At 37.1% G+C, this 288358-nt stretch overlaps 1 protein-coding gene, 2 long non-coding RNA genes and 1 pseudogene across 3 annotated transcripts in view; 3 read left to right on the plus strand and 1 right to left on the minus strand.

The window, feature by feature from the left end:
• The first annotated feature begins 91090 nt into the window (after positions 1–91090).
• Positions 91091–91240, plus strand: LOC119871354 (annotated as a pseudogene).
• A 9461-nt stretch (positions 91241–100701) lies between these two features.
• LOC111095340 lies at positions 100702–102204 on the plus strand. Its single transcript, XR_005356276.1, has 2 exons — positions 100702–101131; positions 102060–102204. It is a non-coding gene; the product is annotated as an uncharacterized LOC111095340 (long non-coding RNA).
• An 18388-nt stretch (positions 102205–120592) lies between these two features.
• LOC111095067 (serine/arginine repetitive matrix protein 1-like) lies at positions 120593–224866 on the minus strand. Its single transcript, XM_038532127.1, has 4 exons — positions 224613–224866; positions 223510–223939; positions 176872–176950; positions 120593–121305 (listed from the first exon to the last, which is right to left on the minus strand). The coding sequence occupies exons 1-4, from the start codon at positions 224864–224866 to the stop codon at positions 121283–121285; spliced, it is 786 nt and encodes a 261-aa protein (XP_038388055.1). The 3' UTR covers positions 120593–121282.
• A 61557-nt stretch (positions 224867–286423) lies between these two features.
• The window catches only part of LOC119871163, a 3924-nt gene continuing 1989 nt past the window's right edge, over positions 286424–288358 (plus strand). The window contains exons 1-2 of the long non-coding RNA XR_005356550.1: positions 286424–286529; positions 287037–287128. This is a non-coding gene — a long non-coding RNA (uncharacterized LOC119871163). The remainder of the gene's footprint in view (positions 286530–287036; positions 287129–288358) is intronic.

Raw genomic sequence — 288358 nt, forward strand, 5'->3', positions numbered from 1 at the left:
TTTTATGGTCAGACGTCTTCAGGGCCTCGAAAAGGATGGGAGAGACCAAAGCTGTACAAGAGCTGGCCAGCTGAAGAGGGCCTGTGGCTGTGGCCAGCGAGGGGATTCTCTTCTATCAGCAGTGGCCTGACCTGATCTCCACAATTGCTCTGAGTCCCAAGGCTCTGCCCCACGTGCATGCCACCAACACCTCTGCTTTATTTTTATTTTTTATTTTTTTAAAAGATTTTATTTATTCATAGAGACACAGCTAGAGAGAGAGGCAGAGGGAGAAGCAGGCACCACGCAGGGAGCCCGACGTGGGACTCGATCCCAGGTCTCCAGGATCACGCCCTGGGCTGCAGGCAGTGCTAAACCGCTGAGCCACCAGGGCTTCCCAACACCTCTGCTTTAGACAACACTTCGTCCTTCTGTAGGGAACGACTGGCCTAGAGAACGTGTGACAAAGTTCAAAGTCTTTACTGGCATGTTGTTTTAAGGAATGCCAAACTCGGCTACCAAAGCAAAGGATTGTCCCCAAGGTGATGTCTCCTTCTAAGCTGGAGATGGGCCCAGGATCAGGCCAGAAGATGAAGTGGCAAAGAGGTAACAAGGTCAGAGTATGGGGAGGCCGAGTCAGGAGGCCAGTGGTGTCCGTAAACAGATGGCTACGGTATTGTATTTTACTAGGGTATTAGATTCAAAAGCCCACACTTGTTAAAATTACAGCCAAAATGGCCCTTAAAAAGCCCTTCTGCTCCTCATGAAGTATAATATAGATGGTTTTGTGCATGTCCCCCCTACATAGTGTATTTATAACATACGGCAAGTAAATAGTACATAAAAACAGTACAAACGCAAAACGTGATTTTACAGCATTCTGTAGTATTTAAAACTGAACCCTGAGTGTGAATACTCGCATTCACTTAAGTTAAATGCACCTATTATGTGATTCTTAAATCCATGGCTGGGCCCTGGGCTTATTTCTATTCTTTGGGCTGCATGTTCTATCATTTTTTCTTATCTGGCGTAGTTTTTCATACAGAATGCCACCAAAGGACTAACGTGTTTTTTCGGAAGAAAGGGAAGTGGGAAAAGGTGATGTAACATGTGGCTACTTTGCTTTCCAACGTTTTTAATACTAAAGCCAGTTGAGTAAGATACCTCTAGGAAAGTAAAAACAGAAATTCTTGTATCCGTGTCTGTTTTTAAGGGAGATTGGCAGTGTTTCCACATTTTAGGAGATTAGCAGAAAAAAAAACTACATATGCCGTCACTTTAAGATAGGTCACCCAAATAAGTGAGCATCTGTGCTCAATTCTTCTTGATTATTTACTTCCCATGAGACTAGAGATAGTTTATACAGGAACAGACTTCAATATTGAATGAGAAACCAAATGGCTGTGGGGTGATTGAGAGGATATCAGGGAATCCCTTATCCTCCGAACCTGGTCTATAATCAATATACATTTTTTTTTTAATGATTTAAGAAGCTATTTCTTTGTTTTAAGGTTAGTCCTGCTTTTTTGTACTAGAGTGTAGCTAGACGAACCCCCATTTCTGGGTACTGTCAACCTACACTCCCAACCTTCCTGGCAGGTAGGTTTGGACCAAAGAAATGTCAGTGGGAGGGATGCTGATCACTTCCAGGCCCGGGCCTAAAATACCCTGCTCCATCTCCCAACATCTCTTTCCTACCTTGGTGATGGAGAAGGTCATATTGAAGATGGCGCCATTGGAAAACAGAGGCAGCCACAACCCCTGACGCCTCACCCAGGCTTCCCACTCACATCAGGCTGCATACAGATGACACATACACTTTTTGTTGTGAAGCCTTGGGGATTTTGAGGTTGTTTGGTATAGCAGCTATGTTCGTTTACCCTAAATAGAGACGTTTATATTAGAAGTGAAGTACTGCCATTAAAAGGCTAAACTAGGCATTGACTGAACTATTGATAGGTAAGTAGTGAAAGAAGTCTGTCCAGTGACACAGTGGCAAAATATTTATACAACTGTCAATGAACTGGAGGTCAGAATGAGTCCATGCTCAGCCTGCAACTCTGGGGGGGATGGTTGAAATGAATCAGAGCGTGAGCGTAGGCTGGCTACATTAGGCTGTGGTTTCCAAGTTACTACAAAAGGGAGAGAACTGTCTGGTGGGCAAGCATCAATGAAAGGGATTAGATGGGGTCCACAAATGTTTGGTTGGAAAAGTTGCTTCTAAATGCTAAATGGGGAAAAACTGGGTTTAAAAATTGTTAGCTGAATTTAGTAATTCAGGGCACAGGTCAGATGAAGTGTCTGCCTCCCTCAGCTATCAGCTAACCATAGCTGGTGGTTCACTGCTAAGGAAGCTGACCTCACCCTTCTGGTGGCAGAGGGCCTCAAGATAGCCATCGTTCATTTGGAGGAGAGAGGCACGGGGGTGAGGAAGCAAAGCAGCAAAGCCCATTGAGGAACTGTATTTCAGAAAGAAAGTTAAAAATTTACCTGTTCATGGCAAATGTATTGGAAGCCTATTAAGTTGTTGAGGGAATTGTATTGCCAGAGAAACAATGAATCTACACTAAAAAATTCCTTTGCTGAATTTTAAGGAACTCTTGGGACTGGTAGCAAGCAGATGCTGTCATTGCACCAAGCCTACTTCCTCGGCCTCTCCCGCGACACACATCCTGTGCCTCTGTCTCTCTGCTCTGGGGGACTTTGCTGCCTGCAGGACTTCTTGGAATTAATGCCCCAGGAATGACCCTAAATCAAGGATGGGCAGGAGTTTCTGCACCTCTCATGGAAATCACGTTCCACAGTCTCTTGGAGGGTCCCTAGAGATTTTTAGCTCCAGTTTCTCTACGAAAGTCTCTCCGGTGGCCACCTACTCATAAATGCTCCCTTTACCAACTTTCCTTCCTTCCATGTCTGACTATTCCACTCATCTACTGTGCTGCTTGAGGTCCCCTCTCGGATAAAGTACCTGTACCTACATCCTTGAGCAAGGGTCTCGTTTTCAGGGGATACATTAAGACAGATTTCCGCCTTCCATGAATAGCAGGCAGGGCTTCAAGAGGACGCATTGGGGAACAGCTCCGTCAGTTGTTGCCAAGGAGGACAAGGGGGAAGAACGGGTTTCCCAGTTGATGGAGATCAACTGACAAAGAAGTCCTCCCAGTGAAGAGAACCAAAGGCAAATGAAGGGATTGCCCCATCTTTTTAGCAGAACTTTGGGACTGGAAACGACCATCGGGGACGACTCTCTGATTCCTGTTCTCCTTCTTTCTAAAGGAGTGTATATTGCAGTTACCCTGCCCCTGTTCCATCAGAGTAGGGGACCGTGCCTTATCAGGAACTGATAACTTATCTTCTTGGTTCATATACAGCAGCAACTAGACTAGTCACATCCAGCCTTGGGGAAAGGGCTGTGCTTGCCCAGAGATGCAGGATTCTGTGCATCATGCAGTGACCAGAAGATACTGGGGGAGGAACACTGAAATGGGTATTCAATTACCAGAATGGGAATCTGTGTAACAGACTAATTGGACGTTCATCAATCTTGTTTTGTTCTCCTAAGCACAAAAGAAAAAGACATTTTTAATCTCCCTTGAGATTATTTAGGGGCCACAGAATGTGGGCAAATACGATGTGTGCGGCTTCCAGCGCTGGCAGTAAAACCTCCTGTATCATTGCCCATGTTCTCTCTTTCCTTTCCTTGGGGAAAATGGAGGATGGTAGCATAACAACAATGGAAGGAACCTTTATCCCATAGCCACTACTCAGAGGAGGCCTGCCTAGGGAAGTTCCCCAACTTTTTTGGACTGAAATGAGCAACGAGTAAACATTTATTTTGTTAAGCCACTGTGATTTGGGGAGCTAACATAACTCATGAAGACTCAGAGACATACATATTAACGTATTTATTCTTCTCTTGTTCTAAGACCTGTTTAGAACATGCTTCGATGGGGAAGAAGGCAGCTAGGTCATGATGGGATCAGTGAACACTTAGCAAGGGAGGGACTGCTTATGACAGAGACCAGAGGGTACTAAAAATAGACCATACTTTTCTGCCTGGAAGTGACTTTGGTTCTCCACTAGCTTCTATAGCACTCTACGTGGTGTGTGTGTGTGTGTGTGTGTGTGTACCTATAGTATCTACACTCACGAGGAGGACCCAGATGGAGTCAGCCGCAGGTAGTGGAGTAGACCACGGCTTCCTTTCTACCTCCCCATGTAGTGACCCCTTTGTTGTCTTTTTTTGCCTGCTACCAATCCCTTCTTATTTCACCTTCAAACCTGTGCTGTTTATGACATCCATGCTCTTAAGTATAGATAGTCAGGGTTGCTCCCATGCATCTGGCTGGCTGGGCAGGCTCTGCAAGCAAGTGAAGGATTCAAAGATAGGGAAGGATCATTCTGAGTCAAGAATTTCTCTCATTCCCAGCTGACTATCAGCAAATTCTTGCAAACATGTCCCTTTTTTTTTCCCCAGAAACATTTACATTTCAAGTGGAATGTCCAGAGGACTTTCATAGTTTCAAGAAAGTCATTTTGTTTAATTTAAAACATGTTATTTTAACAGGTACTATATAGCACTACATTCACATGGTTCAAAATAAAAACAATACACAGCAAGAAGAATTTGTATATATGCTATATCAACTCCTCCAAGTGAACACTTTTACAAGTCTCTGATATAAAAACCAACCTTTAATGACAAAATTCCAGGTGCCAGTAGCTGCTTGGGAAATATTTTAAGACAGAAAACGTTCTCTTCAAATTATACACTTTCACAGTGTTGTGGTCATCGGTTCCAACTACTACAAAACGGTCTTGAAATTGAGAGACAGACATTGAGAAGCTGTCTCAATCCTGCACCCCACAAAAGACCAACTGCTTGATTTCCATACTATTAGATGAAAATAGTTTAATGTAAGCTTTTTGTTGCTGAGCTAAACATCTAAACATTAACTCATAGCAAATTTTAATTCTGAGTAATTTAATCTTTGTAACAAAGGTTTACATAGTTATCTTACCCCTTCTCTTCAGACGTATTTCCTATCCTCTTGCTGGTATCCAGGAACAAATATGCTATAGCGATCATATAGGTAATAATATCACAGCCCTGCTGTGTTTCCCCAGTGTGAATGCAATCAGCTGCACCAGACTTCCTAAATTTCTTTCCTATAGATTTTTCCTATTACTTTTCTCCAAGGCAACAGCCCCAGAAATTTAACCCCTTTTTTATATAGAAAAACCAATTTGATTTGAATATAAAACCCTGAATAAATTTACTCTTAAAGACATATTTGATATTATCTTCTCTTTGAATTTCATTCTGTGTGATAGTTTCATTCCAAATTATAAGTAGTAAAAAAAAAAAACATGAAAATGAAGTTCTGGATGTTAAATACTAACCATGTGTTTGGGATGGTTGGAGGGGAAGTCAGGATCTTGGGGCTTTTGGATCTGTACGACAACAGATGTAAAGATCAAAAAGGGAAAATTAGGAGTACGAATGTAGGGAAAATACTTTGAAGTGTAAGTGTTTTTTACCAGAGGAAACCAATTTTCCCAATTTACTCACATAATGCTGGGGCAAATAAACCCTCGGCATACATGATGAGCTGATGCTGAAACACTGGTAAACAGACCAGCAGATGGGAGAGTGTGCTGGCCATCTTTTGCCTCCTCATTCTCTTTTACTGTAAGAGGAGCATACAAAACAACAAAACGAAGAGCAATAAACAAAAACAAAAACAAAGGGCGGGGGGTGCTGGGTGACTCAGTTGGTTAAGCGTCTGCCTTCAGCTCAGGTTATGATGGAGCCCGGTGTTGGGCTCCTTGCTCAGTGTGGAGCCTGCTTCTCCCTCTCCCTCTGCCCCTCCCCCTGCTTGAGTGCTCACTCTCTCTCTAATAAATAAAATCTTAAAAAATATATAAATAAATGTATAGTTCAGTGGGTTTTAGTATAAAAAGCAAACAAACCGGGATCCCTGGGTGGCGCAGCGGTTTGGCGCCTGCCTTTGGCCCAGGGCGCGATCCTGGAGACCCGGGATCGAATCCCACGTCGGGCTCCTGGTGCATGGAGCCTGCTTCTCTCTCTGCCTGTGTCTCTGCCTCTCTCTCTCTCTCTCTCTCTCTCTCTTTGTGACTATCATAAATACATAAAAATTAAAAAAAAAAAGCAAACAAACCAAAAGCAACAGGATTTGAGAAGATTACTCGGGACTACTTAGAATTCTGAGTCCAAGGACAAAGGGAGCCTCCTGAAGAACTCCAGGCATACGGCGGATTCATCAGCATCTCTAAATCTCTAGGCTTCCTCATGAATTCAGTATGTTATGGAAGTATACATTTGAGAGATTATGCTTCCTGTCGGAAGAAAGACATTTAAATTCATTTATGGTTTAGCTCTTATGACTGTTGCACAAAATTTTTAGCAATTTTGTTAGTGCCTTTATTTAATGAGTGATAATAATGATCTGGAGATCTTCAAAGGTTGCCTGACCTAAGAAACCCTAGGGAGTCTGAGGGCAAGAGGATCATGTGGTTTTTAGAGCCCTTTGCTTTTCATTTTTGATTTTTTAAAAAGAGGTTTTGGGATCATCTGTTTCCGCTGGCTTTTCATGAACGGCTGGACAACTTTGCCTCTTCCTTTGGTATATGTGTTCTGATGATCTCAATGAGCAACATGTTGGACTCTGAATTTGCTTCCATATGGAACAAGTTAGCAGCTATTTAATTTCTAAAAATGTTTATGAAGTCCACAGCCCATTGTTATTTTTAGAGAGGCTTGTTCAGATCTTTGCCAGACAGTTATTTCAAGACTCCAGAGATTCTTTATGAAACTTCCCCAGAAAACACACCACATTAAAGCTACACTGAGTTATTGTAAAGATTAAAATAAAGGTATCGATTCCTTGTCTCATTCTACATTAATTCTCTTCTAATAGGAGTTATTTTGTATTTAGCCACAAGACAAAGAGAATTTCTTTAAAACGAGAACATTTGTCTATAAGCTTACGTGATTTTATAATCAATGAGTGAACTGTATTCATAATTGACAAAAAAAAATATATGATGGTTTTAGGAATCTTGCAAGTCCATAGATAAACTTAAAAAACAACAAAGGTGATTTAATGCCTCTGTTCTTAGCATGTAAACCGAGCCTTGGAGACAATATTTCACTTATGTTGTTTCCAGGTTTCCAATATCATGGTCCTTAGGTGATTTAATTTTTCTTCTTGGCCTATTACCTCAGAGTTGCCCATTTATTCAAGGATTTGGCACTCTTTAGTATTCCGCCTTCATCACTCCTTCTGAACGCTTCTTGTGGTTGAATGTTGAACACTCACAAAAGCTGAGAGGTATTTAAATGTGAAAATGAATTCTTTTAATTAGATTTACTCTTTTTAATCAAGGATGCAAAATACTGTGTCTTGTTCTCAATGAAATTTAGGGGATGAAGTTGAGAAAATGTCAAAGTAAATGCATCTGTTTCTCACTATTGGAAAATCTGCCTCTCTCTTGAATTGTTCTTATTTGATAACGTTCTTCGCATTACATGATGGCTTAGTAGTGGCTGTAAGGAAATATGTGAATCACAAACATGCCAGGCTGGTGGCATTAGAGAATTGTGAACGATACTTTTTTTTTTTTTTTTTTTGTGAATGATACTTATCTCTGGGTGGCAAGTTAGGGTAAAACAATTGTGGAAAAAGGAAAAGCCCTGAGAAAGGAAGTGGGAAAGGAAAATGATTCATGTAGGGAAGTATAATGTGGCGCCTGATAATTTTGGAGTTTTAGGGACTTTAATAATTTTTTATACACAGTGCCTGCTGCGGAAGATACCATAGGTGAAATAGTAAAATGCAAGCTCTTTTTTTTCACCTTTTTAAAGCTGGTAGAGATTCAATGAAGATTTTTTTCTTAAACATTAATTTTAAAATAAAATGAATTTGTCAGTCTCAGGAACCAGTCTCTCTCTCTAAGATGAAAAATAATTTTGTTTTGATTTATGCATTTAATATTTCACACTGGAAATGTAAAACTACAGCAGTTATTTTATAGTGACTGAGATCAGGAAATATGGAGGTAATTCATTATATTTATTATTTTTCTTTATAAAACTATAAATCAATGTTATTGAAAATTAAATGTATGGTCTACTGTGAGGGCATTTTTGAGGTATAACAGTACTTTCCATAAAGCTTTCTAGGATCTGACACAAACTTGAATTATTCATAAAAGCCTTGGATTTTCCTTCAACCTAATCAAATTAATAAAACAATTTCAATTCCAAAAGCTATTAATGCTCTGTGGAAGAGAGCAAAAAGCATGCATTTATCTTCGGTTTCTTTTTGAATTTTGTATACTTCTGGGAATTACCAAGACCAAAAAAGTAGATTAAAAAAAAAAAAGGGCAGAGTACTGAGTGTTATCATTGTTACTTGGCTGTATAATACAGTGGTGTGATAATTTCTGTTCTTCCATTATCACTGTACTTCCAGGGAAGACTATTGCTTGTAGTCCCCCAGAGGATCTTTTGAACTCCTTCTTTAAGGAAAAAGATAGAGACAGAGGCAGTCTAGTTTTTAAGATTGATTACCATCCTATATCCAAAATATTCTGAAGACCCTTGTAAAATGGAATCATAAAATGTGATAAGACAAACCAAAACAGCAGCTATATAAAACAAATGTAGAAAGGAACAGAGGTGCTATGTCACTGGGTATAATAGATAAATTCTTTAGTTGGTCACTGAACTGAATGGATTTGAAATTTTTTGGCATTTAAGGCAAGAGGGGATAAGTTGATTACCTAATCTTCATTGTCTAATCCATAAGCAAGCATAGCTATTAGTCTATGGAGAAAAAACTTAGTTCAGGATCTAAATTCAAAGAGAATTTTTTTTGTGTGTGGATCCTTGTATGGGGACTTTAATAATAAAGTAAATGTCTTCAACTCTAGCTTCATCTTATAGAAACGTTGTTCAAATTAACCCTTCTGGAATCAGTCCTCTTTGAAGGCTGAGGATATGATATGAAGCCATTACTCAAGAGGGCATTCCTAAGGGAGGCAGATAATAAAGTATACGTGTTCTAGTTGTTGAAGATCTGGCTTGATACAGGCACAGAGCTGGGGAAATCTGGAAAAGGAAGTGCTTTCAAGTCTCCTGGGCAGTCTCTCTCAAATTTCAGATGCCTTAAGCAGGCCGTTAGTAAGTGCTGGATCACAGTCAATTTCAGGATACAATTCTGAACCAGAAACCCAGAGATGGGAGTGAGGCACACCTGTTCTGTTATGAAAGTCCAGCTTACGTTCTCACCCACTCAGAAAGCACTGCGTGCTTTAGCAGAGTCATGGGCAGCTACGATGCTTGAGGATAGGGCCAGTATATTTTCCAAATCTTACTATTTGCCTCGCTAGTGTAACCACAGAGCATGATAGATTTGAATTATCCGGAAAATGTTTATACTACCTGTGGAAAGTCCAGTTTCTAAGCAGAACTACATTTTGATAACCTCGCCAGCAAGAGGTAGCTGCGAAATACGCATAACCTACCTAAATCTGTTGAATGGTATTATCTGAAAATGTCTTTAAAATGTTAGAAGATGCCTACCAGATGTTACCAATTTTGATGTAAATGAGACCAAGTGGCTCCTTTTGATTTTTATGAACTGATGAGTCCAATGCTTAAGGCCTTATTCATCAACAAAGAAAATTCAACTGTGTTTGGCTAACATAGAGAAGGATGTTTGGCATCTTGTTTGCTCTAGCAGGAGGGACTGCAGTTTTCATTGAATGGTTCTCCCATATTGTGTAGGTAAAAAAAAAAAAAAAAAAAAAAAAAGGCAGTGAGGCCAGGATGCAGCACTTTGTAGACCAATTTCAAATTAGACAACTGGTCGCTTTGCTATCCATATGTCTGCTTGTACACTCAGAGTCTAATGGTCATATCAAGTTTGGGCTGTTTGTCCTATAGGCTGAAAAAAGATGGGTGAGCTAAGAGGGCCGAGGTCAAGATACTGGAAGCTGAATAACGGTGCTAGCGATCAGTCTGTGGCTTAGAGCTGCAAGGACATTGTTTAACAGATCAAGCAGTTGAAATCAAGAATGCAAAGAGCATCGTCTATTTGTAAAAGTTGGCTATTCTGTGATGCCTGGGGGGTGCAGTTGGTTAAGCATTCAACTCTTAAAGATTTTATTTATTCATGAGAGACACAGAGAGAGAGAGAGAGAGAGAGAGAGGCAGAGACACAGGCAGAGGGAGAAGCAGGCTCCCCCCAAGGAGCCCAATGTGGATCTCCATCCTGGGACTCCAGGATCATTCCCTGGGCCGAAGGGAGGCGCTCAACCGCTGAGCCACCCAGGCGTCCCAGCTGTGTGAATTTAAATGGAGATTTATGCTTCTATTAATTCTTTGTCAATAGTCAAATTATAAATAACCATTTCTCCAAATTTTCATTCTTTTCCTCTATGCGTGAATCCAAAGCTTCTCTTTGAAATCTTATGTTTTATGAAATATTTGTGAATAAATATTTTTAGCATGTTATATAATACATCTTACGTATTATATATATGTATTTACAGATTCTGAAAATTTTTTGAATATAGAAATAAAAGAGGAAAATGACTAAAAAGAAGTGTGCTAGGTTCCTAGGGCTGCCATAACGAAGTACCGCAAAGTAGGTGGCTTTAAACAATAAAAATTTTTTCTTTCACAGTTCTGGAAGCTAAATTTTGAAATCGAGGTGATGACAGGGTTATGATCTCTGTGCTCTCCAGGGGAAGATCCTACCTTGCCTCTTCTCACTCTTTGGAGGCTGAGGTGTTCCTGGGCTTGTGGCTGTATCACTCTAGTCTCTGCTTTGGTCTTCACATGGTCATCTTCCTTTAGTCCGTCTTCCTTCTCCTCTTACAAAAATAGCAGCGGTAGTAGTGTAAGGGCCCTCCCTGCTCCAGCATGACCTCATCTTAACCTAACTAATTACATCTGCAACCACTCTACTTCCAGATAGGCCATATTCTGAGGTACTAGGGGTTAGAGCTTCCAAGTATCTTTTGGGGGGACATAATTCAACCCATAACACTTGTTTGGTGAGGGTGTCAATCTTGATAGAATCAAGAGTCATGTAAAGCCAACCCTTTGTTTTCCCAGATAAATAAAATAAAATAGAATAAAATAAAATAAAATAAAATAAAAGCCTCAGTTATTTCTCTATTATCTGTGACTTGAAAAAGAAAAGACAGAGGTTAAAGAACTGATGAAATCTTGCTTTTAACCTGACTTCACTGTGCCATAACCTCATATCTCACCTACCCAATTATGGAGTCCGACTCAGCAGTAATGATTTTGGAAATCAAAATGTATTTAAGGGGGAAAGACACAATTTCAGCTGAGGCCAGAGTACCAACTTAAAGAATAAAACTAAAATAAATAATGATATTAGTTGAGCATTAATGCTGATGTCCCTCAGATAGCCCAGAGGATGCCATTTATGGTATAAAGTTACAGAGAATCAGTTTTAGCAGCTATTTTCATCAAAGTTTCAAACATTTATATCCACAGAAAGAGCCCATGGGAAAATGATTTTCTGATCTAAATTTTCTTTGCGTGGAAGGAGATGTAGATTCACCACTCATTAGTTTAATGACCTTGGTAAATAAGCCCATTAATCTTTGAATTTTTCTGCATTTGTAAAACAAGAATACTAGTAACTTATCCATTAATTTAATAGGGCATTTTAATATAAAAGCCAGTTATACACTGTAATGTTATATCTACAAATGTAAGAATTTAGTTTTGGACAGTGTCTTCATGAAGCCTTTAAGAGGCACTATGACATAGCACTTATGAGCATAGGACCAGAGTGAGGCTGATTAGGATAGAATTTCAGCTCTATGATATCTAAGGTGTGATTTGGATCTCTCAGTGACTCTGTTTACTTGTCTGTAAAATGAGGATGATAGTATTTATTTTCCAGGTTGTTGAGAAGATTATAGAAATTAATAAAATAAATGTGAAGTAAGTAGGATAGTGCTTGCTATGTAGTAAACACTCAATAAATGTAAACTGAGGATGATGATTACCATAAACTCTGGCATTCAGGTCTCCCCAGTGAGTGCTTGGAACATATATGATTTAGAAGACAATGAAATTGGTTCCAGAAGTACAGGATGTTAGTTTATATATACAACATAACATATCTATGCACACAAACACACACACACAGTCCATATAGGTAGCTATTGGGTTCAGAGGTATATAGGTGGTGTGGAGTGGAGAATGGAACCTGAGAAAGTTCACATAGGATTGGACAAAGATGAGAGTGTAGAAGTGACCTGAGAAGAGTAAAAAAAGGCTGAAAACAGTCACTGTGGTGAGTGACTAAAAAATTAAAGGACAAATAAAATATTGCTTTAAAAAATTATAGGGGGGATCCCTGGGTGGTTCAGTGGTTGAGCGCCTGCCTTTGGCCCAGGGCACAATCCTGGAGTCCTGAGATTGAGTTCTGCATCCAACTCCCTGCATGGAGCCTGCTTCTCTCTCTGCCTGGGTCTCTGCGTCTCTCTCTCTCTCTCTCTCTCTCTCATTGTGTCTCTCATGAATAAATAAATAAAATCTTAAAAAAAAATTTAAAAAACTATAGGAATATTGTGGGCCTAGCTAAGGCTGAGCTTATGGCACTCCAGATACAGTAGCCCCAATCATTTTGGGGGGTTTTAGAACTGCTGTCTGGCTTAGCTTACCTGGAAGAGTGCAATGAGAGAAGAAATAGCCTCCATATGTTAATTGTGAGCCTAAGGCCTTTAGCTTTAGAAACACAAATAGGGTTTTTTAGTGAAACTGTCAAAAAAATTTTTTTTTATTCTTTGAATCCCACACTTAATTTGTGACTCTTGTTGAGCTTAAGGGTTAATAATCATTTGATTAATCAGTAAGGTGAAATTGTTTAAACAGATCTGTGTGGGGAAGGTCATTTTCTATTGTAAGTGGGACATAATCCAATTGAAACCAGCTTAAGCAAAGGGAAATGACTGAATTTATTGCCCAAATAATGTCAATGGCTTCTCTCCATCTCTTAGCTTTGCCTCTTCTCTGCTGCCTTCTTTCTCAGTTCTGGCAGTGGCCAAAGAGCTGCATGGATTTCAGAATCTTCATCATTTTAGGATCAATCTGGCAGAAAAAGAATTTTACCAGGCAGCTCCCACAACAGGTCTAAATCTCACTGAGACCGCAGTTTCGGTCACATCCTATCCTTAAATCTATGGTTATGACCAGGAATGGCTGTGACCAGGGACGCAGTGGAAGCAGGGAGGCTGGACGTTGGTGTAGCAAGTGCTGAATACTCTTTGAAGGCCAGAGCATCTTAAATAGTTGCCTAAAAAATGCCCTTGCTATAACTAGGGCTTGAATTTTAAGAAAACTGTATAGAATGGAAGTACAGATGTTATTCCGGGTAAATACAGGGAGATGATGTACTTTGAGTTATTCCAAATAAAATTCTTTGTTAAGTCAACTAAGCTACTGTTTTTGATAGTTTAAGTGAAGTAATGAGTAGGGCAATGACCAGCTTTATTCCTTTTTTATTGAAGAATTTGGATTCAAGCTAGTCACAGAACTGAAAGGCTAATTTAGGTGACTGCTTCTTGTCTAAGAAGCAACTAAAGTTTGTTAATTTTTCTTCTCATTTTAATATGATGAATACAAATGTTTAAAATCCAGTTTTCAAGTGGTTTAAACATTAAAATTGGCTTTGATCTTTTAACATGTTTTTATCCTTAAATTTGTGTTATAGAGCTAATGTAATAGGAAGCAGATTACTTAAATTGAATTAAAAACTGGGCTTGACAGCTAGAAAGGAATAACTATGATTTAAATAAAAACAAAAGCTGTAGACATATATTTTTGTGACTACAATCTTTATAGAAACTCGCTTTGGTGTCTAAACACTTTATAAACTGTAATTTTAAAAAGCGACTACAATTACATTTACATAAAATATAATGAATACAAGGAAAGGGTATATAGTGCCAAATTTCCCTAAAAACAAAGGGGTTTTACTATATCACTTTTCTTTTGAGAAAAAGAAGCCTTAAATGTAAGAATATTAGATAGCTGGAAAAATGTAACAGAAACCTTAAAATTAGGCCAATGTAACTAGTTTTCCTAGTTCTTCCCTGCAAGGGAAAAACCCAGCAACATATTGAAATATATTTGAAGAAATCACAAAGCTAGATATTGCATTGATCTATGAGGCACTGCCAGCAAAAATATGTCCAAAAACACCATGAGAATCATCTATTAATGTAATAGTTTACTTTGTGTTCTACAAATCTAAATGTTCCACTGTATTTTGATATGTTTATTTATATGAATTATAGTAACTTAAGGACACTTGAAAAGTTAGATGGCTTAAGGATTTTAAAAATGGAGAGATGTCTTTGACTTGTATCAGAAATTGTGTTACTGATTATTTCAAACTGAGGTGTAGGAACTTAGAGAACTCTTTGAGAGAAAGAACTGTTCTTCTTACATGACATTCAAGGTAAGATGTGTGTTGCTTAGTGTTCGAGAACAGCAACTGTAAGGATGCCAGATACAATGCCTGTATTACTTAATTGTTGGCCCACCAACTAACATTCACTGGCAACCTACCCTCTATTGTACTATGACTTGGTGTCTGCCTGAGGACAACAGTCTGGTTCAGGGCTGACCAGACTGAGGTGGGTGGTGTTTTCCTAGCAGAGCTGGTTTGGCCCAGCTAGCTACTCCAGCAAAAATGTATTGTGGGAATCAGTTTGTTCTCTCACAGTGAGGGAAATTTTCCAGCCAATACATTTGATTGTTCTTGTGTGAATGGCGCCAAGTATTAGAAGGGGAGAAATGACATAAGTTTATGTGAAACCGGCTCCTGCCTGTTTCGGCTGGACACACCCAGTTCAGAATGCTGTGAATGTGAGTTACCCAGGGTTTGGGAGAGAGGGCAACGCAGACAGTAATACCACATGGCCACGGAAGCTGTTAAAATACTGAATTCCTTCTGTACCAGCTTGTAAGTAGCCACTGTCTGAGTAGCCTTCCTCACCCCCAACCCCTGGCCATCTTCCCCTAGACCCAGGACCCCCAGCTAGACCTCTCCAAGGCCTACAGCAAGCAAAGGCCATTACTTACTGGCAGAGCAGAGGGCCTCTCTAGTGCTGTGGGCAGTACCTGGTCTGATGGGCCGCTGTCTGTGTGCTTCTGGTTCTTGACTCTACTATCACCTTGATAAAGAGCTAGTGAAATGTCATTTCACCACATCAGTTGAAGGCCTAAAACCAAAAGCCTCAGGACAACGACCGTGATCAAAACAGAGGCAAGAGCCCCTGGAAGGAAACCAAGTGGGCCTCAGATCCTCATGCTTCTTTAAGGACTGCCTGGATATTAAATGTGATGTAGTTTGTCCTTCCTCGTTCTTTTCTGCCTCCACTTTTAGAACTGGCTCCGTTTATAATTCTCCTTAGGACTTTAAGGCAGTCGCTCTCAAGTTCCATGGTGGAGCATTTCTGCTAATGAGCATATGCCGGAAATGTGTGGGTAGGATGATAACAACCCACCCACTTTTAAGCTTATTTTAGAAGATACAATCATTAGAAAATGAAAATTAATTAATGAGCAAATTAAGGCAAATGCCAAATATCATGGATTAGAATTTTCTATATTTCGTTTTATGTTTCATCTAGAATCTTTTAAAAACCTAAATTATGTTGTATCTCTGTTGGTTTAAAACCCTCTAGCGGCTCCTCATTGCTCTGAGAATAAAATCCTCATCCTTATGACTTACAAGCCTCTCTGATTTGGCGATGGCTTTTCTCTCTGATCTGATCTCCAATGGTTCTTCCTCATTCTCACTCTGCATCTGGCACACTCGCCTTACAAAGATATGCTAAGCTGATCCCTTGCCTCGGGGCCTTTGTACTTGTGGCTCCTTTTGTTCCAAATGTCTTCCATGTGATACTGTCTCTCGTCCCATTCTTATCTCCTTAGAGAGCTATTTCCTGAGTGTACTAAATGATATTGCCCTCCTTTCAGGCACTCTGATTTTTCCATAGTTCTAACCACTAACAGAAATAATTTCATGGGGTGTCTAGGTGGTTCAGTGGGTTAAGTGTCTGCCTTTGGCTCAGGTCTTGATCTCAGGGTCCTGGGATCAAGCCCTGCATCAGGCTCCTGGCTCAGTGGGAAGCTAGATTTTTCCTCTCCCTCTGCCTCCGCCCCGCTGTTCATGCTCTCTCTCTCTCTCAAATAAATAAATACAATCTTCAATTAAAAAAGGAAAGAATTTCATTATTTGTTTATGGTCTGTCTCCCTCCTCGAGAATGTGAGTTATGTGAGTACAGGAACTTCTTCTGGCCTATTCACCAATGGAGCCCAGTAGCTCAAAGAATGAGAAGTCGTGAAGTGTAGAAGAGGCAACATAGAGTAGTGGTTCATATGCAGGCTCTGGAGCCAGAAAACTGTATTAGAAACTCACTTCTGGAAAAAAGAAAGAAAGAAAGAAAGAAAGAAAGAAAGAAAGAAAAGAAAGAAAGAAAGAAAGAAAGAAAGAAAGAAAGAAAGAAAGAAAGAAAGAAAGAAAGAAAGAAAGAAAGAAAGAAAGAAAGAAACTCACTTCTAGGGGTGTCTGGGTGGCTTGGCTGGTTAGCCATGATCCCAGGCACCACACAGGGCCCCTTGCTCAGCCAGGAGTCTGCTTCTCCCTCTCCCTCTGCCCCTACTCCCTGCTTGTATGCTCTCTCTCTCTTAAGTAAATGAATAAAATCTTAAAAGAAAGAAAAAGAAACTCATTTCTACTACCTAACTGCTGAATCACTTTAGGAAACAACAGCATCCATGCTATAGTGTTCTTGTGAAAGTTAAATGAACTAATAAATTAAAAAATTCACTTAGAACAGAGTCTGGCACGTAAGGAACACTATAAATATTTGATAGTTTTATTTTTTATTTTTTCATTAGAATATAAGCTCCATAAGGGCTGGATTTTGCTGTTTTGTGTATTGACCAGTCCTTAGCACCTATTGTTGTCACTCAAAAATTAATGTTGAGAAAACTGTTAAAACTATCCTTTTTAAAAAATTATGTTAACCATAGGAATTAGAGAAGAAGCATTTCTAATTTTCTTTATCATTTCCTCCACATCTGTATCACACAACACCATGGTTAAATACTGGGTTTACTTAAGCCTGGAATTTCCCAGTTCTGGTGACTGCAGTGCCCATAACAGATCCAATTTGTTAATTGATGATAGTACTCCTTCTTCCTTAGCCTGACTGGACCTTAGACATTTCCGTCAAACCAGTGTTTCAGGATGATGACGCCAATAAAGAGCAAAACCCAGTTACTCTCCTAAGGGATAGGGAATGTATGTGTTGTAAGAGTGATACATATGGAGTTTGTTTCTATTCTATGTTCATCTGAAAGACTTACCTGTTCCTGTTTTCTACTGGCCACTCAGAATGATGGGGATAAGAGAAATAAAGAATTCTATTTCTGATTTCTTCCCAGGACACCAAGGTACTTTGATTTATTTTTTAGGGGTTGAGGTGTGCTCAGATCACAGGTAAGAAGAATATGAGAAATTAAATCTCACTGCTTAAAAAAATGTTCTTCACCTGACTAGTAGCAGCAGAAGAGGTGTGAATGTGAATTCACTCTACACTCCTTAGGTGTTAACATTGCCTAAATATGAAAATTAAGTAGCATTGGCTTCTCTCACTTAAAAAAAAATAAAACAAAATAAATGATGTATATATGGAAAATCTCACAGACACTGATAAGGTTATGGCAAACATTCACAGAAGAAACAGAAGAAAGCAACTACTGTTTGAAAGTCTTAATTTTCTTTACAATTTAGTGAGATTTCATTTATAATATTGAAGTTGCATTCACATTTATTTTTCACTTTCTGACCCAGGGATCATTTAAATTGGTTGGCTGGAGCTTGGCCTTAATGAGATCATAGTCAGGGGGTTCAGTTCCCCATCTTCCTGTCAGAATTAGTTAGATCAACACAAGAGAAGGCTGTTCTGTGATCACTGAATCTACCATGATTCTGGTTATTTATACCATGTGTGTGGCCAGTTATTTATAAAGTAGGGGCTTCATTCCTGCACTCGAGTCAACAATATTTACTAAACTCTATTACTATTCCCTTAATTCTAAAATATGACCAATGAAAAGGTACACCATTACTTTAATATTAGGAGTAAAAGAAACCTTATTTCATTAAGCAAACCCATGGATTATAATATGTATAGAAACTTAAAATACAAGAAAATATATTGTCTTAGAATTTGGAAAATATTGTTTGGAGCATCATCCCTTGCCATTACAAGAAAACAACATAAAAGTATGTAATTAGTACTTTTTATGGATACACCTGTAATTTAATGGATATTTTATTAGCTCTAAAGCTCATTTTCTCTCTGAGATTAAACCGCTTGCCCTATATACTGAGATACATATATATCTACGTATGTTATTTTAAAAATATAATGTATTATATCTGTATATAACTACTTATAAAAGATATAAAAGATTTAAAAGATATATGTAATACATATAATATAGATACATAATAATAATATGACAATATAGTATAACATTAAATATATTTATGTATAGCTACTTATAAAATATAACTATATATTATAAATGTTAGATATATAATTATATTATTCTATTTTTTAAAGATTTTTTAAAAAATTATTTATTCATAAGAGACACAGAGAAAGAGAGGCAGAGACACAGGCAGAGGGAGAAGCAGGCTCCTTGTGCGGAGCCCTATGTGGGACTTGATCCCGGGACCCCAGGATCACAACCTGAGCCAAAGGGAGGCGTTCAACCACTGAGCCACCTAGACATCCCTAATTATACTATTTTATATATAACTAAAATACATAGAGTAATATAAAAATATTCATACATATATGAATAAGTATGCAAAAATAAAAATATATATTTTATTGTTTATTCATATCATTTGTACATTTGTTCAGCAATTATCCGTGGAGCACCAATTACTGTCGAAATATGGTATAAATATTCAAAGATTCTATAAGGTCCCTGTTTTTATGAAATAGTATGGGAGAAACATTCAATATAAAATTAAAATAAAAAATAGTGATAAGGCCACAAACTGTAAAACAGAATCATCCATTAACAAGTGTCTGGGAAGAGAAGCAGTCTACTTTGGTCAAGGAAACCTCTGGGAAGGTTATGGTTGAGCTAAGATCCTGAAGATGAGATGCAGCAAGCAACAAGTAACCATGGGGCAGAGTATTTCAGGAAAACAGAGCAGCATTCCAAGGTGGAAAGGAAACTGATGTATTTGAACAACAGCTACAATGACAACTAAAGCCAAAGAGTCTGGAGCTGGAGACCAAGGAGGAGATGATATGATATGAGCTCAGAATGGTAGGAAGGATAGTGATGGTAGAGTGGCTTGTAGGCTATGGTAAATAATTTTTATTTTATTCTGTGATCAGTGGGGGAACTTTGGGGGAATAAACAGCATCACAAGTGTGTTTTGCTTTACATTAAAAAACATTTTTTTGATAGTTACGTCTGTCCTAAAAGGGTCAGGAAATAAAGGTGGGGAGGCCAGTTAAGAGGTTACTGGATGATAGAGATGATGGTAGCTTGACAAGTATGAGAGCAGTGATGACAGGTAACACTGGACAGATTCAGAATGTTCTGGAGATAGAAGTGTTGGAACTTGATTATGGACTGTTTCTGGAGAGGGGAAAAAAGAAGCAAGTACAATCTGACTTAATCAACAAGGTGGGTTGATGCTACTTTCTGAAATTGGGAAAGAATAACTTATTGGCAGCAGGGAGAAGTCAGGTCTTCCGTTTTGACCATGATAGTCTTGAGAAAAGCCCATGACACTTTAAAATAGAGATACCATTAGTCAAAGAAACAACATAGAGCAAGCTGATAACATAAAAATATTAGTTTTATGTCACTTTTGAAGATGTGTTATATTTAAAATGAAGAGACTAAGGTTATCGAGACTCAGAATTATGTAGCAAGTTGATCCTGGAAAACCATCATGTCTGATCTCTGAATTTTTGTCTTTAATAATAGTTCAGTGAGGAGTACTGTTCTATATTGAGGGGGCATTATACGGTAAGACACATTTTAAAGATATATTTTAAGAAATGTTTATAATATACTAGTAGGAAATTACAGAAGGCAAGATTTCTTTCTGTAATTATGGTATTTGAGCTACAGTCTGCAGACCAAAGGGCATTCCAAGTACTGAATCCAAGATAACTAAAAAATGATGGGCAAAAATATAACAGATTCTATTCTGGCAAATATTCATTCGCAAGAGTACATGATACATGATAAATTGTTTCTAAAACATGTTAGATTCTGATCCAGACAGAGTATACCACATTCTTTGGAGTTCTTGCAGGTGTATTATATCTTGTTACCTATTTAGAATAACGAACCACAAGGTTCAGTGACATGGTCTTGTTTACAACACCACAAATATGAGGTTTTCAGACTTATGTAACTGGGGATACCAGAGCTTTTGTTTATATAGTGCTGTAAATGTACAGAAGATTTTATAATAGGTTGAACTGGGCCCCAAACCAAAAAAGAAGCCAATTATTATAATTCAGGTTCAATGGGAAGCTGTTTCTGCAATGAAGATGTGTGCGCAGATGGTGTGTTGGGAGTGGTCTTGGGAATGACACTTTTAAGGGGAAGGGTGAAGCCAAACTGTGTAGACGGAGAAGTTGAATTGCAAAGAAGCTGTAACAGAGCCCTCAGGCAACCTCACGTGGAGCTATTAAGTCGGGATGACTCCTTTGAGATGCCTTGGACTGAGGCAAGCGATCCCACTTTTTTACCTGCTCGTTGATCAGTGAGTCAGTGTGTGTGTGTGTGACCATGGGTGAAGCAGCTTCCTACAGCTGGGGGCAGACCCCGAGGAGGGACTCAACTGTGGGCTGTTATCAGACAGTACAAGCAGCAGCGAGGAAATGAGTGGCTCGGTTGTGAAAGTGGTTGCTAGAGTCCACCATCTGTGCTACTCAGATCCATTTGCCTTGCATAATAGGTAGATCCTACCTCGCAAGGACTCCTCTAGGATTCCAGTTGATCTCTTTTCCTGGGATGTGTAAGATAAACTATAGCCAGCACCACAGCCTTGGGGCTGCAGCTGATATCATCTCCCTTCTCTACTACCCCTTCTAGATTTCTCTTAGCTTCAGCAGATAGCTCTGCTATTCTAAGGGGTTTGCGTGGTGGGTTGACTCAGATCTTAACTCTAGCATGGTCACCATGCCCTGCTGGGGTCATTGCTGGTATACTTGCCCGTTTATTTTCAAACAAATGACTCTGAGGAAAGTGACTCCTTTCCTTATTTGCTTATCACTTGCCTCAAGTAACCCAGAATGACTGGGTGGTGGCTTAAAATATGGTGGGAATCTTGCTATCTCTCCTCAGGGAAGCATTCTACTTCAATCAATTCCAGGCAAGATGAATTGCTTCCAACAACAGAGACCAACACTGAACTCTTGATAGGACACAGTCCCTTGAGGACACTTAACATTTTTTTAGTTGGAGATGTGTGTGCAGATGATGGTGTATTGGGAGTGGTCTTGGGAGTGACACTTTTAAGGGGTAGAGTGTAGCTGAACTGTGTAGACAGAGAAGTTGAATTGCAACAAAGTTGTAACAGAGCCCTCAGGCAACCTCACGTGGAACTCTTAAGTCGGGATGACTCTTCCAGGATGAAAGAGGTCCATTAGGTTAACTGTATTATACCACCTGTTCCAGCGTGGAGAGGTCCAGTGTAACTGACTTGCCACCATGTGATGTTTTATTTCTCCAAGAGAGGATGCCATAGCTGGGCTTGGTTGTGTTCTTTATTAGTGGCAGATTGTCCACTCAGGAGCAGAGTGACTAGATAAAACTTGGTGAGTGGGGAGTCCATGCTGTTTGGACCATTATATCCTTCATCCTTGCCAATGTGGCTACTCGTATAAATACGGTTCCAGCTTTGGCGGTGGCAAATAGCACAGGCTGTGTAATATCCACCACTCAAGTCATCTCGTCTACTTTGTCGATTTGTGCCTCTACTGGGGTGGGTCATCTCTGGTGGCCATTAACACAGGATCCAAAGACCCTTAGACTTTGTACCTGATCCTATATCCACATATCTCTTTGCCTCTTTGTCCCTATCTGGACAGACTGAAAAGACTGAAACAGTCTTTTCCCTTCCAGGCTCCTGACCAACCAGCCAAGCCATGTGCTACTTTGGGTAATATACTTGCCTCAGGCCACTTCTTTTTTTTTTTTTTCATACAAAGTGATGACTAGCTCCATTGGGAGAATTTCCTCAATGATATCTTTCAGGGCCCCTCTGAAAGATAAGTGGTAGATCGTTTTTGTTTTGCGACTCCATACTACGCTAAATCATCCATGATATTCTCCACCATCAGCGGGCCCTCAGGGGACACCCTACTACTTCCCAAGCAGTCAGAGGGGTGAGATGAGGGAGAGACACTGTAGCAAGAGTGCTGGATGCCCTCTAAGGAGGTATGGAAAATAGGGCTGGCAGCAGGAGAAGTTGAACTTAAGACTCAGCTGCAAGAGAGCCCTTAGTAGACTCTGTAGGGGGTGGAAAGCTAGTATAACTTGTTAGATACATATTAAATCTCAAATTGAAGCCAGATGCTGGACCTTTATCCTCTTGTGTAGACCAGTCACTGGAAGTGGAATGTCCCTATGGAGAGAATGTAAAGCTTGGGTAAGGCACTTCCCTTCAGTTTATAGCAATTCCTGAAGTGGGGCTTAGCTGTGAGTTCTTCGAGCAATGCTCCAGATACCTGCAGGAGTGAGCGCCTAAGTCTTGAAGGGAGGGTCTTGGTGGCACACTAAAAATCAATTATAGCAACCCTAAACCAAGCACATTTTCCCAGGAGAGTTTCTAGCATCTGGAGAAATAAGATTAAAAAAAAAAAATACTGGACTGGTTGAAGCCAAAATAATATATAAGTAGCACTTTGAATTGGGGGGACTATTGGGCATTCTGATCATCCCAGTAACTGGGCCTCGTACAGGCAAATGAGGTAAGCTGAAAGGCAGAAATGAAGATCAGAGTACTGGGGTCAGAATGAAATGTGTTATCTCTGTCCATCTGAAGTCTGATACATGTTCCTTCATTTTCAAACTCAGCAAAAAAGCACTGAGAGAGGCATCCCCATATGTGCAGCCACATGACACAAAAACCTGGCTACCATCTTCTGCATTAGTTTCGATCACCACACCCCGTGGGTAAGCACACTGTGATTTCTCTTGAACTTGCCCACTCCTCTTTACATATATAATGCCTTAGTTCAGGCTCTAATCAATTTTACCCGGCTCATAAAAACAGTTTGTTTCCTTGCCTTCAACCTCACAGCTTCCCTGAGCTTGCTTGCTTGCTTTTTCTCTTTTCTTTCTTTCTTTCTTTCTTTCTTTCTTTCTTTCTTCTTTCTTCTTTCTTTCTTTCTTCTTTCTTTCTTTCTTTCTTTCTTTCTTTCTTTCTTTCTCTCTCTCTCTTTCTTTCTTTCTTTCTTTCTTTCTTTCTTTCTTCTTTTTCTTTCTTTTTCTTTCTTTTTCTTTCTTTTTCTTTCTTTTTCTTTCTTTCTTTCTTTCTTTCTTTCTTTCTTTCTTTCTTTCTTTCTTTCTTTCTTTCTCTTTCTTTCTTTCTTTTTCTTTCTTTATTTTTTTATACATTGTACTACTTTAGCTAGAATGATTTTTCTAGAAGGCAAATCTGATGATGTTATGGCCCTGTTTAAAATTCACGAATGGTTACTTATTGCTGTCTTCATAAATTCCAGTTCCTTAAATGGAATACGGTGCTTTCTGACCTAGTCTCTGCCTCATCCCATTGTATCTTCTCTTTACTCCTGCCTTGTTCCCTCTTGTGTTAGCCCTGTAAGTTTGGGGTTTTGCTCACACTCACTGTTCTCTGAGCCCTCTGGGCTTTCCCAGGCCTGTTGCCTTTGCCCGGAACCCTCCCTGGGAAGGCAGGGCAAGAGTTCCCCGAGTACATCCTCATCCTGGCTCCTGCAATCTGTGAACATGTTACCTTACATGGCAAAAGGGACTTTGCAGACGTGACTAAGTCAAGGATTTTAAGATGCAAAGAGTAGCTTGGATTACCCAGATGGGGCCAATGTGATCACAAGGTTTCTCATAGGAAGGAGGGTCAGAGTCAGGGAGAATAAAGTGATGAAGGAAAAGCAGAGATCAGGTGAGGTCATGGACAAGAAGGCTGTGGGACCAAGGAATGCTGTAGCCTCTAGAAGCATGAACGGATTTCCCCTTAGAGCCCCCAGAAACTACTGCTGATGCCTTGATTTTAGCCTAGGGAGACCCATTTCAGATTTCTGATTCCAGGTTGTAAAATAATAAATTTTTGTTATTTTAACCCACTAAATTTGCTGCTATTTCCTGAAGCACCAGTAGGAAACTAATACACTTCCCCTGTGGTTAAATCCTATTAATTGTTCAAGACTCAGCTGAAGCAACATTCTAGTATAGGAGATTCTCCTCTGTGTTCTGACAGCTAACACGACATGCCTTCTGTTCTTCGTAGTCATCTATTTATTGTGCTCCCCCACCTCCCTATCCCCCCTTTTCACCTCTCACACCTCCTTGAGAGCCATAACTGCATCTAGTGTTGCTTTGGTCCCATGTAGCAAAGTGTCCAGTGCACAGGCGTAGTGAGGTTGTGATGTGTCTTCTGCCACTGTCAACTTGTTCCTAGGATTCCTTCTACACTTTGAAGCCACCACGGCTGCCCGGCTGTAGGCCACTTGTTTTCTGTGTTGAGGGCTTTTGCTTGTTTGGGATTTGTGCAGGAAGAGAGAGTAGTTCATGCAAGTTAGCTCAGGTGAGCTTAGGCAGAGTGACGGGTCCTTTTGCAGAGGGTTCACGGGGTGCTCAGACAACTGCTGAACGGAGGTCCTCACTTCACCACATCACAAAGAATATTCCATAGGACTCTTCCACCTTTTGTGCTGTGTTCCTGAAATCTTGAGAGGTGGCCTTTAGGTTTCCATGAGACCCTTGGCACTGGCCAGAGTTCTCCACGGTCCACGGGGACCTCTTCCTTCCTGGGGCCTCCACGTTTTTCCTGCCTCAATCTCCACCTTGCACGTTTTTCCATGCCTCTATTCTTTTACCTGTTCTATTTTTATGGCTTGAACTTATTTGCTTCCCTCAGGCCCACTCTTCAGAGCCTCTAGAGACAATTTTAGAAATTAAAAACAAATATCCAAAATTGACTTCTCCTCAAGGCTATGTGCTTGCCTCTGGCTGACTAGGGGGAAAGTCACAGGAGTTCAGAAGAAAAACACAAATATTCTAAAAAATTTAACTTGCTACATTCCAGTTTCATTATAAGTAAATATTTGTGAATTGAATGAGTAGAGCAGGGAAATGTAAGAGAATATCAAAGTTTTGGTTGGAGAAGTATTTTTTCAACTCTAGACTTTCCTCTGGGTTCCACCTGGTGGTCCTTATACCACTGGATGACAGCCACTGTTTTAGGAAGAATTCAGGCTGAACATTTTGGCTAGAAACTGAATAACTTGGAAGATGCAGTCAAACGTTCCAGCGAGGAAAGCGCTGATTTTGGGTAGCCAGATAAGAGGAGGGGTGATCCAAGAGTGTACGTGATCCAAGCATCCACCTCTCCTACATTCTCTTTCATGAGTCATATTTTTCCAGATGGTGGGAAAGAAAATGGTTTTTGTCTTGGGCTTGTCCCTCCTCCTCAGCACCAAGAGCCTGTCTCTGTCACTCCTCTTTCCTCTATGTGCCAAAACTGTGTTTGCTGTGGTTACCCTCTTGAACTCCCGGAATGAGGCCCCGAGATGACCTGATGACATCTTACACTTTGCCAAGTGAGGCTGGCTGTGGGGAGGCCACACATCCCTTCCCATCCCATCCCTTCATATTTCACACCAGTGCCACACTAGGGGTAGAGGTGACTGAGGTGAAGGTGGATTGAGGTAGCTAGAAGCAGGAGCAACCTAGTAGGGGAAAAGCTGGAGCTGCTATATAATACTTCTCACAGTCCCCCAAGGAGGTCATCTTCTATCAATATTAGTAATCTCATTTTCTTCAGGGCTCTTGGTAGACGGCGTCCTTTATATGTCCATCCTGAGTCCCTCCACCAGTTTTCGGGGAATCCTACCCTGTATTCGTATGATTTGGCCAGATCTCAGACTCCACCTTCCTCCTTCCACCCGCTGCCCTTCTGTAACACAAAGTTGCTTTCCATGACTTTGAAATGATAGCCTGTCAAGACTTCATTACTTTCTTAATCTGGGGCTCCCAATGTCCCAATCTGTCTCTGGGGAAACAAGGGGAAAAATTCAGTCCTGTAGCTACATGGGTCTCATTTGTAGATGGCAGAAAATCCGTGGTCATTGCCAAACCTCTGTTAATGGTTTTCAGTGGGTGACAGCCAAAGTTTTCAAAGGATTTCTCATCGTTACACTGGAGGGAAGAGGGTGCAAAGTAGAACATAAAACTGTGTTTTACTCTGGTGAAACCATTATCCAGCATTGGGGGGAGAAGTCTTTACCTTCCATTGCTCAGGAAGGGCAGTCTTATTCTGATGGTTGTCTAGCTTTTTTCCCACAGCGAGTATCTTGTACTCTCTTTAAAGGTGATGGGATTAGATATTTCGAGTGACCCCCCTGGCCTTCCCTGTCCCTTCACCTACTGCCCAGAAGGCTTTTTTTTTTTTTTTATTTAAAGGAACCTTGGGTATTTCACCCAGTGAGGTGTCTGTCCCTGGTGAGGAAGAGTCACAGTTTTATTGATTACAATCTTAGCATAACATCCATAATTGCAGTTTTCCTGTAATTTGGTGCTAGGTTTCCTCACCATTTTCTCTAGGGACAATATATCAAATGTTATTTTTCATGCTCTTGTTTGCTGATAAGGGCTTGATAAAACCACTAGTTTGACCCAATATTAGATTTCCGGAGATGAAAGCACTGGTACAGATTGCCAAATGTCCTCAAATACACTGACAAGCCATCCCGATATTTTAAAATGACTCAGGGAAAAAAAAATCTTTAGGTTTGGGTGTGTGTTTATGTTTTCATTCCCTACCTTCGGCGAGTATTTTTATCCATTGCAAACAATTTCCAATCAATAATTAAAATCGGTAAACAGATCTACAGGGGAAAAAAATCCTTCAGTTTGAGTTTAATAGATTGCCTCTCAAAGTCACTCCCTGACACAGCAAGTTGCTGAGGGAGTTTGTGCCAGTAAATAGGAAAGAATGGGGTTGATTAAAAAGTGAGACAACACAAAACCTGACATCCTGTTGTGAGTTTAAAAATAAAGCAAAATGACTATTAGCAACCCATGTTGATTTCTGTCAAACCATCTTTATCTGTGCGGTAAAGACAAAGGAGTAACACGGGGCTTCTTGTCAGAGTAACTTCGAGCTTTATGGGAATTCGTGATTTTTTTTTTTTTTTTTTTTACCCTCAAACTTCTGTCTTTTTTGTCTTCGGATGTTTCTCTTCCTGTGGAGACTCAGGAGACACCTATTAGAAGTCTGGAGTCTACAGGTAGTATCGGGGTTGCTGCAGGAGGAGAAATGGGATGTCTTTCGGCTTTCTTTTCCTGTAGATTTGTTGCATGTTTACCAAGGTGAAAGGATTAGTGCCCTGGAGATCATTTGCTTTCATAAGCTTTAAACTAGAGCAGCAAAAGTTTCATGCCTTGATTCTCTTCCAACAGCTCTTTCTCTCAGCAAGGCATAGAGGAGCAAGCTGAGACCTACAGATTGCCAGCAGACTTTTCCAACAAAATTGCCCTGTCTCAATCAGTTAAACTGGGTGGGAAGGGAGAGCCTCTGCCAGTTTTCTCCCATCTCTCCCACCATGTGGAGAGACACCCGAGCATTCCACAGGGCTTTATAATCAAGATGAAATACTCCAGATTTCCAAGTCTTGGTAATACCCAAGCCCCAGACCATATGTATGGATAATTCGCATACTTTCTAACCTTTGTGTTTTGCATATAACCTCCCTGTCAAACACTGGTTTTCTGGAGATTCATATAGACTGAAAAGTTAAGAAGAAAACTGAAGCTAAGCACTATTTCCATTTAATGTAAAAAAAAAATAGTAGTTGGTATAGAAACTAAAAATTTTGTTCTCCAGCAATTTATAGCAGGTGCTTCCCCATACGACTAGCATCTAAAAGATAATGATCTAAAATGCTGGTTTTGAAATAGAACATAATAGAAGCTAGAATGACAGCTGCAAAACAAACAATAACCCCAAAGCTGGATTGAAACAAATACAAATTCAAAATCAGGTAAATGCAAGCAGCCCCTGTTCCCAAATTACTTTACTTAAAAAATACAGAAAGAAAAGAAAAGCAGAAAGAAAGAAACGAATTTATACCCTTCATATTGACACCTCCCCCCCCCCCCCCCCCCCCCGCTGGAAAGTAGGGTGTGGCATAGGGGTGACTGCCCTTTTACAGACATGTCTATAGGGTAATGTCATCACACTCTTTTCTATGAGGCAGTGATCTAACTCCCAAGTGAACTAATTAAATGCCCTCCTCCATTTTGAGCACTGGAAACACTGGAACTGTAGAAAAAATAAATTTCCACCGTGAATTCTTCCAAGTGCTAACTAACCTCCCATTGGGGTCTGATTAAAGCTAACTTACATACACATATAAATCACGCGACTTATTCCGAGGGATTTTAAAGTATGTTTGTGCCTAGTCGTCTAATAGTTGTCTCCTCTCCCTATTTCCCGGCTCCTTCACCACTCATAGCTCAACCCGCTTTCGGCTGGCTTTTATCTCCACGTCCAATGAACTGGTTTTTCTCTAAGGTCATTAATAACCTTACTGTCAAAAAACCCGGTGGATATATTTCACTCCTCATTTCACTTAACTTCTGGTTGCATTTAGCACTGCTGGTCACTTCCACTTTCTAAACACTATACTCCATAGCTTTTCTTCCTGCCCCACTAAGCTGTCTTAGCTTCTTTGGCTGGCTCCCCAGGCAGAGAAGATGGAAAATGAACAGAATGGTTCATTTCTTCTGGACGACTTCCCTGGTTCACCTCTCATAATTATTATCTATTGCTCCCACCAGAAGATGATAAAAGGACACAAAGCCAAACTCTGGCATGTTCTAAAATCCAAGGTCGGCTAGATGTCTAGAAACCAAAAAAAGAGTCTAAGAGGAACTGGTCAAGGAGGTATGAAGAAAACCACTCCAGAGTAGAGAGCAGGGAGCATGTGTTGGGAACTGAGAAACTGACGATCATAGTCGATGCCACTGAGAACTCAATTAAGAGGAACTCAGAAAAGTGTTCCTAGAATTAGGACTGTGGAGCTTGTTGTCGATGGTGGTGATAACAATATCTGTGCAGTGGTGGGAACCGAAAACAAATGTCTGGGGGCAATAAATGGGAGATAACAATGTCAGAGTTTCTCTTGAAAACATTGTACATTGGAGCAAAGAAAAGGAGTGACAGGTAGAGGGGCTTATGGGGTCAGTGGAGAATTTTCTTTTTTAAACATAAGCAAGACTGGAGTATGTTTGCATGCTAATGCGAAAGAGCCAACAGAAAGGAAGGAATCGATGATGTAATAAAAGGAGGGTTAAATCCTAGAGAGGATGAAGGGGGCAGGGGATTTTTACACTAGCAGAGGGACAGGCTTCTGATAGCAACAGAACGGTCCTTTAAATGGAGTAAGAGTGAAGAGAGCAAAAACGGTTAAATTGGTAATTTTAGAAGTGGGATGAATATGGATCTAGCAATTTTTAAAACTCAGGATCTTCAAATAACTAGAAGGAGGAAGTTTTGCCTTCTGTCAAAATTAGGTGTAGTTAACTTGTCAGAATGCTGGGGGCGGGTTGGTACAAGTGCTCTTGGAGAAAGGTTTTCCTTTAATAGATAAAAGCATGATAAAGAATATCAGGTGTATGTGTGCGCATGTGCACACAGGACCTGAGATGCATGTTCCCACTACTAAAAACTTACATTTTACTGTATGATTTGAAAGGAAACTGTTTCAGTGGTAACAAAGGTGACAGTAGCAAATACCTTTTGACTCCATAAAGGCACTGCCTTAACTGCCAGGTCAGCATGATAGCAATGGTGATACTGTGATGGTTGACTGGTGGCCTCCCGTCCACATTAAGAACCACCATGGCAGCTAAGTTTGGGCTGGGTTGATAAGAGGGAGAACTTCAACTCAAAAAGACGAAGTACAGTGTTTTGCGAGTTTATAAACAAGTGGTTTTGCTACAAAGTTTACTGCTGTCATCACACAGGACTCTGTTGAGGGAATGCTTTCTGGGGAGAAATTAAAAACACTAGGTGTCACCGGCCACTCCACTGTTTAAACAGTCTCGGGCAGCATCTTGCTTTCCACTTTTTCTTAATTTTCCCTTTAAATAGAAACAACTCTTATTTGAATTTTGCAAAAAAAAAAAAAAAAAGAGGTTTTTACTACCATTTGGGAGAAAGAGAGCCAGTGTTTAGATTGTCATGCATGAACTTCCACTAAAGTATTTTCCCTCAAAGGTAACTAGATATTCATGTTACTACTGCTTTTCCTGAGAAACAGAAGTCTCTCAATCATAATTATAGGCTTAGAGCAAAGGAAACAGTAGAGAAGAAACCCAGAGCTCTGTAAACATTACTGAAGAACCATGCCAAATATATGTGTAAGTTCAGGTATGGGGAAACTCTGGGTTTAGCATTCTTAAAATGATATTTGAAGAGTATTTCAAAAAATGAAGTTTTAGAAGGGCTTTTAGATTTTGTTTGTTTTTTAAAGGAAGTTTTAGTCTGTCTGGTTGTGCAGATAATCTTCCCTCCCTAAATCAGTGCCTTGCTGTTTTGTTAAGTCCGTGGCCCAGCAGACTGAAACAAAAGGTGTGAAGTTCTTCTCATCCATCTTAATGGGGTGTTAATGACTGTAGAGGATGACTGTGACCATTTAAATGTGAGCACTATTAATCACCTAGAAAAAACACAAACACCCAGCTTAAGCCACTGAAATGTAATTGCAAGGGACAGTAGGGCGCAATTTTGCTTTTGCATGAAGACTTGTGTTAAGAAAAAATGAGGGGGGGTGCCCATGCCAGCTTGGCAGATTTAAAGCTAAGCCAACAGGCAAAGGCCTTCTAACCTCTCAGTGAAGATTTAAAGAGCTGGTTTCTCCCGTGAACTTGCAGCTTAGCTGTTCTGCATCCAGTGAATAACTTTTGCCAGTGATGTAAAAGCAGTGATCCTTCCAGGCAGCCGCTTGGCAGTTTCTATCTCCTCAAGAGAACTTTTCATGTATCTTTTGATTTGGAAGTGTGTGCGTGTGTGTGTGTGTGTGTGTGTGTGTGTGTTTATGTGTTTCAAATGCTCCAAGGATTTTAAATTCAAACTTTTAAACAATTTCATTTCTACAACTTGCTTGCTTTGACTCTTACTGCGGTGTGTGTGTCATATTTTGAACTGTTATTTTAAATTTATTTTATTTTTTTTTGAAGAGGGGGCACATCGTGGCTTTATCGCTGGCAAAGTTGACAATATTTGCAGAACTTGAAGTTAAAAATCTGGAGGAGAATGTCTTTTATTTTGATGTTTTGTGGGGTGAGCTAGTGGAAGAGTAAACATATTCGACTTCATAGAAAATCAGAGGCTCCTATGTTAGTATTTCTGTTAATATGCTAAATTGATGGAAGCGTGAATGGTACAGGTTTTCTGCTGAGAAATGTGTAATTCGGTGTATACTCCTGGCCTTCTCATTTGTGTGCTGTCTGCACTTTGAGATTAGTCATCAAGGGGTGCTTTATTTATATTTGTGTTCCTATAGATAGCCTGGAGACTGTAGCCTTATGACAATGCCCAAGTGCACCATCTGGCTTTGGGGAGCCAGGACAGGGGAGGCAGGGGCCACATCTGGCCCCAGGCGACATTATACTTTCCTAGCAATAACTACCATTGGGAGTGATGGCCTGGCCTGGCCTGGCCTAATCTGACCCTGCTTCATGTACAAGATGTGAGTTGGAAGGTATTTATCTCAATGGCTAGACATAGTGTTGATTTTTTTTTTTTTTTGGACAGGAGTGGCCAAGCCACTTTTTGTTTCACCACTTCTTAAATTCACCCCTTGCTTGTTGCCTAGGGCAAAAGGCACTTGGAAAGTTCACAAAGGAAATAAAATACTTCATTTGCCTCTAAAGTTAAATAAAATACTCATCCAGGGGTTAGATGAGAGAGGCAGAAAAGCTGTGGATTTTAATAAGGCTAACATTCTAGGTTTGGAAAAGGTCAAGTGACCACGAATGCCTGATAAAGTATTTGCTTTTTTTCAGTATAATATTTGAATTTAAAAATATGATATTTAAAGCAGTTATTCTTTGGAAGTTCACTAACTTCAAAAGAGTAGGTTCTAAGGGGTATAAGTGCTTCATGCTCTCCAAGAGTTGTCGTTGGTGCTGCCACTGAGACTTCACGGAGGGTCTGAAATTTAATACCTTTAAAACACTGCTAGCTCCTTCCCCCATATTTGGCAGGTGGGGAGAGAAGGCAATCTGAGTTGGGACCAAATGACATCCATGTACACATAAAGTAAAGTTAGGTATCGTTTGTCTTCTTCAGTTCTCCATTCTGAAAGCTGGGTGCATCTCTGGAAAAACCATGAACGTTGCTCACATCCTCTTTTTCTCCTCTTGTCCTATTGTGGGTTATTAGATTTTCTTGAGTCTTTCTGAGTCAGGGTATTTGGAAGATTTAACATGATTCCACTACTTCTTAGGTTGATTTCTAAGACTTCTGAAGTTCCTTCGCTAAGGTTATCTGTGTGTGACGACAGGTATGTAGGAGGGAGAGTGGGGGAAATGGACTGATTCAGGTTTTCCAGCAGGAGCCCTGGATCCAAGTATTAGTTGGCTTCATTGCTCCGCAACAGGCTCACTGTGTGGTCTTGGCAAGATGTTAGGTTTTTGTCTCGGTTTCCCTACCTGTATAAAAGGGAAGAATTACACCAGCCTTACTCAGTAGGTTGTGGCCTTGAACAACATTAATGAATGATTGCAAAGTACTTAAAACTACAAGAGAAAGTAGAAATTCGAAGTGTTAAGCTTATTCTCTTACAGAGGGTGATAAAATACACGTGAGGTTTAATTAGTTAATATAAGCAAACTGAAATTCCCAGATGAAAGGGTCTGGAGAAGTTCAAAGTCGTTGTATTATTATTAATAATAGGTGTTGTACCTCTCTCTTTCACCTCTCTCATGTAATCAGCATACATTCCTTGGTTTAAGGGGAGTGTTCTCTCTCCAGATGACTTTTATCTACAGTGCTGAGGCATTCCTTATCCTGTTTTATGGATATGGAGTTTTAAATGACTATAAACAACTCCCTTTTCCATAAGCTTTTTTTTTTTCTTTCTTTTTTTTATAAAGAAAAGGAGGCAAATTGCCTCTTGGTCCATCTTCGTAAGCATGTGAAAATGTTTATATGAGTCTCTTTTACAGGTTCTGTTGCTCTTTGTGATACTGAAATCCTCTTGCTTGCAGGTCCATGTTCACCTCATGGTTATTCTTAGCAAGTTTCCCTCTAGCTACATGAAGCAGCCCACTTTTGTTTATTTATTATTTTATTTACACATATACACAAAATATATATAGCCTCAAATTTTAACACAAAACCTCTGGGTCAGAATAATAAGTAGGGGGCATATATACTTTAAATACCTGCAAGAGTAGAGAATAGAAAGTCAAAATTTCTCAGGTGAAAGGAACTTGGCATATCTCTGACAAATGTAAGCTTCACCTGGCTGAGGAGATGAGAAGATATGGAACCAGCATGGGTTTTATTCAGAGCGAGAACTGGCAAATATAAATGCTTGGCTTCTGACCACTGCAGTTCTGGGTCTTTCACCTGCCTGGTGAAAACCATATTGAATAAGTAGGCAACAGTTTATTCACCCAAAAGGGTAAATGGTGCCTTATTCAAGTAGCATCTTGCAGAAGTTGATTGGCTCTTCTATTCAAAACATCAGTAAGGGGATCCCTGGGTGGCGCAGCAGTTTGGCACCTGCCTTTGGCCCGGGGCGATCCTGAAGGCGTGGGATCGAATCCTATGTCGGGCTCCTGGCGCATGGAGCCTGCCTCTCTCTGTGTGTGACTATCATAAATAAATAAAAATTTATTTAAACAAAACATCAATAAGGATCTTTTTATCACACTGAACGATGCTAGGATTATGAAGAAGTTTCTTTAAAATCTAATGATTGCAAAAAAATAAAAAATAAAAAAAATAAAATCTAATGATTGCAACCTATTTAATGAATCTAAGAGATACAGTGACCATTTAGGCGACTAGAGTTGAATAATGATGTTAGTGTTCCAAAGCAGATGATTACGCATCACAGGAGAGTGGCAGACAGTGAACACTGTGGGCTGAGCCGAACACTGTAGGTATTCAAGAAGTCCTTCTGAGTGAGTTCACAGGAAGTAAATGTCATTGAGGGTGGGATGGCTGCAAAGTCTTGGTGGCAGATGTAATAGCTGAACCAACTTGCTTCAGGCTTAGAGAGGATTTTAAGAAGGTTTTCTAAACTTCCGTTTAGATGAATAAATTCTGGAGATCTAATGTACAGCATGGTGACTGTGGTTAATAATGCTGTACGGGATGCCTGAAGTTTGCGGAGAGTAGCACACGCACATACACACAAACGCTATGTGAGATGATGAATTTGGGGTTTGTGATCAACATTTCACACTGTATTCATGTATCAAATCATCATATTGTATACTTTAAATATATACAATTTCATTTGTCAATTATTTTTCGGTAAAGCTGGTTGTGGAGGGGGGGGAAGACATTCTAAATTGGAAGATAGTGGGGTGAGTTATAAGGAGGGATGGTCACTGTGTGTTCAAGAAAAATGAGAAAAAATTGTAACGGGGCAAAGGCACCACAACTCTTCAGTAAACACCGTAATGTGTATGATCCTTGTACACTTGCATACTTTCTAAGTACTTTATAATTTCCCAGTAGTTGCTCAAGGCTACAAACCTACAGAATGGGCTGGAATGATTGTCTTTTGGGGAAGCTGAAGCTGTGTGGCTGGCATGTAGCAGGGACATGCAGTCTGGGGACTCCTCTTCAGAGAAGTAATAGCTAATAATATGCAAGAGTTGGTACTTAAACAGGATTTGAAGCCTTAAGCTAAATTCATTCCTCTTCTAAGGCAGATTTTTAAGCAATTATAAGTGCAAGCAAGCGAGCAAAGCGAAGTTGCGGGAGAAGAGGCAAGAACTTCGCTGTGACTAAAATCATACCAGAGTCAACCTCCTACATTTTTAAGACTACAGAACCTTGCCTCGGGGCCCCTGATGAATGAAGAGCTAGTGGGGGAATAGCTAGCTGGTAAATGGAATCTGAAACCAGAATGAAGAATGGTGTTTCAGTGACCAGCTCAGGGTGCCTGTTCTGAGTTGAGTTTTACTAATTGAAGTTTTATAATCTCACTAACGATTTGTTAAAAACAGTGACCTGGAAAACACTGCCTTGTTTTCTTTCATAGTTCTGCGTAAATGTAGCTGCTGCTTGATGGGTGCCTGTTACATTCCAGGCTTTGTGGTGTATAGGCTTTCAGATGTTACCTCTAGTCCTTCCAAAAATCTCCAAAGGAGTGGAGATTAGCATCCTCATTCTCCTTTTCCAACAGGAAAATGGGGGCCTCAGAGAGGTCGAACAACTTCCTCGTGGTTACCCACAGGATTCAAAACTATGTATAAGTCCAAGACTGTACTCTTTCCACTTTGCCATGCTGATTCTTTTTGTATAAAAATTAAGAATGTATTTTTTCCTCCCCTAAAATTCAACAGTCACATTGCCTAAAGTACCACAAGACTTGATTATTATTATTATTATTTAAAGATTTTATTTATTTATTCGTGAGAGACACGGAGAGAGGTAGAGGCATAGGTAGAGGGAGAAGCAGGCTCCATGCAGGGAACCCGATGCGGGACTCGATCCCAGGACCCCAGGATCACGCCCTGGGCCGAAGCAGGCCATCAACCCGAGCCTGATTATTATTTTTTATCTGTGACTTAATTCTCCTTTATGTAAGTCCGAGGCATTTTCACACAGAGAGATCAGATGCACTGTAGAGCCTGCACATCATATTTCTGCAATCCAAAGTTGTTCTATAGGTGGAGATTTAGAGCCAGGCACAAAGACCCCCTTGCCCCTCTCTTTGCTGACTCTGCTCCCCCCCAGCCTGTTGCACTGAACAGAGGCTGCCAGAAACCGTGCGTCCATGTAGATATCAGTCTTTAACGCAGAAATTGGCAGCGCTTGAAGAATGGAAACGGCAGCAGATGTTGAGGGCTGAGGAGTTCAAAAGCAGCCTTGCTGTGTGGAATCCCATATTCGAGCCTCTCTCTTTTGGTTGGGAAACGAATAACCCTCCAGTTTTGAGTTAAAACATTGTGCTTCTTTCAGCAGAATTATAAAAGAGCACTTGCCTTCTCTGCCCAGGCGAAGGCAGCCCTACCCTTTGTGGCTCATGAACCTGTGCTTCAGCCTTGGCCCCAGATTCACACCTCCTCCTTGTGACTGGCACTGGTTGAAAGGAACGATTATGGCCAAGATGTGATCTGGCTGAAAGGAAGGGTGTGGTGCCAGCGTCGAGCCCCTCTCTCATCTCCAGCCCCCATCACTTCATCAGACATAAGCTATTTCTTTGGCTTCCAATCCTTCCATGATTTTATTTTATTTTATTTTTTTAGGCCTGGCATTTTTAAATTCAACAGCATCCTCATTATTTATTTAAGTACAGTTACTCAAATATGAAAACATCAATAGATTGCCTGGTTTCTACCTAATTTCTTTTTCCCTCTGCCACCACTCCCTCAACCCTCAGGAAGAAGTCAGGATCCAAAATCAATTGAACAAAACTTGATCCTGTTGTACTTTCCACTTTCCAGCACACCCACACGCTCTCTCTGAAAATTCTTTCTCTTAATTAGGTGTTGGCCTGGTCTATGTACCGTCTTTGTGGAACCTCATGCCCTGTGCCTGTACGTGTATACATCTCAGGCTGGTCAACCTTACCAACCTCTCATCTGTGTGTCAATACATTAACCACACCGCCCACTCATCCATTTTTGAGTTTCAGTCTTTCATTTCTCAATTTCTCACTTATGTCCAACTGCTCATATGACCCAATGAATAATTCCTTTTGTCTCTCTTCTCAATCACCTTTTGTCCCAGGAATAAAATTGGAGGCTGTGACTTGGCCCTTGAACAAGCTTCAGGGCCATGTAGTAGAATTAGATGAGAACTGTGGAATAAGAATCTGGATATGAGAGTTCTTTTTCTGGTTCAGCAACTTGGGACTTTGAAGAAGTCGGTTTGCCTTTCTGAGCCTCAGTTCTCTCTTCTGAAAGGGGGCTGGATGATTGATCTCTAATGTTCATTAACTCACTCAAGGAATGGCTAATGAGTGCCTACTTTATGCCTGCCCTGAGCTAGGTGACGTGGATACAACAGTGAGAACAAAGACACAGTTTCTGCCCTTATGGAGCTTATGGTATATGGGGGTATTAGTTGTCAATGAATAACTCCACAAAGAAACATGGATTTGTTGACCATTATAAGTGCTATGAAGGAAAAGCACAGAACACCAGGAGCACCTAAGAAGAGTTCCTGACATATCCCTCTTCCACAGTAGGGGGAGAGGGATATGTCGGGAGAGGAATATGGGGAGGTATGAGGAGGTGGTACAGAAGTTAATAAATAAGGAAGAAGACAGAGAAGATTCCAGGCAGAGGAAATGGCAAATGTAAATGCCCTAAAGCAGATGGGAGTAAGGTCTATGGGCAGAAATGAATAAGGATCAGCAAGGCTGACAGAGGCTATACTGGGAACAGGAATTTAAAATGAGGCTGCAGAGAGGCCAGACTGGTGAAGCCTTGCAAGCCAAGTTAAGAAACTTGAACCGTATGCTAAGTACAATGAGAGAGTTTGAAAACAGCAGAGTGGCATGAGACTCGTATTTTAAAAAGGTCACCCTACCCGCCTGAGAAGAGAATGGACGGGAGGCAGTAGGCACAAAACTAGGGCTTCTTCAGGGTTCCCAGGCAAGATGAGAAGAGTATAGCTTAGAGGGTGGTGGCAGAGAAGAGAAACAGACGGTCCTTCCAAGCCTGATTCTGATGCCTTTCCTTGTTACCCTACCCTTCGAGTCGTCCTGGAAGTGATCTTGACTCTTCCTGCACCAGGTCTTTATTTCAACCGAATATATTGCATGTTTGCTCTACTTTGTCTTTGTTATTCATGGTTTTATTTCCCCAATTGGACTGGAAACCTTATGGTACTTATGTCTTACCTGTATTTTTTTTCCCCAGAGGGCTTCCCCTCCCACAGACGCCCACAATTTCTACCACAGCACAGCAAATGTGTACTCAATGGATCTGACCCTTCCAGACTCATGTAGAGGAGACCCTCTTATCTCTCCTTGGATCTACATCTTGCTTATCTTTTTATCCCCTAAAAAGGCTAGCCCTACAAATAACAGGTCCAGATTGGGTGTTCTGGTAGGATCTATGGTTTTCTTCATGGGCGACTTTGTGAACTTGTGCAACACCTACCCCAGAGGGGAAGCCAAGGGATTCCTTGGCAGGCCTGCATAGTCTTTAGCTTTTATATCAGTGAAATTTTCTGCCCACAACATTCTGACACACATAGTTGCATGGTTGTTTCAAGCGTCATATGACACCGGGAGAGAATTCTGGACTGTCAGGGTCATAGGCTGGGGCAGATGAAGCTCCCTCACTCAGTACTGGTTTATGGTTTAGTTCCTTCCAGGAGTTTATTCTCACTTTCTGAACTTGGAGGTATGTCCTTCATGGTCAGGGGTCCTGTTAGAAATCTATTCACATTATTCCTATCCTCTCCTCCAAGACTGAGGTACTTTTGTCATCTACTTTGTGGCCTTTCTTATTTGGATCCCAGATCTAGCCCTCTGCTGTTTGGTTGAAGCTCTTGTTCAAGCTGCCAGTTTCTTCCATGAATTCACTTGCTCTAAGTTTCTTCTCTTTTGTACTCCTAGTGGCTAAATTTAGTCATTCTCCTAAGTTCTGGGGCTTCAGAGCAGCTCATCATAATTTTTTCCTCTCCCTCATCTGCTTGGCTAAAAAAAAGAAAAAGGAGAAGAAACCTTAGCTTTCCTCAGCACCCTTCCTTTTTCCTCAGAGCCCATTTATGACGTCATCTACTCTCATGTTTTTACAGGGCTCTGTAACAGATGATAGTGTGCTTAGAGCAATCTCTGTAAGTCTCTGGGAGGTCATTATTGTCTTCATTTGGACTCTTTATAATTCTTAAGACCCGCCCCCCTCCCCCAGGCACATTTAAACTTAGAAAACTCAGACCTTGTCTGATATTACCCTTTATTCCATATTTATTTTCTGATGAGAGTGATATTTTTCTCTGACTGATAGTTTTTCAGTCTCAAATTAGAAAAGACCAGCCTTTGAAGTAACCTTAGAGACCATCTAAATTCTTATCCATATTCTCATTTCTATTGTTGAGAAACCCAAAGGCCTGGTGAGTCAAGCAGTTTGCCCCAAGTCATTTCATTATTTAGTACTAATGACTAGAATCTTTGTCTTCAAAGGCCTAATTCTCTAGCTGTGCTTTTAATTCCCTTCTTTATTTCTCTACAGAAAGTCATCTAGCACAACAAAGACAATGTATACTCACAAAGCATTGCATCATTTTGCCCTCAATCATTCACCAAATATTTATTGAACATCTATATTAGCAAGGCACTGTACTGGTATACAATTATTTCACATAAACAGCACAATTGATTCATTCATTCATGAGAGACACTGAGAGAGAGAAAGAGGCAGAGACGTTTAGGCAGAGAGAGAAGCAGGCTCCCTGAGGGGAGCCCGATGCGAGACTCGATCCCATGACCCTAGAATCATGACCTGAACCAAAGGCAGTGGCTCAACCACTGAGCCCCCCAGGTGCCCCAAACACCCTGATTTAAATGTAAATCAAATAGGATTAATTTCTGTTAACTTGTTTATACATTTTAAGTTCTTTTCCTAAAAACTGAAAAAGTTAAAAACAAAAAAATTGTAGTTCTATTATATACAGAGTGTCACTCTAGGAAGGATAAGGAGAATTCCATCTGTTTATTACACCGAATTATAAATTTCTTGTGTTTTACGTAAATGTTTTGATACGATAAGAGACAAGTTAAGTTTTAGTGCCTGTAACAAAAAAAATTTAGTGGGAATTAAGTCCATTCTCACAACAGCTACAAGGTGGAGAAGAGGTTGGAAAATGATATTTAGAGGGAAATTGCCAAAATGTTAATTCTCCCTGAGAACTAGGATCAGATTGTTTAGTTATTTAATTATTTTTTTATTATTTTTATTTTTTTAAATTTATTTATTTATGATAGTCACAGAGAGAGAGAGAGAGGCAGAGAAAGAAGCAGGCTCCATGCACCGGGAGCCCGACGTGGGATTCGATCCTGGGTCTCCAGGATCGCGCCCTGGGCCAAAGGCAGGCGCCAAACCGCTGCACCACCCAGGGATCCCTAGTTATTTAATTATTTTACAGGTAACTTATTTTGTATTATAGTTTGAAAGGACGGTCTGAAATTGCTCTTGACTTCATTAGAGAGACTACAGAAAGATGGAGGTCTTTTCTCAGCAGTCTCCTTATTAACTGCTCCCTTAGGGTTTAGCTGTCTGTGGTCATTTTAAATAGCAAGCATTGGAGACAATAACCAAGTTTGACAGTAATTGCAAAGGTGGAAGCGACTGTGCCCAAACCACAACCCCGGGTCAAACGGATCTTCATCTATTTGGAGATAAGAATCATGATGTGATGGTGAAAGAGCACTGGGGTGAAGTCAGAAGCAGTCTGGGTACTCTCCCTAGCTCTAGTCCTTCGTCGCCACGTGAAGTGGGCAGGCCACCTAACCTAGTGGAAACTCTCTTAAACTCTCAAGTATGGATGAAAACTTCTTTCCTTCCATGACATGGTGGTGTTTTGAGGATCAAATAAGATCACTGATATACAAGTGCTTTGAAAACTCAGAGACCTTTAGAAATAGAAGGCAGTTTTATTTTAAAACTCCAGAATTTTGACCAGTAACTGAAGTATACCTCAAAAGAAATATTTCCTTTCTTTTTTATATTTTGGGAGTCTACATGCATATTTTACTCTGTTGAGGGGATTTCTGTTACCCCTCCTTTGAAACTGGCAGGAGATACACTCTGCTAGCAGAAAGAGCAGACTTCTCTTATTCCTTCGACAACTAAGAACAAGACAGATGTTTATTAGAGAGGCTCAGTCCAATGACCATGATGCCAGAGCAGTCACTGACTGTCCCCCATCATCTCCCATTCTCACAGTCATGGGAACACTTCACAGACAACTGATGTGAGATTCTGACTTGTGTTTGCAATGTTTCCAGGTGGTAGCTGATACCAAACATTTTTTTGCCAGTGCTGTGGAGTCTGTTGTATCATAATAGAAAGGACTAAAAAATCCCTTTGTAATGCTGGATTGCAAAGAACATGCTTTTTCACATTCCATTGGTTCATTCAATGAAAATTCGTTGACTAGGCACCATGCTAGGTGCTAGAGATACAGGCCAGTGTGGTTGGGAAATTGCCATGGAATAATTACATCACGTGGTGATACGTTTCTGGCTGGGGTAGTTAAAGTTGGAATACATCCTCCATATCTGTGTCCTCTTACTTGGCAATTGTAGAGGGCATGTATCCCAGAGAATATAGCCACAAGGTGGTGGAGACTCTGGTAGCTTGACCTCTGTAGAACACATTTTCCACCCCCCTCCACCCTGCTTGTGGTCAGCATTTAGCAATGTGAAGGTAATGGAAGTAGGAAATAGCAGTTCTTTACCTCAACACATTTCTTTGGCAAATATTTAACGAATAACCAAGATCTTCATCCTCAATCAGCTTAAATTCCAGCTAGGGACACAATGGTCACACAATGTAGAAACTCCTAACCTGGGGCAGAGGTTTTATTGTAAAGGGCCTGCAATAATGCACCAAACATAACCTGGACAAATGATATCCTTACACATATTCATGCTTCTATAACATAGGAGATGTTGTAATTAATAAAACACAAACTTATGTAAAAGTTGCTAAATTTATTGTCTCTTTATCATTTTGAATTTTATTTTTGCCTGTGTGATTGTTTTATTCCATGGCTTTCCCCACCAGGATGTAGGCTCCACGAATCTGCTATTATACTCCATCAAGTCTCTGGGCACTCAAAGAACGTTTGTTAATGTTGATTAAGTATATTTTCTCAACCAACAGGTTGAGGAATTACAAATATCATGTGCTGCCCCTTGAAACTTTATAATGTTAAAAAGGTGCCCTCCTTTGGGTTGAGGTTGAGACTCTGAGTGTGGGTCAATAAATGAAAGATAAATAAGATCCAGAAAAAAGACTCAGATTAGAAGGGCAGGGGACAAAGACTTAAAACTGATGAGTTAGAGATAATTAGCTATAGAATGTCGCCTCTGCCTTCATCTTTCATTGTCTTGTACTGCTCCATACTTTTTATGTTTCCAGAAATTCTGTTGCCTGACAAATATTGCCTAATATGAGCTTTACATTAACACGCCAGGTGAGAACTGAGGCAGAATGGCTGCTGCCTGGTTCTTTCCTCTTCACACTTTACCAAGATGCTTTTGCCTTGAAGGATAGAGCCAGAAAAAGGGAGCATGCCCTACAAGAGTCATTTTACACGGAGGATCCAGAAATGTGAAGTTTCCTGTCCAAGGCCCTATAGCTAGATAGTGGCAGAGGCAGGACTAGAATCTAGTGTGATTCAGACTCTTTCCGCTACACTTTGCTGTCTCTTTGTTGGGGTTAGGTTTGTCATCACTCAAATGTCTGATATGGGAGGAAAATGTGATACAACTTATAAATGAACGAAGTATGGATCTGAATTTATAGTTTATGTCATCAGCCTTCTGTTTTCACTCAGTCTTTCGAAATATATGCTCCACCAAGCTAACAACAGCTCAAGAGTCAGCCAAAAATACAACTTTGATTGTACATTTGATGGTAACATTTATCTAATTCTATGGAAGATCATAATCTTTAAGCTAGCATGTATTTATCCTATTAATTCATTATAAATATGCTACTCACCTTAATAAGAGTGAGTAAATACGTTCTCTCTTCATCATTTGGGCATTCTTTCTATACAAGAATTCCCTTCCAAAGCCAGTATCAATGCTAATTCTGCATTAAGAAAGATAAAGACATAAAACACCACGTTACAATAAATATCTGGCTAGCCACAGAGATACTATTTTAAAGGAAATTGTCTCAAGACATTTTAATGCTTTCTATTGCTCTGGTTGCAGAATTACTTGAAGGGACATTGCTAAGGGGACCTCTATTACATCTATTAGTGAGATTTATAAGAACACTAATTGGTAAATCCAAACCTAACTCCATCAATAGTAATGCAAATTAATGCAACTCTTACTATTGAACTTGGGGTTATAAATATTTAGGCAAGTTGTCTGTTAAAATAAACACAGACGTCTGCATGTTCTGAATGTATGTGCAAAAGAACATGATATATATATTGCCATCATGATAAAAAGCAAACTATCATGGGAGTGAATATGCTCGTCTCAGTTAAACATACTACCTCTAGTGACACGTGTGCTCTTATTGTTGGAGAGGTGTGTACGACCAACTGGAGATTTTTAAGAACAGGCAGTTCAAATATTTTCCAACAACTTTCAATGCCAGTGACCCATAGTCTTTGTCATCAGCCTGAGCAGTACTTGGAAGACCAGCTGCTGAGTTCAGAGGAGCATCAGTCATTTGGCAAAGAGTGAGCAAATTAAAAAATGGTACTGGAGAACAGCTCAGGCATGGAGAAACTGGAAAAGTGTAACATGGCAGCATGATTAATTAACATTCAGAGCTGTCTGGATGGGGGAAGAAATCTATGTAGGTGGAAGTAAATGTGAGTCCATGCTATAAAAGTACGTGATCACAACACTGAATATCTTAGTAAACTTTGCCATCAGATGATTTAAGAAATCTAAGTCATTTCAAAATATTTTTTTATGAATGCGCTACTTTGTAGCTCTCCTTGAAGATTCTGCTTGGTAAACAAGATTGTTTCATGATTAAGTCTCTGTCATCCTCAAACATGAAAATTCATTTAGATGAAAATGAACACAAACCTGATCTTTAATTCCATTGTCACGTCGAAGTTTTGAGGTGTTTATTTTAAAGATTTTATTTATTTATTTATTTATTTATTGAGAGAGAGAGAGAGTGTGTGTGAGTGCATGCACACACGCAGGGAGAGTGGCACAGGAGGAAGAAAGAGAATCTCAAACAGACTCTACTCCAAGCACAGAGCCCAACATGGGGCTCCATCCCATGACCTTGAGACCCTGACCTGAGCCCAAATCAAGAGTTGGACGCTCGACCGACAGCTACCCAGGCTGAGATGTTTATTTTAAATACGCGTTCTGTTGCACTATGTGGCCTCAAAGAGCTAACACATTTTTCCAAGTCAGAATAATTAGGAGAATACACTATATTTTCCAGGTTTATTAAAGAACCAAGTTCATTCATTATGTGCCTTTAAGAATTCTAAAATTATTGAATAGCTTATTTTTTTCTCTATGGATTATTTTAAATAATTTAAAAATCCTAGTTCATGTTATTATTAAGATGTGATTCATGTTTAATGCCTTGGTCTGTGTTTTGCCTCCAATTGCCCAATCTCAGATGGCATTTTGCTTTCAAAGGTAGCCATTGGTCTTGATGCTGTGTGTGAGCACACTCAAGAAAAGCCATGTTGGACTTGCAAATAAACACTCTTAAATAATCACTTGATCTGTGATCATTTTGTATGTGTGTCTGTATGTTTTTTATATGCAACCATTACTTCCTTTTTATTTTATGTATTTTAAATCTCTTGACTTTATCATCTCCTTTCTGTCTCTTCTGAAAATGTCTTGTTTTATCTAAATGTTCCATCAAGGGTATCTTGCTTTAGAGATGCAATCTAGCTAATATTGTATGTACATAATATTATACGTACTTCTGCTTCAGAGAGTTTCCAACCCAGGAAAGGCATCTTTTTCTACTCGTGACAATAACCCTTGTAATTCCAAGCCATAAATATCTGGCTTGCAGATATTTATGAATTTAGTCAAACTGCCTAAATGTTAGAAAGAGACATGAGAAAATGAAGGATAGCTAGCCAGTTAAATCTTTTCTTACCCTTAGATTTTCCACACTTAATAATCACCACTGTCAGTTTAAGTAAATTTCACTGCAAAATGGATTACAAAGAAGTAACTTTTATGTCTTTCTCCAGAGTTCTTTCAAAGTATGTCTTTTTAGTTTTAAAAATATATACATCGTGCAGAAACAGCAGCAGCAGTTCCAAACCAGAAAAAATTATGGAAAAGGAATAATGAGATATAGTGAAAGAATCCCAAATCAGTACCAGACGCTGAACAATTAGGTTCAACTGCTAACAGGTGTGTGGAAGAGCCCATGTACAATGTTACCCTCTGTCAATGTGCCTTCCAAAAGGACTCTTGGTTGTTAAATTTCCAGTATGTGTGTGTGTGCGTGTGTGTGTGTGTGTGTGTGTGTGTGTGAGAGAGAGAGAGAGAGAGAGAGAGATTATCCATTTAAGATAAAGCTTGCTTTCTTTATTGATCTCTTTTTTTACATTGAATAGAAATTAAATATCCGTATCCATATCATATAGGTCATGGAGCTATATGGGGATGGAAGGGATTGGTGGCCTGTGGTCCTTAGTTCTGCAGGTTTGCAAGGAGGGCTCCTGGGATGATAAATCCTTCAGAATACATGCTAAAAATCTTTTGTGTCAATTCTTGGATGGGGTTTCAAAGTTTTCATCAGCTTTCAAAAGAGTGTGTGTTTCCCCTCCTCCAGCTTAAACTGGTGTGGTCAAAAATGTAAGAACTTTTAAGTTAATCAGCCCAACGTCAGAATCTCTGCATATTACTTGACCTTTCTGAACACACTTCTTCATTTATAAAATGAGGATGGTGCCACTGACCTCTTTCACTTATTTGCTTATTTAAAACAGTGTTCTTGGGGGATCCCTGGGTGGCTCAGTGGTTTAGCGCCTGCCTTTGGCCCGGGGTGCGATCCTGGAGTCCTGGGATCAAGTCCCGCGTGGGGCTCCCGGCATGGAGCCTGTTTCTCCCTCCTCCTGTGTCTCTGCTTCTCTCTCTCTGTCTATCATAAATAAATAAATCTTTAAAAAAAATAAATAAAACGGTGTTCTTCAAACTTGGCAGTGCATGTTCACCACGTGGGGGCTTCTTAAAATGAGCTTTGTTTCAGTAGGCCTGGGGTGGCATATGAAATTCTGTATGTCCAAGGAGCTCCTAGATGTTGATGCTATTGGTCTGCATACCACACTTTATGTCGTAAGGATTTCAAGCACTGGTTCTCCAATTTGACTGCACAGTGGAATCACTTGGGAAATTGAAAAAACAAATAAACAATGATATCTGGGCTCTACCCCCAACACTTCTGATTAATTGGCATGGGGTGTGGCTAGAACATTAGGAATTTTTTTAAAAGCTTCCCAGATGCTTGGAATGTGCAGTGAAGTTTGAGAATCACTGATTGAAAACACAGTGACTGACTCATGTTACATGCTCTACAATCATTAGCTTCCTTACGAAGATCCTCAATTATTGGGGTAGGGTAATGAAAAATAAAACATTGGTGTATTCTTTTCAGTGGTAAAAGAACTGAAAAGATGGCTAGTGACTAGGGAAGCTGAATCTCATTCTGCAATAGATTTGCTCTGAGACCAGAGGTGTGGTTTCTTATCGTTTCTGTGTTTCTTATATTTAAACAACTGGGAGGAAAGGGATAATTATACTTAAGCCTCACATATTTGTTAAGAAAGTTAATGTTTATAAAATACTTTGAGACTCATGGATGAAAGGGTATTCAAGACATTTAAAATATACAAAGGAAAAGATGGATACCCCTTAAAAATTTTCAGCAATTTGCTCAAAACAAGGACAGAAAGTGTCGGAGCGATAAGGAAGAAGGGTGGTGGTGAAAGGGATGTTGACGTTGGCATGTTTTCTTCAGATATTTGGAGAAGCAGCACAAAAAAGTTTATATTGGTTCATTTTACTGATCCTGATAATTTTTAAAGGTTTCTTTTCTAGGGGAGCCTAAATTTTAACTCAAAATCTAGGTTTCTGAAGTCTTCTTATCCAGGCCCAGGCTGTGGAGAGCCACCTTTGACTAAGCTGTTGTTATTACCAATCCTTGCCAGAAAGAACTCCCAGCCTCTCATAAGAGACCCTTTGGGAGTACTTCAAGCAAATGCTTTGAAATTTGTAAGTGTTGATCTCATTTATGAGTGTCCAAATTCCTTAAGAGTGAAGTTCTTTGCCATTACTGTAAAACATCAAATATTTGGAAAGGCCATTTATTGAGGCGGGGTCCAGCATGGTGTGCGTAAAAGGGAGTGAGCTCCTCTGTGCACTGGACTCAAGTTGATGGAATGTAGAGATAGAAATGCCAGGCCAGACATCTTCTACTCCCCCTCCAGTTCAAGTCTCCACTCTGCTTTACCCTACTCTTAGACATGGAGGCTGACCTACATGGGTTCCATGAGTGGTTCCCTTGTCTTCTGGCCTTAGGTTGGATTTGTTCAATGCAGTGTCCCAACAGAAGAAACAGGCAGAAAGGAGAGAAAGTGGGAGTTTTTATTTCTCTGGTTCTGTTCCTGATTATCTCCTTGGACTGACTGCACTCCTTGACTAAAAGCCACAGCTTCTGTCAAGGTGGGCCTCTCTGTAGGGCACTCTCCTTCTTGGTTCTAGTATCTTTCCCTTTACCTACTCCTTAAGATCTCTGAAGGTCTAATAATATCTGTTTATTACTGAACCCAGAATATTGCATTATTCCTTCTAGCTTCCCTTCATTCTGCCCATGATTTTGTAAATAGCCCTCTATTAAACCTTCCTTAGATTATTCTTATTTGGCACAAATAGAAATACTGTGAGACTAGGGACCTCATCTCTCTCATTTGCTGTTGTATATTCATTGGTATTTCCTGAAGGAGCAAATAAATGAAATGTCTGAGCCTCTTCTTCATTGGCTGCATTAGTACCCTTGACTTAAGGGTATTGATTAGTTATCAAGGGAGCAGCTCTGTGAGCAATGTTAGTTTCCCTGTGGTTAAATTTATCTAAGAATTAAGACCCATATACAGAACTTCTCCATGTTCCTTTTGCTTAAATTTATTTTTAAATTCTAAAAGCTATGTGGAGTTTTGAAAATATGCTACAGGAATTATACTAAAACAAATGCTTGTTTTTAACATTCCTCTCACATACTTAATTCAGTGGGTTGCCCTCAGACAGAAGCAGAACCTGCAGCACAAATGTTAAGTAGCATCATTCAGTAGGCAGTGGGGTCACATCTCCTAAACCCCATTCTTCTTAGTTGCCCTTTCAGCTTCTCCACCTCTTACTTTTTTTCTCCTTTAGCAATAAAAGTTTTATTCACACTCTGAGATGATGATTGGCATGCTTCATTTACCCATCCTGAGATTTAAAAAAGTCTCTTTGGGTGTTCGAATTGAGCTTTCATTTGCTCAAGTTAACCAGTAATTTTCTTTCCAAGTTTTTCTAAGGAGCAGCCTAAGCAAGTTTGTACGTCAGGGCTCCTCCAAAGGAGCTTTGATGCACTCATGGGGTCAGCTCTCTGTGACTGCTAGATTTTGGACAGTCCCCTCTCTGTGGCTGCTTGCCTCCTCCAGCACTTCCTTACTGTTGTCACCACAAATATTTCTGTTGTCCATTGCTGGAACCTTGTCTTGGGTGATTCTGACATTTGAAGATAAACCCAGTTCACTGGATGATGGTGTGTGCCAAATTGATATGTTGAAGGCCTAACCCTCAGTACCTCAGAATATGATTGTATTTTGAGAAAGGGCCACTGAAGTGGTAATTAAGGTAAAGTGAGGTTGTATGGGTAGACCCTAAACCAATGACCAGTGTCCATATATAAGAAGAGGATATTGGAGGGTGGCTCAGTTGGTTGAGCATCTGCCTTTGGCTCAGGTCATGATTCCAGGGTCCTGGGCTCCCTGCTCAGCAGAGAGTCCGCTTCTCCCTCTCCCTCTGCCTTCCACTCTGCCTACTTGTGCTCTCTCTCTGTCAAATAAATAGATTTTTAAAATCTTAAAAAAAAAAAAAAAAGATTGGGCATAGATGTGCACAAAGACCATGTGAGGACAGAGAAGACAGCCATCTATAAATCAAGGACAGCGGCCCCGAAGAAACCAACCCTGCTAACATTCATCTTGGACTTCAAGCCACCAAAACTGTGAGGTAATAAATTTCTGTTGTTTAAGCCACCGAGTGTTTGGCATTTGGTCATAGCAGCCTTAGAAAATTAATACACTCACTAATTTTTAGGCATCAGGGATGCCTATCTTGGTCAAGTCACTAAGACTCAGATGGCACCTGCAGGAAAAATAAAGATGTAAAACCATGTTATCCTTAGGCAGAAAACATTAGAATCCAACAACTATGGGCCAGCCACTTTAGTTGAGGTAGGCAAATTTTATAAGGCACTCATGAGCTTCTAGCATTAGACACTTGTTGTGCCTACTCCTGACATGCCCTTTGCTCTTGGGGTGAGAACACAGATCCCCCAAGGTTAAAGATACCAGTGAGGCTAGAACTTAGATATTACTCTCTTGAAGATGGAGGCTTGATTCACTAAGTAGTTTTTTGCTGCTGCATTCACTAATATTATTAAGCCTCTATTTCCTGGAATCTAGATCCGAAACAGGAACAAGCCCTTCTTCTCCCAGCCCTGAGGCCTCCCCTATTTTCTGCCCTAGGGTTCACCATTACTCATGGTGACACAGAAGGTGAGTATATATATCCATGTTCTTCAGGGGAAACTCCTACTCAAGCAAAGAGACAGCCTTCAACCTCCACACCTAAATGAATTTAGTCCCATTATTCTGTGGGTACCAAAGTCCTAGTTGTCACTGCCTATTTCTAGACACAGAATCTACCACAACTGCCATTTCTACCCTAGTGACTTCTTTGTGCTTCTAGTCCATAGACGATGGCCTTATTTTGAGTTTAGCTGTAATTTTTGTTTTACCTATCTCTTATTATATTTTGTATATCTTTTTTGTAAATTTGGATTGTGGCAGAGAGTTATCAACGCATAACTTAACAGTACTATTATAATGAAGTTCCCAAAATTATTTTTTAAAAAGAAAAATAATTTTTTTTTATACCAAACATTCACAGGAAATGCACAGAACTCCTGACCATTTGATCAAGTCTGTGGTTATAAGTATACTTAGGTATCTTATCAAATCAACATGATTACCAATAAACATAGAAGATTACTTTGAATCCAGTAATGTTCTTCTAAATATATATATCCAGTAGTTATCTAAATACACAGTATTGCAATTTAAAAATTTGAAGCATAGCCCAATTTTAAAATATTGCATAATGTAGCCATTTAGTGTACAATTTGAACAACTGGGGCACAAACGATTTAGGAAAGTTTGAATTATTTATGCTAATGGGGGGAACATTGACAAGGGTAATGCAAGAATGGTAAATTGCAAATAATTTATATTTTGTTTTGCTCTATATTTCTGTGCATTTATTTAATCCAGGTGTTTGATGTGTTGGGACTTTATACCGTTTCTATTCAAATGATGAAAACACATTCTGAATATCTGATTTGAAAAATTCCCCAGCTTCCCATCCTGTTTCATCATTTGCCAAAGTCTTTCCTGTTACTGATTCCATGCTCAAGAGAGATGCTAGATTGGTTCTGACTGATGCACAACATCTGGAGCTCACCTTATCTCTTTCTAAGCTCATCCATGGTCTGACTCATATCTTCCTTATGGAGCATACTGGAAGGTAACGATGTGTTTTGGCTTCCACGGTTTTATGCAATGTCTGACCCTAGGAGGAAGAGAGAGAAATGTTCTAAAATCCTGCAGAGGTTATATGTATATTAAATCAGTAGAACATAATGCTTATTATATCCTCTGTGAATAATCCACAAACGGGTTAGTACATATATAGATATGACTGCTAAATTGCTGAGGGTTTATTGTGATGCTTTTTAAAAAAATATTTTATTTATTATTTATTATAGTCACAGACAGAGAGAGAGGCAGAGACACAAGCAGGCTCCATGCACCAGGAGCCCGATGTGGGATTCCATCCCGGGTCTCCAGGATTGCGCCCTGGGCCAAAGGCAGGCGCCAAACCGCTGTGCCACCCAGGGATCCCTATTGTGATGCTTTTGACAAAGGCTTTAAATTATTATCAACCTGCACCAGTTCATCTAAACAATGAAAGGAAAAAGGCAAGTGAATAAAACCATACTTGGAATTACTTTGATGATTATAAACATTACAAAATATCTTGTCATGATTTACCATCTTACATTCAAAAAACACTGATAGGAAAAAAAAAAAAAAAAAAAAAAAAACACTGATAGGTACCTTCTCATACATAGAAGAATGGATCTACTTGATTCAGCGCACAATCTTTGACCTTGATCTACAAAAATTTACCAATACAGTGTACAGAAATATATATTGAGCTCTTACTACTTGTCAAAACTATTCTAGGCACTGATATATAGCAGTGAATAAGATCAGATTCCAGACTAGGAGGTGCTCAGAGCTTGATATTTATGTTTTCCAAATGAAATATGATCAAACATTTGGACCCATTATAAAAGAGCAACCTACACAATGCTTTTCTATAAAAAATGCTTATTAAGTGCTCCAAGATCAGAATTTTTGAATTCCAGCTGAACTATTTTGATGCATATGTAGATAAGTTCTGTCAGTTTTTCTGACAGAACTTTATGATTCTGATGCTATTTTGTTGTATGCACAAGTCCAGTCAGTAATAAATTCAATGGTTGTTGATATTTAGGTTATGTAAATTGGAGAATCAAAGAAATTACCCAGACAAGTTAGAAGAAAAAGATGTTAAGGAAAATCAGATTTTCTTACTCAGACTCAAAGGTTCATTGCTCAGATTCACAGGATAATTATATAAGTTTCCATTTTGCCTTATGCAAATGGACAAAAACAGTGAGAAAAAGTTGAAAAGGCAGAGGATGAATTTCAATTTTTCTTTTTTTTTTTTTTTTTTTTTTTTATTTATTTTTTTTTTTTTTGAATTTCAATTTTTCTAATGTGAATAACTACTTTTTCCCATAGCCTTACTTTTATTATTCAACACCATGCCAATAGTTTACTGTAGCCAATTTGTGCTATAAAAACAGTCCAGAAGGACACTGGTTTCTGAAGTTAAAAATTCACAACCAAGTTTAAGAATGGGCTGACCAAAGTTTGCACGGAAATTTTATGTGGTTCTGAAATTGTGTATGTAGATTTAAAATTTGATTTTCAATTAGTAATCTTTTAGGATAATATGTATGCAAAAAGTTGCTGGAAAATATCATATACAGTTTTGTATACCATGAAGTTTCTCCTATTATCTGAAATTAAACCTTAACCCAATGTTTTTCAAACTGTGATTTTTGACTTTTCTGCTTCAAAATCACTTGGCCAAATGACTGGGTTCCATGTTAGACCTTCTGAATTGGAATCTTTACAACTGTACTGAATCCTGGAATCTATATTTGCAATAAATTACCCAGATGATTCTAAAGTTTAGAACTTCTGTCTTAACCTCATCATTTCTTAAGACACTTAATTTTTTGAAATTATCATCTGGCTTATATATAATTTACATTCTTATTAATTAAAAAATGTTAACTTCCATTTAGGGAATTGAAAAACATCAAAGAAAATATGCATTACTGAAGGTTTTTTACACGTTAAAGGATAGTTCACATGTGCAAAAGGCTGCTTAATCTCATTCATATTTTACCAGGGTTGACTAATTCTAGTAACTTAATCTGTAAAAAATGTTTTTTTCTAAATTAATATTAGAATTAACCTCTTAAAACATGGGACTACTTTCCTTTGATTTGTGTAACAAAAGGGAAAGGATCTTTAATATATACATTTGACTTGAGTGATTAAGCTTATAACTCATCTGTTTTTTAGTGAATTACCTTCATTTGTAACCCAAATAAATCTTGGAACCTCAGTTGTCACACTTTCCATAGAGAATCATAATAAAAATAAAGCCAACAAATACAATTAAAAATGAATTCCAATGTTTACCTACTTCCTTCAAAGTACATCAAGGAGAATTCCTTAATCAGGTTTCTAAAAAGTCTTTCCTAAATTCTCCAGTTGTCTTGCTACCCTGAAGTTACTGAACATCCTACAACATAAATTTGGAACTCACTTTCCAACACTGTGAAACAGAATTATATTTTCTTCTCTTTCCTCCTGATTTTTTTCTATTTAGATAGATATAGTCTCTGTGAATACCCTCCTTTTTTTCCTCACTTGTATCTCATGATTATTGTAAGTGAGAAGATCTAAGAACCTGATTGACAGATGATCATTATCACTTACTTCTAATGTGAACAATTAGGAACTGACTGAAAACTATTACTATACACCTGGAAGGTTTGATGGTGGTTTGAGATTTAAAAATTCCATTTCTATCAGAATGTCCTTAACATTACTGTTACCACCAAATGAAACTATCTATGTGAGTTCTCAGAAATAAAAAAAAATATTTTTGTTTTTGTAATTCTAGCACCTAATATGTGATGTAAAATTTTGTTGTCTATAATTTCAAAATCTATGACATATAATGTATAATTAGATACAGAATGCTACACAGTACATAGTCGTTGTTGATTCCAGACCACAGCAAAAATATTTTCATGTTAATGTTGGTACTTTCACAGGTAAATGTGATCTAAACACTGTGGAACCATACATGGACCTCAGATTTTTGCCACAGGGAAATTTTTATTATATGCTTTGCCTTCAATTTACTTTAATAACAATAATAATACATTGCATTATGTAGCACCTTTTATCCAAGAATCCCAAAGCACAATATAAACATTAATTCTTAAAACTCTCTAGAAGATTAGTAGTTTTAAACTCATTAAAATTTTTAATAAAAGTATAAATGCATGCTATAGCTGAAGCTAACATATTAAATGGCTTAGTTTGCTAGAGAATAGAAGCATTACAGTTTTAGCTCTTGGATTCTAAAATTCTGTGTTTATTAAAAATAAAACAAAAGAGGTTTTTTTCTTAGTAATATATATTCATTGCAGAAAAATCTGGAAAGTACTTAAAAATATGAAGAAGAATATAAAAATTACCCACAATCTTACAACATAGAGGTAAACACTCTTAATATTTAATACATTTTCTACAAATCCTCTTTACATGCACATATACAAATATACTTTTTACAGTATATTATTCAGTATTTGTGTGCATTTTTTCCACCTAATATATGAAGCATTTTTTAATATTTTCAAGTATTTTTGAATTTATAATTTTTCAATAACTACATAATAAACATTAGGTGAATACATAATAATTTATTCATGTGCTTGTGGATATTTAGATTATTCCAGGTTTCCAAAATTATGAAGAATCTAGTAAGGGCCATTCTTATGCAAAATATCTTTTTCTTCTGTTGATTTCCTTAGGGTACATTTTTAAAGGGGAATTACTGTATCAAATGGCATTAAAGTAACTTAGCTATTTGTATGTGTTAAGAATTTAGTTCCCAAAAATATTTTACTGTTCTACTTAACTATTCGATAAGTCTTTTACTTACAAAGTTAAAACTGGATTTAAAACTCATGATAAAATAATTTGAAGCTAAAGAAAAATAAGATAATATTACAATGATTAGGGGAGTTGGCTTTGGAGTCAGTCATTCTGAGATGTGAATTTAACCTGTTTTGCTTTAACCTATTTTGCTTCAGGCAAAATAATTAATTTCTGAGTCTCAATTCCACATCTGTAAATTGGGGATTATAATGCCTATTTTATAGAGTTGCTGTAAGCTTTACATGAAATGAGATACACAAAGCAATTAGAATAATTCTGGAAATTTCTCACTGGTTAAATGCCTCATCCACTCCCATCACTTTAAAATTTACTTAATATGCTGACGAATCATGACTATAGAATATAGCCCCAGCTCAGACTCATTTTCTCAGTTCCTGACTTGCATATCCAGTTCCCTATTGATATTTTCGTTTAAATGTCTTATAGGGGGATCCCTGGGTGGCACAGCGGTTTGGCGCCTGCCTTTGGCCCAGGGTGCGATCCTGGAGACCCGGGATCGAATCCCACATTGGGCTCCCGGTGCATGGAGCCTGCTTCTCCCTCTGCCTGTGTCTCTGCCTCTCTCTCTCTCTCTCTCTGTGACTATCATAAAAAAAAAAAAAAAATTAAATGTCTTACAGGAACCCATCATAAAACTTCCAAAACTCTGGTATTTGGTATATTTTTTACAAGTGTTGTTTTTATGCACATATGCAATAATATTTTGTTTTACAAGATCATATCATTATGAACTGTATTTTTTATGGTTCTCCAGGGAAGCAGAGAAGTCTATGTCTACGTCTATCTGTAGAGTAAGAGAGATGTTTAAAAATTAGTTCATGTGATTTATAAAGCTGGCTAGCCCAATAGATGCAGGGCAGTTTGGCAGCCTGAAGACTCAGGGAAGACTGATGTTGCAAGTTGAGTCTGAGGCAGAATTTTTTCTTCGTCAGAACTCTCAGTCTCCTTCTCTTAAGGCCTTTGGCTGATTAGATGAGGTCCCTTTACATTACAGAGGATAATCTCCTTTGTTCAGAGTCTACTAATCTAAAAAATGCCTACATAGTGACTTCTCAGGGAGATGGTGGAGTAGGAGGACCCTAAGCTCACCTTGACCCATGGATACAAGTAGGTAACACCCACAACAGTGTAAATTACACAACAGTGTAAATAACCCAGAAAACAACCTGAAGACTGGCAGAACAGACTCTCCACAGCCAAATGTAGAAAAGAAGCCACATGGAAAAGGGTAGGAAAGATGGAGTCCTGACCCACCCGACTATCCACTGGAGGGAGGAACATCAGGGCCCTGGAGAAGGGAAGGAGACAGCCCTTCACACCAAGCACCACTGGCACAGGGAGCCCACATGGGGAAGATGAGTCTCCAGGGCACTTGGCTTTGAAAACCAAAAGGGCATAATTTTGCAAGTTCTTACAAACAGTGGGGATTAACAACTGGAACTTTAAAAATCATCAGGCTCAGCTCTGGGAGAGCCAGGTGGGTGAAAGGAAGCCGAGTCTCTGCCCTTACAGAGATGGCAAAACAAACAATCCTGAAGAGATACAACATAGACACAACAGCTTGAAAAATGCCTGATACTTGATGGGATGAGCACTGGGCATTATACTGTATGTTGGCAAATCGAACTTCAATTAAAAAAAAAAAAGAAAGAAAAATGCCTGGGGAATATAGGAGGGAGATTTGTTTACCAATCTCAGTGCATGTGCTGGAGATCTTTGGGAGACTTCTCTAAGAACAGAAGAGCTCACTGGCATTACTTCCCTCCCCAAACCCCTTACCTAAGAAGCACTGACATCTGAGGGAGCCAGTGCAATGCCAACACACACTATCTGACTTCCTAAGGGTGAGCCCTGCCTATGCATTCTCCTGTGGGTATGCCCACTCCTATATGCCCTTGGCCAGAGCCCAACCAAATGGTGTCACAAGCTCATCCACAAGAGCAAGACATATGTAACACACATAGGAGATATACCTGAAGCACCAGGTTCTGGTGAACAGGGGCATTGCACTGCAGGGCACTACAGCACCTCTTCTTCATGAGGCCACTACTTTCAAAAGCAAGAGATATTAACTGATTTTCCTAACACACAGGAAGTTAGACAAAATGAGGAGACAGAAGAATATGTCCCAAATGCAAGAACAGGACAAACTTATAACAAGGGAGCTAAATAAAATGGAGATAAATAATATGCCTAATAGAAAATTTAAAGTAACAGCCATAAAGATAACTCACTGGACTTGAGAAAAGAGTGGAGGACCTCAGTGAGATCCTTAACAAAGAGATAGAAAATATTGAAAAAGAATCAATCAGACATGAAAAACTCAATAAAAATTAAAAATAAACTAAATGGAATAAATAGTAGACTAGAGAAAGTAGAGACTGTATCATTGACTTGGAGGACAGAGTAATGGAAAGCAATCAAGTTGAACTTGAGAAAAAATGAAAATTGCCTTAAGAAACTCACTGATACCATCAAGCATGATATTTGCATTATAGAGATGCCAGAAGGAGAAAGAGAAAAGGAGACAGAAATTTTATCTGAAGAAATAATAGCTGAAAACTTCCTGAATCTGGGGAAGGAAACAGATATCCAGATCCAGGATGCACCGAGAGTCTTTAACAAAACCAACCCAAAGAGGTACACACCAAGACACAGTAATTAAAATGGCATAAGGTGATGATAAAGACAGAATTTTAAAAGCACCAAGAGAGAAGAAAACAGCTACATATAAGAGATGCACCATAAAGCTAACATAGCTGATTTTTCAGCAGAAACCCTGCAGGCCAGAAGATAGTGGCATGATATTTTCAAAGAGCTAAAGGATGGGCGGCCCAGGTGGCTCAGTGGTTTAGTACCGCCTTCTGCCCAGGGCGTGATCCTGGAGTCCCGGGATCGAGTCCCATGTCAGGCTACCTGCATGGAGCCTGCTTCTGCCTCTGCCTATGTCTTGGCCTTTCTCTCTCTCTCTTTCTCATAAATAAATAAATAAATAAATAAATAAATAAATAAATAAATAAATACAACAAAACAACAACAACAAAGAGCTGAAGGAAAAAAACCAAGAATATCCAGCAATACTATCATTCAGAATAGAAAGAGAGATAAAGGGTTTCCCAGACAAACAAAAGCTAAAGGAATTCATGACCACTAAACAAGCCCTACAGGAAATGTTAAGAATGTCCATTCTCTTGGAATGGAAAGACCATAAGCAGGAATGAGAAAAGTAAGAGGCTCAAAAGCAGTAAAAATTAAGTATATCTACAAAAATCAGTCAAAGGATTCCCAAAATTAAAGGAGGTGAAGTATGACACCATATACCTAAAATGTGGAGAGGGTGAGGAATAAAGAATAGGTTCAAATTTAAGTAACCATCTACTTAATATGGACTGCTATATGCATAAGACGTTGTATATAAACCTATCACAACCTACCACAAATCAAAAACCAGTAATAGAGCTGCAAAAAATAGAGGAAGGAATACAAGTATATCACTAAAGAAACCCAACAAACCTTGAGAGAAGAGAGCAAGAGAAGAAACAGACAGAGAAGAGCTACAAAAACAACCATAAAACAGGTAACAAAGTGGCAATAAGTACATACCTATCAATAATTACTTTGTAAATGGACTAAATGCTCCAATCAAAAGATATAGGATGACAGAATGGATGAAAAAGCAAGACCCATCTATAGGCTTTCTGTAAGAGACTCATTTTAGACCAAAAGACACATGCAGATTGAAAGTGAAGGGGTGGCGAAACATTTATCATGGGAATGGAAGTTAAAAGAAAGCCAGGGTAGCAATACTTATAGTGACAAAACAGACTTTAAAATAAAGACTGTCACAAGAGACAAAGAAAGACACTACATAATCAAAAAGGAAACAATTCAACTAGAAGATATAACAATTATAAATATTTATGCATCGAACATAAGAGCACCAAAATACATAAAGCAACTAATAACAAATTTAAAGGAAGTAATCAGGGATGCTTGGGTGGCTCAGCGTTTGAGTATCTGCCTTTGGCTCAGGGTGTGATCCCAGAGTTCAGGGATCAATCCCATGTCAGGCTCCCTGCATGGAGCCTGCTTCTCCTTCTGCCTATCTATGTCTCTGCCTCTTTCTCTTTCTGGGTCTCTCATGAATAAATAAATAAAATATTTTTTTAAAAAATAAAGGAAGTAATCAATAGCAATATAATAATAGTAGGGAACTTTAACACCCCACTTACATCAATGGATGAATCATCCAAAGAGAAAATTGACAAAGAAACAATGGCTTTGAATGACACATTGGACCAAATGGATCTAACAGAAATATTCAGAATATCCCAACCTAAAGTAGCAGAGTACACATTCTTTTCAAGTGCATGTGGAACATTCTCCAGAATAGATCACACTGTAGGCCACAAAACAAGCCTCAACAAATTAAAAATCACTGAAGTCATACCATACATCTTTTCCAACCACAACTCTGTGCAACTAGAAATCAACCACAAGAAAAAATCTGGAAAGAACACAAATATATGGAGGTTAAATAACATGCTACTAAACAAAATCAAAGAGGAAATCAAAACATACATAGAGACAAGTGAAAATGAAAATACAGTGGTCCAAAATCTTTGGGATGTAGCAAAAGCCATTCTAAGAGGAAAGGTTATAGCAATACAGGCCTATTTCAGGAAGCAAGAAAAGTCTAAAATAAACAATCTGACCTTGCACCTAAGAGAGTCAGAAAAAGAGGAACAATGAGAACCCAAAACTAGTAGGAGGAAGGAAATACTAAATATTATTTATTTATTATTTATTATTAAATAAAATATCATTAAAATAAATATTTATTATTAATAAATGAATTAGAAACTAAAAAAATAGATCAATGTATCCAGAAGCCAGTTCTTTAAAAATACCAACAAAACTGACAAATCTTTAGCAAGATTCATAAAGAAAAAAAAGGAGAGAGACAGAAAGAGAGAGAGAGGACTCAATCCAATCAGAAATGAAACAGGAGCAGTAACTACTGACAACACAGAAATACAAAGGATTATAAGAGAATGTTATGAAAAATTATGTGCCAAGAAATTGGACTATGTCGAAGAAATGGATAAATTCCAAGAAACATACAACCTCCCAAAATTGAATCAGGAAAAAACAGAAATCTGAACAGACCAATTATCAGCAATGAAATTGAATTGGTAATCAGAAAACTCCCAACAAATAAAGCCCAGGACCAGATGGATTCACAGGTGAATTCTACCAAACATCTAGAGAAGAGTTAATACCCATTCTTCCCAAACTAATCTAAGAAATAGTAGAGGAAGGAAGTGTTCACATTCATTCTATGAGGCCAGCATTACCCTGATAGGAAAACCAGATTAAGGCACTATAAAAAAAGAAAAATACAGACCAACAACTCTGAGGAAAATAGGTGCAAAAATCCTCAACTAAATACTAGCAAAAAAAAAAAAAAAAAATCCAACAATACATTAAAAAAATCACTCACCACAATCAAGTGGGATTTATTCCTGGGATGCAAGGGTGGTTCAATATTCACAAATCAATCAACATGATACATCACATCAACAAGAGAGGATAAAAACCATATGATCATTTCAATAGATGGATAGTATTTGACAAAATACAACATCCATTCATGATAAAAACCCTTAGTAAAATAGGTTTAGAGGGAACATACCTCAATATAATAAAGGCTATATATGAAAACCCACAGCTAACACTATACTCAACCCTGAGAAACAGAGCTTTCTCCCCAAGATCAGGAACAGAAAAGGATATTTATTCTCACCATTTTCATTCAACATAGTATTGAAATTCCTAGCCACAGCACTCAGGCAAGAAAAAGAAATAATAAGCACCCAGATTTATAAGGAAGAAGTAAAACTTTCACTATTTGCAGATGATGATATTATATATAGAAGACCCTAAGGACTTCACCAAAAAACTACTATAATCGATAAATGAACTCAGTAAGGTCATGGTATACAAAATCAATATATAGAAATTTGTTACATTTCTATACAATAATAATGAGGTAGCAGAAAGAGAAATTAAAAAAAAATCACATTTACAATTGCACCTGAAATAATAAAATACTTAGGAATAAACTTAACCAAGGAAGTGAAAGATCTGTACTCTGAAAACTATAAAGCATCAATGAAAGAAACTGAAGATGATGCAAGCAAATGGAAAGATATTCCATGCTCATGGATTGGAAGAACAAATATTGTTAAAATATGCATACTACACAAAGCAATCTACAGATTTAATGCAATCCTTATCAAAATACAAACAGTATTTTTCACAGAACTAGAACAAACTATTCAAAAATTTGTATGGAATCACAAAAGATAGCAAAAAATAGCCAAAGCAATTCTGAAAATGAAATACAAAACTAGAGTTATCATAATTCCAGACTTCAAGATATACTTCAAATCTGTAATAAAACAGTATGGTGCCAGCATAAATATAGACACATAGATCAATGGAACAGAATAGAGTCCAGAAATAAACCCAAAATTATATGGTTAATTAATCTTTGATGAAAGGAGGTAAGAATACACAAAGGGGAAAAAAAACCCAACCTTTTTAACAAATGATGTTGGGAAAACTGGTCAGCTACATGCTAAAGCCAGAAACTAAACCACTTTCTTACACCGTACACAAAATAAACACAAAATGGACTAAGGATCTAAATGTGAAATCTGAAACTATAAAATTCCTAGAAGAAAGCACAGGCAGTAATTTGTCTGACATTAGCAGTACCAATATTTTTCTAGATGTCTCCTGGGTCAAGGGAAATAAAAGCACTAATAAACTGTTGGGACTACCTCAAAATAAAAAAGCTTCTGGTCAACACAGGAAACAACTGACAAAACTAGAAGGCAACCTACTGAAAAGGGGAGGAGATATTTGCAAATGACATACTCAGTAAAGGTTTAGAATCCAAAATATATAAAGAATTGATATAACTCAACATCCAAAATCCAAATAATCCAATTTAAAGGATAGGACAGAAGATAGGAACAGATATTTCTCCCAAGAAGATATACAGATAGATGGTCAACAGATCCATGAAAAAATGCTCAACATCACTCATCATCAGGAAAACATAAATCAAAACTATAATGCAGTATCACCGCACACCTATCAGAATGGTTAAAATAAAAAATTCAGGGAACAAGTGTTGCTGAGCATGTGGAGAAAAAGGAACCCTTGTGTGCTCTGCTGGGAATGCAAACTGGTGCAGCCATTGTGGGGAATAGTATGGAAATTCCTCAAGAATTTAAAATAGAATTACTGTGTGATCCAATAATTCTACTACTGGATATTTACCCAAACTACAAAACACTAATTCAAAAAGATATATGCAAAAAAAAAAAAAAAAAAGATATATGCTCCTCTGTGGTTTATTGCAGCATTATTTACAATAGCCAAATTAGGGGAGCAGCCCAAGTGTCCATAGATGAATGGATAAAGAAGAATGGCATATACACAATGGGATATTACTCAGCCACATAAAAGGATGAAATCTTGACATTTGCAATAATATAGACGGATCTAGATACAATACTAAGTGAAATAAGTCAGTCAGAGAAAGGTAATAAATACCATATGATTTTGCTTGTATGTGGAATTTAAGAAACAAAATAAATGAGCAAAAGGAGAGAGAGAGAGAGAGAGAGGGAGAGAGACAAACCAAGAACCAGACTATTAACTATAGAGAACAAACTGATTATTACCAGAGTGGAGGTGTGTGGGGGAGGATGGGTAAAACAGGTGAAGGGGATTAAAAGTACACTTACTGTGGGCATCTGGGTGGCACACCTGGTTAAGTTTCCAACTCTTGATTTCAGCTCAATTTATGATCTCAGCATCATGAGATGGAGCCCCGATCGATTCTCTCCCTCTACCCTTCCCACTCTTGCTCTCTCAGTCTCTCTCTCAAATAAATAAATAAATAAAATCTTTTAAAAAAAGGAGTACATTTATTGTGAGGAGCGCTGTGTAATATATAGAATTGTTGAATCACTATATCATACACCTGAAACTAATATAATGCTGTATGTTAACCATACTGGAATTAAGTAAGAGAGTAGTAAATACGATAAAAAAGAAAAGGAATATCCTAATAAAGAAATTATTCAATAAGAAATAGGCAAATCACTGAAGAAATAAAAATAGATAATAAATGTATTAAAAATTTCAATCTCATTAATCAAATAAATGTCAATATGCCATTTTCATCCCTTCCCCCCAATACCTTCATAGCAATATCTAGACTGGTGGTAATCAAATATCTGGGCACCATAGCCTAGCCAAACTGACACACAAAATTAATCATCACACTAAAGGTATGTATACTAATTACTGACCAATGACTCTTTCCTCCCTAACCTTAGGCTTTTTGCAGCTTTCCTCATCTCACTACATGCTCTTAGCATTTATCTACTTATACAAACCAGGTACCTAGAGTTGATAGTCTTCTTATTACCATATCAAATCCTTCACCACTATGTATTTCACTTTCTAAGTGTTGCTCCAATCTACTTCCTTGTCTTCCTTGTAGTTTGGGTAAATATCCAGTAGTAGAATTATTGGATCACATAGTAATTCTATTTTTAATTCTTGTTTACACATGTCTACTTTCATGTTTGCATTTTTCCTTATCTTTTTATATCATCCACTGCTACTGCCCTTGTCTAAGACACCATTGCCTCTATGCACTCTTGTCCTGTCCAGTCCATTTTCAACCTGGCAAGCCAAGTCATCGTTACAAATCCAACATTCTACTTAAGAAACCTTCAGAAGTTTCTTGATTATCTAAGAATAAAAACTGATTCCTTACTATTACCTACAAGGCCATGCATGCTCTGGCCCTGTCCACTCCTCTGAACACATGTCTTGCTTTCCTCCTAAACTCACTCACTCACTCTCACACTGCTGTCTGTTTTAGATCTTGGAAACTGCCGCATTCCTACTGCCTGAAGGCCTCTGTAGAAGTTATTTCTTCCGCAAGTCCCCTTGCTCCCTAATTCTTTGCATGCTTAAGTCTTTCAAATTCCAAAACCTTAGTTTATATCTTCCACTAAGAGCAGCCCTCCCTGGATACTCTACCTACAATTAACCTTTGTATAGCACCTTATTCTTTTTCTCATTTAAGTGGCCACAGTATGTTGTATGTAAATTTGATTACTGAATGTCTTTCATACTAGTCTGTAACTTCCATGAAGGCAGCATGGACCATGTCTGCTTGATTCACTGTGGTACCTTCATTGCATAAAATACTGTGTGAAGAAGGTATTCATTCAGTATTAAATAGATGAAATAATGAACATAGACTTACTTAATAGGTAAAAGCTGCTAGCTTTTATAATGTACTATTATTGAAATTACAAGATTATAATACGATTTGTTATTGGTTACAATGGTGTGACTGGTGGCCCCTAAAGAGAGATGTCCATGTCCTGATTTCTAGAACCTGTGAATGTGGCTTTGTTTGCAAAAAGGATTTTTGCAATATAATGGAGATTCTTAGGATGAGATCATGCTGGGTTATACAAATGGATCCTAAATCCAATGACAAGTCCTTGTAAGAGACAGAAAAGGAGAAGACACAGACACACAGAGGAGAAGTCCATGTGAAAATGGAGGCAGAGACTGGAGTGATAGTCACCAGAAATGCTGATAACCACCAGAAGCTGGAAGAGGCAGGGAAGGATTCTCCCCTAAAACCTCCAAAGGGCGCGTGACCCTGCTGACACCTTGATTTTGGACTTCTGGCCTCCAGAATCGTGAGAGAATAAGCCATCCGATTTGTAGTAATTTGTTATGGCAGCCCTAGGAAACTAATACATCGATGAAGAGCCTGGTATTAGACTAAACGTTTCTACATTCTGCAAGACCAGCATTTTGAAGTTTTCAGCAATCTTTTAGGATGAGAATGTTCACAGCATTAAAGCCAGTAGAAGTGTTGTGTAGAATCCTGACATTCCTAATTCAGAATATAAACCACTGTATTGTAATACTCATGATCATCACTGCATACAAAAAATTACTACTTATTTGCTGAGATGAAGGCACGTTTGCATTTTTCTTTATCTTTTTATATCTGTGATTCCTACTTTTATAGATTTTTCTTCCCTAAAATAAATGCATCCAATATAATTATGAAATGGATTCCTTTTTTCACTGTGCATACAGGGAACTTTAAATAGATTTAGCCATAAGTTGTAATGAAACAATGATTATTGCTACTTAATACTTACGAGAATCTAAAAAAAAGGTTAGTATTTTTGCTAATTATACAAGGGAGAAAGCAGAGGCTCATAGAGATTAAGTAACCTGCAAGATCCACAGCACCAGTAGTCACCAGAGAGTGGCACTTGGATACGGGCCTATCTAATTATTCTGTGTTCCAGGACACCATAATCCCTGTGGTGGATTCTATAATGTATAGGAAGCGACTTAAAAAAAAACATTCATTTTAATTGGTTAGAAATTTAATGCAATTGTTCCTCTAAGGAGACATTTTGATTTGAAAAAATACCTGAGCACTAACAGTAGAACTTCTGATTGGGAAAGATATTTTTAGGGCATTTCTCTTGAATTAAAGCCAATCTAGGATATGAAATTGCTTACTGTGCACACATAGAAGGTTGACCCTGAATGGTAGGATATGACTCACTTGAAACAGATGGAAAATTACAATCTGATTCAGTGATCTGGGCTGACTGTACAGTTTTATTCAACTGATTAGCTTCATATATATTTGTGTGGAACATCATCTGTTCTATTTAGGGGGAGGAGCTTAGAGATGTTGTGCCTATATTATAACGTAGGCTGCCAAAGACCCTTCTGTGACCTGTGGCTGCACTGATCAATGCTGCATAGCTCAAAGATGGGAGTGTGAGAGCCTTCTACCTTTCCAACTACTGACGATCTCTTATTCAGTTTATTTTCCTAATGGTTGAGGCAACAAATAACCTCATCTTGCCAAAATCTTATTTGGAAAAAAAAAAATTTGATTTGTGTTCAAATCCTCACTTTGTTACTTACTCACAGTGTGACCCAAGCAGGTGAATCAACTTCATGGAATTTTGGTCCCCTCATCTTTAGCGTACTGATGAAAAAAATACGGCTGTGGTGTTAAAAAAAAAAAAAAGCCCAAACACATACTGCATTGCCTAACATGTATTATGTACTTAATTCACATTAATTTCCTTCTTTGAATCATTCAACAAATATTTTTTGAAAACCTGTTATGTGCCAGTCAGAAAGAAAAAAATTAATTGACCTGATGTGGGTGATGTGGAAATCTAATTAAAAACCTTTAGAGGTACCGATCCTTTCCTTCGCTATCTGTACAAACCCAGTTCTGGGGAAGTTGGAGAAAATGAACTGGAATTCAATGGCTTCAGTGGAAGACTGGCCCAGCAGGCCGCCATCGAAGCCCCAGAGCCCTCTCTCTGCCAAGCCATCAGTGGGCACTGCTTTGGAGACCAACTAATGAGAGTGTTCAACATCACTTTGTCAGTAATGCTTTTTGACAGCTGTCAATTCTTAGAGAGGCCTAAATGGACAGGAAACTGCCTGTGCAGGCCAAATTATGTGGGATCAGAGACAGAGTTGTAAATGACACCTCAAATCACCTAACCATGTCAATGGAATGGAATTGGAAATGGTACTAAAAGATGTTGGCTGGCTTTATGTTCCGATAGCATTTTTTGCTTTAATGTTCTTCTTTGGTCAATGTGTTGGCTAGCTATAATTCCAACCCTCTATTTTGACTAAATCATATGATTACATCTTCTTTAGTTACATACATAACTTGTCCAAAACAAAAATATTTACATAAATTACTAAATTGCTCTGTGATAATAGGAAGCACAAAATCTACAACACCCAAATAGGTATACATTACTAGCAGGTACAGAGTTGGCTTATCAAGGATATCAATTGAACGAATAGGGCATATATTTAATGAAAGAAGAAACAAGAAGTCTGTCCTCTGGGAGCTTGCAACATAACACTGGCATGAGGAGAGCCCCATAAACATATATGTAGCCAATGATAACTTTTTCAAGGGTAATGAGTGTTATTAGAAGAATAGGATAAAGGCAAAGTGAATCTGGGAAGGCTTCATGGAAAATGTGAGTTTTGAATTAGGGTTTGAATGTTTTGAAGGGATAAGGCTTGGCAGAAAAATTGTTTTGGGCAACAAAGGCAATGAGAATGTCATAGGCAATCTCTTCTCATTTTATACCCTTTCTACATCCCTGGGCTATATCATGATTTCAAGGACTTCTTATATATTGAATATCCTCATATTTGAATATACAACCCAGTAGATCCAACTGCCTACTGACATATTTACTTGGCCTCTCCAGAAGACCCTTAAATGTAACCCATTTAAAACAAAACTCATCAGTATGCCCCTCCCTGCTCTTCTTCCATACCGCCTCTCAGTGAGGGACATTACTTTCCATCTACTGGCTTAAGGAATAAATTTATGACTCATTTTTGACACACCTACTCCCTCCCTTCTACTTCTAATCAGTGGTTAAAGTATGTCAATTTTACTGCAGAAATATTTCTATTAACTGTCTACCTTTCTCCACACCCATAGCCATGTTTCCAGTTCAAGCCACCAGCCAGAACCTCCAAATATGTCTTTATGTAATCCCTTTTGTCCCCTCCAGTTCATTTTTTACTTTTTACCCAAAGTAATCAATAAATACAAGTCTGATCATATTATTCTTCTGCTTAAGACTCTTCTCTGACTTTCCATTATTAGTAGGCTAATATCCAAACTTCTTACCATGAAGCTGCTCCACAATCTGGTCTCACTCACCTCTTCACCCTCATTTAATGCCATGCTACTTCTCACTCTCTTATCTCAGTTATACTGGATACTTTCCAGTGTCACAAACAGGTCATCATCGTTCTCTTCTCTGAGCCTTTTGCAAAGGCTCTTCTCTTTACCTGGAAACACAATTGGGAGCATTCATTCCTTCATAACTAAGTACCTACAAACCATATTAAGGGCAATGAAAGAAAAGTACAGGGTGTGATAAGGGAGCCTAATGAGAATGGAGGCCGGTGGAAGCTGAGTAAGTATTGGCTAGTGTGGGATAAAGAACATTCCAGAAAAAAAGTGATAGAATGTTCAAAAACTCTGAGGTAGAAAGAGCATGTTAAGTTAGGGGATATGAAATGAAGAAATAGGATAGTGAATGAGAGGGCAAGCGGGATGAGAGTTGAGGCTGAAGCCGCTCTGGCCCAAACAATAAAGGGCCTCCTGATTATGTTGAATATTTTAGGGACCTGAAGTATCAGCTGTTCCTGTGTGATGTGTTGTGGGATCGGGACCATCTGGAAGGAGAGACATTTGTTTGTAGGGTCCCAGTATTAATGCTGATGGTTGTTATTTAGCTAGGAAACAAAGAGGTAGAGGTATGAACACATGAATTCCCCAAATTAGGAAGGATGAATTGGCAGAGCTGGTGATGGATCTTGGGAGCAGGTGAGAGAAGAAGGACTGAAGAGGGCTCCACAGTTGTTGCTCATGTCCAGGTGGGTAAGGGTGCCCCTTGACCACAGCAGACAAGCTGAAATGAGGCAAGGGTTCGAGGGGAAGGATGCTGGTTTAATTTTGTCATAATTAGTTTTAGATCTTGGCAGATCACCAAGGAGAGGTATTTTGTTGACAGCACAAAATATGTCATGAGAAAGAGGATGAGGGGTCAAGACCTGAGGTATTGATCTGAGAGCCGTCTGTGGTCGGGGAGGAGTAGTTACGTAGCTTTGCAGTAAGCAAGACAGTGTGACAATACAGAATTTATTAGACCAGGTCAGCTGGGTTCCTGGATTTTCATTAACAGTGCTTAGGTGCATCAGCATGGGGCAGAAGTATGGACGGCCGTGTTTACAAGGGAAAAGGCAAAGCTGAAGGAGGGGAAGGTTAAAGAGAATGAGAAACACATACAAACTAGTATTCACTGCCAGGGGTCAGCCCTGGGGAACAACTGAAGAGAAAATTGGGTTCACATCAACATTTAGGAAAGCCCTGAATAGAAACAGGAAGAATGGCAGGATCAGAATAGGGCAGCACATGGCCTGAAAAGTGTATGCAGGTGGGAAGAGTGTGCTGATAATCAGACCTGGAGCCCTGACAACGTGCTGATTTTATAGGAGGGCTATGCGTGTATTTTTTTATTTTTTATTTTTTAAAGATTTATTTATTTACTCAGAGAGAGAGAAAGGCAGAGACACAGGCAGAAGGAGAAGCAGGCTCCATGCAGGAAGCCCGATATGGGACTCGATCCCGGGTCTCCAGGATCACACCCCAGGCTGCAGGAGGCACCAAACCACTGTGCCACCGGGGCTGTCCTATTTATCTTTTTAAAAAAGATTTTTTTTTTTTTTTTTTTTTAGAGAGAGAGTATGTGCAAGCATGGACAGGATGGTGGGGTGGGCCTGTGGGGGGAGGCACAGGCAGAGAGATAGAAAGAGGCAGAGAAGCAGACTCCCCTGAGTGTGGAGCCCATTGCGAGGTGCTTGATCCCAGGATCCTGAGATCATGACCTGAGCCAAAACCAAGAGTTGGAGGCTTAACCAACTGAGCCACCTAAGTGCCCCACATCCATTTGAAATGAAAGAAAAGAATGCTATTCCATCAGGTGGCTAGGGGCTCCAAGCGAGCCAATGTATGAGGAAGTGACTAGTGTGTTGGCGCCCAGGTTCCAGTAGGTCACCAAGGGAGTAAGATCTTTGCTTCTAGTTTCTACTCCTGCTGCTTGCTGCTACTGGACCCCTTACACCATTTTACAAGGCTTCTTCATTTAGGAGGAAATCAGATACCATCTGCTTGACAACTTCTTAGATCTATTTCCATGAAAGAGATTATTGCCACAATTTTTGAATTCATGAGGATTTCATCGATGTGGCAATAAGCATCAGTGTCCTTGATAACTCTTTCATCTCTAGGTTACACAGAATAAGACAGCACCTGTAAACTCATTGTAATTTGCAGAGCTGTACATACCTTTGAAAAAATGATTTGTAATTCTCATGGCTAGCTCTCAAAGTATTTTTTAAATGACTGTGAGCTGAACAAGGACAAGCCAACCATGTAAGGCTTTAAAGGAGGCACCTGACAGACACAGATATCACACATCTGTTTTGATAGTCACTGGGACACTAGGAAGAGGTCTAATTCCACTGATCACGAATATATTTAACAAGGACGTTTACTTGGATATTTTTTTTTCATGTCCCTCACACATTCCATAAAAATGTGTTACTTTTAGTGTTTGCTTTCCTTAACTTAGGGGAAAAAATAAGTAAAAAAAAAAAAAAAAAAAAAAAAAGATCTAAAGATTAGCATGGATTCCAAAAGCACTTATATGCATAATAACAATGCAAACAGAGATAACGTTATAAGGCTTGCTCTGATATTCTGATATGCTCTGATATGCTCACTTATTTCCGACTATAGCCAAAAGATGCCAACTATTAATTCCCAAATGGCTGTGCCAGAACAAGTTTATTTATTTATTTTCTGGGAACACGTAGAGAGTTTCTGCATTAGGATGCCGCAAAACACATTTTATTTTTTTGATCTGGAGATCAGGACAAAACCATATGCAAATGACAAAAGCTACATTCTAGAATGATCAGGACACATGTAGTATGTGAGTAGGAGTCACTGGAGAATTTGTTCTTCTAGAGGGTGAGAAATGGAGTGTTTGATAGCCATGCGGTGCCAAGGCCAGGGGCTGTACTTGTGAGGTCAGGCTTTGGCAGGGAGTGGGCGACAAAGACAGTCTTAAACCTCACCCACCTACAAATAATCACCCTTTAATTGGCCCAAGGCAAAACTGGTTCATGCACTTCAGAGAAGCCTGGGGCAGCAGATACAGGCTTTGTTCACATCCTATTTGAGGTGGTCCCTCATCAGTACAGCACTCTGTGTTCTCTTATATAAAAATGCTGGAAGGATGATGAGAATTAGCAACAATTAACTGTCAGTTTTAGAAGAAACAGGATTTTTTGCCTTGAATAATGTCTTCATTCTCGGCAATAAATTCTAACACTTTGACCTGAAAAATACGGATTGGTCACTATTGTCTCACTCTCAAAGTGGTAACTTTGGACTTAGTAATAATTAGCCCCAACAGCCAGAGCACAAAATCATAAGAAACACAAGACAGTCAACCACATAAAAACTTCTTTATTATTAGCTTATAAGTTTCAGCCTGTTAAAAGTCATTTTGTTCCTCAAGATTCTTTGACCAGCTCTATTTTTCCATTGTCTTTTTTTTTTTAATTTTTATTTATTTATGATAGTCACAGAAAGAGAGAGAGAGAAGCAGAGACATAGGCAGAGGGAGAAGCAGGCTCCATGCACCGGGAGCCCGACACGTGGGATTTGATCCCGGGTCTCCAGGATTGCACCCTGGGCCAAAGGCAGGCGCCAAACCGCTGCGCCACCCAGGGATCCCTCCATTGTCTTTTGTAATCTATTTTCTTGTTGCTAGCTAAGTAATTTATTTAAGATGTAGTATTACTTAAGGCATAGGATATTAGCATGATTTGCTCTGAGGGATGTTAACCTAATTTTTTTAAAAATTTAAATTCAGTTTTAATATCTCAGTGGTATTATGCTGTGTTAAAATTGCATTTCTGGAAAAACCCACTCATCTGTAAGAGTTTAGACATGAACCCTTTACCTATATACTATATTAGCTGAGTAACAAATGAATTTCCTTTTTACTGTTTTTCTTTTCAATACATCTTGTGAAATCATAAGAGAATTATGCAATTTATATAGGGAAATTTGGCTGCCATTTGCTTGGACTGTGACATATGACTATAATTTGTAACTTTCCTTCCAACACTTGGTTATTTGTTATCTGAATATCTGAGTTTCAGAAGTATGAATTAGTGTATGAACAATGGAAAAGAAAAAAAAAGGTATTCTATAATTCTCAGAGGTATGGTGCGCCACTGTACTTAGAAATATGGGCTGAGAAACACATTTAGGTATAGAATTTGTATTCTGCTTCCCTTAGTGATTTACATGACGGTGTGACTTGCATCTTCATTTGATTTTTACATCTTTTTATTTGTATGTTATTCGTTATGTTTTGTGTTTGGGGTTGTGCATGTCTTTGGCTGTTTCCAATGGTCTCTCAAACTATCAAAATCACCACCTTATTTTTCTGGGTGCATTTGAAAGAAAAATATATTAAATTCATATAGGTCTTGTAGTATATAGGGCATTTATTCCTTTAACAAACACTTATCAAGTTGCTGCTATGTGTCAATTGCTGTACTGGGCACTGGGAACACAGATTTAAATAAGGCAGACATGGTCCGGACTCATAGAGAAGAGTTCAGTGGTTCTCTGGACAGGTGATTACAAAGATGATGTAGTAACAGATAGGTGGCAGCATTGAGGCACGTAGGAGTGGTGCCTGTCCAGAACTGGTAAGGGAGGGCTTCTTGGAAGAAGTGACTCCAACTGGACACTTAAAGGAGGAGTAGGAATTAGCCAGACAAAAGGAGTTTTGAATTTGGATAGGAGTAACGGATGGAAGGATAGTGTTCTAGTCAGAGGGAACAGCTTTGTTATTCGATGGTACGTAAGCCTGGATAATAATGTGTAAAAGAGCTGGTTCGGAATCCTCCAAAACTGAGGTCCATTCTTTAAGGGACTACACCATATGGAGTTTGAACCAGTAGTCATCAAAGAAAACCAAACATCCAACAAAAACAGAGGCACCCAGGTGGCTCAGTCAGGTGAACATCTGACTCTTGGTTTCAGCTGAGGTCATAATCTCAGGGTCGTTAAGTCGAGCCTCAAGTCAGGCTCAACCACTGCAGAGTCTGCATGAGGATCCTCTCCCTCTCCTTGTGCCTCTCCCCACACTCGCATTCTCACTCCCTCTCTCAAATAAATACATAAAATCTTTTTTAAAAACTCCACAAAACCCAAAGAGCACATAAGAAGCACAGAGGTCCTCCGATGGGTCCACACGAACAGGAATGTTATAGCAATATAATCTTAGCTTTGGTTTATGTATCTCCTCAAAGGTGGAGACACAAGCATGATTTGAAGGTTAGAGATCCTGTGGGACAGGTCCATCAAAGTGCCTGCCATACCAATAGCTTCCTTCTAAGGGAACGTGACTTACCCACAAGTCGGCTGTGGGAGCTGCATTGGTGGTCATGAATCCCCTTCTTTTAGATCCATCTGACTGGACCAGGGTGGTCCTACCCCTAACCAATGCCTAAGCTGGCCAGTGTCCTATGAGATGGTTTGGCATGAAAAACTGCCCAAACAGGGAAAATGGTGATTAGTTGGGTCAAATGTTCCAGCTCAGGAATTTGAACTAGGGCATCTGAGGAGGAGTATAAGCTCCAAAGAACCACAAAAAGAGGACTTGTGGCGGCAAGAAAGATGAGTAAACTGATGGTATAAGTAAACAGAATTTATGAGTAAGCAGAAACTGAAACAGAAATGACAGAGAGTAGAGGGTAAGGTGGCTAAGTGATACCAGTGGGAGGAACAGATGCAGTCAGAAAGGAGCTGAGTCACCACCGGAAAGATGAGAGACCAACAAAGTCCCTGAAGAGCCAATAAGGTAGCCACTGGAACCATGATGGATTTTCCTTATTACCAAATATTCTCATCCTTAAGGGTGTTCCATTGATACTTTTTGTGCTTTTGAATATAATAAGTTATTACTAATGAAGGTAACCAAAGTGAGTCCTTATTTATTGGAAACAAGTTTCTTTACAAACAGAATCCTTCAACCCCAGAATTTCTTGCAGATCCGCCGACAACATGATGAAATATACCATTAGAAATGCATTCCTTTGGGCTAAGAAATTGGGGTCTCAAGATTCTTCAGTAAAATGTAAATGTTACTGAGTGATATAATATAGAGAGCCATTTTCCAACACAAAGAACAATTATTGAACCTCTGTTATGTATTGAGTGTTTGTGTGTGTAGACATGCACATGTGCTTAAGTGCTTTTACTGGGATGGAGGTGGGAATGAGAGGAATAAAGCATTGAGGAGTATTAAGTATGCATTAGACAAGGGCCTTTCCTTTAGAAGTTTAGAGTTCAGTTAGGCATATACTCAAAATTGGGAAGAATTTTAAAGGTAATCTAGATTAGAGACTGTAAACTCAAATGTCCACAGGTATCAGGTTAGTAAAGAGTCTAATGAAGTGGGCAGAGAGGCAGTGCTGGGGAACTGCAGAATGGTTTAGTAACACAAAGTTTTCTGGGAAGAAAACCTTCTCTGTGTTTATACATTAAAATTTTCAAGAGGCTCAGTTTTTATACAAAATACCCTAAAATTTAAATTTTGCTGTATACTTCAAGTTAAAGCAAAGCAAAACAAAAATCTCTGGAGCCAAACAAACAAACAAAACTCTGCAGACAGGATTTGGACCATGGGTCAGTAGTTTATGATCTCTGTTTTAGTGGGTTTCAAATTGTTTAAAGATTCAGGGCCTTCCTGCAAAATAAACTTCATGCCTAAATCTAATATGAAAAGAGATGCAGAAGTATTGGGTTGGAATTGGGTGAGGAGATAGAGCTTGGCTACCCTCATCTTTCACTTCCATTCTAATCAGGCCCAAAGGGAGCTTGACTAAATCTTGAAAACCACTAAGGCAGTTCAGTCCCTTAGTTTTATAGATGAGGGAGAGGAAAGATCCAAGAGTCACTAGCCTAAGACAACAATATTTTGAGGATAATGTAGATAATGTTCCTTTTTACACTAAGGAATGCAAGCTTCTGTATGGAAGTTAAGTGTTGTGGTTCTAGAGTACATTGCTTGGATTTGAACTCACTTTTTAGGAGCAAATTTAAGAAAGCGGCATTCAACCATTCTGCCTAAATTTCCACATCTGCTAGATAAGAATGATAAATAATAGTACTTGGGAAGTATAAATACTACTTGAGAAGATTAAATAAATAACATATACATAGCATGTAGTTCAGTCCATGGCACAGAGTAAGTGTTCAATAAACGTTAGCTATTTTTACTATAGATTATCTTTGCCAGTCATTAATATCATAGCAAGATTTATGGCACGTGACAATAAGCTGTCACCTACCATACAGTCTTGGGGGAAGAACATAAATTTTGAGGAGAGCACCTTATATTTGGAGCATAGTGATTTTTTTTTTTTTGAAAGACAGAGAGAGAGTAAGTGTGTGCATAAGCTTGGGGGGAGGGGCAGAGGGAGAGGGAGAGAGAGAGAGAACCCTAAGCAGAGTCCATATCCAGCATGGAGCCCAATGTAGGGCTCAATCTCACAACCCTGAGATCATAACCTGGGCTGAAATCAAGAGGCAGACACTTAACCAACTGAGCAACCCAGGCACCCCGGAGCATGGAGATCTTAGAAGAGATGTCAGGCAGTGGTGGGTGGCTTTAGCCTAGGAGGTTTTTGTTTTGTTTTTCCCCTGTAGCTCTGGTCCTTGCAACTCCTTAGACTTGAAGACTTTACAGGTTACTGGTAGGCTTCTGATGTTCATATAAACACACAACTCATCATTAAGATGTAAAGGGTTACAAAGGTACCAGAATCAGATTTGATAAGCTGAGTAAGCTTAAATATCTGGGGATTAAGTCTTTGTAACACAAATAATGTGTAGTTTAAACTAATTTCTGGGTCCACCCCCCTTTTCCACCCACAATGGCACGTATGGTCCATTATACCCCTTGTCAAGCACCTGGGGGAGAGAGCTTTAATTGTCTAGGAGACCAGTTTAGAAGGTTTTCTCAGTAAAGGTGGTCCCTATCGGCAGCCTCCTTGCAATAATAACCAGGGAGGACATTCAACAGTAATTCCTGAACACCTACCATGTGCCCAACTTTAGGGTTCAACTGTTTTTGAGGGAAGATGGCTTTGTCAGCCCCTAGCTGGCCTGGATGGTGACTCTGGGCCTCAGTAGGCACCACCCTGTACCAGCCCCCTTCTGCAGCACATAGTCCTTTTCACAGCAGGCACTTTAGGGGCATCTGGTCAAAGAAGGGACTGGAGTTTCTTGGCAGAAGGAAGCCTAACAAACAACCATAAAAGGATTTTCTAAATATGTCCACAATCCAATATAAGCCTCGGTAATTTGATTTGTAGGAAATGGAGAGCAGAACATTACACACAGAGTGCTTATCTATAATTCATAATAATTACTGTAATGGGGAATCTATTGTATAGATAGATGTAGGAACACAAATTACACCCCCAGATGACTGCACTTCTGGCTGACATAGCCCTTCACGCCCTCCTAATTTGCCTACTGTTTAGTGCATATCACTTAGTTGCTCAGATTTAAAACTTTGGGGGGCACCTGTTGAAAGCTGAAGCATTTCTCCTTTTGGTTAGAGAGATCACTGACCCATTTTTGAGGCGGAACTGAAGCACTTCCTGAGCCTAGTTGTTTTCTAGTATTCTGGGTTTTGAGTAATCACAACATAACATTTGATAATTTATTTATTTATATGTGATATTTGCGATCTCATGTTATGACAGGAAGTTTCCCTTCAATGGAAAGGATAGTGCTTCTTCAGTGGCTTGTGCCACTGAAGGTTCGAATTCATTTGGGGTGAAGGCTGATACGCTGTTAGGGGCTGTGGGCCCTTGAAAAGGGGCTACAGGGAGAAACAGATCTGTGGGGAACAATAAAAAAAAATGGAGAGAGGTAACCTTTATTTTGAACGCAGACTTTACAACTGCATATTCTTTTTTTTTATTTTTTATTTTATTTTTTTTAATTTTTTTTTTTTATTTATTTATGATAGTCACAGAGAGAGAGAGAGAGAGAGGCAGAGACACAGGCAGAGGGAGAAGCAGGCTCCATGCACCGGGAGCCCGATGTGGGATTCGATCCCGGGTCTCCAGGATCACACCCTGGGCCAAAGGCAGGCGCCAAACCGCTGCGCCACCCAGGGATCCCACAACTGCATATTCTTTTACTGTACAAGTTCCACTCATCTTTGTTGAATTGTGAGCTATCTGTACCCATCTATAAATAAATATATGTTTCCTGAGAGTAAGGGTAGAATAGGCTACATATTTCACAAGAAAATAATTGTGGTATCTTTGTTCTTTTACTTTGAGCGTTATTTTCATAACTGACGTCTCTCTTTCCAGATGCCCCTCCTGACCCTCGCATTCCACCCCAAAAAGCTTTCTGTAGCTGCTACTTCAAACACTGATAATAGCCTCTTTTAGTTGTTCTTTTTACAGTTTATAATTGTCCATCATCATTTGCTTTTGGTCTGTCTGGGAGACATTCAAAATCTGGCCACTACTTTATTTTTAGTGGCAGAGCGTGTCTACTCCTCAGCTGTTGGGAATGCTGGTCCTGGCTGCGAATCTTGTTTGCTTTAAGTTGCAATGCTTTCTGCCCCATGTGTTTTAGTTTTTGGAAGCAGCTGTATTGGTAAAGCTTCTGGCTGAATTACCGGACAAAGCCCACATTATAAAAATCCTCAACTTGTTTGCTCTTCACTTCAAAAAGACTGTGGGCTGCCAGCTTGTCATACTCATATTACCCACATGCCTGTTTAAGTTTTCACCAGCAGGCATGCATCTCTTGGTCTCCACTTTTTTTTTTTTTTTTTTGGCAACTGATTGGCCTATAGCTATTTGGTTTGATACTGATCTGTAAGAGACAAACCATGAAGGGGCTGGCACCGGACAGCCGGCAGTCTAGGGCTCTCCCATTAGCAAGGAGAGGGTTTTGGTTGGAGGATTTTGCTTTTTCCTCTGGTCTCCATCTTCAGGCTAGAGCTGAAACTGGCATAGAAGACTTCTGTTGGCTTTTGCAAAGCTGATTGCTCAGTCCGTAAACTCTGGATGTGTGTGGCGTGAGGGTGTGTCTGTATGTGTCAGCATCAGGGACCCTCCGGCAGTAAAGCAGGTGATAGTAGGAAACAGTGCTATGTGCCTAGACATCAAGAGGAGGAGGAAGTTTCAATTGGTTGGGGGCCCATAAAAGCACTGGAAATTCCATGCCATGTAGTTGTTCAGGTGCTTAAATTGCCACCATATCACTGCTTTCATTGCCCCTAAACTAATCCTTCTGTTTTTCTAAATCTCATCATGTTTACTGGGTCTTCACTGCCATTTCTGATTTTTATTATCGCCACAGCCTAACCGTCTTTCATCTTTCCTCATGATTGTTTTCTGTCTTGGAGGACTCCTGGATGGTTGGAGAGTTTAAGTGGATGGAAGTTGAATTGATCTGCAGTTGGTTATTGGTATTTATATTAGATATCATGGATTCTATCCCCCAGTGTTCAAGATAAATGATAGGTGACAAGAGAATTAGCTTCCTTTAGGTCTTTACAGAGTCTGGCTCTGACAAGGGATGTCAGTGCAGACTTAAATAGCAGACCTCTAGATTTAGTGTTTGGAAGTGTTCTCAGCATCAAAACCTTAGTTTAAATAGTAGTAAATCTTGTGCTTGAATTAAAAGCAGAAAAAATTTTTCTGAGCATTGCCAAGACTAGAGGTGCAAACTCTCAGCCTTTGGAGCTGATCTGGTTTGCAGATGAGGTTTTGTTTAGCCTGAACATTTATATTTCACCAAATGACTGGGTTTTTCTTTTTTTCCTTTCTTTCAGTTGAGTTCATTGTCATCACTTAAAAACTTAAAATTTGGGAGAATTCACATAAAAATCTTAATTTCCAGCTTCTTGGGAAACTGTAAGTTCTGGCAATACTGGGCTTGTATTCTTGCCTGCAAAACAACTGATGGAGCTTAATAGCTGCTGTCCCTTTTAAATTAGCAAGTTCAGCACAGCCTCCAGGAATCCCTGTGGCCTCAGTAACAGAGAATTGCCTCATCCTATTTGCAATTTTGCTTTTTAAAAGATAGTTTTAGGAATCTTTAATATTGTGCCCATGTCACCTTGCTTTCTTCTCCCATTGTACATACTTTCTTAGGTCCTAAAAAAATCTTTGTCTTTCTGGTGTCTGCTTCCATCCCTCTATGAGACATAGGAAATATAGAGCAGAAAATGACACGTCCTCTTATCAGGACACTCACGAAACAGGGTGTGTTGAATTTATTTTGTGTGATTTGTTTTTCTAAAACTCTTGTGTCTGAATACTTTTGGTGTCAGGAATAATGTCTAAGGCAGATGCAAAAGAGACTTTGTTATCTCTGTTAGATATAAGTGATTCAGGATGGCAGTAATACACTGGGTGAAGAGAGAGTCTGAGAGGTCACAGGACTGTGGAAAGCTTAAGTATAATGAACTGTGAATCCTTTGAAGAAAAACAAGCCCTTCATATCCTTCTCTATGCTGCAGATTACAAAGGAAAACCCAGGCTTGAACCCTACCTCCTTTCCAGACTGCATCAAATAAGGAAACGTGAGAGTCATTGTGTATTGTGTTGAGGCCCACTGTAGTACAGACTTCCCAGCTGAGTTCTATGTGTGCGTGTAGGGAGAGGACCATGAACGGAAGAACCTCCTGAGAATTCATTCACTATACTTACTCTGTGCCCCTTGGACTTGGGGCCTGCAGTGACCATCCAGCATTTGTGGGAAGAGGCACATCAAGAAGACATCACGTGAAATATCCTCTGAATGCTTGATAATTATTTCTAAGTGAATGTGTAGCACAATGTTTGTTTTTAACAAGGAAATCAGAACAAAAAGGGATCAGCTCCTGGCTTTTTAAAGATTGGCTCCTTAGGAAGACACTGCCATTTGAAATTACTTAACATTTTTACCCCAATATAAATGCTTAAGGCAAGAACTAGATTTTATACCTAGCGAATAGCAATGTAAATGTCAAAGAACATATTCCAGAGCATTACACTTACAGCTCTTAAAATGGCATCTTAGAATGGTATTAATCACTGTCAGTTTTGTGTACAACGTTTCATCAATTAAATAGCAAGAGGACCTGTCCTTTCATGGAAAGCAAATAACACATATGGATTTCCTCTTAGCAATTAGCTGAACATTCTGCATTTCCTTCTTGCTTGCAAAAAGGGTTTGGACTGAAACCATCAACATGTTTGTGTTCTTCATTGGTAAAGCAAAGCAGATGTGTAACGGCCTCAGTAGAATCCAGATTCATTTACAAAGTATCTTGTGAAACATCTTGATGTGGAAGCATTTCTGTATCCTTAGATCTTTTTAGAGTTGGATAGAGGGTGACACCCTATAAAAGTTGTGAAGTGCTTTAAACTCTGTCGTGTCTTGAGCTGAGGTTTTCAAGACTGTGTCACTATGTGTATGTAGAGGGGAGTTTAAGACTTTCAAGCTTAATGTGAAAAATTTGTTTCCAGCAGGGACGAGTTTCAACTAGGTCTATGGATTTATAAAATGATGAGGCAATTTTATGCAGCAGAGACTGATGATAGAAATGCAGTTTACATAAATGGCAATGGATTAGCACTTAAACCACTCTCCACGTATGTTTAAACAATCTTCCACGACCCTCAAAAATCTCCTTTTATAAACTTCATCATTTATCTGGGATTAAAAGGGCAATGTTTTGACAACATTGTTGATTTACATGTAACTCATCATTTGTTTATCATTTATCTGAGATGATTAGTTGCCTGAACTTCATATGCCTGGAATGTGTATTACCCTTGTTTACATTTTTGGTAGCTGATGCCCTCTTTAATGTACTTTTTAGGGCTCAGGACAGCTTGGTGACTTTGATGATCCTTCTAGTAATCAGTCCCATCTAAGCCTGAGGGAAGTTGAAGATTTATAACTTTTCAGCACAATTGGGTTTTAGTGATAATCCATCAAAGTTCTTAGTATTCTTCTCAGACTCTAGGCTCAAACTTAGTCCGACAAGATGCATTGGTCTCTGAAAATTGGCCCTCAGGGCCACGAAATCCTGTAGAGAGTCAGGAATATGGTGTAAGGCCCAAGTATTCTCAAACATGTAGATGGAAGGGAACAAATAGAAATATGGATATCAATACAGCACGAGAAACTCTGTATTGGTAAAGTATACAAACATAGACCCACACAAACACATATATTCCAAGCAGGATGTAATAATCATACTTCAATATTGTCTGTTCATCTAAAATAGCTTTTGCATCCATTTGTACTTCCAATGATAGATTATGCCTGTTGCCAACTATTTGTTATTAGTTTCCCCCCATCTTGGACCATCTTAAATTGATTTTGTAGCTTAAAATAAGAAGACATTCAGAGGAAGTGACTGAAAATAATTTCTATTTGTAAATAATTTCAGTGGTTGGGTGAATGATGTGCATTTCATAAATTCAAAGTTTAACAAGGTGATGAATTTGTACTTTTGTTCAACATAATCCATGTGAGAGCTGTTTGTTATGAGAAAAAGCATTCTGAGCAAAAGACAAACTCTTTTCCATGGATACTGCAGAAGATATGGGGAGCTCTAGATGTGTCAACTACACTGGGCAGACATGGCAGGAGGTGAGTATAGTAAGAGAATAAAAGGCAGCTTCCATGAGAGGGGCGAAAGACATCCACAAATAATTTTATGAAGAATTCCTGTAACATTTGTGGAAATTCTCCACATTACCCATTAAAAGCAATTCATAATCAAAATCTACATAATAACTTCTGGCCTTCTCTGGCCAGAATGCTGTTTCATTCAATATAATGCTATTCAGAGGGTGGTCCAAGTGGGAGTCCGCTATATTTGAGGTATATATGGGGTTTTAGATACAAATCATTACCCTAGAACTAGGTTAAAAGTGCATCTTCACTATGACCGTCTATGTTTTGGAATTATGTGTAAGTGAATATTCTGAAATTTGGACTTTATAATTATTTCAAGTGAAGAACTTACATAATGTGGCACTATGCAATTTTACAAAATGTGGACATACAGAAATGTTCCTTCTATTGTGTTACGTACCTGCCTACAGAATATATCTGTAGTAGAGACAGGTAGATGTAGAAGTTTGGGAGGGATTTAGGGGTAAGCCATGTGGTTCTAGAACTAGATCAAAAAACAGGAAGAACTGATCTGTATCAATATATACAATGTCCAGATAGAACTCAGAGTCAACAGTATCTTAGATGGTGTATTAGCAAAATTATCAAGGGAAAAGCTGACTGAAAGGACTCAGTCTCTTTATATTCTAGAAGATAAAACCTCTGGATGAGAAGGATGTGAGACATCAATAATAAACCAGGAAAGTAAGAAGAATATTCAATAGCTAGAATATAAGGTCATGGGCACAGAGTGGTGAATTGTTGGTGGAGAAGTGAGGCAAGAAAGGGCAGAGAACAATTCTTTGTATTATTATGTAAAAGCCAGATCATTCACTGTGTCCTCCATTCTTGGCCAGATTCTAATTGGCTAAGCGCTGCTCCTAAAGATAAAGCTCTTAGATAAGACAAAGTTAAGGTAGTCCATGTCATGGCTATACAGTTTCTTAAGAAAGAAGATGACTGCTGCATCTGGCTGGCTTGGGAGTAGTTCTCCGCTTGGGGTGGATCTGGTGCTGTTAGTCTGTGTTCTATAGCATCACATTGGTTGGTTTGAGATTAATGGCTGCAGATCAACAGAGGAAGTCTTAAAAATTCCCTTGTGAACAAACAAGCTAAAAATTGATTTTTAACTTAGACTCAATGGACATCCATTTACTGAGACAACTGGAGTTGCTCTTGAGAAGGAAGAAGAGGTCAGTGACAACCATGCTCTAGAGCAGGGAAACGCCACCGACTCAGTGAGAGTATATGGGCTTTTGGGTCATCCAGAGATTCAAATTCACCAGGAATTCCCCTTGAGAAGAGCTAAGATTCATGTTTTGAACTGCCAGCTATGAATCAGGGAGCGACTGGACCTGCGGGCAATCCACCAGGGGGCAGTAAATTGAAGCATGGTCAGTCTGACTCTTGAAGCAGATTCACTCTTCATAGGCAACTTTCTGGAGCTTATTACCAAACCAAGGATCCATCACAATTCTTTCTGGAGGAAAAAGAGGCAACTCTAGCAAACCTCCAGGAACACAAAGGCCTGACCTGCTGGCGTGATTTGGGCAGCTGGAGTGATATAGTTACACTTTAGTTTCATGGATCCTGATTCCCTTGCAAAGAAGGTGGACTTAGGCCAGGACAAGCAGATGCAGATCCTGAAGAAGCTGGTTATAATCAGGTTGGAGACTTGCCTCCTTGTTTGTTTCAGGACAGGCAGGGTGAGTATATGCAGAGTTGCTTTGGTTCTCTAGCTGCCCACTCCCCAGGGTTTTGCAGACCTCAGGGCACAAAGACTGCTCCGAAATTTGGGCAGGGGGAGGGCAAGAGATGAATCTATCTTTGTTTTTGTGGTTTCAGAAAGGGCTTCTAGAGGCTGTCAGCTCCCCGAGGGAGAGAATTAAGTGAACACACCTTTTTCCTTATATTACCATCAACACGGACTCTGCAGGAGGCTTGGACTGCCTCAGAAAGCTGACAAGTGGTGCTCCTTGGACAGGCTAAGAGAAACTCCAGAGGGTCACGGTGCCTGAGAGGAGTCATGGCCAGCTCAGTAAAGGAAGGGGAATCCACGAGTATGAGATTTCATAATGTGAATAGAAAGAGTCCCGGGGAAACACAGACAAAGATTAGGACAGTCTTTGGGGATACTCCCATGATGCAACCAGAGAGATGCTGTACCATACACACCAGCTAACGTTCTGGTTGCATCTGCTGTGTGTTATGTTCTAAATGCTTCCGTATAGTAATCTACTTAATCCACCCAATAACCTTAGAGTGAGGCACTATCATGATTGTATTTTGTAGGTGAAGAAACTGAGGCACCTGGAAGTAAAGATCCCAGAGCAGGGCTCAGTGACTCAGCCTGTGCTCTGACTATGCTGTTCTGCCTCACAAATTGGACAATTTATTCATCAGAGTTTCAGGGGGCAGAGTGCCAGAGTTGTTCATTATGAGAAAGGCAGTTGTAAATTTGAGGTAGAGGGAAACTCCTCAAATAGGATATTTAGAAAGCATTTGATGTTGAATACCATGTATTCCCTGGTCTCACAACCATACACTTCATTTTTAAGAAATGATGACAAAAAAAATAATAAATCAAGATTTCTGGAATAAACTTGTCTTTGAATGCAGTCCTGTATATATATAAAAGGCCCATGATTCAGGTTGCAATAGTTGGTCTAATTTTGAAGAAATTTTGTCACTGGGTCTGCACTTGCTATTTTTCCTTCTTTCACATAGGGTCTTTTCTCAAAGTTTTGAAAGTTCTTTGAAAGTGGGAAATCATAAAGGCTGCAGCATGCAGTGGCACCATTCTGGCATAGCAGTTGTAAGCACAGTGTGGTGTCTTATCCTGTCTTATGTCCCAGTTCCTCTTCTTAATAGTTGTGTGACCTCAGGAAAATCATAAGAACTCTCTGAGCCTTAGGAAATCTTCTGGAAAAGGTGAGAAATAATCTTTACTCACTTGGGATTTTGATAGTATTAAATGAGATTGTGATTGTAACATGGTAACATGCCTGGGATATAGTAAGAATATGATGTAATATATTACTCTTGTTACTATTAACACTTCTCTTTTTGATTATTAATATCATCTGTAGTCCAAACTGCAGAACACATCAAGTTGGTCTGGATACCAGGTTATCTGACTGTAGTAACCTACTGTTGTCGCTATTCAGTAACAGCGCTCAGCAGCCCCAGCCATACTGATAATCCTCCATTTCTGAAATATGTTTCTCACCTGGCTTCTGATGTCCCTCCTACTACTCTGGCCATTTCTCTCATCTCATTCCTAATTCCTGTGCATCTTCCCATCTTCTTAATATTGAGGTTTGCCAAGGCCTTGTCCTTGGAACTCTCCTTTATCTGCACTCACTCTCTTCATCTGCCTGTTTTTCAATTTGAATATATTTTTAAAAATTAATTAATTAATTGATTAAATTCCAGTATAATGAATATACAGTATTACATTAGTTTCAAGTGTACAATATGGTGATTCAGCAATTCTATACATTACTCAGTCTCATCACGGTAAGTGTACTCTTTATCCCTTTCACCTATTTCCTACCCACCACCCCTTTTGTAACCATCAGTTTGTTCTCTACGGTTAAGAGTTGGGCTTTTTGTCTTTTTTTTCTTTGTTAGTTTGCTTCGTTTCTTAAATTCCATATATGAGTGAAATAATATGGTATTTATCTTTCTCTAACTTATTTCACTTAGCACTATACCCCCTAGGTTCATCCATGATGTTGCAAATGTCAAGATTTCATTCTTTTTTTATGGATGACTAACACTTCATTAGTTATGTATATATGTATATTATATATATGTATATATATATTATATATACATAAAATCTTTATCCATTCATCTGTTGATGAACACTTGGGTTGCTTCCATATCTTGGCTATTGTAAATAATGCTGCAGTAAACAATGTGGTGCATATATCTTTTCAAATTACTATTTTTGTTCTTTGGGTAAATACCCAGTAGTGGAATTACTGGATTATACGGTAATTCTATTTTTAACTTTTTAAAAAAGCTGTTATTTATTCCTTTGAGAGAGAGAGAGAGAGAGCGCGCACACAAGTTGGGGGAGGGAAGATAAGCAGACTCCACACTGAGCATGGAACCTGAGGTGGGGCTTGATCCCACAACTCTGAGTTCATGACCTGAGCCAAAACCAAAAGTCAGATGCTCAATTGACTGAGCCACCCGGGTGTCCCTATTTTTAATTTTTTAAGGAATCTCTGTACTGTTTTCCATAATGGCCACACCAATTTGTATTCCTTCCAAGAGTGCACAAGGGTTCCTTTTTCCACATCCTTGCCAACAGTTATTTCTTGTGTTTTGACTTTAGCCATTCTGACAGGTGCAAGGTGATACCTTGTGGTTTTGATTTGCATTTCTCTGATGATGAGTAAGGCTGAGCATCTTTTCATGTCTGTTGCCCATCTGTATGTCTTCTTTAGAGAAATGTCTGTTTGCGTCTTCTGTCCATTTTTTACTGGATTGTTTTTTGAGTGTTGAGTTGTATAAATAATTTGAGTATTTTTTTTAATGTCACATTCACATTGACTACTCTCACCTGTATCTCCCAACTAAAACTCAATTTAGACTCATACATTCAATTGCTTATTAGCATCTCTACTCAGATGTCTAACACCTACAACAAACTAATCATGCAGAACCCTTGACTTTCCTTTAAAACTTACTCTATCCACACTTATCCCTACCTCTAGTTTCTAAAAAAAAGCAAAATCAAAAACAAATAACAAAAAAACAACCAGAAAACCTAAGAATTATTCTTGGTTCCCCTTTTCCCTCATGTACTACATTCATCCCATCCCATCAGAAAAACCCTATTAACACTATCTTCAAAATATTTCCAGAACCTTACCACTTCTCTCTCACTCAGTACCTCCTCTGATGCCATCTAGGTTCAATTTACTATCATCTCTTGTCTTCATTTTTGCAAATGCCTCCTAAGTGGCTTTACTGTTCCCACCACTGCCTCCTTCAGTCTGTTCTCAACACAGTATTCAAAGTAATCCACTTAAAACTTAACTAAGATCCTGTCATACCTGTGTTCACATCCAGTGTCACTCAAATGGAAGCCAAATAATAAATAAATAAATAATTGAGGTCACTTTCCCCTCTACTTCTCTGACGTTTGTCCATTGCACACTCTTTCTCTAGCCACATTGGTTTCCTTGCTTTTCCTTGAGTATGTCAGTCACTCCTTTCTCAAGGCATTTGCACTGCCTTTCTCTCTGCCTTGAATACTTTGCTCCCAAATATTGGTAAAACTTACCCTCTTACCTCACCTTGACCACTCTATTTACAATGGTAATCCCTCATTATCTCTATTTCCCTGCACAAAGTTAAATTAGACTAAGACACTTGATTGCATTCTTTTTCTGCAAAGCAACTAACACCTATTAATATGCTCTATATTTTATTACTGATTTTGTCTCTTGTCTGATTCCTCCACTGGTATATTTCAGCTCCATCAGGCCAACAAGTTTTGCTGTTATGACCACTGCTATATTCCCAGCGCTAAGAACAGCATTTAGCTTTGGTAAATTTTAAAACAGGCTGGAGTGACATGATAAACATCCAATAAGCACTGACTGAATGAACAATTTGTTTATTCATTATTAATTAGACAGTGGTTTGGTACCTTATTGTACCAATTACTGCAGTCAGCAGCTATGGCTGTACGCTATACATAAATTTCAGTTCTTTTACAAAGCTGATTTCAAATATTTGGCATGTAAATGTGTATACATATATAGATCTTGGCCTCTGCCATCTTAAATGTTTATAGTAACATCTCGTCTGGGGTGTGTAGTTGGGGAAATCATCTTGGTTCTCATTCCCCACTCTCCACCAAAAATAATGGAGAATGCCTCAGCTGAGAAAAAAAAAAAAAAAGGCGGGGGGGAGTATTTGTTTTTCTTCTCATTAGTGTTTATAATTATTTTCTTTTCATTCTCACTCGTGACACCACTGGTATTGCAAACCACAGGACCCAATACTAAAATTTTCCTGCTGTTTGGAGTTCAGGCAATAGTTGCCTTCATCCCTGCTCTTTTCTTGCCAACAATAGGAGGAGCTATTATATTACATGCATAAACTGTCCAATGAGCAGAAGGTCAGGTATCACTTTGAGTGACAACCTTCCAGGTTGCAAAAACTATAATTCTGTTCATTCAATTGAGTGACTGAATGGCTATATGTCATTTTGCCTTCAGAATATCTCTTCTTAACCTCCACTGTTTTGACTGCATTCTGGAGTTGATGCTGAAAGGAGAGGTGGTATAATATAGAAAGCACTGACAGTTTGAAGCATGTGCAAGCTGGAGCATATCTCCTGCTGCAATGTTTTTATCTTTGGCTAATAGTGATATATTCCTCTCTCTCTCTCTCTTTTAAGTGACAGATAGTTGGGATTTGTGCTTTTGTTCTTCTGTAAAGGGAAAAGCAAGTTCATGTGATCTGTAAGGTAGTCTTCATCTAGTTTTAAGATTTGGATCAAATACCTCAACAACAACATTCTTTTTTAAAAAAAGATTTTATTTATTTATTCATGAGAGACACAGAAAGAGAGTGGTAGAGACACAGGCACAGGGAGAAGCAGGCTCACGCAGGGATCCTGGTACTTCAGGATCACACCCTGGGCCAAAGACAGATGCTCAACTTCTGAGCCACCCAGGGGTCCCACCTCAACAACATTCCTATATTAACTTAGGTGAAGGAAAGAATAAAACTATGGTTGTGCTTAACTGATTCTGTTATTCTACTCAGATTAGAGATCATTGTGTGGCTGATTTAACTGCAGTTGTTCTCAATTGGCGTTACTGAGTATCAAGACCACCACAATGATGAGCTTGGAAATGAAGTAGTCTGGTTAACTGGCCACAGGTGATAGTCAATGGAGTGGTGTTTTTCTTCATAACATGTAGCTGGGCCGTTTTTTCTTAAGAGTCCTGTGATGTTAAGTAAAATCATCTTTATTGCCACAGACCCAGGAAGCAGTATTGTTGCTTTGGTTAGTTCAACAATTTCCTAAAAATTAAGAAGACTTATATTTCCAGGTCAGATCCTGAGTGGGTAGAAAAGGCATCTTTCTTTGTGGTATAACTGGAAATCTCTTCTTTAGGTAATCTCTTCTTTATCCAAACAACAGTGGCATCATATTATGAAGGTCTGGACACTTAGGGTAGGGACTGAGACTTCATTCTTTTAGAAAATATTCTTTTCTGGGTCTGTGTCATGTTTTGGAGAGGTGAAAGTGACAGAGACTGCTCTGCAATGCCAAAAGTCATTTTCTGCTCTTCCACGGGACATAGCTATATTTATTTCCCAGTGTTTCTTTGGTTATGTGAAGCTATATGATAGAGTTTGGCCAATGAAATTTGAGTGGAAGTGATATGTGTTACCTCTGTCAAAGTGGTTAAGAAGTAGGTGTGTCTTCCCTATCCACTCGCTAAACAGAGGCATTCCAAGGACCTAGATATGAATGGGGCCATGAGACAGAAAGAGCCTGAATTCCTGAATTGAAGCTGCTTGACTAGAAACATCTGCGTTGGTGTGTAACAGGAGTGTGTTTGGGTGTTTTCAGCCATTGAGATTTTAGAATTTACTAGCAAACAACAGCTAGCATTATTGCCCTAATTAGCTTGTCAGCCATAGACGGAATGAATAAGGAAGGAAGATTCTGGAGTAAATAGGACCAACTGGACTGCTCTTGCAGAGATAAAGTAATATGAGCTGATCTCAGAGTCAAGGCAATAAAGAGTAAAAGGAATTTTGAATAAATATAGTGTTAGACATAAAGAACAAAGAAAGAGATAAAGATAACTTCAATATGTTAAGCTGAGATAATAGTAGTTATCTCAAAGAGTGATAATTGGAAAGAAGAGCTGAGGTGGGGATAGTGATCGTGAAGTAGGTGCAGTGAATGTTGTTTGGCATATGAGTAATATGAGGACTTGGAAATACAGAATGGGAGCCTAGGTGAGAGGTCAGGGTGCAGCTTTAGATTTATGTCATTGACATCTGCAAAGGTACTGAAAGGAATGGTAGATGAGAAGTGTAACTGTAGCATAGATGGAGATCCTACTGTTAAAATAGATAGGAATCCGTAAAGAAGCCAGAAAAAGAACCACTAGACAAATGAAAGAGCAATATAATAGCAGAGAAGAGAGTCTGCTAAGTAACTTAAAAAAAACAAAAAACAAAAACAAAACAAACAAACAAAAAACAAACCAATGATTTGAGTAATAAAAAACAAGGAACAAGACAGAACCATTTGCTTTGATTTTTTAAGGCTCCTTGGGAACATCCCTTTCTATGACTGTGATAGATCTATATACCTATATATTGCTACTTTGTAATTTTAAATGGATGGTCACTGGGCTGGCCTGCTGGAACGCTAAGGCAAAGGAAGCTTTCAAAGACATATGACACATTTTGGATTTAGTGTATATTTCAACATCTTTCAGATATTTGTTGAGCATCTTTCACATCCTAAGCATTAAATAAAATGGATAGGAAGGGAGATGGTCAGACTACCAGCCATAATACGGTCATAGATGCCCTGATGTGCTTTGGGGACCTAAGACTGCGGCTGATGAAATTTTATCCCCGGAGGGGATGGGTCAGAGAGGTGTTATCAAAGCAAAGTAAATTTCAAATGGAGAGTACAGAACGAGCAAAGGTAAATAAGCGCATGGATTGAAAAGAATTGAGGAATGGTGAGAGGTCATGTGCGGCTACTGGGTGACGAGGCAGGAAAAGGAGGGCCTTTGGGACTTGTTCTGGAGCATGGTAGCTCTATTGAGGATTTTAAAAAGAGGACAGACACAGATCTGTGCTTTGGGAACACGGTTTTGGTAGCTTTGAGCAGGCAAGATTAAAAAAAAAAAAGCAACTATAAAAACAAGGAGTGCCTGGCACATAGCCACTGCTCAGTATTTGTTGAATGAATAAAAGGTCCAGGAAAATGCAACTCAAAATGAAAAGTCTAACACTGGGGAAATTATTTTCTTAAGAATAAAAATCAGAGAGAGATATTCCTACATCTTCATCAGGCAACAATGTTATTCATTACTACTTCTCCAAAATGCTTTAAATAATATTCAAAATACATTACCTAAGTAATAAAGTAATAACAAAATTATTGTTGAAACTGGGATTACAGAAAGAGTTTTGTGGACATGTCTAATAAAAGGAAATGTGTCTCTTAAATGAGGTGGGGAGTGGGGTCAGAGGATCAATCATGCCATCTCTGAATTCCACATCAACTTAGGGAGGCTGGATGCACATGGTTGGTGAGAGGTTGCAAGTCATTGAAGGAATCAGAGATCTCCTTATATTTATACATCTTTGAGACAGTAAAAAGGAATTAATTCTTGCCTGTTCTCCATTCTAAACCATGACACTGAAAAACACAACAATATACATCATCATTTTCCTAACTTCTACAAACAATTCACCAATGATGTAATTATGAACTGTCAGCTTTAGATAAATGTGTTTTAGACAACTAAGGAAGTATAAATGGAGAACATTGTAATTGTAAAACACCCGAACTAAATAATTCTAATAGTGAAGAAGGTGAAGATAATAAACACTTGGCCATGGAGATACCAAGATCACCTCCCAGGGTGAGGCCCATCCATTGCACTCAGGTTGTGTTGACCTCTGTAAGTTTCCCAAATGTGGGGAACTTGACTGCATAATTTCTGTTAGTGGGAGACTGTATACATGCTCGCTGGCTCAGTTGGAAGAGCATGTGATGCTTGATCTCAGGGTCATGAGTTCAAGCCCCATGTTGGGTGTGGAGCCTACCTAAAAAAAGAGGTGAAGATAATGAAGTCAGTCTTATAAACTGCATGACTGAGTCATCTATTTGTCAACACTGATTAAATTCGTTCATTGTGCTAGGCACCATTTGAGAGATAGGACGCAAGATTAACAAAAAATAATGCTCATTGCAGATAAAGTTTGCACTGTAATTGGGAACACCGGCAGGAAAATGAATAATTATTTTATTGTAAAAACATGATGATAGAGTATACAAAAGATGCTATGGGAGGCAATGAAAAGAAGATGTCCAATCACAAAGCTTTTTGTTTGCAGAGATCCAGGATGCAATTGTGAGGAGAAAAAAGTGGCATACACGGTTTGGTGCATATATATACTTACAGTCATAGTAAATATAAAAATAAATATATAGAAGTACAAGTTTAAGTTATTTTTGATTAATCAAATTGAGAGTTGAATTTATGGATGATATGGCATCTTTATAGATAATTATACATTCAGCAGTTGAAAATGAAGCTCTGGAAAGAGGCTGGGGCTAGAAAGCAACATTCTGATATTATATAGGTGACAAAACTATGGAAGTGATTAAGATTATATCATAGAGTATATAACAATATGGTTCAATATCTATCTATCTATCTATCTATCTATCTATCTATCTATTGGGCGGGGGGAAAGCAGCTTATGACAGAAATGGTAGAACAGTATCAATGGAGTTGGAATCAATATGGGAGACCATTTTAAATATCAAGGAGGAATAATCTGGAGAAAGAAATTCTCAATCCTGAAATGCTTTGTAACAGCAAATGAAATGACAAAAATATTATTAAAAGAAAATACTGCAGAGAGCTTCTTTAATTGATAGGTAGACTCAAAGTTTGAAACTAGTTTTATTACTCTTTAGAATATTAGGTACCTTTTTACCCACAAGAAATAATTTAGGAACTAGAGAAAAAAAAATCACCAAATACGATTTCACCAAATCACCAACTAGAGAAAAAAAAATCACCAAATTTCAATGCAGTCTTTCCATTGTATCAGCAAACACATTACCTGGTTTTTATTAGTCCAATAAAAGCTATGGCTTTTTCAAAAATTCAGGTTTGGATAAAGTCCACATGATTTCTGGATTTTCAAAATCTATTCTATAAGACCATAAGGAGGATATCTCATGGATCCAATTTTATGGCATCTATATATTTTTTCCGGGTCACTTGCTTCTTGCCCTCTTCTTTCCTAATATTTCCTATAGAGTTTCTCTGTGGTTTTCAAAATCCCACTAGCATATTTTTGTCATACCCGACATTCATCTTGTTGTGGGCTTAGATATTTCTGGAAGATCAAATCACAGAGCCTAATAAAACACAGATAATGGCGTTTTTGACTATGTGGTACATCCATTTCTCAATGAATTTAGGGGCCACATTATCTGGTAAACGGAAGAGCGGGCACCAAGACAGTTTGGGTCACTGGCGGAAGTCAATGTGATTACTGGCTGGAAGAAATGTGGATGAGTTGGTCTATGTCTAATCTTTTTGTGGCTTCCTGTGTGACACGCTGTAATGAAAACATCACCGCAAATTACAAGAATTGTCAAAATGGGCTACCAGATTTTTTTTTATTTTTTTGCCCTACGGTTTGCTAACCAAAAATGTACAGTGCATTGTGTGATATCTATAGGCCGCTCTTGCTCAGTTGATGCACACAGGAGCTGAGCAATTAGCATGTGATAAGAAAGTTAAACCGTCCTTGAGTCAATAGATTGGGGTCTCGAGGATAACTGTTTCATAAATTAGAGTATAGGAGTAGGCTGAAAGTCAAGTTTCGCTCTTGGAGCTAACTTCATATTTGCTTTTGAATACTAGGTATTTAATTTGACTATTAAAGACAGTTATACTATTTCTATACTTATCATTTATGATTTTTGGGTGTATGATGTAACCATTAAAAAACACTTGGGTAGCGCAGTCAGTTAAGCAACCAACTCTTGTTTTGGATTATGTTCTGATTTCGGGGTCGTGAGACTGAGCTCCACCTCAGGCTCCTGGCTCAGCATGGAGTCTGCTTAGGACTCTCTCTCCCTCTGACCCTCCCCCCTGATCTTTCTCTAGCTCACATTAATAAATAAATCTTTTAAAAAAACAAAAAAACAAAAAAAAAACACACAGACAACCTTTCTTCTATAAGTCCATTTAATCAAAAAATAAATAAAACTGTTTAGTCATTGAGGTCTTTCCAGGAAATTTATATATTAATATAATAATTGTTTGCTTGGGTCATGCAATGTAGATTAAAGTTCTTCAGAAAATTAAAAGATCTTAACCAATTTACTATTGAAACCACACAACTAGGGTAATAATAGATACAGTGTGAAGTGCTTTTCAATGATTTTCTCATTTATTGCTTCCAAGAGCTTTAGCTTTACCCTCCCATTTTACAGATGAAGAATCAGAGACAGGCATGCATAGGGAACAAGGGTAACATCATGATTCAAACCCAAAGAATGATTCCAGAGCGCATGCCCTTGGCCATTCACCTAGTCTGTGCCCAACTCGTAGTTTATGCTGTCATGTACTGTATCTCATTTGGGTTTTTCAGTACTATGAGGTGGGCATGGAAGGCAACTATTACTGCTTTGAAGATGAGGTTCAAGACAATTAATTACATGACTTATACAAGGTCTTCTAAAAAAAAAAAAACTCTGACAGAATAGACTAAATTCCAGCTTTCTTAATTCTAGTTTAGTCACTTGTTATCTGTTAATCAACTCATTTCTTCTAGAGAAACTAGAATTTTTCCTATTAAAAAAAATGAAATATTCTAATAGACTATATGTGTTTTAAAAATATCATTAACTGGGTGATGGGCACTGAGGGGGGGGACCTGACGGGATGAGCACTGGGTGTTATATGTTGGCAAATCAAACTCCAATGAAAAAACATACAAAAAAATAAAAATAAAAAAATCACTAACATTTCTCTTAATGATAACAAAATGTGAAAGCAAACTAAATTTTCTTTGATGCATTTATTCAACAGGTAGTCACAAGGCAGTTTTGAAGGGCCAGAAATAAAACTTTGGAAGTATTTGGTTTACAGGTAGTAGCTGAAGCCATCAGAGAAGAATGGACTCCCTCAGGGTGAAGTATTATGAAAGTATCTTGTTATGGTCACTAAGGAATGGAATCCTCAAAAAGATTTTGATGCATATTACTAAGCTTGAAGTATTTCAAGACTATCACCCTATTTTAAATGGCTACTTCCCCCAAACCTAAAAGACCATATCAGTTAAGCACACACTTCATGCTTGCTTAATATGTCCAGAACAAGTAGGAAGAGGACATCAAAGATGAATGAGACTGAGCCTCAGCTTTCAGGGAAGGCCTTGTAAAATAAGGAGTAGGAAACATGGCAATAGTTTTGATATGAGACAGAATGTGAGAAGTGCCACAAGAAAAGTAAAAAATACAATGAGGTTTAAGGATGGATGAGAACACATCTGGTTGAGGGAAATCCAGAAAGCTTTGTAGGGAAACATGTTGTAGGATGGGTAGGGTTTCAACATGGGACAGAAATTTGTGGGGTGAGGGTTGTGGGGGAATTTAAGCAGGGTGACTTTCAATCTATAAATTGATAAAGAGAATGCAAGAGGGGATCCCTGGGTGGCTCAGCGGTTTTAGCTCCTGCCTTCAGCCCAGGGTGTGATCCTGGAGTCCTGGGGATTGAGTCCCAAATCAGGCTCCCTGTATGGAGCCTGCTTCTCCCTCTGCCTGTGTCTCTGCCTCTCTCTCTCTTTCATGAATAAATAAAATCTTTTAAAAAAGAGAGAAAGAGAGAGAGAATGGAAGGAAGTTTATATTTTACCCCAATTTCTTAAAATTACACCTATTTTTAATGGCTTCTGCAAAGAAGAGAAGCATGAAATATACTATAATTAAATCTAAGACTTCTCATTGATAAGGCTTTTCTTCCAAAGAAGTTGAAGAATTATGTGATCAAGATGATCTGAATGATTATCTTTTGCAGTAAGTAGGAACTAAAAAAAAAAAAAAATCGAGTGCCTAAGTAATTGGCCTTTCAAGAAAAAGTCACTGGTAGGTTAAAAATAGAGTTACTACCATCTTTGGAGTTTCTTCTACTCCTCCACTTTTTAGTACAAATGACAGAGATTATAAAAGCTTAATTCTGCAATTGAGAAATGGATATTAGTGAAATGAATAGAAAATGTTTTCTAATATAGTTGCAATCTACACATTTTTATAACAGTTTCTTCTTAAATATGGGGAAGTGTATACATTACCTCTCTTTTCACAAACACCCAAAAGCTATTTTCTACCTGATAAAAATCTCTCAGCTCATCATGCTAGAATGTCTGAGACTCATTAGAACATACAAATACATTCCACTTATCAAATGAATGAAAGTACCAGAAGGTTGCTATGCTGAACACAACCTATATAACAAACATGTGTGGCAACTCCCCATGGATCTATTGGATTGCGGTGGTAACAGAGGTGAACTCAGTCCCTAGCTAGCAGTTCGAGACTCTTCCTTCTCTCAGGGCACAAAGAATTTCTAGGTATTCTTACCCAAAAGTGTTTAAATTATTAGCACTTAATTATCGTTTAGCTAATAGAGGCACCATCATGGTACAGAATAAAAGAAATGGGAGGATGGGAAACCTGCAGTGAGTAAATCTGAATTTGAGACTGGCCAAATTAGGTTTCACACATATTATCAGACTGATTTAGGTGAAGGTTGAAGCTGTTTTAGTGAATTCAAACTTCAACTCCTAGCATGGAAGAATGGAATTTTCTTCTGAGTGAAGATAATGTTCTAGTCACAAGATTTAGGGCTCTTCTAATCTGGTTTTCTTTCCATTTAATTTCAAGAATTTAGTGTACACTGAGAAAGAACTGATTAAGTCATGATAATAGAACATTCAGACAGTCCTATGTTTAAATGGCTCAAGTTCATTATTTTAGGAGTTTAAGAAAATTATTTAGGGAGGATTTTGAAGTATTTTGTGGTTATTTCCATATTCAGTCCCTAGTTTGCCTTTATTTAAAGACAGACTATATTCTTTAGGGCCATATTAGGTTTTTTAGCAAAATTAAGCCCTTATATTGCCATCCCCACATATGCACTACTTCTCCCACTATAGGCATTCCACACCAGAGCAGTGCGTTTGTTACAATCACTGAACGCACATGGATGTATCATTATCAACTAAAGTCTATAGTTTATATTAGGGTTCACTTTGGTGTTATACATTCTATGGGTTTGGACAAATGTATAATGACATGTATCCATCACTCTAGTATCATTCATAATAATTTACCTCTCCTAAAAATCCTCTGTGCTTGCCTATTCGTCTTCCCCTCCATCCCAAACCCCTGGCAACTACACATCTTTTTACTCCCTACAGTTTTGCCCTTTCCAGAATATCATATAGTTGGTATCATACAGTACATTGGCTTTTTTGATTGGCTTCTTTCACTTAGTAAGGGCATCGAAGTTCCCTCCCTATCTTTTCATTATTTGGTTGCTCGCTTCTTCTTAGCACTAATATTCCGTTGTCTGGATATACCACAGTTTGTCCATTCACCTCCGGAAGGATGACTTTGTTGCTTTCAAGTTTGGTCAATTATGAATAAAGCTTCTATAAACACCTATGTGCGTCTTAAGTTTTCAAATTCTGTGGGTAAATACCAAGTTTTCAACTTCTGTTGGATCATACGGTAAGAGGATGTTTAGTTTTGTAAAGAAGCTGCCAAATTTTTTTCCAAAGTGGCTATATCATTTTTCCATTTCCACTAGTAATGAAGGAGAGTTCCTGTACTTCACAACCTGGTCACCATTTGGTATTTTCACCTCTGGATTTTTGTCTGTTCTAGTACAGTAGTATCGTTCGAATACGATTTCGTCTAATTGTCTTAATTTGCATTTCTCTAAAGGCACATCTTTTCATATGCTTATTTGCCATTGGTGTATCTTCTTTGGTGATATTTAGGTCTTTTTTATTTAGGTCTTTTGCCCTTTTTCTTTCTTTTTTTTTTTTCCAGAGAGGGAGAAAGAGGGAGGAGGGGGAGAAGGAGAGAGAATTTAAGCAGGCTCCATCCCCAGCGCAGAACCTAACAACCTTGAGATCATGACCTGAGCCGAAATCAAGAGTAGGATGCTTAACCAAATGAACAACCCAGACACCCTTTTTCTGCCCATTTTAAAATCAGATTGTTAGTTTTCTTATTGTTGAATTTCAGAGTTCCTTGTATCTTGCGGACACAAGTCCTTCATCAGATGCGCCTTTTGCAAATATCTTCTAGTCGGTGGCTTTTGACATTATCTTTAATGGAGCATAAGTTTTTAATTTTAATGAAGTCTAGCTTATCAATCATTTCTTTCATGGATTATGCCTTTGTTATCGTATTTAAAAAATAGTCACCATACCTAAGGTATCTAGATTTTCTCCCATGTTGTCTTCTTGAAGTCCTATAGTTTTGCGTTTACATGCAGTCTGTGAACCATTTTCAGTTAATTTTTATGAAGGGTATAAAGTCTGTATATAGATTCATTTTTTGAACATGGATATCCAGTTGTCCGGGCGCCATGTTGAAAAGCCTGTAATTCTCCATTGTTCTGCCTTTGCTCCTTTGTCAAACGTCAGTGGACTACATTTACGTGGGTCTATTGCTGGGCTCTCTACTCTGTTCCATTGATTTGTCTATCAGTTTGCCATTATGGGGAAATTTTTTAAAAAAAGTATGCAGATGATAAATAGATGTTATTCTTAGTTATACTGATTAATTTTTTCAAGTATGAGAGGCATAGTAGGAGAACAAAACTTAGCTCTCTATCCAATGAATGAGCTATAAAATGGGATACTTAAATTTCCAGAGGAAAAATTTGGAATTTTGAGTGTTGGAAGGAGGCTTCCTTGTCTTTTCTTTTCATTGCTGCTCCTCATAGTCTGCACTGGATCCATTAACTTTCTCCTGTTCCACCTATTCCTGCCTGGGGCACAGAAGGTTTCCATGCCTAGGGGGCTGGGGCTCAAAAGGTGAATGTGACTGTTAAAGAATCTGTTCAGCTGGAAAGAAAGGGTATGGTGGTGGGAAGAGTTTCTTTACTCCCGAGGCTTCCCTGAGGGCAGAATCAAGTGTTTAGATATCCTTTCCTTCACTCCCCTTTCCTCTCTTTTTGCTCCCCCTTCCATTTAACTAAAGATTCTTTTTGCAAACACACTCACGGCTAATGTAGTGGTTCTATGATTTAGTGTTCTTGAAACATCTTTTTCAAAAAATAGATTCCTAGGCCTCACCATCCAGAAGTTAGGATTCAACGGGTGTGATTAGGTTATAGGAATCTATCTTTTGAGCAAGCTCTAGTCAGGTGTTCTAATGTAGATGGTTTCTGAATGCACTTTGAGGCATTTTTGTCAAAGAGATACTTAAATACTAATAAGTTAAGCGCTAGAGTGTTTAAATGAGTACGTGAAAATAAGCAGAAAATAGGAGCTAAATACCATTTAAAATTCAAGATTTCACCAATTCTAAGTGCAAATAATGAATTAAAACAGTTGTATCGCTTTTGAGAGGTTACTGCTTCTAAGATCAGGAACAAGGAAGACACAAAGATATATGCGCCCATTTATGTAACTAACAGATCCAGGTTATAAATATGAGAAGGTGTGGCAAGTGATGGTAGCATTTATTGACATACCTTGACCCTGAGTTTTATTTGATATTGCTTATTCTCCCAAATTTAAACACACATAATTAATGGGTCTAAAAATAGAAATTAAATTTTTAGATAATCTGTTTCCAAGTGCTGGTACTTTCTAGGACAAAATTTATATTAAATCAAAAACTGATAGAACATGAAGGTGGAACACATTTCACTAGTTCGTGAGTTCATTTTGTGATTGTGAAATATTTTCTGTTTTCATTTTTTTGTTTGTTTTTATTAAAATTCCACACTGCCCATGTCCCAGGTATCTCAAATGTACCTCTTTCTTTAATCTATGTGGGTTTAGCTAACATATATCTCCAACCTAATATAGGATATAATTTTTCACTAAGATGGTACTCATAAGCTTTTCTCTCATTCAACAACATACTGCCTTTTCTTTGAAAAATTATTTTGAAAGACATTAAGAAAAATGTGGTAGGACCAAACTTTTTAAGTGTCAAATTGAATACATCAAATAGTCCCCATTTAAAAAGTCAAGATCTTTAGTATTTTTCAAGGAATACATATATCAAAAATCTCTCCACCAATGACTGAATATATAATTTAACCTATTTTGGTTAACAGCTTAATTTTATTATTAGCTTTTTAAGAACAATATGAGCAGAGCTTTTTTTATGATTTATCTCTGGAAAGCAACTGTCAGCTGTCAATTCTATCACAACTCAGATCTCTTTATGGCTGAAATTCAACATTAGTAACCCCTCCTTCATCTCATGGACTAAGATGTTCTAATGTAATAGCTTGATTTATACATTTAACAACTATTTATGGAAAGCCCATTTCAGGCAGGGCATTGTCATAGGTGCTTCATGCAAATAAAACCATTTCCATCATTCAGTTCTAATAACTTTTTCTATTAAAAATATTTACAAGAGTGAATCTTTCAAACAATTTTAAAAAATTACACAATGTGCTGTTGTAAGTAAAGTCTTCTCCTTATTTAACCCTGTTTGTATCCAATTCTGCAGGTTTAGTCATTTTCTCAGGTATTCAAAGGTATACTCTTAGATGATTTTCCATGTATGTATAAGAATACAAAAATATACATACAGATACATTTATATACACTGTTTATAACAAGATGAAACAACACTGAAAGTATTCTTTGATAGTTTGCCTTAAATTTCAGTAAACACAAAATGAATATATTTGCTTATGCCAATCATTTTGCTCTTACTGGTAGATGGCTTCCTATTACCGGACATTAATTTACCTTAATTTTTTTTTCTGTTCACAGTAACAGTATAGTGGATGTACGTAAGCATATAGTCTGACATTCTTTTGATATTATTTATGTAGCATAAATCTTAAGGAATCTTAGAATTGTTAGGTCTAAAATAGATATATATCAGAGTTTTAATAAATACTCTCAAGTGATACTTATGTTACATTTTATTGCCATCTGAAAAATTACCACAAATTTACCATAGCACACATTTATTTTTTCACAGTTTCCAAGGACCAAGAGTTGAGCATGGTTTGCTAAGTCCTTTGCTCAGGGTCTCACAAGGCTGTTATCAAGGTGTCAGATGGGTCTGGGGTCTCATCTGAGGTTTGGGGCCTCTTTCAAACTCACAGAATTGTTGGTAGAATAGAATTCATTTCCTTGCAACTATTGGAACACACACTGGCTTGCTTCTTCGAGACCAGAGGAGAGATCCTCTATTTCTGACTCTGACCTCTATACTTTCTATTAAAGGGCTCCTGTGATTAGATCAGACCTACCCAGGGTAGCCCTCTTAATTAACTTTAAGGTAGCTGATTAATTACACCTGCAAGTCCCTTCACTTTTTCCATCTAAGGCAGTATAGTCAAAAGAATGATATTCTATATTTTTTGCCATATTCTAATGGTTAGAACAAGTGATAGGTTTCACCTACGCTAAACATAAGGGAACTAAACAAAGCAAGGGCCACTGAAAGTCATTTTAGAATTCCGTGTACCACAGTATTCTAAGAGTGTTATAATAATCTCTATTCTCCAAAAAGCAGAGACAGGCCCATAAGTACAGAGCATGGGCAAAATGGCTGAAGGGGAGTGGGAGATACAGGCTTCCAGTTACGGAGTAAATAAGTCATGGGGATAAAAGGTACACCATAAGAAATAGAGTCAATGGTACTATAATAGGGTTTTGGCTTTATAGTGACAGATTGTAGGTGCACTTGGGGTGAACAGAGCATAACATAAAGACTTCTATCACTATGCTGTACACTTGAAACTCATTTAACACTGTGTGTCAACTATAATAATAATAAAAAAAAATCTATATTCTCACCAAACTTTTTGAGGAGGGTTTTAGCAATCAAGATTTAGCCAGGCAAAGAGGCCATTCTATGAATTCCATAAACCAAAAATTTTAGTACTTGGAATTATAAGTTTTTATAACCATAGAGGAAGGGCTAGGGAAACATCTAGATAGATGCCAGCAATGATTTCTGGCTGTAGCAACGACGTGGGTGGTTCCTTACAACTTGCCAGCAAATTGCTAAAATCTCCAAGAATCTCTGGGACGCTCTGACCAACTACCTCAGTCAGGAGCAGGGAAATGAGTGGGTCTCCAGAGCTAGTCTGAATTTCACATGTGCATACTCATCTGGCTGCAGCAACCTCTGGAGAATGATGGTCATTCCCTTTCTTCAGCGTCCTTAATCTGGCACACATGTGTCTTATTAGCGTGGTACCTAGAACCATGCACTGAGAGGGATTTGGAGAAAGGTAATTCCTGGCTTCTCTCTTCAGGAAAGGGACTTTGAAAGGGGGTTTGGTGATGCTGAGCTATCCCGACAATCCAGAGCCATTCCCCACATCTATTTCAACACTAAAAATGATCAGTCAGTGATCAAAATTTTGCCATTCAAACAAGTGTGAGAAATAGTTGTGTGTGGTTAATTTTAACTTTCATTTCTTTGATCACCAGTAAGGTGAATCACCTATTTTTCCTAACATTTTAATACAATTTGAGTACAGCACCTGTGTAGCTCAGTAGGTTGAGTGTTTGACTCTTAATTTCGTCTCAGGTCGTGACGTCAATGTCGTGAGATGGAGGCCTGCGTCAGGCTCAGCACTCAGCTTGGAGTCTGCTGGAGATCCTCCCTCTCCCTCCCTATGCCCATGCTCTCTATTTCTAAAAATAAAGACATAAATAAAATCTTTATAATCCAATCTGAGTAGTGTGTTTTTTATCTCTTAGAAGACACTGATACGAACTTGGGATGTCCAAACCTACTTCTACCTAAAACATTCAGATTGGCCCAGTCTCCTCATTGAACCACTGATTTAAAAGGAAAAGAAAACAGAGTCAATTCTGGAAATCCAGCTTCATCTTTCATTTTCAGGGTTTGTTAAAACTACTCTATCATAAAGAAAATGCTTAAACATTGGAACATGCTCAAGGATGAGATGATACAGATGATTCTAATGAGTTATACAGGGAATCACTAAAGGGAAAATAACTTTTTTTAAACCAGTGTCTTAGCTTTAAACTTAGAAGATATCAATACTGATTGTTGTACTTTACATTTAAAAGCTTGTTTGAATTTCTTCCTTTTAACTTCATACCTAGTGATAAACCATTGTTTCTAGACACAAGTGGGTAATACACAAAAAATGTTTTATAGCCAAACCCCTATGTCATCAGTAATTCAAAGGCTAAAAATGGGGCCTACTGGCAATCACTGCTATTTAAAAAAATCATTATGTTTAATGTCTACATGCTGCTCAAACTTGGAAAGCATATACTAATATTTCTTTTATGCAACATTTTTTGTTTCATATATAGGTTAGGCTTGTTTTAGCTATTAAAATTATATGTTGTATCCTATCAAGCTTTGCTTTTATTTTAGAAATGTCTATCATGGATTCAACATTTAATTTGATCAACAGAAAACTAGGTGAACAGCAAATAAATTGCATTTCTTGGCAAGCCTGGGAATGATGATTTTTCATTTTGTTCATTATTGAATGTGTTATATGTACTCTACAAAAATACTGTCTCAATTACTATCCACTGAGCAACAATTCAACCCAATGTATCAATAAAATACAACATTTTTAGAATGGTCCTGAGCAATTGATTACATTAGGTGGAGAATTGCTAACCACAGTAAGAAATAAACCTCTAAAGCTCAATGGCTAAAAACAAGACAAGTTAATTTTTATTTATGGAACAGTTTGATGCAAGTGTTTCTGATCTGCTGGCATCTTTTGCCCCATGTGGTGATTCAGGGATCTAGGTTTCTATTATATCCTGTACTTAATTTTTCAGAACATGAAAGATGTCTTGCGTATCTAGCTAGCTTGCAGTGGAAAATTCCCAGTAAAATCTTTCAACTGATTAAAAATTGCCTCTGGGAGAAGGCCAGGCTAAATGTATGGCACCCAGAAAAACCACTTGGTTGGACAAAATAACTTAAGGAAAAAAGATTAAAAATTTAGCTTTTCATAGCAAAGCCTGAAGTCTCAAGGAGTTCCCCTTAAATTGAAAGAGAAATATGAGATGTGTGTGTGTGTGTGTGTGTGTGTGTGTGTGTGTTGCAGAGGGATGGGCTGATGGTAGTAGTGGTGGTGCTGAGAATGGAAAAAAAACAGAAACAGAAATAGGAAATGTGAAACTGTATCTTGAAATGAACTATGGTCATTTCATCAAAGAAACATACCACTTTTGGGTCATAAAATCCTGTTGCTAGAGAATCCATGCGCTTGGACTAAAGAGTTGTGATTGCTCAAGATTTAAAACAGGTCTTGGGAGTCTGTCCTGCTTATGTACAGGTGACTGGGAAATCTGTGCAGTCCACATGGGACCACTGCACCCAAGGGGACACTGAGAAGAAAAAAAAATCTCAAGATGGAAACAGGGAGATCTTACTAAGGTGTGAAATTTGGGCTTAATAAAGGAACATCTCTATCCTCTTGACTGAGAAACCCCATAATACTTGCCTGCTAGGATTTCATAATTGTTACAGTCCAGTGGTTTCTGTGTGTCTAATAACCATCCTATTTTCACTGAGGTTACTACTCCATCACTGTGCACTGAGTGGCTGTAGGACAGATGGATTCACATTTGAAAGTGATTTAGAGGTGACTACACATCCCTCACAGATAATGGACTTTGATGAGGATGCCAAGAGAGTGGGCCTTCTGGCTTTCTCCCTTGAGGAGAACTTGAATGGGATCCATGTGTGAAAAGAAGGGAGCAAAGGAATGTTTGGTGCTTGGAAAGGCAGACTGACACACATATTGATGCTCTCCCAATGTTCCATCTGCTCCCCCACATTTCCCAGCCTGAGTCCCGGATTGTATGGAACAGAGTTCCTTGCAGAGTGCCAACTCGGGGCGGGGCAGGTAGCTCGGAAGCTAAGGCATGGAATTGAGAGAAAAGACAAAACGTAGAAAAGCCGAACATGTTATGACACATTTTGCTTATATTAAAAAATAATCTAAGAAGAATAGAGAATCCATCATCTGTCTGATAGAAATAATAGTAACTAACCTTTACTGAGCATTTATGTCTGCCAGTTTCTGTATCAACTCACTTAGTCATTATGATTATTGCCTTATGAGTGGGTCATATTATTATTCCATTTTGCAAGTGAGGAAATTGACAGAGTGAAGTTAAGCAGCTTTTCAATGGTACACAGCTAGCAAGTGGCAAAGACAGTCTAAGTGACCTCAAGGAGATTTATAAACAGAGCAGAAGGCAAAGCCAGGAAAGGTTCAAGAACCAACGTTAGAGTACTAGAAAGCTCTGCTGTTAAAATAATTGGTATGTTGGCCAGAAAGGGCAAAGTTAAGGGCGGGAAGCACCAGAGACTGGTTATTCCCAACTCTACACTGTGGATTTGACAGTTATTTGGGAGCTTTATGACAAAGTTTACTTAGACTGATTTTTCCCCTTTTTCTCTCTTTTTGCATTTCAATTATAAACCTATGTGGAACATTTTAGTTGAAATACACACTAGGTATTTTATAAGTCAAATTTCAAATTCCAAATTCTAGGTGAACACTACTTAAAATTTTACAAGATTTCAAATTGGAACTAAAAAAACACTGTAGGCATGAGATATGTTATTTTTTGAAACTGTTTCTTTAAAGTTTCCCTAAATGTAACATTTTAAAGGAAAAAAGGAACAAACTAAAGCAGTTTAGTTAAACTGGTGGTCTTTGGTAATTTTTTTTCACTTTAGGTTGAGTGTGATCCATTATTTTTGAAACTGATTTGCTCTTGGTGCTACCAAACCATAAACACCACGACAAATGATGAGATATTACTGTTGCTACATTTGTTATAAGAATCACCAAATTTAAATGTGTCATGGGGGCAGCCCGGGTGGCTCAGCAGTTTAGCGCCGCCTTCAGCCCAGGGCCTGATCCTGGAGACTCCGGATCGAGTCTCACGTCGGGGTCCCTGCATGGAGCCTGCTTCTCCCTCTGCCTGTGTCTCTGTGTCTCTGCCTCTCTCTCTCTCTCTCTGTCTCTCATGAATAAATAAATAAAATCTTTAAAAAAATGTGTCATGGATGATATTTCTCTTCTCACCAGACACTTAATTTGGTGTCAGAACCCTTCTTTTATTTTTTATTGTAACAGTAGTCACTCATTAACTTATTGTTCTGGATTCCTTAATTTTTAAATTTCAAATTCTACTCCTCACATTACTAGAAATTTAAAAAAATAAAAAAGGTAAATAAGCTGCAATAACACTGTGGTCAAGTTATACTTTTGTTTGATCTTTTTTCCATTAAAAATATACATAGTTTAAAAATATATGTAACCCCTAAAAATGTATCTTACATAATTTATGCTGCTGCTGTAATAGTATTAATTTCCTTTTCCTTTTCCCAATGAAAGACGATGCACGCATTGAAAATAGACCCTTAACCTAAAAGATATGGCTTAAGATAAACATTTGAATTTGAAGTAATCCTTCCTTAAAGCACTCATGAGAGATACCCTATAGTACCAGACACAGGTTATTCTTGCGATGTATGAAAACATTTCTGTCTTTTAGTTATCATAAGAAGTTGCTCACTCTAAGATTCTTGTTCGGAGCTCACAGTGCCAACTAGGACTAACACCGATTTTAGTTCAAACAAATACCACTTGTTTCAAAAATGACTTAACTGATGTGACCTAACAGGCATACCATGCCCAATGGAGCAATCTTATCTTAGTATGGTTTTTTCTACATTTCTCATCACTGTTGCACAAGGGTTGACTTGTGTAATATTAATAATGTTTTCAAAGTCTATGCAACAATGTAATGAACTCAGAGAAGGCTGTACTGGCATAAAAAGTGCTGAACGGGCACACTTCAATTAACATGGGAATCTTTTGCGATTCACATCAGTACTTCAAAAGCAAATTATATGCGTCATTATTTTGCATTTTATTCCCTGAGATAAATCTAACAATATTAATGAAATATCCAAGGGATGCCCTGAAATTTTAAAGGATACATAAAATGTTATCTTGCTTTTTTTGCATATAAATTTTGTTGCATACATACCCACGGAAATTGTGGCTCTAATGAGGGGAGGACTTGTTAAAGTTTTCACTTTTTATATATTTTTAAATTTATGATAGTCACAGAGAGAGAGAGAGAGGCAGACACAGGCAGAGGGAGAAGCAGGCTCCATGCACCGGGAGCCCGACGTGGGATTCGATCCCGGGTCTCCAGGATCACGCCCTGGGCCAAAGGCAGGCGCCAAACCGCTGCGCCACCCAGGGATCCCGAGGGGAGGACTTGTTAAAAAATAATTCCATAGCTGCATTTTGAATCTGAAATTACACTTACCGTTAGGTGACTGGTAACCCCCTTAAAAAATAAGAGGTTAAAAAGTATACATCTGATTGTCCAAGAAATACATTTTTAGGTTTCCTGTAGCTTGTAGGAGATCATATATAAAATGAATATTAAAGAGAAAAGATCTGGATTAGTTTTTTACTTTTTTAACTGTAAAGTTCATTATGAAACTACAGTGCTCTTTTAAAATATCTTATTACTGGATCGATAATATTTTTTAATTTTTCTTAATATTTTAAATAATTCAGCAGAAGATAATATAGGTAAGCTTGATGAACAAAAGATCACAATGTACTTCATTTATCTAATCAAGACAAATGAATAAAATATGAGTTCACCCAAGTAAACACCCCAGGTAGACTGTAAACTTTTGCTGTAAATAGATTTTTTAAAAAATGAGTTAAAGGAAAAGCTGAAGGGGATGGAATGTTACAGTAGAGATAGTCTGGGGCCATTAACTGCTTGAGTGATCAGCACTAAAAATAATAAAGCAGACGAAAAGATTTATTCACTGTGTCTAGAATATTAAAAAAAAATCTAGTGACGCAGAAAAGTAATACTTAAGCTTGTGAGCAGGTGTCTGATTATTAATTTTACAAGCATATTTTTAAAAAGATATATTTTGACCATGAAAACATATTTAAAATGATGCCATAATCTTTTCAATGTCTGCCTTCACTTCGTGAGAACAGGACCTGCTGTGACTCCACAGAGTGGGGCTGACCCTCCCAGAGGGTCCGGTTTCCAAGGCATGAAGCTTATGATCAATGCTTTAGCACACTCTATTAAGAGAATGATTATTAAGAACACTGGCTGGAATGTGCATTTTGGCAGAATTTATTATAGATAACATTGTATTTCCGGTGGCATTACAAGGGATGAAAGCTCCATTAACCTGTTAAGCACAGAGGGTATAAAAATGCTAATAAGTAGAAAATCATGGAGACTGGGAAGCACGATTTTACTGCAGTGCTGTGTTCTAAATGGATGAGAGAGAGATTCAGAGAGCTGTTTGTAAATGGAGCTAGGTCTTAATCTCTTTGTCATAGAAGGGGAGGGACTTTCAGAAAATGGACACCTGCTCAATCTCCTCCCTCCTCAGGAAGCCCACTGGCAGCAGAGCAAGTCATGTGACGCCAGCGTGGGCATGGAGATGTGGACTTTGGCTATACTTCCCAGCACATATTGCTCTCTGCAGAAGTCTATGCAGTCGTATGGTTGTCCCTGGGTGGCCATCTGTGGCCATTCTGCAGCATGTCAGTACCCACAGGGTGCCTCAGATGTTATTCTAGAGAACTGGCAGTTTCGTTTCCATTCATGCACTTTGGGAGGTAAATGTGCAGAGCTGTGTAATAGAGACAAGGACTGCCCCTGAGCACAGGTGCAGCAGACATCAACCTATGTGGTGACATCTGAAGGGAGAGAAGCACTCACAAGCATCCGGTCTTGCTTCAAAGGTGACATGAAGAATGAGGATGAATAAATATGTTCTCTAAGTTTGCTGATGTGAAAAGGCAAATTATGCTGGCTGATTTCAAGGCAGCCAGGAATGTGCACCAATCCAAAGTCTCACCCTTTTCTGACAGTCCTTGCTCCTGAACTCACACCAATCAAACATTTGTTCCTGAGGAGTAAGGCTTTATCCTTTCTAGGAATAATCTTTGGAAAACTACTTATTGCAGTGAAGGAGAATCTATATTTTTTAATGTATGTATGTATTTATTTTAGAGACAGACAGAGAGAGAGAGAAATGAGGGAGCACACGTGAACGTGAATGAGCTGTGGGGAGGGGCAGAGAATCTTCAAGCAGTCTCCTTGCTAAGCCTGGAGCCAGAGGTGGGGCTCCATCCCAGGACCTTGAGATCCTGACCTGAGCTGAAACCAAGAGTAGGATGGATGCTTAACCAACTGAGCCACCCCGGCGCCCCGAGGGAGAATATTTTTATATTATTTTTTTTTCATGAAAACAGGAACTTGAATCAAGAAAGAGAGTTCGAGAAGGTGAGGATAGAAGGAAATAATGGTTCCATTTGTTTCCATTAATTTATTAAGTCATTCATCAATAAGTGTTCATTTTTGTGCAGGAGACACAGAGATTGAAGCTGTTCCTGACCTCACATTCCTACCATACAGAAGAGGTATTAATAGGGACACCTAGGTGACTAAGCCAATTAAGCATGTGCCTTCCAGTCAGGTCATGATCCCAAGGTCCTGGGATGGAGCCCCACCTCGGGTTCCCTGCTCAGCGAGGAGCCTGCTTCTCCCTCTCCCTCTGCCCTTCCTCCCTGCTCCTGCTCTCTCTCTCTCTCTCTCTTGCTCTGCACTCCTCTCTCTCAAATAAATAAATAGAAATCTTTAAAAAAAGAAAGGAAGGGCCATTAATAAAAGTATTTGAATAATAATAATTCAAGGCAAAAATAAAATTATTAGGTATAACTTAATGGTTGCCCCAAACAGATCCAGTGTCAAATTGTTTGCTATCTACCAGCAAGGATGCTTTTAAAATAATTACAAAAGGTAACCTGCCTATTACATAGTAACCACTATCCTGAGTTTTCCTTGGATTAGCTCATTTAGCTCTCACTATAACTTTAGGAGATAGCTCTATTTTACTAGCTCTAGCTCTTATTTGTTTTACAAATAAGTTAAATAACTTTTCCAAGGTCACCCCACTACTGAGAGAGTGGGCATCTGAGCCATGCCCAAACAAAATGCTCTGGACATCAAAACAGAAATAGAAAGAAAAAAAATAATTGGAGCACTTGCCTGAGAAGACCTAACAGCTGGTGCTTTCAAAGTACCCAAATATTTAATTGCATTAAGCTTTCCTCTCCTAAATTAGAATTATAAATACATTCTTAATCAAAGTCCCCTTTTGTTGAGGTCAATTTGATCTATCTAGTGGAATATATTTCATTAGGGTCATCTAAGACTTCTTTGTCCATGTAGAAGGGCTCATCTCCTGCATTAATAAAGTAAGTCTATTTGGTGATATTTGAAGGAAATAAATATTTACTTTCTCCATTTCCTTCCCTGTCTCTTTCTTCTCCCATTTTCCTGTTTTTATTTTCTCTTTTTTCTTTCTAGAATTGTTACTCTAGGTTAGGGTATTGTTAAGTCCCTACTAAGTGGTTTCACTGTATATCTGCTGCTTTCCCCCCACTTGAATCTATTTCTGTTAAAAGCACCTTGTCTTTGGGGAAGCACATCTTGCTGACTTCTAGTTGAGGAGCTTTGGGGGGGCCAAACTCATTCTTGAGGGTTCTATGATCCCCACCTGGATGAACTGCTACATTTTAATGTTACCCATACCAAGCCAATGGCACTCAAGCCTGGGCTTCTCATCAAAACTCCTGGAAAAAAGAAATTCTTTCCTTTGGTATTTATAAATAGAGTAGGAGGTGAGATTGTAGCTACTGTTGGTCACCCTGCCAACTATGTTAGAAGAAATTAGAATAAAGCTGACAGGGGCAAGTAGAAGCCAGGGATAACAGATAACTTCCTAAACAACATTGCTGGACTACCTGAATCTACCTATACTTAGAAAATCTCTATAATTTATCAGTTACTGCATAAATTATAGTAAAAATTCTTTCCTTATGTAAGTCAATTTGCATTTTTTCCCCTTGTAACTTAAAAAGTCCTAACTGATAAGATGATCATAGCTTTTTGCAAATGTAAATGCAGCACCTCAGACCATTAGAAGCCATTAGCAAAGAAGGGTTCCGATTTGCTAAAACGCGTAAGGAGAGTGATTGGTCAAGAGCATAGAAGAATTGGGATAATTCATTAAAAAAGACGGAGTAGTAGAAAAATATCCAGATCATGGGCATGAGGTTAGGGGAAGTAGGTCCTAGTATGAACAGGTGTGGCTCTAGATTTATACCACAATGTAAATTCTATGAGAGCAGGAACTTCATTTTACTCAACACTGTATTCCCGTCACCAAGCGCAAAGTATGGCACTGAATGGGAAGACAATACGTCACTGATGAATGAACATATGAGGACGTGGTGCTGAGCTCCCTCCACTGAGAAGTTCATTCACTTCATCAGGCTAGGTATGGCTACCCTGGGTTTAATCTGCAAACAAGGGAGTGACTTTGTAGCTAGACTGAGTCTCATCAGGGAGTCAGGAGGGCAGAGTGGTTAGACCACATGCTTAAAATCAAGCAGAAAATTTGGATCTAGGCAACACAATTTACTTGTTCTACGATCTTAGGCAATCTAATTTAATTTTCCTGAGAATTAATTTCCTCAATGTGAAACTGGAAGTATAGTAGCTCGTGTGTTGTTATGGAGATTAAATATGGTAATGAATGTAAAATTTTAGCACACTGTCTGGCACGTAGGAAGGGCTGCTATCATTTTTTCCCCGTTTTATTGTTATTCATGTCATCATCATTATTATTATTGCTATGAATCAGAATAGTAGAGTGGAAAGGCTCTAGACATTGTGAAAATACCTTTCTTCTAAGTCCTGATCCTTTGAAAACATCTTAAACTGTATTTCTAATCTTGGGCAACTCAGATCTCTTAAGTATTGTCTCCTCTATAAAATCTACTTGTGGAGAAACGAGGTTACTTATAAAAGCACTCGGTAAATTGCAAAGCATAGTAAGAATTCAAGGCTGTATCATTTTCTCCTACTTTTGTAATTTGTGCTTTTTAGTGTTTGTTTTTGGGCTTATTTGACCTTCACTCTCAAACTGGAAGTATTCATAAGAAATACCAAGGAAAACGCAGTTTCCTGGGCCTCACCCCAGGAGATTCTGATTCAATAGGTCTGGGGTCGGGGGATGAAGCTGCATTTTTAACAAGCTTTTCTATTGATGCCAATGCAGGTGAACTGTGGACATATTTCAGGAAGTACCACTCTGTGATGTGTAACTAATTTGAAGACTGCCATGAGCGCTCTGGAATTCTAGATCCTGTTTGGTCCTGAAGCAGTGGTTGGTGAAGGCTACTATGAGAGCTGTGGCCCACTGTGCATCATCATTTCTATTTGTAGCTGAGTGGAGTTGGCAGCAGGCACAGGCTGGCGGCGGCTTGCAACACACTCCTTGTCAAAGCACATACTGTTTCTGCAGCTGGCATCTATTCCCTGTACATCCCAATTATAACAGTATTACTGAGTCTTGTGACAGTCACACATTTCATCACCCTAGGGAACTGGGCAGAGCAGGTTTGCCATGGCATGGGTGCCCTGCTCCCTCCTTTCTTCATATTCATCATTGCTTAGGAATCTTGTTGGTCTCGTTTGGCGCTGAGTGTTTGCTGTTCCTAAGCGGGAATGTTCGGAGCCCAGATCAGGTCAGAGATTATGTACAAGCTGCAGGTTGTGGAGAGTCTACCTGCTGTATAACATTCATTTTTGAAGCATTTTGACTATTAAAGTTGTCACTATTACAAAGATCACCATGCTTTTGCCCCCTTTGCTGGGCCCGTATGCCTCAGTAAACCATTCCTATCCCTGGATGCACACGGCTAGCTCTCCATAATTTGATAGAACTATAGGGTGCATTTCACTCTACCTGCATAATGAAGAATTTTGACTCTTGCGTAGCTTTTTTTCTCTTAAGAGAAGTAAAGGGGCTTAATAAAATTGGTGTTGTACTGCCATATGACATATACTATTGATATGAGATATATACTCAAAATGCCTCTACTTGGTAACCTGGTTAAAAAAAAAAAACAGAGTAGCAAGTCCATCCATAAAGAAACATGTGTTGAGAGCATCCATCATTTGGATTATTAGTGGTGGTATGTTATATCTAAAGGTTACAATTAAGCAGGATATCAAAATAAGTAAGCTTTCTTATTTTTTAAAGCTATCCTGACATGCGTTTGAGATCAATAAATGTTCCTGATAACACCTTCTCCTTTAGATCAGTGTAACATTTACAAGCTACTTGGTATCAGCTGGGAAAAACATGATTGCTTACAGTAAAATCTGAGATAACAGGCTGAATATAATTGATATAAATAGAGGAATGAGTGGCAAATGTAAATGTGGACAATAAATGTAGGAGTAGCCACCTCAGAGACACAATGAATATTAAGCTATACGTGCCTGTAGTACAAGATCTATCATAAAAAATATTAGCACTGGTCGTAGAATGTAAGAAGATGCAGAAATTACCACAAAATTTACTATTTAATAATTTTTAAGTATACAGTTGAGTGACATTAAATACATTCACAGTGCTGGGAAGCCACCATCAGTGTACATCTCCAGAACTTTTTCATATTCCCAAACTGAAACTGTGTACCCATTAAACAATAATTCCCCATCTCTCCTTCCAATAAAGTTACTTTAATAATTAATCATATTAACAAGCTGTTGATTAGTGGGTGTCTAGTAGTTTTGTCATGAGGAGATATCTAATTATGGCTATCCTATCTTAGGGAAAAAAAATTGTGAGCATTTATTACCATCTGAAGAATATGATCATTCATGGTAACAAGTTCTAGAGCTGAAAGAAGAAAAATCTATTACAACTTAAAAAAAAATGTAAAAACAGGGACATTTGAAACTACACGATGAGATCTTTCCACCACCCAAATTTGTACATATCTGAATATTCAGGTTTTGGTTGGAAATAATTTCTCATCTATAACTTTACTGTTACCAGGCTGTAGCTATAATATAGTTGATGTTTGGGCTTATATTAGTAAATCATTGGCTCACAGATGACAAGATGATGAATTTTACATACAGAAACACATCTCCAGACTGCTGTGCTTTCCAATTGGTTATGTTTTGGGTTTCTAATGACCACAGTTTAGTAATAGATTCAAAATATTAGTAATTTTGATGTAGAGAATTTAGCACACTGGCTTCAACTTTATTTCAGCTGCTGTAAAATGTTTGTTGTTTATGTTTGTAAAACAAAAATACCAGTGCTATATTTATCTTTGTTTATTGGCTAGAAGATCAAAACAAAACTGGCTCTATTAACATATACAATTGTCTGAAGGATGTGCACAAAAATAATTAAAAAATTGGAATGGTTATTTAACCATCTAAGTGAGGTAAATTCTATGTCAAATTTCACCTTTTTAAAAAGTCATCTGTCCTCACTAATCATTAATATCTTCTCTTTAGCCTTATTGTTCTGCAATTTCATTGTTCTGTGCCTATGTTGGGTTATTTTTATTTACGTGTTTTACATTTTAAATCTTGGGAAAACCTCAGTTATTATCTCTTTCAATATAATTTATCTTCCATTTCTGTTTGATAGATCATATCTTATAATTAACTCAAAGACTTTTTATTACACTCATTTTAAAATTTTAAAAAATTCCCACTTCTTGGTAATGATAGTTTCCAGGGCTTTGGAATAATCACTCCTAACTTTATGATGAGTGAGCTGTCCTCCCTGCCTGCCTACCTTCTCCGGTCCCTCAAACTCCTCATTATTGCTTGCCCTCTAATTTGGGGGTAGTTTTCCCTGCCCTGGGATCTTGACCCTGACCTTAACACTGAGCTTGCTGGTGAGTAGCACAGCCTGGGTCCAGCCTAAGAGAAGTTTTTCAGTATTCCAACTTCTCACATCTCTATTTAAGGGTAGTCTCAGGCAATGGAGAGTTTTGACTGCATCCTTTCGTTGGCCAGCAACCTAGTTTAAAGATTCCTCCTTAGATCTCTCCTTAAATCTGTGCTGACCCACAGATTCATCCTCTACTTATAAACCTATTTCTGGTCTGTTTCTGGTGCATATATTTTGAATTTTTTTTTTAATGTGGTAGTTATATTTTCCTTCCCCCCTCCTCCCTCTTTCTCTCCTTTCTTTCATTATTGCTTTCTTTGGAGTGGAGGAAAATATTCAATTTTGACTTGATAGTGACAACCTGCCTATGAGGCCAAGGTCTACATGTTGAGGAAATTAATGCTAAAATCTGTATATGAACTTAACAAATCCACTAGTTTCTTTGAACTCAATATTAAATAACTTTTTTGTGTATGTTCTAGCTAGAAATTTGGGAGATGTATCAGCTGATTTAGAACAAAGCCCCTCTGGTTATTAAATTATTATTTTAATGAGAAGAGAAGGGAGGCATGACTGATAAGGGGCTGTATGGCTTCTAAGGTAGCTAGGTGATTCATAATTACAAATCTACAGTCCATTATTTTGATATTTGTATATATTTTATGTAAAAGCAATTTTTGTCTTGAATGACTTGGACAATTATCTCAGATATTCTCAGAAAAAAGTGTAAGTTTGGGAAAAAATACTTGGTGATGCACATAATAATAAAGGTGAGAATGGAAATACCTACAATAATTTATGATGTTAACACTTTAGTAAAAATTGAAACAACTTAGTTTGAAATTTGAAGTGGGTCAGTGCCTTGAGTCACTAACTTTGCAGAGTCTTTCTGGGTGTATTTCTTTTTCTAATGAGTTGTCACATGTGCTTAATGTCAACAACCAGCAAGGCGCTTCTTGTGTAATTCAAAATGGTTGCTTTTGTCTGAAATATTGAGCATAGGAGTCATTTGTAAAAACTTGTGCAATAAATAATTTGGAGTAAAGCAATGAGGTATAAAAAATACACTCCCAAGCTAAATTTAAGAGTGATGTTTTGTTGAGCTGCCAAGACAATAAAAAAAAAATATTCCCACATAACATTATGAATGATATAGAAATCTCTGACATTAGTATAAGGCTGTTACTCCACTTTAAAATCAAAAGTTCAGCCAGATGTCAGCAAATCTGATGAAATGGGACCGGAAAAAACTTGTCTTTAGCTTTATTTTATTTTTTTAATTATTATTATTTTAGTCCTTAAAGACTCAGTTTTGCTAAGACATGATTCACCCAAATCTTGCCTAAAGGAAACCTTGTGTGTGTAGAGCAGATGATAAGTGAAATGGACCATGCTTTTCAGCTGATTTGCACGTAAGAATATCTGTTCTGGGAGTGGATAGAAAAATAGGGGTTAGGTAAACATGTCTCTATCCTTGAAGAGGAGGATGGGCTACTGGAAAAAAATCTTTATGCATACTGCTGGCAGAGAAATTCTAATGGTATTTTAAGCCTGATTTGGCACACCATGTAACTCTTCCAGGCACAATGCACAATTTTCATAAACAGATTGAACTATAAGATTCTGTGCCATTGTTATGCCATTCACCTGACCCTGAATGTAACTATACAAGATACACAAAAAATATCTATGCAATATTTTTATAGGAAAAAGACTGGTAATTAGGAATTCACAAAAGCTATGGGCAAGATTTATAGAAGCAATGATCAATTGTTTATTTTTAAGTGTTAAATGGAAAAATTGCTAAATATGTTTCTTTGGAAATCTCTATAGCCCAAATGGCTCTTTTCATCCAACTAGTAGAATTCATTTTTTTTTTTTTTTAGAATTCATTAAGATGTTCAGAAAATCCAGTAACCATGGATTTGTGAAAAAAATATGGTTTGTGAATTCCACATCTTTCCTAGTAAAAGGCCACTAAAACTTTTTGATCTTTTTTTCTGTTTTCACTGGAAATACTCTTTTGTGTTTCCATTATGTATTTTGTGTGTGTGTGCACTTCCAGAAGTTTTTTTTTTTTTTTAAGATTTATTTATTTGAGAGAGAGAGAGTGTACAAGTTGGGGGGTAGAGGTGGACTCCCCACTGAGCACGGAGCCTGATGCAGAGCTCAATCCCAGGGTATCAAAATCCCCACCAGAGCTGAAACCAAGAGTCAGATGCCCAACCCACTGAGCCACTCTGGCACCCCCACAAGATTTTGTTTTCTGGGAAAGAATTATTTTCTTTAATGTTCTTGACTTTGTCAAGCACAATGAATGTAATCAAAGGATAAATAATAACAGTTTTACATTTTTCAGTGGAGAAATTAAGTGTGCCAACATTCTTGAATGCTTCTAAAAAAATTCATGAACTTGGCAAGCAAGGATGGTGGGTGAGATATATTTTTTAAAGATTTGATTTATTTATTCATGAGAGACACAGAGAGAAAGGCAGAGACACAGGCAGAGGGAGAAGCAGAGGGAGAAGCAGAGGGAGAAGCAGGCTCCATGGAGGGAGCCCAATGTGGGACTTGATCCCAGGACTCCAGGATCATGCCCTGGGCTGAAGGCAGGTGCTCAACAGCTGACCCACCCAGGCATCCCCGGTGGGTGGGATCTTGAATAGTGATTGGTTCCCTTTGCTCATCTAAGGCTTGGGCATGATAAAGATCTCTCTGATTAATAATACATTATTAATAATATTAATAGCTAAGAAATTCAGTTTAAAATCTTCTGCCCATTATGTCTAGGTTACTCTATTTTCTATTTTTTATTTATAGGATATTTAACTCTGACTAGGAACACCAAAATCTTATAACATTTCTTTAAATGTCTTTGTTCTATCAAAGAGTGTTAACAAGAATTTTTTAACCCTGGCAGAAACTGCACAAATCAGTGATTATGTTGAATAATTATCAGAACATAACGCTATGTTTACAAGAACACAATAAAAAAATGTGTTTACAATTCAAATTTCTAGTTTGCCAACAGACTGCATTGCAGTCAAATGCTAATGAATTTTAATTCTTAATCATTCCGTTCTAAATATTATTTTCATATAAGTCATGAAAAATAATGTGAGATTTTTTTAGTTTCCTGATCTGAGATTCATATCAAAACCGTAAGAATTTCCACATATTTTGCTTTCTTTAAAAATTTAATTAGAAATACTTAAAACATTCAGAAAATCAGTATGCCTTGATGCACCTACTACACAACCTAAAAAATAATACATTATCTATACAATTGAAGCTAAAATTCAAACCCTCTGATTTTACCTGCCTTTACTGCTGTCCTCCTCTGAGGAAACCACTCTCCTGAACTTTATATTTAAAATTCCAGGACATTTATTATAATTTTACATCATAATACGGTTTAAGTTTTATGTATATGGTATTATACTGAATACATACTTCTGCTTATTGCTTTCATTGCTTCACCCATGTTGGTATATGTAGCCCCACTTTACTCATTTTCTGTGAATGGTACCATCGTTCATCATTCTTTTCTTCTACATTTGGACATAAGCTATTCCAATTTTTCTCAGTATTACAAACACTGCTGCATAAGCAGTCTTGAATTAGTATATTTATATAATTCATGAAAGTTTCTCTAGGATGTGTAACTAGAAGTAAAAATTGCTGGGTCATAAAGATAATCTATCTTCAACTTTATCATCAATTGTTAAGTTGCTTTTCAAATCAATTTACTAATTTATTCTTGCCAGCAGTGAATAAGCAGTGAATTTCTATGTTCTTGTCAACTCTTGATATTGTCAGATTACTTTTTTTTTTTTTTAGAGATTTTATTTATTTATTCATGAGAGACACAGAGAGACAGAGAGGCAGAGACACAGGCAGAGGGAGAAGCAGGCTCCATGCAGGGAGCCTGATGTGGGCCTTGATCCCGGGTCTTCAGGATCACGCCCTGGGCCGAAGGTGGCGCTAAACTGCTGGGCTACCCGGGCTGCCCAGATTACTTTTTTCTTAAACTGAATAGTGTGAAATGTTATTTCATTGGTGTTCAAATGGTACATTCCATTCTATATGAGGAGGGACCTTTTGTATTGAATAATCAATATTATTCATTAAATCAATATTGAACCAATATTATTCATTAGCTTATAATGTTTGCTTATTTCTTTGTGGTATTTATCTTTTTCTTATTAATCGGTGAATTTTTTTAAAAAAATGTATGCATACCAATCATTTGTTGATTATATGTATTGCTTATACCTTGTCCTGGTCCATGTCTCACTGTTTGATGTTTTTAATACTTTTTTTTAAAAGAAGAGTGATCAGTTTTTGGTGGAAGAAGTGTGTGTGTACAGAACTGGTACACATATTTATGCATACACAGACATACATAAATACAGAGACACACACAGAATAAAAGACTTAGAATAATATACACCAAGATGATGTCTCCAGGCGCTGGAATTAAGAATTTTTTTTCCTTTTAAAATCATCTGGGACCTTCTAGTCTCCAGTTCAGCATGTAAGGAGGTTGAAAGGTGCCGCTCTATTTCAACAACAAATAAAAGGCTGAACAAACTGAAAAATCAACTTTTCTTAGATTAATATGAAAAGTCAGGTCACGGGGCAAACTTCCTCCCCCAGACTAGAGAGACAGACAGGCAAATACAGAGAATCACAGAAACTTCTGCAGAAACCTGATATGTATGGGGCACCCTGGGTGGCTCAGCGGTTTAGCGCCTGCCTTCAGCCCAGGGTGTGATCCGGGGGTCTTGGATCGAGGCCCACGTCAGGCTCCCTGCATGGAGCCTGCTTCTTCCTCTGCCTGTGTCTCTGTCTCTCTCTTTCTCTGTGTCTCTCATGAGTAAATAAATAAAATCTTTAAAAAACACCAAAAAAACCTGAAATGTAATTGATGAGTTTCTAGAGGTGCAGGTGGGCAAGTCAGAGAGAAAAAAGCTCCAGGGGCACCTAGTCATTGGAGTGTACCGACTCTGAAACTCTAACCATGTTCTCACAGTGAATACTGGAGAAAGATCCCCCCTACCTCTCTCTGGTAGAGGGAGGAGAAACTTGTGAAATATGCCAAAGCATTCTGTTCATCTAACAAGGTGTGTCCTGAGGAGAAAATATTTAACCATGTTCTAACCCGCTGGGGGTGTTATCAGCACCTAACTGGCTTGCAGGAAGGAAAACACTCCCTTGCAGTTGGCTCTAGCCTTCCATACAGAGGAAGAGGAATATCTAAAACCCACCCCACATCAGCCGCTCTGTCTCATGTAAGGAGCAGAAAACCTGAAAGGCCTGTGTGAAGTTCACAGTCCAGATGCAAAGGCTGTCTAAAACACTGAAAACTAATCACAGATTGTAGAACACTTCTTCCCCCCATACCTTACTCCCAAATTATTAAAGGCCTGAAATCAGTTCCTTTTACCCAGAAAGAAGATCATGTCTGGCTATCAAGAAAAAAAAAATTACAAGACTGGCAAAAAACACAGTTTGAAAAGATGGAGGAAGCGTCAGAACCAGATTCAGATATGACAAGGATGTTGGAATAATCAGACCTGGAATTTCAAACAATTATGATTAATATGCTAAGGGTTCTAATGGGGAAAGTCGACAGCACACAAGAGTAGATAAGTAATGTGAGCAAAGAGATGGAAATTCTCTAGAAGACCCAAAAAGAAATGTGAGAGATAAAAACTGCAACAGAAATGAAGGATGCTTTTGATGGACTTATTAGACAGAATGCAGTTAAAGAATCCCTGGACTTGAGGATTTCTCAATAGAAACATCCAAAACTAAAAACCAAACAGAAAAAAAACGACTGAAAAACAAAACAAAACAGTATTTGAGGGCTGTGTACAATGACAAAAGTAAAACATACTTGTAATAGAAATAGTAGGAAAAACAAAAGAAAAAAAAAACAAGAAGAAATATTTGAAACAATAACGACTGAAAATTTCTTCAAAATCATGCCATATATCAAACTACAGATCCAGAAAGCTCACAGAACACCAAGCAGAAGAAGTGCGTGGTATATTTATTCACAATATACCTAGTCATGTTATTTTCAAGCTACAGAAAATCAGAGAGGCATCTGGGTAGCTCAGTGACTGAGCGTCTGCCTTTAGCTCAGGTCGTGATCCTGGGTTCTGGGATCGAGTCCCACGTCGGGCGCCCTGTGTGGAGCCTGCTTCTCCCTCTACCTGTGTCTCTGCCTCTCTCTCAATCGTCTCTCATGAATAAATAAATAAATCTTAAAAAAAAAAGAAATCAAACATAAATTAAGTATCCTTAAGGAAGACAGAAGGAAGAAAACATGTTTCCTACAGGGGAGCAAAGGTAAGAACTACCCTCAGCTTTTCCTCAGAAATCATGCAAGTAGAAAATTGGATGAAATACACTGAAGATGTTGAGAGAAAACCCTCCAACCAACATAGAATTGTGCACCCTGTGAAGTTATCCTTCGAAAGTGAAGGAGTAGTAAAGACTTTCTCAGACTAACAAAAGTTAAGGGAATTTGTTAGCAACAGAACTGGCCTGCAAGAAATGTTCACTGTTCTTTAGAGAGAAAGAAAGCGATATAGACCAGAAACTCAGATCTACGTAAAGAAAGGAGAAGCACCGGAGAAGGAGGAAGTAAGTAGGCAATGGAGGGACCTGGGTAAGTGGATGGAATATATCTTTTAAAAAAGTGCAACCACATCTTTCAGAGAACCTCCAGATATGTGTATTTCCTGTAGCTGAGGTCATTGTCAGAGCAAATAATCTCAAGGTGTTGCAGACTTCCTGTAGTCTTCTTTGGCTGTTGCAGAGGTAGGAAAACGAGGATAGAGAAATGAAGATCCTGAATTCTGGAAATGGGGCTTTTCCAGCCAGTGTTCCTCTTGTCTCAGATTGGAACAGCCTTCACGTCTTGTCAGTAACTCCTATTTGACGCAGGGCTTCACTTCTACAAACATGAGGAAAGAGAAAATGGAGTTAATATGGGGCTCCTAAGCCTTGTTATCTAAAAAGTGGGGGAGAGCTAGATTTTTTTTTTATTTTGAACTATTTAAGAAAATTTTGAGGTATAACTGATATGTGATAACCCATATGTATTTAGAGTGTATGATTTGCAAAATTTTGTAACACATATAAACCCATGCAACTGTCATAATCCTGATAAAAAAAAGGAATAGAGGAGAATTTCCTCAATTTGGTAAAGAATATCTACAAAAAAATCCTATTGCTAATATCATACTTAAAAGTAAAAAGCTTGAAGCTTTCCTACTAAGATCAGGAATAAGGCAAGGATGTCCCCTCTCAGCTCTGCTTTTCAATATTGTACCAGAAGTCCTAGAACAAAAGAAAAAAAAGTCTTAAAAAAAAGTAAAAAAAAAAAAAAAAAAAAAAAGAAAGAAAAAGAAAAGGTATACAGACTGGGGAGGAAAAAATAAAACTATCTTTGTTCACATATGACAGATTGTGTATGTAAAAAATCTGAAAGAAATGATTAAAACAACCCCAACACTGGAGCTAATAAATACATTGTTAATATAAAAATCTCTCTTCTACATAACCAAAATGAAAAACTAGATTTTTAAATTAAAAACACAGTATAGTTTACAATAACGCTCCCCCAAAATGAAATATTTAGGTAGAAATCTAATGAAGTATGTATAGTAAGATTTATATGTGGAAAATTACAAATCTCCAACAAAAGATATCAAAGAGCTAAATAAATGGAGATATATTCCACGTTCATGGAAAGGAAGACTTAATATTTTCAAGATGTCAGTTCTTGGGTGAAATAGGTGAAGGGGATTAAAAGTACTTATACTGATGAGCACTGAGCAATACATGGAATTTTTAAGTCATTATATTGTACACCTGAAGTAAACATAACACGGCATGTTAACTACACTGTGATTAAAATTTTAAAAAAGTTTTACCAGGGACTTTTACAGGAAAAAAAGGGACTAAAAAAAAAAAAAAAAAGATGTCTATTCTTCCCACCTTGATCTATAGACTCAATGCAATCCAAATTAAAATCTCAGTGAGTTATTTTGTGAATACAGACAGTGATTCTAAAAATTTATATGGAGCAGCAAAAAGATCCAGAATAGCCAATACAATATTGAAGAGGAAGGACAAAGTTGGAGGACTGACACTACCCAACTTCAAGTCAGTATAAAGTTACGGTAATCAAGACACTGTGATATGGGTACTTTTCAGATTAGCTTTTTTCAATTAGTAATATGCATTTACTATCTTCAATGTCTTTTCATTGTGTGATAGCTTATTTCTTTTCTACACTGAATAATATTCCATCGCCAGGATGTATCACAGCACGTTTATTTATTCACCTACTGAAGAACATGTCCGCTGCTTCCAAGTTTTGGCAATTGTGAATAAAGCTGCTATGAATATCTGGGTGCACATTTTTGTGTGGACAAATTTTCAGCTCCTTGGGGTAAATAGCAAGGAGTGGCCCTTGTGCTCCAAATTTTTTTTTTTTACTATCATATTTTCTTGGTTATAACCGTTAAGTACAGTGTTGAATTAGTTATAAAAGGCAGTTTTCTCTCCCTAGTTTTATTAAGATATAACTAATTTAATACATTTTATGTTTAAGGTGAACCAACATAATGATTTGATATATGTATACACTGTAAAATGATTACCACAATAAGTTTAGTTAACACATCCATCACCTCACACAGTTAAAATTTTTAAGCTATATTTAGTGACTTTCAAATATACAACACAGTCTTGTCACCATGCTGTACATTACATTCTCAGAATGTATTTATCTTGTAACTGCAAGTTTGTACCTTTAAGTCATCTTCACCCATTTCTTCCCTCCCCTGCCCTACTGCCTTTGGTAACTACTATTCTTTTCTGCTTTTACAAGCTTGTTTTTTTTTTTTTTTCCAGGTTTTGTATATAAGTGAGATCATATGGTGTTTGTCTTTCTTTGTGTGACTTATTTCACTTATCATAATACCCTTAAATTTCATCCAAGTTGTCACAAATGACAGGATTTCCTTTTTTGTGTGACTGAATAATATTCCATTTTATATATCTATCTATATTTGTATCTATATATTTATTGATAAAGAAAATGTGAGATATATATATATCCATTCATCCATTCATCTATTGAACACAGAGGATGTCCTGGCTACTGCAAATAATGCTGCAATGAACAAGGGGTTTAGCTATCTCTTCAAGACAGTGATTTCATTTTCTTTGGATATATATGTAGAAGTAGAACTGATAGGTCATACAGATAGTTCTATTTTTAATTTCTTTAGGTACTCTATACTGCTTTCCATGGGGGCTATACTGATGGAAGTATTCACTACAGTCTACAAGCATTCCCTGCTCTCCACATTCTCACCAGCACCCGTTATCTATGTCATTTCGATAATAGTCATTTAACAGGTACGAGGTTATATCTCATTGTGGTTTTGATTTGCATTTTCCTGATAATTAGTGATGGTAAGCACCTTTTCATGAACCCATTGGCCATCTGAATACCTTCCTTGGAAAAATGTCTGTTCAGGTCCTTAGCCCATTTTTAAAATTGAATGGTCTTTCTGCTATTGAGTTGTATGAGTTCCTAATCTATTTTGGATATTAACCCCTCATCATACATTTGGTTTGCAATATCTTCTCATTTTATAGGTTGCCTTTTCATTTTGCTGATCATTTCTTTTGCTGTCTAGCAGCCTTTTAATTTGATGTAATCCCTACTCGTTCATTTTTGCTTTTGTTGCTTGTGCTTTACATGTTATATCCAAAAAATTCACTGCCAACACCAATATCTAGGAGAATTTTCTCTATGTTTTCTTCTAAGGGTTTTATGGTTTCAGTCTTTAATCATTTCCAATTAATTTTTTGTGAATGTTTTAAAATGCGGATCTAGTTTCATTCTTTTGCATGGGAATATCCAATTTTCCCAGCACCACTTATTGAAGAGACTATCTTTTTTCCCTTGAGGATTCTTGGCTCCTTTGAAAATATTAGTTGGTTGTATAAGCATGGGTTTATTTCTGGGGTCTCAATTCTGTTCCATTGGTTGATTTGTCTTTTTTTTTTTTTCTGGTACCATATTGTTTTGATTACTGTAACTTTGTAATATAGTTTGAAATTAGAAAGTATCATGCCTCCCACTTTGCTCTTTCTCAGCATTGCTTTGGTTATTCAGGGTCTATTGTGGATCCATATGAGTTTTAGGATTTTTTTCCTAATTCTGTAAAAAAAAAAAAAAAAGAAAGCCACTGGAATTTCGATAAGGATTACACTGAATCCATGCTATATTTAGCATGGACATTTTAACAATATTAATTCTACTCCACGAACATAGAATATCTCTCCATCTATGTTGTCTTCTTCAATTTCATCAATGTCATACTTTTTCAGTATACAGATCTTTCAATTTAAATTGATTCCTATGTATTTCATTGTTTTCGATGCTATGTAAGTAGGATTGTTTTATTTCTTTTTCAGATAATTCATTGTTATGAGCATTTTTATCTTAATCCTGAATTTAGTGGAAATCTTGCTTAAGCTTCACAATTAAATTTGATATTTGCTGCAAATTTTGTAGCTGTAATTTATCAGATTAGAAATGCTCCGTTATTGTTGAGAGGCTTCTCAAGAATGAGAGTTGAATTTTATTAAGTGCTTTTCTACATCAGTTGAGATAAACATATGGTTTTCAAATTTAAGTTGTGAATATGAGGAAATCATAATAAAAGGTTTTCTTATGTTAAATCATCCCTGAATACTTGGGATATGCCCAGCTAAATTATAATTTTTTTAAATATTGGAGGATTCATCTTGCTAATATTTTGTTTAGGATTTTGGCATTTGTGTTCATGAAGAATTTGTTTTCTATCTGTATTTTTGCTAGCAATCTGATCTAAGTGATTTTTTTCCAATAAAAAAATACTTCCTTTTGTAGATTAGTTTTCATCCCTTCGTAAAGAGAAAGATGAAAGAACTTTGGTATCTGAACATTGGGAACATTTATTTAAAAAAATTCACCAAGATTTTATATAATTTCTCTTTTTCTCAAATCCTAAAACTATTTGTCTTCTTACATTTTATAGTTTTATTTTCCTTTCCAATCTCTCCTAGCACTTATTGACTACAGAATTCATTCATAAGTCATACATAAATTTTATAATTATTTTACATTGCTGTTTAGTATGTTAGTTATATGTGTGTTTCATGTCTCCCTCATATGTATTATAAACACTTCTATTCACATTTTAGTACTTTTCTTTGAATTTTCTAGGAGCTCAAGAGTTATTTAATTTTGATTTGACTTTTATCAATGAAAGTATTACCTTTAATGAAAGCAATAGTTTGGTGATCTAAGTATTTTGGGAAAATTTAAAATATCTTTTTAGTCCGTAAATCTTATTTTTTTTTCATTTATCCTTTACATATTTTTGACCAACTCTACCTCCCAAGCATACTTTCTCTCTCCCAGAAGATTGTAGGTCAGCACTTCTACATGGTCAGTTTTTTTAGGTCACTGAGGTAAGTGTCGGAGGAATGAACAATGATTTCTGGCTATAACATCTGATTATTCTAGTCCATGCCATATTCGCTTATTCCTAAAAGCATGATTGTCAACAAAATTTCAATGAATCCTGAATAGCTTCTAAAGGTATATTGAGTTTTTTCACTTTAAAAGGCAACACAAATCTTCTCAGTGGGAAAATAAATGATCGAATCTCACCTCATTCCAAATGAATTAGAGTTGGCAGGCTTGTGTGTCTGTGGCTGACTTACAGTACTTGATGCTAAAATGTAGCCCCTTGTAGTAGTTATAATAAATTAAGGCTTCTGTCAGAGGCCCAAGTCATGAAAGTTAAAGGAAAAAAATATATTGCTACCCTTTATATTTTGGGCTCTGATAGGAATTTTGGTCTTCAGCAGGTTGACAGCACAAAATAGACAAATTCAATATTTTAGGATACTGTGCCAAATTTCATGTGTAGAAGCCTGTGAGTGTCTTGCATTAAGCCGTGAGTTATAGCAGTGAAGGCCTAGAAAGTGAGAAATAGCATATTTCTTGAGGCCTGTAGGGCATGCAGGTTCCACAGTTCTCTCTCTTGAATGACAACATGGTCCAACTTCCTAGTGAGAAGCATGCTGGAGTGTTTCTCTTTCGTACTCTCTTCTGAATAATGTGAAATGCTGTTAATTTAAAAGCTGTCACTCACAGGGCATAAAAATGTTTTTCACTTAAAAGTCCAGTGACAAGCAGAAGACAACAGCAGCAATGGGTACTCTGAAACAAGTGATTATTCTCTGTAGCTAATTATCGTTATTTTTGTACATGAAATCTTGTTAAAGACATACTGAATAATATATGCTTTGATAAGGTGTGTTTGGAAAAAGTGGCATTCCACATTAACTCTACCAAATAACTTGACATTAAAGAAAGTATCATTCAGAGTTGGAATATCTTCGCCAGGATTATTTTTTGTCCTTTTATCTATATCATCTTTCATAATACGACCAAGTAAAAACTGGAGAAGAACCTAAGGATAAGCAGGAAGTGGTTTCAAAGTATTAGTTTCTGAAATTGGATCTATTTTGCCTCCCCATTCCTTTCCTTTCCTGATAGATTTCACCCTAGTAACCCAGGACTCTTTCTGCTACAGAACACTGCAGCAACAGGAAACTGCCCAGACATCTTCCCAATGTCTGTAGTAGTCCATTTGTCAGTGGGCTGAAACTAATTTCAATGATGTGACTCACTTGTCTGTCCAGTTATTCTTTTTAAAATTGTTACAAATTAAGTGGGCATCCTGTGGCTTCAAATGGAGAGCCCTGAAATATTAGCAGTGGAAACAATCTAAAGTATTTTAAAAAAGAATCTAAGAATGGCTCGGCTTACCTATACACACCACACAACCGATAGCAATGGAAAGCAGTAAGAGTTCATATAGGTTCTGGTGCTCAGTATTAATGGGTATGAAAATGAAGATTAATCTCCTGACTTCTGAGGATAATTCAAGAGACGATGAGCAAAAAACGATGTATCAATACAGAACTAGAAAGTGAAAAGAAAGCGGACCTATTCCAAATGTGATTTAAATTTCATTATATTTTGAATATTCAGTGGGAAACTCCTAAGGTTTTAGTTTCTCTTTGGGAGTAAAATGGATTCTTAAAAGTGCATTCATCTATGCTACTAGAGTATCGTTTACTAACAAATGATTGCAGCTGTACCCAAGTGGCCTAAAAGACTTTTAATGTTCCTTCCAGATGTGCCTAATTTATTTCCAGGGTATAATGTTTGCCTTGGGAGCCTTGGGTGATTTTCTCACTTATCAGTGCCAATTTCTTGGGGGTAGGTAAAATTTTAGTCCTCTTCTAGATGGGGAAATGGAACAGGAAGATATTATAGCTTCATTAATATTAAATGAGAAACCTTCAAAAATCCTGGATAAAATATTAAATCTAGGGTTTATTTCATGAGCTTACACACCTGGACTTGCTTCTGCATGAGTTTTTTAGGACTCTTCTTGCCAATATTCATATTATATAAATGATGTCTGTCAGGTATTTTAAAAATTGAGAATTTTGAAAATTGCCCTTTAAGTTTAGCTTTCAAAAACCCCAACAGTTGCTTTGTTATTAAAGTTAAGAGGATGAAACATCTAATTTTCAACTACTCAAAGGACAGCTTACTAAGTTGCAGCTATGAATAGTCTCTGAATATTGGATCTGAATAAAATAAGGTATTTATTATAGAGCAATTATATAAATTTTATTATGGAGCATATTCAAATGAATATCAGTTTAAATGTAAATTCCACAATGTTTCTAACACAATGGAGATGCTTATTATTAAAGCTACTTTGGTGATGCACGAACTATGCAGTTGGATTTCAAGAGGTTTTTCACAAATATAAATCAAGTTGTTGAAGATATTTAAATGTATTCAACTAGCTTAAATGCTTGCTAAAATAGATAATCTAAACTAATACATATCAGAAGCACAGAAATCAACTTCTGAATGGCCACTTCGTGTCTGCACTGGAACTTAAACCTTGGTCTCATGTCCTATACTTTGAGTACTTTTAAAAAATAGAATGTTGATCTTTAAAACCAATGAGAACTATTTTCCCAATACCTAAATTTAATTCCTTATTTCTAGTACCAAAGTTACAGGAGAGTGTTATCTTCCCCAAAGGATTAAGTACTTTAGTTAATGACTAAAACAAAACTGGAATATTACATGTTGCCAAAATGACCCCTGAAAATCTTTTATTACTCTCCAAAAAACAAACAACACATTTTCCTTCTTTCACCTTGGTCAGGAAACCCTTAAAATTACCCCCACATTCTTCACAGAGGTTTGCCAAACATACGCACTGCTTCAAGATTTCTTGCATTCAATATCTCATTAATACAAATGACATGATGTTCAAATGTTTCCTATTTTTGGAAGTAATATTCTCAATGATACAACTAGAGTAACTTGAATGTACAACTAGAATGTAAATCATGAAGGCTGAGAATTTTGTCAATTTTGTTCACTATTAATTCAGTCCTTTCCAAGAACTGCTGGTCATAGAGTAGGTGCTTAATAAACACATTGAATAATAAATATAATGTGAATTAGATATGTTGAAAAAGTAAATGAGTATGTCTCATAAACCTACTTTGTGGAGGTTTTAAGTTAACACAAAAATATCTAAAAAATTGGTTACAAGGAGTTAGATTAAGTAACAGGTTTTTGACATTCTAAATGTTTCTTTCAGCTAGTAATAATCTTGTATATTTTGGATCAGATGATTAATTGCAATAATTTTTAGTTGTTATATGTTGACAACTTCATTCACATTCAGGTTATTTCCTGAATTTATCATATTTTGACATCAGTCAGATATGGGTAGAAATTTGTGATTGCAAAGTTCCTATGTAAAATAAAATATGTGAGATATGAGAAATATGTTGTTGTACATGAAATTCTTATAGGAACCAAATTAATTCTTTCCTTTCTTTCAGAGGGAGAGAGAATGGAGCAGAAGGAGAGGCAGAGAGAATCACGCAGGCTCCACGCCCAGCACAGGATCTGATGCAGGGCTCAATTTCACAACTCTGAGGTCATGATCTGAGCTGAAATCAAGAGGTGAATGCTTAACTGACTGAGCCACCCAGGTGCCCCTCTCCCCAATTTTTTCTTTAAAACAAAATGTCTCACAAAGCAATTCAACCTTTAAAAAACTGAAGTTTTGTTTGTTTTTTTATCTAATAACTTTCTCTATCTCAAAGACTAGTTACAATGTTATTATTAATTCAAATACTCTACAGACAACTTGCTCTGGAATTGGGTTTTCCCTGGGAAGGCTGACTCCAGGATTCATGTTTTTTTTTTTTTAATTTTTATTTATTTATGATAGTCACACACACACACAGAGAGAGAGAGAGGCAGAGACACAGGCAGAGGGAGAAGCAGGCTCCCTGCAGGGAGCCCGATGAGGGACTTGATCCCAAGACTCCGGGGTCATGCCCTGGGCTGAAGGCAGATGTTCAACCGCTGAGCCACCCAGGCGTCCCTGGAATGCTATCTCAAAGCAGGTCAAGGGCAAGCTGATTTGCAGACACACTAAACTTGGGTGTAGAGGTATAAATTTACATAGTTTCAATCTCTTCTATTAGTTAAATTACTAGCTGCCTAGGTATAGTTGGAATAATCCAAATATCCACGGGCTGATTCCCTCAAGTATGTAGGGTCTTATCATGACACAAATGTGTCTTACATGGTTACCACCAGAAAGATACAGGTGGAAAATGAGAAACAGGGTCCAAAGTATATAATTCCAGAAGTTGGTTTATAGAAAGTATTTCCAATCATCAGATGTTTAAAATTACAAGGGGAGGATTCCATTAACATCAACACTCATTCGAAATGGAAGTTCTTGCCTATCATGAATATACTCTGTAATACATCTCATACAATTCAAATGTACCCTACATTATTTTATTTTTTGATGGGAATTTTACAAAATGGAATTTATCGGAAATTCTGTGTTACAGGACATAAAACTTCTAGCAGGTCTATACATGGTGATTATGTCTGTGTTGACATTTCATGTTTTACGCATCTCACTACTACTACTAAAAACAAATCTGATCAATTATGTTTGGGAGACTGAATTATTCTTTTATTTTTTTTATCGAAAAAAATACAGATTTGTTGTTACATGAAGAATCAAAGAATATGCAGCCAAAAGTGGAAGGAAAGCATTACAGGGTGTGTCAGTGAGTTTATTAAATAAAAGTCTTCTGTATTATTTTCTGCATTTTGTAATGTTTGCAGTATTTTTCAGATTTTTCAGATTTGATTTTACTGTGATTTCTTTTTTTATTCTAAATAAATATTCATGCTCATACCTAATTTTGTATTCATAATATTGTAATAATTTTCTGAAAGAGAACTACTCAAATTATCTATAGTTCAGGTTCTACAAAACCTGCACCCACCCATGTAACTGAATCCAAAATACAGATGTGTGCAGGCAGGGAGTGGGGCTATACAGGGTAGGGATGAGGGTTAGGATAAAGGGTGGTAGGCTCATGAGAGGAGGAAGCTATATTTCCATCAGATCATTTTGCTGTCCTCATTCACTTTCTCAGGAGATAGAATGGAAAAGTGAGGTCCACCACAATTTTTAGATGAGAGGTAGTACACCTAATGCATCTGGAAGCCAAAAAGTGGAAAGACAAGGTAGCTTATGGAGGCCAGTGTACCTTTTTCTTTGTAACCTGGCTGTTAAAATATGGTTTCATTTGTCATGAAATGTTATGAGTTTTGGAATCTTTTCATGAATTTTCCATATTCTTCTTGGAGTAGGTCTATGTTTCTTCCTACATAGTGTATATGATAGAGTCCTGATTCTTCTGTAGGACAAAATGCCCTGATACTGAAGAGCCCCAGCCCTGTTGCTTCATCCAGGAACCACACCATCCATTCCACTCCACAGCCCACCACCAGCCCCGACTTTTGGTCAGTAATTCTTTACACTTAGTAAGGCCAACATTCTCCTCTACAGAAGTTGCCCCCTAGAATTTGGGAACTATCTAAAGGACTGATAGAAAGCTAGTACAAATGTTTCATCTGCTTTTGATTTGTGGATTCTAAGCACATGGCTTCCAAATGTCACATTTGGAATGTGGAATTCAGTAATTCATAAGCATTTTGACCAAGTCTCTGATTTTATCCTTTGTCTTCTATGAGTGGATGATACATGCTGTCTGGTTCTTTCCAAGAACCTCTCTTTCTTCCTCTTATATATTACATAATTTTATTTACCTGACACGTTCTTTCAAAGTTAGGAGAATTAGGGATTTGTGTGTTTTAAGAAAAAAGGCAAACTCATTAGATTTCCTTTCTAAATATTTTAATAATGTTACTGAAGCCTGGGATGCCATCTTTATTCAGCTATCTCTTTTGTTTTTCTGCCACAACTTAGCACTTATGGTGAATGGCAATACATATTAATAAGCAGGCAGCTTAATAAGACTCAGGTTAATGATGATAATTATTCCTACATGGTGTATGCTGACAGTGTGTGCAAAGATATTCACTCTTCAAAAAAGCCCCAAGGCAGTACAGATAATTCTGACACTGAGTACGTTATCTGAGAAGAAGGTTAACAATGCTATGTGATACTTGGCTTTTTTTTTTTTTTTTCTGTAAGTGAACATTTTAATTACCTGGGGATAATGTCCATGGCTAGAATTCAGTGAGTGGGCACAGGGCCAATAATTTTTCAGAAGATCCCTGAGAGAGACTCAGGATTTTAACTGTTAAAAATTACAGGCTTGCAAACAGGGTCGCTAGAAATAAATAAGCATAGTCAAGAATTAGGAAAAGGTCAGTGTTTTTAATTCTAATTCTCATAATGGGTTCCTAATCTGAAGTGAATATTTCTGATTGACCATGGAAAAGGTATGAAATTGTGAAGCTCTGCTTCCTTTATCCTTTCTAAGTCTACCAAATTCTTTACAAAACCAAACACTAATGCTTAATGATCTTGTGCTGTTTTCCATCCCTCTATTCTAGGTTGCTCTCCAAACCTTCATTTACACCTGAAGAATTAATGACAAGTGACTGATTAACAGTTCAGAGCTCCATTCCATTTTTTTCCCTCCAGGGTCAATTGCCTTTTTCGAAGTATTAAAACCTTAAACCAGGCATCTCAAATAAAACACCAACCAGAGCCTGTCAAGTAACATTAATGAGTAAAGCTGGCCTAGTGAGCACTGTACTAAAACTGAAAGGCAGGTTTCTAGAAGGGCTCGGGGCGGGGGAAGTGTCATTGCATGTCTCTAGCAGATTATTTCCACATAGACATTCTGGTCCAGATTTGCTCAAAATGTACTGTTTCAAAAGAAGCTTGAAATCTGGATTTTTGTGAATTCTTCCCATGTTTACATTTTGTCCATGAAACATGGTCTAGGTCAACCACAACATGTCCAGGGCTGACAATGATGTGAAGGTCATGAGTTTGTGACTTTTACTTTGAACTGAAAGGAAGCAACTGGAGGACCTATATTCCTCTTGCCACCCGCTGCCCTTTCTTGGGATGTCCCATTTGCCCTTTGCCCACACTGCCCTCTCTTCCCTGGGGACTTACTTTTGATGGCCTAGGTTAGACCTTTTTTTTTTAAATTTTTATTTATTTATGATAGTCATACAGAGAGAGAGAGGGAGAGAGAGAGGCGCAGAGACACAGGCAGAGGGAGAAGCAGGCTCCATGCACCGGGAGCCAGACGTGGGACTCGATCCCGGGTCTCCAGGATCGCGCCCTGGGCCAAAGGCAGGCGCCAAACCCCTGTGCCACCCAGGGATCCTGCCTAGGTTAGACCTTACTCTCCCTGTAAAGCTTACTAAGCCCCTTCTCTTCTGAACCATTTCTCCACCATCTCTTTTCCTTGTAGAATGAATCCATTGTCTCATTATGTTGCTAGGGCATCTGGCACACACTGTAATTAGCACTTAACATAGTGGGTACTGAATATTTGTGGATGTGCTGCTCTCCTCAGTTACAGTGTGAGGTCATATGGATAGAGTCTTCCTTTTATTTTTTATCAGCATCACACAATATCCACCTCATAATAGAGAGTAAATATTTGTTGAAGAACGAATGGATCAGTGAATGAATTTTAGAAAGCTACTTGAAGCCTTTAAGTCTCCTTGTAAGCCTCTCTACCCCCTAGCAGGGGACAAAAATATATTTATTAAATGAGAAATGAATGTGAACCAATGGGGGGGGGGGAGAATTATTCTTTGAAGAGTTACAGAATGACACGTAGGTAAATTTCAGTCTTGTATTCCCTATGTCATTGCCCGCTGGGGTAAAATAGGCTCTTAAATTCTCTCTATCCTAAAATTCAATTTAAAATTAATATAAATTATTATATACATATGATGAAGATACAGCCATTGCTTTTCATGGTGACCTTTTAACAATTCCCTTAATGCTTCTAATTGAGGCAACTATGTAAAGGTTTCGCTATCACAATTGAGCTGATCATATTGAGGCAACACCTTACATAAGGTCTAGTAGTTATAAATTTTTTCAGAAGCAAGTCAGGATGAATTTCATTTGGCAGCACTCCATTCAACTGGCACTTATGATAAATCTACACTCAGTTACTTATATTTGTTTATATCAAAGATGTTTAGTCTGCTCATCACGTTAGTGAAAATCTGCTTGAGTCCTTCTGTCCTGAGTCTACTGCTCGAGTCTTCCTGCAAACTGCCTTACTATAGCCTGATTTTAATCAGGAAATATCAATTAATTGAGAAATATGTTAATGATTAACAATCTGGTATGAAGGCATCACCAAGAACTCTATCCTACGCATTGACCAAAGAAGATTATTACAGTCGAAAGAAATGACACTTCCTCTGTAATAGACATCTGCCATGCTTATGGTCAACTCTGTTTTTGCAGGGATAGGTATCAGCAGAAGACTAGCTGATTGTTCTGTAGATGAGTCTAGCTAGCTGAGTAGTTTTAGGGACACAATTAAATGATGCAGACCAGTTATTTATTCACTTGTGCAACTTGATAACAATTAGCTAATCAGCTGTGTGTGATTCATCCAATGAATAAAAGATCTAAGTTTGCAGACAATTCTGGCACCATAGTTGTTTTTTCACAAGAAAAGATAAGCTGTTATGTGTTAGCATGCTGCATGCATAACATACACTATTATGGAGCTTGTGTCATTTTACCTGACATTGGACACTTCGACAATGAGCAGATATGAATCGTGAACATTTTTTTTTCCAGTGGGGTAGTGCATACAATGTAACCAAATTCAAATGAGCAGGTTTCCAGAGTTCATTTGAATCTCTTCCTGGGGCTAAGATAGACTTGCCACTGGCCTCTCCATTTCCTTTAGTAAGCACTTGTATATTAAGCAGTGGAAAATAAAACAACAAATGTTATTCAGCAGAAAGATAAAAGCCCAATCCATGTAAAGTGAGACAGAAGAAATGGAAATATAGCATGTGGATTTTGCATGCTGAGCCTCATAAAATGCAAGTGTGAATTTCCTCTCATAGTGAGTGTGGTCCAACATTAAACGAAGCATGGGGCATGATTATGAGAGATAAGATCAGTAGTTGGAGAACATACAGCAAGCTGTTTTACCCACATTGAATGTAATTTCACTCCTCTGATCTATTAGGCCCTCTTGGTGCACATCTTTGTAGATTTTTGCTAGTTCTCAGGAATGCATTAAAAAACCCTACAGGCTATAACTAAAATTACTGAATATTTTTTAATGTCTCACATGTTGACAGTCCTGATTTTCGTTATAGAAGAAATAACTGTCGATAGTGCCATTTAAATCCCTACTCTTTAGACTTGTGAATGCTAATGGCTGGGCTGTCGAACTTCAGCTTTTCCTGTAATCGTTATTCCTGGTTTCCTGTGGTGGATACGTATCGAACATAAGAAATTAGCTGCAGAGAGAATTAGAGGGTGTAAGTCTGAGTCATGTAAATGCCAAAAGCTTTTTGTGACATTTTTCAGACTTTAAAAATGGAAATATGTTATTTGCACAGTTGCTCCTGATGGAATAGGACATGCTGCAGCGATGTGGCGAGTTTAGGATTGGGCTGCAGGCCATTAGGAACCCTCTGTGTGAGAGCCTAGGGCCTGAGCAGAGGAATGGGAGCGAGCTACTTGGAAGAAGGATGGCATTTGCTGATGAGCCAAAGAATCCTCGCTAGATCAAGAACTGCTAATGAGAATTGAGAACTTGCTTGAACCTGTTATCATAAGTAAGGTTTAGGAATATAATTTTCAGCTTGATGTAACTTTTGTCTTTACTCCAGATGGTCTTACATCATCATCATTATATCAGCGCGTGAAAAAATCTCACAGGGCTAAGTACATACCTTAACTCTTCTATTTCAATTAAGGCTGAGCTCTTTGATTCGGTCAAAATAAGAAATCCCTGAGTAGATTCTGAGCCTCTTCTGGGTCCTGAGATGCATGGAGGATGTGTATGGGGGTGCAGAGCAGAAATTTCTTTTTAAAAAATATTTATTTATTTATTCATGAGAGACACAGAGAGAGAGGAAGAGACATAGGCAGCCCGATGTGGGACTCGATCCTGGGCCCCAGGATCACACCCTGAGCCAAAGGTATACAGATGCTTAACCACCGAGCCACCCAGGTGCCCTGAGCAGAAATTTCTATAGAGCAAAACAGAGGACTTTCATTTGTCACACTGTCCTTCACTCCTATTCCAATCTTTTTAGCTTCAAAGAAAGCTTAAAGGGAGTCAGAAATTGTCTCTAGTTTCACTTTTGGTTAGCAGGGTAGATCTCCTCAGAGGCTTATTTCCACTTCAGGGGAGAGTCTTGGAATCTACCTAGCCCATATTCCTTAGAAACATGGGAATGTGGGGCCCTTTTTGTTTGTTTTGGGGGATAAAGTAACCAAGTAATCTTATGCTAATTTTGATATTTTCCTGCAGGGTGTAAAGACTATCATGAGAAACAAGCTTCTCTGCTTTCTATTCTAGAAAATTTAGTGTTTAAGTTTTGAAACATACAGAACCCAGGAAAATTATTAGATGACATTTGGAAGAAGAGGACAGAAAACACCAAGAGGACTTCTGAAAGAATTTCAGAAGTGCATCTGGAAATATACATAATTAGTGAAAAAGACAAAACAAAACAGGAGATAAGGGTCTTGACTATTTTCCTTTCAAGAATGTTTCCTGGGAAGCCTCTGCTGGACTTCCCTGTGCTCGCCATAAATGCAGTTCTACTTTTCCCTTTGAATTCTCACTGATGCTTAATAATGCCATGAAGCCGGTTCTCCCAAAGCAAAATCCTAGCTGTCATCCTTGACAACATCTTCTTCATCTTTTCCCTTCAACCCATCATCAAGACATGTTGGTTTTATTGCAAATCTCATTTCCCTTGCTTTCTCCCCCACTGCTTCTTTTTTGTTCCAATCCTTATTTTATCTTAACTTCACTAGGCAGTTTTAACTAGCCTCTCAGCTTCCTATCGTAGCCCACTTTTCTATCTTTACAGTTTACATCAATACTTTCATAAATTTTTTCCTTCTCTAGTGACGCCTAGGTACCTTGTAAGTATGTGTAAGTCATGTGAAAAGAGTAGTTCATTGTCTCCTGGGAGCCATGAAAACTGCAATCATGTTCTTTTCTTCCCCTGCTCAGTTGAGCTGCTCTCCATCTACTGTCCATGGAAGGGAGTCTACACCAACGGTCAAAGCTATTCACAGTTTGGGTCCTTTCTCACCTCTTGAGTATACTCATCATTTTCCCTGTGTTCCACTGCCCACAGACTAAGCCGACGGTGTTATGGCTTCATGAATTCACGAGCATTTTCATAACTTCATACTTTCCCACATTCAATTCCCTCTGCCTGAAATGCCTTTTCCCATCTGAAACATCCAGTCTTTCTTCAAAATCCCTCCCAAATGTCATCTCTTCTATATCTCCCTGACATTCTCGAGCTGAGTTAGGAGTTTCCTCCCTGTGTACCTTCATACTTTGACATGTATTTACCTTTTTATATGTCTGGCTTGCCTGTGATATTACAAGCTCCTTCATGACAGCAACTTTGTTTTACTCATCTTTGGATTTCTAGCTCTTAGTATTGTTTCCACAAAACAAAATGAAACACAATGTTGAAATGAATAAACAAATGAATTGAAGATGTAGTTCCTAATACTTTCTCTTTGCATCAATTTTCAAAAGCAGTGGAAATCTAATACATTGAATATCTTATATGTGGCCTGCACAAAATATGATCCAGGGAGCAGCAAATTCACAGAATGAACATCTGCATTTTTCCTTGATCAGAATCTTTGCTCACACTGAGGTTTACTCATCAATGCCATCTGAAGAAACACTCTTCTGCTAACAATGTGCTACTTTATTGAATTCTATTAGAGAATTTCACTACAGGTTTAATTATTGCTCACCTTGGTGTCAGGCTGCTTTCCCTTTATTAACTAATCATCTACTGGCCCAGTGGGGTTCCCATAGCCTCCAGGCTTCTCAAGATATGTCAAATCAGATTATCTGCTCTTATTTTACATAGATGAAAATTTAAGTTTTTTCTAAACTCAGCGAAGAAACAATATCTCACTGCTTCATATATGTAAACTATACGAAGGCATGCATTTACATAACCTGAGCTGAGTTAGTCATTTGAGTTTTCTTAATTAGCTTTGGAAAAGAAAGTTAGCTTAGCCAGAGTACTAAATACATACATTTGCTAAAATTTTTATCTTACCTTACAATACATACTATTGTGTTATTACAATGATTTCCAAATACCAGTTACAGAACAGAGATCATGAACCAACCTATGTATATACTATCATGACAACATCATAGTTCAGAATTTATTTTTGCTTCAGCAGCTCTCAAGAAGGAAGATTCTATGAACTGGGTTGGCCTTGAAGTAACAGTTATTTGTAAACTGCTTTTGTTGATTCCAAATCGATATGCTGAGAATTACTTTTATAAAGCCTAGCTTTCTGGAAGGCTTTCATGTTGAAATCTTCTGCAACTTAAAAGTGAGTATTTTGAAATACCATGAAGTGCCACATGACATAAAGTATGTCAAAAGTATCTTCAGATTTTTAATCAGTTGGAAAATGAGAGTTCAATGTTTTATGATTTTTGGAGTATACTTGAGTCCCTCCAAGCTTATATTCTATGAAGCTTAGTCATTATGTGTTATAGATAATAAAACTAACACTTTTTTTTTGTCTTGGGGTGTTTTACATGTAGACCCAGTATATAGTTAATACGGTGTTAGATCTTTTCTGCTAAGAATATATGATTATTAAAATTCTTTACACAATCAGGGAATCTAAAAGTTACGTAACTTACTCACATTAATGAAATAAGTTGCCGCAAATGTAAGGGTATGTAAGGGTAGAGTTTGTGATTTCTCTCCATTCCCAGATCTTACTGTATTTAACAATAGTTAAAAATTTAATCCATTAAGTAATGGGTAATCTGAAAATATTTGCTTTTTCCCATATTTGTAGTAGTTGTTACATATTTCTGTTTCTGATAAAATTTCAGTTTTACAGCAAACTTGTATAAGGTAGGGCAAACCTAAGTAGAAAATATACTGGAGTTATAAATAAATTCACTATAATTTTATTGCTTGACTTTGTGATTTAGTTATCTAACAATTTACAGTCTATAACTAATACAGATCTTTTCAGTATTTTAGTGATGGATGAATTCTCTTTTAGTTCTATGTGTGTATTTTTGGCTTTGTTAGCTATTTATATGTATAGTCTTTTAAAATCTTTTTAGTAGGGATCCCTGGGTGGCACAGTGGTTTAGCGCCTGCCTTTGGCCCGGGGCACGATCCTGGAGACCCAGGATCGAATCCCACATCGGGCTCCTGGTGCATGGAGCCTGCTTCTCCCTCTGCCTGTGTCTCTGCCTCTCTCTCTCTCTCTCTGTGTGACTATCATAAAAAAAATAATAAAATAAAATAAAATCTTTTTAGTGAAGGAATCAGTAATTTTTAAAACAAATATCCAGAGTTACATTCAGCACTTTTTTTAAAAAGCCAATTTTACTAGGATATAATTTTATGAAATGAAACAAAAAAATAAATTCTATTAACAGTTCACAGATATGTACATACATGAGTCTCAGCACTCTAGTCAAAATATAGAACATTGCCATCACCCTAGAAAGTTCACTTGTGTTCTTTTGCAACCAGTGTTCTACACTGTGTCTCACCTCAGACAGCCAACAGTTTGATTTCCAACTCCTTTGATTAGTTTTTTAAATTGCTGAATAATATTTCATTGTTTAAATGTACAATTGATTCACCCATTCAACTGTTCATGGACATCTGAGATGTTTCCATTTTTTAATTAATAAATAAAGCTGTTCTGAATATTAATGCAAATGTCTTTTCTTTTTAGAATTGCTGTTATAAAAATACACATTGAATATTATAAGAAAATGTCAGCTTGTTATCCAAATTGGTTGTATCATATTACACAGCAATGCATGAGAGTTCCTTTTACTCTATATTCTCATCCACACTTATTTTTGTCAGTTCTTATTGGTGTGAAGCAACATTACATTGTGATTTTAATTTTAATTTCCCTGGTGATTAATGAATTTAGCATCTTTTCATGTGCTCCGTATTTGTTCGTCTATCTTATCTTATGATGTGTGTGTCTTTTGCCCATTTAAAAAACTGTAGTTTTTGTTTTCTTGCTGAATTCTAAGAGTTCTTTTTTATACTCTGAATATGGTCTTTTATCATATACATGTATTATAAATGTTTTTTTCTAGTCTGTGGCTATAATTTTCACTTTCTTAAAAGGGACTTATGAGTAACAGAAGGTTTTAATGTTGATGAAATGTAGTTTATCAATATTTTATTTTATGATTTATGTTTCCTTGTTCTGTCTATAAATACTTTGCCTAGCCTAAAACCATAGAACTTCTTCCTTTTTTTCATAGAGATTTAATATTTTTAGCTTTTGCATATAAGATTGTGATCCATTTTGAATTAATTTTTGTGTATGGTGCAGCTGCAGTATTCATTTTATTATCTAATAACTGGTTGTTAATATACAAATATATTTGATTTTTGTGTACCTTTTCCTGCAAACTTATAAATTCACTTGTTAATTCTAATAAAAATTTAAAAAAATTTATTAACACAATTGTTGTTTGATAATATATAGTTTTAATTCTTTGTTCCTAACAGTTATTATGACTTTCATGTATTTTTCTTGCCTTATTGTCCCAGCTAGAACCTATTGTACATACTGAATAAAACTAGTGAGAGCAGAATCCTTGCCTGTTTATAATCTTAGGAGAAAGTATTTAATATATTACCATTTTGTGTGAGGCTAGCTGTAAAGTTGTTCTGCAGATTCATTTTACCAAATACAGAAGTTCCTACATATTCTTCATTTCCTCTAAGTTTTTATTATGAATAGCTGCTGAAATTTGTCAATGCTTTTTTTTCTGTCCTTACTGAGAAGATTTTATGATTTTTCTCTTTTATTTTGTTAATGTGAAGAATTATACTGATCAATTTTAAAATGTGGAAAAGCTTTGCTTAGTCCTTTGTTTAGTTCCCACTTAGTCATGATGTAATTTTAAATATTGTTGGATTCTATTTGTTATAATTGTGTTGTTTTTTGTGTCTATTACTATGAGAGATGTTTGTCTTGTAATTTAATTTTTCCTTTTTGTGCCTTTTATGGTTTTAACTGAGCATTTTATTTGATTCCATTTTATCTCCTCTCTTTGCATATCAATTATATTTCTTTTTAAAAAAGTTAGTGGCTGTCTTATAGTTTGCAATATATACAAAATACCCTAAATCTACCATCAAATAACATTATGCCACTTCATAAGTCATATAGGGATCTTATAGATTATTTCTAATTTCATCCTTATGATATTACTGTCATTCACTTCACATATGCATATGCTATAATCATGCAATACACTGCATTACTTTATGTTTATTTATTTTAAATGGGCTCCACACTGGCTGGAACTTGAACTCATGACCCTGAGATCAAGACCTGAGCTGAGATCAAGAGTTGGTTGCTTAACCACCTGAACCACCCTCTACTTTAAATAAAAATGAAAGATTTTGTTTTACTTTTATTCTTTCCTTCTCCAAAGCTTGCTCTATGTAGATCCACATTTCTGACCTGTATGATTCTTTTCTTGAAGAACTTCAGTTCTTGCAGAGCAAGGTCTACTAGTTACTAAGTTTCAGTTTTTGTTCATCTATGAAGTCTCTAATTTTCCTCCACATCTGAAGGATAATTTTGAAGGGTAACTGGGAGGGTCTTTTTCCCTTCAATATTTGAAATATCTGGACGCCTGGGTGGCTCAGTGGTTGAGCCTGTGGCTCAGGGCGTGATCCTGGGGTCCGGGAATTGAGTCTCGCACCAGGCTCACCGCAGGGAGCCTACTTCTCCCTCTGCCTGTGTCTCTGCCTCTCTTCTCCTCTGACTCTGTCTCTCATGAATAAATAAAATCTTTTAAAAAATATTTGAAATATTTCACTTTACTCCTTCTTGCTTGTATGCTTTCTGACAAGAAGTCTGCTGTAATTCCTAATTCTCATTTTTGTTTCTCTTTAGGAAAGTATTCCCCACCCCCAACCCCAGCTTCTTTCCAGATTTTCCTTTTGTCCTTGGTTTCTGGCAGTCTGAATGTATGATAGGCCAAAATGTAGACTTTCGGGTATTTTTCCTGCTTGGTTACCTCTGAGGTACTTGGATCTGTGATTTGGCATATTTTGTTAATTTTCTAAAGTTCTTGGCCACTATGAAAACACTTTTGCTCTGCTTTTTATTCTCCTTCTGGTATTATAAATATACCCATGTCACATCATTTGAAATTCTCCCTCAGTTCTTGGACATTCTTCTCTGCTTCTTCCCCGATCACTTTTTCTTTTCCTCTTTGCATTTCAGTTTGTGAAGTTTTATTATCCCATCTTTTAAAAGTCACGGACTCTTTCCTTGGCCGATAAGCACGTTTTTCACTTCTGTTAGTATTTTTGATTTCTAGCATTTCCTTTTGGTTCTCAGAGAAATGCCCTTCTACATGGTGGAATAAAGCTTTGATTAAATCTTTCCCACTGTAGAGTAGGCATTTGTTATGGAGAATGCTCTAAGCAAATTTCATAATGTTACTCTACCCCTTCCTCTTGCCAGAGCCAAGAGGATACCTTTCTTGGCTGTTCCCTAGGATCATCTGGTGGGGTCCCTAAAGTAAAAGTGTGAGCTCACCTAAGACTGCAGCCCTAAGAAGTTTCTCCAACTAGCTTACTCTCAGGCTCCAGCAATTTGTCAAAACTAGCATTTAGTGTCCTACTCTTTATGGCTTTTGCTACAGGAAATTCAGCTTCAGTTTTGACTCTCTGATTATGACTCTCTGGCCATGCCTGTCTCTCCAGATTTTGTGGTGGCAGTTTGTTCTGTTACCTTGGTCTTTTCACGAGTCCAAGAAGAGAGGCTGATTTTCAATTTGTTCATTTTTTTTCTTGTTATTTAAGGATGGGAGTGATGACTTCCAAGCGCTTTCATGTTGGAGCTGAAAGTAGTTGGAGTTCTAATTTTCTATTCTTATAATACTTTTGTCACTTCAGTATCAGGACCACGCTGTTCTCATAAAACAAGTTGGAAAGAATCCCTTCCTTTTCTATTTTCTGAAACATTTTGCGTAAGATTTTTATCTTCCTTAAATGCTTGGTAGAAACGGTCAGCTAAACTAATCTGGATTTCTTTTTGAAGATTTTTTAAATAACAATCTAGTTTTATTAATGGATATAAAGTTTTTCAGATTTTCTTTCTTCTTTTGTCAGTTTTTTAAAAAAGTTGAGTTTTTTTTAAAAAGATTTATTTATTTATGATAGACATAGAGAGAGAGAGAGAGAGGCAGAGACACAGGAGGAGGGAGAAGCAAGCTCCATGCCGGGAGCCTGACGCAGGACTGCTTCCGGGACTCCAGGAACACGCCCTGGGCCAAAGGCAGGCGCTAAACCACTGAGCCACCCAGGGATCCCCAAAAGTTGAGCTTTTTGTAAGTCTGTTTTCCCGAAGGAATGTTTCTGTTTCATTGTCTAATTTATTGGCATGAAGTTGATTATAATGTTCTCTTATTATCTGTATATTCTGTAGCAGTAGCCTTTATTTCATCCTGCTATTGCTAATTTTATTCCTTTTGTTAAAATTCATTAGTCTTCATAGAGGATTATCAGGTTTATTAGTCTTTTAAAGAAACAAATTTGGGTTTGTTCATTTTCTCTGTCAGCCATAGACTTCTGTTCCTTATTGCTTCCTTTTTTCTATCGCTTTGTATAAAATTTGTTATTTATTTATTTTTTATTTTCTTAAGTGGAAAATTAAATAATTTACTTTATAACTTCTTTTCCAATACTAGCATATATATTTATAAATTTCACTTTAAGAATTACTCCACTGTATCTCATAAATGTTTTATTTTTATTAGTATTCAGTTGAAAATTCTTTTGTGATATTTTTCCAGTTATGTTTACTTAGAAGTGTGTTGCTTAATTTCCAGATATTTGAGGAGTTTCTAGGTATTTTATTTCTATTATTTTCTAATTAAATTATTTGTGGTCAGAGAACATACTCTAAGATTTCAATCTTTTGAAGTCTGTTGAGATTTACTGAATATCTAGGTACATGCTTTATTTCAGGTAATGTTCTATTTGCACCTGGCAAGAATTTGGGGTTTTTTGCATGCTTATGTTAATGTCAACAATATCACAATGATTGATTGTTTTTCACATCCTGTATATTTGTACTGTTTTTACATATTTTTCTATTAATAACTATGAAAGAGTGTTTAATACTCTAATTATGATTGGAGATTTCTCTCTTTCTCCCTTTAGTTCCATCAGTTTTTGTTTCATATTTTTTGAGTCTTTCTTATCAGGTGCATATTTAAGCTTGTTATGTATTCTATTGATTGACCTTTTTATTACATAACATCATCTTTATTTCTTGTAATACTGTCTTGAATTATGTCTTGTTTCATATTAATATTGCCATAAGAGTGTTAAAAATCTTGCTGTGTGGTGTAGATCTTCCATCCTTTTATTGCCAATATCTGTGTATCTGCTTTTAATGTACCTATCTTGTGGAGAGCATATAGTTGGAATATGCCTTTTTTTAAATTTATTTTTTATTGGTGTTCAATTACCAGCATACAGAATAACACCCAGTGCCCGTCACCCATTCACTCCCACCCCCGCCCTCCTCCCCTTCTACCACCCCTAGTTCATTTCCCAGAGTTAGCAGTCTTTACGTTCTGTCTCCCTTTCTGATATTTCCCAACATTTCTTCTCCCTTCCCTTATATTCCCTTTCACTATTAATTATATTCCCCAAATGAATGAGAACATAGAATGTTTGTCCTTCTCCGATTGACTTACTTCACTCAGCATAATACCCTCCAGTTCCATCCACGTTGAAGCAAATGGTGGGTATTTGTCATTTCTAATAGCTGAGTAATATTCCATTGTATACATAAACCACATCTTCTTTATCCATTCATCTTTCGTTGGACACCGAGGCTCCTTCCACAGTTTGGCTATTGTGGCCATTGCTGCTATAAACATCCGGGTGCAGGTGTCCCTGCGTTTCATTGCATCTGTATCTTTGGGGTAAATCCCCAACAGTGCAATTGTTGGGTCGTAGGGCAGGTCTATTTTTAACCCTTTGAGGAACCTCCACACAGTTTTCCAGAGTGGCTGCACCAGTTCACATTCCCACCAACAGTGTAAGAGGGTTCCCTTTTCTCCGCATCCTCTCCAACATTTGTGGTTTCCTGCCTTGTTAATTTTCCCCATTCTCACTGGTGTGAGGTGGTATCTCATTGTGGTTTTGATTTGTATTTCGTGATGGCAAGTGATGCAGAGCATTTTCTCACGTGCGTGTTGGCCATGTCTATGTCTTCCTCTGTGAGATTTCTGTTCATGTCTTTTGCCCATTTCATGATTGGATTGTTTGTTTCTTTGGTGTTGAGTTTAATAAGTTCTTTATAGATCTTGGAAACTAGCCCTTTATCTGATACGTCATTTGCAAATATCTTCCCCCATTCTGTAGGTTGTCTTTTAGTTTTGTTGACTGTATCCTTTGCTGTGCAAAAGCTTCTTATCTTGAAGAAGTCCCAATAGTTCATTTTTGCTTTTGTTTCTTTTGCCTTCGTGGATGTATCTTGCAAAAAGTTACTGTGGCTGAGTTCAAAAAGGGTGTTGCCTGTGTACTCCTCTAGGATTTTGGTGGAATCTTGTCTCACATTTAGATCTTTCATCCATTTTGAGTTTATCTTTGTGTATGGTGAAAGAGAGTGGTCTATTCTTCTGCATTTCATTCTTCTGCATGTGGATGTCCAATTTTCCCAGCACCATTTATTGAAGAGACTGTCTTTCTTCCAATGGATAGTCTTTCCTCCTTTATCGAATATTAGTTGACCATAAAGTTCAGGGTCCACTTCTGGGTTCTCTATTCTGTTCCATTGATCTATGTGTCTGTTTCTGTGCCAGTACCACACTGTCTTGATGACCACAGCTTTGTAGTACAACCTGAAATCTGGCATTGTGATGCCCCCAGATATGGTTTTCTTTTTTAAAATTCCCCTGGCTATTCGGAGTCTTTTCTGATTCCACACAAATCTTAAAATAATTTGTTCTAACTCTCTGAAGAAAGTCCATGGTATTTTGATAGGGATTGCATTAAACGTGTATATTGCCCTGGGTAACATTGACATTTTCACAATATTAATTCTGCCAATCCATGAGCATGGAATATTTTTCCATCTCTTTGTGTCTTCCTCAATTTCTTTCAGAAGTGTTCTATAGTTTTGAGGGTATAGATCCTTTACATCTTTGGTTAGGTTTATTCCTAGGTATCTTATGCTTTTGGGTGCAATTGTAAATGGGATTGACTCCTTAATTTCTCTTTCTTCAGTCTCATTGTTAGTGTATAGAAATGCCACTGCTTTCTGGGCATTGATTTTGTATCCTGCCACGCTACCAAATTGCTGTCTGAGTTCTAGCAATCTTGGGGTGGAGGCTTTTGGGTTTTCTATGTAGAGTATCATGTCATCGGCGAAGAGGGAGAGTTTGACTTCTTCTTTGCCAATTTGAATGCCTTTAATGTCTTTTTGTTGTCTGATTGCTGAGGCTAGGACTTCCAGTCCTATGTTGAATAGTAGTGGTGAGAGTGGACATCCCTGTCTTGTTCCTGATCTTAGGGGAAAGGCTCCCAGTGCTTCCCCATTGAGAATGATATTTGCTGTGGGCTTTTCGTAGATGGCTTTTAAGATGTCGAGGAATGTTCCCTCTATCCCTACACTCTGAAGAGTTTTGATCAGAAATGGATGCTGTATTTTGTCAAATGCGTTCTCTGCATCTAATGAGAGGATCATATGGTTCTTGGATTTTCTCTTGCTGATATGATGAATCACATTGATTGTTTTACGAGTGTTGAACCAGCCTTGTGTCCCGGGGATAAATCCTACTTGGTCATGGTGAATAATTTTCTTAATGTGCTGTTGTATCCTATTGGCTAGTATCTTGTTGAGAATTTTTGCATCCATGTTCATCAGGGATATTGGTCTGTAATTCTCCTTTTTGGTGGGGTCTTTGTCTGGTTTTGGAATTAAGGTGATGCTGACCTCATAGAACGAATTTGGAAGTACTCCATCTCTTTCTATCTTTCCAAACAGCTTTAGGAGAATAGGTATGGTTTCTTCTTTAAACGTTTGATAGAATTCCCCTGGGAAGCCATCTGGCCCTGGACTCTTGCGTCTTGGGAGGTTTTTGATGACTGCTTCAATTTCCTCCCTGGTTATTGGCCTGTTCAGGTTTTCTATTTCTTCCTGTTCCAGTTTTGGTAGTTTGTGGCTTTCCAGGAATGCGTCCATTTCTTCTAGATTGCCTAATTTATTGGCGTATAGCTGTTCATAATATGTTTTTAAAATCGTTTGTATTTCCTTGGTGTTGGTAGTGATCTCTCCTTTCTCATTCATGATTTTATTAATTTGAGTCTTCTCTCTCTTCTTTTTAATAAGGCTGGCTAATGGTTTATCTATCTTATTAATTCTTTCAAAGAACCAACTCCTGGTTTTGTTGATCTGTTCCACAGTTCTTCTGGTCTCGATTTCGTTGAGTTCTGCTCGAATCTTTATTAACTCTCTTCTTCTGCTGGGTGTAGGATCTATTTGCTGTTTTTTCTCTAACTCCTTTATGTGTAAGGTTAGCTTTTGTATTTGAGTTCTTTCCAGTTTTTGAATGGATGCTTGTATTGCGATGTATTTCCCCCTTAGGACTGCTTTTGCTGCATCCAAAAGATTTTGAACGGTTGTATCTTCATTCTCATTAGTTTCCATGAATCTTTTTAATTCTTCCTTAATTCCCTGGTTGACGCTTTCATCTTTTAGCAGGATGGTCCTTAACCTCCATGTGTTTGAGGTCCTTCCAAACTTCTTGTTGTGATTTAGTTCTAATTTCAAGGCATTATGGTCTGAGAATATGCAGGGGACGATCCCAATCTTTTGGTATCAGTTCAGACCCGATTTGTGACCCAGTATGTGGTCTATTCTGGAGAAAGTTCCATGTGCACTTGAGAAGAATGTGTATTCAGTTGAGTTTGGATGTAAAGTTCTGTAGATATCTGTGAAATCCATCTGGTCCAGTGTATCATTTAAAGCTCTCGTTTCTTTGGAGATGTTGTGCTTAGAAGACCTATCGAGTATAGAAAGCACTAGATTGAAGTCACCAAGTATAAGTGTATTATTATCTAAGTATTTCTTCTCTTTGGTTATTAATTGATTTATATATTTGGCAGCTCCCACATTCGGGGCATATATATTGAGGATTGTTAAGTCCTCTTGTTGGATAGATCCTTTCAGTATGATATAGTGTCCCTCTTCATCTCTCACTAGTCTTCGGGGTAAATTTTAGTTTATCTGATATAAGGATGGCTGCCCCTGCTTTCTTTTGAGGACCATTCGAATGGTAAATGGTTCTCCAACCTTTTATTTTCAGGCTGTAGGTGTCCTTCTGTCTAAAATGAGTCTCTTATAGACAGCAAATAGATGGGTCCTGCTTTTTTATCCAGTCTGAAACCCTGTGCCTTTTGATGGGGTCATTAAGCCCGTTCACGTTCAGTTACTATTGAGAGATATGAGTTTAGTGTCATCGTGATATCTATTCAGTCCTTGTTTTTGTGGATTGTTCCACTGAACTTCTTCTTAAAGGGGAATTTTAAGAGTCCCCCTTAACATTTCTTGCAGAGCTGGTTTGGAGGTCACATATTCTTTCAGTTCCTGCCTGTCTTGGAAGCTCTTTTCTCTCCTTCCATTTTGAATGAGAGCCTTGCTGGATAAAGTATACTTGGTTGCATGTTCTTCTCATTTAGGACCCGGAATATGCCTTTTAAAACCAGTCATATAATATATGCCCTTTGAGTATTTAGTCCATTTTCTTTCATATAATTATTGTATGGCTGGGTAAAGTCTGCTATTTTAACCTATGCATTCTATTTTTATCATTTGCTTTTTGTTCTTCTGTTCCTCTTTTAATGTTTGAGTATTTCTAATGTTTTATTTTTTTTCATGCTTTTTTAGTTGTATCTATTTATATGATTATTTTGGTGGTTGCCTTACTAAATACAATATGCATCTTACTCTTATTGGTATATTTAGAATTAATATTTTATTATTACACAATTTGCAAATCACATGTCACAGATGTATGAATCTTACAATGGCATTCTTTCTTTTGTTCTAATTTGTCAAATATTTTCATTTTACATTAGTTATAAAGCAGTTTACAATTATATTATTTTTGGTTTAACTCACCTTCTGTGTTTCTCTTCTTTCGGTAGGAAATGTTGTGCTGCCTTTTGTACAATGCCAGATAAGAGAGTCCCTTCTCTTTGTTCAATTTTATGGTTGCTTAACATGTTTGGGCAAATCTGCTACAAGTTAATCTCTCATATTTGGAAGTGAAGTCCCACATTGTTATCTTTTAAAGAGAATAACTTCTCACTCAGTGGAATCTAGAACTGGAAGTTGGTGATTTCAATTTTGGATAGTATTCTTTATTTTGGCACTATGACATGTATTCTCTTTAAAAGTGGTCTTTTTGATTAATTTTGTTAGTGAGAGCATCAAAATACAAAATGCAGGCAGTGAAGAGCTAAAATCAGAATGTCTATTTGGTAGGCTAGTAAATATTTATAGTTAATTTTTCCTTCATATTAAAAATTTGAGTGTGAAACTTTATATGGTATAGGTTAACATTATATTATATATTTCAACATACTATAAGGAGAAATAAAAACATCTAAAAGTGTTGTGTTATATACCCTTGCCCATTTTTTTTAAAGATTTATATTTATTTATTCACAAGAGACACAGAGAGAGAGAGAGAGAGAGAGAGAGAGAGAGAGAGAGAGAGAGGCAGAGACACAGGCAGAGGGAGAAGCAGGCTCCATGCAGGGAGCCCGATGTGGGACCGATCCTGGGTCTCCAGGATCAGGCCCTGGGTGGAGGCAGTGCTAAAGTGCTGAGCCACCAGGGCTGCCTACCCTTGCCCACTTGAGTGGATTTAAAGCTGATCACTTTCTAGTATGAATAATATTTAAAAGAATGTGGCTAAGTTATACGATATGAGAATTTAAATTTTGGGTTTCTTTTGTGAGTTTGTAATTTTGATATTTATTATTACCTAATTAGGGATTTTCAACATTTAATATATTTCATAGTAGTTTTTGTGTAATCAACAAAGTGCAAAAGACATGTGTTAAACATAGAATTTTACATAGCAAAGTATTTGGCATGGATCAGTTTACAGTGGCTATTTTTGAACATAACAAAGCCCATGTTTCCTCATTTGATTTTAAGTGAAGACTGAATGAAGCAGCTGGTTCCTATCCTCTTTTCTTCACTCAACAGACCCAAGAGTCCTATTTTTTAGCTGCCACTCCTAGTGTTTCTATGTTTTTATTTTTGTTTTATTTTTAACTCACTGCATTTCTTCTTATTGTTTTGGTTGTATACTGGAGACTATAAATTCTCTTTTCTTTTTGCCTAGTATTATGCCTTAAAATGTTTTGCCTTTAGGTTAAATTTTCTTAATTAATATCTCACTTTAAAAGAATATCTATTTTTGTGTCTGTGAAATTTTCGGAACCAATTGCTCCTCAATCTTGAGAATTATGTTTCCAAAAAATCCCTGCAGTTAGAGATTTACTGGAAGTTCTCTGTGTCTTGTGTGACAGTAACACATTGAGGGTCATGTATTCTGAGTGAAACCAAAAAAGCTCATATTAATAGTTTTTACTTTTACCAAAGTAAAGCAATAAAGATGTCCTGTGTTACTGTATTTTACTTAGTAATAAAGTGTCCTGTACTATTAATATATCTAAATCTCATTTGCTAAAAGCACTGGATATCCTTCCTTCTTTCCTTAACCTGATGATTTATAATTGTGCATCCCTTTGTTCCAGTTAATATGTACACTAAGAAGTGTTTCTTTTTGTGTTTGATACTCCATGCAGATGGTTGACTATGTATGACATTATAACTTAAGTCTGTTTGGCTCCTTCTGTTCAAGTCCCATGAGGTGGAGTGACTCATTGCCAGGGTTGGAATAAGTTTTTTCATGTATTTAACATGATCTTCTGCTCATTTTTACTGTTTCTCTCTTTACCCTGAGTTTCTTCCATTTCAAATTCTCTTCAAGAAAAATACTATGACTTGCATGTATTTGATTTTTATGTAGGGAGAATTTGAGCTTGGGAAAGGTTTGATACATCTATTTGTCTCCATTGTTTAAAGGACTCAGTAAAACATTCTGTTTCAGAATAATTCTTTAAGTTTATTATCATCTTGAACATATGGCAGATGGTCAATGAGTTCTTGTTTTATGAGTAAGAAGTCTTAAAGTTTTAGCCACCTCTTCCCACTATCCAAGCACATATAATTCAACCTCTGATTTCTTTCCAGTTGTGTTTTAAAATAATTAAATAATTACAATTATTTTCCCTAGTACATATGCAAATCTTGGCTTTTCTAGAGACTTTTAATGTATAAATTCATTTGTTCTTGCAATTCAGAAAACTTAAATGTTAAAATTTGATAAAAATGCAAACAACCAAGCAAAGCAGAAAAATAAGCCAAGCAAAGCAGGAAAATAAAACATGTCGAAATGGAGATTTCTACAAATTAATTTTTCAGAACTTATGGTTATTACTCATTTGAAACAGAAATTATTAAATGATATATTACCAGACCTGGAGGACTCCCAAGATTTAGAGAAGTTAAATAATCTTCCTGCCTTAAACTGGTCCTAACAAAAGAGTAAGAAAAAAAAAAATTGAGGTTAGCTATTTGTACAGTCTTCATAGGAAATGTCCTAGCCAGTCGCAGAACAGGCTGATTTTATTAGGAAATCTTCTGAACTTTTTTTTAAAAGATTTTATTTATTTATTCATGGGAGACAGATTGAGAGAGCAGCAGAGACATAGGCAGAGGGAGAAGCAGGCTCCATGCAGGGAGCCCGATGTGGGACTTGATCTGGGAGCCCTGAGATCACAACCTGAGTGGAAGGCAGACCCTCAACCACTGAGCCACCCAGGTGTCTCCCTAATCTTCTGAACTTTTATTTTTTTATTTTATTTTTTTTTATAAATTTTTTTTAATTTTTATTTATTTATGATAGTCACATAGAGAGAGAGAGAGAGGCAGAGACACAGGCAGAGGGAGAAGCAGGCTCCATGCACCGGGAGCCCGATGTGGGATTCGATCCTGGGTCTCCAGAATCGCGCCCTGGGCAAAAGGCAGGCGCCAAACCGCAGCGCCACCCAGGGATCCCCTCTTCTGAACTTTTAAAATTGAGGACCAATATGTAGTATATGCTGGTTTTATCAAAGTTTAGCCATCCCAGGAAGCTAATGTAAAGTAACCTGGGAGCTTTTCAAATCACTTTAAAGATGTAATCTTCATTAACATTTTAGTTCCCGGTAATCTTCATGGGTATGTCTGTCAATAGGAGGTTGATACTGAACATTACTGCAAAATCAACAACTTAATTGAACTGATGTTGAATGATTTCACAGGAACTGATAAAAATTAAATAGTGAGGAGGAGGGGCAAGACCGCGGAAGAGTAGGGTCCCAAGTCACCTGTCCCCACCAAATTACCTAGATAACCTTCAACTCATCCTGAAAATCTACGAATTCGGCCTGAGATTTAAAGAGAGACCAGCTGGAATGCTACGGTGAGAAGAGTTCGCGCTTCTATCAAGGTAGGAAGACGGGGAAAAAGAAATAAAGAAACAAAAGGCCTCCAAGGGGGAGGGGCCCCGCGAGGAGCCGGGCTGAGGCCGGGGCGAGTGTCCCCAGGACAGGAGAGCCCCGTCCCGGAGGAGCAGGAGCTGCACCGACCTTCCCGGGCGGAAAGGGGCTCGCGGGGAGGTGGAGCAGGACCCAGGAGGGCGGGGATGCCCTCGGGCTCCCGGGGACACTAACAGAGACACCTGCGCCCCGGAGAGTGCGCCAAGCTCCCTAAGGGCTGCAGCGGGCACGGCGGGACCCGGAGCAGCTCGGGGGGGGCTCGGACGGAGGAAGAGGCTCAGCGGAGGGGGCTGCGGGGCCGGAGCAGGTCGGGGGGCTCGGGGGAGGAAGAGGCTCCGCGGAGGGGGCTGCGGGGTGGGAGCAGCTCGGAGGGGCTTCGGCAGAGGAAGAGGCTCCGCGGAGGGGGCTGCGGGGCGGGAGCGCGAATCCAACAGCGCAGGCCCCGGAGCACAGGGCACCGGGACACAGCCCAGGATCCGGCCTCCCCCGGGACAGGCAGAGGCCGGGAGGGCCAAGGACAGCAAGGACGCTCCTGCCCCAGCTGAGCAGATCAGGGGCCCGCCCCGGAGCCTCCAGGCCCTGCAGACGGAGAGCTCCGGGGTGACTGCGGGGGCTGACTCCAGGGCTCCAGAGCTGGCCCCGCCACTGGGGTTGTTCCTCCTGGGCCTCACGGGGTAAACAACCCCCACTGAGCCCTGCACCAGGCATGGGGCAGAGCAACTCCTCCAAGTGCTAACACCTGAAAATCAGCACAACAGGCCCCTCCCCCAGAAGACCAGCTAGACGGACAAGTTCCGGGGGAAGTCAAGGGACTTAAAGTATACAGAATCAGAAGATACTACCCCGTGTTTTTTATTTTTTTATTTTTTTGCTTTTTGATTTGTTTGCTTCTCCCACCCCTTTTTTCCTTTCTTTTTCTTTCTTCTCTTTTTTTTTCTTTTTTTCTTCCTTTCTTTTTTCTCTCTTCTTTCCTTCTTTCTCTCCTCTCTTTTTCTCCTTTTCCCAATACAACTCGCTTTTGGCCATTCTGCACTGAGCAAAATGACTAGAAGGAAAACCTCACCTCAAAAGAAAGAATCAGAAACAGTCCTCTCTCCCACAGAGTTACAAAATCTGGATTACAATTCAGTGTCAGAAAGCCAATTCAAAAGCACTATTATACAGCTACTGGTGGCTCTAGAAAAAAGCATAAAGGACTCAAGAGACTTCATGACTGCAGAATTTAGATCCAATCAGGCAGAAATTAAAAATCAATTGAATGAGAAGCAATCCAAACTAGAAGTCCTAACAACGAGGGTTAATGAGGTGGAAGAATGAGTGAGTGACACAGAAGACAAGTTGATGGCAAAGAGGGAAACTGAGGAAAAAAGAGACAAACAATTAAAAGACCATGAAGATAGAATAAGGGAAATAAACGACAGCCTGAGGAAGAAAAACCTACGTTTAATTGGTGTTCCCGAGGGTGCCGAAAGGGACAGAGGGCCAGAATATGTATTTGAACAAATTCTAGCTGAAAACTTTCCTAATCTGGGAAGGAAAACAGGCATTCAGATCCAGGAAATAGAGAGATCCCCCCCTAAAATCAATAAAAACCATTCAACACCTCGACACTTAATAGCTAAGCTTCCAAATTCCAAAGATAAAGAGAAGATCCTTAAAGCAGCAAGAGACAAGAAATCCCTGACTTTTATGGAGAGGAGTATTAGGGTAACAGCAGACCTCTCCACAGAGACCTGGCAGGCCAGAAAGGGCTGGCAGGATATATTCAGGGTCCTAAATGAGAAGAACATGCAACCAAGAATACTTTATCCAGCAAGGCTCTCATTCAAAATGGAAGGAGAGAAAAGAGCTTCCAAGACAGGCAGGAACTGAAAGAATATGTGACCTCCAAACCAGCTCTGCAAGAAATGTTAAGGGGGACTCTTAAAATTCCCCTTTAAGAAGAAGTTCAGTGGAACAATCCACAAAAACAAGGACTGAATAGATATCACGATGACACTAAACTCATATCTCTCAATAGTAACTGAACGTGAACGGGCTTAATGACCCCATCAAAAGGCACAGGGTTTCAGACTGGATAAAAAAGCAGGACCCATCTATTTGCTGTCTATAAGAGACTCATTTTAGACAGAAGGACACCTACAGCCTGAAAATAAAAGGTTGGAGAACCATTTACCATTCGAATGGTCCTCAAAAGAAAGCAGGGGCAGCCATCCTTATATCAGATAAACTAAAATTTACCCCGAAGACTAGTGAGAGATGAAGAGGGACACTATATCATACTGAAAGGATCTATCCAACAAGAGGACTTAACAATCCTCAATATATATGCCCCGAATGTGGGAGCTGCCAAATATATAAATCAATTAATAACCAAAGAGAAGAAATACTTAGATAATAATACACTTATACTTGGTGACTTCAATCTAGTGCTTTCTATACTCGATAGGTCTTCTAAGCACAACATCTCCAAAGAAACGAGAGCTTTAAATGATACACTGGACCAGATGGATTTCACAGATATCTACAGAACTTTACATCCAAACTCAACTGAATACACATTCTTCTCAAGTGCACATGGAACTTTCTCCAGAATAGACCACATACTGGGTCACAAATCGGGTCTGAACTGATACCAAAAGATTGGGATCGTCCCCTGCATATTCTCAGACCATAATGCCTTGAAATTAGAACTAAATCACAACAAGAAGTTTGGAAGGACCTCAAACACATGGAGGTTAAGGACCATCCTGCTAAAAGATGAAAGCGTCAACCAGGGAATTAAGGAAGAATTAAAAAGATTCATGGAAACTAATGAGAATGAAGATACAACCGTTCAAAATCTTTTGGATGCAGCAAAAGCAGTCCTAAGGGGGAAATACATCGCAATACAAGCATCCATTCAAAAACTGGAAAGAACTCAAATACAAAAGCTAACCTTACACATAAAGGAGTTAGAGAAAAAACAGCAAATAGATCCTACACCCAGCAGAAGAAGAGAGTTAATAAAGATTCGAGCAGAACTCAACGAAATCGAGACCAGAAGAACTGTGGAACAGATCAACAAAACCAGGAGTTGGTTCTTTGAAAGAATTAATAAGATAGATAAACCATTAGCCAGCCTTATTAAAAAGAAGAGAGAGAAGACTCAAATTAATAAAATCATGAATGAGAAAGGAGAGATCACTACCAACACCAAGGAAATACAAACGATTTTAAAAACATATTATGAACAGCTATACGCCAATAAATTAGGCAATCTAGAAGAAATGGACGCATTCCTGGAAAGCCACAAACTACCAAAACTGGAACAGGAAGAAATAGAAAACCTGAACAGGCCAATAACCAGGGAGGAAATTGAAGCAGTCATCAAAAACCTCCCAAGACGCAAGAGTCCAGGGCCAGATGGCTTCCCAGGGGAATTCTATCAAACGTTTAAAGAAGAAACCATACCTATTCTCCTAAAGCTGTTTGGAAAGATAGAAAGAGATGGAGTACTTCCAAATTCGTTCTATGAGGTCAGCATCACCTTAATTCCAAAACCAGACAAAGACCCCACCAAAAAGGAGAATTACAGACCAATATCCCTGATGAACATGGATGCAAAAATTCTCAACAAGATACTAGCCAATAGGATACAACAGCACATTAAGAAAATTATTCACCATGACCAAGTAGGATTTATCCCCGGGACACAAGGCTGGTTCAACACTCGTAAAACAATCAATGTGATTCATCATATCAGCAAGAGAAAATCCAAGAACCATATGATCCTCTCATTAGATGCAGAGAACGCATTTGACAAAATACAGCATCCATTTCTGATCAAAACTCTTCAGAGTGTAGGGATAGAGGGAACATTCCTCGACATCTTAAAAGCCATCTACGAAAAGCCCACAGCAAATATCATTCTCAATGGGGAAGCACTGGGAGCCTTTCCCCTAAGATCAGGAACAAGACAGGGATGTCCACTCTCACCACTACTATTCAACATAGGACTGGAAGTCCTAGCCTCAGCAATCAGACAACAAAAAGACATTAAAGGCATTCAAATTGGCAAAGAAGAAGTCAAACTCTCCCTCTTCGCCGATGACATGATACTCTACATAGAAAACCCAAAAGCCTCCACCCCAAGATTGCTAGAACTCAGACAGCAATTTGGTAGCGTGGCAGGATACAAAATCAATGCCCAGAAAGCAGTGGCATTTCTATACACTAACAATGAGACTGAAGAAAGAGAAATTAAGGAGTCAATCCCATTTACAATTGCACCCAAAAGCATAAGATACCTAGGAATAAACCTAACCAAAGATGTAAAGGATCTATACCCTCAAAACTATAGAACACTTCTGAAAGAAATTGAGGAAGACACAAAGAGATGGAAAAATATTCCATGCTCATGGATTGGCAGAATTAATATTGTGAAAATGTCAATGTTACCCAGGGCAATATACACGTTTAATGCAATCCCTATCAAAATACCATGGACTTTCTTCAGAGAGTTAGAACAAATTATTTTAAGATTTGTGTGGAATCAGAAAAGACTCCGAATAGCCAGGGGAATTTTAAAAAAGAAAACCATATCTGGGGGCATCACAATGCCAGATTTCAGGTTGTACTACAAAGCTGTGGTCATCAAGACAGTGTGGTACTGGCACAGAAACAGACACATAGATCAATGGAACAGAATAGAGAACCCAGAAGTGGACCCTGAACTTTATGGTCAACTAATATTCGATAAAGGAGGAAAGACTATCCATTGGAAGAAAGACAGTCTCTTCAATAAATGGTGCTGGGAAAATTGGACATCCACATGCAGAAGAATGAAATGCAGAAGAATAGACCACTCTCTTTCACCATACACAAAGATAAACTCAAAATGGATGAAAGATCTAAATGTGAGACAAGATTCCACCAAAATCCTAGAGGAGTACACAGGCAACACCCTTTTTGAACTCAGCCACAGTAACTTTTTGCAAGATACATCCACGAAGGCAAAAGAAACAAAAGCAAAAATGAACTATTGGGACTTCTTCAAGATAAGAAGCTTTTGCACAGCAAAGGATACAGTCAACAAAACTAAAAGACAACCTACAGAATGGGAGAAGATATTTGCAAATGACGTATCAGATAAAGGGCTAGTTTCCAAGATCTATAAAGAACTTATTAAACTCAACACCAAAGAAACAAACAATCCAATCATGAAATGGGCAAAAGACATGAACAGAAATCTCACAGAGGAAGACATAGACATGGCCAACACGCACGTGAGAAAATGCTCTGCATCACTTGCCATCACGAAATACAAATCAAAACCACAATGAGATACCACCTCACACCAGTGAGAATGGGGAAAATTAACAAGGCAGGAAACCACAAATGTTGGAGAGGATGCGGAGAAAAGGGAACCCTCTTACACTGTTGGTGGGAATGTGAACTGGTGCAGCCACTCTGGAAAACTGTGTGGAGGTTCCTCAAAGGGTTAAAAATAGACCTGCCCTACGACCCAGCAATTGCACTGTTGGGGATTTACCCCAAAGATACAGATGCAATGAAACGCAGGGACACCTGCAGCCAGATGTTTGTAGTAGGAATGTCCACAATAGCCAAACTGTGGAAGGAGCCTCGGTGTCCATCGAATGATGAAGGGATAAAGATGTGGTCTACGTATACAATGGAATATTACTCAGCCATTAGAAACGACAAATACCCCCCATTTGCTTCCACGTGGATGGAACTGGAGGGTATTATGCTGAGTGAAGTAAGTCAATCGGAGAAGGACAAACATTCTATGTTCTCATTCATTTGGGGAATATAATTAATAGTGAAAGGAAATATAAGGGAAGGGAGAAGAAATGTGTGGGAAATATCAGAAACGGAGACAGAACATAAAGACTCCTAACTCTGGGAAACGAACTAGGGGTGGTGGAAGGGGAGGAGGGCGGGAGGTGGGGGTGAATGGGTTTTGGGCACTGAGGGGGGCACTTTACGGGATGAGCACTGGGTGTTATTCTGTATGTTGGTAAATTGAACACCATTAAAAAATAAATTTATTTAATAAATCAAATAGTAAAATACTGGTTGTCAGCTTCAAATTCACATATTCAATAACCTTCTCAACATATATGTCTACTTTTACATATTCAAGAGGATACACATCCGACAGGGCACCTGGGTGGCTCAGTTGGTTAAGCATCTCCCTTGGGCTTAGGTCATGATCCCTCGGTCCTGGAATTGAGCCCTGCATCAGGTGCCTTGCTCAGTGGGGAGTATGCTTCTTCCTCTCCTCATGGCTTGTGCTCTCTCCCTCAAATAAATAAATAAAATTTTTTTAAAAAAAGCTTACATATCCACAACTGAACTGCTCAAAATATTTCTCTGTCCCAAGTCTGCACCTCCTGTGGTTTCCTCCCCTGGTTCCCGTCTTCAATCACTGACACTAGCCATAGCACTTTCTCTATACACTCTAAATCTGACTCAGCTGCAAAGCCTCATGACTATCTTCTAATATATCTGGAATCTGCTGTCTCCACTGTTCCACCATTATCTAAATTACATCACTTTCTGCCTAGATTATTGAAATTATACCTTTATTTATTGGATGAAGGTATTTATGGTTACTTGGTCAAGGCACTGTGCTTGGAGTTTTACCTTCATGATACTAACTAGCTTTCATAATTACATTAAAAGATAATCACTAGCCTATTGTGCATATTAGCAAGCCGAGACTTTAACAAAAAATTTCCCTAAAATCACCCAGTTTATAAATCACAGAGGCAGTATTTGAACCCAATTTGTTTAATTCCACATCATGATTTACAGTATCTCTATGATGCTTATCTTTGTGGCAATCTTAGTTCTAATATACCATAAAACTAGGGCAAAGTTAAGATTAAAAACTATGAGAATTTTTTACAATATTTATGAGATCTAGAAGGTAAACAAAAATATAGAAGACAAACCCAAAATCTCTGAAGTAATTGTGATTCAAATAAAATGATAATTTTGTGTAGAATTATAAGCGTAACTGTTCTACTCCTTTAAATCTGTAGATTCTTTGTGCCCCACTGAATCCTTAGACAGAACCACCCAAGCCAGAACTTCAAAATAACTGAAAGCAATAAAAAAATCAGCATGTCTGAGCCAGCATTTTCAAGCATTGAATATTTTTTCCTATTTAATAATATTTTGCTTGTTATATGGTATATTAATAGCTATTCATTTTATAGTATTTCTTAAATACAGCTTAGCTTCAGACAAATTTAAGATAATTTCTGTTTGAACAGAATGCACTGAAGTATGCACTGAAGAAAGCAAGAGGTGAAAACATCTCCAGGTGAGCTAAATAATAACTAACTTTAAAAAAGACATCTTTCCAGTACCTAGTAATTTGGAATTAAGTATTTTAGGCAGATTTAAATTTGGTGTGCATAGTTATGTTAATATTGACATCACTATTTAAATAAGGTATTTTTTCCTACTAACAATTTATTATTTTAAATGAATTTAAAAATTTTAAGATACGTTGTTCAATTATGAATCTGAATAATGTCCTGTATACTCAGAGTGCAAATGGAAGAATGGATCTCTAAAATAGGCTTTGGGCAGGAAAAGAGAATAATGGGAGAAGACAGTATCACCCAGTGGATGTGAGTCATCTTTGTTGTTAGTGAGGGGGACATAGTCCTAAGTAGATTTGGTTCTCACTGCTTTAACAAAATATTTTATTGAAAGAATAATTCCAAAGCCACATTAGGATATATTTACACATGGAGAGCAGGGGGAGAGAGAGAGAGAGAAAGAGCACGAGCATGTCAGTGAGACCAACTTTTACAGACAAAACTAAAGTTTTGAAGAGTATCAATCATAGGTTCATTATGTGGATCTCGACTGCAGTGATGCTAATTAATACAAAGGCTGTGATAAAGCTTGTAAAGGAATTGGCAGGCCAGCCAGCGTCCTCACTCCATTCTCTCCTGGGAAGTTCCTTACTTACCACACTAGTCTTTATGCACTGAAGCAATTCTTGCTTTCATTTTATATTTTAATTAAGGACTGTGAATCTAAAAATCTAAGATCTCAACCAGATGATCCAAAACAGTTTCCAAAATGGTTCTTTTTTTATGCCCTACAATGTTTGATGTGTCACTGTTGGAAGAATGTAACTGTTAAATAGTCAACTTGGGAAATTTTTATCCTGAACCTAAACTTATTTAGCCTAAACTAGTCTTAGATCAAAACCTAGTAAGTGTAATCTATAGAATGACCACATTGAACTCCATATGATGTCCAGCGAGTGATCTGCATTCAATGTACAGTATTTCCCTCTAATTCTCTTGCGTACAATTAATTTAGATTTTAAAAAACAAATTATATAAATATTACTTCCACTTTATTTTTTTTCTTGCAAAAGTATATAATCAGGATTCAAATCTGTAAACCATTTGTATCTGCTACATTCTTGAATTTGAAAATGTCTATCCTGGGACGCCTGGGTGGCTCAGAGGTTGAGCATGTGCCTTTGGCTCAGGATGTGATCCTCAAGTCCCACATTGGGCTCCCTGCATGGAGCCTGCTTCTCCCTCTGCCTGTGTCTCTGTCTCTCTCTCTGTGTCTCTCATGAATAAATAAATAAAATATTAAAAAAAAAAAGTTTATCCTGTGTCTGAAGAGTAGCGAATGTAGCCATTCTCTGAAGACATTCTGGAATTCTCTCTTTGATCTCCAAGGTTACCTAACGATAGATCATTTTTATTATTTAACAGGCTTATGTTATTTCTGATTACTGTTGTAACTCTCCAGGAACAAAAATCTACTCTTCTACTCAAAGTTCATCTGTATGTTTTATCTTCAACACTCCCCTCCCTTTTTATTAGTTTGATCTGGTTGTAATTGTCATAGTTTAGTTTATCAAATGGAGTGCCTTATAGATGTTGTGTCATCTGGTATATATATATATATATATATATATATATATATATATATATAACTGAATATTAAACTGAATTTTAAGATTTTGTCCTCTTATGCATTAGAAATAGATTGTTTCATTACACGAGCGTATATCTCCCCTGAATACTCTTTTCAAAATTTTGTTTAAATTTTTCTTATTCAGCGAAAATGGGTAATGATTTTTGTTAAATTTTCTTAAAAAATCACAAGGAGTGGAAAAGCAATAATTGAGAATTAATGACACTTTATAGTATTCAGTTTAGAATTAGGAATTTTTAAGGAATAGTAATATTCAATAAAGAAAATCTTTAAAAAAGAAGAAAATCTCACAAAAAATAAGGGATTATTGGAATTAAATGAATTGGAAAAATTTGGAAAACTTTTGAAAAAAATTTTTTTGAAAATCAGTTAACTGTAGAAAAACTTAGATCTTTTTTTAAAAGATTTTAAAAAAAATTTTATTTATTTATGATAGTCACATAGAGAGAGAGAGAGAGAGAGAGAGGCAGAGACATAGGCAGAGGGAGAAGCAGGCTCCATGCACCGAGAGCCCGATGTGGGATTCGATCCTGGGTCTCCAGGATCGCGCCCTGGGCCAAAGGCAGGTGCTAAACCGCTGCGCTCACCCAGGGATCCCAAAAAACTTAGATCTTTAATGCAAACATTCACAGATTCCTGATGAACTATAAACTTAAAAAATAACTTGTCTTGCAAGAATAAAACTTGGAAAGAATAGAAGGTAATTTTATAAACCCTCTAAAATGGGAGATAATTTCTAAGCTGGTAAGTTATAGAACTAGTGAACAAAAAATGTCAGTAGTTCTGAGAAGCATAAAAATAAAACAAAACAAATTCTTAAATGCCATTAATACCAAAGCCAAATTGGAAAAATACATGTAGCAAATATGAAAAGACGGAAATATAATTATTATATAAGGAATTTATTCAAATTGACAAATACTATAACGATAGATACGAACAGATAATTCAGTTTATTTACTGAAAATTGTGTTATGAGCTAGCATGTAGTCTAACCTGAAAATTGTTTCACTTGTGCTTGAAAAAATACACATTCTAGAATGTGTTGTTGGGCACAGTATTCTATAGTACTGGTCAAGCTGCTCAAGTTGTCTAGTGGTTAAAATCTTCTACATATTTATTGATTTTATATTTAATACCTTATCAATTATTGAGAATATGGTATTGAAATCTCCACATAAAATTGCTGACTTGTCTCTTTCTTTTAATTATGTCAGTTTTTGTTTCATGCACTTTTGTGGCTCTGTTTTTAGGTACATATGCATTTATAACTTCTGTTTCTTCCTAATATCCCTGTATCATTATGAAATATTTCCCTTTATTTCTAGTAATTTCTTTTGCCTTAGTGTTCATTTTGCATGGTATTATTATAGCTATACCAGTCTCTTATGGATGTGTTTGCATGGTATATCTTTTTCCATTCTTTTATTTTTTCTTAATAATGATTCAACAATTCTATACATTATTCAATGCTCATCACTGTAAATGTTTTCCATTACTTTACTTTTATTCTATTCATGCCTTTGAAAACTCGGGTGTGTCTCTTGCAGATAGCATAAAATTGAGTTTTGCCTTTTTTATTTAGTTCAATAATCTGCCTTTTGATTAGAATATTTTTTCATTCACATTTAATGTAATTATTGTAAATATTGATGAAATTTTTGGCTTTTAGCAATTAAATTATATTGCACCTACCTATGGCTCTCTTTATTTTACTTGGAATTTTCCGAGCTTCTTGATTCCTTTCATTAATGTTTTTCATCAAATTTGAAATGTGTAGGCCATTATTTCTCTATTTTTTTCTATCTCTTTCTGTCCTCTTCTTCTGGATGTCTACTGTACCTATGTTAGCATGCTTGGCATTGTCTCATGGTTCACTGAAGAATCATTATTTATGGGATGCCTGGGTGGCTCAGCAGTTGAGTGTCTGCCTTTGACCCAGGGCATGATCCCTGCCCAGGATCGAGTCCTGCATCAGGCTTCCTGCATGGAGCCTGCTTATCTCTCTGCCTATGTCTCTGCCTCTCTCTCTCTCTGTATCTCTCATGAATAAATAAGTATAATCTTTTTTTTAAAAAAAGAATCATTTATTTTTCTTCAACCTTTTTCTTTCTGTTTTTCAGATTGGATCATTTCTATTGATTTATCTTTAAGTTCACAGATTTTCTTTTCTTTTTTTTCTCTCTCTGTTATATCAAATCTACTTTTGAGCCTATCTAGTCAATGGATGGTAACAATTTCAGGCAGGCAGGCAGGCCTTAGACTCCCACCATTCTTCCTTGGAATTTCAGCAATTCTTCATGAATAAGCATCTCTCAGTTTGTTCTTTGGTCACCCGATGAAATTATCCAATTTTACATTTTTTTTTGGGGGGGGGAATATTCATTGACCATTTTGTCATCATAGCCATAAAAAAAAAGTCCTGCTCCCAAATCATTAAATTGCTTAACAGGTATTTCTTAAACAGCTGAACTCCACTATTTAAAAAAGGTAAGCTAAAGTGAGAATGAGGTATTGTCTTGCCTATGAAATTAAAAAGATTGAAAACTTGTGAGTTACTAAATGCTGGAAAGATTCAGGGACATAGGTATTCCTGTGTGTTTCTGGTTGCATTGTAAAATCAAGGAAATTTATTTATTTTATCTTTTATTTATATTTCCCAGGCCCTAAATTTATAAAAATTTTTATATTGTTCTTAGATTTTAAAAAGTTAATATGAACACAATATTGAAAGAAAAATTGAATAGAGTATATAGTGGAAAGTAAATTTTTCTCCCAGGCTTTCACATTCTCTCTGGAAACAATCACGGTTCTTTCTTGTGAATATTTCCAGAACTGTAATATTTATGTATAAGCTTAAATGTGCATAATATAAGCTTTTAAAAAAATTAGACACCTGAATTTTTAATAGTCAGTGTTCCCCAGCTTGTGTTTATCATTATAAAAAAAACCTTGGTGATCAACCGTGTCCTATCAATATATGAAAATATTTGGCAACCAAATCCCTTATAATTTTCATTATGAGGATAATTATAGAAGTTTAGTTTCTTTTTATTTTTTTTAAGTAAATTCTACCCCTGACATGAGGCTCACAAGTCACAAGAGGCTCACAAGGCTCAAGGTTTACAAGGCTCACATGATCACAAGTTACATGCTCTACTGACTGGGCCAGCCTGGTGCCCTAGAACTTTAGTTTTTTTTAACTACTTTCTAGTTTTTTATATTTGAAAAAAAATTCTATAATGTATATTCATTGATTTTATAATTATAAAATATACTTTATTAAATACGTATATTGTTAGACTCATTAATTTTACTTCTGTAAGTGCATTCTAGGAAATGATTACAAATGAAAAAATTATTATGCATAAACAAGTTTAAAGCTGAATAAATATTAGAATAAGGGTTTTAACTAAATTCTAAATTTACTGACTATGCACAATATGGCTCATTCATTTGAAAGATTTAAGCAGCTAGCTATCAAAATGATAATAATAACTAATATTTTATTGAATGCTATTACATGCCAAGTATTGTTCTAGAATCTTTAAATATATTACTTTTTATGATAAGAATAATTCTGTGAGATAGGCACTTTTAATTTTCCTCATTTTAGAGACAACAAAACTAAAGTACAGAAAAGTTAATTAACCTGCCCAACGAAAAGTTTGTAATGATAGGTGAAAATACTTGTCTTAGGTCGAGTTTCCCAAGAGAAGAGATTTTTTTTTTTAAAAGATTTTATTTATTCATTCATGAGAATATACAGAGAGGAGAGAGAGAGGCAGAGACACAGGCAGAGGGAGAAGCAGGCTCCACGCAGGGAACCCGACGTGGGACTCGATCCTGGGTTTCCAGGATCATGCTCTGGGCTGAAGGCCGCGCTGAACCACTGAGCCATCCAAGCTGCCCAAGAGAAGAGATTTTTAAGTGATGCAGGAAGAGGAGTCACCATGAGACCAACACCAGAAGGGAAGACGGGGAAACAGGATTTGGTTGAGAAAAGGGTTAAAGAAGTGATGCAAATGTGATATGGTCACAATAAAAACAGACCCTGCAGGAGCTCTGGAGCCTGGGTGGCCCTTCAGAAATGTCCTGAATTGAAGTAAGGTGGCTGGGCTTTTACAGTCCTGCACTGAACAGCAGAGAAAGGGGTAGAATTTTGTGACTCAGATTTCTCTGGCTGAGAACACTCCTACAATTTGAGGAAACAAGTGCCTCAGTCCCTAAGGGCAGATCTAGGTGGTACACATAACATCAATTGCACATATAATAATAAATCACATAAATCCATATAGGGTAGGGTAAAAAAACAAATATTTATACATCATATACATTTTAACTTATATGGATGTATTATCTACACACAAACACATACATATATGTTTAGAATGAAAAGAAAATATGCTTTTATGGTAGGAAACAAGCAGTTATTTTTTTCCTCCTAATTTAAACTACCTCTTTTTTCAAGTGCAAATACTTTATTCTAAAATAAATGGTTATTCTCAAAACTTCCTTCGGCCAGGAGAATTGAAAAAATTCTAGGTGTGTAAGATTTTTCTAATGTACATATTGGAGTATATTAAACAAAAGTGATATCAATGGAAAAATAAATCCAGAGTTTAAAAAGACTATTAATTCCATATTTGAATAAGAGGGATAACTATAGTCATATATCAGGTACTTATAATATGTGTACTTATGAAAGTTTCATATAATAAAATACAACTTTCTTATTACTGCTCAGAAGTTCTGAAATTAGAATAACCTCTTTCAGCCAAAACTTCAAAGACAAAATCCACTCACAGTTAGGTAATATCAAGTATTTGGCCATATGTAATTTGCTTCGAGTTAAAATTTCAGCTTTTCATTTCTTCATTTTTGCATTCTCTTTTCCATGAAAACCATGGAGAAAGCAGGAAATAAAAGGAATAAAAGAAACCTGGAGTCAGAAGGAAAAAATCATCTAGATTGATGATGGGAATGGCTGCTTCTGGGCCAGTCAAGAGTGCAATTTAGCACAGCTTCTGGGCAGCTTTCAATATTCCTGACCAGCACCAAGGTGCTGATTGCAGATTGCCTCTGGCTATTGCAGAGATCATTTCCACAAATATAAACTAGTCTTTTACAATTTTCCCTTCTTTGTTATGAGCTCTCTCTCATGTGCTCTGTTCTTCGGAGACCCAACAGCAAGTTGACATAGTCCCTGTGGGCACTCTCTCCCTGTACGCTTTCTGGTGTTCTCAGAGCAGATGCTTCCTCCTAATGCAATTTATCTTCTCCATATCATTGCTGTTCTGGGTGCCTTCGATTGGGAATCCAGCAAACTAGGCTAGGGCTTATTGATCTGACCTGGCAGGATAATGCTGAAGTACTTAGCCTGAAGGGACATATGTGGTAAGAGCTCAAATGTCTCAAAAGCCACATTCCTGGGTGGGAATTTATTATAGTTTGCAGAGACCCAGCATATGAATTGTTTATAGAATTTTTATACTTAGGAATTTCTCTACTTTTGGAGTTCTGAAAGGTCAAGTGTCAGAGTTTACAGGAGCTACAGATGCTACAGCACAGACATTTGACCTAAGCTCTGGCAAGCAGACTCACCTATGCCAGATCTGGAACTCTGGAGTCAGTGTCACAAGAAAACAGGAACTGAGAGCGTGTTCTCTCTCATTGGTAATGAGAGAGCAGTGGTGTAGGCTGAATGGAATTCCAGGAGCAAAGTGGCATCAGGGTGAAGTAGTTACTGTGCCCATTAGTGCTTCGCCCTTAGGACACAATAGAATCACATTCGCTGGCTTCCTTGGCATCAGTGGAGACGGGACTAGCGCTGGCTAGTGCGTTCTGAAGAGAGATGATAGTGTCACTTTTGGTGTTTAAAGGAGGGCATGAGACCCTCTGGAGGTCTTTGCCTCTGCCACAGTGCAGAGTAGTGTTGCCTGTCCTGGCGTCTGTCAGTCTGGGTTGCAGACTGGGGACAGTACAGAGCAGTGTTGCCTGTGACCTGTGATGGGCAAGTAGTGTGACTAAGGAACAGCCTTTGCTATTTTAGCTGACGGCATAACCTTGTGCATCATAACTGGTACAGTGGTCATCACTGTGGTGTTCCTGGTGTAAAAGTGGCAGGAGGACTTATTGGCATTTGGCTAATACTCTTATTCAAGCAGTTTTTAAGCATGGTTTTGGGTTATTTCCAGAAAATAGTTTTTAGCCTGGTTCTTCATCCTTCTTGACATTTCTGTGAACCACCCGGCATTCTTCATAGATTCCTTTTTTTTCTCAAACAGCCAGAGCCAGCACAACTCTACTCAACCCAACTCCCAAATAGCTTGGTTTCCTCTTGAATATAGCTATGAATTTCTCTTCCATAAATTTGTCCGTTTTTTTTTAAGATTTTATTTATTCATGAGAGACACAGAAAGAGAGAGAAGCAGAAATACAGGCAGAGGGAGAAGTAGGCTCCATGAAGGAAGCCCGATGTGGGACTCGATCCCGGGACGCTGGGATCACGCCCTGGGCTGAAGGCAGACGCTCAACCACTGAGCCACCCAGGCATCCCCACAAATTTGTATAGAATCTTTGGAAACTATGAATTTTTAAAATCTAAATCTCCTCGAGAGCAACAAATTTCAAAAGTTTGCTAAATGTATAAAAGATATGTAGACTATTTTCCCATAAATGTATCACTTTCAAGCTCTAACGATTTATTTTAACTCTTGTACAATAACATTTGATGAATATGTATTCACCCCTACTTTCCCTAATCACACTATTAACACTCCCCCCCCCTTATTTTTTTAAAGATTTTTATTTATTTATTCATGAGACACAGAGAGAGAAGGGCAGAGACACAGGCAGAGGGAGAAGCAGGCTCCATGCAGGGAGCCCTACGCACTGCTCGATCCCAGGTCTCCAGGATCACGTCCTGGGCCAAAGGCAGCGCTAAACCTCTGAGCCACCCAGGGGTCCCCCTTAACACTCCCTTACTATTCTTTGCTGTTCAGATTGTACTATCAGGATCTCATTATACTGTTTCCCATGGCTCTTCGGGGGTTCTAGGACTGTGCTGGCCACTAAACATTAAGTCCGTCTACTGTTCTTCCCATCCCACCACTGCCACCAGGAGTGCAGACAGTGGAGACCATGCAGCATGCCTTCTCACTGTACTGTGCCGTCTTACTCTGTTAAGTGAAGAGTCACTGGACAATCTCTCATGTCCCTTCAAACTCAAAAGTTCTAGGATATCTTTCTTTCCTAAGTAAAAACTGGTAGTTTAGAACTCATCTAAACTGTGAATTGTTTTCTAATTTTACCTTTGTTCGTTTTGAAGCACAGGCACCTCCTTGGGCTTTGGGTGCTTCCTCAACGGAGCAGAGTTTCTCATTGTTGGTACTATTGACATTAGGGGCCAGATAATTCTTTGCTGCAGTGGGCAGTGGGAGGGAGGGCTAGCCTGTGCATGGTGGGATATATAGCAGCATCCCTGGCCTCTACCCACTACATGCCAGTAGCAACCTCCTCCCCCACTACATCATGATGACCAAAACTGTCTCTAGACATTGCTAAATATCTATGTGGGGGAGGGCGAAATTTCCCCAAATGAAAATCAGTGCATTAGAATCTCTCTATTTGTGTGGTAACTCTATTTTACTTTCCAAAAGAGCCATTTTGAAACTTGAGAGTATCACTCTGTAATGCCTCTTCTAGATAACTGATAAAGATATTAATGTTAATTCCAAGTACAGGAAATAGCAACATAATTCCCCATTTCAATTACTACTAAATTTTTATCATTGTAGGGATATAGTATTCATGGGCTATATAAAAACATTACAGTTTTAAAAACTAGAGTACTGTGTCACTCTGCTCCATTTCAAACATTAATAGTAAACTCTTATAGAATTTTAGCACTATTGAACTGCTTTAAATCTCAAATAACAAGGGTGAGCTAATTCTCTATTTCTTTCTCTTTCCTTCAAAAAAAGTACAGCATTGCACCCAAGAGGTTTAAAATGTGTTCAAGTGTCTTCTCTACAGAGAGTAAGAAGAATTAAGCTTTCATTATTCTGTGTATTTAGTGATCATACCACTGTTGGTGATAAAAATCTTTGGTGTCAGAAGAACTTATTTATGATTTTTTTCCCTGTTCTTATTCTTGCAGCTTTTAATAACCTGGAGGCCACTGGTATTTAAAGTGAAATAACCAGCAGGAGCCCAGAGTGATAGCTGACAGATTTTGTCTGGTGGTAGTACACACACGTTTGTGTGTATATGTGTATGATATGTTCTCATACATCTGGTCATCCACAGTGGTTGTTTCTTTGTTTTTTTTGTTTTTTTGTTTTTTTTTTTTGTTGTTGTTGTTTTTTCTGGTGTGGGAGACAGATGTCCACCCTGATAATCTTTACTGATAACCCTGTGACTGGAAATTGACTTGCTACCTATGATAAAGTGAAAACGAGGCTGAGTCAGATAAAGAGGAAATGAAATAGAGTCTGTAGAGAAGAAAATGAGCATGAAGTCAATAGGTGAGAAAGAAGGCTGCTGCACAGTGATTCAGGATTATTTGATCAATGTAGGGGAAAATGCAGGGGGAAATAGCAGGCAACCCAGTTGTTTAGTACTCTATCTACAAATCAGTCAGATAGCTGTCAGTGAAATGATTAGCTATTTCAGTGTTGAGTGGGTAATGCTATAGTGAGAAAAGGAGGAGAGGTGAATGAACCAAAACAACTCAGGTCGTAAGATGGTTGTGTGGATGGATGCTATTTGGACCAGCAATCTACCACTCATAACAAAAATGGTATGAAATTATGACTTTAACATTTTGGGTATCAGTCCTATGATATTCTGTACATTCTGTATTACTCTCAGAATAAACAGCAAATTGAAAGGACAGCAAAGGTAAAGGTTGAAAGAGGGTAAAGCTTCCTTAAAAGTACAATTACGGGTTTAAAAATTAAGAGAAAGGCAGAAGTCAGAAGAAAGAGGTAGCTTTCATGGCCTGGCCTGGTTCCTCTGAAGTAGACAGGCCCTTGTGGTTCCTACGAGGCCTGTCCCTCACTAATACTCATCCCTTTGACTCTTCTTAGGGTTTCTTCACTATTATCTTTTGAAAGTGGTATTGCTTCTTTTCAAGTCCAGCTCAAGAATATGTTTTATCTAAATTTATTTCTTTGCTATATTAAACTTAAAAAGAGCTGCTTTGTTTTGATTTCTCATGAGTTTTGAAATATTTTTATCATATGTCTGAAGATATATTTTACACGGCAGGTGTTAAGGATCCAATAAGGTCTGTTGGACAAATGATTCATAAATATGTGTTCACATGCTGTACAATAGTTGAATAGAACCACACAGATGGAGCCACCCTATTCTATTGAGGAAGTGGTATGTGTTTTTGTAAAAACTGTGATACACATGGTTTTTAGCCAAGGAGCCAGACTCTGAGAAAGTTTTTGGAATAATTTACTTATGTTGTACTGATTTGTTCAGTGGGAGTGTGATGTAAATATACCCTTATTACATATTACAGAAAGGCCTGGAGGGTCTTAATAAAAGAAATTCAAGACATCTCAGGGGAACTATGAAAAGAATGCAAATATAATGAATGCTACTGATGAAAGAGATCCTATCTGGTATCTTGAAAGTGATGGAGGCTTGAGGACTTGGGTTTTGAATCAAAGAGAGGGTGACTAAAAACCAGCTTTTGATTATGACACCTTCCATTCTGTACAGATGTCACACTGGTGAGTAGGAGATATAACTGCTTCCTGAAGGTCTGGGAGATGGGGTTATCTTGGGCTTCTGTCAATCATGTTTTTTGCTAAAAAAATTAGTAACTGAAAGGACAGGATTTTAATACTCAACACACTGCAACTTGTGAAGCAACTTTCTGATTCTGATCGTGAATTTGGAATTCATGAAAGACCTTTCTCCACCATTTCCACAATAACATCCTTTTGTTTGTCATCACATTTCCCAGGATCTCTCATCACCCATGTAGGCAATTCACCATGATGGGAGATTGGTGAGGGGACCCATGGAGCCTAAGCTGAGAAGGATCTTGAATTCTCAGAGGAATTAGTTCATATTTTATACTATATGCATAGGGACCCATTAAGCAAAAGACTGGCAGGATCACAGTTGGGTTTTGAGAAAATGATGCCAGCAGAACTAAGAAGAAGGGATTTCTTCTTAGAGAATGAACTCAGTGAGATCATGTATTAGCATTCTTCTCCAGTTGGCTATTACACACACAAGTTCCCTGAATGACGAAGTGGACTACAGGTGCCTCCATACTATTCAGTGCATTCGTTTAGTAACCTCTTGCTCATTCCATACCCACTCAACTTAAATTCTTAATTCCTGCCTCTTGCCTTTGGATTCTCTGTATCCTAATTTTCAGGGCTTTGGATCATTCTTAACCCCCAGAGACTTTGACCTTTCTCTCTCCTAGAAGGCTATCCACCATGTAGAACCCCTGCCAGTCACTTGGATTGCTCTTCAACCTCAAATCCCCATGTGGTGGATAGGATTTGGACGATTATAATGATCTTTAAATTCCAGCTGAGAGGTAATGAAGGTTACAGCAGGGAGTTAATGACTAAGGGGGATTTTAGAGTCAGAGCAACAGTATTTGGTGACAAATTTAGCATGAGGGGCAGGATAAGTAGAAGGCAAATCTATGATTGTGGCCCTGAAGAATCTAGAAAGCTTTAACTATGGGAGCTTTGACTGAGATATAGAAGACACAAGAGCAACACATTTTTTAAAAAGTGAGTTAACTATTCAGCATGATAAGTTTGAGGTATCTGGGACATATTTTTGTAGAGTTGTGAGAGCAACTCTCATGGAAGACCACACTTGGATACAAAGCTGAAATCACTGGAATGGTGATATTTGTCTTAGGAAAAAGTACAGTAGGAAGAAACAAGGCCAAGGATGGATATTTGGGTTTTATCCACTTTTAATTTGTTATCAGAGGTACAGGAATCAGCAAAGAAATTCAGAGAGAATTCAGAGATGCGTGAGGAACAGCAGCCATATGGAAAGAAGGAAAGTGGAGTGCTGTATATCCATATTCTTCTTAATAAAAAGAACATAAAATTGTCTGCTTTAGAGGGAGCCAAGAATGAAATACATTGGCATGGCATTTTCCTGAATAACTTACTGTTTGATGGCTTTTCTTGGTTAATTGTGCTTCTTTTTGGTTAACTGTGTTCCGTTAGCTTGAAAGTAAAGGCCAATAAAGGAATAAAGCACAGTTCCCACTGAGCACAGGTGAAGGCAAGCCTCTGATTAGTGACTATAACTCTAGCTTAAGTGTTTGTCACTATTTTTGACTTGCTTGCTGGATTCATAATTTACATGAAAATGGCTAATAGGTGTGCAGCTGCTGGGTTCCCCAGCTGGCCACTTGGTTTTTGGAAGCTTCATTTTAGTGAATTTGGAAATGCTTCTTCTAGCCTCTTTGCTTGTGACTTCCTACTTCAGTTGCTTATATTACTTGTTTGGAACCATGCTACTCTTTATAGTTTAAATATTTCAAATTAGTAGATTCATATTTTGATTGGTATTGGTGGGATCTTAATTATTAGTGATATATTTCTGTTAAATAAGTATTTATATGAAAGTGATGAAATTTCTTAGAAGTTGTTCATGTGATTTTATCTTTTGAATGTGAAGGAAATACGTATGTATGGGTGTATATGAGGGAGGGAGGAAGAAAAATGGTGAGACCAGCCAGTATTTTGATGGGTTTTCAATTCAGTCCTTTTGGAACTATGAACAAATGGATAAACCACCTGAGTGTTCTGATGACATTTTAATCAGATTTTTCTTTATTTCATCATGCTTAGTTTTATGCATTGCTTGTGGCCTGGAAAAGTTAATACTATTTTCAGAGGGTCTGATTTGGAACACTAATGAATATTAGTCCTTATGGGAATTAGACTCAGTAGGAGATAGACCCCTAACCCTTTAAAATTTTTTCTTCATAAGTGAGAATAGGAAAGAGGGTTTGTTACTATAAATAACAAAACATTCACATACTATCAAAGGATTACTTCCACTCTTTAAAAAAGCATCTCCAGGTTTGCATGATATGTACAATCATTGAATTAGAGTTGGTACAAATAACACTTTAAGTAGTAAAATATTTAATGTAGATAAAAATTGTATACCAATAAAACCATGTATTAGAGATTTTTCCAGGTGTGATTAGTAATCATGCTAATATCAGTAATATTTTAGAATTGAAAACAACATAGAGAATCCAACAAATATAATTAAAGCAAATATCACATTCATATCTTATTACTTATAACATTGGTCCTATAAAGTGTAGGATGTGGGATAAGAGAAAAAGAATCAAGGACAAAAAATATTGTTATCTGCCTGAACAACTGGAAGAACGATATTTCCACTTAATGAAATTAGGAAATACGAGGGAAGGAGAGGTTGGGGTGAGAAAAATTTTAAAGGTTAGTATTTGGAATTTTGATTTTGTAATGATTATTAAATGGGTATGTGAAATTCAGCTCCATAAAGGCCTGGATAGTTGTCTTATTTACTGTGGAATTTCCATTACCTTGACCCCATATTTCTTGAGTAAATGATTGAACAGGGTTCAGGGTAGATTAGCTTGAGACATAAATTTTGCCATTTTTGGCATATGGACTGTATTTAAAGTTAAGAGTCTGGATGAGATCACTAAGGGTGAGACCATAACTAGAGAACAGAAGAGACACAAAGAAGTCAAGTGTCCAAGTACCTGGGGTATGCTGAATTCTGGAAAATAAGGAGAACCACTATTTCTCTATCTCTGTATCTGTGTTCACTGCTACACCTATATTCATATCCATGTTTTCATCCACAGCTCTGTATCTATGTATAATCTACATCCATATCCATTTCCAGTTCTATATCTATATAAACACTGATACACATAGATACACACACATATATATCACAATGTATGTAAAAGGGATTATATACTCAGTCTTGGGCTGCTTGTGTTTTCAATTTAGTAAATCTCCTTGGAGATCTTTCCATGTTGTCATTTCCTGCTCCATCTCATTCTCTTCTAGTAGCTGCACAGTGTTGCATTGTTTCAAAATTCAACAGTTTGAGTAAACAGTTCCCCACTGACTTTTAGTTTATTTTTATTTAGATTATTTCCTATTTGCTATCAGTGTTTCAGGGAACATCCTAGTCTCTACATTAGCATACAGTTACAGGTATGTATCTGTAGGATCTGAATTAAACAGGTGAACTTCTGGTCAAAATATATGCTTTTAAAAATTTGATAGACACTGTCAAAATGCTCTGCCAAAGACTGCCCTCTCACTAATTCTATGTCAGATTTTTTTAAAAGGTTATTCATGAGTTGAATGAAAGCCCTTTGACACCTATGTCCTTACGGCTTCTGGTTCCATAAAAACCCAAGTCAGGGCACTTTACTTTTGATGTAGTAACCTCTTGATTCTAAAATTTTTTTTTTGCAGTAAATATAAGCCAAACTCCCATGTAAGCATTTAGAATTTAGTTGCATAATGTGAATTGTGATAATTGGTTAATTATTTGAACAAAGGTAAATTTACATATTCATACTTTATCACCTAAGATAACTTCAAGTGAATTGCAGTGTTAAATATTAAAGATCAAATCATCAAATGGCTGAACATCTACCACCATCACATCACTGCAGGAGTAGCAGCAATCAAAACAACCAATCTAGGAATGAACACTTAACTATACTCTTAAGAGGAAAGGGCTTTAAAAACCTACAAAGGTAGTAAAAAAATACATAAATTTTAGTAAAAAATGAGTATTTCTGCATAATAAAACCAAATTAAAAAACTCACTACTTTAGAAAAGCATATGAGACAATGTAAAAATTAAAGGCTGATATTGGTTATAACAGATATCAAATAAAATATATGAAAAATGTTATCACAAACCAACATTAAGACTTAAGAAAATGAGGTAAAGCACAAAAAACTATGTTAAAAAGAAGTTAGAACCATAGATACATATCTGGAATAATAATGCTCAACTGCACTAAAAACCAAAGAAACACAAATTAAAATGATTCACTATACTGAACCTATCAATTATAAAAATACTTAAAAAGTACTTAGAAAACCATATGGCTGTGAGAGTGAAGTGAAATGGACATTGTATAAATTGTGGTAATCAAATGTTTAAAATGTTTTTAATTTTTAAATATGTATTTATTTATTTGAGAGGAAGCACACAAGCAGGAGAAGCAAGGTGAGAGGGACAGAGAGAATCTCAAACTCCCCACTGAGTGTGGAGCAGGACTCAGGAACTGATCTCACAGCCTTGAGATCATGACCTCAGCCGAAATCAAAAGTGTGCCACTTAACCAACTGAGTCACCCAGGAAGCCTGGTGGTAAATTTAGAAAGCAATATAGTGATAATGACCACACTCTTAGAGGCTATTGTCTTTTGATCCACATATAAATTATTCTCTCTTGCCTGAAAGAATAATTATATGTAAAATAAAATGTAATCAATAAAATATTACCAGTAGCAGTATTTATAGAAGCAAAAATTTATATTGTACTTAAATATTCAATGATAAGGAGATACCTATGAATATACTGATGTGATAGATTATTTTGCAGCATTTAGCATCGCTTAAGAGGAATAATAAGATCATGAGGAGTATATAATAAATGAAAAAAGGCAAAATCCAGTGAATATTATGATTAGGGCTTTGGGGAAAAACTCTTACTGATATATTAAAAAAAGGAATACATCAAAATATTTAGAGTGGTTGGTTGGCTGGTGGATCTCTTGGTGATTATTTTCTAAATATACAATTGTATGTATTTGGAATACTCTTTAGTTAGAATGTACACTTTAATGGGTGAAAGAAATGTTTTAAAACTGTAATTTTATGAAATTAAAGCTATTTTTGTTCAGTATTGTAAAATTTGCTCTCTTTTTTGGCTTTAGGGAAACAAATTTTAACCTCCAGATCCTGAGGCTTTTCCTTAAATTCCACGCTAGGAAGTCGAGCCTTACTTGAGTGAGGAATTACACACCTGAAAGCAGCAGTCTCCATGTCATTAATTTTGCCTCCAAAAGGATTTTCAGTTTCCTAGTCTTCAAAGTACTTCTATCCTATTTGGGAAAAACAAATTCTGTGTTGTGTCTGTATTGTGTAAGTGCCAACTTTAGCAACAGGCTGTAATACACCTCCCTCCACTTGAACTCATGTAAGCACATCCATTTAACAGTTTCCAAGAGTGTAATTCATGCTCAGTGCTTTAAATTTGCAGAGCATCTATCACCAGGGCTGGCAAACCAAGCACTGTCAAGTATGCTGCCCAGCAAAGGGAACAGACAAAGAGCATTTAGGCACTCAATATGCTGCCCACTGCAGAATAGTTGAAAAGAAAATTGATGCTCAAAATTCCCACTGAATGATTTCCTTACCTTTTAAAAATTTCAAATTACAGGGATAAATGGAAGTCTTTAAGTTGGTTCTCTCTTATGACCACTAAGTTAGCAGAATTGAAACTTGGGAACATGAATGACTGGCAGCAAAGTTTCCCTTGATGGCAACTCAAAGTAGGAGGAGATGTACATTCTAAAGATGAGGACTTTCCAATATACCTCTTTTTCACCCAGCTCCCTGAAGACCAGAGTCTTAGCATTTTTTAACAGATTGTTCTAGACCTGAATTCTAAGTATAGCGATTAAATGATAAATGAAAATGTAATGTGTATGTGCATATATATGTAGGTAATAGAGGGCTTAAATGCATAAATACATATATATTTTATGTAAGACATGGGACACATTCCTTTTAGTAAGTTTAAGGACTATATTTAGCTTGGTAAATGGTGGAACATGGTGGGTTATTTCTTGACCCAACATCAAATCACTCAGTTGTTATCTAAACCAATTAGGAAACATAGTATTTGCTCATTTTTAAAATACAAAGCCAGTCTTTAATCTCCCAAGTCCTTTTCTGTGTTAATTAATTTATCCTTACATTCAGGTGCATATTTATTTTTATACTAACCTCTAAAATGTTTTCTGTATGTTTCACTGTGAAGAATAAAAGACTAATATATTAACAAAGTAGTATTTCTCACAGGGGTGGTCTAATTTTTGGCAAGGATTCTTCATGGTAACAGCATTGGTTTGTCATAATATGGAATACTGGGCAGCTTAGAGATACAGTTCCCTGGAGACCTCATCAAGTTATACATTTTTAAGAGACACCTAGCACTACTAGCAAGTCACAGGCAGTCTCCAGCATTGCAGCTCTTCCATCTGGCCTGGGTTTTGCTGCTTCTATTTGTACATCTTCACATGAGGAACACTCTAGGAACTAAAAACTGTTCTCTCCTTCATTATGCATGTGGCGTGCGATGCAATTTACCACCTAACAGATGTCATAGCTAAGTACCCAGGATCATGTCATGATTCATTCATCTTAAGACAATCTGCTTCAGAAATGCATGGCTTTTTATAAATTGGGAGAATTTGGTTTTTGAGTAATTCTATAAAATGCTGTCTGTTTATAACTTTAATTTTTTTCTTAAAACACAATTATAGACTTCAGATTGTTTGTTTTTAAGTTAGCTGCCTCTTTTCACTTCCAATATGAATATCTCTGCCACTGAAAAAAATAATAAAAAGCATCAAATTTTTTACCTGAATGGTTACTGAGATAACTCCAGAGAATATCCTAAAATTGAGGTTTTGATGTCTAGGCAAATCTGGGGAAACATTATTTCTTTGCCCTCGTAAAGCAGGCAAAAAATTCCTGCCGGGTGGTATTTTGCATAATATTGTCATTAAACATGGTCTATCTTTAGCGGAAGAAGCAGACGGTAATAAGTCAAATAGGGATGAAGAATTATCTGAATCGGAGGAGATACACTTGCAAATGAGTAACTGAAATTATTATTAAAGGTAGAAGTATGACATCCAGATTAATAGAGTAAAAGGTTGAAAGAAATGTTTAACTATTGGGAGTAATTATCGAAGGCTTTTTCGTAAAAGAGTATGTTACGTAGTCTCCTATTTTGGGAGCCTTATTTTTTCTATGCTAGAATAAAGAACCCATAGATTCTTTGCTGCAGCTGTTACACTCTTGATTAATCTAAGTACTGTAACCATAAAAGGAAAAGTAGCTTAATTAAAAAATGTTAGAGCAGAATAGAATACATTTACAATAATTTCGCTTCTCTTTTTGGCTAAATGCAAGAAAGAACATCATCCTTTCTTTTAAAGGGAGCAAATCAATATCTGTGCCTTTGCAATTACCCTCAAGGCACAAATGTTATACAGACGGGTGCACAAACAAAGGAATCATAGGTTAAATACCATATCCCTCAGCATTAAAAAAAGAAAAGAACTATTTAAAAGTCTTGCTACATTTATTTCCATCCTCCTCCCCCAAACACTATCATCACAACTTCCAACCTTCATCCCATAAAAACATTTCTCCCAAATGTACAAGCTTGTTATTACTTAACTCTGTTTTTAATTTCCCCCCAAAGGGATCCAAACTGATTTGTTACTTTGAGGTAAATATGTTTCATTGGGTTGATGTTTAGATTGTTTATAAAATGAATTTATCCTTTTAATATTTGCCCAGCTCTTGAGTAGTATGAGGTAAAGCCACAGCAGGAAAGTTTCCCAGTTGGGACTTCTCTGTTTTCCTATCCTGTCAATATAGGAATTGATTTCCTATGTGCATCTGTAGAAGCCCTATGGGAGATAGTTTTCTTATGGTTGTGCTGTCAGTTGCCTTCAGTCTGTGTCTGTAACGATAGATTATAATGAGAAAGAATGCATAGTTTCAACTAGAACAGGTGAATATTTAAAATTTTGATTGTAAGTCTCCTTTTGATAAGTTTAAGAACACAACTAAGAATTTTCAATAATCACAACGGGCAAAGCAAAGGCACCAGACAGGGAATTTTATAGTATTAATCAAAAAGATCTATGATTTTCCTACCATTGTCTTACCTTCCCCAGCAATTATCTCAATTTCTTTAATGTATAAACAGCCTAGTTCCACGGTGGTTGCTTAGACAAATTACAATCCAGACATAACTATTTTTCAGTGGGAATTTCCCACGAAAATTTGAATTATTTGTTATCTTCACTTCTGCCCTGTGTTTGGTTTAAATTTAAATGATTTTTTACTACTCCATGTGAAAATAATAAAACATCCTTAATAATGCCCAAAATACTGTATACAGAATAAAACCAGGCACCACCCAGAGCTTAGCTCCCCAGAGTCCATATTAAAAGCTAAACAAAACATACCACACAAAATTAAGGAAAGGAATGGGACCGACCTGGACTGAACAATAGAAGAGTATTTTATTTCTCTGGCTTAAGTATTTCATGGAACCATAAAGCTATCTGTAACTCCTTACATAAAATTGAAAATAATACTTTTCAGATCCTTCAGGAATTGATAGAAGAGGCAATTTTGGTTAAAACATTTCCTATTCTTTTCCTTTTGGCTAAATTCAGATCTGTCCACTGAATATGTTTAAAAGAGAAACAGCTTTATCGTTTTTTAGAAACAGATGAAGGAAATCTCAATCTTTGTTTTTACATTTTGGGGCCGATTTATAGATTCTCTGTTACTTCTGTGCAGAAAATGTGCCTGCTATCTATCCAGTTGGTTCCTTTGGAAGAAGGAGCTTTTTGGGGTGGATAAAAGTACTCAAGAAGACTCAGTTGTCAAGTTGTCTTGAATTGCCCTTGAATGGACTGAAAAAGTAAGAGACCTGACTTCAGGAACCTGGAGAGTAAGCTATCTTTTAAGAGACATATCTTTAAAATTGGCAACAAGAAATAGCTACACTTGAGGTACTTGCTGAGGAAGGAGAATCTATAACCCTTGTCAAGTTTTATCTAACTGAAGATTTGGCTAAGGAGAAACAATACATATAGAGTTTATTCCGTCCACCTTTTCCATTAGAATCAGCAAATCTTGAGTCTCAAATTCACATTCCTTCAGAGGACAGATCTGTAACGTGAATGAATGAGGCAGGGTAGGTAAGGCGTGACTATTTGGAATTAATGTTTGCATTTCTAACGTAAAAAGAGAGGAAATATATACATTTGTTTTGGTATGAATGTTCTGGACAAACACATACACACAACCATCTAGTTTTTTTTTTTTTTTTTAAAGATTTTATTTATTTATTCATGATAGACACAGAGAGAGAGAGGCAGAGACACAGGCAGAGAGAGAAGCAGGCTCCATGCACCGGGAGCCTGACGTGGGATTCGATCCCGGGTCTCCAGGATCGCGCCCTGGGTCAAAGGCAGGCGCTAAACCGCTGCGCCACCCAGGGATCCCAACCATCTAGCTTTTTGATTGGCCCCAATATGTGGCCAGACTCAGTTCTTCCATTTCTTAGCTATTTGACAGAGGAAGTTCCTTAAGGTATGTTTGTTTCCTCATCTGGAAAGCAGTAATTTATAACAGTACCTATCTCCTGAAGTTACTATGATGAATAAATGAGTTGATATATTTAAAGTGCTTCAAACAGTACCTGGCACACACTCAGGGCTAAGTATTCATGGTTACCCATGTTTGTTCCGTGCCTGAACATTTAGTGCACACGTAGTACACATACACGTGCATACCACAAACATACTCATTAATAAAAATATTACTAAGAGTAGACTTAGAGAATGGCAGAGAGGCTCCACAGATCAGGTAATTTACATTTGTCCCTCAAGAACCACTAAGCTCATTCACCTTTTTCTGTTTTCTCTGTGCCCCAAGACGCTGTCCTTTGCAGATGACACAGGCTCACATGTCCTCTGGCTTCCAGCCAGGTTTGCCTATGGGAAGTCACCCACTGGGCATCAGAAAGGGTAAGGAGGATGAGGTAAAGGCATTTATTTTCTTGCTTCCCCCCCCCCCCCCCATTGGAATGTTGCTGGATGGCTGGGTTCTGCTGAATTTCATAGCTCCTTTAGGACTCAAGTACGTCTCCTCTCTCCCTGGTCCCTTTATGCCTGGGAAGTGTCAGCTGCTACTCCTGCCAGCCCTGACATGTTTAATCACCTCTTAGAGCCCATACTCAACCCATACTCACTGGTTTGTCAATAACCTTCTTCAGTAAGCCAGTCTGACTGTACCATCTCTTTCTTGTCTAGACTTTGACTAATACAGGTTCTTATTTAAAATGGTTTAATACCGGGGATCCCTGGGCAGCTCCGCAGTTTAGCGCTGCCTTCGGCCCAGGGCGTGATCCTGGAGACCCAGGATCGAGTCCCACATCAGGCTCCCTGCAGGGAGCCTGCTTCTCCCTCTGCCTGTGTCTCTGCCTCTCTCTCTCTCTCTGTGTCTCTCATGAATAAATAAATAAAATCTTTTTCTTTAAAAAAAGGTTTAATACCTTCTCTCTTCTTTCCCTAAATCCTGCTAAAATGATAGAAAACCTAGTAAAACGATAATCTTTAAAACATCTGGGTTTCCAATAGGATATCCAGTGGGATAGCAGCAGAAAATACAATGAGTAAATTCCATGTTGGCAGGTGAAAAACAGCTGAACTGGGGACCATACACAGGTGACCTTCAAGTCAATTCATCCCTCTCCCCCAACAAAAGCCTAGAATAATCTATACTCAGAATAGAAGCTAGTTGAAGTAGTTGCTAGAGGAACTGGCCTGAAGTTACTAACCAGGTAAACATTTGAAGTAGTTTTATCCTTGAGAGGGATTCTCCCCAAACAAGCTGTGAATATAGTTCTCTGAAGAGGGTGTCCTGTCCAGAGACACCCAGAATGCCTTTTGCAGGCTGGAGAAACAGGGTCATTTCCTGGGTCACAAGTGGAATAATGAGATGTCTGCCTGGAATGGCTCTGATGAGTTGTGCCTACAGGCTGAAATGGACAATACACAGCCTTTGGAAATAGCCAGTTAACAGGAAAATTATAGCATTCTTGTTCCTAGTTATTGGAAATCCTAAATTCATATAGTTATTACAGAGCAAAAGAGAAGAAATGTTGAAAATACATTACTCAGATAAATATAAAATGATCCAGTAATTTGGTTATCTGAATCTATAAAACTGGATTTTTGCTACTAGCATTACTGTGAACATCCATGCATCTGTGAAAACAAAATACTGAAAAAGTGACTTTCTAGATTCACTAATACTTTTTAACACTCTCAGAGTCAAAAAATGATTTTCTTAATGTAAATGTATGGTGCTCAAAGTCAGGGTAACCAAGGGTGTATGTGTGTGCGTGCAGGTGCACATGTATGCTTGCACAAACACACATGTGCTCCTTGGGGCCAGTCTACACTGGCTCAAAAAGCAGTGAAACAGTGTTCACAAGGTATGTTCCTTCCCCTCATTGTTAGTAAACTACTTTTTATTGTACTTTTCTCTTCAAAGAATGTACACAATACAAATGTTCAGTTTTATAGTTGCTTACATTCTAAGGACATGAAGTGAGGAAAAATAACATGTTCCTTTTATTTTCTTACACAGTGAATGTACAGGATATTTAATGGTAGTAAAAATAATTTTATTTCCTATAATAACAGCAACTTACAACCACCACCAACACAACAAAAAACACCACAGGACATTTGGTCATTTTAAAATAACTTAGATACTGTTTATTTTGTGGCTTGACTATCAATTCATTATAAATAATCAAAACCTTCTGAACATTTCAACGTGTTCTAAACATGGCTTGAAGTGGCACAATTTATTACGAAATCTTTTTAAGACCTACTTAGCATTATGGTTTCCCAACCCAACTTCTTCAACTTCTTCCCCAACTAAAGCAAGACAAATCAAATCAAAACAAAACAAAGCAAAACAAAACAAACAATGAGCATAAAAGGAAAATAAAGAAGAATCAAAAGTGGTTAAGGAAAGTAAATAAACTAGACATAGGGCTTTTGTGTCTGAGTTATGTGGTCCATACAAGTCACACAAATGTATTTTGGAAAATGTAGGTTCTATGTACATTCAAGAGAAATTTATAAAATAGTGCCGTTTGGGGGATATTTATTTCACTGGCAAACAGAAGCTTTGTTCTCATCTGAACCCTACAAGTGACTCTCAGGGTATCAACAATAATACTCCTGTCTTTTCTCTAGACATGAACACGAGCATTATTTATCTGTCCTTCATGTAGACAACTCCTTTAGATCTTCGTTTTTTTAGATTTTATTTATTTATTCATGAAAGAGATAGAGAGACAGAGGCAGAGACATAAGCAGAGGGAGAAGCAGGCTCCTCAGGAAGCCTGATGCTGGACTTGATCCCGGGACCCTGGGATCATGCCCTGAGTCACCCAAGCGTTCCTCCACTAGATCTTAAAAGAGGTTTTGGCATCAGGTTTCCTGAATCTGTCTTTAGAATATCTAATTCATTAAGGACTTTTAAAGATTGTCTCCTTGGCACAAGCCTCAGGTAGAATTTAGATTTACTGGGTTCCAAGTATCCATTGATACTCTAAGCCCAGAATAGAGTATTGGATTTTAACATCCTAGATCATGAAGTTAATTAACTTTCTGGGTTAAATGGAGAACATAGTTTCAAAATAATGTGAATACTTAACTTTATTTAAGTTAACCTACATTAAAAACATCTCTATTTTTTAAAAAAAATTTGTCATAAAATATACACAACTTAGCCACTTTAAATATTCTTATGTGTATAATTCACTGGCATTAATAGTTTCATGCTGTTTTACAACTATTATCACCATCCATTTCCAGAACTTTTCATCTTTTCAAAGTGAACACTTTATCCATTGAATAAATCCTCATACCCCAAACCCCTAGTCCCTGGTAAATACTGTTCTACTTAATGATTCTATGATTTTGACTACTCTCAGTACCTCATGAGTGGAATCATACAATATTTGTCCTTTTGTGTCCTTTTGTTTATCTCACTTATAGATAATATCATCAAGGTTCATCCATATGGTGTCATATGACACAATTTTATTGCTTTATAAGGCTGAATACAATTCCATTGTAGGTATATACTACATTTTTAAACCCACTCATCCAGCAACATTGAGTTGTAGAAGCCTTTTGACTATTGTGAATTATGCTACTATGAACATTGGGGCAAAAATCTGAGTCCTTGCTTTCATTACTTTAGCATACATGTATACTTCGAAGTGGAACTGCTGGATATATAGTAATTCTATGTTTAATTTTCTGAAAAACTGCCATAATGTTTTTCACAGACTGCTTTTTTTTTTTTTTTTTTAGTAATAGCCATCTATATGAGTGTGAAGTGATTTCACTGTGGTTTTGATTTAGATTTCTCAATCAATGGATATGCTAAACATCCCAAAAGAAAATAATTTTAAAGTCTGTTTTTAATTCCAATCAACCCTAGAGCCACAGAGTTGGAATTTCTTTTTAATGTCCTTTGGGTTGATCAAATATTATAATATTTTTAAGAAAAACTTAAAAATCACTACGTTAAATTAAAATTTTAATTGAATTTACTTTATAGATAAAAGAGCATCACAACTACTGTTTTGATAAAAACAATGGAAAAATATTTTCTATACCCTGTAAATTGCTAATTTAGAATCTCATTTCCAGATCATGTAAGTAGGAGATTCTCATTAGGTAAAAAAAATTCTAAAATATGAAGGAAATGTAAACATTGAAACAAGCTATCAAACAAGTAAACTATAGTATTGACTAAAGCAATGGTTGGATTAAATATTAAGAAATAAGGTACAATTTTTTAAAATTTAAGTTTTTAAAAAACTTCTTTAAAAGATAATAGCAATTTAGAGACTATGAAATGAGTCAGTGTTCTCATTTTAGGGATCTCTATTAATCTTATAGATAAATAATGGGGAACATTGTTGAAAAGAACATGAAGAGGGATGTTCAAGGCCAAGAATATGGTCTATTTGGAAAACAGATGGCTTGTAAAAAACAAGCTTTATGAACGAAGATTTGCAGGAATTTCGCTGGTTGGATTTAAGAAGGTTTCTTCCCCCCAACACTCTGAGTATTTCCATTTGATCAGAGAAAGCTTTGTGGTGATATTTCTGAAGCTAGTGATTCTGATGCTGCCAGCCAAGGAGTTTCAATGGTTTACTCTGAAAAGTAGTTTCATACTTCCTTTTCCACGACCGTAAATTACCCAAACAAAAGTAACATGTGTAGTTTGCTGGAGGCCATATAAAGAAAGAGAGAAATGTGTTTGCGCAGCAACAAAAGACTGTGGCTTTATTGGCAACACCATCAAAGCTAATCCATTTGCTTGCCAAGGCAGTGTGAATCCATTGCAAGATGTGTCAAATCTGTTAGAGAAATGATTTTCCTGGAGCACCCACTTGCGGTTTGTAGCTCTTTCTTCAAGCCCCCTGATTGAGAGGGCAGATTTTCTATAGTAGTACAGAGCTGCTTTCCTCTTTTGGTTTCCATGTTTCAGAAATTATATATGTAAGTAACAATTTTGATTCTCATTGGTCAGCAATTTTTGTGTCAAATCACTGAAAAGATTTACTCTGGAAGCCCTCTCCTGTCTGATTAACAATCATTTCTGATCTTAATGAGTTGGGATCACTTAAGAAGTGATTCCAAAAATTATTTGGAACTATTTTAATCTACTTGCTGGAAGTGTTCATTGACTGTTATAAGACATTTTGGAGAAATAATAGGGAATATTCCAAGTTAGAGAAATTTCACCCCTGTCTTTTATGATATATATTAAATTAACAAATATAGGGCAGAACAAATCCACAAAATCTTATTTAGCTTCAATCCAAACATTCTGCTTATTTCTTAAAATTTCTTAAATGCCGTTTAAAGACAATGAGGGATTTACGCTGAAGCATTTCTGCTTGTGAAGATAAACCTTTACACTTGCAAATCATTGAACATCTTATCTTGTGAGCCCTTAGCTAGCTAGCAAAAAAAAAAAAAGAAAGAAAGAAAGAAAAGAAAAAGTCACAGAACCCTGATTCATATTATAAATCTCTTGACTTTAAAGCCAATACGGTGGCTTATTTATTTTTATTTTATTTTATTATTTTATTGGAGTTCAATTTGCCAACATATAGCATAATACCCAGTGCTCATCCCATCAAGAATACAGTGGTTTAGATACTGTAAATAATTCTATGCTATAATTTATGCCATGTAATTCAGTATCTTCTAACTTTAAAAAAAAATGTTATTCACTTTATCTTAAGTAGTGTAGAAATGGTGTTAAATGGGTTCACAAAACTAATACATTCTTATGTTTAGGAATTAATAGGTTTCAGTTTACATATAATTTCTTTATTATAGATGATATTAAAATATTTCAAGATAAGCTAGAGTATTTTTTATGATATTGGTGAGTTTTTAATTTATCAAGTTTATCAAGTATTAACTTACCAGGCTTGCTAGCATAGGACAGTACTGGCTTATACTGTTGCAACCAATTTATAAAATCTAGATAGACTATGAAACTGTATTTTGCTATGATGCTTGGTGCTACTGGATTTGATCACTGGGCGAAGAAATATGAAAACACGTGTAGAAACTGCTCTAAAAGGCATAACGACAGAACCAGAACTATTGGACCAGAAAGGAGGAAGTCAGAGGGTCATTTAGTCCTTTTTGCCTCCTTTCCCTTTTTAGCTTTCTGAGCTGGACGGCAGGAGATAGGAAGTGCAGGGAAATGTTAGTCTTATTTATATTTATTTTATCCTTTAAAAAACACATTCATAATACTTTGAAAATACATAATATAGCATTAATATTTATAATCCACTTATAAAAATATCCTTATCTTGCAAAAATACCACATAAAAATGTTTGGAGACCACTTCTCTAAGCAATACCGGAATCAAATAATCCTGGCAAAAGGCTGAGGAGAGCATATGGCAGATGTGTTTTATAGTCCATATACCATATTTCACTGCTTATATAATATTCTCTTTAGGGGCACCTGGGTGGCTCAGTGGTTGAGCGGCTGCCTTTGGCTCAGCTTGTGATCCTAGGGTCCCAGGATTGACTTCCACATCAAGCTCCCTGCATGAAGCCTGCTTCTCCCTCTATTGTCTCTGCCTCTCTCTGTATGTCTCTCGTGAATAAAGAAATAAAATCTTTAAAAAAATTCTCTTCACATTTTCAATTATTTGTGTTTTGAAAAGTGATTCAGCTTATGAGAATGTAGACCAGCTTACCTTTGAAAGGAAGCAACTTTAGACAGAGAGAGAGAAAGGGAGGCAGGGAGAGATAACGTGTATGTGTTTAGGAAGAAAATATTCACCAGACTGGATAATATTCTATCTGGAGTATTTTGTTGCTAATATCTAATATCTGAGATTTTCACATTTACACATGATCAGAGAAACAACAGATATTTTTTAATCTATGTAAGGTTTGTGAAAGTTAAAGATAAATCTATGATTCTAGATCACCTAATTACCTATAAAAAATATACCCAAGTTAATTTTCTATTGAAGTTTGCTTTGATACTAAGCAATATCTATTTATTCTTGTCATCCAAATTCAGCATACCATATTACTATTGTTTTATTTTAAGTGCTCTGGTTCAGTAATTCGCCATGCTTTTTTCACTGTCTAGCAATTATTCCCAATGTAGTACTGGCGGAACATATTGGCTTCTATCCAATAAAGTAGATTGGTTAATTAATACTGTAATATTGCTAGTTGGAGTAAAAACAACAGTAAAATATTAATAATGTGTCAGATACTTTAACTATCACATTCAGTCCTTATAAAAACGAGTAGTATTACTCTTGTTTTATACATAAGGAAACAAATTCAGAGAGTTAAGTAACTTTCTCACATTGCCAGTAATGTCAAAGTCAGATGTGAACCCCAAACTGCATGGCTCCAAAGCCCATCACAAAGAAAACCCATTTCTACGGCTGTAGTTCAGGCTTTGGCATTACTCAAATGTTTTATATACACACCTACTATTGGTGATAAAGTTGAGGATATAAGATCACTGTTCCTGGAAAAAGTTTCAACCATACACTCAAGGTGGTGATTTAGTGTATCATCTACCTATTTCATAAGCCATCTTTTACGGTTTCAACCCAACCACTGCTTTAAAGTGAAGAAAACTTAACATTCTCTACAATATATTATTATTATCATTAATTAATTGCAATAATATATATAGGTTACTTTTCTTTGGGAAATGCTGCTTTCCCCCTCAAATGTGATTTGCTAGTGCTGCAGATAAATTTTTGAAAGCTGAAGTTTAAACTTTGGAAAGAAAACAATTTTCAGGAGCACCAGGGTGGCTCAGTGGTTGAGCGTCTATCTTTAGCTCAGGTTGTGATCTCGGGGTCCTGGGATCGAGTCCTACATCAGGTTCCCTGCTTCTTCCTCTGTTTGTATCTCTGTCTCTTTTCCTGTGTCTCTCATGAATAAATAAATAAAATCTTAAAAAAAAAATTTCTCAAACTAGATTTTAAGGAATTAGTCTTTGATAGTAAATGCAAATAACAATTTCTTGCGAACCTACTATAAGTGCTACAATAACTTATAGCCCTACTATAAATGCTACACGTGTTTTGGGTCCAGGCATAAATGACTTTTAGCTCTTGAAAAACAAATATGTACGTAATTAATTGTAATAACATATAATAAGTGCCAGGGAAATTGAAGTGTTCACCAGATGCCATAGGTATCCTAGAAAAGGAGTAATGAAGAATTTTGGGGAAATAAGAGAGAGAAGCAGATGAACCTGTTTTGAAAGAATTTTACTATGTAGTAAAGACAAGAAGAAAAAACATTTATCATCCCATTTTTTTTTTTAGTGATCCAGTTCTAATATAATATAATTAAATGATCACAGAATAAGCATATTTACCATTAGGACCATAGAAAAGAATACTGGGAATATGACTACCTGGATATATCTCACCTCTTTTTACCGCCTAGCTTCAATCAACCTGTGTCTCCTGAAGCAAGAGGTTTCTGGGATTGCGGACAACTGAATATGAGTCCGACAAAGGAGACTTAGTAGGGAGAAACAGTAAATGACTTTCTCTCCATGGGTCAGGCAATAAACTGGGAAGTCGAGTCAGAAAGCTTCAAGTTGAGAATTGGTATCTAAAAAATCGTGAGAAGAGGTTAGCCTCAGAATCCAGAAGATACAAAATTAGATAACAGACCCAGAGGAGCTGGCCTGGTCTTGCTGTTTGGGAAGAATCTGAAGAGTTGCTGAGTGGTGAGGCCTGTTGCCACCTTCCTGACGCAAGGAATGTTGAGGAGACTGGCTATCAAGGAGATTTCATTCCAATACCTTGGGGAATGGTAACCTGCCTGCTGCTTCATCTTCATGTTTTTTACTTTCACCTCTTTTGGGACTGCTATGACTTAGGATACTATAGAGCCAGACCTGACCCACAGTGAGCTGAAAAGGTCTGCCTAGAAATCACAGAGAAGACAGGCAAAGGTGGTACCCAATGAAAAGGACTTGTATAACAAAAATTAAGGATACGTGTGAAGATCTACGTACACTGCAAAAAAAGACTTCCTGGAAAAAAAAACCTCATCTTCAAACCAAAATGAAAATTAATAAATGAATTGAAGATGAGGTTAGTCACTGCTGGGATTTGAATCAGTCATCTAGAAGACAAGTAGAAGTAACAGCTTAAAGCATAGAGCAGAAATATAAAGAGATTAAAAAAATAAGAATACCAAATAATAAATCTGAAGGATATAATAAATATTTAACATTTACTATTAGGGATTCCAGAAGAAATCAAGCAATAGATGAAAGATATACGATAATAAGTAACATAAAAGATTTCTTAAGGACAAGGGATTGTATACTAAAAGGGTGCCCTGGTTGTAGGCAAATTTAATACAATAAAACATATAACAAGACATAGCCTAATGTATTTTTTAAAAAATGTAACAATAAGGAGGAATTTGTAATTTTCTCTAAACAAAGATTATCTGAAAAAAAAATGCTGAACAAAACATACCTCTCATAGGCATCATTAGAAACTAGAAAAACAACTGTGTAACGTGTATGAAACTGAGAGCAAAGAACTGTAACCCCTAATCTTATACCTAGCCAAAACAGCACTTCCTTTTTAGAGTTAAAGGCAGATATTTGTATTTACCCAAGAATGAAACTATTCTATAGGTCTCCTCTTGTTGGCCTTTGGGAAAAGTGTCTATATGAAAAAAAGGGAATGTCTTGGAAGGAAAAGTAATTCATATCTCCTTTCTAATAATAGTAGAGAAGTATATATTTTAACAGAAGTACTAGGAAAACAATGTAACAAAGTACTGAAAAGGCACAACTTCCTAACTAAGGGGGAAAAAAAGAATCATAGTTAATTTTATCAAGAGAGAAGAACAACATAAACATGTACTATGACCCTTGAACAACAGCAGGGTTAAGGATACTGACCCCTTCCATCGCGCTCAAAATTCCATGTATATCTTTTGACCTCCCAAAAACTTTACTATCAACAGTCTAATGCTGTCTGGAAGCCTTACCAATAACATAGTCAATTAACACATATTTTGTATGTTACATATATTACATGCTATATTTTTTTAATAAAGTAAGCTAAAGAAAATGTTATTAGAAAATCATAAGGGCATTTACAGTATTGTACTGTATTTATAAAAAAAGAAATCTGTATGTAAGTGGACCTGTGTAGTTCAAACCTCTATTGTTTAACAGAAAACTGTATATAAAATTGAAAGAATAAAATCTAATGCATTCTTTATTTCATTAAATGTGCGCAAGCTAAAGGCTTTCTTAAAAATGGTGACTAATATTAGCTTCGAAAGCAAAGGTGCTGAAAAACACTTAAAATACACTAAAAGTAGAATATAAAAACATCAGTTAAAAAATCATGCAACTATATACAAAAGAATACAGAAGTAATATATATTAACAGATAATGCAGAATTCAATGGGTTAAAATTTAAATAGACTAAGAATGGACATAATGTAATAAAATATCCCTTTCAAAACTGAATGGAATATAGTAGACAAAAATATGAAATGATACAGAGATTGGAATATTATGACCAATATACTCATTTTAATAACTTACATTCTTCAAAAGAAAATATAAATCTTCTTTATTTGTCCACAGAATACTTAAAAAGCTTGATGAGATACCTGACCATTAAAAAAAAGCCTCAGGAATAAAAAAAAAATTAGATCATACCCAATTAAAGATCACATCCTTTAACAAAATAAATAAAGCAATAAATGCCAAGAATGCAATTTAACTACATACAAATTTAAAACCATACTCTTCAGTTATTCTTAGATCAAAATGGAGATAAAAACTGACATTACCAATTCAAGAAAGTAGGGAATACAGAACCTCAAATTACTGCCTCACATCACTAAAATGAGAAGGAAATGTATCCTCTTCATCACATTCCATATTAAACTTGACAAGAATATTAACAGTGAAATAACAAATACCTCAAGAAATTGACAAAAGAAGAGAAAAAATAAAAAGTAAAAAAAAAAAATAGAAAAATAGATGAATTTGAAATTGCTAAAGTAGAAAAAAAGTTACTGGTAGCCATAAAATTCACTTAAAAAGCTGATTTTACGAAATGAGCAATGGAAGAGATCAAAGTGTTTCAATTATGCAACTGATGGAGACAAAAAGGAAAAATACCTAAATTAGCTGTGGGAAAGAAGTTGAGTGACAGGAAAAATGAAAAGCATTGTAGAAGAGACTGCAATTATTTGGCTAAACCTTTGAGAACTTGGAACAAACTACTTTTTATAAAAATATAAATAAAATCAATTCAAAAGGTCCAATCAGTATTGAACAATTTGAATAGGTGATCATAGAGCTATCTCTTAAAATCTCACCAGGACCAGATGGATTCAAAGATGAATTCTATCTAGATTTTTAGAGTTGGTATCAATTTAATCTCAAACCTAATGACAATTATATAGAACAAATATGTAGTCTAATCCCCCTTAAAAACAAGGATACAAATATATCAAATTAAATCCTGCCAAAGAGAATCCAACAATATGGAAAACAAGTAAGGCACTTAGATGAGACAGAGTTTACTTCAGCAATGCAAGAGTGATTAACTATTGGAGACACCTGGATGGCTCAGGGGTTGAGCATCTGCCTTTAGCTCAGGGTATGATCCCGGGGTTCAGGATGGAGTCCCACATCGGGCTCCCCCAGAGAGCCTGCTTCTCCCTCTATGTCTCTGCCTCTCTCTCTCTCGTCTCTCATGAATAAGTAAATAAGATCTTAAAAAAAAAGTAATTATTGGAAATCTAGCAGCATAATCCATTACACAAACAAATGAAAGAAATAACATAATTATAAAAATAGATGATAGAAGGATATGCTTAACTTTGCATCCGGCTTTTGAAAATCACTAGGTCAAATGGTAATTAAAGAAATCTACTTAAAGATAACAAAGATCTATTAATAAAAACAAAAATCAGTATTTTTTCCAAGTGGTAAAACTGTTACAATTAAAATCAAGAATGAGACAAAGATGTCTGCCATTACTATTATTACTCGTCAGAGTCTTGGAAGCTCTAGATAAAACATTGAAATAATAAAATTAAATGATTAGTATAAGTATTGAAAAGGTAGAATAAATCTTACTACATCCAAAGAACTCTGGTTTAGAAAAACCCACTGTAATTTAAGAGTATGTGATAAGTTGGATAGAAGGTAAAACATAAAATTATGAACTTTTTATATATTAATAATAAGCTCCTGGAAATGGATATAACAAAAATATCTTATTAACAGTACAATAAAAAATAATAAAACTCTTAAAAATAGGTTAATTGGAAAAAAATCTATATAAAGAAAATAATAAAAACTTATTGAAGGACATTTATAGAACACAATGTGTCTACAAAGGGAGTTTATTCAATTAGATTTTAAAAACTTGATATAAAAATAAATTGCACTAAAATCTCAACATATTTTTTCAACTGGATAAATTATATTAAAGTTTACATGACAGAAGAAATGTCTGAAGATAATCAAGGAAATCATGAAAGAAAATAATAAAGGAGACTTGCTCTATAAAAGAATAAGTCATAGCACAGAACACCTCAACTCCAAACAATATAGTATTGGTACCAATATGTATGAGATAGAAGAGAACAGTAAATCCAGGCAATGGTCCTAAAATATATGAAAAATTAATACAGAGCATGATGGTATTTCAATTCAGAGAAAAAAGAGTGCTTCTTGCTCAGTTAGCCATCTATCTGGAATACAACAGCATAAATTAGTATCTCAATTTACAGTATACAATAGGTAAATTCCAGCTGGGCTAAAAACTGAAATGTAAAGAGTGAAATGATAAAAACCACATTAAAAATTTAGGGAAATTATTTCAGTCTGGGAAAAAGAGCAAAAAGGAGAAATATCTTTTAATCTACATATGAAAACAAGGAATTATAAAATTAAAGATGGCTACTGTAGACTACATAAAATTACATAGAGATACAAAATACAAACAACAGGTAAACAATACACTTGGAAAAATATTTGAATGTGGAAGTTAAGTGCTGAGTATTACTGCATTTATACATCTTTTGAAAATTTATTAGAAAATTGTAAACCACAAGGAGGGATGAAATATGAAACTGCAATTTTCAGGACACCAAACCAAACAGCCTGGAATTGCACAAAAAGCTGTTAACTTGCTAATATTCAGCAAAATTTGATAATGGGAGAAGGCTTTATATTTATTACTTGACAAAGAAAAATAAAGACCAGTGATAGGAATAAAGGTTTACTGATAGAAATGTAAAATGTTTTAGCCATTTTGGACAGCAGTCAGGAAACACTACTCAAATCCATCATTCATCATCTATCTACCATCTGTCTACCTCCCTCTCTCCCTAATTTTAACAATCCTATTCACTCCTGTGAATCTGTGCCATTGAAAGAAAAACACGCATTTGTATGAATGCATCCAGAAGGAAATGGATGTATCTTTGAATTCATTTTCACAACAAAACACTGGAAACATGGAGGCATAAAATATGGTACATGAAGGCCCTACACTGTTACAGAGCCACACCAAAGAATGACAAAGAAACACAAGGGTTGATTAATCAGAAATGAATTCAGAGAAAGCAAGATGGAGAGAAGTATGTATAACATATGCCATATTTGGAAAAAACAAGACTAGCCCCATATATGTGTGTGTATATATTTGTATATGCATTTTCATTTAAAATTATATGCTATGGGGCACCTGGGTGGCTCAGTTGGTTAAGGATCTGCTTTCAGCTTAGGTTGAGATCCCAGGGTCCTGGGATGGGAGTCCCACATCAGCCTCCCTTCTCCATGGAGAGCCTGCCTCTGCTTCTCTCTCTCTCTCTCGGTCTCTCATGAATAAATAAATAAAATCTTTCAAAAAAATTATATGCTATGAGAATAGTATAAAAGTATGTATATAAAGTAGTTAAAATTCTATACCTTATAGGAAAGAGAAGCTAGGAAGAAATAAGTGGGGGGGGGGGGGGGAAGGAGAAAAAATACTATACTAATAATGTCCTAACATAGATCATCCCATTTATGTATTAATGTGAAACCACATATATGTACGTATCCAGAATTTTAAAGAAAATCAATTAAAAGAAAGAGAAAAAGTTGTGATAGCTATCTATATTATTATGTGTCATAAAAGAGGATAAGATATATTTTAAGCACCTTAATTTCATCATAGAAGGTCTATGTCATATATATCTTGTTATTTATTTTTCACTGTGTTGGCATAAGTACCTTTAAATATATTAAATACTTTTTTTAAATACCCCTATGGATATTTAAAGGAAATTAATATGTACTGGCGCTTTACTAAAACTCTGTCTTCAGAATTTATACTATAGGAATAGGCTTCAATAAGGCTTGAAACCCAGACTCATTAAAAATGGGAGACAGTGAGTTGAAGAACATTTCCTTGAATTCTTTTATTCAGTAAATGATCAGGAATGCACTGTGGTTGTTTTGGGGTCACTTGCATTTGGTAAGCCGGCAGACACATCAACTGGGACTCTACAAGAGGTAAAAGCCAGCAGGAGGTTATTAGGCCCCATGGGAATGGAAGGAAACAAGCTTTCAGAAAAGCCTAATACGATTTTTACCTGAAATCTCACTGGTAGATGGGCTCCCAAAGGACATGGAATTTTGTCCCTTCAATTTGAAATATGCTTCTTGTCTCCTAGCTCTGATTATATGAAAATCCAGTATTATTTCCTTACCTACACCAGTGGAACTTGTATCCTTTGCCTGTGTCTGTGTTTTACTCTTGTGTCATCACTGCACATGTTAGAACACTGCCTTCATTCATTTGTTCAACAAATATCTGTGCAATGCTTACCACAGGCTCCGCACTGTGCTAGGTACCCTATGTGTAAACTCGTATCAGGACAGCTTTTTTGTTTCTTGAGTACATCTACTCTCCGGAAAAACTTCAAGACATCCTTGCCTACCTCTGTAACATTAATAGCTTCCTATAAAGAGTTCCTACAATGGATGTGCTAGAGAAAGTGCTACTTATTGTAGTGTGGTGGAGTGCCTTACACTGCATTCTGTACAACAATAAATACTATAGAAAGGTTCGAGTGCATTTGATGATATCTGGCCAGCTTACCCATAATAACTCTGACTTCATTGTGGAAGAAGGGCCTTCTATGCAAGGCATAAAATCCAATTGATTTTTATGAAATAAGATGCTATGAAGAAGAAATGCATTAAGTGTACCGTATCACAATAATTCCACTTTGTAAGCTAAATGGCTTTTGGAACATTGTTGAAAATGCTGTCACTATTCTGAGCATACATAAAAGAGCAAGATAAGGCCAATAATTTAAAAGTCAATGCTATTCCTATTCAAAGATTTCTTTCCTCAATTAATAAAGCATTTTCTCCTCTGTGTCAGTTAAAAATAAAATCCAAAATAGCTCTATATGATATGATCAGACACTGAGCGATATGTAAGTTATGTTGATTCTACAAAGTTTCTTTATTGAATTCTGAAGTTGCTGCTAACCTTAACTTCTAAATAAGGTACCTTATAGAATCTATTATATACATTTTAAATGATACATTTCTGCATGGGCTGCATTTATCAAATTGTTTTAAACTTTATTTCAGAAAACCTGATTAGATAAATTTTGTAAACATGTCTAAGATAATGGTATATGAATTCAGACAGGAAAAACAAGTGATCTAATTTCTGGAACAGAAATCCTCTGTAGCTTTTTAAATCAGACAACAGTTTGCAGGGAGTTTCGTTAGGTGGATTAAAGCCTGCATTAATGGTTCTTAATCTTTGTTTCTGCCCTACACACCTGAAGAACATGGTACGCTTCTATCAATAATGGGGACGTGGTGACAGTGGTGTTGAGAGTTGGGTAGTAGAGCAGACTGAAAACTAACCAACTGATCAATCAACTATCTGACATGAAGAGATGATTCTGACAAATGCTCTTCAAAAACTGTCAAGTTTTTGAAACTATGTAGAAGATTCCTGGATTTAGCAATTTTAATTTTTATTTCTGGTGACTCTAAGTGAATTCATAGACTGGTTTTGTATCTGGCATCTAGGTACTCAATGAATATACAATTAAATGAAAAAAAAGGAATGAGAGAGATGCTTTTTAATATCCCTTACTTCTGATTAAGGCAAAGCAGTATATATTGCTTTCTCATTTAACATGCCGACAGTAAATGGAACTTCTTACAGGGTTTTAGAATCTAGCATAATTAACATATATACATATCTTTTGACTTTATAGTCTACTTTTGAAAATCTATCTAAGTAATACCCTTATATATCTAAAACAGAAAGGTCCACCGATATTCATTTTAATGTGCTTTGGAAAAACAGAAACACACTAAGTGATCATCATTTGGAAATACAATGTACTTCTACACTATGGTGTATTATTCAGCTATTTAAAAAAAATAAGTTATATTTAAACCAATTCACATGAAGAGGTTTCCTCAAGGAGAAAAAGCAATGACACAAATATCGATTTAATTTTTTGTGGAATTAACAGTTGCAAAATTCCCATATATCACTGCAAATGATTACATAATGAGAAAAATATGGAGAAGATAAACAAGTTCCTAATATGAATACCTAGGACTATCAGTGAGGGGCAGTTATGTAGATGCTGGCAGTAGGTTAACAAAAGTAAAAACATTCAAAACAAAACCACTACATGCATGCTATGATGATTCTATTTATGTAAAATTCTCCCTCCCCTCATATTCCCCTCCCCCCTTCCTTCTTTCTCTCTCTTATACATAAAGTCATGCAAGAAAGCTTGTTTAATAATTATCATAGAGTATGGTACAATAACAGTGTGTATTTTACTTGCTTTCATTTTTATGTATTGTTTGACCTTTTTACACTGTTTGGATTTCTTAAAGTGCCTAGGAAAAATATTAAAACTATATTCACTCTGAAAATTAAATGCTTAGGGTGAATTCCTTCTTGGCTCTCACGGATAATAAAGATCTCCAACCTACTGACAAATCAAACTCTGAAGAACTAAACCTATTAATCAATCTATTAACTAACCAATTAATAAAAACACGTAGATACATATTCCTGTAAGAAACATTTGTCTTTTGAAAACATTTTTCCCTTCTAGGGTTAGTCTATTTTTTTCTTTGAAGGCCAAATTTTTTAAATGTTAAAGAGGCAGAAATAATGAAATAATAGCAGCTTAAGCTATTTCCTAAAAGCTATTCTCAACACACAAAGAAGTCTCCAGCCAGCCGCTCTCACATAAATCCCCTTCCCTAGATTTGAAGCTGAGGGAAGAAATTTACTTTCTCCCCTTAAAATTCTCTCGAGGAAATCTGTTTAAGCTTAAGTGTATTCCCAAATTTATTCAACCTTTCCTCACTGAGGAACACTCAGTTTTCTTCTAGGCTAGAAAGACTTTTCAGATATGCTAAACTGTAGAATAAATGAACATCTCAGCCATGATGACAAGGTTGTTCAAAGACTCTGACTCAGGCCTACCACCCAATCCACACCCCTTTCAAGCAATATGAAGGGGGCACTACAGTCTAGTGGAATTCCCTGGGTCCTGAAATCAGGTAGGATGCATTTCAAACCCTGTGCCACCTCTCATGAGCTATGAAACTTGGTAAGTTATTTACTGTCTGGAGTCTACTGCTTCATCTCCTTACTCTGAGAGATGCAAAAGAGCCTCAACGAACTGAATCTTATAAGCGCTCAGCCCAATACCTGGTACTTCATTACCAAACAATAAATACTGATACTATTTTTATATGTTTCTGTCTATTCTCAGAATGTGTCGGTATCACAGAAAATGACTGCTTCTATGGGTATGTATATGAGTGTTTTTCATATCAAAGGAAGGGCTATCCTTATTCTTTAGCTATTTAAAGAAATGCCATGCATCATAATATATTAATACACTATTCTACTTTCCATGAATTGGGGGAAGCAGAGTTGATTCAGGAACATTAAATACTTATATTTAAATGCATTCTCTATCTCTACGTCATGTGATTTTAGCTAGATCTTGCCCTTCCTTTTACATATATGAATTTGAAGAAGGGAAATAGAAACAATGTATTTTTTTTAAATCAAAGATCCAGTGAAAATTATCATGATACTGTTGAGCACTGAATCATTAATCATCACTTGCACAGCCAAGAAAATACTTCAGTTCTTGCCAAATGCACTGTTTACTGAAAAGAGGACAGCATTTACCGCTGAAAAGATAACATACTTGGAGAAGTAAAATGAAACACAGAAGTAATCTTGTGTATATTAAATATGTTTCTGGAACCCATTTAATTTGTGATTTGAACCTCAGAACTCCTAAATTAAGGCCATGTACATGAGGAATTGCCTTCCCTACCAAACTGCACTTGTTTCACACTTGAACATTTTTCTGCAGGAACAACCACTAAAACACATTAGCTTAAGGTGGTTCTCACATTTCTTGAAAAAGCATCAGTAAAAACTGAAATTATTTCCTAAGAAGAAATGTCTAAAATTCTTATAATAATATACATTTTCTTTAAAATAATTCCTATTTACTAAGATGAAAGTAAAGCGAAAAGAGGAACAAAATCAATGACAAGTTTACTGCTCAGTTAACAATTTGGTGCATTTTCTCCTATTCTTATTTCTTTACAAGGTTAAATTTTTTGTCTACGTAGTTATAATCCTGTTTGTTGTATGTGCAGGTTGTGTTTGTAACCTGCTTAAGATTTTTGTATTGAATAGTTAATTAAAACAGACATAGTATTAACTTGGTGACTTTATATTTCCTCTACCTTTGTGATCCAATGTTCTGTTTTCTGTTAGGCTTCAAAAATAATGTCTGAGTTTAAAAAATCATTTAGTCAGATGGGAAAATAATTTACTCATACTATGTAAACTAATTTGACCTTTTCTCTGTAAATTTGACAACCTCTCGTGCAGTTCCTGAATTGGATGTTGAATTTGATTAATAACCACATTCAGGATCCAATATTTTATATAGGAAATTTCCCATCACCATGCTTTTAAAGAAGATTAAAGAACTACTGTGTTAAATCTGTTTATTCTGTGGCAACGTGAAAGGTTACAGGGGAAAAAAGTCTAGGTTAATTCTCTTATGTTCCTCTTCAGTTATGGTTTCTTTTCATTAACTATCCTGTAATAAAACATTTGGTCACTGTCACCGGTAGGCATTAATTGCCAGGAAATACATATTTAAATAGCTCATATTTTAGAGCACTTTAGTGATCACAGGATTTTAAACAGTATCTACTTTAGATTAAGATGTCAGAGGTATCAAAGCTTGTGAAGTGTGATGTGAAATAGTCCATATGCTAGACAAGAATAATCTCAATTGAAAGCCATTGCAGCATCATCACTGTTTTCCCAATGCTTGAGTGACAGTTCTTAATATTCAATTAAGAAACTTAGTTACTAGGCTCAGATGCAGATCCAAACCTCAAAGAAAACTTAATTTGTTTGACCCTTGTAACCTGACAGTTATTATTTTATTTGAGCTTGTGTTTAATCCAATGACTGCAACAAGGGAACCTATGTTCCCTTGTTGGGAACCATCATGATTGTGATCATTATCATCATCATTTTTCTCTACTATAGAGAGATGGTCAGGTCTTATAAAAGTCAAGTTAAGGGGTGGGGTGGGAGCCAAGGGTCTGGCTGTAAATAAAGTTGGGACATTTAAAAAAAATAAAAGTCAAGTTAAGTTTCTTTGAGATATTGACTTTTTTAAAAAGGGAAATTGTTAAGTTCAGAGAACCTCTCACATATTTTTTATTTGCTAACATAAGCCACAAGATCTAATAAGTTCTCCAGTTTCTTAGACATCTTCTAAGACATCTTCTTAAAGTAAGATGGGGCAAAGTTTTGCCTCTCCTTTAATATAATGTGATTTTACTACAAACACTTAGATCTATAATTGAATTTGTCTTTGGTTAGTAAAGTGTTCACTTTATACATGTTATTCCTCCAACTGTTTTTTTTTCATTACTTTCACATATTCTTTCAGCTGTTTTTTTTTTTTTAAGATTTTATTTATTTATTCATGATAGACACAGAGAGAGGCAGAAACATAGGCAGAGGAGGAAGCAGGGGGAGCCTGATGTGGAACTCGATCCCAGGACCCCGGGATCATGACCTGAGCCAAAGGCAGACGCTCAACCACTGAGCTACATGGGTGCCCCTCAATTGTTTCTGTCTTACATTATAACATACCAGTCAACACTTGATCATTTATATAGAATCTCCTTTGTGTATCTAATAATCTTCTTTGTGTGGTTCAGTTTCAAAAGGAAAAAGAAAATGATCCAGTTCGCTCACTGCAGTTAGAGACATAGCGGATAGACATAGAAGAACCTAAATTAGGGATGCCTAGATGGGTCAGCAGTTTTAGCGCCTGCCTTGGGCCCAGGGAGTGGTCCTGGAGTCCCATGATGAGTCCCCATTGGGCTCCCTGCATGGAGCCTGCTTCTCCCTCTGCCTCTCTCTCTCTTTCAATCTTTCTCTCAGGAATAAAAAAATAAAATAAAAAATTTTTAAAAAGAACCTAAATTAGTGCAATTTATGCAGTTTTTCAGAATATTTCCCAGGATTTTTCTCTTTATTTTATTTTTTTGCTAACAACAACAAAAAACCTATAAAACCTTTGAATCTTACCATTATATTGTCATTCTTATTATACTTCTATTTCAGGGAAAATATTCAGCATTGTAGTATATTTTTTTAGAAATAAAATTCATACCCTGGCTCTGACAATGCCATCAAAAATACAGCACAATGTTTTAAATCATGTTTTTCCATCTTTCAGAAGGAATGACAACATAAATATGACCCCAACAAAAAAGGATCCAAAAGAATAAAAAAATATTAATGTATAAGTAATGATCTCATCTCCATTTGTGTTTAATTTTGACACCTACCTCCTTGCTGTGCTGTCTGATTTCAAAATGGTATTTAGAAAAAAATTCTGGGGTGATTATTTAAAATGCCAAAGCAGCTATATTTGCAAGTGAGCTCATGTATGGGACTATTTACAGATGTTCTCTTCATAGAGTATTCAAAATTTTTAGTATAGTAATTCCCAGGGACATAATTTAGGTGCTCTTTGACAATTTACCAAGTTCAGAGCAAGTTTTGCTTAAACAAACAATGCCCTTATAACATTCCAATATTATGAACAAAAGAACTAAATAAAAGTTATCTTATAAAATGTTTTACATATACATGTTATAAATTCCCTTTTTATATTAGTATGAATAACCACCAAATGGAAAAATTAAGAATTACATGTGTATGCATATATAATTATGTATTTTTTCATTAAAAAACCCATAATATATATATATATTTTTTTCCCATTCAAGTTAGTGGGACAAGCATCTCTTTTCACATACCTCTGCTGTATACAAGAAACCCAGAAGGTATTGTAACTCTGGTATGCTATCACTGATTATAAAAGAGAGAGAGAAAGAGGGAAAAAGGAAATATACACCTCATTAATCATTTTAACTCAGACATGATAAATGGTATTTAACAGTATCTTCCACAGTGCTAAGAAAAATACTATTGAATTTCTGCTTGGTGGTATCCGGCCTATTTTTGAGACATCAGTTTGGTTAACAAATTCCCTTTTAGTAAGTGCTTAAAGAAGATGGCTGTATGTAGTCAAGGGAAAGGTAGAAATGCTCCTAGTTTGACATTTTTTTATATAGGTTATTCTTAAAAAACAAACAAACAAACAAACAAAAAACCCGGCAGCTGTTCTTACTTTTCCATAGAAGAACGAAGATACTCCTACAGTTACTTCCCACAGGAAATTATTCCCCAGAGACTGCATTTGTGACGTGAAACTCTTCAGCTGAAGTTCACGTCGTTTCTTTCAAGTAAGACATGGGATGTGTAAACGGAGGAAACAAGTTAAATTTCAATCCTAAAATGTATATTTAAAAATGCAAGTAGTGTAACCAAGTGGTCATTAACAAAATACAATGGATGGCTTGGGGCAGGGACAGATGGAGAGAAATAGCGTATGTAAGAGTCAAATAAATTTGTGATTTTCTTATAAAAACTCACACAGCCAACTTTTATAGGCATTTGCAAATTTAAAAGCTGTGCTTTCTGGCATGATTAGATTTATTTTCTGAAATGCAAGTTCTAAGAAAAGAATCTTATGCTTAAAAGGAGCTAACCTTAAAATTTCGTGCATTTTAGAATGACATATGTTCAAAATGTCATATGATTGATGGGTGTTTTTGTATTACAAGAGAATAGCTGTATACCTTTTATGATTAAAAATAGTCATCAGCTTTAGTCTGGTATTTGGGGACTTTGCCATTGAGTGGGAGCTAGATGAGGAGCTAAGGGGTGAGATGAGAGACTCACAGGGTCGTTGGTGGTCCATATGTTAAGTGACCTGGCACCCAGAAAAAGCAATTAAATTTGCCTTTGTCTCCCCGTTTGAAGTGAATGTAGTTACCTGTTCAGAATACTGCAGGTGCTTAGTGAGCTATTAGCTCCCAGGGCCACAGCAGTTTCTCAGTGACAGAAAGGCCTCCACAGGGGAAAAAGGGCAGTAATACCTTTTAATTTGAATACCAACAAAATGGAAATGGATGCTCACTTTATTGGTAGCACTTATTACTGCAGAAGTGTTTAGCAAGTGAGTATTGGTTAAAGAAGAGTACAGCAAAAAAGGATATATGCCTTTAACTGTCCAGTCACTTTGCTGAGAAGCTGAAATAATCCTCAGGTGAATATATCTGTTGTAAGTCACTCTGTTAAATCAGCTGCTTTCACCAACTGTGACACTATTCAGGAGTCTAGAGGAAAAGGCCTTGCTTTGCCTCAGGCCACGCTTCTATTCTTTTTGCTTAATGTGGAGATGAGAGAAGAGATGGAAATCTCAGGTGAAACCTCCAGGAGCAAATGCCCTTGTGCATTACAACTTATTTTTCTGGTCTCCGAGAATCTAAAATAGATTAGTTTTGGTGTCCTCCTGATTTCAGCTTGGTTGGCCAGCTCCTTGTGAGCAAAGGGGCTGCATTAGCTTCTGAATTGAAGCATTTATGCTGTGATACACAGTTTTCTCTATGAACAATTTGCTAAGCTGTTTAAAAATCACAAAAGAATAAAGGGACATAAAATGTACCATTAAGTCATTCCACGAGATTTACAAAGGCTTTAATGAGTTAGAGATGGATGAAAAAGCCTTTTTTGATTCATTAAAGATATCCATCTGATTAGAAGAGATTTTCATCACCTTATCAGCTAATCCAATAAACTGACTATCCATTTCAAAATGACTCCAATTGGATTCATGTCCATCAGAAGGATTTTCTGAAAACCCCAGAGTATTGTGTAAAATTGAAAATTATTATCAAATTGCCACTGGAAAAAATTTTACTAGATCCTGATAAATCTAGAGGATTAGGGGAAAAATGCCCTGAGCTGAAAGGTTACCACAAATCAAAAGTTCAGCCTGCATAGTCCTCTTCAAGATTATTATTTATCAGTGAAAAAAAAAAATCCCTAGGAGAAAATCAGTTTTAGGTAGCTAAAGTAAAACTGTTTCATAAGGAAATTGTTTGGTATTTTTTTGCTAACCCCATACAGACCTTGAAAAAACTAACATGGCTTTGTATATCTGGAAAATATTTTAAAATGCCATACCAATGAGATAGCTAATGCATGGGATCAGCTAATCAAATTTCCAGTTTTTGGCTGGTGTAAGCCCCCGTCTAACAAAGTAAGATTAATGGGGTGTTAAAAGTCTGTATGGAGTTGTCAGTTTTATACTACGAATAGGGTTAATTTCATCCAAATGTAGAAATTTTAAAAATTAATGTGAATGAACTGAGCTTTAATAGCCTTTGCTTTTAAGAAACTGTGTTTGCAGGACCAGTCCTATCCACGCTGCCTAGCTAATGGGGAAAGCTGAAGGAGGAAAGAAATGCCTTTCAGGTAATAGAGTATCATAAGGTCAGCTACAATGGAGGAATGCCAGACGTTGAAATTTGCAAGTAGATAATTTTACCTATCAGACTAGCCAAAAGCATTTATTGTGGGCCAGTATCTGATACTACACAGAAAGACAGGCCCCCTTTATCTTTTCTCAAAATCACTTTTTACACAGTCTCCACAGGAAAACTAGGGTGAAGATATTTTGCCCTTTGTGGGATACTTTGGGTAATGAGAAGGAGTCTTCGTAAACCATCTCCAGCATTTAAAAAAATGCAGTCATCCATATTATTTGTCCACATAATGCCAAATGCTTGCATACTTGGAAACATCCAGATGTCTGATTGTGTTTTTCACTTGTCATTCAAATGCTACAGTCCCAGGCTAGGTCTACGTCTAGTTTGAATTGGGTGGTAGTTGAAGAGGCAAGGGCGAACAGAATTTCAACAACACCTTTTTTTATTGCTTCATACGCTTTGTTTCCCCTGAGATAACTTCAGCTTAAATCATGAAAGAATACATTTTCAGGATCCCCAAAAGTAGTAAAATGCTTACACTGAAACAAATCCACAGTGTTAAAAAATGACATCTCCTCGGCATGATGTAGGGGGCTGGATGCCACACGTAGGCAGATGATCCCCAGAGCCTCAGCATCTGGCACTTAGTTTTGGCACCCTGAGGATAAAGGGCAACAGACAAAAGGCTGGCCTTGTAAGATCAAACCTTCAGTGGTGTGATTTAAAGAGTACCAAGGATTATACTTCTCATCAACTATCTCCCACATCTGGACTAAATATATTTTCTTCATTTTGCCTTATTTTCTATGTTATAGAGAATCCTTAATTTATATTCATAAATATCAGCCCTTTTAAAGTATAATCCCCTCTCCTCTGATGGAATGGTTATAAATTACATGTTTTTTTTAAAAAAAGATTTTATTTATTTATTCGTGAGAGACAGAGAGGCAGAGACACGGGCAGAGGGAGAAGCAGGCTCCCTGCAGGGAGCCCAATGCGGGACTCCATCCCAGGACCCCGGGGTCACACCCTGAGCTGAAGGCAGACGCTCAACCACCAAGCCACTTAAGTGCTCAAATTACATGTTTGTTAAGAATGCATTTAATATGACTTGATGTTCTAGCTGAGACCTTAAATTGGAGTAGAGGATATAGAGAGTGCAAGAAATACAGTAAAGCACTCCCTAAGACAGGCCAGACCTCAGCCAGGGACTGAGAGGAGGAAGAAGGCGCGGGTGGGTGGAGGGAGCTGCAGCACACACTGGTGAAAACATAGGGAAGACGTCGTGCCTACCTTCACGGCCTTGCCTCCAGCCTGTCCTTGAAGAAATCTTGGTCTCTCTGGGGCATCGCAGCGGGTTGGGGGCCTCGTCTTACTGCCTTGTGTTGATCACTGTGTGCTCCACTGCTTCTCATAGGGCCTAGCATATAGTAGATGCCCAGCAAATGTTTTTTGAGTACATCCATAAATGAAGAAAAGAATTGTGTGGTCTTAAATTTCAAAGACTCTAGGCTCAGAGGAATTTCGGGAAGTCCTGTAGTTCAACTTGTCTTCAACTAGCACTTAAACCAAACTAAGAGATAGCTTTCAATAATTTTTTTAGAAAATCCCACATCCTTTCCTCAAAGCATATTTCAGCATCATTTAAAAAATCTATCCTGAAACCTTCCTTCTATGACTCAACAAGATCATCTTCCTTATTAGAAATAAATCTTTGCCTATTAGTTCATCTTCTAACTTTTCCAAGAACTTTTGCACACACTCCTTCCTTCTCTCGAGAACAAACTGACTGCTCATGAAATAGGACAGGGTTTACGGTCTTTATTTTAGCATAATTTATTTGAAATTACTACACTTTTTAAAATGCAGAAGTGGTAAAATGAGAATGGTTTGAGGAGACTTTAAACAAAGTTCAGGAAGATAGCAGTCTTCAACTTTTCTTTCTTAGAATTGAAGAAAGCCAAGGTGCTCAGAGGTTTCTCAGGAGTTTGCAATGAAGGCAGACCGAAGACCAGAACTTCCTTCACTTCAATCCGATAACCATGTCGTGCATACTCCCTGCAGTCTCTGCTATTCACACATGCTCGCTTAGGCCTCAGCTTCGACAGGAGACCCTCATCCCTTTTAAATATAACATGGGCATTCTACATAGAGATGGATTTCCTTTCCTCACCTTGACTCTAACTTATAATACTTGGTTCTACTTTCCAAACTGGTTTGGTTGTGGGATAAGCCCTGAGGGTAAACCCATTCTGAGACTAAAACTAAGAGTCTCCAATGGCTTTTATTAGGTCATCGTCAGGAAGATAAACTGTTAACCCTACTTGAAAATGATGACTTTGAAGGAAGTTATGAACTAAATGTGCAGAAAGCCTTTTTTCCTTTCCTTTCCTTCCTTCCCTCCCTTCCTTCCTTCCTTCCTTCCTTCCTTCCTTCCTTCCTTCCCTTTACTTTTTTTTTTTAAGGTTTTATTTATTTAGAGAGAGGAGAGAGCACATGATTGGGGTGAGGAGCAGAGGGGGAGGGAGAAGGAGGAGGAAAGAATGTCAAGCAGGCTCCACTGAGCATGGATCCCAACATGGGCTCCATCTCATAACCCTGAGATCATGACCTGAGCTGGAATCAAGAGTCTGACGATTAACTGACTGAGCCACCCAGGTGCCCCTCCTTTTCTAATATCTAACAAAGGGTACTTTCCACAGCATGCAACATTCCACACTCAGGCCATTCCTCGGTCCTTGGCTCAGCATCAACAAGTTACAACCCTAACAAAGAATAATAGAAGTCTCTGTTTGTTATTTTCCTAATTTGTTCCAATCGCTGCTGAGAAGTGCCCCCTACATGTCCTAATCATGACAACCCTGAATGGCTGTGCTAATTTTCTTTGTATTTCGATGGGAACATTGAAATTCATAGATTTGAGGTGTTTCTAGAGACACAGTTAGAAAGTGGTAGAGCCAGGACTTATAACCTGATCTTTTCCAGTTCCACTGGGCCACGTGGTCTGAGAATGATAAGACTGTTCCCCTTATTCTGAGGTAAGAGTGGCAGCACCAGAGATACCAGCTCACTAAGCAGAAGTAGCAGTTACTCCAACCTGTGTCTGTTTTTCTTAATGTGGAGGCTGCCCTCTATTTGCTTAAAACTGATTATCTTTGTAGTGAGAATCAACAAATAATTTGGTTTTCCATTTTTCTAGTTTTTATAAGCTAATGACATTAACCCCCAAAAGGAAATCCTATCTATACACGTCTACAGCATGAAAGGAAAGCTCAGGCTTTGAATTCAGGCAGATGTGGATTTGGATTTGGAACTCCACCTTGTTAAGTGACATTAAGCCAGATACTTCGTCTCTCTGCATTACGGTTCCCTCACTTATAAAGATGTGCTAACGCCTTCTGCATGGGATGGTTATGAGCAATAAGAACACTACAGGAAGAGGTCTAATGTATGGCCCACAGGAGAAACCAAAGAATTATGTTTTTTTTACGATTATAAGTATAATATTGATTTTTATTAGTGGTATAGCAGTAATAATGATCCTATTTATCGTAAGTTTTTTGTTTTTTCTACAGGACAAGATTTCCTAAAAGCACAATTAACTAGTTATTTTGTTACTTGTAATAATAATAATCATGTTTGCTTGTGAGGTATTTAAAAGGTGTCCTTCCACCTGTCCTGTGATGAATGGGTTTTGTGTATCTTTGGAAATCCTATAAGCCGGAAAGTTAACTTTGTAAAACATGCTAAGCTGGATTTAATTGTTACGTATGACTCTTATTCTCTTCAAAAACACAATACAAAATTTGCTTGCAAAATAGGGACTGTCCAACTTGGTGAACATAAATTATTAGCCACACTGGATTACAGATTTTATTGATATTTAGTAATATCTGGAGAATGATTCTCAATGACTGCTTCTTACTACTCTGTATAATATCTGAATAATGTTATACCAACTCTTAAATATCAATCTTGTAAAAAAAAACAAAAACAAAAAAAACACAAATGAGCAGCCTGGGGGGGCTCAGCAGTTAAGCGTCTGCCTTTGGCCCGGGGCGTGATCCTGGAGACCCAGGATCGAGTTCCAGGTTGGACTCCCTGCGTAGAGCCTGCTTCTCCCTCTGCCTGGATCTTTGCCTCCCCCCGCGCCCCCCCCCCCCCCGTGTCTCTCATGAATAAATAAATAAAATCTTAAAAAAAAAAAAACAAATGAAATGACTTACGGACAACAGAGAACTGTCACGATTTTAAAATAATGTTTTTGTTTCTGCTATGGGTAGACTGATGTCACACCAGCATCTCTGCTTCCCCTGTTATTGAGCTGTGCCTCCCTGTGACATTCCCTAATGGGTACTGGCCTCACGCTGTTTCAGTCACGGCCATCTTGATGGGAAACCACATCAAGCCTTGGAAGTATGCAAGTTGGTCTGTATCTACTCTTAAAAATCTCAATACTGAAAAGCATTCTAGTGCTTTTGCTTATATAAGTGCTCATAAAATGATCTGCTGTTTCAGCAACTCGTAGGCTAGTTAGACGGTGGTATAAAACCATCAGTTATCACATGGTGATATCCTTTTATTAACCACTGAAATATATCAAGACATTTCTTGACAACTGACAATGCCAGATGCGATTATTGGCCTAATGGTTAATACATTTGCACTTTCTTTTACTGAGCTCTTTCTGCATACTTTTCCTTTGTGTAAAACATTTTTCAAGTGTGTGACAGCATCCTAATTTTTCAATATCTATTTTAAAATACATATTTTTACGGGCTCTCAATTGGCTTTTCAGGTTTCCTGCATAAATTTTATTCCTTAAAGTAGAGATACTCCCCAACCTATAAAGCACCTGACTAGCAAACATTCTGTACTTGCAGGGGGTGTGTGGTTAGCCCTCCTCTTCTGTCCTTTAAATACCACCCACTCATCTTCAGTCTGCTTCTGACCTCCAAGAGAATTTTTCTTTAGAAAATACTGTTTTCTTAGGACTGGTGCATGGAAAGATTTGAGTCAATCATTGCTAGTTCAGTTATTTTGTAGTGTTTGGAGTTATTTTATATATTTTTTCTTTGTGTTCATTTAAGATCAGAGTCAACACTACTTAGACATTTTTTCACCGTGGACTTGTTTCCCTCAACTTGCACTTGTTGCCTCAGTTCTTCCATAGTCTCTATCCTCTGCTGTCTCCTCCTCTTTCCTGTGTGTCTCAATTGTGAGCCCTCAAATGACTCTAATCAGAGCTAAAAGTGAGTGGGCACACCACCATCAGGGAAACGTAGTATTCATTTAAAAAAAAAAATTAGAATTGACTCACAAAACCTTGAAAGTCGTGAAAACTGTCTTGAAATTTCTTTGAGAACTTAAAAAAAACAACAGCCTATCTCTCCCTCCTCTTTAAATAAACCTCATTTCCTTTAGGATCCAAAATACAATTAATTTATTTTCGTCTTATCCAAGTTTATGTTAACTGCTTGCCCCATTTTTTCTAATTTTCATCACATATCTAGTCTTTCAGGTAATATTTCCTTTTTAGGTTTGTGTGGAGACCAAAGCATTACTTACTCTGCTGCTACAATGGGCAAATGATTTTGAGGTTGTAAATAAATGGTTTCCTAATGAAACTTTGGGACATAAGAAACTTACTCTATTTTGTGGGATAGTGGGCAGAAAGTAGCCCACACCAAATGATGCTTAGCACAGGGAAGCCGGCAACGATCACAGGGCATTGTTCTCCTGTAAAGCACCCTGGGCATTTCTTGACTGCCACATGTAGACTGTATATATTTGGGAGTTGATGATGATGGAGAAGGGGACAGCCCACACAGGTCTGCATTCAGCAGCATCTCTGTCACTTCCCTCTGCGAACCTACCCTGACTCAGTCTATAGGTATCGCTGTGGTACTGTTTTCACGTTACAGGGGTCCTACAGGAGGCTAGTGGCTGCAGGACATAAACGGTCTATCTCGTTCACAGTAGCAATCTCTACAGAAATCTTTCTCCAAAGTGCTTAGAGGAATCTCCCTTTGACCTGAGGGCATGAGAGTGGGAAGGGCGTGTGTCTCATAGTTTGTTTTACTAAAATGTAATGGGCTTGGGGATGAGGTGGATGGGGTTCTGATCTGAAAAGAAAAGGAAAGGGAAAATAACAAAGTAAGCCTAATGGCACTTTATAAGCAACAATTTACACTTTCCCATTAAGCTTTACACAGATGACGTCATGTAATTTGCCTCAAATTTCTACAAGACAAGGCAGAAAGCTATCAATAGTCATCTTAGAGGTAAGACACCCAGAGTAGAGGAAGGTGAACTTTTCCGGAAGAACTGACGGAGCTTTTGGGTTGGAATCATGGAGAGAAGAATGAAGACTCTAACTCAAATTATTTGTCAATTGTTTAGTCTGGTAAAACTTAATTGAGCTTTGCCAATAGTTATGAAAACATGTATCTCTGGTATTTAATTTGCAAGAGTCTCCAAGACATACTTAAGTTGCTTTTGATAGTATTTGAAATTCTGTAAGTTGAAAGTGAGACACAGGCCTCCAAGTGTAAGAGTTATCTTAAATGGAGAACCTGAAAGATCTGAGGTAAATTTAGAGCCCTAGAGATTGAGACATCCCCACAAAGCACTACTTTCATGTCTGGAAAAGAAAAGCTATTTTTGGAATATAAATGGTTGGAAATCAAACATGATGGAGAACCCTCTTTGCTAAATGTTAAATATTCAGGTCCTCTTGATGACCCAGTGTAATTCAGTTAGACCCAAACGCCTAATGTCTTTTTAGCGAGACCAATGATAAACTAAACACATGGTTCCAGGTGAATTAAAAAATATACTTTTTGTAAAGAACTGAGGTCTTTTGATAATCAGGGAAAAAAAAATTCAGACAGAGGGGTAAAATGACATCTTTTGTGAATCTTTCCTAGTGTCTGTTCAGTCTCCTTGATGAATTCCATTATCACAAAAATGACCTTTCCAGTTCATATCTCTTTTGAGGCTAATGCAATTCTTCTCCATTCTGTTATAATGAAAGTATTACATGGATAACTATCCAGCATTATCTTCCAGAAGGAGAACTAATTTGGGAAAGAAATGAAGTACTTTAATATAATATCAAATCTCTCTCCTTATTTTTTTTATCCTTATAGAGACCTGGTGGGTAAAACTAAGCAAGTTCATGCACATGGTAAATACACGGAGCTCCCTGCCTAATGTAGAAGTAATTTTTATTACCACATTGGTGAGTAGATATATGAATGCTTAAAAAACAGAGCCTCAGATAAATTCAGAGGCATAAGCTGCTGAACATGCTGCAGACACCTTTCTGTTGAATTTTCTTTCTGGAGATGTGTAAATGAAAAATATTAAGATCTGTGGCACACTTCCTAGATGCACTGCAAGTTTTGAATGTGCACTGCCTGTCTCTACCTGTGAGAAGCGTCAAGATGTGCTGGAAATAGTATAAACACTAATTATGTGCTCTTGTTAATTGTATATCTCTTTGAAGTGGTAGCAAACTGCAAGCTAGTGTGTGGTGGAAAGAGCCAGGGATAATGATGGGAAGCTTCCTCGGACAGGTCCATGCATGCAGAAATGTAAAGTTCTTGGTGAGCTAAAGCATGTTCTCCTTGAGAAACTGACCCTGATTTTCAGTCCTTTCTGAATAAATCATTTCTCTGAGCACTATAATTAATGATGGTATACTGACCAGTTCAGTTAGCAAGCATATAGCACACAGATCCACATCCCTAGGATGATGCACATCCCTAGCCAGGTCACGTGGTTTTTGGTCAGGCCTGTCACATCCTTTGCAGGGGGGCAATTAAATGAGTATATAAATCCCTGCTTGTTCCACATGATAATGAATGTCTTAGTGCAATTCCTCAGAAGAGGTAAAACATTTTGTAAAAATGCCTTTACCATTACACTCCCTATGAGACAATTAGCTGGCAGTGATTTTAATTGCTATGTTGTGGATGCGGAAATTGAGGTTCAGAGATTTTAAGTAGTTTACCTGGGTCATAAGTGTGGGCTACAACAATGCAAATTACATTAAAAATCTGGGAAGCAGAAGGCAACTAGATAGAATAAGGAGCCAATTTACTCAGACCTTTACTGATTCTGAAATTAATGTCTCCAACAGTTAACATGTCCCAAATTTTGTTGAATTTAGACATCAATTAAATTAACTTCATGGAATTAAACATGAGTTGTTTCAATATTTTTAAAAAATGAGAGTAATATTAAGAAAATGAGAAGTGAAAGCCTCATTTGGCTTTATATAACTGTCAAAATAGCCAGGATAGCTCAGGGATTTCTCTTCCAATCTGCCATTGTGTTAACATTCTGGGGTTACACTATTTACTTACGACCCAGTGAATAAGAACATTATTAAAAGGTAAATATTTATTTCTAAATTTGTGGTTTCCATTTATGCAAATCTGAATCTAATTTTATTTTATGTCTGCATATCCTTCACTTTCTACTACTATGGTGTTTTGTTTTTTTTTTTTTTTTCTTTTTTTAACTTCTGCTTATACATTTTAGTTCTGGTCAAGTATGGTGACATTAAACTCTAACCCCCCAGTAGCACTGTCTCTATGACTACCTTTCACATCCCTTTCAAAGTGGCATATTTCCTTTGGCTGGGATGCTGCAGGTTTGGGATTTGTAGATCAGAGCCTGACTCTTAACTCAGTCCTCCAGCTCTTAATATACACTTTTCATCTATACCGTCCTTGACACCACACAGACATCCCATGTTGAAATCTTTTTTAGAACCTCGATCTGTCTGCTAGACTAAACAGAGACAAGGAAACAGGTAATGACAGGACTGAAACATGGTTTGGGGATCTTGGGAGGAAAAAGGAAAGTAAAAAAAAAAGTTTTTTGATGAACAACATAGTCACCCAAGCTTGTGGTGTCTCATCAGAACCTCTCAATGTTTGGAAGTTTTCCCAAGACTTGCCCTAGTGAGACAGCAAAGACTTATTAGATCATTGTGTCTGCTTCCCCACCTGGGCAGGAAAGAGTCTCCCATACGGAGAACATATGGCTTGGTCTTAGATTAGCAACAAAGAATGTCAGTTGGCAGACAGATGGAGGAGAAGCAGAGGATCGTGTGAGCTTTGCTAGTCTGGACCTCAGAAATGAATTTTAAAAAATCATATCCAGTTAGTTCAGTTATGAAAATAAACACTGACCAACCTATGCAGAGCAAGAGCAGCTAACATTTACTAAACACGTATTACAATCCAGGCACAGTATTCTGCAGATCTTCTCTTCTAATCCTCACCTCAATTTTTTTATTGTTTCCATTTTATAGATGAAGAAAGTGAGGTTCAGAAGTGTGGGGTCACTTTGCCCAAGGTTACACTGCTGGACAACTGGCAAAGCTCCGAGCCCCACCCAGAAGTCTGATTTGAAAGTCAATGCTTTTCGGAGGTAATAGTGCAGAGAACATAAAAATGTCTTTAATATACCATAATTTTCTAGTTGCTTGTTTCACCTTTTTTTTTTTTTTTTAACATAGACAAAGGGAATCCTCCCTCTCTTTTTTTTTTAAGGGTAAAACTCAATTTGCTACAACCTGATGCTTATATTGCTTAATGATATTGGGAATAAGGAAGCAGATTTCGGAGAGTAAGAATGAGAAAGACGTTACATAAATACGATGTAATAAAGTATTAAATCATAAATGTTGGTAGCTATTCCCCACCTCCGGCCAAAGGGGGAAGATTCTTAGTTGCTGGTTCAGACTGAGAGCTGTCCTTTGTTAACCAGAACCTGAGTGCAGGCAGGGGGCAGGTATCTCTTCCTAAAAGAAAGGAAACAGGAACACAGTATTTATCTTTACCATGAAGGGAGGAGGATTGAAGGTGGGTGCAGTTGTGATTGTTTCGTTTTTTTCTTTTGTACTTCTAATATGATATTTTTGTTTTTATTATATCTGTTCATATATTTAACTTCAGTTCATAATTCATGACCTTAGAGGTAAAGTTGTTAGAGAGATGGTCTGGGAATTGAGGGAGAGAGGGAAAAGAGTCCTAGCACAGTGGTGGGCTGTGTGGGAGATGTGGAAAGGCGCATGTGGGAGATGTAAGTTAGGCACTTACTGGAGACTGTGAATTGGAAATCATTTGATATTTTCCAAGGGACTCCAGTAAAGACTTGAGTTAAATCTCCCACTTAAGTATATATCTCATCTGTTTTTGTTCCATTTCCTTTATTTTCTTGCCTTCTGTTGTTTTAATCAAGTTTTTTTTTTCCAGATTCTATTTTCCCCTTCTATTAGGATTCTATTATCATTTTAGCGGTTACCCCTGAGTTTAGTCCAGACATTCCTGAACTACTAGAATCTACCTTAAGTAATATTTTTTTTCACTTCCTGGACATGTAGAGGACCTAGGACACTTTAACTCCATATATTATTCCTCCTACCCTTGGCCTTTTGGTTTTTTGTTTGTTTGTATTATGATTTTATTTATTTATTTATTAGAGACACAGAGAGATAGAGAGGCAGAGACATAAGCAGAGCGAGAATTAGGCTCCTTGCAGCGAGCCCAATGCAGGACTCAATCCCGGGACTCCAAAATCTCGCCCTGAGCCAAAGGCAGATGCTTAACTGCTGAGCCACCCAGAGGTCCCAACCCTTGGCCGTTTGTGATATTGTCCGCAGGTAACTTAATTATCTCTGTATTTCATTTTTTAAATATATTTTTAAAGATTTTATTTATTTATTCATGAGACAGAGAGAGAGGCAGAGACACAGGCAGAGGGAGAAGCAGGCTCCCTTTCGGGAGCCTGATGTGGGACTTGCTCCCATGACCCTAGAATCACAACCTGGACCAAAGGTAGACGCTCAACCACTGAGCCACCCAGGCTCCCCATCTCTGCATTTTAAACTCCACACTGTAGTGTTATTATCTTAAAGTGAAGATTTCACTTAGATTTACTCATACATTTACCCCTTCTGATGATCTTTCCTTCCTGTAATACCTGTGGTTCTACCTGCCTTCATCCTGAAGAGCTCTCTCTAGTATCTCTTTCAGTCAGAACTCATACAGTGAATTTTCTTAGGTTTAGTTTGTCAGAAAATGACTTAAATTCATCTTTCTTTCCCCTTAGGTTTTTTTTTAATAAGTCATTTAATGGATATATAATAATTAACATGTAAAAAGCTGTTCATATTTAACATGTTCAACCCAATGAATTTGGGGATAAATTATACCCATAAAACTGTCACCATCATCAAAGCCATAAACCCACCTATAATCTCCCGATTTTTCTTCCCATACCTTTCATTATATTTTTTGGCGATAAATGCATTTAATACAAGATCTACCTTCTTAGCAGTTTTTAGTATATTATATTATGCCATATTATACAACTCTAGAACTCGTTTATTTTATATAAATGAAACTTTGTACCATTTGACAATTACCTCCTCCACTAGCTCCTGGAAACCAACATTCTACTTTCTGCTTCTATGAGTTTGACTATTTTAGAATCCACATGTAAGTGAAATCATACAGTAGATGTCTTTCTGACTTATTTCACTTAGCATAATGTTCTCCAGGTACATACTGTTGAAAATAACAGGATTTCCTTTTGGGGGTGGTGGTGGTAGTGGTAAATAACCACCGTATGTATATATATCACATTTTCTTTATCCCTTTATCAATAATTGGGCATCTGTTTCCATACTTTGGCTATTGTGAATAATGCCGCAATGACTGTGGGAGTGCAGGTACCTCTTCGAGATTCTGATTTCAATTCCTTAGGATAAATACCCAGAAGTGGAATTGCTGGTTCACATGGAAGTTCCATTTTTAGTTTTTTGAGGAATCTCCATACTGTTTTCCCTAATGGCTGTACATTCCCACTAACAGTGTATGAGGGTCATCTTTATTTCTGAAAATCAGGTTTTCTAGGTAAAAATCTCTATGTCAGTAATTTTCTTTCATCTCTTTATAGTTTTCCATTATCTTCTGTCTTCCATAGTTTCTAGTTTTTAAGATGATGTTGCCCTCCTCTGCTTTTAAAAGTTTCCCTTTGTTTTTCATCACTTTTACGAATTTGCTTAGAGGTGGTTTATCTGCTTGTGGGTAACAGTTTCTTGAATCTATTGCTTGATACTACGTCATTAGTTTAATAAAAATTATTAGTAATATCTCTTCAAATATTTCATCTACTTCATTCTCTTTCTCTTCTTCTAGTCACCAAATCCATGTAAGTTGGAGCTTTTCCCTATTTAAAGTATGCTTTTTTGAGCCTATCTGCTTTTTTCCATATATTTTTTCCTACTTGTACTTCAGTTTGGATGTTTTCTATTAACCCCTCCCTCCTCCAGTTTAGGAATCCTACCTCTGTGTATATTCTTCTGCTATGAAACCTATTAAATTACTTTCAGTTATTATAGGATTCATTACTAGAATGTCCATTTGATTATCTTGTATAGATTTAGGGATTCTGTTGAAATCTTCCATCTGTTTGTCTATCCTGTTTGAGTATAACAATCAGTTGCTTTAAAGTAACTAAATTTTTCCAGTAACTCAATTTTTTATTATTTTTCTCTTGGTTTTCATTCTTCTTATGTCTTATTCTCTGCCTTCTTGATTTTTCACTTTTTTTTTTATTGACATAGTCTAGGACAAATCAAAAAGGCTCTTCAATGACTCTTTCTCTAGAGTACTTGGCTTTCTTCTGGCAGGCATGTACAGTATATGAGTACCACACTGATTCAGGAGGAGCTGGGTTTGGGGACTTGCCTATTTCCAATTTTCCCCTATGGGTAGTGCTTAGTTCTTCTGGGTCTCAATGGAGAGCCTGTGCTGATTATAAGAGCCCCTCCTTCTTAACTAGCACTGAATTTCCATTTTTGTCCCCCTACCTTTGTGAAACTCCCAAGATTTCTGTTTAGCTTTTTAGCTTTTAGTCACATGTTGATTGGTTTGTTGACTCTTTCTGCAGATTCACAGCTTAGGATCCTACAAGTGATTTGAGGAGAACTCTATGTAGAAATTCAGGCTTAATTCTCTGGAGTTCACTTTTTCCTGGAACATTGGCATACTGAATACTGCTCTCTTGATAGCCCCGAAGTCCCAATTTTTGTCTTCCTAGCAGGTGAGTAGGCCACCAACTTCCTGTTTGATTTCTAGGTCTTATACCTTGATTCAACAAATGCCTGGAGAGCAAAGACTGCAGTAAATTTGGGCTCACTTCAATCTATTTTCCTTCTCTCTTGAGGACCTTGGCTCCTCAAGTCCTGACTACATTCATCTTCAATGCCTTCAAACTGCTATTTTTAAATTCTTATTGAGTTAGCATAGTTCTTTGCAGGAGGGTAATCTGATCCATGTTACTCATCACAGATGGAAACAGAAGTATCCAGTGAAAACTCAATTACTTTGTTATTTTTGGCTATTAATTACTACCTCACACACACGGTTTCTTATTCTCTCCCCCTCCCTGCATGTATGTTTAAAAGAAGCACCATACAATAGCTGGTTCATATAGTTCTCCCCCCCGCCCCTTATATGGGTTTATAAAATCTGGGCACCTCCCAACTGCCTATCTGCCTATATTGTTGTGGTATTATTTACCAAGATGGAAAGGAATTTCACCTATATGGGATGAGGAAATTTAGGAGTTGATTTTGAATACATTAAATTTAGGGTGTCTCTTAAGTAAAATGAAAAACAATTCAGCTGAATCTACATGTCAGAGGAGAGTTCTAGGCTGAGATTGTATTTCTGGGAATTGTCCAATTATAGCTGTCATTTGAAGCTTTGGGATTAGTTACAAGATTCCCTGTGAAGTGAGTGTTTGGAGAGAAGAGATAGGAAGAGTGTGGAGCTCTCTAATATTTGGACATTGACAAGAAAAACAGGGATTGAGCAAATGTGACCAAAAACAAGGTAGCCCTGAAGTAGGAGAAAAGGCAAGAAATGGTTTTGTCTCAGAAGCCAATTAAAGGAACAGTTTCAAGAAGAAGAGGGTAATCAACAATGTCAAATGCTACTGACAAAGTAAAATAAGGACAAAGACTTAATCACTGGATTAGGCAACATGGAGGAGTGCAGTGACCTTGAATAACACAGCTTGAGAAGAGTTTTTGGGGTGGGTGCCTTTTCAGGGTGAAGAGACAAAGAAAAGTAAGGAAGTTTGGATAGGAGACAGAGTACACAGATAACGCTTTTAAGGAGTTTTGCAAATTAAAGTGACCGATAAATGAATGGTGCCTCAGCTATGTCAGCTCCCTCCCTTCTTTTTTAAAGACAGAATTACTTCAGATTGCTTACATACTTTTTTTTTTTTTTAAGGTTTTATTTATTTATTCATGAGAGACACAGAGAGAGGCAGAGACATAGGCAGAGGGAGAAGCAGGCTCCCTATGGGGAGCCCAATGAGGGACTTGATCCCAGGACCCCTGTGATCATGACCTGAGCCAAAGGCAGACGCTCAACCACTGAGCTACCCAGGCGTCCCAGCTTGCTTACATACTAATGGGAATGATCTGAGAAAGAGAAATGGAAGATTATGATGCTTCAGGAGAGATAAAGGATAATTAATGGAGACAGTTAGATAGAGGAAAGAGAATGGGATCCAATGGGCAAGTACAGGAACTGCGCTCAGGTAAAAGTATAATGAATTCACCCATTTGCATAGGAAAGAATCATTTATTTGGATACAGACATGTATTAGTAAATTTGGTAATGCAAATATATGGCATGCAGCTTCTGATTGCTCATAAACATCTTGGAGGATAAGAGAAAATGATGTGACCAGGGAAATGCAATGTTTCAGTCTTTCTGAAATTTGTGATCATAAATTTAATGTAAAATATGATCAGTCAGCCTGGCATGGCTAGTTTTTTTTTCCAGTAATGTTCAGCTTTGTGGGCAAGTAAAAAATAAATGGTGAGACGAAGTCTCCCAGAAGTGTTTATGGTCAGATGTGCATGATAGAGGGAGAGAGAAGGAAGGAGTAGAGAGTATATCCAGGGAAAGGATTCTGATTACAGTAATGGACCATAGGAAGAGAGGCTGTATTAGCATGGCTGGAAGGCCAAGAGGGAGGGAGTGAGGTGGATGATTAGAAGGATGGAAGAGGACTACAGTGGCAGGCAGAAGGAGGCCATCCTCAGATAGTTTGGACTTTAGCACAGAGGATTTGATTTGATTTTTTTGAGAAAGGAATAATGACCCATCTCTCTGGGGTACAAAGGAGCAAAAATGATGTCCTCGTTGTCAGCAAAGTTAGAATTAAAGAAGGAATGTGTGATACTGTGATTTATAAGAAATAACGCATTTGGTGATTCAAATGGCCAAAATATAGTTCTCATATATGCTTGAACTACGTGGGGGTTATGGAGAGCGACTCCCCAGGGAGTCAAAAATCCACGTAGGACTTCTGACTACCTAAAAACATAACTACTAATAGCCTATTGTTGACGAGAAGCCTTACTAATAACAAAGTTGATTAACGTACATCTTGCATATCCTATTATATTGCATATTCTTACAACAAAGTAAGCTAGAGAAACGAAGTGTCATTAAGAAAGTCATAAGAAAAAGAAATACATTTATAGACCATCCTGTATTTGTTGGAAAAAAAAAAAAAAACCTACATATAAGTAGACCCCCATGTTGTTGGGTCCATGTTGTTCAGGGTGTTGTATATTTTGGTCTTCATCCAATTCATGGCTCACAGCTCCCTGAACCTTTGAATTTCCTTCACAGCTCCCCAAACCTTTGGAATTTCCTAAGTAATGAGAGCAATAAAGGTGTCTTGTTATGTTAATTGACTGTTGCAAAGCACCTAAGCCTGGGAGTCGTTTGTCAGTGCAGCCCACCATATGATTAAAAGGTTGGAATGTCCAGGCCTAGTCAACGACCTCTGACCTCCAGGAGGGGAGAGGGCATGGAGTTTGAATAAGCTGCTAGTGGCCAACAGTTTAATCATTCAGGCCTATGTATGAGGTCTCCCTAGAAACCGAAAGGAGAGGGTTCAGAGAACTTCCAGGTCAGTGAACACTTGAAGATGTGGAACTCTAGTGGGGAGATATAGGAGAGACCGTTTTACTAATGGCAAACTGAGTTCCAGACATTTCTGTCGTCATGGAGGAGTAATCGAGTCAGATCATAAGACACCCAGAGCATTATGAAGAAAATCTCATGGATAAGAGATGGCCTTTTAGGTGTTCTTCTGTGATGCCTGGGACACAAGGATGGAGTCAAGTTTAATATTCACAATATTTTTCCAATAGGGGGTCCCTGGGTGGCTCAGCGGTTGAGTGTCTGCCTTTGGCCCAGGGCGTGACCCCAGGGTCCAGGATCGAGTCCCACTTTGGGCTCCCTGCAGGGAGCCTGCTTCTTCCTCTGCCTGTGTCTCTGCATCTCTCATGAATATGCAAAATAAAATCTTAAAAATATATATATATATTGTTGGGCTGGCTGAGACAGGGGCACCCAAAATGGCAGACATCTCAAATTGGGTCAAAATGGCTGATCTTCCCGCCAAAGCAGCCCTGACCACCACATCATCTCCAGTAAATGGAAGCCTAGACAGGAAACCGAAACTTTCCATCCAGGGACCACCCCCATCGTCTGTACTACCCCCACCCCCAGCCAATCACTTAGGGACACGGTGTTCCCTTGCCTAGGCAAGGGGAACCCACCCAGATCTGGACCCGGAACCAATAAGGCTTAAAAACCCCCACACTCCCCAACCCGGGTGCCACTTCCCTGACTCAGGCCACCTCTCCGAGTCATGGAACCTCACCCCTCACCCGGGAGCAGTCCCCATAAAGCACTCTCGAACCTACTACTGCCTGGCTCTGCTGTTTTTTTATTTCTCTGCCATTCATTTGGAGAAAAAACTAATATATCTATCCAATCCCCAGTATGGCGTGGGCCCTTACTCAGAAGTTGCACCATCCTATCCTATCCTAACAGCCCCGTTACAAACAACGGTTACTGTGTAATCGGTACTTTCTAATCGAATCCCAGAGCCGGGGCTGTCTGACAGCATTAGGGTAAGGTCAAGAACCCGTCCAAGTTTCCTCTTTGGGCTTGATGTTTAAGGCAGTTGGCTCTGACGAGGCTGACAAGTGACGGGAGGGTACCGGGGGCTCTGCGGCCCTCACCGTCAGCCTCCGTGCAGGGGGTACATGCACAGCCCCAACGACTTCTAAAACAAGTGGACGTGGAGTCCACACACACAGAAGTGGCCCTTGCTCTGCGACTGTCACCGCTTGACCTTTTTGAAAATGACAGGACTGCCCTGGGACTCGGTTTCTGTACCTATAACACAAAATGTTTTGGGTTCGAACATTTCCAAGGCCTCTTTTCGTAGTAAGGGCTCGAGATGCCACTTGCCACTTGCTGACGGTCCAGCTTGTGACTCACCTGCATGTTTCAGCTGAGGTGCTGGCTCTACTTTGTCATTTGTACTGTCTTTTGATAAACGTCCTCCACATCAAAATGTCCCCAATGTCAAACAAGCTGTTTTCAACCTATTATGTAGTGGTTTCTTCCTGATTCTGTAAGGGGAGGGAAAAAAAACCCAAAACCCCAAAAAACCCAAAACCCTTCATTTCCATTTTCTACGCCTAAAATTCGTCAGCCTTTCTCTTACTCACTCTTTCAATACTCCTTAAAACATGGGGGTTTGTGTGTGTGTGTGTTTGGTCTCATTTTGTTTTCTTTTTTCTCCTCTCCACTCTTCTGGGAACATTTTCCATCTTGGCTAGCTCCTACACGTTTTCGACAAAGTTTTTAAAGTACTTAACCGTTAAGTGCATTTTAAGCTATTCCTAAACTCTTTTTAGACTTTTGTGTGTGTGTGTGTGTGTGTGTGTGTAAAGATGATCTCCTTTACGGTTCAAACGGAGAAGCAAGTAGGAAGCCCTCGGCAAGGCCTCCGGCTCCGTCCCTTGTCTGGCCGGTACTCGGCCCCGCCGCGGCCCTCAGGAGCTCCTCCTCTCCACGCTGCTCCACCCGGCAGCTACTTCTGCACGGAGGATACTCCCTCTGCCGACCGTCGGGAATCTCCCGGGTGCTGCCCGTGAGGGACCCAAACAGGCTGGAGCGTCGCCTGCTGCCGAGGGACACGCTGCCCCCGAACCCGCCGACGTCGCGGCTTCCGTGGGTCGCGAATCCTGACGCGGCCTACCTGGGTCGTGCGTGGCGCGGCGTCTCGCGGGGCAGCGGTCAGGGCTGCACCTGCGGCTCGGCAGAGGTACGAGTGACGTGAGAGCAGGCGGACGCGGCGTGGCCGGAAGAGGAGGGGCCGCCAGGGGCCGGAAGGGCGGCAGCAAGCCCTCTTCCGGGAGAAAGCGCAATCTCGCGGGGTCTCGTGGGAACTCGTGGGAACCCGTGGGATCTCGCGATGCCCGGCCACCTCGTGGCGGGAGAGGAGAGCGCCGGGAGGAGAGCGGCGCGGGTGGCCTGGCTGCCGGGGCTGTGTCGCCGCGGGACCTGCCTCAGGCCGCCTGAGCCCCCGCGGCGGTCCCGGGGAGCGTGTCGGGGAGCGGTGCGCCCCCCGCAGGCGACGGCGCGTGCAGCTCCCGGAGGGCCTGGGCCGTCGGACGGGCTCCCGAAGGCTGACGTCAGGTGCGAGAAAGAGAAACGGGGGAGGGAGCAGGAGACCTCAGCGGAGCGGCTGAGCGCAGAGCCGGGGAGGCTCCCTCTTGGCGCCTCGAGGTCAGCGCCCCGAGGTCAGCGGCTTGAAAGCAGCGCCCCAGAGCAGTGCGTGAGGTCAGCGCCCCGAGGTCCGCGCCCCGAGGTCCGCGCTGGAGCCCAAACCAGCAGTGGGGCCTGTAACGGGCTGTCCCACCCGAGCGCCCCCGGGAGGGAGTCGGCTGAGCCCAACCATGGCAATGGAAGATGGCTGCGCGACTGTGAAGGACTGCTGCTGATTCCTAAAGCTGGACTGCTGACCTCAGATTATTGGGGGCCATTTAAGAGGTCGTGCCCCTTGGGGCACCCGGGGGTCTCCGCGGTGGAGCGCCTGCCTTCGACCCAGGGCGTGACCCCGGGGTCCTGGATCGAGTCCCACGTCGGGCGCCCTGCATGGAGCCTGCTTCTCCCTCTGCCTGTGTCTCTGCCTCTCTGTCTCTCATGAATAAATAAATAAAATCTTTGAAAATAAGTAAATTTTAAGGAAGTCCTACCCCACACTCACTCACATAGTTTAAACAACAAACAAGAGCGGTGTAGCTCGTCCCCACGCCAGCTGGGTTCTGAGACCTGCCGTGCCGTCAGCTGTCAGTCCGCCTGCCCCTGCGCCGCTCCTGGGGTTTCGCCCCAAGACGGGCTCTCTTCCAAGGCTCCGTAACGGCTTCCGGTTCTCGCCCCGCAGTTTGACGATTCCGTGGACCGGGTCTCGGCCCAGGCGCCCGCCTTGCCATCGCTGACTCGGTGGTGGCTGCACGGCCCTTCTTCTTCAATCGTGGGACGCCTGTTGGCAGTTTGGGGTCTCGTGACCGTGTCCGCACCGACTGCGTGGAGGCCGCTGCCCCCAAGAGCATTAAGGGCGGAGGAACAGCAGGCGGTCCCACGGCGCCACTTTCGCAGAGCAGATCTAAGTGGGACGTGAGAGGCAGGATGGCCTAGTGGCGTGTGGGCCCCTGTGCTTACTGACCGTGCGGAGCCTGGACGTGGCGGCGCCCTCCTTACCGGCTGCCCGCGTTAGGGCTCGGGCCCTTACCCACGCCGTCTCCTGCAGCGATTATAGCAACCTCATAAAGTTAGCGGTACTTAGTTTTTATCCAGAAGAAAGTCTGTTTTGACATTTGATTTTGAATTAAAGCCAAAATGACTAAAAGTGGTACATCGTATCGTAATATACCAGAAGTCTATATCAGAATATATATCAGAATTTTTTTTTGAAAGATTTTATGTATTCATGAGAGACACAGAAAGAGAGAGAGAGGCAGGCTCCGTGCAGGGAGCCTGATGCGGGACTCCATCCGGGACCTCGGAGTCACGCCCTGAGCTGAAGGTAGACGCTCAACCACTGAGCCACCCAGGCATCCCATCTATCAGAATTTATAATTTTTTTATCCTGTTATATTTTATACCCATAGGAATTAGAAATTAGTTCATAGTTTAGTGTCTTGCATACTTCCTAGTTTATAATGCCTCAAATCTTTTAGGTTTTAAGAACTAAAGTATATGTATATACTAACTGAAAAAAATTGGAATATAAACGGAAAAAAAAGAGTCAATGAAAACGAAGAAACAAAATCTTAATACTCAAATTTGATCTTACTAAATAATTGTCTTTTATTTTTCTCTCCTTCCAGTCACCTTTACAGTTTTTGGTGTGCCCCATTGATAGGGTGAATACGGAAAAAATTTAGTGAAGGAGAAATGATGCTTGCATCTGGTAACAAACACATAATATGTTCCAGATCAATGACTAATTGTAGAACAGAAAATACAAATCCCTATGACAATTATTTTTATGTCCTTGAACCTCAGTTTTCTCATCCATAAAGTAGAGATAATAAAACCAGGATTGTGAAATGAATAGAAACAATATATATAAAGCAAACCATTTAACATGAATCGGCACCCAAAATACATTTTTCCTGCTGCTATCAAAGGAAATTAAATTATTGTCTGATATAAACTCACAAAGTAACCAATTTACTCAACGGGAGAATTTTCTTTTTTTAAAGATTTTATTTATTCATGAGAGACACAGGCAGAGGGAGAAGCAGGCTCCATATAGGGAGCCCAAGGTTGGACTTGATCCCAGGACCCCAGAATCAGGCCCTGAGCCAAAGGCAGACGCCTAACTGCTGAGCCACCCAGGGATCCCTCAAGGGAAGAATTTAAATGGATCTAGTCTAACTTTATACATATTTTAAAGACCTAAACTATTCTATTCAGGGAAAGAGTCAAAAGAGTAAGACCTGAGTTTCTTAAAAGCAACATGACCAAGAATCTTCTCTTGAAACTCATGTCTTCCTGGCCACTATAAACTCCTTGTGATTGACTAAAGGAACACTCTGGGAAGACAATAATTTTCAAGACCTTTTATGGGATTCTTCTATTTTCCAAAGTTTTTATTATTTTTTGGAAGTCTCTTGATAGACCCATTATTCATTTCTTAGAAATTTCTGAATTTGCCCATCATGTTGAAGGGTAATTGAAGATTCTTCTGTGTCCTAAAACCTATGGTGGAAGTTTGTTAATATTTTTTCTGCTAAGGAAATTTTACATGTTTTGGATCTTGAAGGGAGGCAGAGCCAATCTCTTAAATGAAAGGTGAAGGCACTGGATGCCTACCTTTCCAACTTCCCATGCAGCTGACTCATGACTGTGTAGAATATTAGGGCAAATTTAAAGGAAGGGAAACACTTGTCTATATATAAAGACTGGGGAAAAAGCACTCAGGAAGTGGGAAGAGCTTCTCCAAAGGCCCAGGTAGAGGTACTTAGTGTTTCTGAGGAATAGTAAGGAGGTCAGAGTGACTGGGGCACTGTGACTATGAGGTTGAGTAACAGATTTACAAGTGTATGTTATACACATTATCCCAAGAACATTTATAAGAGAGAGCACCTGGGATCAAGAAAGGATGTGACTTGCCCAAGATTGTACAATAAGTGCCCAAACCAGAACTCAGTAGCTCTTCTGATCTCAAGTCTTGTGTTTTCACCAACATGCCATTTTGTATTCATCTGTATGAGTGAATTCATCTGTATGTATTCATCTGCCTTAACATGATTTTTTTTTTTCATTTAAAAATTTTTTTAAAAGATTGTATTTATTCATGAGGGATATACACAGAGAGAGGCAGGGACATAGGCAGAGGGAGAAGTAGGCTCCCTGCAGGAGCATGCTGTGGGACTTGATCCCGGGACCTGGGGATCACCACCTGAGCCAAAGGCAGATGCTCAACCACTGAACCACTTAGGCATCCCAACATTATCTTTATACTTTATACATTTGTTCTTTATACATTTTTTGGTTAAAGCTACCAGACATCAGGAATCACGGCTTCTTGTATTGCACTGAATGCAGCAGATTTCAAATAGATGCTTCCTAAATACCTTTGTTAAATCATTCTAACAATTGAGTCTTCCTTCAACTTTATTGTGATAGATGGCCGAATTTCTTAATTTGGTGGGAATATTTTAGAATAGGTTTATCTGATTATCTAGCAGTTTAGCAAATGCATTTTATATTTGCATTATTTATGTTTAAAGCCATTTAAAAGTTTTACATGGAATATAAAATTACTCATATTAAAACGTTCAACTAAGGAGACAAAGGTTAAAATCATATTCAATAATCGAAATCATTCATAACATACTGTCATACAGATACACAAACACACGCATAGGTATATACACACATACATAAGGATTACCCATAACTGAGTGTTCAAAAATATTTTTTAAATCCCTAATGAAGAACTAAATGGGTCTTTACCGATAGTGTAGTATTAAAGCAGACAGGTGATTTAATTTGTGTTATTTAAAAATGTAATTATTAAATATTCATGACATTTTATACTTTATGAGACTGAAATACTCATACCAAAATCATATGGTGAAGATAAAACGTAGACAAAGAGTCTGGGTTCCCACAGCCACCGACCCCAAAATGACCCGCTAATAAATGCCAGATTCTCATCTTGTAAAACTCCTATGGGAGAATAATAAAGGATGAACATTTGGCCCAACGTTTATTTTTATAAAACAACCACCTTTAGTTTTCTTTCAAAAGAATCATTTTCCTGCTCTATAAAAGTCTATGGTCCTTTATGAAAATATGTACCTCATATCACACAGCCAGAGCCACAAATTTGGGCAGGTACACACAGAACTTCAGACTTCCAGCCTATCCAATCTAGGTGACTTAAATTAAAGTTGATATTTATGCTTATATTTTACTATTCCTAGCAAATTTACCAGTTAATTATATAATCCTTCATTTTTCTTAGACCACGGCTTGGGTTGTGAAATTGGGGGGAATAAATTTATGTAGGTTTAAAATAGAAATACAATGAATATAATCAGTCTTGTGATTAGTAATTGGTATAGGCCAGACATTCCCAAACATTTTAATCCAGGGAAACTACAGAATAGATGAGTAAACTCACAGCACTAAAGAATAACGAGGTTGTGACTAATACAAATGTAAATGAAAACACTTGTATCAAATATACTTAGAGGTGACTCAAAATTAAGAGATCAGGGATAGGTGTGCCAAGTGGTATCTACAAAACTCTGTTTGCCACACTCCCAGCTCTCCCTTAAGAAAAGCAACTCCTGGAATCTCTGTGGTTAATAAATGCTATGGCTCATGCCATGTAAGTCTACTCCAACTTTGGTTATTACTCAGACCAAGAGTTTGTCCTGGAGCCAGAGACCTAGCCACATACAGATATTTCATATTCTCTAAGGAGGTGTGGTAAGAAAATCTTGCCCCATAGATTAGATACTCCTATCAGATAATAGCAAATTACTTAATCACATCCTATCTGGGGGAAAAAATGAGTGTTAATTACATTTTAAAAGTCAAATAATTAGTATTCCTACATTCCCTTAGTTTTCAGATTATCCATGTGATTTGCTGTGAATTTTAGTTTTGAAGATCTAGGACACAAATGTATAAGGGCAGTGAGAGGTTCCCCAAGCTACTTTGTTTCTTTTCTTTTCTTTCTTTTTTTTTTTTTTTTTTTAAGATTTTATTTATTCATGAGAGACACAGAGAGAGGCAGAGACACAGGCAGAGGGAGAAGCAGGCTCCATGCAGGGAGCCAGATGCGGGACTCGATCCTGGGACTCCAGGATCATGCCCCGGGCCAAAGGCAGGCGCTGAACTGCAGAGCCACCCAGGAATCCCCAAGTTTCTAATATAATCTTACACATTAGAGGAGTGAGACTCTCTTCCTTATAGAAAAGAAGGCCTGGTTCTTGATGGCAAAAAGTTCTGGGTAGATTACAGGTTAGGAAGGAAGAGGGAGAAAGGGAGGAGAGTGAAAGTAGAGAGAGAGAGAGAGAGAGAGAGGAAGAGGAAGAAGGGAGGACAAAAGAGAAGTTACAAAAACAAAAATACTTCCCAAATGATTTTACCTAAAAAACTAAAACTCCAAAAGACACAAAGAAAACTAACCTAGAGAAGAGAGCCAAAAATATCAAAATTAACAATTGGAAGATGAATTTAAAGCAGAGAAAATTAAAAAATTATAAAATTACAGAACTTTGAAATTAACTATAGTATGGACTCTCAAAGAAATAAAAGAAGGAAAAACATCAAATAGGCAGAGATGATGAAAGAAAAGGTGGGTGAGAAAATCAAAAAAGAAATCTTAAAGAAAATGACAGGGATAACTTATAGAATGAAGTTGGGGACATATCCCTTGTAGTGGAAGGCTTAATGGCAGAGGAAGGAGTGTGGGGATAGCTGACAGCCTAGGTTTGAATATGAGCTCTGCATTTTCAGCTATGTGACTTTTTCTGCAAATGAAATGTCCTCTCTACGTCCCTGTTTTTTCATCTATAAAATGGAAATATAAATATTTTTCTATCTCAAAAAGTGATTACAAAGTTATTAAATAAACTCATGGTTCTCAAGTACTTAGAGTGGTGCCTGGTTCATTGTAATTGCTCAGTGAATATAAGCCTCTTCTTATTCTTTTGTGCATATTTGAAATGCTTAAGGTTTTTTTTTTTAGAAAGAGTAGAGATAGAATAAAAACCGCAAAAAAGTATAATTAGCTAAGAATATATCTGTAAGATAAATACAAATTTTAAAAGTTGTTCGCAGAAGATCCACAATGTGAAATATTAATTTTAACAGAATTTGTGCCTCAAAAATAATATTTTTTAAATTAAAGACTATGAGGGAAGCACCAGAGAATTAAAAGTAATTTCTCTGTTTATGTTAGAAGAAATCAAGAGATACCATGCTGATTTAGAGAATATTTAGAGAAACAGAAAATGTAGAAAAGTGGAAAAAATCAAGTAGTGCATACGCAATAGAATAGAAAACAGTAGAAAAAGCAAACAATCTTAGACATATAGAAATAAAAAAACAAGATGTCAAATATAAGAATAGAAACATGTGACCTAAAAAAATATAAACTGGTTAAATGATATTATATAAAATTAAAACTTCAAGTGTTAGATTAAATAACAATACGCTACTATATGCTATTTAAACTAGAAAACTAGAACTAAATTACACATCTTTCTAAAACACAAAACAATGTAGGAGACAAAACAGGTTAATTTCTAAAAATACAGTTGTTACAAAAGACATTAACAATCTTAACCTTCTCTTACCCTTTGATAACCTATGGTATAAAAAATAGATTAATAGAAAGCTTACGTAGCCATAAATAAGTTTTGATATTTCATATAAGCACATGTAACTATATAAATACAAAAGTTTAACATGATATAAATATGTATATGTGCAAATTACATAGTTAACTATCCTGTAAACATAGATTTGGCATGTTTATAATGGTTGAACAAAGCTTTAAAAAAACTTCAATTTGTCTAGAAAATAGTATTTAGTCAATACTTTCTGCTCATAATGTGATACAAATGACCTTTATTAGCAAAAGCTTAAACGACCAAGCAAATAACTTTTTTGTCCATCTGAGATTTTGCTAATTGATTTTCACTTAAAACCTCTATGAAATTTAAACTCACTTTTCTAAATAGCTCTTAGATCAAAGAGAAGATCAAAACTGCATTTGTAGAGTATTAAGGAAACATTAGCCTTATTAAAAGACAGAAAGGAGGTGGAAAGCTAGCCAATTAATGTTATGAATTTAGTATAACCTTTTTACCAAAATCAGAAAAAAGAGGACATCGCAAGAAAATAATTAAAGAATAATCTTGCATATTAATGTAGATGCAAAAATTCCAAATGGAATGTGAGGAAGCACGGGCTGAATTATTTATCCAGACCAAATAGGCTTTATTACAAAAGTGCAATTAATTTTTAGTTCTCTTATGTGTGGATAATTATATCAACAATATAAGCGAAACAAACCATATGAGAATTTTAAAGATGTCTCTTTAATAGAGAATTTAGACAGAATTGTAATGGACACATAACCTTTCTATACTTAGTTTCCTCATTTGCAAAATGTGGGTAAATAATGGTATGTACCTGGGAGGTTTGTTGTGGGGATTAAAGAAGTTAATTCAGATAATATGTTCACAGTGTGAGAGAGTATCATATAAATATTAGCTACTATTTTCAAGAACCATTTCCCTTAAAATTTGGAATACCAATATTATAATCATCAACATAATAAAGACTATCTCTATGCCCAGAGCCATCATGACCATGAACTGCAAAAAGGAGTTATTGTCATCGAAATGAACAAAAATATGACATGCATAAAATGATTATTTTGATATTTTTCAAAATTTTTTGCCAATATTGTTTAAAACATAAAGATATAATGATCAGCTGAAGAAGACAAAATTACAATTTTTATATAACTTGCTTATATTTCCTGAAAACTATAACTTTGGATCTCATAGAATTCTGTAAAGCCGCAAGTTACAAAATGAAGACTTTCTATACACCAAAAATGTCATATTTCATATAAGATTTCTTTCTCATTAATACAAGTAACATTAAAAAAATTGAAATAAATTTGATGCTTACTAAGAAGGAGATTTATGTAATTTATGGTGTAATCATCCAATGAAATATTCTGTATATATTAAGATTGAGGTTTTGAAGCATTTTTAATTAGTTGGAGATATTCCTGTAATAGTTGTATGATAAAACAAGTAATTGCTGCAAATTTGTGGTTTACATCCAGTAATATATAAATGTACAGTGAGGAATTATAAAATATTATTAAAGAATATTCATCCCTACTTGCTGGAATTCACTTTGATTCTTCTTTTCTACTTTCTAAATTTTCTGCATGATTATTTCATGACTTATATAATTTGAAAAATACATTTAAAAATTACAATAACTAACATCTAAGTGCAATTTATTCTATTTTATTTTATTATTATTTTTGGTGCAATTTAAAAAAGCTTCGTTGACTCTACCATAAACCTCCAACATTTTATATTTAAGTAACAATTTACAAATAATCTATACTTGTGTGTTCTGAGACTTTGGGACTATATATAGAAATAAAATTTCGTGATGAATTTGAATAATATATTTACATTTGAGATGTCATTCAAAGCTGTATCAGAAATTTCTGGTTTTAGTAACATTTAGAAACTAAAGTAAATGGAACTGTTAAGAACAAACAAGTAGAAGACATTGGCATACTCCTAGTGTGGAGGAGGAGAAGTGTGTATTCCTCTGGTCCATAGCAGCATATGAGGAATTGGCAGTACTCAGAAGGGAATACCCGGGAGGCTGGAATCTAGGCAGAGAGGTTATGAAAAATTCCTCCTCCTACATGTAGCACAGAAACTCTTGAGCCATCAATTGTAAAGATACATTGGGACAATATCTTTATCAGCGATAAATAGTATGAATAGATCCCCAAGGAGTTTGGGGGTCTTCTTGATGCTTTGCTGTGGTGTGTGAACTCATGAAGTTTGCACAACGGTGTTAGGAGTTTTAATAAGGACTGAACCTGAATTTCCTGCTTTCTCTTCAACATGGGAAGAGTAGCTCAGTGTATCCGCTCGATAGCGTAATACTGTGTGGTTGGGTTCTGAGAACGTTAGGAAGCACCATTCAGATAGAATGCCCTGCTACAGGCAGGAGCCCCACATGCCTCTTTCTCTAGGTTGATGTTATATCCTTCTTCCCTCTTCCTCGCATTCTAAGATCCAACAACCATGACTTTCTTTCTGTTTCTTAAACATATGTTCAGGGGCGCCAGGGTGGCTCAGTGGTTGAGCATCTGCCTTCGGGTCAGAGAGTGATGCCACGGTCCCGGGATCGAGTCCCACATCAGGCTCCCTGCATGGAGCCTACTTCTCCCCCTTCCTATGTCTTTGCCTGCCTCTCTCTCTGTGTCCCTCATGAATAAATAAATAAAATCTTTAAAAACAACAACAACATATGTTCACCTGGCATAAGGGGCTTCATACTTGTTGCCCCTGATGCATAGAATGCTTCAGCAAAATATTTACATGACTCTACCTCCTCATCATCCAGGTTGCAGCTCAGATATAACTTTTCCACATATATCTTCCCTGTCCACCTAACCAGCATCATTGCACTCATTCTCGATCACATTTTCCTCTTTTAAGGCTTCGAAACATTTGCAACTACCAGAAATTTTCTTATATATTTGCTTACTGATTCTTTTCTCTCTCTCCCACACTATAATTATAGGGTCATAATAGCAGAGTCATTATCCACAGAACCCACTGTTCCATCCATAATACTGAGAATAGTATGCAGCACATAAGAGGCATTCAATAAGTGCTCGCGAATGAAAGAATAAATAAATACGTGAATTGTAGTAAACTTGAGACTTGAGATTTTGCCAGAGGTTTTAGTGAAAGGAGTCTTCCTCCTCCCACATCAATCTTTAAGCGCTTTCTTTTTTTTAAAGCACTTTCTTTTAATATATAAACATTATATAAGCTGTTTTTATTTTATATTTTGACTATTTGATCTACAAGGTGATTGCAGGGAAGATAAAATCTGGACACAGGGCTAAGTGTCAGAGTTCTAACGCTTCTATCTGCTGTTCAAGAAGCCAACATAGTGGGATGCCTGGGTGGCTCAGTGATTGAGCTTCTGCCTTCGGCTCAGGTTGTGATCCCAGGGTCCTGGAATCAAGTTCTGTATCAAGTGCCCTGCAGGGAGCCTGCTTCTCCCTCTGCCTATGTGTCTGCCTCTGTGTCTCTATCTCATGAATAAATGAATAAAATCTTAAAAAAGAGAACTGTAGCCAACATAGGCAAGAGGAATGAAAGATTTTGTTGTTGGAATTCTTTTAGATTTGGTATATTATCCATGTGTATGTATAAGTCATTGGTCTTTATATTTTGATTTTCCTTTTGACGTGCAGATTCCATGATGAAAATAATAAATTGGGGTGTTTGAATAGATTATTCTGTTATTATTTTATCCATTACCTTGTATTATAGCTTGGTAATCAATTTTGAAAGTTGAAGTTGGCATAGTAAGTGTTCTCAGATCAAGTCAGCCATATGTCTACTATGTATAAAAACACATAGTTTAAGATATCTTCTTTGGCCATATTATGCCTTATATATATGCTGTTAAATCTTTAAAGGAATGTAGATAAATTTTAAAAAATCTGCATGGGTTATTTATGTCACATATTCAATTATCTCTAACATATGATCCATAAAATATTTGGATTTCTTGTCTTATAGTTCATGATACAAATGATTAAACATGATTAAAACAAGTAATTAAACTTGAATATTAATACTAGTATTTTTTTTGATCTTTTGGGATTTTTAGATTCAAGAGCAAGAAGTAGTTTAATTTTTAATTTTGCATTTGCATAATCTGTCCTGTATACAATTTTAATATTAACAAAAGTACTTATACAAGGCTAAGATTTTTTCTACTTTGAAAAAAACTTACTTCCTTTAGCTTTCAAAGTAACAAAGACAAGAGATTATTTATGCTTAGTGTTAATTAAAATATTTATTGCAATTAATAATGTTTGATAAGTAGCATGAGATGCTTTAGACTCCTGTTCCAAAATATAAAAGGATTATTCTTCTGATGAAAATATACTTTTGTATTGGCATTAACCTTTTCAATATATACTACAATCTTTGTGTATGTATATATTACAAAAATAGATAAATATAAGTAAATTAGACATTTACGATATGTTGGAGAGTACATGTGCTAATCTAAAATACAAACATCTTTTTTGAAAGAAAATAAGAGATTGGTTGCAAGAGAGGAAGGCTGCTTAACTACCTCACTGATTCTTAAAACCTGTTGGAAAATGAAGCAAAACCAAGGGAAAAGGCCCTGCAGGGGTTATGAAGCCAGTTAAGCTTCATACATATGTTTGCTGACAGTTGGAAGAATGAACATTTCTCATCCCCCTTTGACTGCATTAAAAAACGTTGGAAAAGCTTGTGGATTCAGGTTTCATGCTCTTTGCAACTGAATTCCTTTCCTTTTCATATTTTAAGTTTGTAACATGTTCTATATAGTCCTTAAGTGAACATCCTGTTTTCAGGACTTCTAAAACTCCATTGCTTTGAACAGTGTGCCACATGGCAATACTACAAACATAAAGAGTCCAGCTGTTAAGATGGAAAATACCATATAAATCACTGTAAAAGCATCTTGTCTTACTACTTTGGAGAGCTCACTGAAGTATTTTAAAGGAAAGGGATACCAACTTTAAAAGCCTCCAAAAAGCACTGTCATGATTCTTTGGATTTTCGATTATAATCTCAGGCTGTTTCGCGAAGGGAAGGTTTACATAGCCTGTTCCCTGAGTAAAGAAGTGTATTTTTTCCACAAAATTTCTCAAGTGTACTCTTGTCCCTGAGCCCCTCGATGTGGTTTGTGAAATTTGAAACCGTATCGTAATTAATTCTATTTAAATGACAGTCTTTTATATAGAAAGTTCTTTGAAATAAAATTCTAGCTATTTCTACCTCACCCTGAAAAATAAAAATAAACTCCTGGGCAAGTCTTCCAGATTGAAAATGTTTCTGGGAAATGACGCACCCTCAACTAGGACAGTCCTAGAATTTGGAGCATCTTGGAAAAATACTGAGGTGGAGTAACACTCAGACTACCTCCGCCAAGGGTAGTTTTTATTCTTGATGTTATACATTTTTAAGTTGAACAGATATTTTACACACTGACAGAGGGAATTATGGTGAGAAAAGCAGAAAGCGTCTAAATGCTATATGAATGAGGGCTTGGATTTAGAGACACAGATGAGGCTGTGGAACCATACTAAATGTTGAATAATGTTACTTCCTTATCCCGTTTCTGTCCAGAATTCTACAATGTGATGCTCAGTAAGATCTCCTATTCTCTCAGTTCAACTGCCTCTTAGTTTTTCATGTGACTGTGGGGTCATCATTCCAGGCAATCTCCAGGTAGTAAAAAAAAAGGAAAAAAAAATCTGTTACTACAGGAAACAATTTGAAATAGGAGTCTTAATCTATGTCAGTTTGCCCTGATTTCTGTTTTGCTTTCTTGATTTCCAAATAAGATTCTTAATCACTTTGTTCCCCTCGTTGGTCTATTTCAGAGATTTTGAGTGGGCTTTCTATTCCTTGGAAGAATTATTTATTTTGCTTTGCTTTGTTTCCTATTTGATTAGGAGGCAGCAGAGAATGGAATTATTATGGAGACTCTACTGGATTCAATACACGGTTTGTGGCAAACTATTTAACTTCTCGAAATCTCCTCATCTGTGAAATGGTGGGGAGCATAACACCTTTCTCATAGAGTCATTATAAAAAATTAAATGAATAAATATTTTGTTAAGAGTTTGCTACAGTGGGATCCCTGGGTGGCTCAGCAGTTTAGCACCTGCGTTCGGGCCCAGGGCGTGATCCAGGAGTCCTGGGATCAAGTCCCACATCTAGCTCCCTGCATGGAGCCTGCTTCTCCCTCTGCCTGTGTCTCTGCCTCTCTCTGTGTGTCTCTCATGAATAAATAAATAAATTAATTAATAAATTAATTACTTAATTTAAAAAAAAAGAATTTGCTACAGTGCCTGGCACACAATAAATGCTTGGGCAGGGATGGATAATATACAGACCAACAATACTGGAATTTATAATCATAGTTGATTAGCTCTGTGCTTAACAGCAGCTTAGAATAATTTAGAGATATAGAGTATTAGAGATAGAAGGGCCTTAGGGATTATTCAGTTAGCAATTTCACTTTATAGATGCAGAGTTGAAATCCAACTTAAGAATGTGAAGTGCCCAAGGCCACTTCATGAAGGATCTGAGACAAGGTCCTCTCCTTCCATTTTGTAAGTTCTGTATCTTCGTGTCGCACCATGTTCCTATTACACATCTCTCTATTTTTACTTTTGGCAGCTTCTCAGGGAGGGTGAAACATATGCTTGACAACATAGCTGCTGGTAAGATACCAGAGAAGTTTGTTTTCTCATTGCACCTTTTAAGATATGCCCTGTTGATCGAGTAAAGTATGACCTACGGAGCAAAGTATGGAGATTGTTTCTGATGTTTCCATTACGTAGACATGATCATGATATATTTCAACAACCATCTTTTTAAAAGAAAGGACTCATTGGACTTAATATTCAAACAAGAAGGTCATCTACATATTTAAATCACAAGAATGAAACATAGAAGCAGGCCCTGGATGCATGTTTGTAAAGCCATTTTGCAATGAAATGTAAAGACCGGCACTATAATGCCTTTTATGGGATCAGGTTAATGCTTACTGTGCCTGGAGCTTCCCCGTTTGACAAAGAAGAGTTTAGATTTATCAAATGTTAAACACATGGCTTTAACGGTTCGTAATAGGAACATTCCTGAGGGATTTGCACTAGTTGTGAGGTTGTATTCACTTCACTTTATTTCTTTCCTGTGGCTCTCCCATTTCCCTTTGGGATGTGTTTCATGTGTCTGTTATTGCTTTGAAGATTTTTCATTTCTATCTCATGCTTAACACCTGCCATTGACTCTTGTATAACTTATGAGAAATGAATGGCATTCTTCCCCCGGGTTCCAGTCTTTATAAGGTGAAGGCACTTGTGCTGATTTAGGGGGAAAAAATGTAAATTTCACCCCTTTTGTACTAATTTGAGATTTTACTTTTGGGGGGGTTGATAAATTTTTTGAAACTTCGTATTTTATTTTTATTTTTTTATCTCTTTTATTATTACACTGTGGAATAAAGCAAAATAACAGAAATCTTGTGGGTTTTTTTTCAGATAATACATACATGAGAACACTGAATATAGAGATCACTTGAGACACCAGAAAATTCTTCTAGAAGATTATTTTATTCCCAGTTATCTTTAGATTTTTGACCTTTGTTAAATGGTGATAAATATCTTGTCACAATTCAAATCTGAAAAGAGACTTAGACGTTGCTACATCATAAAATGGTTTATGCAGGGTAGTATTCAGGACTCAATCATGAATGTCTGCCTGTTAATCATACGGGGAGATTGTCTATACTTTAAGTTTATGCCTGTCAGTGTGTAGGTGGCAAGAGCAGTACATTCTGAGTATAAACTGATCATCACTGAAATGAATAACAGAAAAATGTATTTGTGAATGTGCTTCCAGAGTGAATCGATGGAAAACATTCAGCTTGTATTTAGGTGGTTGTATCTGTTACTTTTCTGTTTTTATCAGATTTGAATTATGAGATTGAAATTAGGTTTTAAGAAAAAAAAAACATTGTGGTTTGAGAAAAACCTTGCATTTAAAGGAATACTACTTATTTTCTTAAAGTAATTTCTTAATTTTCATTTAAGAAAAGAAAATAAGAAGTATTTGCCTTTCTGGAAGGGTGATTCTTTCTCATAATTTTCTGACCTTTTCTCAGCTGGTGCCAGGACCATATAACTTTTACAGATATTACAGCTTCCCTTAAATTTAAGCCTTCATAATTTAAGCCTTTTTAGTTTGGGAAGAAAGAAGAACACACATCTTTTAATCTCATCAGAATGATATTTTGATTCTAAACAGATCATTTAATAAGTAAATATAATGTTCTTAAGAGGCTTGAGTGGGAATTTTGGCAAGTGGCAAGCACATGAGTTTCAGCAGTGATGACTATTTTCAAAAAACATTCTGAGGCCAGTTTCTTGATGTCCTATTTCTGATTCTCCTTCAAAATGAATTTAGAGTTACATGCAATCATATTTAGAACAAATTTAGGTGGCATTCTTTGGATAAAGAAAATCTATAAAACTTGTTTTTTACGAGATAGAATGGCCATGATTAGATGCGTTAAGATGAGGAAAAAGTCCTGCACTTAAACAATTTTCATGTACCTTAAGTATTATCTCCTAGCCACACAAATGACTGAAATGAATCAGGGGTCCCACTTACATTCGGAAAATTTAAAGTTATTTAATCATAAGATTTCTATCATTATAATCACACTTCTATCTTCTTTTTTTTTTTTTACATTTTTATCTTCTCCCTATTTTTTTGCCCATTATGAAATGGATTTTTTTTGCCATTTTGTCTGCGAACCCTAAATAAATGGTGAGGATGTAGGACTTAGAACTAACATGTCTCTAGTTTTCTTTGACAATTATTAATATCTGTGTATCAGATTGATAATGATTGGCCACTGTTTTCTAAGGTTTGCTCACATCAATGGTAATGTAAACCAATTAATTGATTCCTTCTCCTCTCTTTGGCCTTGGTCTCCTTCTCTCTTCTAATCTTTTTGCTTTTAATTATATATATATATATATATAATTGTATATACAATTATATATATATATATATATAAAACACATATATAATAGAAAGTATATAGTTTGTGTATATGTATCTTAAATTTGTAATTTGAACCTGAGTTTATTTTCTGAATTGTAGATTGAGATATCAAACTGCCTGTTCAACACCTTCATTTTACTAGGTACTCTAATGGTTTGAATTTATTTAATACTTTTAACAATCTTTTTTTTGCCCACCCACCGCCCCTCTGATAACCACCAGTTTGTTCTCTGTATTTAATAATTTGTCTTTTTTCCTTTCTTTGATCACTTTTGATTCTTAAAATCGATATATGAGTAAAATCATATGGTATTTGTCTTTCTCTAACTTACTTCACTTAACATTATACCCTCTAGGTTCATCCATGCTGTTGCAAATGGCAAAAATCTCATTCTTTTTTATGTCTGAGTAATATTCCATTCCATATCTTTCTCCATTCATCTATTGATGGATATTTAGGTTGCTTTCATACCTTGGCTACTGTAAATAATTCTGGAATAAACACAGGTATCTTTTCAAATTAGTGTTTTTGTTTTCTTTGGGTAAATACCCAGTAGTGGAATTGCTGGATCAGATCGTAATTCTAATTTTAATTTTTTGAGGAATCTTCACACAGTTTTCCACAGTGGCTGCAACAATTTGCATCTCCACCAACGGGGTACAAGTGTTCCTTTTTCTTCACATCCTCATCAACACTTGTTATTTCTTGTCCTTTTTATTTTATTTTTAAAATTTTTAAAAATATTTTATTTGTGAGAGAGACTGAGCGAGCTCAAGAGAGAGCATAAGTAGGCGGAAGGGGCAGAGGACGAGGGAGAAGCAGACTTCCCACTGAGTAGGGAGCCTGATGCAGGGCTCAATCTGAGGACCCTGGAATCATGACCTGAGCCAAAGGCAGATGCTTAACTGACTGAGTCACCCAGGTGCCCCTGTCCTTTTGATTTTAGCCATTCTGACAGGTCTAAGGTGATATCCAATTATGGTTTTGATTGCATTTCCCTGATGATTAGTGATGTTAAATATCTTTTCATGCATATGTTGGCCATATGTATGTTTTCTTTGGAAAAATGTCTATTCAGGCCCTCTGCCCATTTTTAAATCAGATTATTTGGGTTTTTTGGGTATGTGTTGAATTGTATTCTTTATATATTTTGGATATTAAACCCTTATCGAATATATCATTTGCAAATATCTTCTCTCATTCAGTAGGTTGCCTTGTTGTTTTTCAGATAGTTTCCTTCACTGTTTAAAACCTTTTTATTTTGGTGTAGTTCCAACAGTTTAATTTTGCTTTTGTTTTCCTTGCCTGAAGAGACATATCTAGAAAAATGTTATCATGGCCAGTGTCAAAGAAATTACTGCCTATGTTTTCTTCTATGAGTTTTATGATTTATTTTAGGTTTCATATTTTGATCTTTAATCCATTTTATTTTTGTGTATGGTATAAGAAAATGGTCCAGTTTCATTCTTTTGCATGTACCTGTTCAGTTTTCCCAACACCATTTATTTAAAAGATTATCTTTTCCCCATTGTATATTCTTGCCTCCTTTGTCATAGATTAAGTGACCATATAATTGTGGGGTGTTTTTTTTTTCTGGGCTTTCTGTTATGTTCTATTGATCTATATGTCTATTTCTGTGCCTATATCATATTGGTTTGATCATTATACCTTTGTGGTATATCTAAAAATCTGGGATTATGACTTCCAGCTTTGTTATTCTTTCTCAAGATTGCTTTGGCTATTTGAGGTCTTTTGTATTTCCATACAAATTTTAGTATTATTTATTCTACTTCCATAAAAAGTATTATTGGTATTTTGATAGAAATTGCATGAAATCTCTAGATTGCTTTAGGTAATAGGGGCATTTTAACAATATTGGTTCTTCCTATCTATGAACATGAAATATTTTTCCATTTGTGTCATCCTCGATTTATTTTATCAACGTTTTATAGGTTTTGGAGAATAGGTCTTTTACCTCCTTGGTTGCAGCAACTGCAAATTTTGAAGTCAGTATTATCTCCATTTTGCTGATGAGAAAGCATCCAGACAGGTTAACTTGTTTAAGGTCATAATTTATATTACACGTGTATGTGCATGCATTTATATGTTTAAAAACTAAATAATTTTAAGATTAATAATACAGTTTTTAAAATATACGCATAGGACAATGACTAGATTTTGAGAACTCAAGTGTTAGTTGACCTTTACTCTTCCATAATATGGCCTATGTATGCATTAAGCCACTAAGATCTTGCGATTCTTTTTGAAGTATCATTGTATGAATCCTTAGTACTAATTTTTAAGAGTATAATAATGTATCATTCCAATTTCCAGGAAAATACTGGCTTATGGAAACACGTCTACTTCTTTATGCATCCAAAAGATCCTAAAGTATGATTAGTGATAGAAGGCTTTTTGTTTTGTAGTCATATTCCTACCATGGTCTTGGCCTTGTTTCTTTCTAGGCTTTATCCCCAAACACTTTTTTCCTGGTTGAGAATTTTGACTTGTATTTACAAAGTAAGACTCTCAAAATTGATCAGTAGAGTTTTTTAATCAGTTCTCTTCTTTTTATGAAGGTTTTTCAATTCTATACTGGGTAAGTCTTTATTAAAGGCATTTTCTGGGACATCTGGGTGGCTCAGAAGCTGAGCATCTGCCTTTGGCTCAGGGCATGATTCCAGAGTCCCGGGATCAAAGCCCACGTCGGGCTCCCCTGCATGGAGCCTGCATCTCCCTCTGCCTGTGTCTCTGACTGTCTCTCTCTGTGTGTCTCTCATGAATAAATAAATAAATAAAACTTTTTAAAAAGGAATTTTCTGAAAAATTTGATATATATTCATTAGCCATTATATATAGCTAGTTATAGGACAAATACGATCTGCAAACTTATTATGTGCCGACAGTTAGCTAAGACAGGCAAAATTCCCATTCTTAATATATTGCTCAGGTGGGAGATATTGGACATCAAATAATCAATTTTCAGTTGGTGTTAAGTGTAGGAAGAAAACCAGAGAAGATGACGGGACAGTGACTGGATGGCTTATGGCACTGGCCCCAAACTGTGCAAGATCTAATCATGTTTAAGATCAGAAAGCCTAATGTGGCCATTGCACAGTGATTGAAGAGGAAGATGGTACAAGATAAGTTGAGAGTCATAGGCAAGAGTCAGATATATTGGTTCTCCTCCTACCAAATACAAAGACATTGTATTTGCTTCAACTGTGACAGAAAGTCATCTGTGTATTTTAAGCCAGGAAATAACATGAGTTAAAAACATGCTTTGAAAATCTATTCTGGCCTCAGTGTTGGGAATGGTAACTAGGGCCAACGGAAAGAATGTGTGTGCTTCATGGGCTCAGCGTTTGACAGAGTTTGACAGGTAAAGGTACTCACAGTGCATACACACTAGTGAGTACTTTTACCTCCATCCATCCTTCCTGTGAAAGAATAGAACATTTTTCAGAAATCTTTGACACACATACCATGTTAATTACATTTTACAAACATATAGACAAAATTAAAACTCATTTTTGCCCACTTAGAGTTAGAAATGTTTGGATTGGTAGGTTCATAGTGAAATGGTTTTTTTTTTTTTTTTTCAGTACATCTAGTGTTACATGATATTTTTCAAGGGGCAAACTATTTTTCAAGGGGCATTTTGATTTGGGAAAGTGGCTGAAACTCTTTAATGTAATGTGTTTGAATTGTTACATTGTTCCCAATAATAGTATACAGTGGTACCATGGGACAGGGCAATTTCCTGCCATCTTATGCGGTCCTGTACTGGTGGGATATGAGATCATGTCATGAAATCCACGAGTGTGATTTATAAGACCCTTTGCTCAATTTTGCCTGATGTCATAGAGTAGACTTGCCTAAGGGCTATGTAGCAAGTGAGGTATGACTTCTCTAACCCCAATTTGTTTCTTTTTATTTTAATTAAAATAGAGTAAGAAAATAATTTTGTTAATGTGAAAGTGGCCTTCTACTTTACTTGATCTAGTTTTCTTTTAAGAAATCTGTTTTCCTTTAAGGATATTATTACTGACATAACTCTTTAGTTTTATGAAAATGTTTCAGTAATTTTGTGTCTTTTTTCCAAAGCCTTTACTCATAGTAGTCACAATAAGAAACAAAGCAGCCATAGTTTCTAAGGTCCAGTAGGAATATATTTATTGAGAGGAAAAAATTATAAAGGACAGCATGCAGAAATTTTTATATAAAGTAGTCCCAAGTGATATTGATAGAAATTATTTTTGATATCTTATGTTTCAAAATATGCTGTAGAAAAACAGAAAAAGACGATTCAATTGAATTATTTTTACATGCATCACAGTATATCACTTTGGCCTGTTCTGTTCATTACAATGGCAAATAGAGCACTTGCACCACAGAAAGCCAGGCTTCATAATTAAGTGACATCTATTTATATTTTATACCCATATTCAAGGGATGGAAAATTCATTCTGTAAACTTTATTTTTTAAAATGGATTACGAAAAGATATCATGGTTTTTTCCTCAACTTACAAGTCTCGGCTAAGTAAAAAAAAAGGAAAAAGTAGTCTATCTGTCATCTAAGTTTCATTCTATAGAAGACTAAGATTTGGTGCAATGACTAAGTTATTGTCTAAAGAAGACACCAGACTCTGCATTTGATGTCTGCACCTAGAACTTAGTACAAGGATGCCTCATGCTGTCATGGGTCACACGTATACAGACAAGGCCAGGACAACTGCTGATCTCCTTTCTCACTTTCCTACCTGGTGGCTAACAGGTCTCACTTGCAGTTTTCAAAACTAGCAGAAATGATGTCTGTGCAAGCCTGTTTAGAGTCCGTGCATTCCCTTTTGGAAAAGTGGCTCATGACTGCCGCTGCAGTATGGCTCCGTGATGGCAGTTTTAACTATTTGCTGATTGCACCTACAGAGCACCAGCAGTATTCCCCGATATTCCCTTGTGGACTACAGCCAAGACAGAGGAAACCAAGGGACCTGAGCCTAGACAGCAGGGCTCCCAAATCATAAGTTTGATAATAATAATGGCACACAGGAATGGAGAGACTACAGGGAATATCTAGAGCAAATCTTACACACGACAGATGCCACTTGATAAACGTAGTTTAAAAAGAACATACTTAAATTCCATGTGCATGTGCAGCTGTTAAGCTATTTCTTTGTGTTAGACATATTCTAAATGATATAAATGATTCTAAAAGAGATACATTTATATAAAATTTGAAAAAATACAAGTCTTCAGAAAAACCACCCACAGTATCAACATTTAGGAAAATAACTGTTAGATATTTGGCACATTTATGACCGGCAGTTTTCATAAATGTATAAATATGAATAACATATATATTTTTCTGAATATAGGATTATAGTTATTTTATGCAATTTAAGAAATAACAAAACAGGCAATATTCTAAACGCTGTGTAAATATTAATCCTCAAAAACCCTATAAGATAAGCATTACTATTACTTCCATTAAATGAATCTACCCTAATGTTCATCAACAGGTAAATGGATAAATAAATTTTGATGTATCCATAAAATGGAATGTTTTTCAGCCACTACAAGAGATGAAGTACTGGTATGTGCTACAATATGGGGGAAGCTTAAAACATGACACTAAGTAAAAGAAACCAGGCAAAAAAAAAAAAAAAAAAGTCACATTTTATAAGATTCTTTTTACATGAAATAAGCAAAATGAGAGAGAAAGCAGGTATATGCTATATGCTTGCTAGGAGTTAAGGGTAGGGATTAATGGGGAATGATTACTTGACAGATACTCAGTTTTTCTCTAGGTAATGAAAATGTTTTCAAACTAGAAAGAAGTGATGGTTGCAGAGTACTGTGAATGCACTAAATGCCACTGAATTGTACACTTTATTTATTATTATTTATTTGTTTGGTTTAGAGAGGGAGAGAGAGAGAGAAAGGGGGAGGAGTGGCAGAGGGAGAGAGAGAATCTTAAGCTGGTTCCACACCCAGCATGGAGCCCCACTCAGGCCCTGATCTCACAACACTGAGATCGTGACCTGAGCCGAAAACAAGAGCCTGACACTTAACCAACTGAGCTACTCAGGTGCCCCTGAATTGTACATGTTAGAATGGTTCATATGTTATATGAACTTCACCTCCATAAAGAAATAAATGAGAAAACTGAAGCACAGAGAGGTTTATTAATTTGCCCAAGGTCTTAACGGCTAGTAGGTTGTAGATCTAGGACTTAAGCTACAGCAATCTATGTCCATATACTATGCATTTAATTATAGTGAGGTACTACAAGTAGGATTGTATTTCTAGATTTAACTTGATGCTTTTGTAAGCAGTTTTCCTTAACATTAAGCAAATATTCCTAAAATGTTCATTTGTAAAATATAAAATGAATGTAACTAGCAAACTTTTCATATTATTAAATAATGAAATATATAGCTTTGTCTGGAGCTCTTACTTTTTTCTTATTAGTTTCCTTCTTTGCTCCCCCTTCTCCCCTATACTACAGTAATCTTTGTCTGCTTTTTTCCCCTCCATGAACTCTAGACTATTTAACACCTGACACTCTGAACATTTCCCTCTTCCTGCCAGCAGAGCAAGAAAGGCAAACTTTGGAGACACTTGATTTTCTACCTGAAATGAGATGAGCTTTGGAAAAGCTTAAAGAAAATATGCTTTTTGCTCATGTGTCTCAGAATGCAGAAAGAATGAAATGGGCACATGTCAGCCCAAGACAGAAAGCAGAGGAGATGCCACTTCATGTGCAGGAGCATGTTCAGAAGATAGTTGCTAATGAAAATTGAATACATAAAAGCAAAAAACAACCAGACAATTCTTCAAAACAAGAGAGGAATTGGAAAAAGAACATTTGGGAAGGAAAAAGATGTGAATGTTTTCTAAAAGAAGGTACAAACCCAACTCCTAGAAGCAGGAGATGGAGTGAGATGAAAATTATTACAGGCATAAGGAACAGCAAGTATGAAGAGCTGGAGAGAGAAAGGTGATAAATTGTTCTTGAACTCAGAAGTTTCCTGTGATGCAGAAAATGAGGAGGCAAGTGGTTCAAGAAAGGTGGAGAGAAGGCTGGTGCCAGACCATGTATGACAGAATTTGTCACTAAAAAAAAATTCACTAAAGAATATTATTTCTAATTCATAGTGGCCAACACAGGGTCCCATTATCTAAAACTCATATGTACGTTGACCCACACACAACTCACCCATTTCTGACAACCTGAGCTGGTCTGTACCTTTGCAACAAAACCAGTTCATTGATCACCTATATAGATGACACGGCATTGCCAGATGAATATAAACACTTCTAATTACTTACTTTTTGCACAGATGTCACAAACTGGCATTACATTTTAAGTTGCACTGATGTAAGGAGTTTTGATTTTATTATAGGCCCAATGGGAACTTACAGAAGAGTTTTCAAAACCTGAGTAAGGAAAGAAGATTTGCATTTTGAATCACAAACAATGGTCTGTAAAGAAAACATTGGACAGGGCAGGGGTAGAAGTAGGGAGAGTATAGGAGACTATTACAGTCATGAGGTAAAAATGTTAGGTAGTGACTATGAAGATGGGTAGACGGATTCAAGATGTGTTTCAGTGTTGGTACCAACGGTGTTAGTAAGTTGGATGTGGAAACAGATTGAAGGAAGAATTAAGAATGACTTAGGGATTCTGTTTGGTATAACTGTGGATATCATACATGCAAGTGGGGGAAGATGGGAGGAATGGTTTGGTATAGACATGGAGATCGTAGAATCAAATTTTGCTAAACACAAACTTGTTACAAGAGAGTCAAATGGATGAAGAGTATCATTTGTTTAAAAGCTGGTTTCTCTCCGGTTAGATTAAAACAAGATGTTTACACCCCCTGATCCTAGAATTCTTAACAATCATCTTAGCAGTGCTTTTGATGAACTTATGAAGTGGTCTGATTGTAATACTGCTAAACTCTGCACAGTTAATGGTTACCTGTGGGAAGATAAATTGCTGGCCTGTAAGCAGAGAGAGTTCCTGGTACTTACATATCTCAAAAATGTCCTCTTAGTCTTTTTATGAATCAGGTTCATTTAGGTTTTAGATTAGAAAAAATGGATTTGTATTAGAAGTATAGATTTACACTCAAATTTAAATGGTAGAAGTGAAAAAAGTCTTGTAAAATACCATAGCTTATAGGAAGAGTGCCAGAAAGGAGAAATAAAGACAAGTCAGCAACTTCCTTAGATTTCCAGAGAATAACCTTTGAATTCATACTAATTAGCTTCAAAGGTCCTGGAAAATTTGACCCCAGCAACTGGCCTGTTGAACTTTGTCAAGCACGAATAGCAATTTAGTTCTTTGGTTGGCTGGTGAGGACATGACAAGCTATCTGAAGAATTTCTCATTTACTAAGAAACTTCCTTATGGTACACATGACAGCATTAACTCAATACCGCCAACAAACTCCCTGTTGTATTTTTACCTGTCTCTTGAAATATTATCCTTGATATTACCAAAATAAGACGCATGGTGTCATAACATTGGGTGCATTTTAGGGCAAATTCTTGCTTCTGTGAGGGCTTTTCTTTATGAGTTTATTTCCATTCTGGTAACATGAAAGTTCATCTTATGAGTCTACCTCTGGGATCATCTTTTCACTCAGACCACAGGTTTAAGCATATTTCTCCAATCTTAAGCTTCCGTGGACATGAGCACATAGTACAAATGGTATATCTAATGCCAAAGACAGTAGAAATAATGTCAAGCCATGGTCATCGATTCTTTTATTTTTTAGTTCATATCACTCCAAGAGAAGAAATTTACCTCATTCTCTCTAGTTTCTATTTCCTGCAGAGTTTCTTAGTGCATAAAGCCAAGATTAGTTGTTTTATTAGGAAAAGATTATTGAAAAATATCATTTACTCTGCTGTTTCATGGATTTTTTTCAGAATGTTCAGTAGCAGAAACACATATCCTTGAGGATTACTTTTAGTCATGGTTGAAGATCTTAAATGTGACAAATTTTTAATTTGGAAGACTAAGGGTTGACAACAGGCCAACTACTTCAACTTCGGAAGACAATGACAACAGCCAGTATTAATTGTTGCTAAATATAGTAGACATACCCCTTATCCCAAGTGAGTCATATCTGCCTGGTGGGAGCTTTCTCAGGGATATTACCATGAACAATGTAATAGATTCTTTATTCTGATTTATCTGTGGGAACACAGTTATAACGATGAGATTTTGATCAGGGCACAAGCTGGTAGCCTCACTAACTACTACGTTCTAATGCCCATGGGTAATCCACTTAACAATTGAGATAGTATTTTTTACTCTTATCCGTGGAACAAATTCCCTCCAAATGTATATTATGGATTCTTTATGCCTTTGAAAAAAACTTGTATACTAAATATAAATATTTCTTTCTGGGTAAGATTAGATTTGGCTGAACTGGTATCTATAACTACCCAGGGTCTGTACAGCTATTATCCCTAATGCGCCATGTGGTAATAACTCAGTCAGCTCTGTGCTTTTTAAACCAATCCTCAATCCCACTCCATCAATTTGTGTGTGTGACTGGTGTTAGTTCCGATTGCTTGCTAAAATCCCATGCTTTTCACTGCATGTAGTTCCCAAAGCAGAAGGTACTGTTTGTTAAATCTGCAGAAAGATTTAAAGTATTGGTTATCAATACTCCACAGTTGTTATTGCTAAGGAATGAGATTTTTTTATTGTCAGGCTAGTTCTCCTGCAGATCTAAACTGGCAAATTTTGAAGGCGTTGCTATAGATTTCAGTGCTCTGGGGATTTTTTTTTTCTCTCTCTCATCAACGTTACACTATATAACCCACCACACCTCTAGAACTCCACCTAATATTTACAATATTAAAGTGGACTCTTATTTTAAAATAACACCAGTAGCTCTTTTGATTTTATGATTTACCTAGTCAGGAAACCTCACAGAGATTACGATAAGCTCTTACCCCTGAAACTTGACTCCTATCTCTTTATCTTTTCAATATTAGTAGCTAAGCACATATAATGAGCTAGGTAGGTGAATTACTGAATCTTCCCTATGTTCTAGGAACTAAAAAGATAAAAAAGATAGATGTCTGGACTTTAGCAGATGGAATAATCCATCTTCCCTGGGTAGAGTGAAAGGAGGTGTTTGACTTGGACCTTGAAGAATTGTGCCAGATGCAAAAGGTGGAGAAAGATTCAAGCCAAAGGTATAGAGCCTGTTTTTTTGGCAAAAGGCTTGAGCAATGGAATGTAGGAAGGACCCAGAGTGACCTTGTAGCTGAATACAGACAGGCCCATTAGACGACCCACCTTGAAATACCCATAGGCCCTACCTAACCAATGGGTTACTTACAACAAGGCACAGTTGCCAAAAAGGGGGAAATTCCAAATGTTGCCATATCTCCTCACCTTCCTCCTTTAAAAACAGCCCTCACCCACTGCCTCTTTGCAGACAGTCTCTAGTTTTCTGTCCTGCCCACTCCTCCCTGTGTATTCAATAAACTTTTCTCTCCCTTGTTCTGCATCAGGTGAATACTTTCACCTCCAGTGCCATTGCCGTCCACCTCATGGTCCCCTGCCTTTGGTCAGGATTTAAACATTGAGATACCACAGAAAGGAAATTAATTTGAAAAGGCACAAAGTTGGGAGAAAAGTATGTCCTTTTTTTCCTTCATGTTAGCAAAAATTCTCTTTCAGTGCTATTTTAATCTTAAGGCAACACATGTGATTAAGAACCCCCTATCAGATACACAAGTAAGCGATAAATGTGAAGGATACCATTTTTGTGCTAAAAATTTTTTTGAAAGGTATGATGAGATTGGATTTTGTGCCTCAATTGTAACTTACTCTGAAGAATATTTGTGTGCCAGAAAAAAAAATGTAGAGTCAATATTGCTAAATAAGGGTAGACTTTTGGGGGGCATGAAGAGGTCATAACTTCTACTAATGTATACATTTAAGAAAAAATCAGAATAGTCTTGTTAATCCAGAAGAAACATTATTTGCTCAAAAGTTTCCCCAAATACTGTTTTTATAACTATAGCAAGGTAGATAAATAATAAATACCCATTCTCTGGGAAAAATTATAGGAACATAGTCTGGACACTGTATTGATAATGTGTTTGAGACTTCCTATTCTATCAATATGACAAGAAAAGAAGTAACGTAAAATGTTTCATTCCTTTTTTTTTTTTTTTTTAATTTTTTAAATTTATTTATGATAGTCACACACACACAGAGAGAGAGAGAGAGAGAGAGAGAGGCAGAGACACAGGCAGAGGGAGAAGCAGGCTCCATGCACCGGGAGCCCGACGTGGGATTCGATCCCGGGTCTCCAGGATCGTGCCCTGGGCCAAAGGCAGGCGCTAAACCGCTGCACCACCCAGGGGTCCCTTCATTCCTTTTTTTTTAAAAAAAGATTTATTTATTTATTTTAGAGAGAGAGAGAGTGAGCAGGAGTGGGAGGGGCAGAGGGAAGAGAGAAACTCAAGCAAAGAAGACTCCACGTTGAGCATGGAGCCCCATGGGGGGCTCGATCTCACCACCCCGAGATTAGGATCCCAGATGAAACCAAGAGTCAGTCACTCAACCTATGGAACCACCCAGGCACCTGTAAGTGTTTCCTTCTTTTTAATATGAACTGGGTAGCTGAAGCGGTTGGTGTGTGGAGAACAATACGGCTACATATAAATAATTTTATTATTCATCTTAATTTCTACACCAATAAGGGAATTGTCTTGGCATTGTTGTTATAATTACAATCTTTTTGGAAAGGCAAGGTATTGAAAAGAAATTTAATGTGGTGAATAAAAGCCTGCAAAAGAGCTACAAGACTATGGGAATTGTACCTTGGTGATTATTCCTGAGATTTATGTTTCGAAGAGGTACTTTACAATTGTAACATCAGTGCAGTAGTTTCTAGTAGGTTCAAATTTTGGATGAGGTTAATTACTCAACAAAAATTGTCCTTTTCCTGTTTACAAGCTTGTATCTTCATTTGTGTCCACAAGCCCTTTCTTATTTCTTCCATGTTGTTAAAACTGATTTTCTTTAACATTCTCCTATGACACAGATCAACAAGGGAATCAGTTCTATTAAAGAAGATCTTTAGAATGAAATCAACTGTGGAATGTTTTACAAATGTGGTTCAATAAACTCCATATAATTTCAAAAGAAAATGATGCATACAAGAGCATCTTGGGAATTAGCATAAAAAACACTGCTTCACTTAGACTCATGCAAGAAGGACCTTTGGGAGAATAGGACTACTTTTAAATAGCCTGATTGGAAAAAAAAAATCTCTTACTGGGGTTCTAAAGAACACAATTTGCATATTAATAGAAGATTAAAGTGCCCATCAAGTATTCTGAAGCAGTTACTTTCTCTTGTCTATTTTGTTCTTCACATAAACATCTTTCATAATAAAAAGAAACTTGTGCCTTTGCTGCTATCTCAATGAGTCTCCAAGGCTTCCTATTACAATAGGACAGATTTTTAAAATGTCTAAAACCCTTGAATAAAGCTCTTTAGATTTGTATTTATTAACACAATGAAAGGGTTACTTTTAGGAAAAAATAAAACACTTTGGAAGAAAAAAACATATCAGAAAATGATTTTTAAGGAAGACTCCCCCCCACCAAGAAAAAGAAAAAAGAAGAAGAAGAAAAAAAAAAGAAAATACACAGAACTAATAAAGAAATAAAAACTCAAAAATTCCTCTAGTAAATAATATATATTGCAAAAGTGAATTTTAGGTGTAGTTTCAGCAAAAAGAAAAAAGAAAAGTAAAAAGAGACATTTATGCGTGGAAGAAGCCCTGCAGCAATTATAATAGAGTTCCATCGTGCCCAAAATACAATTGTAGCTGCATATTTCCCACATGAGTTCCAAATAATGTTGTGAGTATATTTTTGTAGTGAAAGATAAGTGTTGCTCCTCCTAATTCTCTGTAAAATTAAGAACTCAGAAATACATTTGAAATAGCAAATGATCAAAATCCACATAAAGTTCACAATATAAGAGAATCGCTTTTTGTGTGCCAAGTTTTAGGCAGGAAACAAACAGGATTTATTTATTTAACAACCGATGTGGGTAGTGAAAAATAACATCGCCCCCCTTCCCACCCCTCAGCCACTTCTGCTTCTTTTGCTTCTGAAGCTGCCCTAAATTGAAAGACCTGAGAGTATGGCATGCCACTGCTTCCTCTGGAGTTTGACAAGGAGCAGTCATACTCAGTCATACGGAACACAGATTTTTTTTTCATTGATTTTAATATAAACGACTGCTATTTTCCAGATATAGTCTCTAAGCTGAACAATTTATTTTTTAAAGAATAGCATCTTTCTGTCTCTTCAATTAAGAATGTGTGGGATAAAAGTGAATCGTATGTGGATTAGCTTTTCACACACTCTCAGGGTCTTAAATGTGAAATAACCATTTCCATTATGATTAGGCCCTATTCCCTTTCTATGAATGTATTATATGCACCCTCAGCTTGAAAATGATACTTTGAACAATGGACTTTTGTCTGCCTGTTTGGTCTAGCTTTCCTTGCTTTTAGTTCCTAGGCCTCTGTAACCCCAGTGACAAAGGAGCGCAGAGAAGTGTGGGGACGACAGCTAAGGGAGCTTTGGGAAACTCATCTCACAGGACGCGTTCTTTTCTCTCACTGTACAGATGCTAGCGACCCTCCCTTTCTCGCTCGCAGCCAGAGCCGGGCGGTCCCTGGCCCTGCCACAGCAGCCTGCTGCCACCTCGCCTGTTCTGGGGACACTGAGCAGCAACTCCGCTGAGCTTCCGTGTTCCCAAATAGAAGTTTTGCTTGTTTTTTATTCCTTTGCTCTCGCTTGTCTGATTTTTAGTCCTTGGACTTTCCTATCTTACCTTAAATATCTTAGGACTTTCTCTGGATGTGTGATGTATGTCTCTCCATGGTTTTTTGATACAAGGTGTTTCCAACTATGTTGCCTTAAAAAATAAAATAAAATTAAGAAATTCAAAGAAAGAGGTTTCCTGCAGAGACATCTCTTCCTGTCTCTTTCTCTCTCACCATGAATTGTGTTAGGGGATTGATGTAGTAGATGCACTATCAGTATTTTTAAGAGAAGCCTTTTTACAACCAATGTGTTTCTTTCGGCTAAGGATTCTGAACACTTGGAAACCATTGTCGGGAAAGAGATCTAGCCAGTAGTGTTAGGTGGACAGGAAACAAAATGACACAGCAAAGTTGTCCCCTACTCTTTCATAATTACTTAGTGGTGGTTTCATTTGATTTTAATATTTTTGATAAAAAGTCCCCATTATTTCTTTAAGAACAGAGAGTGAAAAAATTCCAAAATGAAATGTCTGAAATAGTAGTTGCTTGAAGGGGGGGGGGGTCAGAAAGTACAAAATTCCAGTTACAAAATAAAGAAGCCAATAGGGATGTAATCTCCAGCATGGTGACTATAGTTAATAACACTGTATTGCATATGTGAAAGGTGATATAAAAGTAGATCTTAAAAGTTTTCATTGTAAGAAAAAAATTTGTAACTGTGCATGGTGACAGATATTAACTGGACTTATGGTGGTGATCATTTTGTAATATACACAAATATTGAATCATTATGTTGTACACCTGAAACTAATACAATGTTATATGTCAATTATACCTCAATTAAAAAAATAGTAGTAACTCTATTTGTTGAGGACACTTATTTTGAAAAGAAAACCATATTCAATATAATTATTTTAGAAAACATCTCAAATGATTTCCTAAACATCAAGGCCATTGGGTTTGGTATGCATCTTGTCTGGATTTAACTCATGTTGCTCACTGCCATTGACTTGAAATTGCCATCCTTTGCCTTTCAAAGCCTTTGCCTTTGCCTTTATTTTCTCCCAGTTCATTCTCCCTTTTTGATTGCCCTGATTTTTCTTTATTTTTCCATCGACCACTAAGAGGACAATGACTATTGCTAATCTTAGGTACTGTGTATTGAGCACTTCCTGTCATTGTGAAAATATTATAGAACCTTATGGGGAAGTATTATATTACTTAAAATATGAAGAAACTGCATCATAGGGAGTTTGAGTAACTTAACAAAGGCCAGGTAGCTGATGAGTGACAGACTTGCACCCAGGTCTCTATGACTCCTAAAGTTCACCTTCTTGACCAGCACTAAGAAATCTACCACTTTAGCGGCAGCCTATCTTGTAATTATCAGGGTTCTCCGAGGCTCTCGTCTCTCCTATTTTCTTATGCTACATTATCCCTGGGTAATTCCATACATTCAGTGATTTTAACTGTTCCCAAAATCTTGCTGGCTTCCAAATCTAGACTTTTACCAGATCTATCATATATTCTCTGTGCCAGTTTTTTTGGTCCATTGGGCACATCCATCCAGATGTTCCCCAAACCTAAAAAAACCTCCAGAGTTTAGAATCCTATCTTTAAAATTCACTACTGTTCCTGAATCTCCCAATTAAAAAAATAACAATAATGTTTACCCAAGTCAATTCTTTAATTTTCCCCTTCAGTCCAATAGATTACCAAATTCTACAAATGCTCCTTAACATTTCCTTCTCTAGGTTATCTACCTTTTCTTCCCACATCTACTCTTCTGATTTTGGTTCTCTTTATTGCAAAACTGCACTACTTACTGTGTGTGTGTGTGTATATATATATACACATATACATACTACATACCGTATATAAGTAGGTTCCACACTCATCCTGAGGCTCTAACTCATAACTCCGAGATCAAGGCACATGCTCTACTAACTGAGCCAGCCAGGCACCCCTTCTTAATACTTTCAGCGCTATAAATGAAGCAATGTATAATATTGTAGAAAAGCTGGAAAATGAAAGAAATAAAAAAGAAGAAATCGGAAATTATTTATAATTTTGTTATGCACAGAAAACTACTGTATTCACAACTTTTTCTTCTTGCATTTGCTATTGTTGCACATTAAAAATACAGGATCTTGCTCTACATATTACATTATTTTCTTTTACTTAATATGTCATTAACAATTTCCCACATGATAATATTTTTCTGCTATATGATGTCTAATGTCGGTTTGAGATTTCAGTATAAGATTGGTAAACAATTTGATCAGTCTTCTCTTGTCAGATAGAGAAAATGTTGGTGCATCTTCATGCATTTGAATTTGAGTCCACATCTCTTACTTTTTATGCTATATTGACAAAGTGATTAACATGTTTATATTTTGTTCTTAAAAAATAAAATGTATTCTTATAATGAAAGCAATAGACATTGGTTTTGGATAAATTAGAAAATGCATATAAGTAAAAAAAAGAATACAATTCTCTTTTATGTTTATATTTGGCACATCTAATTTTGTAAACTTTATACTGTATATTATCACAAATGAAATCATTCTGTGAATACTTTTAAAGTTCTTTTCACTTCTTTATATAATTTCATTATAAATATTAGTATATAGGCTGATTCATAACAACAAAAGAACTTAAGTGTGTAGCCTATTCTTTAATAAATTACTTAGTGCTGAATATTAAGGATGTTTGCAAATTCTAATTGCTAAAACTAACATTATTAATACCCAGATCTTTGCAGATAAATTTGTGCTCATTCTCTTCACGATTTCTTTAACATGATTTCTGTAATTGGAATTATTGAGTCAAAAGATTAAAATATTTTTAAAGACTCTAGATAAATATTTTCAATTTTACCTCCAAAATATTTTGAATAATTTATTTCAGCAATATGAGGGAGTATTGTTCTGCTCCAAAACAAAATCGATTAATTTCTTTTCTTTCAATTTTTCTTTTTTTAGCCAAACATATAAAAACTATCTCTGTAATTTAGAATTTGAATTAATTTCTTACTGATTCAGTTGAACATTTTCCACATGGAAACTGACTGTTAGTATTTTTACTTTTGTTCTATTGTATTCATCCCTTTAAAATTGTATTTGTAAGTGCTCTTTAAATATAAAACAAGTGCTATTTAAAAAACATATTACAAATACTTTTTCCATGTTTTACTTGCTGGTGTTCAAGACACACTACCTCCAAATTTTGGTATCTTGGCCTATTGCATATTTTAAGCAGAAGGAGTTTGAGAAAATGGCAGAAGCAGGAAGATCATTCTGACCTTTCCTCCACCTCTCTCCCTTGAAACAGGTAATAAAACCTTCAAGTGAGAGGCGCCTCCTCTATCCCTGTCTTGGAAGACAAAGGGATACCTAGAATAATCCCAACAAACAGGCTTGGCTAAGTTTCCCCCAGTTCATTACACTCACCTCATATTCCTCAAGCTATCATATTTCTATATGATGGCCTAGTCTTCATCAAATGTAGCCTAAAACACTCAAGTCTAACCTTTTCTTTGGGTCCTTATTTCCTTATGAAAACTCATAGGTCATGTGAAATGTATATAGAGTAAACGCGCATGCCTTTCTGGTAATCTTTCTTTGTTGCTTTAATTTACCTCCTCAGCCAAAGACCTTACAGGGGAGAGAAAAACTTTTTTTTTTTTAAGATTTTTAAAAATTTAATTATTCATGAGAGATACACACAGAGAGAGAGAGAGAGAGAGAGGGAGGGAGAAAGGGAGGCAGAGACACAGGCAGAGGGAGAAGCAGGTTCCCTGCAGAGAGCCCGATGCAGGACTCGATCTCAGGACCCCAGGATCACAACCTGAGCCAAAGTCAGACGCTCAACCACTGAGCCACCCAGGTGCCTCAAGAAAAATTATTTTTCCCCCACACATCTCAGGTTTCTTAATTGTGTAGATGTCTTTGATAATGTAGATTAATTCAAAATATTACCAATCAAATCAATCTATTTTCAGTTTGTTTTTTATCCATAAGTCAACTTCCTCCAAACTGAGATAAATAAATACTCACATTTTACCTTTTTACTTTTTACTCTTAATGTTTAAAAGTGTATAAAATATTCATAGAAGTGTTATAAAAATGTAAAAGTGTCACTAAAATATCAAGGTGATATTTATAAGCTAACAAGTTTTGTGGATTTTGTGGATTTGGGCAGGTCTCTGGGTTACAGATGAAGAGCAGTATATTGTCCCTAGCAAGAGCTGTAGTAGTTGCCAGGGTAAGCAGCATCATTGTTGTGCCAGGCAGAGTGATCTTCGATGCCCAGGGGAAACATAAAGACAGGCAGATGATACCTATGCATGCTGTTGGTTGCATTATAGGAAAAGAAATCCGAGCTTAGGGAACATGGTCTTTTATAATGGACAACATGTGAGCTTGCCCCTTACCATGGGGGGAGACACTCTATCTTCCCTGGCAGTAAGTGAACCTGCCCTTTTTAGGGGAGATACCATCTATATTCCAAGGCTATTTGTTATACAAACATCTTACAAAGATAGTTTGGAACAAACATCAGCCAGTGCCTTGCTTGAACGATGAGGTGAAATATTACTGACTTAAGGAAGTTTGTCTCCAAATGAAAGAAAATGTGTTTTTTTTTTTTTAAGAAAATGTGTTAATAATCAACAGGTACAGAATGGATTATAATGAAAAACAAAATCTAATGTACCTCTTGTGTCTCCAGATCCCAATCTTTGAAGAGAATTGTGGCCATTTTTGTTAAACTATAGTTTTTCTCATAGTTATTTCCATATTTCCAAATATTACCTGTATGTTGTGTATTAACTATAACATTCTAGGTTATGCTGATATGTCAGTAACAAACTGAATATTAATTTATTTAAAACTTAAAATTTTCCTTTATAGTATTTTTATGCCTTTTGTTTCTTTATGTTGCCTCATTGTTGTGACTATAACCTCCACTATAATGATAAGTATGTGTGGTACAAATAGATATCCTTGTTTTGTCTTCCAATGCAGAATGGAAATATTTAAGGTATAAACATTTAATATGAAGCTAACTGTAGCTAATTGGTGTCAAATTCATCAAATGTTTTTTCTGCATCTGTAGAAATGATAGTATGATTGCTTTTCTTTATTATTATCTGAAGTAATAAAGAATTACATTGATTTTCAAATGTTGAACCAATCTTCATTGGTTCTAGGGGTAAATCCCATTGGTCTTAATATGTCATCAATTATCTATTTCTAGATTCATTTTCTAAAACATTGTTGAGCATTTAACTTTCTTTTCCTGTGATATCAGGACTAAAACATGTTGAGAAATATTTCTCATAATTATTTGATTATTTATAATTATGTTTTTGATAGTCATCATCAATGAAATTACTTGGGCTTGAAGTTTACTTTTAGGAAAGGTTTTTCAAATTATGAATTAAAAAAATTGTGAATTGAATTTCTTTAATTAGTAACAGGATATTCATACTTTTTGTTTCTTTTGATGTCAGTTTGGCAAATTGTTTCTAATAGAACATAATTTATTTCATCTAAGTTTTAAATTTTATTTGCATGAAATCATTTGTAACGTGTCATTATTACTCATTCATTTTAATTTGTGTTTAGTCTTCTCTTGTTTATTTTTAGCTGCATCATGTGGTTTGTTTTCCTTTCTCTTTGTGTGTGTGTGTGTGTGTGTGTGTGTGTGTGTGAGCTTATCCTCAGAATATTTTCCACCTTTGTCAGATTTAGCCAATAATGTACCAAAGGCCTAGTTAAAGTAGAAGTATGTCACATATAAATTTGTTTTTTCTCTTCTAACATGCAATATTTAGAATATATTTATCCATTATTTATTTAAAATTCACATATAACAGGCATCATGTATTTTTTTCCTGACAAACATATAGAGTTATCTTGTGAGGATTGGGTATAAGAGTGGTCTTACAGAGAAGTTTTATATCGGATACTGACAAGAGATTTATGGGGTTCAAAAGTCCTGCTCGAATTTTATCTTAATTTCTTTTATTGGGGTTCCTGTACAATACAGATCCCACAGTCACACTTGGCTTGTGTTTGGGTTATATTTCTTACAGGTTTTTGTTTGTTTGTGTTTACTTTCCACCCCTGGCCCTGCCATCTTCCTGGCCATTTCCCCTAGATTGGTGAATATGGTACTATCCTCTCTATATGGTGCTTAAGTGCAGCACGCTGATACATGCTTCCAGTCTATGTCTCCCTCCCCTTCCATTGGGTGCAGGAGCTTGAGATGCCAGTGCTCAGCCTAGAGTCTGCATGAAGACTCGCCTAGATTCCCATGGCATCATACAATATATCTTCACCTTATTTCTGTCTTCGTTTCTGACTCCTGGGCATTTACCTTTATTTCTTTCAAATGTTTGTTTTCTATTAAACATTTCTATGTATTTAGTAGAAGAAAAACCCCATCATGTTCTGGTATTGTTTTTTTTTTTTTTTTCAAAGCTTTGGTTCTATCATTATTATTAAATATAATAATAGTACTTCCCTTACAAAGTTGTCAATATAAGCAGGATAATTAATACAGGAAAGTCATAATACTACCTGGCACTAATAATGTAACTGATAAATTAATAAGGTTTCTCTAGCGCTATTAAGTTTTCTTCTATTCAATTCAATTTTTCTCTTTTCCTCTCTTTTGCAATTTTTAATTCTGCTCTGGCATTAGTTTTCTTATGTTATTTGCCACATTTCATTCAGTTTCTTTCAAAAAATTCTCTTTGCCCTTCAGCGAGTTATCTTTTTATTTTTTATAATTCATCTTTAGTTCAGAGAGCAAATATTTTCTTGAATTTAAAAGAGCATGAACAGATGCTATCTGAAGTTTGCTTCCTTAGTAAATATTTTCTCAAAGGAGATTGTCTTTCTTTTTAGTGCTATCCTTTATCCTTTTTTTTTTTTGTCTGTTATAAAAATTTTCACTCATTTGTGTGTGGATTTAATTTCTGTTTATTTATTCTTGGTTTTAGAAAAGTGCTTCCATGCCTGGTAAATGCACTAAAAGGGAAAGTCTGAATTCCTCTTGGATTACTTTAGTGTCCTCCAGAATCTTGTTAAAATGACCTCAGATATTCGTAGAACTGTACAACAGTTCTGTGACTCAGCAACATCTGGAGAGTGTGTGGGTTCTCTTAGAAGAATACATTTGCATCTCTGTTCAAGCTTCTCTCCTAATCATTGAAGCCCAATGGCTATGTATTCAGAGTTTTCTGTTGCCTTGATCTTCTTTCTAGGCTTCTCTCTGCAACACCAATAGAAAGCTCCACTGTGCAGTTGCCTCTACCTGTCTCCTCAGGCAAACCTGGCTGCACTGGTTTCTCCAGCAAAAAATGGGAGACATTGTGTATTCAAAGTCAACTATTAGAATTCATTAGACTTCCATGAAGTATAGACCACACAACCTGGTATGAAAATAAGAAAATACATTTTTTTCCTATTATGTTATATGCTTTAATTGCTTTTAGTTTCATTAATGTGTTAAGACAAGTTGATATAAATATTAGCATAAACCACATTTTTTATAGTGTCTACTAACTTGTCTCATCCTATTTGCTTTAGCTTTTTATCTACCTAGCTCATAAAACTAAAAGTATCAACAGAGCAGGATAAAAAAGGTTGACTTTATGTTAATACAACACTGTGACTTTCTACTGTCTTAAATCAATTCCCATGTGGGAATCTTCAGTCTTTAATTTCCCAAGTAATGGTTTGGATGGTGAATTACTCTTCTCTTCTTTTGGCACCTTTTTAATATATTTCCTGATATCAATTTAATTTTTTCATCTTTTCTGTCACTTTTTCCAGACATATGTTAAATTGTTCCATTTAAAGGAAACTAATGCCATTATTTAAACATTTTAAAATTACATTTAAATCAATTCAATATCTGAATTGCACCAATTTTATTTCACTATTTTGATCATGCCAAATAATACTGCTAATGATAGAACTATGGAACTAGAGACATAGAAAGGTTTTACTTCTATAGCTGACATATTTTCTTCACTGAAATTTATTTTTAAAATATCTTAATGTCAATAAACAAGTAAAAATATATAGAATTTGGAATATATGGAATATCACAAAGAAGAAAATTTCCATTTATAATTCTTCAAACCAGTGGTTGTTATCTGCATACAGCCATTTTATCTATTTCTTATGAACAGGCATAAATTTATAGTTTTGCAAAAAATTAGAGAATCCTATAATATTTTAATATAACCTGAACCTGATCCTTACACTAATAAGGTACTATAAATATTTTCTATGTTATTATTTCTTTTTTGACATTATTTTAAATGGAAGCATGGTATTTAATTTAACCAATTCCATATTGAGTGTATTTTAGATTCTCTCCATACTTTTCCCATTTTAAACAAAACTGTCAGGGACATTGTTTTTTAAACACAGATGCTATTCTTTCTTTAGGGCAAGTTTCTCAAAATGGAATTGCTGGATCAAAGAAGATGTATACATATAAGACTTTTTGTATATACTGTTTCATTTGCCTACTGGAAGGGTACATCAACCTCTACTCCTACCAGTAGCCTTGTGCTAATTTTTAAAAGTACACTCTGATCTTTTCAATGTAGACTATGGTGCTAATGAATTTAGAGCTGCTCTTTGGTAAATTCACAAGGAAATATCTGAGTTGTATATAAATAAGTTCCTCTTTTCTAACCACATTTCCATTTCTAGTAAGAATGGGGAGGGGTAAGAGAATTTAGTTCTTATTTCATTTTTCCTGCCTTGTTGTAGCTCCCAGTACTTGCGTTTGGGAGATAGAAGCATATGATGTTGTCTCTTCCCTTATAAGCTCATTCAGTAAAATAAATGTGCACATGCGATATGTTAGACATAAATGTACATCAATATTTGATTAAAGTCTAATTTGTTTTCTAATATTAACATTATATGAATTCTAGAATATTAAAGATTCTTGTGGCAGAGAGTGAGTGGAGAAATGCAGAGGATTGTGCATCCTGAAGGCTGAATTAATTTGAATAGACTTGATGGTGGGCTTAATATGAACAAATCTTCAAAAATGGGAAATAAGAAGGGCATATTCAGGAAATGTAGGGAAAAAAGGAAAGGTACTAACAATTACTGATTTCCTATTATGTGCTAGGGTCTATTCCAAGGACTTTGGTCAAATCAATCATATTAATAATACTATTCCCATTTTACTGGATCTCAGAGAGGTTTGATTACTTTCTTGCCCAAGCATATCTGCTCATGACTCACAAAGGGTTATTTATTCAAATAAATGTTTTGCCTTAACAGCTGCTCAGTTGGTATGTGATTAGATGTGTAGTTTTGGTACTAGATTTCTTCTTCAGAGCCCTCTGGGTTGAGTTTTTCTGTTCGTGGCAGAGGTTAGTAATTCCGATCTTGTGATACTTAAGAGGTCATATCAGTTAGAGTGTAAAATATTACAGGACACATGTTATATCCATTATATAAAAGTAAGATACCAGGAGTGACCCTGAGGATTTTTAGGTTACTTGGAACAATTAATGCTTTTTGTGTCACAACTAAATGGTTATCCAGAGTCTGGAATCTAGGCATCTGAATGATGCCAAGTGTAGAAAATCAGATACCGGTGCTGTAGTGCTAAGGTGACATGTCTCTGTAAGAACTAGGAGATAATAATAAGGCCCTTTATTTGAGTCATATTTATGTTTGTTTCAACAAAAGTAGAAAGTTGTCACTTAATATGACCACTGGCAAAGTAAGTATTGACCATTTTAAGCATGTGATATAATTATGTCTCCCATCAGGAGGAAGAAATGAAGTGGAGGGAGAGTCAGCAATTGGCTTGACTTCATGCAACAGGGCAAGTCTAGATGAGTTGTCTTCCTTACAATAAGAGCCAGGACATTTTCTTCCAGTTAAAGTGTCAAGTGCAGAGTGGATGACCTAACCATTAATCAGAACCAAACCCATGTGTGTAGAAACAAGCTAGGTTACTAATGATGCCAGAATCAGAAAACTATTACTAGTATAAACCAGAATTCAAACCCAAGTATAGTTATGGTTATGCCATACTCCTTCCACCCACTATGCTTTCTATGAGTAGACCAGCCTGACTTCTACAACATGTATGAGGGTTATGGGAGATAATGTTGGCAAGTGAAGCCAAGACCAAATTATGGAGACCTTAAATTGTTAAGTTGAAATATTGCAGACCCCTCTTTTGTATGGCGCCTATTTTTAATCTCATACTGTACAATTTTCCAACTTGCTTGATCATAAGAATCATATAGGGTGCTTGTTAAATGGATTTCTTGGCTCCTTTCTGCAAGTTCTGAATCAGATAGTCTGGGAGGAACCCTGGAGTCTGAATCGTTAATGTGAGCTTTAAGTTATTCTTTGGAGAGTATGTTTGAACAACCTGCCAAATGTTTCTCTTGCTAGTGAGAATATGCTCCCTCTTCTACTCAGATAAGGACTCATTTATTGAACAGTTCCTGTGAGGAAGAGGCTGTGGAAGATTCAGAGAGGAAGAAAGTTGAATCCCCGCCTTAGAGAAGTTTCCTTTGGTAATTGAAGATACTTCTAGCATCTCTTTGGACTACTTGTAATTACATAGCCATCTTATTAAGGGACCTCATTATGATTTGATTTTTCTGGTTTTACAAAAGAAATACATTTAAAAGTACTGATTACTATGCACTTGGCTAAAAAAAGATTTAGGTTGTCTCTTTTCTTGGTTTTGTGTGCTTTCTATTATTTAATCTGGAATTACATTGTTCTGAAAATAAAATTACTTTTATTGAATACATAATCATAATATTTATGCTTCTATATTAGTTTTGGATTTGAGATACATAGTTCTCCAAATAATTAAGGAAAGGCTTAATTTTAGCCAGACACGGAAAGTTTCTACTGTTTGTTTCACCAAGTTACTTGCTGCCCCAAATCTCAGTTTGGGAGGTACTTTAGAAAGTGAGAAATATTTGAATTTTAAAATCAAAATCTTGGCACCAAAGCTCTTAACCCTTGGTTATACTGAAAATATACAGTATTCAAACCTCTTTATTTTTATGCTAGCCCAACTCTATAAATGCATCATAGCCTCGGGTTTCCACGGAGAGTATACATTGAGGGCATTCCCATCAAGCAAAAAGAGTTCCCACATGGAATACAAGTCATCATTAAGATTGTGTCCACACATGCAAAGTTAAATTAAAAATTGTGGTAATTATATGAGTATTCCAAGCCCCAAATAGCTTTGCTTGAAATATTCAGATAATTGAGGCAATAAACATAGATTCTAGTAATTAGAAGGGACTCACAAATCCTCTAATCTGCCTCATTTCATAGAGGAAAAGCTGACAGCTACTTTTTAAAATTATAAGCCAAAAATATGCATTTGCTTGAATTTATAGCTACCTTATGTGAAACTTCTTTTAAACTTGAATTATTCAGATAATTTTCTCACTTTTTACTTCATTTTGCTTGAGGCCTTGGCTCTAACTCCCATTTTAACATCGGACTTCAACAGCTACTCTTGGGCATCTGCAGCCTGAACTGAGAACACTGCTTTTCTATCTTGAGAAACTCTGAAGCTTAGATTGGGCATGACTGAATATAGCATGTCATGTGATTCGGATCCCTGGGTGTTAACATCCTACCTTTGAAACTTGTTATGTTCTCAGCATTCACCTTCACTCTCCTGATTTGAGCACCTTCCAGTTTATTCTTCACTATTGGCTTTTCTGTTCAATTTAGTTCAGTCTAATGTTCTTCTGATTTTTTTTTCTTTCTAAAGGACAATAACTAATGCTCTAATTTAGAGGACTCAAGTACCATTTCTGCCCATTCTTCATCAGAGATTGCACTATTCAAGTACTTTGCTTTTTTTAGATAAATGCCCTAATTTGTTCCTGTTATATGGACGGGGAAATCTTAGTTCTATATTAAAAGGTCTCATCACCAGAGTCAGACACCTTGGAATATGGAATAGAAAGAAAGCAGCATTGAATGAATAAATGGTCTCTGACTTTAGGAATGAAAGCCCACAAAATAGGAGGTCGAAATTAGCTTTTCTGAATAGATAATAAGGGAACCTAAACCATGTTTGTGTGTGCAAAGATAGCTAGACTTGAAATCACAATTTACTAAAGTTTTGCAAGTAATGATATGAAGGAGTATCTGAAAGACAAAAGATATTGATAAGTAAATGTAGTCAAGGCTTAAGGAACCCTTTGTAAAAGAAAACCAAAGAAATTTGGAAGCACACAAATTATTAAAGTCTATTTTCTTGACATCTTACTTAGCATGAGAATGAAATAACTTTTTGTTTAGCATTAGAACATAATATTAAAATTCGACCATGTTTGGCTAAAAACAAATTCAAATCTATTTCACTTGATAACTTAGGCTACACTTGTTTCATTAAATACACAAAGGAACTAAGAAAATTTAGGGCTTTCCTCAGTAATTTCCAGTTCTAGAAGTAGATCATTCAGTTATAATGAAGGATCAGTTATATTTCATACTAGAGGAGGAAAGTCAAATTTACTATTCTCTTTTGTTTACATTTTTTGAAGATATGAGCTATAAACCAGATCTCTAATATTTCTCAGAGTTTACTTTTTCCTTTTCTCATTTTTAAAATTGGGATATACTGGACATAAGGCAAACCATACAGACCTTAAGTGCACAATATAATAAGTTTTGGCAAATACAGACATCCATGTAAGCCATATCTCTGTCAAGGTATAGGATATTTTCATAACCCAAGAAAATTCTTATCGTGTCTTACCTCTTTGCTAGTCAATCTGCTTCCCCAGCACGAAAAGGCAATCACTGTTTTGATTTTTATCACCATTGTTTAGTTAGCTGTTCTGTAACTTTTTATAAATGGAATCCTATGGTACATGCTCTTTCTGGCTTCATTCATGTGTTCTTGTCTACCAACTTGTACATTTTTACTGCTGAGTAGCAGTCCTTCAAATACACTGCAATTTATGGAAGGAAATTAGAAAAGCAAAACAAACCTTAGCTCTTAGTTCTATGATTATCTGCCTTGTTGGTTATGAATATTAGGCTTATTGCTTTGGGGTAAGTTGCTAGGAGTGAAATCACTGAGTCATAGGGTAGGTGCATGTTTAACTTTGTAAGAAACTTCCAAATAGTTTTTTAACATGGTTGTACCATTTTTCATGTCTATCAACAATGTAAAAAAGTTCCATTCTTCTTCAACCTGCCAAATCTTGTGTTCTCAAATATAAAGCTAATCTAGTGAGTATAGTGGGGGCATCCTACTGTGGTTTCAATTTGCATTTCCCTGATGTCTGCTTTTTTTTGGTCTTTATTTGTTCTTAATGTGATGAAATTCTTTATATATTTTGGATAATAGTCCTTTTCCAAATATATGTTTTGCAAATATTTTCCCAGTTTGTGACTTGCCTTTTACTTTCATGAGAAGTTTCATTCATTTATCTATTTAATTTTTTTTTTTTCACGAGAAGTTTTAAATTTTGGCACCTCATTTTGCTAGTTTTTTTCTTCTATTTTCTATTAAAAATACTGCACAGCCAAGGTCCTGGGACATTTTCTTCTGCTTTCTTCCCAGAGGTATTAGAATTTTAGCTTAGCTTTGGTGTCATTTCACTGTTTTCCCAGCACTATTCATCAAAAAGCTTTATTCCTTGTTAAATTGCTTTGGCACATTTGGTAAAAAATCGAGTAATTTTGTAAGTATAGGTCTATTTCTGGAGTTTTATTTGGCTTCTTTTATCTGTTTGTTTATCCTTAGCCCAACACCACACTGACTTGATTACTATAGCTTTGTTTTAGTAGTTGTTGAAATTAGGTTGTGTAAACCTTCCAATTTTTTCTTCTTTTTCAACATTGATTTTTTTCCCTCTGGATCCTTTGCATTTCCATCTACATTTTAGAAACAGCTTGTCAATCATGCAAAACATCTATTGGGATGCTGATTGAGATGACAATGTATCTATAGATCAATTCAGGGAGAATTGCGATCATAACAGGACTAAGTTTTTCAACTCATGGCACATATGTCTTCATTTATTTTGGTCTTTTTTTTTCAGCATTGTTTTATAAATTTAGTGTTGAAGTCTTGCACAACTTTCATTGAATTTATTTCTCCTTGTGTGCATGTATAAATTTGCTGTTAATTATTATAAATAACATCTATAATGTTTTATTTTCACTTGTGTGCTATTAAAAATAGAATTGATTTTAAAATATTGACATATATTAATGATCTTATTATATTTATTGGCTCTAGTGTTTTTTAAAAAAAATAATTATAGGCAGCACCTGTGTGGCTCAGTCAGTTAAGTAACTGACTCTGGATTTCAGCTCAGGTCATGATTTCAGGTTCCTGGGACGGAGCCCCACTAGGGGCTCTATGTTCAGTGGGGAGTCGGCTTGAGGATTCTCTCTTTCCCTCTGCCCTTCCTCCCATTTGTATGTGCTTACATGTGCACACATTCTCTTTCTCTCAAAAATAAATAAATCAGTCTTTGTTCACAGACAATACAGTTGTTAACCATAAAAAAGGAAGAAGTAAAATTATCTTTGTTGACCGTATTGTCTGTGGACAAAGATAATTTTGCTTCTTCTTTTTCAAATTTTATGCTTTTATTATCAGTCTTTATTGCATTGTGAGCTTGTTCTTGTAGATAAGTAAATAGAAGTACTACATGTGAATATCTTTGCCTTTTTTTTTTCTTAATCTTATGAGGAACCCAATCAATATTTCACCATTAAGTGTGGTGCCAACTGTAGATTTTCATAGATACTACTCATTTCACTAAAGATGTTTCCTTCTATTTCTGGTTTGTTGAGATTTTTAAATCATTGACTGTTGCTGTAATGTTGTATATTGTTAAATCATTTTTTCTGTACTGAGATGAACGTTTTTTCCTTTATTCTGCTGAAGCAGTAAATTATTTTGATTGATTAATAAATATTTTTGAATATTGAACTAACTTTGTACTTCCAGGATTAACTCCACTTTGTTGTGTGATGCTATCTTTTTTAAATGTTGCTGAATTTTTTGGCTGATCTTTTATCAAGACTTTTTGTGTCTATGTTCATTTTTATGTATGTATTTCTCAGTTTGTAACACCAGGATTCTAAGTTGTGAAACATTCTTTCACCCTCTATATTTTGAAATAGTTAATGTGTTAGTATCATTTCTTCATTAAATCCTTGATAGAATTCATCTGTTAAACCTTTATGCCCTAGACTTTTCACCATAGAAATACTTTAATTACAAAGGCATTTTTAAATAAAAATGTAGGAATATATAAATTTTCTATTTTTTTCTTGTATCAGTTTAGATAATTTGTCTTTGAAAGAATATATCCATTTCCTCTAATCTCTCAAATTCGTTGGCATAAATTTGTTTATAATATCCCTTATTATCTGTTTAATACCTGTAGTATTATACTGATGGCCCCTTTATAATTTCTATTATTGGTATTAATCCTTGTGTGTGTCAGTTTAGCTGGGGGTATATCAATTTTATTAATCGATTCTGAAACAAACCTTTGCTTTTATATATTCTATCTGAACATCTTCCATTATTTTGATTTCTGCTGTTTCAATTTTTTGCTTCATTTCTATTTTCATTTTAGTTTTATTTTGCATTTTTATTTTATTTCATTTTCCCACTGTCTTTGAGTTGCTCTTCCTTTCATAGCTTTTTAAAGTAGAAACTTTGATTTAAAGGCTTTATTCTTTTGTGATACATTTTGTATATTTTCCCAAGTTCTGCTGTTCAATGTGCATCTCACAGATTTTTTGTTTTTTGATTTTTAAATTACTATTAATTTTGAAACATCTTTTAATACTTGCAAATTTTTCTCTGATCCATAGATTCTTTAGCAGTGTTTTTTAAATTTCTGAATATTTAGAATTTTCAGATATATTTTTGTTATTAATTTCGATTTTAATTCCATTGAGCCAGAGATTTCGCTCTATGATTTCCATCCTTAAAATATAATGAGGAAAATATATTGAACTTTGTTTTGTTGTTCAGCTTATGGTCTATGTCAGTGAATGTTTCATGGAGACTTAAAAAGAATGTATATTCTGTATCAATTAGGTCAAATTAATTGATAATGTTTTTCATATTTACATCCCTACTTTTGTGTCTATGAATTCTATTTGTTAACAATAGCAGAATATTAAAATCTATAACTATAATTTTGGATTTATCTGTTTCTCCTTTAATTTCTTTTGAATTTTATATTTTTAGGCTTTGTTATTAGTGCATATATGATTTGGGCGATCTTTTTATGGCAAATATACCCTTTTAATATTAATGTTGGTAACATTTTACATCGAACTCTACTTGCCTGATATCACTCTAGCTTCTTCAGTTTTCTTATGCATGTAGCCTACATTGTGTATCTTCTTTATTCTTTAATTTTCAGTATCTATGTATGTGGACCTTCCAAGGCATTTACTTACACACAGTACGCATTTGGATTACTTTGAAAATCCATCATGATGATTTCCTTCTCTTAATTGGAGTGTTTTATTAATTTATATTACTGTAATTTTAATATGGGTGGATTTAAGTCTACTAGCTTTTATTTATTTTCTTTGTTACCTTTTCCCTCCTTTATTACTTTTTTCTGAATTTACCAACTTCTTTTTAATATTTCATTTATCCTTTTAACCCCACAACATGAATTCTTGTCCAAATTATCTATTTTTTTAAAGATTTTATTTTATTTATTCATGATAGACACACACACACACACACACACAGAGGAGAGAGAGAGAGGCAGAGACACAGGCAGAGGGAGAAGCAGGCTCCATGCAGGGAGCCCCATGCGGGACTCGAGCCCGGGTCTCCAGGATCACGCCCCGGGTGGAAGATAGGCACTAAACCATTGAGCCACCCAGAGATTCCCCAAATTATCTATTTTTTAAGGAAATAAAGACATGAGGGAAAATTTCTTTTACATGTACCATATTTTTACAATTCTCACATTCTTCAACTTTTGTGTCAATCTGTTTCTCTATTGTTATGTTTTTCTTTCAACCTGAATAACTTCCATTAGCATTTTTTGGTAGCATATTTCTGCCCTGTTAGTGACACATTTTCTCAGTTTGTGCTCAACCAGAAATGTCTTAATTTTGATTTTGTTTTTGAAAATATTTTCACGAGGTAACCTATTCTAGGTTGACAGAATTTTTTTTCCTCAGTAATTTTAAGATTTCTTCCACTCTCTTTGCTTTGTATATTTCTGATGTGAAATCAACTATTATTCCTCTTCTTATTGCCCTATTTAGAATGTATTCTATTTCTCAATCTATGTGTTGAATAGACCTGTTAAGCATTATGAAATGCTGTTTTAATCTAAATCCATGGTTTTCATAAAATTGACTATTATATGTCTAGGTGTGGTTATCTTTGTGTTTATCATTTCCATGGTTTATTGAACTTCTTGGATTTGGGGATTCAAATTTTTCTAATATTTGGACAACTTCAGCCACTATTTCTTCATATATCATGTATGTGGGACTGCTTGATATTATTTCATATGCCCAATGTAATATTAGATGTTTCTATCCTTGTATTTGTTGGCTTTTTTTGCTTTATATATTTTGAACCCATGTTAACAGGAGCACAAAATTTTAGATTTTGTTATCATCATGCTCTGCTATACTCCTTAGTTTTTCAAATCAAAACACAGATGAAGCCAAAGTCTTGATTAAACTTCAAATTGTGTTACTGGTCCCAGATTTCTTTCCCTTACAGTAAAGCAGAAACATGTGGCTAGCACTCACAACTACATTGATCACTGTTCTCTTGGAAACATGAAGTTACCACCTATTTGATGTCATATTTGATTGATTCATTGAGCTCCACCTCTTATCATGCCCTATCTACTGGTTAAAAAATACCCTACAATACTTCATTTACCCAATTCAAACTTCAGATATCATAGTTTGGCAGGATATAGCAGAGTCTTAAACACTTCTCTTGTGTTGCTGTGGTTGAATCCTAAATTGTAGTAGTTCTCTTGTTTCCACTCCGCAGAGTTCCAGTTTTATCATTGTCTATTGCTTAATTCCCAACATAAATAAATACTTGAGGTCTGAATATGTTCCTTTCTTTCTGTTACTGCCATTTTCTAAGAATAGTCTATGTCTGCTGTCTTTGTGTTGTCACTGCTCTTTTCTCTCTTGCCTAGTTGTGTTGCTCAAGGTTCAATTTTTCTTCCCTCCCCTGGAGAGGTTATTTTTATAGAATTATCATTTATAAGCCCTTACATCTTTATGTTCTGAATTTCTACTGCATATCACTACATATTTACTAGATTTTAGACCTGTCATTATATATATCACAATCTGTCTAAAACTTAACTTAAGCTGCTCCTGCCAATGTTCTCTCCACTATTTCTATCTGTGGTATCACAATTTCTTAAGTTGCTAAGTTTCAGAATCTTAGATTGCTCATTAACACCTCCCTTTTGTCTTTATTCTCATTACTTTTCTGGCTTATTCCTAATAATGCATCTTTTTATTCTCTACTTTGCTCCTCATGACTAGATTATCATAATGTCCAATTCTAAAATAGAGTACAAATTTCATATCCTAAGTTAAATCCCAACTTATTTTCTCAATTTGGTTTCTCATTTTCCATTACATAAATCCTTGAATTCTGTTGGACTTTTCTATAAAATATCTTCTGGTGATTTTGTACACTTAAATAGGTATAATTTATTCAATTGGACTCTCTCCTATGAACTCATAACTCTACCTGTTACTTATTACCATATATTACCTAATTTTCTCTAGCTTTTTAAGATCATGTGATGTTAGTTTTTGTTTTTATTAATATTTCATGTATATATAGCATCAAAGTAATATGGTCAATGCTAATGATTATAACTGATCTTTATTTTGAGCACTCAGAGATTATAGCACAAAGCTTGACACAGAGTATTTTTCCAAATATATGTGTTGATTGTATTAAGGAGCGAATGAACTAAGAATTTTCCATGATTTTTTTTCTGCGTAAGGAGTTACTGGTGAGCAAAAGGTGACTGTGCTTATAAATGACTGACTATTTGCCCTGAGGCCAACCTTTTGTCCTGTGGTCTACGGAGACTGTTTACTTGAGAGCCCTGAGGTAAGTAAGTGGTTAGGGAACTCAGGAATATCAGTGACGTCAATGAACATATACAAATGTAAGTGATCTTGGATTAGGTAGATATCAAATGTCAAATGCAGAATTTCCTCTTTTTTAAAAAATATTTTATTTAGGACACTTGGGTGGCCTGGGATCAAGTCTGACATTGAATCTGCTTCTCCCTCTCCTCCTCTCCTCTGCTCATGCTCTCAGTTTTATTTATTTATTTGAGAGAGAGTGAGAGAGCAAGAGAGCGAGAACACGAGCAGGGGGAGGGACAGAGGGAGAAGGAGAAGTAGACACTCACCCTGAGCAGGGAACCTCACTCGAGCTTGATCCCAGGATCCTGGGATCATGACCTGAGCTGAGGGCAGAAGCTTAACCGACTGAGTCACGCAGGTGCCCCTCAACTGTAAAATTTCAATGGAAAAGATACGAAACAGAAATCATACTTGTCCTTGGTTTCTTTATCATGACTTATATAAGTTAATAAATATTTTCATACTAAATAAATTAAGTTCTTTAATTTCATGCAAATTACCAATTAATGAAAAAGAGCTCATTCAGACACTGGTAATTAATTTAGAATTAAAAACCTCCTAATACTACATATATTTACAACCACTGTTAGGTATATTTCATTTTAGATTTTAATTTTATCAAAGAAAAAATTTTCCTATTTGTACAAAGCTTTAAGTTCAGAAATAATCTTAAAAGCAACTTGAATGAGTAATTTTTTTGAAAATGTAATTTCTAAGGGACCATAAATTCAAATGTTGTTAGACATAGTGTGGTTCTATACAACCAATATAAAACAAATTTAGGATAGCCCATACTTTGTTTTGACCAAATTGTCAAAATCATTTTATCAAATTTCCTCTAATATATGGCCATGCAGTTTGGCTGGAAAAGCCTACATAGCAGGCACACTGGTGCACATAATTTCAAAACTGAGAGCTTTGTTCATTTGTGTTCTCATTCATAAGAGCATGGACTTGTAATAGTACACAGTTATATAAATATAATCATTAAAATAGATTTTAGAGACTGTAACTTTCTAATTTACTGCTATTATAGTATATGACATAACAGTCATGCAAGAAGTATTTGTGGAATGAGTATATGAAATATCTCTTTTCCTCTAGTATTTAGAACTTAATTGTGAAGTACTAGTTGGCATATTATTGTTACTGCCATTTTGTTAGTCCTGTTTTAATATAGCTTTTCATAGATATTTAGTGCCCCGCAGAAATTTATGGTTCAATTTGGGAGATGAGAAATCAAAGGAAAGAAGAAGCAAGAGAATGGGGTCAGGATGGTCTCTCTGGTTCTGGATCATTATGTGACTATTGGCAAATAATTTGACATGTTTGAATGCCTGTTCCCTCATTTTATAATGAAAAGTCTGGATGTCTTAGATCACTTTTAGACCTAAAATGTTATGGGTCTATGTTCTGGATCTCATTTTTTAAGTGTCTGTAGATAATTCTCCGGGATTCCTGCAGTTGAACTATTATTGTACCTCTATAGAACCCACCAACTTTGAGACTTACAATAATGAATAAAGGAAGAAGTGGACATTGACCATGATTGTGCAAAAAGAATGCTTTTTTAGTTAATTTTAAATTGGTTCCTTTTGCACTATCGGCTGCAGGTAGGTTTTCATGATTGAACTAGTAATATGCATTTGTCATACGTGGATTGAACAGCACACCTCTGTCAAGTCTGAAGGGCAGAGAATGTATGTCGGGAGGGATGCTTGTATTTGCAGAATAACCACTATCCTGGTTGGTGCTGACAGCAGTTCATCCTCCTGGAAGGAACACAGTTGCACTGCCTGTGAAGGACTGGAGAGAAACCAGAGCATTTGCCAGAGATCACTGACAGGAGTGGTGGCTATGGAATGATTTTCTACTATAGTTTGATGAAAGTGGAGATTTTAATTGGATGAGGTGGTATTCAGCTATTAGGCATATTCTTTGCTACTATTATTTCAGAGCTTTATTAAGTACCTTAATTAGGGCCACCAGCAATCCTGTCATTGTAATAAAAATGCATACCAAATGCTGGTTTCAATTTTGCTGTGTCCTATATTGAGAATTGCTACTAATTTGCCCTCCCCCTTTGTTTTTCAAATTTCCTAGGGATTCCAATTAAAAAACTATTTCTAAGACCCAATATTTTGGGGAATTTTCTTTTTTCCACTGGGCTAATTATTTTGCATGCATTAACTCATTGAGTTCTCATAACTGAGGTAGTTTAGGGGAAGTAACTCATCCAAAATCTCACAGGAGAACACTGAATTGCTATCCAAAGACCTCTGAGTCTCTAATTGAGTCACTAAGCTTCATGTCTCTACAGCTTTTTAAATGTAGTATCCTTGTTTGACGTGGGATTTTTTTTTTATTTTTTATTTTAAGATTTATTTATTCATTTCTGAGAGCCACAGAGAGAAGCAGAGACACAGGCAGAGGGAGAAGCAGGCTCCCTGTAGGGAACCTGATGCGGGACTCGATCCCGGGACCCCGGGGTCTCGGCCTGAGATGAAGGCAGACGCTCAACCACTGGGCCCCCCAGGCGCCCCTGACGCGTTTGATTGCATGTGTGACTATAGCCCCTGGACACTGTGTGCCTTCTGTGTCCCCGCATGATTTCAGCACCCTGTGGTTATAAAGTGCCACTGCTAGGCCTGAAGTGCCACTGCTCATGTGCCACTGCACCCTGAGTCTCTGCTGCTCAAATCTTTCTCAAGGGCAGAAGAGGCTGATCAACCCATATGCAGGTCCAACTCACAAGTACAGAGAAGATGATGCCACCGGAAGCATCCCTCAACCGGTGGCGTAGAAGTCAGTAGATAGCCTCCTCAGCTTCCAGTTGGACAAATTCTGAAACGTGCTAGTCATGGTGTCTTTGAAGTTCCCCAGTGGCACTGAGTCCTCTATTTATCCACATTGCTAAGCAGCCCATTATAGGTACCCTTAACTGGATTTTCTCCTTTCCCTGCTTCTCTCCCACTTCCTCACTTTTCTTTCCTGGGAATTTCTCCCAAATAAATGACTTGCATCCCCACCCTTGTCTCAGGCTGTGCTTTCAGAGGAACACAAACTAAGACAGTGGTTATTATGTTTTACGAGTGCCTGATTGTTAACTCTTGTAGTATATAGTCTAAGTAATAATCCTTCTCTCCTATTTCCACTTAGTTACAGAGACCTATTGATTTTTTTCTCCCAAGTGTCACTTTCCTCTTTCCACAGCCCACCTCACAGCAGAGACCTTTATCATGTTGTTTCTGGGGTGTTGTATTGGACTTCTAGCTGGTAAACCCTCTCCTACTGTCTAGAAGCTCCTACAGACTAACACCATATACGCTTTCACTCGGTGTTGGTCTTATCTATCACTCCCCTGTTAACAACCTGGAATTAGCCTGAGCAATTTATCAAGTCCAAATTCCTCTGTCCAAGTTTAGATGCATTTTCTTCACAAAATTCTTCAACTTTGATAAGTTCTCGTGATTATCTATATCTCTGAATTCTTAGAACACCAATAATCTTCCCAACAAATTTAATTTAACATATTTGTTATTTTTGTACTATTCTCATATTTTTATGTTATCTTGGTCCACTGAACTACAGGCTCCTTGATGCCATAAACCATGCCATGTGGTTATTTTGCTTTTTCCATACTCTAGCACAGTCATAGGCACAAAAGTACTAGTCTAGAAATACTTTTCAATTGAATGATAATTTATTCTTGGAGACTTCCTAAAGGGGGAAATATCTATCTGATTTTACAGATATATATTAGGACAAAATTAGGAAGGTATTTGATTTGCCCAGATTCTCAAAGCAAACAACAAATAAAGACCAGTTCTTTTAACTTGCAGTTCTAGTAAGTGATTGTTACTATTCTAAGTGGCAAGAGTCAGCTTCAAAAGAATGTGAGATTTGCATGTGCTTTTAAATCTGGAGCATCATTAAATATTTGACCTCAAGGCAGTGATAGAAAGGAAAACGAAAGGCTTCTCATGGACCCCTTGAGGACTTTTACATCTTGCAGCAAATTATTTTTAGCCAGGATGTCACTATTGTTTTGTCTCATTTTAAAGACATCTCTCAGTACGTCTGTGAAACTCTCTCATGATTAATATAAGAGATTCTGGAAAGGGAATGATAACACACATTTTTAAACATCTTCCCCAATATTCTAAAAGTTACATTTTCTTTTGGCTTAATATTTCTTCAAAATTTAAGCTCTGTTAGGGGTTTATTTCATACTAAAAGCACATAAAATGCATTTGTTTAAAACCAGATAATAATACTAAGGTGTGGAAGATTCTAGTATTTAAGATACTAATTTGCTATATTCAGGGCGGATGTGTGTATGTGCATGTGGATGTGGGTTTTTCCAGAAGATAGATGAGGGAAGTACTTCTATAAAGTATCTGAAACTTGAAACCAAAAGATTTAATTCCCTTGGAGTTATGTCCAGGTGTTTTTCCAGGCTGAATTTTTATAATTACTTAAGTATGCTTCATAGCAAAGGTCCTAATAGAAGCATCTAAATCTTACTGTGCAACCTCAGGAACAAAGATATTCTCTTAAAAACTTGATTGCTTTTCTATGGAAGCAGTTAGCTTTGATTTATATCGCTTCTGAAGGGAGCTTCGCTGAGGCTTTGAGTAATCCAATAAGGATCATATAATATACTCCCCTTTACATCTCATAGAGTTGCTGTGTATGGAGCTCTTTGTTTATGATTCAGGAAATGGGCTAAAAGCTTCCTAGGTTCATCTCTGTTCACAAAATTTGTTCTTGGGGGAAGTAATGGCCTTTTGCATTTTAATAAGCAGTAAATCTCAAGTATTACAATGTTCCAGTAACAAGCTATGTTTGGCAGTGTGGGCCTTTCCCCGTTTTTGGAGCTTGTTCTTATTCAGCAGTTTGGATATGAAGATAATTCTTATCTCATCACTATGTTTTATTTGAAGACGCTGCACTGAAGGATACCACCCACATTTCTTTCTGAAAATAGTCTGAGCCTCGTTCACAATTGCCTAAGAGGGATATGAAATATTAAGAGAAGCTTTATGAATGGCCAGAAGTTTTGTTGAAGTTATGTAACTACCTAAAAAGGCAATTGTATGTTATTTTGCTTCATTTCTTTTTAAAATATTGATTCTTTAAATATTTATAGTTCATCTAATATTTACTGGAATGTTTTAAGTCCTGGGGATGAAGCAAAAATGACTATGATAAAACCCTGGCTTACAACTGCTTAAGAAAATATATGAATGAACTGCATGTAGTCTGACCAGAGTGGACCCTTTTTGCTTTTTGTGACATGGGTGTCCTTCTAAGTAGGTTCCTCGGAGAATATATATCTCCAAAAAAGGCCATATACATTAAAGCCCAACTGTGTTCTTCCAACCTCTTCTCTTTAAACAATAAACCATCAATTAAGGGAATGGCTTCCATACTTTGAAATTTCCAATGGGAGTTTTCATCAGAATAGGGTTGTTTTTACCTGGCTCTTTGGCCTTATTTATATGACTTGACATGCCTACAGCAGAGTGATGTTAGGGTCTTGATTGTTTTAATTTGATCTGATCAATTGCTCAACAATCAATTCAGTTGTGGTTAATTTGATAGCCTTATGCAGATGTGTCCCTAAATTTTAATGATCAGCTCTGTTTCTTTCCAGCAAAACTTTAATATTATGTGATTAAATTTTAAAAAAATTTTACTTTGTGAACATAGGCAACTTAAGGCCATTTAATATGATGATAATTTAAAATACAGTTAAAGCCTTCACAGACAATATTCACAGAGTAAGAAAGGGTACATGAACATGTATTTGCTAGTATATTGAAAGGGATTGCATATTTCTCCTGAGTTCAGTATCTTCATAAGAATATGGAATTTAGAACTACAAGAAATCTTTTAACTCTAGTCTGAATTCCTTCTTCTATAACTAAGATGGAGGCTCTTAGATGAAAAGTGATATGTTCAAGATAGAAGCAGAGCTAGAAAACGGGCCATAGACTTTAAATTTAGTTCAAAACGAATGTACTGAATGCATTATTGTGTACATTAGGTGCTTACATTTTGTTTCTGTGAGAAGCTTTCTTCTAAATATTAATATACCGGAATCAATATACACCGTGAAGAGTAACGTATTTTCCCCTCTGTCTCCCTTCTTTCCACAAGTATTTACTGAATGCCTATTACCTGCCAGACTCCATTCTAGGAATGGGTGATACAGCAGTGAACACAAACAGGTGAAGTCTCAGTGCCAGGAAGCTTACATGCTGGTGAGAGAGTCAACAAACAAAGAAACAAAAAATGATCGAGTGAAATATGACATAGCCATAAATGCTATGCAGAAAGTTAAACTGGGTCATATAAAGGGAATACCTGGGTGGTGACTACAGAATGAGTGGTTTGGGAAGATGACTTCCTTAGTCACCATAGATTGGGTGGTTTAAATAACACACAGTTATTTCTCACAATTCTGGATGTTGGGATGGCCAAGATCAAGGTTCCGGCATATTAGGTGTGTGGTAAGAATCCTCTTTGTAGTTTGCAGATGGTGCCTTCTTTTTGTATCTGCACTCAGCAGAGAAAGAGATCATTTCTCTGGTATCTTCTTTTAAATGGAAATTAATCAAAAAAATAAATAAATGGAAATTAATCCCTTCAGGTGGAGGCTCCACTCTCCTGACCCATTAGGCCCCAAAGGACCCACCTTCAAATGCCATCACAACAGGGATTAGGGCTTCAGCAAAGGGATGTTGGGAGGATACAAACATTTAGTCCACAGCAAAGACATAAAACGGAACTATATAAACAGATTAGGATGGAGCAACCCATGGAGAAAGAAGAGCAAAAACAAAGCTGGCATATTCCAAAAATGGGGGCAGGTGGGGGGCCTAGTTTGTCTGGTTTTGCATTACCTAACAGAAATGTCTGCAATTATAGAAATTTCTGAGCTGTCCAATATGGTAGCCATTAGCCACATGTGTCTCTTAGACACTTGGAATGTAACTAGAATAAACGAGGAACTGAGCTTTAAATTTTACTTAATGGATTTAAACTTAATAGCCACATGTAAGTAGAGGCCACCACAGTGGACAGCATGGATCTGGGGTATCGTGGGTAGGAGGTGGGCAGTGCGGCAAGTCTATAGGCATGGACCAGAGGAATAGGGAGGGACTAGATTATGTAGGTCTTTGTAAAACAAAGAGAGAAACTTGGGTGTTATTCAAAGTGGATTTGGAAATTATTGGGATTTTTTAAGCAAGGCAGCAGCGTGATCTGATTTTTCCTTTTTTTTTCTTAAAAATATAATTTCAGTTTCTGGAGAGACAATATAAGTGGCAAGAATAGAGAGGGAGCCTATCTGTATGCCACTGTAATAATCCCAGGGAAAGATGACAGTGGCTTGATTTAGAATTGGACCTTTTTAGGAATATCTTTTTAAATGTGGAACTTTAATACTTGCTAGATCAGATGAAGGGGAGAGAAAAATAACAAAAAAAGAATCAAAGAAAATGCCTAAATTTTTATTTGAGCAACTGGATGAATGATGGTGCCATTTATCAGGTGGGGACTATTAGGAGAAGAGCGAATATGAGGGAGTAATTAAGTTTTATTTATTTATTCTTTTTATTTATTTAACAATTCTTTATTATTATTTTATTTATTTACTCTTTAACTCATGTCCTTTTGGCCATATTAAGATTGAGATGCCTCATGCATCCAAGTAGAGATGTTATACAAGAAGTTGAATATACTATTATTCTAATCTGGAGTTCTACAGAGGGACTAGGGCTAGAGATACAGGGAGTCGTGATATATGTAACAATGTATATATGTCATACATACGTATGCACTCACAAAGTCTGAAAAGAAAAAAAAACCCAGGAAAGAAACAGAATTGCTCTTTCTGTACAAGTAGATTACTTCAGCATAGCTGCTAAAGCAAGAATTATTTGCAAATCAAATTAGTTAATTATTAAAATAAATATCTTGACCGTAAGAATGAGAAAAATTCCTGTTAACAAAGATGGTGCTCCGTGTATACTGAGAGATTTCTCAGAATCAGCAAGGAGATCTCTCCAAGATACTGTGGTCATTTTTTGCCTTTTCCCTCTCCTCTTCAATTTTTCAACACACTTCCTGCACATAGCCTACCTGTACAGTACTTGAAATAAGGTTTCTAGAGACACTCCAATGGCTCTATGTTGATTATGGCCAATGGGGATGTCCAGGGGACTTTGTAAGTCGCCACCATTGTCTCTTATCTAAACTATGGTGGTGGCATCCAGTTTGTCTCATCCTTCCCCAGATGTCATCTTTTGTTAGCAGAGCAATGAACCAAGATCTTCTCTCCCCTGAGTAAGTTCGTATTTCCAGTCCTAACTTTGCTAAACACTAGAAACCATTCAGGCACCAACACAAGGCTTTAGTGGGACTGAATTTTACTAAACATTTGAAGATTGGTAAAGGAGGCCACATTTTTCACACTACATTGCATATTAGCTTTCTAGGTTCTTACAAAGACACCTAGACCTTCTCATGGCCATCAGTCCCATGGAGGCCTGGGTGCAGTCCTGGAAATGCAGTCCTAGGTGGGCTGCTGCATTTCCATGGCTTGAAGCATTATGCATATGTGTTAATGGGGCTACGAGAAAGAAATGGACTATAGGAAATAAGAAGAAAGAGGAAAGTCAGAAAATGAAGGAGTATCTGTTTAGGACATCTTGGAAGGCTTGGGAAGCATTCATATAGAACATCTAATTCAAAATTTCTGGTAGTGAACTATTCTTTTGCTGGTAAAATAAATAAGAACACATACATCTCTCGTCCAGCTTCTCTCTGGCTTTGGAGCAACTAGCTAAACTTTTAAATACAGAACTGCTTAATCATTATTATGGATCAGGTCAGAGAATCTAGGAAAAGCAGCGTTCACACATTTTCATGCTCATCCTTGCTATCAGCAGTGGTAAAGTTGTGGCTAAAGTTAGAGGTAGCTAGAAAATTCTGTAGTATGACAAGAGAATTAGATACCATTAGCATGTGCTATGCTTTCAAATGTATCCACTTCTTTTCTCTGCAATCACTCCAGCTCAGTCATCCCCTTCCTCCCTCTCCTCTGTCTCAATGTCTCCCTCCCTCCCACCCGCCCTCCTTTTCTCTCTCTCTCTGCCCCACGGTGCCTACCACAGTTCCTGGTGCCAAGTGGGCTGTCAATCAGTGTTGCTGAATGAACCCGTAAATCAAGGATCTTATCTTTTACAAAGGGTGGGATCTTCTATTGACAAGAAGATCACATTGGATCTTAGAAGACAGAAGCCTGTGCGGGCACTTCACTGGTATAGGGTTTCTCAAACTTTAGTGAATCCCTTTCCTGGAGGGATTGCTGAAAATCACCTGCCCTGGGTATCTGATACACTAGGGCGGGGCAGAGAATTAGTGTTTTAACAATTTCCTTGGAAAAGCCATGCATCATCCCAGGATGATGCTTGGAGAAGCGCTGCCCTAGGATAATCTTTCCCAGCTCAGTCTTAATGCATATGCAGTTACGAAACACTCTACCTACAACCCCAAATCTGTTATGTAGTTAAGACAGGAACAACTCTAAATCGTTCCGGTAAATATGTTGAGTGTTCTTCAGCTTTTGTTATACAGGGTTTTTCCTTAAGAATTTCTTGAATTTTAATATTATGCAAGTATTCTGAAGAAAAGTCTGTCTAGGAATCATAAAATTTCTTTGTAATGTTGCTCCCAATGTAGCCTCTTGTTACATTAGTGTGATATATGTGAGGCAAAACTAAACTAAACAATAATCATTCTATTCCAGTTGAGGAATAATTTTAAAGCCAGAAATGCCAGATCTGTTGGATCCGGTCTTTTTCTTTGGGGTAAAACTAAATAACTTTCTTATTTGGAATACTCAGTGCATGGAGATTAATTTAAATGTAATAACACTTAATATCTCTGAGGCCCTTTATCTAAAAGAAAAATGTAAGAAGATTAGATAGGCCGGACACTATTTATGAATTGAAGCTTTTCCTTTAAGCTGTTTTAAACTATGCTTAGTTTATAAGTGACATGAGACTCTAAATAGCTACCTAGGACCAAAAGCAAATGAAATAGTGGGGTATTAACCTGCACTTGTACCAAAATATTTTATAGTCATTAGTAGCCAAGGTAATTCCCAGCTGACATTTATTAGAGGGACAGCCAAGCCTCACATGACCTGGCTCCTGACTCAGCAAGGCACATTATTACAACCTGCATTTCCTTTTGAATGGGAAACGACTCTTTGTTCAATGGGTCTCAAACTGTTGACCAGCATCAGGCCCTGGAGGACTCGTGGAAACACAGATTTATGAGTCCCACCTAGACGGGTCTCCAGAGTTGGATTTCTTAACCTGTACCCACATGGTGGTGGTGCTGCTGCTGCTGGGAAAATCGAGAGCCTGTTGTAGGTGCTGTCTGGGTAGTTGTAAGGTGTCCAGCAGAACCTATTTATCCTACTTACCATGGCTAAGGAGATAATGAAGGTAGTTTATTTGGAAAGCTGGAAGTTTGTTATTTCTAAGTTGTTTATATTCATCCAGAATTAAACCTAAAAAAAAAAAAAAATCTTTCCAGTCCTTGGTCTAGTGAGTACACATCTGACTTCTTGAAGTTGTGCTTTAATCAGTATGTGCACCCAGGACCTCCGCGTATATGAGATGGTTCTCTTGGTATTGTGGCAAAATGGCAACTGTTCTAATCTCGTTAAATTCATTGCTTATACAATTTCAAGATATTTCTTCTTGTTATAACGTAGAGACTTCCAGTTTTATTTTACTGTGCTAGAAAGTACGTATTGACATAAACAAATCAAAAGGAGAATTTTGCACTGGGAGATTTATTGTGACAAGCAGATCATTTCAGTACATTTTTGGTCCCCAAGTTCGTTGGTAAATGGTTTCAGGAGTAAGAAGATTGATCGGTTGACTTAAGTGTATTGAGATAAGCGTAAACTTATCTTGGGACAGATGCCAAACGGAAAAGCTTATTTCAACAAAGGAGAAAAGAAGAAAATTAAGAAAATAGCAATGAAAACTGTCAATACTTAATTGGTGTCAAAGGTTTCTAAACTTTAAGGTTGCCTATGGTTTTACTTTGTTGTGATACTCAGCAACTTAAGTGCTACTTTGATTACTTCCATTATTAGTGGCCTAGATCTCAGATGCTCCTTTCCTAAGTAGAGTGCTCCTTGTGGGTATCTTCCAATTCTCTCTGGCTAATCTTCTCCTTGACACTATTTAGTGAAATTTTTAGTGTAAATGGGTGTCATTTTTCTTCCCAGGCGGTGGGGTGGATGGGCAGCCTTCTCTGTTCAAGGCAAAGTTGAGGAAAGGTGTCATGTGGGAGAAAGTCGAAAGGACATGAACATAATGTTCAGGCTTTACGCTCCTGTAGTTCATATTGATTCAGTGATATTCATGAACAATTAATTCATGGTTTTTCATAGTTTAGTTTTTCCTTAGTTTTATTCCAGCACTGTTTTTTAAAGTTCTGTATTTTGTTACTTACCGTTATCCATATACCTGCAATAAAAATATATTTTTATATATAAGATATATATATATGTATAAATATCTTTTTCTGGAGATAGATAGAGAATAAAATATATATTTTTTCTTTCCCTGGATGCACAGACTTAATTCTGTTCCTCTGATAGCCATAGTGATTGTGATTTGCTGGATTTCTGGAGGATTTGTTGTTGTTTTTGTTCCGTTTTCCATTCTGCAGTTTGGAATCTTTGCCAGTTATGATACAGTTGCACTTTTTGCAGAATCTACAATAAGTTTCTTCCCTGAGGTTAAAAAGTATATTTGGTCGCTGGTTGGTTAAGGAGAATGAGACAAGGTTGGAACTCTAGAAAAGTCAGGGTCCTGGGAAATCACGTTTTAGCTTTTCTTTCTCTCATTAGAGATGCATCTGTATTGCTATGCATATATCATTTTTGGCGCTCTACATATGTGACATATATGATTTGATTTATTAATTTCACATAGAAAAATAAAATTTAGATAGTGAGATTATTTCTAGTATATGTCCAAAGGAAAAATTAACTACAGGTCATTACGAGACTATCTGATGTTTCTAGGATACTAGGAAGCTCAGATTTTTTTGTGTTTTTTCTAAATTTTGATCTTAGCATTTTATTTATGATTCTTTTTTGTAGCTTTTTAGTTAATCCCACAAAGTCATTAGGTGAAGGAATGTGTTATTTTGACAGTTGAATAAAATAGCCCTTTAAAGAGCCTCTCTATCCAAAAGACACAGCGGTTCTTATCCTCCTATAAGGAAAATGCAGGTTTGTGCTCCTGCTAATGTTTATTTATCAGGGTATATGGTAATCTGATTATTGAAAATCATATTGAATAGTTTCCTCTGGGCCAGAGATTTTCATGAAATGTTCAGAAAATTGCCACTCTTCTCTTTATGTTAATTAACAACATTGCTTCAAAAAAATATTTCCAGAATTTTTTCTCCTGTTCCTACTGTATGAAGATTGAGTTAAAGATGTGACCAAGTGCCTCTGACACTGGTGTTGAACCTAAGACAAGCTTCAGGTCTTATGCTACCTTTTTCTATTTCCTTTATTATTATTTTTTATTTGCAAAACATCCAAAGTGTACTTTTCAAAAATAGTAGCATTGTCAGTCAGAGGAAAGGTATTTTTGCATGTGACCGATCCCTCTTCTATTTCTGAACAAACTGAGTTTGAGTGTCAATAATTACCCTTATAAAACGCCTGAGGTTAATGGCACACTGGTTTCTGCAAACAAGTGAAAAAAAAGATTCTTACTCTTAGCTGGAGGGAGCTTCTTTAAACCTAGTCCAGAGAACTTCCCCAAGAGCCCAGCTGGCTAGACTCTATAGAATTAGGTTTAAAAGTAAATTTTTCTTCCTTTCTGAAAAAAAGAAAAACCGCTTGTAGAAATTCGGCTAATAATCTGCTCTAAAGCAATCAGTCAGCTAAACAAGAGCCTTTTCGAGAGAAGGATAAGAAAATCCGTTGCGGGACGTCTTGGTGGCTTAGTGGTTGGGCTTGGGGCGTGATCCCGGGGTCCTGGGATAAAGTCCCCCATCTGGCTCCCTGCAGGGAACCTGCTTCTTCCTCTGCCTGTGTCTCTGCCTCTCTCTGTGTCTCTCATGAATAAATAAAAAAATCTTAAAAAAAAAAAAAAAAGGAAAGAAAATCCGTTGCAGAGATCTTATAAAATTTTAAGTAAATCATACAATTTACACTGAAATAAAACCTGGACATTCCTACTTTATCTGTGTATGTAATTTTGTCTTTTCAGGTCATTTTGGATCCGTTTTCTTCAGTAATTAGAATGGTAGGCTTCTCACTGCCATAAAACTGTTGTTTTCAGACTATTTGCACTCTAGAACAATCTCTTTTTGGATGTAAGCAATGAGGGGGAACTCAAAGGAGACAGTTCTTTTTGTCTCCAAGGTAATAGCAGGTGCCAGAGTTCCACAGACGTTTCAGTGGGAAGTTTGAGTAGCTTGTCTATTAAATTGTGACATTTGCTTACAGTTCCCCTTGTGTATGGTGACATTCCCTTCATAGAATACCAGGGATCATTTCTTCCCTTTTTCTGATTGATTGATTGATCGCCCTAGTTACCACCACACAGGGAAGACAACAGCTTGTCTTTAAGTGCTACTGATAGATTTATTTCTCTTTTAACACTCCTTTGAAAGAAGCACAGAGGTGAGCCTTTTGGAATGACGAATGCTAGCAATGTGATCATTTGTGATCACTTGTCCTCCTTTTTGCAGTTCTGAACTCACTGTCTTTACTGTGTGGTTGCCAGATTTATGGAAATGCCTTCCTGAGTACATCCACGTTGGATTAGTTTTCATTGTTACACTTGTTGGGCTGATATTTTATTTTATTTTGTTTTATTTTATTTTTTAAAGATTTTATTTATTTATTTATTCATGAGAATACACAGAGAGGAGAGAGAGAGAGAGAGGCAGAGACACAGGCAGAGGGAGAAGCAGGCTCCATGCAGGGAGCCCGACATGGGACTCGATCCCAGACTCAGGATCACGCCCTGGGCTGAAGGTGGCGCTAAACCGCTGAGCCACATGGGCTGCCCTGGGCTGATCTTTTAGAGCAACTTTTGAACAAATTTGGAAAATTAGGAGCTCTGGGGGACCATACAATTCAAATAATATTAAGTTATTAGAGCTTATTGTTATTATTTTGATGCAGGTATCCAGGACATTCCAATAGACGGAAATTGGAAAGGAAAGCCATCAGGTCGTGGGAAATGTAAAGGTTAAGACATTTCATCAAGTAACGAGGTGATCGTCGTGCTGACGGTGACTCCCAGTACTGAGCAAAAACAAAATCAAACTCTTGGAAAGCTGCCTCGTTAGAAATAATAACAGGCTTCCTTGGCCCAAGAAAATTATGAAAATTAGCATAATATATATGAAATAGCGTCTTTATTGTTGTTCCTTGTTTGTTCACACAAATAACCAGAATTGTGCTTGTTTAAGTTCATATCACATTTTGTTTTGTGGAGGACAAAGCGCTCTGGGAAGAACCTTAGGAATATCATTACTAAAGTTTTGCAGCCCAGATTAAAGGAACACAGGCAGGTGGTGTTTTTACCATTTGGAGTTTTGTCCCTATTTTTTGGGGGGTTATGTTTCAAATGTTTACTCGCCAGCCTTCTACACCAATGTATGATCTCCCCTGAGGCAGCCACTGTATAGTTCACCTTTACGTGCCCTATTGCCACACAGCCAGACGTATTACCATGCCTTGTACACAGAAAATGTGGAATAATTACGCACTGAATTGAAGTCATTGTGCCTAATCTATTTATAGAGAACAGAAGTAAGCGATGACAATTCATCAGAGCCAAGTAGCTAGTGGAGAGTTTGATCTTATTCACTTATTTACATTTGATTAATAAGTACTTCAAAACACATGTGGCCATCATATGTAGAGACATCCAAATTTGAAGTGACTAGCTAGTTTTTTGACTTCAATCAAGAAAAAGCATGTTCCTAACAATTCTTGTGCAGCTGTAGAGCAGAGAAAGTCATGTCATTTATTTTTGTATAATACAAAAATCTAACTTACAATCTAAGATTTTCATTATTGCACTGAAGGAAGTTGCTGAAGAGAATGTAGCCTGGTAGTCAGAGGCCTTTTCCCCTCTTCTAGCTCTTAAGCCACTCACTTTATTATACTACTCATATCATACCTATATATGTATATACATTTTTGATGTCAGGCATTTGTGATGCTTTAGTGCATTACAGTGTTTGTCAATTACACGAGGGCAGGCACCATAAATTGTGCATTGCCATATTTTATGCAGCATCCATTGGATTGTTTTGTGCATAGCATATTCAATGATTGAGAAGGTATTATCCATTGGAAGGCATGTTCATTAGAAACAGCACTGGGGAGTAGCCAAGAGTATGGGGTCTAGAATTAGATCACTGCCTGGTTGGAATCCTGGTTTCATCACCTTTTATGTTTGCAACCTCGAGTTCCTCACAAAACCTCTTCTAAGC

This window comes from Canis lupus, chromosome 3 (assembly GCF_011100685.1).
Source record: "Canis lupus familiaris isolate Mischka breed German Shepherd chromosome 3, alternate assembly UU_Cfam_GSD_1.0, whole genome shotgun sequence".
Lineage (NCBI taxonomy): Eukaryota > Metazoa > Chordata > Mammalia > Carnivora > Canidae > Canis > Canis lupus.

Bases quoted from the DNA above. Each gene is read 5' to 3' on its own strand.
- LOC111095067 (XM_038532127.1), bottom strand. From the start codon at position 224,866: ATGCTCTTGGGGGCAGCGGCCTCCACGCAGTCGGTGCGGACACGGTCA. The intron at 223,940-224,612 runs GCGGACTGACAG...ACCTGACGTCAG, and splicing joins CAGGAGCGGCGCAGGGGCAG to CCTTCGGGAGCCCGTCCGAC. The intron at 121,306-176,871 runs GTGTGTAATTCC...TCATGTTTGTAG, and splicing joins ATGGAGACTGCTGCTTTCAG to AAGTGAAGCCCTGCGTCAAA.